Below are 288358 nucleotides of genomic sequence, written 5' to 3' on the forward strand. Positions count from 1 at the left end.
AGTTGGGTGTCATCGGCATACTGATGACAACCCAGCCCAAAACTCCGAACAAGCTGGGCGAGGGGGCGCATAAAGATGTTGAAAAGCATCGGGGAGAGTATCGCGCCCTGAGGTACTCCACACACCAAGGAGTGGCGCGATGACAATTCCCCCCCAAGCGCCACCCTCTGTCCCCGACCAGAGAGAAACGAGCGCAGCCATTGAAGGACTGTGCCCTGGATCCCCACGTCGGTAAGGCGGTGGTCCAAAAGTTCGTGATCGACCATGTCGAAAGCTGCTGATAGATCTAGAAGAATCAGCAGCCCTGACCCGCCTCGATCCAGCTGTCTACGAAGGTCATCTGTTAGGGCGACCAGAGCCGTCTCGGTCCCATGACCAGCGCGGAAGCCAGACTGGAATGGATCCAGAGCCAATGTTTCATTCAGAAACCCACCAAGCTGTTCAGCAACCGCTCTCTCAATCACCTTACCCAGGAACGGAAGATTCGAAACCGGGCGGTAATTGGATAGATCTAAAGGATCTAATGATGTTTTCTTTAAGAGCGGGCGCACCACTGCCTCCTTCAGTTCCCCTGGGAATGTCCCCGTGCCAAGGGACAAATTGATGATATTCCCCAGGGGGGCCCGCACCTCGTCTGGACACGCTCTAATCAGCCAAGACGGGCACGGGTCGAGAGGACAAGTGGTGGGCTTTCCAGCTCGGAGGAGTCTGTCCACATCGGCTGGGGATATCTGGTCGAAGTGGTCCAATACTGGACCCGAGGACAGTCGAGGGGCCTCCAGTTCCTTTATTGTATCCAAATTGGCAGGGAGGTCATGGCGGAGCGACAAGACCTTCTCCGCAAAAAAGCTCGCAAATGCCTCACAGCCGTGTGTCAATTTGTTATTTAAATTTGGCTGTCCCTCAAGGGACGTTAAAGACCTAATAATACTAAATAATTGCGCTGGGCGAGAGCTAGCGGATGCAATGGAGGCCGAGAAGTATGACTTCTTAGCAGCCTTCACCGCCATCTCGTAGGTTTTCATAAAAGCCCTATAAGATGTTCTTGAGGCTCCGTCACGGGCACCCCGCCATACTCGCTCTAGCCGTCTGAGGTCCCGCTTCATTTTCCGAAGCTCCTCGGTAAACCAGGGAGCCCGGTTTCTGCGGGGTCGCAGAGGGCGCTTAGGTGCGATCTCATCGATGGCTGCCAGGAGCTGGGCATTCCAGCCCTCAACAAGCTCAGTCAATGAGTCGCCAGGGGGAGCAAGGTCCCGCAAGGCTTGGCGGAATCTCTCGGGGTCCATCAGCCTCTGCGGGCGAGCCCAAATTGGCTCGCCACCTAAGCAGGGTGGGGGTGGAAAGTCAATCCTGGCTTTCAGAGCGTAGTGATCAGACCATGGCACCTTCGTCGGAGGAGACATGATCACATCTATACCGACGCCAAAGATCAAATCCAGCGTGTGGCCTGCTTGATGTGTGGGGCCCGAAACAAACTGGGATAACTAAGTATGAATCCCAGCATTTGGGATCCTCTCCAAACCTGTGCCAAGTTTTGCAGTTGTTTTGCAGCGAAAATGCCACGTTTTGCAGCAACCCACAAACTGAGTAATTGATACATGAAACATGGGGTTTGTAGTCATGGGTGTAGCCAGAGGGGGGCGGGGGGCAGCTGCCCTCCCTAAATCAATCAAAATCAAGATAAATCAAGACAAATCTGAGGTTCTGCCCCACCTAACAAAAGCCTGCCCCCCAAAAAAATAAATTCATGGCTACGCCCGTCTTTATAGTTAACACCCAAAAATCCAACATTATCTCATTTATAGTGGTACCTCAGGTTAAGTACTTAATTCGTTCCAGAGGTCCGTACTTAACCTGAAACTGTTCTTAACCTGAAACACCACTTTAGCTAATGGGGCCTCCTACTGCTGCCGTGCTGCCGGAGCATGATTTCTGTTCTCATCCTGAAGCAAAATTCTTAACCTGAGGTAATATTTCTGGGTTAGCAGAGTCTGTAACCTGAAGCGTATGTAACCTGAGGTACCACTGTACTCTAAACTAAGGTTATCAGATTTTTCCCCCTAATGAATCCGGGGACACTTTTCAACTTCCTACTAAATAGATGGATTTTGTCAGGGGACTGATTTGTAAATCCAGGGACTGTCACCAGGAAACGGGGACGTCTGGTAACCTTACTCTCAGCCTGTGGCAACAGTTTTGCAGGAAAAGCACCTCGTTTTACAGTGCCCAACAACCTTGAATAATAGTGAGATTGGAGAAGCCAGTACAAATTGCAATTTTAAAATATATTTTTTATTGATTCTCCTGTATTTTTATTGATTTTCCAATATGTAATAAGTTGCATTTTAAGCTAAATTTGGGGGAACCACTTCAAGCATCTGTTGTATTTAGCTATTTCAATTGCTTTTGTTTGATTTGCTCATTGCAAGCAGCTGAAATTCTGTAAATCCTGATAATAAACCTGATTTGCAATGGTTTGTTTTTTTTAAATTTTGAATATTTTCAGTTGCAACTGTAGAACAGTTTAGTCTAAGATGCTACCTTTCCTACTGCAGCTATTTACGGCCAAGCATCTTGTCTCCTCAAGCGCTGATGGTCAGCTGATGCAACTGTCCGCTTTTAAGAGTTTCTGATGGGGCGTGTGTGTCATGATTGACAGCTGGCGTTCTCCAGCCAATCACAATGCAGTCTCCCATCATAACTGGGGAAATGCCCAAGAGCCAGAGGCTGAAACACTTGTGGTGGCAAAGACAGAAGATGGGCCATCAAGGTGGAACTAGTAGCTTTTCACCTGCTCTTGGATGTGACTGTTAGTATTCCTGCTCCATGACTGCAGTCATGGGATTGTTGTCTTTCACATGACAGTGTATGTTTTGACTCCACAGAGTGGGAAGTGATGGAGACAGGATGTTTGTGTTACTGTGTTCCATGAAGTGGGACTATTGTCCTTTGTTCTTTTTCTCTTTGCTGTCTGATGCTAGAGAGAGAGGGAGCCATGTTGCAGTGTTCTGTGTGTGTTTATATGTAAATAAAGTAGATTAGCCAAAAAGCTGAGTTGCTGAGGTCTGTTACGCAAGCTGTGAAGACTCTGCGGATCCCTAAATGTGCCGGTGTCGGTTGGCATTGGTCGCTGTGATGTTCGGGCTGAAGAAAGCTTATGAAGCTCCCGAACGATCGACCAGGAGGGAGGGAACATGCCAGTCGGGCATGTGTCTCTGCTAGGGTCCTACTCGAGTGTAGGCAGATCTCCTGACAGTGACTCCACCATCAAGACCAGATGGAGAGCAAGAGATTTTAAAGTACAGTGGTGCCTCACAAGACGAAAAGAATCCGTTCTGTGATTCTCTTCGTCTAGCGGTTTTTTCGTCTTGCGAAGCAAGCCCATTGACGGATTAGCGCTATTAGCGGCTTATCTGCTGATCGGATCAGCTGATAAGTGGCTTAGCAGCTTAGAAAAAGGGGGGAAGGGAAAAAAAACAGCAGGAACTCGCAAGACATTGTCGTCTTGCGAAGCAAGCCCATAGGAAAATTGTCTTGCGAAGCAGCTCAAAAACGGAAAACCCTTTCGTCTAGCGAGTTTTCCGTCTTGCGAGGCATTCGTCTTGTGGGGCACCACTGTAGTGAGAAACAAAGCCGGTGCCACATTATAAATATGGGGAGGGAATTGCAAGCCTTGAATCACAGAACAGAAATGATAGGCCTGTAGAGCTGGAAGGGACCACGAGGGTTATTTAGTCCAACCCTCTGCAATGCAGGAATCTTTTGCCAAACCTGGGTCTTGAACCCACAACCCTAAGATTAAGAGTCTAACTCTCTACCAACCGAGCTATCCAGAAGGTCAGAGGGAAATGTAACTGCAAAGCATGCAGACAGCAGCAATTCAGTTAGAATTAAGGAGGGCAACCTTTCAAAGCAGGAGCAATAGGTGACAATAATCAACTTCTGTAGTGGAGCAGGAAACCGTCGTCTCCATTCAGACCCAAATTAATAGAATTGAACTTCTTAGAATCATAGAATCATAGAATCATAGAGTTGGAAGAGACCACAAGGGCCATCGAGTCCAACCCCCTGCCAAGCAGGAAACACCATCAGAGCACTCCTGACATATGGTTGTCAAGCCTCTGCTTAAAGACCTCCAAAGTAGGAGACTCCACCACACTCCTTGGCAGCAAATTCCACTGTCGGACAGCTCTTACTGTCAGGAAGTTCTTCCTAATGTTTAGGTGGAATCTTCTTTCTTGTAGTTTGGATCCATTGCTCCGTGTCCGCTTCTCTGGAGCAGCAGAAAACAACCTTTCTCCCTCCTCTATGTGACATCCTTTTATATATTTGAACATGGCTATCATATCACCCCTTAACCACCTCTTCTCCAGGCTAAACATGCCCAGCTCCCTTAGCCGTTCCTCATAAGGCATCGTTTCCAGGCCTTTGACCATTTTGGTTGCCCTCCTCTGGACACGTTCCAGTTTGTCAGTGTCCTTCTTGAACTGTGGTGCCCAGAACTGGACACAGTACTCCAGGTGAGGTCTGACCAGAGCAGAATACAGTGGCACTATTACTTCCCTTGATCTACATGCTATACTCCTATTGATGCAGCCCAGAATTGCATTGGCTTTTTTAGCTGCCGCGTCACACTGTTGGCTCATGTCAAGTTTGTGGTCAACCAAGACTCCTAGATCCTTTTCACATGTACTGCTCTCAAGCCAGGTGTCACCCATCTTGTATTTGTGCCTCTCATTTTTTTTGCCCAAGTGCAATACTTTACATTTCTCCCTGTTAAAATTCATCTTGTTTGTTTTGGCCCAGTTCTCTAATCTGTCGAGGTCGTTTTGAAGTGTGATCCTGTCCTCTGGGGTGTTAGCCACCCCTCCCAGTTTGGTGTTATCTGCAAATTTGATCAGGATGCCCTTGAGTCCATCATCCAAGTCGTTGATAAAGATGTTGAATAAGACCGGGCCCAAGACAGAACCCTGTGGCACCCCACTAGTCACTCTTCTCCAGGATGAAGAGGAACCATTGATGAGCACCCTTTGGGTTCGGTCAGTCAGCCAGTTACAAATCCACTGAGTGGTAGCATAGTCAAGACCGCATTTTACCAGCTTCTTTACAAGAATATCATGGGGCACCTTGTCAAATGCCTTGCTGAAATCAAGGTAGGCTACATCCACTGTGTTCCCTTCATCTACCAGGCTTGTAATTCTGTCAAAAAACGAGATCAGGTTAGTCTGACATGACTTATTTTTCAGAAATCCATGCTGACTATTGGATTCATTCTTGATTCATTCCTGTTCAACAGTTTCATGCTGAAGTTTCCCCTTTGCTATCCCTTCGTTCAAGGATGGTTCCAAAAAAATTCAGAGGAGGATGAACTTAAAGAGGAACAGTGGCACAATATGGAGAAAAGGAGGTAACTATCTGATGTGTTCACTAAAGAAACCTCACAGTACAATACGATGCAGGCTCATCACATATTCTTGGGGCAAAACCCCAATTTATTTATTCAGTATACTTCTATCCTATTCTACCATAATTCAGACCCCCAAGGTGGCTAAATGTAAAACATTTTTAAATAGCTCCAAGTTAAAATAGATTAAAATGGAATGTGCGGCAAGGAAGAGCTTCCCCTTATCTCTCCTAACAATTATTACACGTCTACATTTTTAAGCAGCCAAGAACTTGCCTGCAGGGCAAACCTTTTTCGGTTTTGAATATTGCATATAGAGAGGGGCCTGGAGCCTGAGGTTTTCTATTGGCGGTAAAGAAAACTGAAGGATTATTTTGATTTGCAAGTCCTGCCCATCAAATTAAACAGGAACAAAGAGCCTGAAGAGTGAGAAAGTCTCCAACATTGCTTTCTTGTGTGGCAATTGGGGCTTTGCTTTGACATGGAGATTTCCATCCTGATTGCCTCCTCCCTGTGTTGTCCTTCCATCTGCAGGTTCTCCAGAGGCCTTAGACCTTCTTCTCCTTAACTGGGGGTTAATTGGAATCTTTTGCAAAGCCTCAAATACTTTCTTCTGAGAGGGTAAAAGCCTGAAGAGTCCTGTGAAGTATGAGAACCATCTTATTGGTGGCTAATTTTTTTTCTGTTGCAATTGCTTTGCTGAACGACACAAGTCGATGTTAATTTTTCTCTTTCCTTTCAGAGCCCTGGAAAAGAAATTAGCAGGGTATAGTTAAGCTGTGGAGCTCATTTCCACAAGAAGCAGCGATGGCCACCAACTGAGCTTGAAAAGAGGATTAGGCAAGTTTGCCGAGGATCAGGTGATCAGGTGATCAGGTGTTAGAAGAATGTTAAGGTCTCAAAGATAGAATAAATATTCAAAAATGCACACATATCTAAATATATGAACCACGTGTCTGAAATAGTATGAGACAGCAATCCTGAAGCCATTTTTTACTCTCCCAATGACCTCAAATATTCCTCTGCAGTTACGGGAGACAAATGGGGAAAGCCTTCCCATTGTCTTTTCACTTGCAAATCCTGCCTTAAGGGCGTATTTCTGTAGGAATAGGGTGAATCTGTGAGCCTGTTAAATCAGGAACTAAAGTATTAACCATCGCAAAAGAATGGCCAGGCTGCCCAGATAATGCAATCAGTGGCCATTATCAGGTATGCAGGCAGGCAGGATTTCTGCTGTAGACTGCCTCCTTCTGTGATGTATGCATGATGTTTTGGGGGGGTGGTCTTGGGCTACAGGGTGGGCAATTTCAAAATCTATATAAGGGCTGGCACAGCATTGTTCAGGGTTCTCCTTCCTCCTGCGTGTGGTGAGTGGGGACGCTGATGCAACAGTTCCTGTAATAAAGATCAGGCTTACTAGCCGCTTCTTACTTTGCCTCTGTATACTCTGGTTGGCCTCTGTTTTCTCCTACCGATAGGGAACCCACTTAAGGACTCTATACAGGCTCCAGAATACCCCATAAGGAAAGGGAGCAGTTTTTCTTATAATAATGGCTACCAGCCACAATGGCTATGGTCTGCCTCCATTGCTGGAGGCAGCAAGCCTTCTGAATACCAGTAGCTGAGAATCATAAATTGGGAGGATGCTGCTGTGCTCGTGTCCTGGTTGGTGGACGAGACACGTCCTGTAGGGTTCTTCTTATGTTCTATCTTTTTCCTTTTTTTTTAAGATTCAAAATCAACACTTTGCCACTCAACAGTTATAACCCTATTCAACAAGGCACCGAAGGGTTAAGCAGTTACATGGGTGACTGGGGTGGGGATGGCGGTCCTCCTGAGACAATGCTGCTGACTTTTGCTGATGCAAATAAAAGACTTGAGAAAGGAGTGGATTCAGCAGAGTTTCCAGCAGGGAGAGACTGATCATGGTTCAAAGGAGGTGAGGGAGAAAGAAAATAACCTCTTTCCTTGCTGAAAGGCAGAAAAGGGGAAAGGATTTGTTTATAACCCTAGGACAGCCTTTCTCAACCTTGGGTTCCCAGATGTTGTTGGACTACAACTCCCATCATCCCTGACCACTTGTCTTGCTAGCTAGGGATGATGGGAGTTGTAGTCCAACAACATCTGGGGACCCAAGGTTGAGAAAGGCTGCCCTAGGGCAGTGTTTCCCAACCGGTGTTCCGCGGCACACTAGTGTGCCGCGAGACGTTGCCTGGTGTGCCGTGGGAGGGAGGCGGGCGAGTCGGGCGGCGAGAGGCGGGGCGGCGGCGGCGAGAGGCGGGGCGGCGGCGGCGAGGAGAGGCCGCCCAGCGCGGGGCTCTCGCCGTCTGCCTGCCTGGCTGCCTGCGTGGCGCTGACGTCACGGGGCTGTAACTTGCCCCACATAGGCACACGCGGGGTGGCGAGCGAGCTCCCTCCCACATCCCATCGCCGCTCGCTTCGGCCGGCCTACTGGGCTGTCGCAGGCGGAAGGCCTGCGCATGCGCGAGGTTTTCGCGCCTTCGGGATTCCGTTCACGCCTTCCTCCTCCTGGGTCCTTGAGAGCGCGGGAAGCGGCAGCACGAGACCGGCGTTGAGCCTGGTAGGTATTGCGCTTGCCAAGGCAGTCATTTGGGAAATGAAAACTTGCAAAGCAAGCAACCAGTTCAATCTGAAGTACGTGTATGCTTAATATCCTGTATCTGAAACCTGTTCTGCCCCCTCCCCCACACTTGGTGCCATTTTCATCTACACATGCAGCAGAGTAAGTTGACCCAGAATAGTACCAATTCAGATGGCAGATGGGAGAATGACAGTGCTGAATGCTTTCCCATGTAGAACAGTCCCTGCAAATAAAAACCTAGCATATTTGGAAGAGGGATGCTAGCCTAACCATTACCTTCTATGCTGTTACTATTTTTTTTTTTATTTTTTTTTACATAAGTAAAAAGTGACCTTTCCCCATCTGGCATGCTGGTGTGCCTCGAGATTTTTTTCATGAAACAAGTGTGCCTTTGCCCAAAAAAGGTTGGGAAACACTGCCCTAGGGGTATAAACAAATCCTTTGCATTTCTCTTCTGGGAGGGTGTTGCAGACATCGCTGAGGTGGGAGAGGGAGAGAGAGACAACCTCTCAACTGCATCACCTGAGCCCTGAACCCTTGCTAACATCTTGAAGCACCTCCTGGGCAAAAATATAGGTGTGAGATTCTGCCTCCTTTTTTGTCCCCATCCTGGCAGAACCGCCCATTTCCTACCTTAATTCCGAGTCGCTCAGGGCAGGATAGTAGTAATAATAATAATTTATTATTATTTATACCCTGCCCATCTGGCTGGGTTTCCCTAGCCACTTTGGGCAGCTCCCAACAGAATATTAACACAATAAAATTAAAAATATGATTAAACATCAACCATTAAAAACCTCCCTAAACAGGGCTGCCTTCAGATGTCTTCTAAAAGTCAGATAGTTGTTTATTTCCTTGACATCTGATGGGAGGGCGTTCCACAGGTAGACTGTAGTTTGGTGACCCAGTCAGGATGCCTGTCAGACGCCACCCAGACACCAATCTGCTATGCTTCTGCAGGCTTGAACACAGGGCGATTGGCTCATATGGCTCGCTGTTGTCTAGACACTGGCTGGCAGCATCTCTCCAGGGTTCTTCAGGCAGGGGATATTCCCAGTCCTTCCTGGAGATGCTGGCAGTTGAAGCTGTGACCTTCTGATTGCAAAGCAGCTGCTCCACCACAAAGCTACAATTCTCTTCCCGCTCTCCCCATTGCTGTGTCATGGTATCTCCTTGTCCCTTTCTTCCAAGGCATGTGTAGATCAGGCCTCAAACTACCATCAGTGAATAATATGCTGTGGTATTAGGAGAAAGCCTGAGATGGGGAAAGTCGTCGGCATCCGTCTGTCTCGAGAGACAATAGAACGCACCTCTGGGGGTGAAGTCAAACTGCTGCGTTAGCAGCACTGGAGTGACCTCTCCAGGGTGCAAGGAGGCCCTGGGCTGCCCAGACGACAAGACCTCCCTCTCAGCCTTGCTGGTGTGCTCCAAAGGAAAGCAGAGGTAAAAAAAGGTAAAGGACCCCTGGATGGTTAAGTCCAGTCAAAGGTGACTATGGGGTTGTGGCGCTCATCTTGCTTTCAGGCCGAGGGAGCCGTGGTTGTCCACAGTTTTCTTAATTTGAGTTTCCATAATTTCTTAATTCTTAATTTGATTCTGAATTGATTTTAGAATGTATTTCAATTAATTGACTGTGATTTTATGTAAACTGTACTATTTTTACTGTTGTTAGCTGCTCTGAGCCCAGCTTTGGCTGGGGAGGGTGGGATATAAATAAAATATTATTATTATTATTATTATTATTATTATTATTATTATTATTCTGGGTCTTGTGGCCAGCAAGACTAAACCGCCTCTGGTGCAACGGAACACTGTGACAGAAGCCAGAGTGCACGGAAATGCTGTTTACCTTCCTGCCGCAGCGGTACCTATTTATCTACTTGCACTGGTATGCTTTCAAACTGCTAGGTTGACAGGAACTGGAACAGAGCAATGGGAGCTCATCCCGTCTTGGGGATTCGAACAGCTGACCTTTGGACTGGCAAGCCCAAGAGGCTCAGTGCTTTAGACCACAGCACCACAGAGCAATACATTTGGCACAGGCTTGGCTGCAGAAGTTCCTTGATGGAGACGTGCAAGGCAACATCCAACCATAACAGAGACTCCACTCCAGATTTTTGTAGGGTTTATTCCTCAGCCTTTTCTTATCCCAAAGTTTTCCCATCAGGTGAGGGAAACGTTACTGAGCAATAGTTGAGCCCACCACTAGATGTCACCAATTTCTTGTTTTACATAAAAAAATCTAGCGCTTGGAAGCGGAAATTTGCAAGCCGTTAACGTATTGATTTCCAGAGAAATGACTCTGTTGTATATTCTGATGTCACAGTCTGCCTAGAAGCCTTCTTAGGATTAAGGCCTGTTCACACATATGCTCATACAACCTGGGCATCTCATCTGCTTGAGGACACTCAATTTAATGTGTGAACTGTCCTACTGTTGAAAGTAGGGTGTTTTGCACCAGTTAATAATCCTCAACTGCCCCAGGGTCCACTGGGTACAGGTGAGTTCCATCAAACCTGCATATCTGAAATGGCACAGGAACCAACTAAGACACATAAAATATCTACCAATGCAAGTGCCGCCACTTGGAGCACTTAATAAAAGTTCCCTCCCAGGGAGTGTAGGTCTATGGTGCAACCCTGTCTCACATTTCTGAACATGTCAATATTCCCCCAGGGTACATATATGTGAATGGCTGGGTCAGGAAAGCACCTTGAAAATGGGGTGGTGGTGGAATTTGCTTCAGACCCCAATCTGAAATAGTAATGCAATAATAACAATAACAATAATTTTATTGTTTATATGCCACCCATCTGACTGGCCCTTTCCAATTTGCACTTCTCCGAATTATTTGAATTCTGTGGTGCAGTCATCCAACCAAATGTATGCGCAATAATGTGTATTAAGAGAAGTGTGCATTTTTTAAAAAATCTGTATTTTCACCAATGCATAGATTTTATTAACTTTCCATTCATATAAACATCCTTGTACACATTTATGTATAAAAGCATTCTATATTGGGGAAATTGCTGGGCGGGTGTATACATTAGTGCACCAGAATGCTGATGACTTTTCACGAGGGCGTGATATAGAACTTTGCAAAATGGTGCAGAAAAGTGACAAAGCTGTGGGCTGGTAGTGCGTTCTTATTCTGCCTGGGGAAAGAGCTCTATGGTGCACAAAAGCTTGCACATCCTTCAGCGTGAGGCTGCTCTGACAGTGCCTAGCTCTGCTTTTTGCTCTACTCAGCAGTGCTAACACGAAGGCCGGCTTTCAAATGAATTTCAGGAAGGATGTGTCTCTTCCTTAGAATGAACGTCAGGAAATGGGAGTAGCCGTCAGGAAATTAGCTAAAGGCTAATGCAAATAGAGACATGGCGGGGCGATTTCTTAACAGGCGCTAGCTAAATGCAGTCACTTCTTCCTCTTGGGTTTGAACACGACATGCTTATATTATGAACGGCGGCTCTAAATTAAAAGGAAGGCAGCCTAACGTAGATCTCTATCAAACAAATGTTTTGATAAGACCGGACGACTAGGTGGCACGTCGTCCGGGTGTGCTGGTCCCGGGGGGAGGTTACCATGAGGCGTGGTCAGTGTCCGGTCCTGGGTCGAGAGTCTGGAGACTGTCCACCAAGGGCAAAGCGGGGTCCAAAGCGAGGAGCCGGGCAAGATCGGGAACTCTGGAAGAACAGGTCTGGGTGCTGACAGAAACAGGTTTCCAATGATGTTGCTCCCGCAACCTGGGAACAGGCTGACTGGCCTTTATCTCCTCTGAGGCCAGGGGCGGTCCCGGCCCACAGGTGACCCGCCTTTCCTGGCCTTAAGGCAAGCACTCCTCCTGGGAGAACCCAGTTCCTTCTGCCTATCTGCCCTGTGCCTCTGCAGCTCAGGAGAGGCTGGAGGGTTACTGGACCCAGGGGAAGGCTCACCTTCCCCTGACAGGGCTGGGAGAGGCGCACCTGTAGGCAATGGGTCCTCAATCACCTCCGGAGCCAGAGTGGATTCATCTGGTGCCTGCTCCTGAGGATCTGGCACGGGTGAGGACCCTTCAGGCTCAAGCCCCAGCCCCGGCTCAGCTGGCCCTGGAGGCGGGGACTCCTGTGCAGGCTGGGATTCCTCCGGTTCAGCCTCTGAATCAGATTCCCAGGCCATCACACCGGGGAGCAAATGCAGAACTTGTAACCTGTTGCTGGCACCCGTCGGTCTTGAGAGACAATGGAGTGCGCTGCCAGGGGTGAAGTCAAACATCAGCAGCACCAAAGTGACCTCTCTGGGGTGCAAGCTTGGGCAGTGTGTGTGTGGAGGTCCTGGGCTGCCCACATGACAAGATGACCACCCCCCTCTTGGCCTCGCTGAGGTGGTCCAAAGGAAAGCAGAGCAAGAGGTTTGGCACCAGCTTGGCTGCAGGAGTTGCCAGAAGGAGGAATACAAGGCGCCATCCAACTGTCTTAGGGACTCCACTCTGGATTTGCGTAGGGTTTACTCCTGAGCCTTTTCTTCGCCTGAAGATGTCCTGCAAGGCAGAATTTTAGGATCAGTGTTTTCCTTCTCCTAAATGGGTTACCCTCCCAGGTCAATGAGCCTCATCTGCCCCTCACTTCCCGCCACATTCTTGACCATTGAAAGCCAGTGTGGTGTAGTGGTTAAGAGCGGTAGTCTCCTAATCTGGTGAACCGGGTTCGTGTCTCCGCTCCTCCACATGCAGCTGCTGGGTGACCTTGGGCCAGTCACACTTCTCTGAAGTCTCTCAGCCTCACTCACCTCACAGAGTGTTTGTTGTGGGGGAGGAAGGAAGGGAAAGGCTGCTTTGAGACTCCTTAGTAAAGGTAAAGGGACCCCTGACCATTAGGTCCAGTAGTGGCCGACTCTGGGGTTGCGCCGTTCATCTCGCTTTATTGGCCAAGGGAGCCGGTGTACAGCTTCCAGGTCATGTGGCCAACATGACTAAGCTGCTTCTGGCGAACCAGAGCAGCGCACAGAAACGCCGTTTACCTTCCTGCCACAGCAGTACCTATTTATCTACTTGCACTTTGACGTGCTTTTGAACTGCTAGGTTGGCAGGGGCAGGGACCAAGCAATGGGAGCTCACCCCGTCGTGGGGATTCGAACCGCCAACCTTCTGATCGGCAAGTCCTAGGCTCTGTGGTTTAACCCGCAGCGCCACCCACATCTCCTAAGGAGTTGAGACTCCTTAGGGTAGTGATAAAGCGGGATATCAAATCCAAACTCTTCTTCTTCTTCATTGGACCCACTGCAACAGCTGGACTATGTACTGAAGGTCATCTTTGTCTCACCACACCTTCCCTGGAGGTCTTCAAATAAGTAGCAGAACCATCTGCTGAGGATGGTTTTCTAGCATTGAGCGGGGGCTGGAGCAGAAGACCTCAAGACACGACCCCCCCCTGCAGCTCTTTTAAAGGGTTTGAATACTCAAATCATAGAATCATAGAATCATAGAGTTGGAAGAGACCACAAGGGCCATCGAGTCCAACCCCCTGCCAAGCAGGAAACACCATCAGAGCACTCCTGACATATGGTTGTCAAGCCTCTGCTTAAAGACCTCCAAAGTAGGAGACTCCACCACACTCCTTGGCAGCAAATTCCACTGTCGAACAGCTCTTACTGTCAGGAAGTTCTTCCTAATGTTTAGGTGGAATCTTCTTTCTTGTAGTTTGGATCCATTGCTCCGTGTCCGCTTCTCTGGAGCAGCAGAAAACAACCTTTCTCCCTCCTCTATGTGACATCCTTTTATATATTTGAACATGGCTATCATATCACCCCTTAACCTCCTCTTCTCCAGGCTAAACATGCCCAGCTCCCTTAGCCTCACCTCACCCTCACTCAGCGTTCATTGTGAAGGGAAAAGAACCTGTCACCACTTCGTCATATTAATAAAAACATTTTCTTTTTATTTTGATACAAAAATTAAATAGCAAAGTTTGGGGTCTTTTGTACAATGATAAATTAGAAATTTACAATAGACGTAGTTAACTCTTCTGTACAATCACCAACAAAGAAAAATATATATCAGTGCCCATTTACCTTAAAAAGTTTCAGGGATAAGCAATTATCATCCTGAAGGTGAGTAACATATAAATCATGTACCTGTGTGCCAAACAGCTTAAGAAACCGGGTTGTTTTAGAACAATTACTTTTAACGGGAGCAAGGAAAGGGCAAAAAGGAGGGAGAAACTGCTCCAGAACAGAAGAGAACTTTATTAAAGGGAAAAGTAAGATTGGAAGTAAAGGTGCTTTAATCTTGGAAACGTCGTATTTTTCTTGTTAGAAGAACAAATAGCAATGAATGAAAAAAATGAATGAATACATAAAAATGAAAACCACAACCCAAAAGTCTAATCATTCAGCTCTACTCCAAACCTGCAGAGAAAAGAGGTGTGAGGAATTTTGAGATGAGCAGAAAACGGTTGTACCATTTCAGAGCACAGGCAGGGGCTCAATTTTTATTTTTTAATGTCCTTTTATGACACGGGAGATGGAACCTTTTTTTCACTCAAGGGCCACAATCCCTTCTGGACAACCTCCTGGGAGCCACTTGCCAGGAGCAGGAGGAGGACAGAGCAATAGATGTGGATTTTGCGGGCGAGCTTCCTTGCGCTCGCATGCCCCTCTCTAGCTAGGAAACCGAGAAGAATGATCGAAAGCACATTCCAGCCATGAGAAAACACGAGAGATGGGTGCAAAAGCAGGCCTGGCAAAGGGTGTGTTGGCCTGGGGAGAGCAAATTTGAACCCTAGACCCCTCCCTCTATGCAGAAGCTAGCTAGCAATAGAAAACCAGCACAGGAAGGAATGAGCTGTGCTCAACTCATCCTCTGATATGCCTTTTAAAAAACCAAAACCTGCAGGGAGTAAGAGGGCGGAGAGGACATTCAGCACTGGTGGCTCACACCTGCAGCCTGAAATGCTATAGTCCTCTCTCGCCAATTCAGGGTTCCTTTATTCTGAAGTCATGCACAGATCAGGGCCCAAGAGACAAATGACCATTTCTACATTCGCAAGCAACAGAGGTGCAGCCACGGGGTCCTTAGAATTCATTTATGAAGGACGCAATATTTGCAAGGGGTTCTGGGGCAGAGCCCCTCTGATCACACCAAACTGCAATTCCATGAACAGAGGACTTAAGAGAGGGCCCTTCCCCGGGCACCAGTAGATACATCTGCTCACCAAATACGTGGCAGCGATATCTCCTTCCCGGGCCCACACACAATAGTCGGGATGTGGGATACAGGCACGATACGGTTTGCGTGAAGGGTCGTTCCCCACCACCACCTGCCATGTAATGGTTTTTGGTGGCGCTGAAGGTAGCCCAGGCCACATGACCCCCAAAGCCAACAGCAGAGAGGGAGATCCCCTAGTAATAGCACATGGGGAATAAGAAACAATGGAGGAGCACAGCTGTCAGGCAGAGACTCTATAGCTGGGACCATGTATTTATGCTCCAGTTCTCAGGTGTAATTTCCCCTCACCTGGCTGGATTCACTGGCATTAGATTATAAAACAGGAAACCTAAATACAGTGGTACCTCGAGTTATATACGTTTCAGGTTACATACACTTCAGGTTACGGACTCCGCTAACCCAGAAATAGTACCTCGGGTTAAGAACTTTGCTGCAGGATGAGAACAGAAATTGTGCTCCGGTGGCGCAGCGGCAACAGGAGGCCCCATTAGCTGAAGTGGTGCTTCAGGTTAAGAACAGTTTCAGGTTAAGAACAGACCTCCAGAATGAATTAAGTACTTAACCCGAGGTACCACTGTATTTAAAAAGGCAGACCAAGTGACAGCAAGTGGGAATTATCATTGATGGTCACTAGCCAGGATGGCTATATTCTTTGTTCATTATACACGTTGTTGAGAATCATAAATTGTAGAGTTGTGAGGGACCCTTAGGGTCATCTAGTCCAACCCCCTGCAATGCAGGAATCTTCTGCTCAATGTGGGGCTTGAACCCATGACCCTGATATTAAGAGTCGCCTGCTCTACTGACTGAGCTAGTCCAGCTGACTCACAAGTGGGGAGAGCGCTGTTGTGCTCAGGTTCTGCTTGCGAGTTTACTGAGGGGTCTTCTAGATGCTTTGGAAACCTGTGCCAGGTGGAGCTGATGGGGGTTGTGGACCCCTCAGTTTGGAGAAAGCATGTTAGGAGCAAATGGGTTTGCACCTTGTTATTATGGCAAGGTTCCCTGCAGCGGCATAGCGTGGGTTGTCAGCACCCGGGGCAAGGCAAGTAATTTGCGCCCCCTAACCCGGGGCAAGGAAAGTAATTTGCGCCCCCTAACCCAGGGCAAGGCAAGTAATTTGCGCCCCCTAACCCCTAACCTGCCGCCGCTGCCAGCTTCTTCTTGCTGCTGCCTGGGCTGGTCTGGTGTGGTTCTCTCCTGCGCTCAGCGCTGCGCTGGGCGGCCGCTGCACTGTCCCTCCCCCAGATAGTCCCTCGCTCTCTCTCTGCACCGCACGCCTGGCACCCACCCCCTCCACAGTGGGCGGCGACCCAGCGGCTCGGATCGGATTCGCACAGCCAGCACTGCAGTGAGAGAGAGTGAGCCAGGTAGGGGCAGAGAGCTGCGAGTGCGAGCGCACCCCCCCAGATGTTGTGCCCGCCCCCCCTGCACCCCCACGCTACGCCACTGGTTCCCTGAGCTTCAGAGGAACTCTACTTTGGCTGCATTCACACGGCGGCCTAGCCCAACATCACATTTCCCTAACTTTTAATTTCCACATTATTTTTGAGCTTTCAAATGACACAAAAGCAAGCCACTTCTTGGAATATAGTGGTGCAAGCTGTGCACTAAGCATCCATATTACAGTGGCACCTTGGTTTAAGAACGGCCCTGTTTACGAACTATTCAGTTTACGAACTCTGGAATACCGGAAGTAGTGTGCCGGTTTGCGAACTTTACCTCAATCTAAGAACAGAATCTGAACAGTGGAAGGGCAGCGGTGGTGGGAGGCCTCATTAGGGAAAGCACACCTCGGTTTAAGAATGGTTTCAGTTTAAGAATGGACTTCCAGAACGGGTTAAGTTCGTAAACCGAGGTACAGACCCCATTTGTATCTAGAAGCAAATGTAACTAGCGACAGCACGTCTGAGCACGCACGCGTCGCTTTTCACCACTTCTGCACATGCGCGTGACGTCATTTTGAGCGTCTGCGCATGCACAAGCGGCAAAACCCGGAAGTAACACGCTCCGTTACTTCCAGGTTGCTGCGGAGCGCAACTCGAACGCGCTCAACCCGAAGCACATTCAACCCGAGGTATGACTGTATTTGCAAACAGGTTTATTTTTCTAGAAGCAAATAACACAGACACGATGTTAGACGATAGTTCCAGAAGTGACTTAAAGTTTTGCAAAAGCTCAAATAGAATGCAGAGCTTAAGAGTTAGAGGGAAGTTGTGAAAAAGGAATAAACTGCCATGTGAAAGCAGCCGGTGTCTAAAGCAGTGGTGGTAGAAAATCCACGTTCATCCTGGGGAGAAACTAGCATTTGAGCACCGGGTCAATTCCCTGCACTGTGCTATCACTGGCAACATAGGACGCCGCGGGTGGGCTTGAAATAACCTCTGGAGCATTAGCTCAGACGTAGCCACTGAAGTGGGTGAAAAGAGAGAAAGGAAAGGCAGAACTCTCGAGCGCCAACAGGTTTGAGCAGATGCTTTTTTTAAAAGGCACCCAGCAGAAACAATCTGTCATATGCATTGATCGAGGCAGCTTGAAAGAGGCACTTGAATGATCTTTGGAAAGGTAAAGTAAAGGGACCCCTGACCATTAGGTCCAGTTGTGACCGACTCTGGGGTTGTGGTGCTCATCTCGCTTTATTGGCCGAGGGAGCCGGCGTACAGCTTCCTGGTCATGTGGCCAGCATGACGAAACCGCTTCTGGAAAACCAGAGCAGTGCACAGAAACGCCGCTGGAGTGGTACCTATTTATCTACTTGCACTTTGACATGCTTTCAAACTGCTAGGTTGGCAGGAGCAGGGACCGAGCAACGGGAGCTCACCCCGTTGCGGGGATTCTGCAACTCCTTCTATCACCAGCCAAACTGGACCGGAAAGATTTTCTTTTCTTTTTTTAAAAGGAGCCTAGTGAAAGCAGCAGGAGACTTGCACAGCTCTCCACGCTCCCAGCTCTGTGCTTGCGGTGCCAACCCAAAAGCACCAACCCAGGGAGGGAGGGATATTATTTTAGCACTTGGTTTGCACATGTGCCTATACAGTGGCACCTCCTCCTCCTACAGAGAAACGATGGTCCTCTCCTTGTTGTTGGAACTCCGACTTCCATCTTCCCCAGCCAACACGGCCAAGGTCAGGAATGATGGGAGTTGGGATTCAGCAACGTCTGGAGGGACCGCAGGTTCCCCCTCCCGGCTGCTCTCCATGGTATGTGCCACCCATGCGCAGCATTTGCACATCGGAGCAAGGACTGTGCATGCACAGGGGAGGGATGCAAGGAGAAAACTCTTGAATTCAAGGCCCACACAAGGAAGGCAAGCCGTGCTGTGAATGAACACAATTGCCCGCCAGGCAATCGGGCAACCATTAACATTCTGTTCTCCGACAAACATCTGAGCAGCTTCTGCCAACTGCCTACAGGCTAAAGTTTACAGTCATCAAACTCCCACCAGCTAAATATTGCTCCAGTGAACCTGGCTGCCTATGTTTAAGATGGCATTACTCACCAAGCAATAGCCAGGTTTATTCTCTTGGGGTCATGTAACAGGGCAGGTGGGGTGAGGGGGCAGCTTACCCTTTTAGCTAAAGACAAGAAAAGAAAAGAGTGCACTCACATTCTTCTCAGACTGATAAAGGCACGCATGCACAAACAGCGCTTTCATTTTGGTTCGGAGTGAGTCAGCTGTACCCCCTGGTCTCATGGCTGGAGAATGTCTTTTTAATTGTAATTGACACACAAATTATGCAACTGATCTGTGCACAGGCAAAGCTGCCAAGGAACTTAACATTTCGGTTTGCCCAGACCGGCGTCAACACAGATGCAATCACACAGAGTGAAATATATTAAGCCTTAATTGCTTAATGCAATGGGTCTCTGGGGAAGGACTGATAGGTTTACTTGGAGGGCCTGGGGCGGCGGTGGCCGGTGGGGGGGGGAGAGAATGAGGGGGGTTTGGCGAGGCAAGGGGAGGAGAGAAAAAGAAACCAAAACAAAACAGTCTCTGAATAAGCCAATTGTCAGAAATGACCCTCCACTCACTTTTCCTTATTAACCCACATGCTCTAGACGGAAAGACGACTATAAAAATAAAGGAAGACTTTTTCTTATTGAGACTGGAGAGTGTGTGACACTGGGAACAGCAGAGTCATGTATCAGCATTGGGGGAAGACTGAAAGAGATTCGGGGAATAGGAGAGGGAGAAGAGAGATGGGAATCTAGCTGCAAGCTAAGGTTAGGCTCTCAGTTTCCAACTTTTTTGTCTCTCCCAATCAGCACAGCCAAGCAGGGAACTCTCTTGCACAAAGCCTCGCTGAAACAAGAACCGTGCAAGAGGACACGGTGAATTCCCCAAAGGACGGCGCCATCGGAATCCCATTAAACGCAACAGCTTGCATGAATGGATCTTATCAAATGGACTTATCAAAAGCTGACCTGAGCATTGAAAGCAACCACACGCTCTCGCCCTCTATCAAGGTTGTAACCTCTTCAGACAACAGGTGGGAGTTGCATGTCGGATGCTCCCTAAATCCTGGCCTTTAAAGAAAGAAAGAAAACTAGCCCATCAAGGTGACAGATTCTGGCCGAGCACTCTCCCTGAGGTGCTAGCTTTCTATTTGCAAGAAGATTTGGGGGGTGTCGTAAATGATCATGGGTATTTAGACAGGTAGTCTAGAAATGGTACAGTGCAACCAAGGTCGCCCCATAAAATTACTCTGAACGTGGTAGATCAGTTCTTGGGAAGTTTAGCGGCACAGTACATGTGCAGATCCAATCTGTTCAGCTATAACCCCTTGCAAGACACACATCTGCAGAGCTACAGAGACTGTTCCTTTAAAAAACAAATGGTTTGGGTCAAAGCTGAGCTGAGCTTGGCTCCCATGGAAGCCAACAAGATCCAAGCAGCAACTCTCTTGCCATGTTTAAGAGCCATGCTAGCACTTCAAAAAGTCCCCCAAAGAATTCTGGGAGGTGTAGTTTGTAAAGGATGCCGGGAGTTGTTAGGAGACGCCTATTATTTCCCCTGGTTCAAAATTGGGAAAGGAGTACGACAAGGCTGTATATTGTCTCCCTGCTTATTTCACTTATATGCAGAATTCATCATGCAAAAGGCTGGGCTGGATGAATCCCTAGCCAGAATTAAGATTGCCAGAAGAAATATCAACAACCTCAGATATGCAGATGACACAACCTTGATGGCAGAAAGTGAAGAGGAATTAAAGAACCTTTTAATGAGGGTGAAAGAGGAGAGCGCAAAATATGGTCTGAAGCTCAACATCAAGAAAACAAAGATCATGGCCACTGGGCCCATCACCTCCTGGCAAATAGATGGGGAAGAAATGGAGGCAGTGAGAGATTTTACTTTCTTGGGCTCCATGATCAGTGCAGATGGTGAAAGCAGTCACAAAATTAAAAAACGACTGCTCCTTGGGAGAAAGGCGATGGCAAACCTAGATAGCATCTTAAAAAGCAGAGACATCACCTTGCCAACAAAGGTCCGTACAGTTAAAGCCATGGTTTTCCCAGTAGTGATGTATGGAAGTGAGAGCTGGACCATAAAGAAGGCTGATTGCCGAAGAATTGATGCTTTTGAATTCTGGTGCTGGAGGAGACTCTTGAGAGTCCCATGGACTGCAAGAAGATCAAACTTATCCATTCTGAAGGAAATCAGCCCTGAGTGCTCACTGGAAGGACAGATCCTGAAGCTGAGGCTCCAATACTTTGGCCACCTCATGAGAAGAGAAGACTCCTTAGGAAAGACCCTGATGTTGGGAAAGATGGAGGGCACAAGGAGAAGGGGACGACAGAGGACGAGATGGCTGGACAGTGTTCTCAAAGCTACCAGCATGAGTTTGACCAAACCGCGGGAGGCAGTGGAAGACAGGAGTACCTGGCGTGCTCTGGTCCATGGCGTCACGAAGAGTCAGACACAACTAAACGACTAAACAAAATTATTTCCCCTCTCAAGAGTTACAATTCAGAGTGGTGCTGACCCATCTAACCCTGATAACTGTAGCTCTGTGAGGGGGAAAGGGGTCTCCTAAGCACCCAGATCCCCCTCACAGAACCACAATTCCCAGAGTCCCCTGGGAAGAGGGACTGAACTCTCAAACTACACCTCCCAGAATTCTTCGGGGGACTGTTTAAATCGGTGTCACAATACTTTAAATGTGTGAGTGTGGCCCTTGTCTGGAGGCAGCCCAGAGCCTTTGCAGCCTGAGCCACAGAGCTCTACCAGTTCAGCCCTTCAGTGAATGCTTCTCAAAGTAAAGCCAGGGGTTTCTTACAGCATGGGAAGAAGGGGGTCGTGGATGTGCCTGAATTTTAGCAAGCCAGTGGCACAGGAAGGGGCAAGCAAATGGCAGAGGCACCCTCCTGGCTGTGATGTCGCTGCGGCAGGGACAGGCAGCTGTATGGCTGGAGGGTGGCATCCCCCATACACCAGCAGGACCCCCAACGCTGCCAACCCATCACTCACCACCCTTATCCTGTCTAGTTCTTGTAAGCAGCAGTGCCTTCACAGCCGGGATGGTGCCACCACTGAGACCATGGGGCAGCAAGTTTCAAGGATCACCTTTGGTTTTGCTTTTTAACTTAAGATCCTGATGTTCAGCACCTGGAGCTTGTGCAGAACACCTAACACTGGGAAAGAACGAAAGAAATCTGAGACCAGAAATGTGCTTCCAAGTCTCAGAACTGGATAGAGCTTGCAGGCCTTCCACACAAACACAGACACACATCCCTGGGTTACCCCAAGCTTCCTTCATTTTAGCAGTATAATTCAGGGAGGGTCACTGTGTTGCTGCTATGGTTGAACATCTAAGAGTCAGAAGTCCTTGCTGACCAACAGCAAACATCTCAGAAATCTACCAGTAAGCTCCCTTCTGCCTACTTATGGTTTGGATTGACCTCGGACAACCTTGTGGACTCCAGAGATTGTTGGGACTACAACTCCCATCAGCACGGGGTTGTGGGCAGGGGCTGATGTAGCCCAGCAATAGCTGGAGGCTGCCAGGTTGTCCTAGGCTGGCTTAGACGATAGGGACTGTGTTGGCTTCTGATTATCTGACAGCCCTATCGGCATGCAGACATCAGGGCAGGCGCTGGAAGGCGAACGTTCACCTTCCAACCCTCCATGGTGGCAGACCTTTGCGCAGCAGGATCTCAAGTCCCTGGAAGCCAGCAGCCCTGAAGAAGAGTTCCCTAGAACAACAGCAGCAGAGATCCCCTTTCTAAATTCTTTCCTGCACAAGACACACAGCTAAAAATACAACTCAGGGCAGGGTGAGGAGGAATAAAGGGAAGGCACATGATGCGTCACTAGGAGGTGCTAAGTCCCAAGACTCCTCAAGGCACAAGGATGCCACAATTCAACCGGTTCCCATTTTTTGTCTTCACAGCTTCTGAAAGCCTCTGCAGGCTCCCTTTGTTGCTGTTTGTTTTGTTTTTTTGTGGGAGCAAAGCCCTGCTGTTCACAGCACACACACACACAAACAAGTCCTTGCAGTTTATTCGGGCCTTCTCTGCGCGCCCTCTCCCCACCACCTCCCCAAAAGCACAGCTCCTTTTCATGGTGCGCAAACCACTGCAACGCTCCTGCCGCAGTTGCTCGCGTGAACCCAGCTCTTCCCGCAGGCGGAGAGCGAGCACACCCGGCAGGTCCACCCGCCGTGCGTTGGTCCACTTTATACCACAGTCTCGTTCCCTTTCCCAGGCTTCACCCAGCCATCGGCCCTCTTCTCCCCCCGTTTCACCCTGCCAGAGTTCACCAGCCGGTTCGAACACTTCTGCCAGGTGTGTAGCGTTTTGGCAGACCAAATCCACATGCCGGAGGTGATTCCCACCAGCAATGACATGAAGATCTTCAACATCTCCACCGCCATGTTGGAGTCGTCCGCTGAGTAGCGGAAGATAGTCCAGTTGGAGATTTCGTAGAAGTAGCAGGCGATGACGCAGGTGGCCGGGACGGTGTAGAGCACCGAAAAGACCCCAATTTTCACCATCAGCCTCTCCAGCTTGTCGGTTTTCGTCCCGTCCTTCTGAAGGTTGGACCTGATTTTAAACAGAGCCACCAGGCCGGCCGCAATGAACAGGGTCCCAATCACCAAATAGGTGAAAAGAGGAGCCACCACGAAACCCGTCAGCGCGTCCAGGTTCTGGTTCCCCACGTAGCACAGCCCGGTCAGCTCGTCCACGTCCACCAGCCTCATGATCAGGATGACGATGGTCTTCACGGCGGGGATGGCCCAGGCCGCGATGTGGAAATAGGAGCTGTGCATTTCGATGGCCTCGTGGCCCCACTTGAGCCCTGCGGCCAGGAACCAGGTCAGTGTCAGGATCACCCACCAGATGGAGCTGGCCATCCCGAAAAAGTACATCAGCAGGAAAATGATAGCACATCCTGTGTTCTTGAGGCCTTCTTGGACGAGGACAGGTTCTGCCGCCTCCTCAAAGTCGCAGGAAATCCTCTCCCGGCCCACGATCAGCCGGACGATATAGGCAATGCTATAAATATTGTAGCACATGCTCAGGAAAATGATGGGGCGTTCGGGGTAGGAAAACCGATAGGAATCAACCAGGAAGGTCAGGACCGTGAAGGCTGTGGAAATGAAGCACAGGCTAGCCCACACAGCCATCCAGATGTCTGTAAACTCCTTGGCCGAACGGCTGTAGAGGCCGGCGTCGTAACCACACTTAAGGGCGCAGTTCAGGCTCCTCTTGACCCAGATGTATTGGTCCGGGTTCGATCCCACTGAGTGGCATTCCTCTCCAGGGTTCAAGGGCGACTTGCTGTGAAGAGGCACCTCTTCGTCCCCCGGGCCCTCCATGCACATGTGGTTGTCGCCGTTTTGCGGCGGGAACTTGCTGCAGTTCAGGGTTTCCGGCCAGGAGAAGCCGAATTCCTTCAGGACCGGCTCACAGCGCCTCTTGACGGAGAGGCACATGCCGCTGCAGGGGCCGATCGGGGTGTCGATCTTTTCCGTGCACAAGGGGACGTAGACGGAGCAAAGGAAGAACTGGAAGAAAGAGAGGGGGGAGGAAAGAAAGGACAAGACAACTTTTAGGAGGCTGCAGGAAGGCACCAGCACGCTCTCCCCCCAAGCCACTGAGGGAAAATAAACTTGGGAATCGCGTTTTAATACAGAACATAAACCTGAAAGTGTTCAGTTGCAAAAGCTTCAGTGTGCATTTTGCTCACACTTTAAGATTTGGCCAAGGTCATACCAAGGATCAGCACAGAGCTATATTTCACAAAACGCGTACAGAAAAAGCACATCATTCATTCTTGAAGGCCAAACCAGATGGGACTTTTATAGGATTGCCATACGTCCAGAATTTCCGAGGCATATCTAGAATACTGTGGTCATAAGCAGTGTCCAGGCAGAAATTGGCAATACAGTGGTACCTCGGGTTACATGCACTTCAGGTTACAGACACTTCAGGTTACAGAGCTCGCTAACCCAGAAAAAGTACCTCGGGTTAAGAACTTTGCTTCAGGATGAGAACAGAAATTGTGCTCCGGTGGCACAGCGGCAGCAGGAGGCTCCATTAGCTAAAGTGGTGCTTCAGGTTAAGAACAGATTCAGGTTAAGAACGGACCTCCAGAACGAATTAAGTACTTAACCCGAGGTACCACTGTAACGTCCAGGAAAATCCGGACATATGGCAAGCCATGTCGGCAATGTCATTTTTCCCGATTTCCCTTAAAAACAGGCAATTTTATTTTGTGTCCGGATTTTCACTTGTTGAAATATGGCAAACCCTAACTTTTATCATGTGGTTTGATGCTGCATAGCTGCTTGTTTAAGAAATAGGTGGCTCCAGGGGGGAACGTCCCAGGCTGGGCCTGAAGGAAGGGAGAGTTTCAATCCCTTTGCCACTGTCCCAGTCAGGACTCACCCTGCCTTCCGACTATTTGTGATGGTCCCTTTCCTCCTTCCATGGCAGATTGCAGGATCGGGGGGGGGGGGAGTCTGGTTAAGACTGTAGACCCCCCACCACACGACAGTCCTGACTGGGCTAAACTGCTGCTAAACAACGAAACAAAAAGCTCTGCAACAGCAAATTGTGTGACAAGGCACATTTCGTTTGGTCCAGAACACAAGAATTTTAAAGGAGTACAGTGGTACCTCGGGATACAGACGCTTCAGGTTACAGACGCTTCAGGTTACAGACTCCGCTAACCCAGAAATAGTACCTCAGGTTAACTTTGCTTCAGGATGAGAACAGAAATTGTGCTGTAGCAGCAGGAGGCCCCATTAGCTAAAATGGTACCTCAGGTTAAGAACAGTTTCAGGTTAAGAAGAGACCTCCAGAACGAATTAAGTTCTTAACTCGAGGTACCACTGTACAGTGGTACCTCAGTTTACAAACTTAACCTGTTCCGGAAGTCCGTTCTTAAACCGAAATGGTTCTTAAACCGAGGCACGCTTTCCCTAGTGAGGCTTCCCACCGCCAGTGCCTTTCTACCATTCGGATTCCATTCTTAGACTGAGGTAAAAGTCCTCAAACCGGGACACTACTTCCAATTTTGTGGCGTTCGTAAACCGAATTGTTCATAAACAGCGCTGTTCTGAAACCGACGCACCACTGTATAAACTCAAACTAGAAAATGTGCTACAGAGGGTAAATTTCATGGGAAAGGGCAATGATATATCTCCCCCCTCCCAGACTACAATTCCATCCAGAGCATCTCCTCCTTCAATTCTATAAAGACTTGGCTATCATGCCTGACCCATGCAACAGAATCAAACAGAATATCCTTGCCTTGCAGGGGGTTGGACTAGATGACCCTTGGTGTCCCTTTCCAACTGTACAATTCATGATTCTAAGCCACACTATTATTGTTTCTGGGGATTATTTGCTGCAAGTGTAAGAACCCAAGTTTTGAGTTCTGCCCTCAGATACAGATTTTAAAACTCTGCATTTATGAAGTGAGCACAGGCAGGATAACTCCCAAGTTTAGACAGACTTTCTCCCTTTTTTAGGGTTCTGAAAGTTTTGGTATTGCTGGGAATAAGTCTAGCAAAGTGCTTTACAGTCTCATTACTCCCATTTTTCAGACAAGGGCTCAGTGACATGTCCCAGCTCACATACAGAGACCTAGGCTCTTTAAATTAAACCTGGCTCTTTAAACCCTGGAAGATCTTTATTTCCCAAACATGCAAGAGAATACCAGGCTTCCCATTAAGAAACAGTTTTAAAGAAAGATGGAAAATTAAGCTTGTAAACAACCACTTTAGCTGCTAGCAGTAAGTACAGAATCCCTCTCAGTGACCATCTGAGATGGCCATCTATCATGGATGCTTTAGCTGAAATTCCTGCATTGCGGGGGGTTGGACTAGATGACCCCTGGGGTCCCTTCTATGATCCTATTACCAGGCGGGAATGCTTTAAAACATCACAAGAATCTTAGGCCGCAGTTACTAATGTGGGCTAATAAAAATATCTGTGGGCTAGTAACTTGTCTGAGCTTATTTGCAAGGCTGTTTTAACTGCACTAAAAAAACGAGCATTTCATTTTCCATCGCCTGCACTTGGAAGCTGCACAGTTGCCCATTTCTTTAGTACATTCCATTTAGAAGTCAACTCGAAGAGTCTCTCTCCAGTGGTGTGAAAATAGCTGGAATACTCCAGGCATAGCTGCTCCTCGTTTTGTTTATTAACTCCAATTCAGAGCGCACTCTCTCCCGTGTGAGCCGCAGTCCAAATTCCTGAGCTGCCAGAGGGAACATACATTCAGGCAGGGATAACCTGCCAATCAGAAAGGGGGGGAACCATTTCAGCTCCATCGTTTCTTAAGCCAACTGCTTTCCGACTTCACGGGTAAATTAACCTCAAGAGAGGGAGGGGGGAGAACTTGGGAAGCGAAAGAGAACTGGAGAGATCTTTTGAATATTCCGTTTCACACTGGCAGCCCCTCCTGGATTTAGATGTTATTGTAAGTGGGTTTCTTATCTGCAGATTCACACCCAGTGGAAATGTTTGCACCAAAAGTTCCTTCTCGCATGTCTGCATAAGCCTTCCGGTTTCCTTCCAGGCCCAGAAGAGTGTGGTTTAGTTGCATATTTTATAACTCGCTTGTTTGATTGTTTTTATTCTGCTCTGCGTACAATAGAAGGGAAATGGCATAAGCAGCTTTGACATTTCGTCTCAGACTATCGTAGTTCCAGGAAGAAGCAGGTCCAAAATCCCTGCTGCTGTTATGAAGCTCTCTAGATGCCCCTGGGTCAGCTTAACCAACCTCGCAGGGTTGTTGTAAAATTTGGTGGGAGCCGGGAGAGAACTACTACATATGCAACCTTGGGACTCCATGGAGGAAAAGCAGGAAATGCACAGGGAATTCTGGAACTGTGGCTTTGCACTCCAGAGTTGCAAGTTAGATATTAACTGCCCACGGGCAAGTTGGAAAATAAAGGAGCAAACAACCTTCCTTCCTCACTGCAACTGAACAGAGAATTACCAAAACAAAACTGCAAATGACGGGGGCAGGGCTGGATCCTGGTTGGCTTAAATGCACCTGCCACCCTCCTCACCTTGGATGGCAAGAATTTGCAACCCACCTTCAGAAAGCTGTGAAGATGTCTCAATGTGTGGCGTTCCTAATTTGAACTCTTCTCTCTCTCTCCCTCCCTCTTCCACCCACCCACCAGGGGGGTAAATATCCAATGGCACCTGCTGCTTTGAGATACTTGGCAAAGGTTGTTTTTTTGTGTGTGTTTTTCCTCTCTTCTAAATGTCAGCTACTATCTGCCCTCTGGGCTCTTTGCGCCAGGTTGTGCCAAAGCATAGCAAAGCGGGCGTTGGACTGATTGTGTGCCATGGCAATTCACTGAAAAGAACTGAAAGTCTACCACAGACCTGCTGCGGCTCCCCAGCGCATGCAAGATTCTGGGAAGCCCCCCCGCGGAAGCATCGCTTTCTGAAGACTCTCCTGCAATCAGAGGGTGTGTCTGCGTGGCTCAGGTCCGCTCCACAAAGGAGGGAGATGGGTCTATATCTGGTGCAAAGTTCCACAAAGCAGCTCAAGGAGAAGGAGACACGTTTCCCTGGGGCTGTGCAGAAGTCTAGCGTGTCCGTCCTTGTGCAATTGGGGGTGTATGTATCTGAGTTTCAAGGGGTCAGGTACACAGGGCTAACAGGATTCCTGGGGCAGTGTTCTTCTTGCAGGGGTGGCTTTGCCCAGCTTAGCAACATCTGCCCAGCAAAAGCTCCAGGCATGCGGAGGCAGAGCTGGATTAAAGTTGGTGCCTGCCGCTGGAGGGCTCAACGTCTCTTCTGCACCAAACTGCCGGGCCGAGAGAGGGAACACCTGAAAGGGGCAGCAGGCTGGATTACCGAGAACAGGGCGTTTGGGGCTACTGGCACTAGAGGTTCGTTATCAGGTCATCACAGCAAAATGGGGAAGAGACAGACGAGGAGGTGGAAATCAAAACACAAAGAGGCAGGTGGCACAAGGAGCAAAAAGTAGCCTCGAACAGCGAAAGGGCTTTACACTCAAGCAGAAAGGCAACTCTGATCTCCAGCCTTTTGGACTCGGATCCAATACGCACCCCCGTCTGAGGTTTGAACTACGAAGGGTGGGCATGGCACGCACAACGCACCGCCCTGTTTGAGAGTTGGCCAGCTTCAGACTCCGGCTGAATCAGCACACCTGATCCCCCCAAAGCCTTCTGTCTGGAAACACCCGGGAGTGGATTAGGCTCTCCATTGCTGCCATGAGTGTGTTTCGAAGGTCTGGGGAACACTCCCTATTTCCTCATCCTAGCAGTGAATAACACGCCAGGTATGGCAGAAGAATTGGGTCTGAGGCGGAGCCCCACCACCCACCCTCAACATCCTTGGCTAAAGTTCCTTTTTGTGTGAAGCAATAAGAGAACAGTAACCTTAAGCATGCACAGAAAGTATTCCACTCCCGAGGCTTGTGAAGTGCGCTCCCACCCTCAGAGGACGCTCCTCCCAAATAAGTTTGAATCACCACCTTCCCACAGCGGTAAGGGAAATGCACTCTGCACACGCCCCGAGACCCTCTCATGCATTCACTCCAGCCGCAGCGTCCACTTCTGGCTCATCGCTGGCGCTAAAAAAACACCAGCCTTTTGAAAAACCCAGAAGTGGCTGAGCGGCGTTCTCTTTTGCGCGCGTTTTCCCCGACGTTAAAGCCCGGTGCGGTCCGAACGGGATTACTCCTCCTATGTAAAATGGGCTCAGGATCGCAACCCTCGGGAGGGAACTGCGCGCAGCTCAGGGCTGCCGACTCCCCAAGGAGAAGCGTCCGCGGGGAGCTCCGCCGGCGCGCAGCCCAAGGTAAGCGGCAGCCTTTGCCAGCCTCGAGGGCCGGATAAATCCCTGGGCGTTTGGCGAGCGAGGGAAAGAGCCCAGACGGGGCGCGGAGAGGCCGGGGTTGGAGGAGACGTCGGACCCACCTTGAGCTGGCTGGAGCAGCCGTACTGGATGAGCGGCGTGAAGGTGGTGAGCTGCAACTCGGCGTCGGGCTGCCAGTCGTTGCCGGCCAAGTTGGGCATCTTGGTGACGTTGTAGCCCAGGTTCTGGCACATGGGGATGCGGATGGCATCGCAGCGGCGCTCCTCCTCGTCGAAGCCGCGCGCGCCCCGCGCCCGCAGGAGAAGCAGGAGCAGCAGCGGCGGCAGCAGCAGCAGCAGCCGGGCAGCGTTTTCCCCCGGCTCCGGGGCCATCGCCCAGCCAGCTGCCCGGCTTCCCCTTCGCCGCCGGGCTCCAGCCCAGCCCGAGAGACACGAGGAAGCCGCGAGGCGCCACCCCAAAGCGGCCCCGCCGACCCAAAACGCCCGTACAGTCCGTGCGCCCGGCCCGTGCGCCCTCGGAGCGCGCGTCTGGCTGAGCCGGCGGCGCAGCGCGGGGTGACACCAAGCGAGGCAGCCCCTCCAGCGAACGCCAGGCGCCGCGGCCAATGGCGGAGGCCGGCGAGGGGTGGGGGGAGCAACCTGCCCGGGGGAGGGGCCGGCGGGCGGGGGAGGGCCCGGCCCGCCCCGATAGGGAGCCGCGCCTACCGAGGGAAAGTTAGAAGCCCGCGCGGGGTCACTTTCCCGGGAGCGGCGGGGCGACTGCGGCCGTTTGGAAAAGGTTTCGGTGCTCCAGGGCGAAGGAGCGCCGTGGCGGAGCTTGCTTAGCACATTCGGCGGAATTGAAAATGACCGAACCGCCTGGGAACTGGAGGGGGCGGACTGCCGTCTAGGCTAGCTCCGACTTTGGGCGTAAGGCTGCGGAAGAGCCAATTCCCAGTGGCCTAGCGTGGGGGGTGCAGGGGCGGCCGGCCGCACCGGGCGCAACATCTGGGGGTTAGGGTTAGGGGGCGCAAATCCACGGGTTAGGGGGTGAAAATTACTTGCCTTGCCCCGGGTGCTGACAACCCACGCTACGCCAGTGCCAATTCCAAGGGGCCGAGGTCTCTTCGTCCCCTTCCCCCAATATTTATTTTGACGGGGACAGCTTCCGCCCTCTCCAAAGTTGATGGGCATTGTCATTTAAATTTGGGGGGGGGTGCGACACGTGATCAATTATGTGGGGCAAGGCTTAATCCAGTTGGCACCTCTGCAAGGCTGCAATTCTTTGCAAACTCGCTCGGAAGGATCTTCGAGCTTGCTGCTGAACAAACATGAACAGGAGCACGTATCTTCTGCATCTTGTGGCTTTAGAATCATAGATATGTACAGATGGAAAGGGGCCCCATTCTGGTCCAACCCCCTGCAATGCGGGATTCCCAGGGTGGCCTTGAACCACCAACCAAACACACGGAACAGAATTTACATCCCACTCGCTGTACTGGCCAGCTGTTGAGGGTAACTTTTTATGCCTCTGTGACACTAGTCCTTGTGGTGCAGTGGATCAGTGTGTCCGGCTGTTAACCAGAAGGTTGGCAGTTCGAGGCCACCCAGGGATGGCTGTGGGCAGGATTCTGACATTGCAGTGGGTTGGACTGGGTGATCATCAGTGTCCCTTCCAACTCTATGATTCTATCAATTTATTTATGAAGAATACTCGTGAGCCAAAATGTCATTTAAGAAAATCAAAAGTGGTTTACAACAATTACACACAAATTACGTTAAAAAGCACATGAAAACACTTAACTCACATATCACTTGCTATTACTGCAGATGCTTTTCTTGCTTTCTTTTTTCAAAATCCTTGCAGCATAGAAATGTTTCCAGCAAACATTTAAAGGTTTAAACAGAAGGTGCCTGCTATTGGACGATACTCGACAGAACCTGTTGGCATCTGTCTGTCTTGGGAGATAATGGAGGAGTGCCCCTTTGGGGGTGAGGTCAAGCTGCTGGAAGGTCGCAGCGGCTGCTGTGGCTGTAGAGACATGTTTGCTTGCAGCTGGGGCAGATCATGTCCACGGAATTGAAGATGGCAGGATCTCTCCCAAGGATGTGCTGTATGGGGAGCCAGCTTCAAGCACCAGGCCAGTTGGCAGACCAACTCTGTGTTACCAAGGTGTCTGCAAACAAGACGTGAAGGCTGGCAACATCCACCCTGTCATGTGGGAATCCAAAGAACTGGGTGAATGACACTAAAAGTTTGGTTCCTTGTCCATTAAGTCCCACCAGCTATGCCACAATGCTATTGCTATGGTCAAAAGCTATTGCTTAGTCAGAAGCTTCATTGTATTCAATAGGGCTTATTCCATGGTAAGTTTAACAACACAATTACCGTATACCCTGTTATCTACACTGGTTCCCACTATGTTTCCAAGCGCAATTCAAAGTGTTGGTGCTGACCTTCAAAGCTCTAAACAGCATTGGCCCTGTATACCCAAAGGAGCGTCTCCACCTCCATCATTCAGCAGGGACACTGAGGTTCTCCTCCAAGGGTCTTATGGAAGTTCCCTCACTGTGAGAAGTGAGGTTACAGGGAACCAGGCAGAGGGCCTTCTCAGTGGTGGCACCTTCCCTGTGGAACGCCCCCCATCAGACATCAAGGAAATAAACAACTATCTGACTTTTAGAAGACATCTGAAGGCAGCCCTCTTTAGGGAGGTTTTTAATGGTTGATGTTTTATTATGCTTTTATATTTGTTGGAAGCCACTCAGATGGGCATGGTACAAATAATAAAATTATTGTTATTGTTATTACGCATGTCCAGCAGTTAGAACAATAATAGTGAACTCCTCCTGGGTTGGTCTCCAGTCCCCCTCATCCCTGACTATTGATCATCTTGGCTGGGGTTGATGGGAGCTGGAGTCAAACAACAGCTCCATCAGGCCTCTTCTCCCTCAACAAGATAGCTCAGTCTGTAAATCGTGAGACTCTTAATCTTATGGTCGCGGGTTCAAGCCCCACAGTGGGCAAAGGAATTCCTACATTGCAGGGGGATGACCCTCGTGGTCACAACTCTATGATTCTATGAGCTGTTACCATTCCAACACACTGTCTCAGTGGGAGAGATAGGAAACAGGACTCAGTGCATCGTTGTTGTTGTTTAGTCATTTAGTCGTGTCCGACTCTTCATGACCCCATGGACCAGAGCACGCCAGGCACTCCTGTCTTCCACTGCCTCCCGCAGTTTGGTCAAACTCATGCTGGTAGCTTCGAGAACACTGTCCAACCATCTCATCCTCTGTCGTCCCCTTCTCCTTGTGCCCTCCATCTTTCCCAACATCAGGGTCTTTTCCAGGGAGTCTTCTCTTCTCATGAGGTGGCCAAAGTATTGGAGCCTCAGCTTCAGGATCTGTCCTTCCAGTGAGCACTCAGGGCCGATTTCCTTCAGAATGGAGAGGTTGGATCTTCTTGCAGTCCATGGGACTCTCAAGAGTCTCCTCCAGCACCATAATTCAAAAGCATCAATTCTTCGGCAATCAGCCTTCTTTATGGTTCAGCTCTCACTTCCATACATCACTACTGGAAAAACCATGGCTTTAACTATACGGACCTTTGTTGGCAAGGTGATGTCTCTGCTTTTTAAGATGCTGACTAGGTTTGTCATCGCTTTTCTTCCAAGAAGCAGGCATCTTTTAATTTCGTGACTGCTGTCACCATCTGCAGTGATCATGGAAACCAAGAAAGTAAAATCTCTCACTGCCTCCATTTCTTCCCCTTCTATTTGCCAGGAGGTGATGGGCCCAGTGGCCATGATCTTTGTTTTTTAATGTTGAGCTTCAGACCATATTTTGTGCTTTCCTCTTTCACCCTCATTAAAAGGTTCTTTAATTCCTCCTCACTTTCTGCCATCAAGGTTGTGCCATCTGCATATCTGAGATTGTTGATATTTCTTCCTGCAATCTTAATTGCATCAGTTTTGCCAAAAGCCCAACTCCATCAGGGTCTTTGAAAATGCTCCTTCCCATTTCCTACTAAGACTGCAATGCTCTGCACACCTATAGTGCATCAACTCAAAACCACTGAGCTGAATGAAGCTCTCTCCTGGGCAACTGTGTGTAAGGTTTGCAGCTTCAACTGGGAATTCTTCTGAGTAAGCATGCCTAGGATTGGGTCTGTGCCAATATCCTTGAGTGTGACAGGATGGCTTTTGTTCTCTCATCTCCACGCCCTCTTCTGCATCTCCCAAATGTCTCTCGCACCCTTTTCTAATCCTCGCACATCATGCAAGGGACCCCCCCTCTCAGATAAGACCCATCTACAACCCTCTGCAGGGAGTTGCACCCATTCATTATGTTGCAGCGTGTGTCTGATAAGATTCAGCCTAACACAAAAGAGTCACTGTTTCCCCCTAAATAAGAGCAGACAGCTGCGGTATTGCACTGGTCAAACAACTAATAAACCATTTTGCATAGGAAGAATAAGGGTCAATTCAAACAACTAAATTGTGGGGGGTGGGGAGACAGATGGGAATCCAGTAGAAGATAAGTCAGTGTGCCGGGAGACATCTGGAAAATTAGACGAATGATCCATCCATTGCTTAGATTGGTCTTCCCCAAGAAAGCATCATCCAGATGTTCTGGACTACAATTTCCACCAGCAATGGTAGCAGTGGTGGGAGTTTTAGTCCATAACATCTGCAGGGCACCAGCTTGGGAAAGGCTAGTCTCGTCTGCCTGGAAATAGCTCTTCAGGGTTTGGGGCAATTGGAGAGGCAGTGTAGTGTAGTGGTTAGAGCGCTGGACTAGGACCCCAGGGTTGAAATTCTCACTTGGCCACAAAGCTCACTGAGTGACCTTGGGCCAGTCACTGCCTTTTGCAGAATCACAGAACTGTGGAGCTGGAAGTGTTCCTGAAGGTCATCTTCTAGTCCAATCCCCTGCAATGCCGGAGTCTCAGCCTCAACTACCTAGAATCATAGAATCATAGAATCATAGAGTTGGAAGAGACCACAAGGGCCATCGAGTCCAACCCCCTGCCAAGCAGGGTTGTGGGGATTAAATGAGGAAGGGGAGAACCATGTACGCTACCTTGAGTTCCTGGGAGAGAAAGGTGGGATATGAAAATAATAATAATAATCTCTCTGGGAAAATATAAAAGTTGTGCATTTGAGCACAATATTCAGAACGCTTGTCGATCCAGATAAATCAATTAATACTTATCAGAATAATTGGGGAGACATCAGATACCAACCACCATCTGGACTGGATAGGGAAAATGTTCCTCAACAAACAATTAGGGCAAATTTAAAAGGAAAGTTTCCACAAGTTCAATTTTTTTTGTTGGTGCTCAGGTTCCTGCAGGGCTTGGACCCCTACTATGCTGCGGCCAGCATTTCATGCTGGAAAACAAAGCAGCAAATACATTATTTTTTTGGATTTATATCCCGCCCTTTGTCTCTGAGGAGCCACATAGAGCCAACGCACAAACAATTTAAGAACAAAAACAACAACAAAGAAGCATTAAAACAGGCTAAAAACAATTAGATTGTTTTCACCAAAATCTATAAACAATTTCCGTTGAAAACAGTCTTCCATCCCGTTGGGATAGCTCAGCGGAATATGAGACTCTTAATCTCAGGGTTAGGGGTTTGAGCCCCGTGTTGGGTGAAAGTTTCCTGCATTGGGTTGGACTAGATGACCCTCGTGGTCTGATGATTTTATTATTTTGGGGTTGCCTCTGGGATGATGCTGTTGCTGAGATAAGTCTCATTATCTGCCCATGGTTAAAGAGCTTGTTATCAGTAGTTCCTGGTGACAATGAAGAAGAACCGTCTAAGGACTTGATTAGGTTTCTCATTGTAAAATGGGGGGGTGTATCTCATGTCCTTATGTTATCTTGTATACTTCTGATGCATACAATAAAAATAAAATGAAGATATATTTTAGTATATAATCATTATTTTCAGCTGCTCTTCACCACCCAGGACTCTACTGGACTAAGGACAATATTAGGTAAAGGTAAAGGGACCCCTGACCATTAGGTCCAGTTGCAGCGCTCATCTCGCTTTACTGGCCGAGGGAGCCGGCGTACAGCTTCCGGGTCATGTGGCCAGCATGACTAAGCCGCTTCTGGCGAACCAGAGCAGCGCATGGAAACGCCGTTTACCTTCCCGCCGAAGTGGTGCCTATTTATCTACTTGCACTTTGACATGCTTTCAAACTGCTAGGTTGGCAAGAGCTGGGACAGAGCAACGGGAGCTCACCCCGTCAGGGGGATTCGAACTGCTGACCTACTGATCGGCAAGCCCTAGGCTCTGTGGTTTAACCCACAGCGCCACCTGCGTCCCAAGGACAATATTAGCCCTTTGCTAATACAGTATTTTCCCAGCATATAACTTTAGTCATGTAAGCCGGCTCTGACTCAAGGCGGATTCACACAATTCTTTGCATGTGGGGCAGATAGAGGGCAACTGAATTCTTATTCAGCCAGACTAGGAGTGCCAAATTGGCCCTGTAACCATGGGTGCCTGGGCTGTGGGTGCCATGAAGAGTTCATGGCCCTGGCACCTAAATTTGTGGGTGCCTAGCCCCTTCATGGAGAATTTTGTGGGTGCTCAGGCACCCATGGCCCCAGTGAGTTGGCACCTATGAGCCTGGCTTTAGAACAAAGCTCCCGTCTTAGCATGAGATTAAACATTTACAGACTTTATCATATGCTGAATCGGGCTAGTGATGGAGCCACCAAACAACATATTGATGTGGAAAAAAGGGCTCTGTTCAGCTCGCGACAGATGACATGCAGAGAATGGGGCAATCGTGTTTAAAGATAAAATATTTATATCACGCAAAATGAGGTTTACGCAATGCCCACAGCGCAACAAAGAAAAGTGCTGTTTCCCAGCACTGTAGTCACTCCACAAATATATTTATATGACCAGCCGTCCAAATCTGACCTAAGTCATTCCTTACAGTGTTTAAAAGAGCCAGCACAGAAGGGTTTAGAATTTAGACAGCACAGACTGTTGCAGATTGTGACCTCCTCCTTTACCGTACTTTACACAAAAAGGCACATGTCAGATTCTTCATTTTTACCTCCATATCATACACAAGGAGGTTGACTTTAAATGTATGGTTTGGATGCGTCATTCAGAAATACCTTCCTGAAAGAATATGGCACAAGTGCAAAACATGGAGTTTTTGCTGCAAAACAACTGCAACAGTTTGGCACTGATGTGGAGGGGATCCCAAATTTTGGGATTTGTAGTTAATGTTAAGTACAAACACCATGTTTGATGTATCAACAGCTCAGTTTGTTGGGTGCTGCAAAATGCCAGGTTTTTGCTGCAAAACGGTGCAAAGAAAAACCCCGCAAAACTGGAGCACGGGTTTGGAGAGGATCCCAAATTCTGGGGTTGGTAGTTAATTTTCCTGCAAGGAGCCATCGCTGCATCTTGTAGCAGCAAACTTCATGCATTATAAGAAGAAGAAAAAACTGCTCCTTTTCCCTTATGGGGCATTCCAGAGTTTGTACAGAGTCCTCCTAAGGTTCCCTATCGGTAGGAGAAGTCAACAGAGGTCAACCAGAGAATACTGAGAAGCAAAGCGGTTAGTAAGCCTGATCTTTATTAAAGGAGCTGTTGCAACAGGGTCTCCACTCATCACACACAGGAGGGAGGAGAACCCTGAACAATGGCGCACAAGCCCTTATATAGACTTTTGAAATTGCCCAAGACCACTCCCTAAAACATCATACATACATCACAGAAGGAGGCGGTCTACAGCAGAAATCCTGCCTGCCTCGATACCTGATAATGGCCACTGATTGCATTACATGGGCAGCCTGACCATTCTTTTGCGATGGTTAATACTTTAGTTCCTGAATTAACAGGCTCACCAGCTCACCCTATTCATACACAAATACGCCCTTAAGACAGGCTTTGCAAGCAAAAAGACACCGGGAAGGCTTTCCCCATTTGTCTCCCTTACTGCAGAGGTATATTTGAGGTCATTGGGAGAGTCAAAATGGCTTCAGGATTGCTCTCCCATACTATTTCAGACACGTAGTTCATTTATATATGTGTGCATTGATGAATATTTATTCTATTTGAGAGACCTTAAAATTCATATAGCACAAGTATTGCATGATTCTGAAATATTTTGATATGTTTAATCAGGATGCCCCAGTGCACCACTGAGAAAAGGACCACAATATTCCTGCTGCTGAGAAAGCAGAGCAGAACATTTGGGATACTTTGACGTTCACTCGGTGAAACAGTCTGCCTCCATATAAGCAGCTCCCCATGTTAACTGGGCTTGCCCTGCTCTCAGAGGAGCAGTAATTGCTTTTAGAACCAATAAATGCAACTATTGTTACCAAGGATTGGCCAACAGAGTTGCAAAAACTTTGCTACTCTTCCTTCCAGTCCTGGCACACCTCCAACAATTGGTGATTAATCTAGTTGTGTGATGCTTCTCCAGCTTGCGATCGATGGTGGGAAGATCCATGCAGGGTTCACAGACTTCTCGTTCGGCATGCATGCATGAGTTAAGTGAGGAGGCATTTGGATTCTGATACCATCAGAAGTGTGGGTTGTAACATAAGCAGTCAAGTACAACACTTCCTGTTTGCCTAGAGTGGACACAGACGGGGGTGTGTGATCCAGCCAGTTGAACTTCCTGTTACACCTGGTCTGGAGCATCCTTCCTTTGCATGTGACCAGGTAGGTGGGCGTGACCCTTGCGGACCCCACAAAAGGTCCAGTCACGCAGCCACCTTCCTCTTTTGATGCCTTTTCTTCTCTTGGACTGCACTGCTGGCTCTCTGCCACATGGGCCTATCCCTACAAGGATGTAAGCCACACTGTATCTACAACTACTAGCTAAAGCCTGCCTTCATGGATCCAACTGTGAACTGAATGTGAGTAAACTTCTTTTTACTTTTAAAAGAAGCTTCTTGTGTCTTTATTCTTTTTAGGAGGGATAAAAGGAGTCTTACCCGGAATATGAACAAAGCCAGATTGGATTGCTTAAGTAAAGAGATTCAGACGAATCTACCAACTAGCTTCCTGCTATATATTGGGGAATGCACTCTGCTGATGACGCACAAGTGTGAGTGAGGAAGGATACTATTAAATCAATATATCCTCTCCTAGGATCTACAACATTCCCACCAGAAGTTCTGCAGGCATTGGCCGGAGTGACTCTCCCAGTAAGTGTGCAAAGGATTTCTGGCCTGCCTGATACATGTCTGCTCAATGGATTTTCTGCCAGGGAACATGTAGAGAGGAGTTGCTTGCTGCCTAAACCTCAGTACAGTGGTGCCTCACAAGACGAAAAGAATCCATTCTGTGATTCTCTTCGTCTAGCATTTTTTCGTCTTGCGAAGCAAGCCCATTGAAGGATTAGCGCTATTAGCGCTATTAGCGCTATTAGCGGCTTTTAGCGGATTATCTGCTGATCGGATCAGCTGTTAAGCGGCTTAGCGGCTTAGAAAAGGGGGGGAGGGAAAAAAAACCAGCAGGAACTCGCAAGACATTGTCGTCTTGCAAAGCAAGCCCATAGGAAATTCGTTTTGCGAAGCACCTCCAAAACGGAAAACTCTTTCGTCTAGCGAGTTTTCTGTCTTGCGAGGCATTCATCTTGCGGGACACCACTGTACTGTAGTGATCTTTTGGTTGTTGTTGTTGCTGCTGTTGTTGTTTTATATATATATATAAAAAAACAGTGTTGAAAACTGCAGGTTGAAAATTGGGCTTGCATCACTGAAGGCCAAGCCACGCAATATGTTTCTTTCAAAGTGACTGTTTTTTGTGAAAGTATGATCTGCTGCTGCTATTTGCACAAGCATGGGACAAAGTCTACCCAGCACCCTGTGATCTGTCCCTGCTCTCCACTTCTGTATGCTTCTGTACAAAGTATGTTCATCAGCAGCGAGGTGCTAGGTTACGTATTTATTTCGTAAAATATATACACCCAGGGCTGGATTTTGGTTTGATGAGGCCCTAAGCTACTGAAGGGAATGGGGCCCTTTATATGTCCAGCTGTCCTTTGTCAGCAATAAATTGTCGCTTTTTTCTGTCGAATATATGCTATGTGGTAATTTATGGACCTAATAGGTATCGAAAGCCATTTGCACATGCAGAATGTAGACACCCTATATACAGAAATGAGCAAACCAGCGATATTTTAGGGTGCAGGCTAGCACGTGGGGCCCATTACTTACATCATGGTTTCCCCAGCCACTCTGGGCAGCTTCCAGCAAGGATTAAAAATACATCAAAATGTGACACATTAAAAACTTCCCTGAACAGGGCTGCCTTCAGATATCTTCTAAAAGTCTGATAGTTGTTTATTTCTTTGATATCTGATGGGAGGGCATTCCACAGGGTGGGCGCCACTACTGAGAAGGCCCTCTGCCTGGTTCCCTGTAGCTTTGCTTCTCGCAATAAGGGAACCGCCAGAAGGCCCTCGGCGCTGGACCTCAGCATCCGGGCAGAACGATGGGGGTGGAGATGCTCCTTCAGATATACTGAACCGAGACCATTTAGGGCTTTAAAGGTCAGCACCAACACTTTGAATTGTGCTCAGAAATGTAGTGGGAGCCAATGTAGGTCTTTCAAGACTGGTGTTATGTGGTCACGGCGGCCGCTCCCAGTCACCAGTCTAGCTGCCACATTCTGGATTAGTTGTATTTTCCGGGTCACCTTCAAAGGGAACCCCACTGGTTCTTAGATGGGATTGGACAAATTCATAGTGAACAGGGCTGACTAGATACAGTGGCGTAGCGTGGGCGGTGCAGGGGGGGCCGGCCGCACCGGGCGCAACATCTGGGGGTTAGGGTTAGGGGGCGCAAATCCACGGGTTAGGAGGCGCAAATTACTTGCCTTGCCCCGGGTGCTGACAACCCACGCTACGCCGCTGACTAGATATGATGGCTATGCTTTGCCTCTGCAGTCTGAGTCAATATACTCCTGAGTACCAGCTGGAGACCACAGGAGGGGAGAGAGGGCCCATGTCCTTGGGTCTTGCTTGTAGGTTTCCCACAGGCCTCTGGCTGGCCACTATGAGAACTAGATGGGCCCTTGGCCTGATCCAGCAGGCTGTTATGTTCTTAACGAGGGTGATAGCAATCAAGCGTTCCATGGATTGAAGCCCGTGCATTTCTTTGGCTAGCTAAAATACAAATTTAAAAATACCCTGTGGGCAAGTTTGTGTTTTCAAAACAGGAGCCTAGGGGAAAGCGGCAGCAAGCTAAACCGGTGACCTCAGTTGGAAAAGATAAGCAATTACTTCATGCATATATTAACAGCGCTTCCATAGCACAGATAAGCACATGCATAATTGGTTCTTTAAATAGATCAAAGCAGGAAAAGGCAAGGAGGGCGAGGTATCCAGAGCCAGGAGGCAAGAAAGGGAGCATATAGCCTGGCATATTTAGCTGGCATAGACTCCGATCAGGAAGATCACAGATAACACCCCAAAGGGTCTATACTTTAAAAATGCAGCCCAACAGAGCCACTGATTGATTACTGCTTGTAAATATCATCTTAAACCCTTTACAGTCCCTGTGTGCCAATATCTACATTTCTCTATCTAATCTGCAGGCGGACAGCTACAACTTAATTATTTTTATATGATACGGTACGGTACGTGATGAATCCAGGAGGCATGGGAGCATGAGATAACATTATATATATATATATATATATATATATATATATATATATATATATATATATATATGTATGCATAACTCATAATAGAAAAGCTCACAAGCTTTCTCCCTTCTTCACCTGCCCAGAGGCCATGCTACGGGTTCACTATTTGTTAAAATAAACTATTTAATTAATTTGGACCTGAAGTGGGAAACCCTCGTCAGCCTGAGGGCCATATTCTATTGTGGGCAACTTTCTGGACAGCCACTTACCATGGGGTGGGTGGGGCCAGGGGCAAAAGTGGGCAGGGCTATATGCATGAATTCTACCTCTGTATACTAGGGTAAGGGACAAGGGTGGCGCTGTGGGTTAAACTACAGAGCCTAGGACTTGCTGATCAGAAGGTCGGCGGTTCGAATCCCCGTGATGGGGTGAGCTCCCGTTGCCAGAGTCAGCCATGACTGGACCTAATGGTCAGGGGTCCCTTTACCTTTATGGTAGGGTATGGGGAGAGGTAGTACCTCTGGTGGGGGACATGTTCCTTCTGGAGTAGTTTGTCCACTATTTTGTCCAGCATCCTGTTCTTACAGTGGCCAGCTAGATGTCTGTGGACAAGCAGGACTCAAGCACACAAGAGCCCTCTTCCCTTTTTCCAGTATTCAGAAGCCTTACTGCCTCCAGTGGGATGCGGGTGGCGCTGTGGGTTAAACCACAGAGCCTAGGGCTTGCCGATCAGAAGGTCGGCGGTTCGAATCCCCATGAAAGGGTGAGCTCCCGTTGCTTGGTCCCTGCTCCTGCCCACCTAGCAGTTCAAAAGCACATCAAAGTACAAGTAGATAGATAGGTACTGCTCCAGCAGGAAGGTAAACGGCGTTTCTGTGTGTTGCTCTGGTTCACCAGAAGCGGCTTAGTCATGCTGGCCACATGACCCAGAAGCTGTACGCTGGCTCCCTCGGGCAATAAAGTGAGATGTGCGCCGCAACCCCAGAGTCGTCCGCGACTGGACCTAATGGTCAGGGGTCCTTTTACCTTTACTGCCTCCAGCAGAGCATGGCAGTGTTATGGCGATTGTGGTTAGTAGCCATTGATAACCTTACCCTCCATGATTTTGTCTTGTCTTCTGTTACAGCCATCTTGGTCGATGGCCAGTTGGTCACCACTGCCTCCTGTGGGAGCGAGGGCTATACAGAGTTTAATTATGTTGGCTGACGTCTGTCTGTCTCGGGAGACAAAGGAGGAGTGCGCCTTTGGGAGTGAAGTCAAACTGCTGGAAAGTTGTGGCGCCTGCTGTGGCCATAGAGAACGATATTGGAGAGACATGTTTCGTTGCCATGTGCTGTGTGTATAAGTACTGTCTTTTATCTATCCTGAATTTTCCAACACTTGGCTTCATTAGATGTTTATGAGCTCTGGTGCTATGAGGGAGAAAAACCTTTATCTATCCACTGTCTCTATACCATGCATAATTTTAAAAACTCCTACCATTTCACCTCTGTGCCTTTCCTCTGAACTCAAAACATCCTAAGCTCCTTCTGGCAGACTCCATTTCTGAGTGCTGCCTCTTTAACTGGCCTTTCTCCTCTTGTTTCTTAGCAGCAGTGCGCTGGGCATAACTTAAGCAAGTTAATTTTTTTCCTAGGATGGAAATAAGTTGTAGGAGAAGCATCACTTGCTAGATGTTTTTTAAAAGCCTTGGAAGCAGAGCTGGAGGGGAAAAAAGGAAGGAAGGAAAAAATAGATGGGAGCCCAAAAACAGAACTTCCCACTAAATGGAGCAGATATCTGGTTTATACCGTATTTTTCAGTGTATAAGATGAGATTTATTGCTTTAAAAAATTAGTAAAAATTGGGGGTCATCTTATACACGGAACATGGGCATCTGGGGGAAGTTGTAAAATATTTAAGCATATGTCCAGGATTTTGGCTTGGGCAGGCTGAGGCGGTCACTCCTGCTGCCACCCCCCTTCCACCCCCCCCTGGGCTGCATGCTGGCGACTGGCTCGCCTCCTGAAGCCCCCACTGGCTCAACCATGGGATCAAGAGCAGCTGCCACTGCCACCGCTGAGAGCTGCCTCAGCTACCTCTCCTTGCCCTTCTTTCCTTCTTTCCCTCTTCCCCTCTCAAACTCCTACCCTGCCCCCAGCCACCTCATCACCCTCCTCAGCTCAGTTTGCTTGCTGGTGTGGCCCGGCGCAGAGTGGGGACTGTCTCCCCCCGGCTCTTCCTTGATGTGATGGCCTGGGACTCAGGCTCGGAGCCGGAGGAGTCTCAGTCCACACCGGATCCTCTGCCTCAGGCGGCATCTGAACCGAGTCTGGGGCCTGATTCTGAAGAAGAAGAAGAAGAAGAAGAAGAAGAAGAAGAAGAAGAGGAGGAGGAGGAGGAGTTTGGATTTGATATCCCGCTTTATCACTACCCTAAGGAGTCTCAAAGCAGCTAACATTCTCCTTTCCCTTCGTCCCCCACAACAAACACTCTGTGAGGTGAGTGGGGCTGAGAGACTTCAAGGAAGTCTGACTAGCCCAAGGTCACCCAGCAGCTGCATGTGGAGGAGCGGGGAAGCGAACCCAGTTCACCAGATTACGAGTCTACCGCTCCTAACCACTACACCACACCTGCTCTCAGTCTGCACAGGTTCCCCTGCAACAAGCATCAGCTGGGCTGAGTCAGGGGCCTGAGCCTGCCCTGGCTCCAGATGCGGGGATGACCTCGTTGCCTTCAGCTGGGCCATCACTTACAGCTGAGGCTGAGGCGTTCTCTGGGTCTAATAGCCCACCGACATCTCCCGAGCTGCAGAGACTCAGGTCTGAGAGAAAGAGAGACCTGAGTACTTGCAGGAGGAGTGGTGGCCTTCGGGCAAGTCAGGGAGCTGAGTCACCAGGGGATGAGGACTGGCCGTTACCCCGTCAGAGATAAAAGGCTGTTGGACCCCGCCCCAGGTTGCGGGAGCAACATTGCTGCTTGCTGGAACCTGCCTGAGACCTTGTGCCTGACCTAGCCCTGTTTCCTGCCTTGGCCCTGTTGGACTGATTCTTCGCGGAATCCTTGCATTCGGGACCGGACCTGGACCACGTGGCTGGGGTTAACCCCTGGGTCCAGCACACCTGGCATCCTGCTTGGGAGCCTGCTTCCCAGCAGCAGCAGCAGCTGCCACCGAGGGAGAGTGTGTGGTGCCTCCCCCAGTTGCTGCCTTTGCTTCTGCACCACAGTGCACGGCATGCCTCTCATGCTGGAAACTTTGAGGGCGATCGCCTCCCCAAAAATCAACAACTTGCCACTGCCAATCATCCAGATTTTCACTTCTGTTTTAGGGTTTCATTTTCTTAATTTTGGGTTCAAAAAAATAGGGGTCGTCTTATACATGGGGGCGTCTTATACAGGGAAAAATACAGTGTATATTTCATGGGAAACCCCCTTTTTTTATTTGGTGCTTTTCACCCTCACAAGTTTTGGGGGTGTGGGGGTGTAGTGGAGTTTTGTGTTCCAGTATGGCAGCAGGCAAGAGTCTTTATCCCCTCTCATTTTGTTTCCAATTGCATCTCTCCAGGGGTTTTTTTTCCAGCTGAAGGAATGACCTTCAGGATACTTTTTATTTCTTCTTCTTCAAGTGGGTTGGAATGGAGCTGTTCCCACCTTGAGGCCCAGAGAGCCAGCAGGCTTTGGGGGAGGAAATGATTTAATGCTTTTGCTATGCAGATAATGACCCACACAGGAGATGCTTTCTGGCAGGATCAACTGGTGCTTGATGGAGAAGTCATTGCCCTTCGAGTCTAAAAGTAACCGGTGGGAGACTAGGCATGTCTGCTCCGAGAGCTGCAATCCTTCCTCCCCACAGCTGAAGCAGCTCAAAGTTGGATTATGTTGCAGAGTTTCAGAGGCTCCAAGGTCAGAAGAGACCTTCTTCACCATAACATCAAAGGCTTGTAATCTTAAACCTACTTACCTGTAGGCTTGACTCCTTTTTTTAACCATCTCCAGTTCCCAATTCTTGTAACAGACACTTGTATGTAAACATTAGTGGGAGATAATGTCTTGAGAGGCTTGCCTGCAGATTTAGGAACACAGGAAGTGGTCTTGTACCATTTCATTATATTTGTTCATCTAGCTCTGCCTCATCTGTAGTGCCAGCTCCCCAGAGTCTCAGGCAGTGGAAGCTGGTACCCATTGGGACTGGGAGTGTGGAAGGCAAGGGAACCAACAGTAAGTGGATGTCTGGAGTGAGCCCAGAAGTAACCTGTACTTCTGGGTTTTGGTGGTCCGTAACCCAAAAAAATGCAACCTGAAGTGTCTGTAACCCGAGGTATGACTGTACTGCAACAATTGGAACTTTTGGGTTTAGATAAAAGGCACAACGTGGGACACGGGTGGCGCTGTGGGTTAAACCACAGAGCCTAGGACTTGCCGATCAGAAGGTCGGCGGTTCGAATCCCACAAAATGTCTTCCAAAATGTTTCTAGAACAAAATGTCTTCCAACTGTTTCTAGAAAGTGCAGATAGTTGGGTCCCTGTCATATCAACAGGAATACTTAGCAGAAGTGAGGTAGTATATTTGGACATCAGCATTTGAGCATAAGTACTTGCAGTGATGGGATGCGGGTGGCGCTGTAGATTAAACAACAGAGCCTAGGGCTTGCCAATCAGAAGGTCGGCGGTTCGAATCCCGCGACGGGATTCATTGCTCGGTCCCTGCTCCTGCCAACCTAGCAGTTCGAAAGCATGCCAAAGTGCAAGTAGATAAATAGGTACCGCTCCGGCGGGAAGGTAAACGGTGTTTCCATGCGCTGCTCTGGTTTGCCAGAAGTGGCTTAGTCATGCTGGCCACATAACCCAGAAGCTGTACGCCGGCTCCCTCAGCCATTAAAGCGAGATGAGCGCCACAACCCCAGAGTCGGTCACGACTGGACCTAATGGTCAGGGGTCCCTTTACCTTTAAAAGGCACAACAGAGGTGTGTGCAACTATGCCTGGTGTAGAGAAAGTGTTGTGGGTTCAAGCCCCACGTTGTGCGAAAGATTCCTGCACTACAGGGGGATGTACTAGACAGAGCCGTCTTTCCCACTGGGCTTACTGGCATGTTGCACCAGGGCGCCAGTCTCTCAGGGACACCAGGCAAATGGGGGAGCTGAGCGGCTTTGCCAGCGCCAGCAGCCTCTCCTTTCCCTGCACACCCGTCGGCTGCGCCATGTCAACTCTATGGCTGGTGGGCGTGCAGCTTCCTTCCCAAGCCTCCGCGGGAAGAGAGTGATCCCTGCAGAGGCTTGGGGAAGGGTCGACAACTCTGGGAAACAGGTGTGTGTGCCGGAGGGATCTTTGCATCACGGCGCCAGATATGCTTAAGACGGCCCTGGTACTAGATGATCCTTTGATGCTATGAAGCGATAAGTTTTTCTTCCCCTCTCATAACTCTAGAAATCGGGCCGTCCAATGAAAGTGAACATTGGAAAATTCAGGATGGAGAATGGGAAGTGGTTCTTTGCACAGCTCAGAGCTAAACTCTGGAATTTGCTGCCACACGAGGCAGTGATGGCCACCAACGTGGGTGATTTTAAAAGAGAACTGGGCAAAATGGGAAAACTTATGGAAGATCAATTGGAAATTCACAAATTGTTACACGATTAGAGAGAACTTTCAAAAAATGCAACATCGATGGTATCTAACACCATGGAAACTTTCAAAAATGTATAGAAATGTGTCAAGTAATTGTTGGAGATGCGGAGACTCAGGAACTTTTTACCATATGTGGTAGATATGTAGGAAAATCAGTGGCGTAGCGTGGGGGGTGCAAGGGGGGCAGGCCGCACCGGGCGCAACATCTGGGGGGGGCGCGGTCGCTGCCTCCGGAGTCGCCGAAGAGCCTCGGGCGCAGGCTGTAGCGGAGCCGCATGTCTCGCGGAACCGACAAGCTGTGCGCGCGTCCGGGCTGAAGGCGCCCGGCAGGCAGCGGCTCTCAGCGCTCGCCGCGGAGGACGCACCAGGCAGCCCCTCCTCACAGCCCCTGCTGCTGCAGCTGCTGGGCCGTTGCATTTTCCTCGCCTCTCTGCCCCCCTCCTCCTCTGGGCAAGCGGCGTCGTTTGGGCGGCAGCGCCAGCGGCAACTCGCAGGTTAGGGGTTGGGGGGGCGCAAATTACGTGCCTTGCCCCGGGTTAGGGGGCGCAAATTACTTGCGTTGCCCCGGGTGCTGACAACTCACGCTACGCCGCTGAGGAAAATACAGGTATTCTGGGAGAGTATCCATGTAGAATTGCAAAAAATGCTAAAGATCTATTTCAATAAAAAACCGGAGGCCTACCTCCTGTGAATAACAGATTTGGATATTCCACAAAAGAGGAAGGGTATCTTTTTATATGCGATGGTGGCAGCAAGAGTTTTGATCACAGCAAAATGGAAGAGTAATGAAATCCCCTCTCTACAAGATTGGATCCAAAAGCTGACAGAATATGCCAAATTAGATGGTCTATCAGAAAAAATAAAGAATAAATCAAAACAGGAATTTGTTTCAAAATGGGAGGTTTTCAAAGAATATCTGAAAAATAAATATAGTAGTTTAAATTCTGTTGCAGCATTTGAGGAACTTCAGTAATAGTTGCAAGGTAGATATAAGAAATTAGGTTTATTAAGAATAAGTTTAATTATGATAAAAGTGTGTATTGGCAATAAGTAATATGAAATTGAAATATAGAATAGACGGGAGGTCAGGTCTTTAGTCTTAAGACCAATATATGTTTAATTGTTTGCTAAGAAAATTATGTGTCTATGGTTATTCTTGTGTGTAATTTGATACTTGTGGGTTTTTTTTCTTTTTTCTTGTTGTATCAATAAAAATCTTTTAAAAAAGAGAGAGAGAGAACTGGGCAAATTTATGGAGATCATGTTACGATATAGAAGCAATGCGGCAGAGAGCTGGTGGCTTGAAAGCAAAACATAAATGGGAATGTTGGGACTGTTCCGTGGGAAAAGGAGGGACAGTCTATTCACAGTGCGAAGCACCGGAATTAGCTCAGAGTGTAATATGAGCTGTACAGGAAGTACAGGAGGAGTTAGTCTCTCTGCTGTTGGAGTTTGAAGAGAGCAGATGTGTTTTCTGTAACGCTGCAAAAGACAGAAATAAAGACATGTAAATACGTTTCTGTCTATCTCTTTCCCCTCCCGGGGGGGGGGCAGGAAAGAGTGGTGTGTTCTTCTCACGTTGAGGAGGATCACCGATCGCGACCTTGCCTGTATCCTGCCGGAGAATGCAGACAGGGAGGTCAACCGGAGATCAAGCTGGGTGCCTGGAGAGTGGCCAGTTTCTCCTGATAATGGCTTGAATCCCAACAGATCAGGCCATCAATGGCTACCAGCCATGTTGGCTAGGCTCTGTCTCCACTTTCTGAGGCAGTATGCCTCCCAGATGCTGGGAATTGCAAGTGGTGAGAACTCTCTTGAACTCAGGTCCTGCTTCCCACCGGGACATCTGGGACACTGGGATGCTGGACTAGATAAGTCATTGCCTGACCCAACAAGCTCCCTATGTTCTTACACGTGCTTCAAAGGAGGGTGGTGCTATAAAGAAAAACTGCTCCCTTATGGGGTTTTCTGGAGCCTGTATAAAGTCCTTAAGTGGGGTCCCTATCAGTAGGAGAAAACATAGGCCAACCAGAGAATATTGAGAAGCAGCTAGTAAGCCTGATCTTTATTACAGGAAGTGTTGCAACAGGGTCCCCACACACAGGAGGGAGGAGAACCCTGAACAATGGTGCGCAAGCCCTTATATAGACTTTTGAAATTGTCCAAGTCCACCCCCTAAAACATCATACAAGCATCACAGAAGGAGGCGGTCTACAGCAGAAATCCTGCCTGCCTCGATACCTGATAATGGCCGCTGACTGCATCACCTGGGCAGCCTGGCCATTCTTTTGCGATGGTTAACACTTTAGTTTCTGAATCCAGGCCACAGGCTCACCCTATTCATACAGAAATACGCCCTTAAGACAGGCTTTGCAAGCAAAAAGACAACGGGAAGGCTTTCCCCATTTGCTTCCCTTACTGCAGAGGTATATTTGAGGTCATTGGGAGAGTCAAAAATGGCTTCAGGGTTGCTGTCTCATACTATTTCAGACACATGGTTCATATATTCAGATATGTCTGCATTTGTGAACATTGTATATTTGGGACCTTAAAATTCTTATAACAGTGGGGTTCGGACAGAATCATAAAACTGTTAGAGTTGGAAGTGACCACAAGGATCATATAGTCCAACCCCCCCTTCTTCACTTTGGCAAGATGCACTGTATTTCTCTTGTAAATTACAGGAATTAATTACTGCTAAATTTGCCTCTGTAAATATAAATGAGCATATTCAAATCTGTGTCCTCCACCTGCCCTTTTTTCAGTATGTAATGGACCTTATATATCCCTAGGCTATGCATCCACTCATTTCAACCGGTCTCAGTTACAGGTAAGTATAATAAAGCTTAATAAAGAGCCCTACTGTCATCTGTGCTACTTAATCTGCAGAAACTGGTGGTGCAAAATCTCTCCCTGAGAGTCTCTGGAGGTTGCCCATTATGGCAAGTAGAGTGCTGCTCCACCAAACTCCATCAGCCAACCCTTGCCTGCCTACATCCTTATTCAAGACGAGTCTTTGGCAGTCGCGCATCCACCGAAGTGCTAAATCGCGTTTTGCGCATGCACAGAAGCACCGAATCACAACCCGCATGTGTGCAGACACTCCACTGCAGGTTGTGGATGCTGCAGGTTGCGAACGTGCACCCCGCACGGATCACGTTTGCAACCCGAGCGTTCACTGTATAACCATTTCCTGTATAGATAGAAATGTTTGTTGTTATTCGGGTAAGGAAGGATAACAGTGAAATGAAATTTGAGAAAAAATAGCAGTGCGAACCCTCCTTTTCCCCTAACAAAGACAAGGGGGCTACCTCCATCTTGCTGTTGTAGCTGTCTTGTTACGTGGAAATTAAGCAGTCAAAACTTTTCCTAGCTGAGAGATAAGTAAAGGGAAGGGCTTTGTCTACTTAGTTTCTGCTGTTAAAGGCCAGTAAAATGACAGCACTTAACATTACCAAGAGGCATCGAATGAGGAGCTCCCAGAATCCACTTCTGCTGCAGACTACTTTGCTGATTAATAAAACGCTCTCTTCTGACACAGCTGGGGGATGTCTTTTTTAAAAAAACACCACACTAACAGGAGACATAATATTGCTATTAACGTCTACATGCTTCACTTCTGTTATTTGGATTTTTTAAAATTCCCATGACTGATCTTTGCCCCCCCCCTTTAAAAAAAATAAAACATTATTCCCTTGCAAATTGCTCTCTGGTTCAATTATGGTCACTGGTCTCTCCCCGAACAGCTTGGTTTTATAATTTGGAATCTGGCAGTCTGAGTGAAACGATGCCTTGTTTGGGTGGAAATTTCATTCCAAAATACCAAATGAGTCTCGAAGTTTTGAAATAGTAGACTGATTGCGTTCAGGATGTTATTCCACTCAGGAAAGTTAAGATTTCTATGCTATGGTACAAGAAGAAAAGAACCCCCAGTTTACTGAGGGATTTTGACAACATGCCTGCTTCGTCTTGGGTTAAATAACTGTAAGATCACAATCCTAGTCATTACTTGCACCCAAGGGTCACAATCCAACCTAAGTACTTCTAAGCCCTGCTGATTTCAGCGGGTCAGTGTTAAGCATGTATTTAGAAATCAGAAGGATTTGCAAGAATCATTTGGGCTGGATCTTGCCCAAGTTTATGTAGTCAGGTCAACAATGCTGAGTCCCAGACCCTCCAAGTGTGCCTATTTCCCAGGGAAAGTCCTGGATTTACAGAAGCCGTCCTTGTTTATTATTTGATACCAGAGTGTCCCACGTTTACTTAGGATGTCCCTATTTTCATTGCAGAGATGTTGGAGGGTATGCCCCCCCCCCGAGCCAAGGAGATAAGTAACTATACAGCCAGTAACTTTACGGCCAATAAAGCGAGATGAGTGCCGCAACCCCAGAGTCGTCCGCGACTGGACTTAACGGTCAGGGGCCCCTTTACCTTTATTTTCATTGGAGAAATGTTGGAGTGTATGGAATCCACAGGGGATGGGGTTAGCGCTGTGGGTTAAACCACAGAGCCTAGAACTTGCCGATCAGAAGGTCGGCAGTTCGAATCCCTGCGACGGGGTGAACTCCCGTTGCTCGGTCCCTGCTCCTGCCAACCTAGCAGTTCGAAAGCACGTCAAAGTGCAAGTAGATAAATAGGTACCACTCTGGCAGGAAGGTAAACGGTGTTTCCGTGCGCTGCTCTGGTTCGCCAGAAGCGGCTTAGTCATGCTGGCCACATGACCCAGAAGCTGTACACCGGCTCCCTTGGCCAATAAAGCGAGATGAGCGCTGCAATCCCAGAGTCAGCTACGACTGGACCTAATGGTCAGGGGTCCCTTTACCTTTACCTATGGAATCCACAATCTTACATGTGAAGAGTTGCCAACTTTTTAATGGTTTTGCTCTTGTTTCTTCAACAGCGACCTGTGCTTTGAGCAGTAGAAAGCGCAAAACCATAGGAAAATGTTTCCCCTCTCCTAATCCCCCCCCCTTCTGCTAGGTTATAGTTAAAGCCACAAGTACCAGGCCAGTTTTTAAAAGCTGGCAATCCCATGTGTCGATTTAACCAATTGAGTTCCATGCCCACAGGGAGCGAAATGCTTCCCAGGAGAATGGAAAAAACCACCTGCTTGCATTACAGGAATCAGAGCTCCTCGTCTTTCCATAGAAGAGTTAATATAAACCATGCTCCAACTGAGCATAGCATACCAGTCCACAACGCTTTCACTGCAGGATGCAGTGAGTGTGTTTAAAGAGCTTGCTTTTAATTCACAGATACGCTCCGATCATTTTAACGAAACAAAGCCGCCTTTACAGCCTGCGCAACCGGCTCGTTTAGCTGGGATTTTATGGTCGCTCTGCATCAGTGGAGCAGTGAAAATCACCTGGAGCACAACAACGAACGTTTACAGTTCCTTCCCTCTGAGGTTTGCTCATATAGTGTGTACCATAGTGTTGGTACCAAAGGCCACTTGCTTTAAGTCCCAATGCAGCTTGAGTGACACTCCTGGTTTTCAGCTGTACTCGGGGTTTTGGCTGACAAACAGCGCTTGGCATATAGGGCCATAGCTTGAGCAAGTCTTTGTTCCAGAGAAAAAAGCAGCAAGGGGCTTTCGTGGGTAGGATGGCTGAAGGCCGTGGTTGGTACTTTCTGGGGCATCTTTACAACTTACTTACGGTGCAGTCTTGACTGTGTCTACTCTGAAGTAATTCCTATTGAATTCAGTGAGGCTTGCTCTCAGGTGACTAATAATAATAGTAATATTTTTTTAAAAAAAATTGTACCCCGCCCTGCCCAGCTGAGGCCAGGCTCAGAGCAGCTAACATCATAAAACCAACACAATATGCATAAAAACAGACATCAGTTAATTAAAATACACTAGTGTTGTATTGTAACCAAGGGTTAGGATTGCAGTGTTTGCCTACAGTCATACCTTGCATCTCAAACGCCTTGGCTCCCAAACAGATCAGCTCCCAAACGATCAAAACCCGGAGGTGAGTGTTCCGGTTTTGAACGATTTTCGGAAGCTGAATGTCTGGCATGGTTTCTGATTGGCTGCAGGACGTTCCTGAAGCCAATCAGAAGCCGCGTCTTGGTATGACTGTATTTGCTGAGAGAGACGGTGAATACAGTGCGATTCTCAGTCTTCCTTTGGTAAATAAGAGATTGTTTTCATTTGTTTTTGAGAATGGGGGAAACAAATGGGAAATGGTGGACTACCTCTGAAGGTGCACGTGTTGTTGCAACAGCTTGTGTTGACTGCCTTGCACCTAGGCAGAGGAGAAACTTGTGCAAGGGTGTTCTAAAAGTCTCCCTGCAATGTCCCAACCATTAAATCCACATAGGTCCCCTGACCATTAGGTCCAGTCATGGCCGTCTCTGGGGTTGCAGTGCTTGTCTCACTTTATTGGCCAAGGAAGCTGGCATACAACTTCCGGGTCATGTGGCCAGCATGACTAAGCCGCTTCTGGCGAACCAGAGCAGCGCACAGAAACGCCGTTTACCTTCCCACTGGAGTGGTACCCAGTGGTGTAGCGTGGGGGGTGCAGGGGGGGCCAGCCGCACCGGGCGCAACATCTGGGGGGGCGCTCGCACTCGCAGCTCTCTGCCCCTTGCTAAAATCCACGGGTTAGGGGGCTCAAATTACTTGCCTTGCCCCGGGTGCTGACAACCCACGCTACGCCACTGGTGGTACCTATTTATCTACTTGCACTTGGACGTGCTTTCGAACTGCTAGGTTGGCAGAAGCAGGGACCGAGCAACAGGAGCTCACCCCATCGCAGGGATTCGAACCGCCAACCTTCTGATCAGTAAGTCCTAGGCTCTGTCGTTTAACCCACAGCGCCACCCACGTCCCTTAAATCCACATAGGTAGTCCTTAAAAATCACCGGCTGATTCTGCAGCAACAAGAAAAGGGCAGCCCTTTATAGAGCCCAGTACAGTAATCTAGCCTGGTGGTTACCAGCACATGGACTGCAGTGGGAACAATCATTTGTTTAAGGTACTGAGATTTTTTAGGATACCCCCCCGATTCCCCTCACAGAGCTACAGTTAAGGGATGGGTGTCTTCTAACACTCCCAGGATCCTCTGAAGGAAGCCAAGGCTGTTTAACGTGGTATGACACTGCTTTACATGTACAGTGCAGACAGAGCCAATGTGTAACCTTTCCACAAACAAATCAGAACAAATGTTCAGCCAACAGCAGATGTCATATAACCTTCCCCACAAACTTTGTGCAGACAAATGTCTGGAAAGAACCCATATGGTTTAATCCCATGGCTTTCACATACCAGCCGAAGACGTTTTCATGGAGCTGTTCAAAGCAAGGTTTTGAGCTCTCTGCAAAACGTTTTAACAGAAAAGCAATCCGTTTCAACGTTCTGCCGCTATTTATTTTGATGCATGTTAGAATTCCCAATAAACTATTTATATTTTTTTAAAAAGGAATAAGACAGCTTTATTTGTATCAGCTGAGCATCAAAACGTCTTGTAAGGCTGCCCAGAAGAATGGCAAACATTAGGAGCCTACGTGAGTTTTAGTGTTTGCTTTTAATATTTCTCACAGGAATGTTTTAACTCTTCAGGGAGATGCTTCTGCAGCCAAAATAATATGGGAAGTGGTAACTTGGGTCCTGTGTGGTGGAGTTACTGCCAGATCCGCTGCTCCTTAGTTACTTTGGCCCCATAAACAGATCTCTGGGGTATGTGTCTTGTGTGTGGAAGCCTGGGAAACTTGTACATACAAACACTGAGAGACTGAGATTTGTACACAAGAGTTCTGTTCTAGATTTAAAATGTGTTCGCCAAAGTTGAGCCCTAGCTCTCATCGAGGTGGGAAATGTGGGTCTGGACTGCCCCACTCCAGAATGCAAGCAGGAGCTCACTTGGTCGAATGTTTATACATTCAAAACATAATAATAATAATAATAATAATAATAATAATAATAATAATAATAATAATAATAATTTATTTGTACCCCGCCCATCTGACTGGGTTTTACCTGTCACTCTGGGCAGCTTCCAACAAAGATTAAGAATACATTAAAATGTCACACATTAAAAACTTCCCTGAACTTCCCTTCAGATGTTTTCTAAATGTCAGGTAGTTGTTTATCTATTTGACATCTGGTGGGAGGGCGTTCCACAGGGTGGGTGCCACCACCGAGAAGGCCCTCTGCCTGGTTCCCTGTAACTTCACTTCTCGCAGTGAGGGAAACGCCAGAAGGCCCTCAGCGCTGGACCTCAGCATCCGGGCAGAACGATGGGGGTGAAGACGCTCCTTCAGGTATACGGCATGTAGAAAACTTGAATGTCAAGGAGATGGGGTCTTGCATAGCCTTTCTACCAATATCTAGAGGATTTTTTTTGGTTTTTTTTACAACGGGACTCACCTGGAAGAATATGCAGCTAACTGGGGCTAGCATTATCCAATCACAGAGCTTAGGTATAGTGTAATTAATACCACAGACTGGAGTCCTCCATACACCAAGATATTTGTTGGGGCAATACATATGTTTGCTATGTTGTTTAATGTGACCTACATGCCCTCCTCTTCCCTGACCCCAAAAGCTGGGTTTTTGCAAAATCTCCCAGCAATGAGTTCCACAGATCAGTTGCCCGTCTGTGCACAGAAAAAGCTCCCTTGCCTCCAAATAAGATTTCCTGTACTTATAAGCTCACAATGTGTCTTCTGCTACGTGGGAACGGGATGTGGTGGAGCAGATAAAGAACCAAGTAAATGATTTAGTCCTTTGGCTTCTTTTATGAGGTTTCTTCCCTCCCCAAAAAGTGGAAATAGTTATGATTAAGAGAGAGAGAGAGAGAGAAGGGACTCACAATATCTTTGTAAGAAAGGATACACATTTATCGTTGGAGAAAGTCCAGGTTTTTCTACAAAACTGCAGGATATTGCTGTGAATAACAATTCACCCCTTATTTATTTTGGAAAAATGACATCTGGAAAATGGGAACGGCTCCAGTTAATTCCCTTACCTTGAAATATCAGTAGACACAAGGGTATTTTGAGATCATATTCTGCTTTTAAAAGGGGAGAGAAAAGAACAAACAACTTATAGAGTCACATGCCATAAAGACTGCCTTCCAATAATGTGAAAGGTCTTTGGTGCTTAATGCTATAAATTCCAAGCAAATTCGGAGCAGGAGCTGGAGTTTTGCACTTAAGAGCTCCCTGAAGGCAGGTGCTGCTGCACATATGTCAAGGATATGGGCTGGGTAGGACTTCTTGGCGCAGTGACCCGATCCACACATGTAGCTAGTCCACACAAGCATTTAGATCACTTGAAAACTGAATGTGTAGACTGCCTCCGTCTGAATGCCATCTGCATGGGGATTCTTCCCGCCTCATCCAATGAATGCAAACTGCAAAGGCAGGGCTCCCAATCTGGACTGGGGCTGGCTGACTGCAGTGGGAGGCAATGTGTTTATTTTATTTTATATGCCACCTTTCTCCCACTGCAGAATCCAAAGTAGCTCATGGAATAGATTAAAACAGATACCATTAAAGGCACACCATAAATATAAACAATGCGAAACAAATTAAGCAGTCCTATTAAAAAGACATCACAGGAAACACTTAAAACCATTTAAAAGCCCACAAACGCAACAGTCAGCCTCAGAAGACCCTGCCGCAACAGCCATTTATTTTTATTTTTAACATAACTTTATTGAAATTCATAATGTACCGAATGTACATAATATAGGTAAAGGTAAAGGGACCCCTGACCATCCAGTCGTGGCCGACGCTGGGGTTGCAGCGCTCATCTCGCTTTATTGGCTGAGGGAGCTGGCGTACAGCTCCCGGGTCATGTGGCCAGCATGACTAAGCCAGTGGCGTAGCGTGGGTTGTCAGCACCCGGGGTAAGGCAAGTAATTTGCGCCCCCTAACCTGTGGATTTGCGCCCCCTAACCCGTGGATTTGCGCCCCCTAACCCGTGGATTTGCCCTAACCCCAGATGTTGCGCCCGGTGCGGCCGGCCCCCCCTGCACCCCCCACGCTACGCCACTGGACTAAGCCGCTTCTGGCGAACCAGAGCAGTGCACGGAAACACCGTTTACCTTCCCACTGGAGCGGTACCTATTTATCTACTTGCACTCTGACATGCTTTCGAACTGCTAGGTTGGCAGGAGCAGGGACCGGGCAATGGGAGATCACCCCGTCGCGGGGATTCGAAACGCCAACCTTCTGATTGGCAAGTCCTAGGCTCTGTGGTTTAACCCACAGTGCCACCTGCATCCCAAATAATATACACACTCTTAATTCGACAAAAATGAACACAACCATGTACTCTTCTTTGGATTCACAAAAATTTAACTTAGTTTAAATTTATACAATCTCTTTTTTCCTATCTTTTTACTAACATAAAATAGACTTCCTATCATTTCCTGATGTAAACTTTCTTTGTACTGTTGAATGTACTTAACATTATTACCTTGCTCTTTCTGTATTTTCTAATACCTCCTTACAACAGTTTGTACTCATTACCTTATTTCTGAACAATTACTTTAAATAAGGGTCATTCAAATGCTGCCATAGATATTATACTACTATTATATTTCTGTAAGTAACTCTTATACATATCCCATTTTTGAATAAATGATTGTCTTGTATTGCCTCTCAATCTGCTGGTCAATTGCGCCATTTCCGCATATTCCTGTAATTTGCCGCAACAGCCATTTAATAGCCAAAGGCTGGATGGAATGAAAAGGTCTTTACTTGCTGTGAAAGGAAAGCAGAGTGGGAACCAGCATAGTCTGCCGTGGAAGGGAGTTCCACAATTTGGGAGCAGCCACCTAGAAGGCCCTGTCTTGTGCCATCACCAAATGTGCCTGTGAAGGTGGTGGGACCAACACAGAATCATAGAGTTCGAAGGGATGCCAAGGGTCATCTAGTCAACCCCTTGCAATACAGGAATCAAGGCACACAGTAATGGGCTGGATTTGTGGTTTTGTCCCCCCTCCCACTCCCGGTAAGCAGTTCCCAGGCTGGGGATGCTCCATGATCCATCTTCGTCCCTGGAGGCAGAAGCCCAGAATGCTGCACCCAAGAAGCTCAGTTCAGCCAGAACTCTGTACATGCCCCAAGGCTAGGTGTATAAGTCACCCTTGCTCTGTGCAATGGCAACATCATTGCAGTCACCAAGGAAACCCTCTGGTGTAAGCTGTAGACATTGGCCAGTTGCAAGCAGGAGGTTACACTCTGCCCCAATTTCCTCAGTGCCTGTGTAATAATGTCAGCAACACTGACAGTTCAACCAGCGAAGAGAGGCTGTTGCACTTGGGTCCTGTTTTCGGGCATCTCATTTGCGTTGGGTTGGCCTCTGCATGGACAAAATGCTTGACTCGATGAGCCACTGGTGTGACCCTGCAGGTTCTCATGCTCTTAATCTTCCCTTGTGAGTAAATGGTTTCTACCTGGCAACCACACCCTGTGCCAATCAAATTCCCATTTGCTGGAAATTGCCGGTGCGCAGAGTGTTGTTGCGCTCATGTGCTGCTAGCAGCCTTTCTCAACCTGTGGATCCCCAGATGTTGTTGAACTGCAACTCCCATCACCCCTAGCTAGCAAGGCCAGAGCTCCGGGATGATGGGAGTTGTAGTCCAACAACATCTGGGGACCCACAGGTTGAGAATGGCTGGCCGTTTTGAGAACAGCATGATGAACCAAATGGGACTTTGACCTGGTTCAGCAGGCCTCTCGTATTTTCTTAAATTAGGTATCTGCATTTCTCAAGGACTTCCCAAACGCTCTCCTTTTCAGCGAAGGACAAAACACCTTGCAACCAACCAACCAACCAAACAGACCACATGCTGTATTAACTCCTACACTTTCTGCATTGGATTCCCCTCTAACCCTTTTAACAATTCCCTCACCCCACCCAAACCATATGTATACACATTCCTGCAAACTCAGGATTGCACTTCATGCAGCTGATGAAGTGAACGGCAAGATTATGCCAAAATCAATTTGTTATTTAAGGGGCCACAAGACTCTTACTTATTTATATTTGCAACCTGCTCTTCATTAAGAACAATCCCGGAGGGAGGATTATTGCAATGGTTGGTTTTGCAAGGCATTGTGCTCTTCCCACTGCTAGTGTCAACACGTTCGGAGTATAATGTTTATGGGATGGCGGCTTACAAATAAATCTGATGAGGGTTTGTTGGCAGGTGGTAGTGTGAGTGCCACATATCTTGGTGGTGTTTTTGTGTTGGGCGTGCAGCTAACAGGGAAAGGGACTGGCTGAAATGACGGACAGAATCCGAGACCAGGGGAAAGAGGCGGCAGAAGAAGATTGGAAGAAATTTAAAATTTATCTTAAGAAATATTGCAAAATTAATGATTGCTAAAATGTTGTGGTTATATAAAGTAAGGGATTACAGCTGTTAAAGATTAAGTAAAAGTAAAGAAAAGGGAAAAATCGGATAAAATCAAGGGGAAGGATTTGCTGAAATAATTTTGGGAATTGGAATGCAGAAAGGGGAGGTATGGGGAAGTCGATGAAGTAAGTTTAAGGAAAAAAAAGGAGTGGAAATTATACGTGTTTGTTTGTTATTGTATGTATATTTTTGTATTGTGTGTATTGTATGTCTTTTTAAAATTTGTGAAAACTTAATAAATATTTATAATTAAAAAAAGGGAAAGGGGCTTTAGACTTGTTGCTCTTGCACTGGGGAACCCTGTTCCACTGATAATGAGAGATCCAGCCTTTCTGTGTTGTAGATATTTATTGAGGACACCCAGAAAATATGTGTGGATCTGCATCTACAAGCCGAGAATATGTCTTGAATGGAGGGAAATGATGTCCACATCCTCTCCCAAATCTCAGACACAACAGAGGATGATTATGAATAGTCTGGTGTGATGTACTCTGCACATGGGCAGAAACTGTTACTTCCCATTTTCAAGATTGTCCATGCATTGCAAATATGTTCTGTTGTGCTCTGTGTGTTGGTCCCAGTGAAAAAAATCATTTTTTTTGTCTATTGGTCCAAATACTTTGTTCCTTTACTTTAGAGAAGTGATAATGAGTTTTTAAATTGATTTTTTGGGAAGGAAAACCACATGCAAGTTTCCCCCACATTTTAAAAGTTTTTTTTAGTGTGCTTATTTTATTGGCAACAGATGTGCAGGTGTCAACAATACATGAATTCAAAAACTTATGTCATGTGGTATGGCTTAATTTCTAGATAAGAGGTCAGTTTTGCCTGAAAATCATACTTGTGCTGTCTTACAGGGAAACTCTTTCCCTCTCCATAGATAAGCAGAGAATAATTGATTTCTTGTAGAAAGGAGACAGTGGTACTCTGCACATGCCTAATAGCACACTTTCCTAACTAACTGCTGTTGCGATGAGAACAGCAAGGTTAAAAAATGCACCCCGTCCCAAGTCAAAATGTTGCCAGCTACAACTGGCGCGTGCGCGCACACGCATACGGATAAGAGCGTGGGAAGGGAGAGGTTAACAAGCGATGAAATCCAAGCAGCATTTCAGTGCAATGCTCCAGGGCACAAACCTACGAATGGACCAATGGCCTGAAGTTCAAGACAGGCACAAATCGGCCAAGCAGCGGTGTACCTGCCATCCAGGGGAGGCGTACGCCGTTCCTGTACTTCCTTTAAGGGAGAAAGGTTAAGCGCAGTGGATGACTATTTAACTCTCCTACCCAAAGCGGGGGCGAAGGACACAGACATCGCGTTCAAGCCGAAGGGGAGCTGCAGCCAAGCGCTTGCTTATGCAATCCGCAAGCAGATTTCCTCAAAGCTTCCTTCCAGAACAGCTTTGCTTGCCTGTTTCCACCAATGCAAGCCTCAAGGCACGTTTCTTGCCTCTTTGCATGGGCTTGCATTAAGTACAGTGGTACCTCGGGTTAAGAACTTAATTCGTTCTGGAGGTCCGTTCTTAACCTGAAACTGTTCTTAACCTGAAGCACCACTTTAGCTAATGAGGCCTCCCGCTGCAGCCGCACCGCCGAAGCACGATTTCTGTTCTTATCCTGAATTTCTGTTCTCATCCTGATTTTTGTTCTCATCCTGAAGCAAAGTTCTTAACCAGAGGTACTATTTTTGGGTTAGCGGAGTCTGTAACCTGAAGCGTCTGTAACCCAAGGTACCACTGTACTGCAAGGTAAAGGTAAACTAAAGGGTCCCTGGACGGTTAAGTCCAGTCCAAGACGCCATATATTTCTTTATTTTGTGCACGGGTTTGCATTAAGTACTAGGCATATATACCCACATGCTCCTTGTTTTTTAATCATTTCCCTGAGCCTGCATTTAAAGACACACAGACCACCTTTGCTCCTTCCTCGGCTGCTCCCCTTTGCAAAAACACCATCGTGCATCATCGCAGCCCTTGAGTGACAGCCCGCGTGGCCCAAATGAGAGAGAAGCTGAGAGGGGGGGGGGGTAACAAAAAAACAAAAAAAAGGAGCGAGAGCGAGAAGGAGCTCGTGCCTCTCCAGCTCGCGCCAACTCCGCCCAATCCGCAGCCCCGGCGGCGAGAAGCCGCCTCCGGATTGGCTGCCGCGGCTCACGCGAGCCGAGCCGGCAAACCGCCCCTCGGCCCGGCCGTATACACAGAGGCGGTTGACCGCGAGTAACCTCGGCGGTTTGGGCCGCCCCGCGCGACCTTTCTCCTGCATTGGCCGTGACGCGCTCGGGGCCTCCCCCTCCCCCCCGAGCCCCCCCCTCCCCCGCCAGAGAGAGCGAGAGCGGCTGCGGGCCAAGATGGCGGCGCTGAGCAAGTCCATCCCTCACAGCTGCTACGAGATCGGGCACACCTGGCACCCCCGCTGCGGACGGGCCTTCGCGGACATCACCCAGGGGGCGCTGCTCGAATCCCTCCGCATCTACGGGACCCTCTACCTGGTGAGGAAGGGCCCACCCCCCTCTTCTCCTGCCACCCCCGGGGTGGGGAAATGAAGGGAGCCAAATAAAATATTTGAGGCTCCCCCCAAGTGGATGGGCATTGCCATTCGAATGGTGTATGTGTCTGCCCCCCCACGCCTTGGCATCGATTATGTGGGGCAGGGCTTGCTTGTTCCTCTCTCTCCCCACCCCCCAAATATTGTATTCAATTTGGCACCCCCGGTATGGTATGGAGGTGGGATGGTGCCCTTTGGGGGTGTGGGAGGCATTAGAGTGGCTTCCTGAAGAGGAGTGGGGTATGGCAGGCTGGTGGCAATGGTGGTGGGGTGGTGAAGGGGCAAATGATAGGTATAGGTATATAGGGAGGGGGTGTTCAAATGGCCCCTTGGAGAGGAATGGGGATGGAGGACAGGTAGGAGGCAATGGTGGGAAGGGGGAAGAAGAAGCAGGAAGGATTTGTAGGTATGTATAGAACTGCCAACCTAGCAGTTCGAAAGCATGAAGTGCAAGTAGATAAACAGGTACCACTCCGGCAGGAAGGTAAACGGTGTTTCTGTGCGCTGCTCTGGTTCGCCAGAAGCGGCTTAGTCATGCTGGCCACATGACCCAGAAGCTGTACGCCGGCTCCCTCGGCCAATAAAGCGAGATGAGCGCCGCAACCCCAGAGTCGGCCACGACTGGACCTAATGGTCAGGGGTCCCTTTACCTTTCTAGATCTCTAGGGAGGGTATTCAAAAGGTCCCTTGGAGAGGGATGGAGATGAAAGACTAGTGGCGATGTTGGGGTGAGAAGCAGGAAAGATATACTTTATATGTATATATAGATCTATATGGAGGGTGGGACGCGGGTGGCGCTGTGGGTTAAACCACTGAGTCTCTTGGGCTTGACGATCAGAAGGTTGGTGTTTTGAATCCCCGTGACGGGGTGAGCTCCCGTTGCTTGGTCCCTGCTCCTGCCAACCTAGCAGTTTGAAAGCATGAAGTACAAGTAGATAAATAGGTACCGCTCCAGTGGGAAGGTAAACGGCGTTTCCGTGCGCTGTTCTGGTTCGCCAGAAGCGGTTTAGTCATGCTGGCCACATGACTTGGAAGCTGTATGCTGGCTCCCTCAGCCAATAAAGCGAGATGAGCGCCACAACCCCAAAGTTGTCCATGATTGGACCTAACCCTTTACCTTTACCTATAATGAGGGTATTAAAATTGTCCCTTGCCATACTGGTGGCGATTGGGGGGGGGGGGAGAAGAAGGAAGGAGGATAGGTAAGTGGCATTTGGGGTGGGAAGGTATAAAAATGGTTTATTGAAGAGGGATGTGTGGCAATTGCTGGGTAGGGTGTCATTTGAAGGCCGGAAAGGGGCAAAGGGGGAGGAAAAAAGGATACCACTGGGAGTCAAACATTTGATTAATCAGACCACTCCATCCAGCTTTCTGACTGTAAGAGCTGTTTGACAGTGGGATGGACCACAGGTGATGGATGCTCCTTTTTGGGAGGTTTCTAAGCAGAGGTTGGATGGCCACCTGCCATGTATGCTTTAGTTGAGATTCCTGCATTGCAGGTTGTTGGGCTAGATGACCCTCAAGATTCTTTCTAACTCTACAGTTCTGGTGGAGGGACCTTCCCAGGTCTACATGGAAATGCTGGGGATTGAACCTGGGATCTTCTGCACACAGTACAGTTGTTTGGCTACTGAGCTGTGGCCCAAATGTGCTGGAAGCTGACCCACATCAAGTCAGACCATTGGTCCATCTAGTTTAGTATTGTCCATGCTGACTGGCTGCTGCTGGCCAGGGGTTCAGATGGGGGGAGCTTGTCATTACTGCTAGAGTTGATGTGTGAGCCTGGTTAAGATTTTGAGTTTAGGAAGTTGGGGAATGCAGAAGGATGCTTTCAGATCAAACTTATCATCCCAGCCCAATATTTAGTCCAAGTGGTTCTCCAAGATGTCAGGCAGAGTTCTTCCCCAACCTGCTACCTAATCTTTTTAACTGAAGGTGCAAGGGACTGCATCTTGGATATTTTTCATGCAAAACATATGCTCTACCACTGAGCTGTGGCCCCAGTGCATTTGCTCATACAAGCAGAGTTTGGTTCTAACAAATTTTTCGGCAGGTCAAATAGTGGTAGGCATACATGAAGGTTGAAAGATGAAGGGGGAAAGGATCTGGCTTTGCAGACAGAGGATCTAAAGTTCAGTCCTTGACATCTTTGGGTAAAAGGATGTAAGGTGTCAGGGCTGGGAAAGACTTCTGTTGAGGATTGAGCCACTGCTGGTCAGTACTAGATGAAATTGGCCATTAGATTAGATTGTGTTGTTTTTGCTTTTGAAGGATAATAGTTAATTCATTTCCGAATGTATTTGGCTGTTGTAATTAGACCATTTTTAGATTTCTGTATCTACAAGCTGGATTTGCTATCACTTGTGGTGTCTTGCAAACATTTAATTAGTTTGCGAAAGGCTGTTCGTTATGAAATAGCAAAGAGTTTGGTGCAGTTAGCAGTTAATCCCTTTGAACTTAGTGGGTTTTACTTCTGAGTAAACATGCATTGAATTGTGTCAATAAACACATTTAACTGTTGGATTGTGATGTGTAATCTGAAGAAAAGCAGCATGTCTCAAAAGTGTTCTTAGTTGTGTTTTTTTAAAGACTATTACAGTATGAGCTAGAGCAAGCCAATTCAACACCGGGCCCACAAACTGATTCCTTTGCCTGACTTCTTCTGGAGGAGTTCACAATACCTATTGTTTCTGTTCCTTTTCTACTTTTTGTGGGAACTTCGAAGCCTGACAGGTACAAGTGAGAATGGGAGTATTATCCCTTATCTCCCTAGAGTTGGAGGCACATGATCTTTCTGCTGAATCCAGCTACATTGGGAATCTTACTGTGTCTCTGACACTTTTTCACTCTATGAATTACTGGGGCAGGGCAGGGGTGGGGAGAAGGGGTAGCATGGAGTGGAGAGATCTGTGGGTGTGAAAAGAGAGGTTGAGTAGTGGAGATGGGGGTGGAGAGAGAGAAAATGTATGGGATTTAGAGAAAAAGAATTAATTGAGAAATAGTAAATAGAAATAGGGACCTGTGGATCAAACAGAAGAGGTTTGTCATGGGAGAAGGAGAAAGACAGAGCAATGTGGGGTGAGATTGCTTGTGAGTTTCTCTCAGCTCTTAGGCAGGAGGGAAGATGCCAGTTGGGTGAAAGAGACAAGTACTGTATTGCTTCACTGTTAAGGAAGTGCTGTACACTATTTAGGATCACACCACAAAGGAGTGTCTCTTCTGTGGCTATGCATGTAGGTGGCGTCTTTCATGAAAGAACCAAGATGTTTTCTTGAAAGCAAGATGCATTAAGAAGAATTAATATTGTATATTAATAGGTTGAAGCTAGGTTTCTTTGATAAAACTGGGGTTTCTTCCCAAGTGCTGCTGTCCCCCCCCATCATTTGATAAACATATGGTAATTTCAGATATCACTGAAGAATACATGGGTGAGAAGATGGAGATTTTTTGTTTGTTTGTAACAATAGTTTTTAAAGAGAGATTTTTGTGTGTGCATGCTAAAATGGATATCATTATAAGGAGAGAGTTATCCTGCGTCTTGATATTCAGATTGAAGGTGGTCTCCATCTTCCATGGATCACAGAAGCTGATTCTACTTCCTTTCACCCCCAGCCTTCCCATTCTTTCAAGAACACCCAGACTCAGTGTGTGGAGACTGTGCTGTAAGAGCTCTGTCAGACATGTTTCCTCTCTGTGTTCTTTCACCCTAGATCTCTAGGTTACAGAGTCCTTTTGCACCACCGCTTTCTGACTCAGACTATGCATCCATCAAGCCTATAACATACACTATCTCTCTAAGCCTCCCCACATCACAGCATACCCCATTAGATCTTCAGTTGTGTGTGCAGCATTCTCCATTAACTCCCCACCTGCTGAGATCTGAAGGGCATCTACATGGAAGTCTGTCTCCTTTCACTAGATGCTACAAACTGGGATTATTTGCTTCTGTAGAGGCGACCTTCAGTAGGAGAGCATTCCAGCAAATGCTCGCCTCTCTTAGATTTCATCGCTGACAGTATATTCCTGCTCTATAGGAACTAAGCTAAGGTACATCCCATTAGTGGCTGAATGTCAAAGACAATTTGGGTGAAAGTGCATTCTTTCTGGGATAGAGTGAATGAGGCATCCAGAGCTCCCAGTGTTATACTTTCATATGTATACTCATGAGAAGTATACTCGCTGCACTGTTGAATCTAAGCTCGTTTGGGACCTTTTTTGAGTTATGTATGTGTGATTCTGGCGGGCTCTGAATTGCTGGCTTTTTGTTGAAGTCTCACCTTGATATCTGTCTATTAGTGGCTTGGCTGTGGATGAAAACTGGGAAGGGGCCAGCAGGACTGGGATAGTCATTAAAAACTGGAGGGAGGGATTAACCCATTAGTGGATAGATACCTCCTTTATCCCACTAGTGAAAGTACTTTCAAAGTAAATACCCACGCTTGCTTTCTCAGAAGTAAGTCCTATTCACATAGTTAAGGATTGCTTCCAAGTAAGTGTGCATAGGATTACAATATCGAAAGACTGAAAAGTTTGTGCCCTTTAATTCAACTCTATAATTCTATGATTCTAGGACTCTAACCCATTATATTGTAAGTGCCTTGCAAAGGCAGTTGAAACTAGTATAAACTTGCCTGTGGGAATTTAAAGATGATTCTTCAAACTGGAGCACAAAGTACTTTGTCCAGTAATTAATTAATATGTTCTATGCAGTAGCTGCAAACTGGATTTTGAAGGGCCAGAGGAACTAGAGACCAAATTGCAAACATGCGCTGAATTATGGAGAAAGCTAGAGAGTTCCAGAAAGACATCTACTTCTGCTTCATTGACTATGCAAAAGCATTTGACTGTGTTGACCACAACTAACTATGGCAATTTCTTAAGGAAATGGGAGTGCCTTATCACCTCATCTGTCTCCTGAGAAATCTCTATGTGGGACAAGAAGCAACAGTCAGAACTGGATATGGAATAACTGATTGGTTTGACAATGGGAAAGGAGTACGACAAGGCTATATATTGTCTCCTCCTTATTTAACTTAAATGCAGAATTCATCATGTGAAAGGCTGGACTGGATGAATCCCAAGTTCTAAGAATTGATGCCTTTGAATTATGGTGCTGGAGGAGACTCTTGAGAGTCCCAGGGACTGCAAAAAGATCAAACCTATCCATTCTGTAGGAAATCAGCCTTCAGTGCTCACTGGAAGGACAGATCCTGAAGCTGAGGCTCCAATACTTTGGCCACCTAATGAGAAGAGAAGACTCCTGGAAAGGACCCTGATGTTGGGAAAGATTGAGGGCACAAGGAGAAGGGGATGACAGAGGGTGAGATGGTTGGACAGTGTTCTTGAGGCTATCAACATGAGTTTGACCAAACTGCAGGAGGCAGTGGGAGACAGGAGTGCCTGGTGTGCTCTGGTCCATGGGGTCATGAAGAGTCGGACACAACTAAATGACTAAACAACAATGCAGTAGCTAAACTTGTAAACTTGTGTCTGGCTAAATTGTTCCCCGTATGATCACAGTTTTGGAATGCCTGATACATTCTGGTCTGGAAGAAGTAGTTTAACAGCTGCAAGAAGTTCTATAAAAATACTCATTTTGTTAGCCAAAGTTCATGAATTGGTTAGGGGTTTAATTCAAATCTCATTCTTAGAGTATGATTTCCATGTATGCCAATGTGAGCTCGTTGGCAGAACAGTGAAATAAAAAATGTAATACATAAATAAACTTGAATTGGCTTATCTCTTTCAGATTGCTGCAATTCTCCGGAAACGAAAACTAGATTATTATTTGCACAAACTGCTCCCTGAGATCCTACAATCAACATCCTTTCTGACAGCAAATGGAAGTTTGTATATTGCATTTTTCTGCATTTTAAGGTTGGTTTAACTTCATTTTACATCTTTGCCAAACTTTGCGGATGGTAAAATAGCATTTTCTGTAATTAATGTTGACTTGTGGAATGAATTTATTTATTTGAAAAATTCTTACCTTATTCTTCAACTGCAAAAAAGATTCGCAGATTGGCATACACAAGCCAATAATAAGACTGTCCCTGCCTTTAGGCTTATAATCTAATGCACATAACACAAAAGAAAAAGTGATTAGGAGGGAGGAGGAAAAGAGCATGCTGATAGTGGTTAGAAAATTCTTGTGTTTTCTCTAAAAAGGAAGCAAAATCCTTGCAAACTGCTCCTACTGTGGCTGATGGATAGGACTAGATTGGTCACCCCTTTAGGTGCAGCATCCCAGTGGTCTTTAGACCCCTGGCTGACATGTTCTGTCCTAATTCTCTATGTGTTTTTTTTTAAAGAGACTACAGCTATTTTGGGAACAAGATTAATGTATCTGCTAAAATGTAACCCTCCCATCATTATTTATTATTATGTTTAGATTGCTATCCCACCCCATCCCTAGGGCTTATTTGCTGAGCTTACATTCACATATTTTCGCTATTCTGGAGATGGCAGACAAGTGCTGTTTCCTTTTTGCTAGCTAAAAAGTGCTTACTTGCCATCAGGGGTCATCCTGTGGGATTATGAAAACAAGCCCGTTTTTCTGTTCAGGAAATGTCTCTTAACTCTTTCATTTGCACAGATCAGCAGCTTACAATGAAATATTTACCAAGTACACAGTCTTGTTTTGTTCTCTAGGGCATAGTGAGCTTGAGAAGTTTTTTGTTGTGTTATTTCTTCCTTTCCACGCAAACATATTTGCCACTTCAACTGTTAACATTTTGGAACAAAGTGTGGTCATTTGAGGGAAGGAGCAAAGGACAATAATTGGTGCAAGGTACAGCAATCATGCTTCTTTCCTCTTTCTGACATCATCTAACTGCCCAACAACAAAGACACCCCAGATTCTTTAATATGTTGTGAGAGAGCTGCTAATGTGCTGTAAGAATAAAATAAAGAAATGTAAGCCCAAAGAACTTTCATTCCAACCATAGTGGTGGACCATAGGTTGGTAATTCTGATGTGTATCTGTCTTGGTTGCATTTGGGCCACTTAATTGACCACAGTGCAAACATGGATGAGAACAGCATGCCTCCAGAGAAGGCTGCCTGCTCCATCTTGGCGTGAGTCACTGTTCTAGATTTGCCTCTTTCCAGTCAGGGGGGCAGTTCCACGTGAAAGATGGAGAATGGGCTGCCAGTCCTTACACATCAACCGGGAAAGGGTTAGTTTTAGAGAGTTAGACAGGGAAAAGGTTTTCCTCTGATATCCGCAGTTGTGTTTCCCAAGCCGTGCAAATTTATCTTTGTTTCTTGGAGTGACAGCTGCCACTTCTATAGTTCAAGGTGTGAAACTCATCTTTGGGTTCTTCCTAAGAACATCATGATAGTTGCATTGCCCAGAGAAACTTTGTTAAGAAGTTCAGAATAATTCCCCAGCCCACAAATGTTTTTATTAGATTTCTTGCTTGCATGTGCCTATGCTTGTCATTTATGATCTAAAGGTGGGGGAAAACAACTTTTGTGATGTTTCCCAGCTTGGTTGGTTGTCTGGTTGACATTCCTTCCTTGGAGGTTTTTAAGCAGATGTTGGATGGCCTTCTGCCATACAGTGGTACCTCTGGTTAAGTACTTAATTCATTCTGGAGGTCCGTATTTAACCTGAAACTGTTCTTAACCTGAAGCACCACTTTAGCTAATGGGGCCTCCTGCTGCTGCCGCACCGCTGGAGCACAATTTCTGTTCTCATCCTGAAGCAAAGTTCTTAACCTGAAGCACTATTTCTGGGTTAGCGGAGTCTGTAACCTGAAGCATATGCAACCTGAGGTACCACTGTATATGATTTAGTTGACGTTCCTGTATTGGAGGGGTTAGACTACATGACTCTCAGGGTTCCTTCCACAACTCTACAATTCTATGATTCTAACTCTATCTTGTCCCAGGCAGTCACTCCCACTCTAAAAAATGAAAATAAGTGCATGCCAAGTCAGTGGTATAAAATTCCATGAGTGCATTGGAAATGTAATTTACCTATTGATTTGAGCTTGAAACCAACTCTGTTCCAAGGACCCAAAACAGTTGCAGTATAAAATGTGCACAAACAAAATATCTAAATAGAAAACAGACCACAAAAAACATATGTTAAAATCTTAACCCTTATCACCAGAAGCCTGACCAAATTGACATGCTTTGCACTCTAGAGGAGGGGAAAGACCTAGGTATAGGGAAGTCAGCTAAAGTGCCTCTTTTTGTGCTGTGGTTCCTGCTGTTTACACAGAATACCCAGAAGGTAGTATTGATGCTTCTGGGAAATTACAACGAAGGAGTTTCAAAGAAATACAGGACTCTAGGCATTTCAGTCTTTTAATGTTTAAACAAGCATCTTTTAAGTATGTCCTTTTTATTGGGCACTAGTAAACATTTTCGGCATAGGCTGGCCAGCCAACAGCTTGTCCTGTGATAACAAATATATTTTGTCACTGGGAAAATAGATGTAGTGCCTTGTAACAAAGTAATCCTTTGAAATATAGTGGATGTAAAATTGATGATCTTCCTTGGGTGTTACAAGAATGAAATTTTATGAGGTTCTTTGATGTTCTTGTTAAGAAGAAACATGAGATGGCAATGGGCTGCTTTTTGCCTGATGCAGCCTTTGTGTCTGTCATACTGGGCTGGATCCAGAGTTTTTGTTTTGCAAACAGCTCCTGTTGTAAGGAGGAAGGAAGAAGCAATTTTTGCTGGTTCTCCATTAAATCACCTGTGCCCCCTTCCACACTCTCCCGGAGAGTACCCCAACACTGTGGAGCACACTTCTGGGAGGTACAGAGGGCTGAAGGAAGAGGAATTGGTGAAAATTACCTCCCCCTGTGGGGGTTTCCTATGAATGGAATTACTCTGGATCTAAGCCACTGTATATGAACAGATGCACTCTCTTACTAGATGCTGTGTATTAACCCAAGAATATTTCTTTATGCTTTAGCATGCAGAATAACAAATATTGCACATTTTATTTCCTCAGGAGGATACTTGGAAAATTTTATTTTTGGACTCCTGGTTTTGGCGCTGCTTTACCAGCTTCTTACGTGGCTATTCTTATTGAAAGGAAGAGCAGGTATGTATTCATATATCCTTTACTTGCTTCCACACTTTAACAGAAGGCGGGAGCCAATTGCATGGAGCCAAGTTGAGAATATATTGTGTCGTATGCAGCTGTCAGATGGGCAGGGTGCAAATAATAAAATTAATATTATTGAGAGTTTGCGGTGTGGGTAGGTAGTATACTCGAAAAAATGCATGGTGGTTTTGTTTAGGGTTTGCTGGTTTATACATACATGAGTGAAAATGAGAAGCTAGTTGCTGTTAAGATTCTGTTGTTTTCAGGAAGTTTTTCTAGAGGATGAGAATTCTGTGTTGTATAGGTATTCCCCATTACTCCTAGTCCTCATCCCTCTGCTTTTAATGTATCCTTAGCAATAACTGTAAACGTAATGGTTGCCTACCCTCTGCTGTGTTTATACTATTGCTCCTCCCAGCGCTTGAAGCTGTCACCACTTAATCTCTCCATGCCTGTCTTTCTCAGGTTTGTGACCCTGCTTCATACAAATAGAAGGGACAGATGCCTAGTGCCACTCATTATTAGTCTTTCCTGGCATCCTTGCTTTCTGACCTCCTTGCCAAATAGCCACAACTTCATAAGACTGCCAGGAATTCCCACTGGAATAAATTAGTGCTTTTGTGTTCTGCTTGTTCTTGTGCAGAATCTGTAGGGAGTTGTGTGACTTCTTCACACAACACATGGGTAAATGATGAATTCTGCTATCTCATGATGTGATGGTTACTGACTTAATGGTTGTTGTTTTTTTAATTTTTAAAAAGGAGTTTATCCATGGCTACTTATCACGATAGCTATATGCAACCTTCAGGACTAGAGGCAGCATGTCTTTGGATTGCGGTCGCTGGGGAAACAGCTGCCTGAGAGGGGTCTTGGCCTCATCTCCTGGTTGTGGGCTTCCCTTCTGGGAAACAGGATGTGGGGCTAGTTAGACCTTTGGTGTAATCATTTAGGTTCTTACATGTATGTGTTAACCTACTCTCTAATTTAACTTCATCACTTTTTTAAGAAAAGATGTTTGTATAATGGCCGAATCAAAAAATTCTGGGGGGAATTGTAACTCTGTGAGGAGCAAACTGCAGTGCCCAGGATTCGTAGAGGGAGGGGGTTGTGCTTTGAATGAGCAGCCTTACTCTTTATAGTGGTGCCACGGGTTACGAACTTAATTCGTTCCAGAGGTCCATTCTTAACCCGAAACTGTTCTTAACCTGAAGCACGCTTTTGCTAATGGGGCCTCCCACTGCCGCCACCGCACGATTTCCGTTCTCATCCTGGGGCAAAGTTCTCAACCCAAGATACTACTTCCGGGTTAGCGGAGTTTGTAACCTGAAGCGTTTGTAACCCGAGGGACCACTGTACTGTACTTCTCTGAAGTGGCGGGTTTCACAGAGGACCTTCTTCAAGAACCCTGGCTTTGCAAAAATCCTCAGAACATATGATCTGACTTTCTTGCTCCATGATTTGACACATCCTGCAGCTTTCCCATACATTTCACTGGTCCAGATATCATGAAAGTACTCTTCATATTACTCCATTTGACCTCTACACATATCTGAGATGCCCGCCTGCCCTTCTCCAGTCTCCTGCTTCTCCTGCGACTCCTAAAGATGTCCTTAGGAATGAAGTCCTCCTTTTCCCCTCCTGCTGTGCTCATGTTGTTCTCATCCATAGCTGCTCTTTACAACTGAAGGAGTCACTAGAGAGGGCGAAAGGGATTAGTGGGAACAGGTGCAGTATTCATGAACTGCCGCTAAGGTCCTTGAAAGGAAATAGGCCTGGCAAGAAGCTGGCATAAAGAGATTGCCAAGAACTGGAGAAGGAAAATGGGCAGACTGTCTACTCTCCCCCTCCCCACACAGTTTGTTTTCGCTCTGTTGGTCTGTACCATTTATCTCTTAAAATATGAGCATGCAAGTATGGGAACCCTGCAAAATTTGCAGGGAGAGTTCACTGCGGGAAACCAGCCCCCTCTCTCCCCATGTGGTCCTCTCTGTGTAAAGGGAATCAGAGTCCTCCCTTCTCCTTCAAAGCAACTGCAGAGAGCAACGTCTGTGTCCAGTTTCCCCTCTCTCTTCACCCAGACCATTTTGGAGGAGAACACAAGGTCAGATTCTGCCCCAAAGTGACCGTTACAGGGGTCGGTGAGATGACACTTGCAGCTCCTTGTGTTGGCTTGGGGAAATGAGCTGTGCTTTCTTCCTTCATTCAGCACGGTTAAGCCCTTGTCGCTGCTCAGACCTAGTGCCTGCTTACTGCCCTCTTTGGCTGATAACATTTCTGCAAGGGTAGGGGTGTGTTTGGTCTCCTTCTCTGCCCTGACCTCTGCATTAGAACTCCCAGTTTGTTGTTATTTTGGAATATGCTATCTTGAGTTCCATGGAAGAAAAATGGGGGGGTCAGTGAAATAAATAGCCCCGGGAGCTCATCGGCCCCTCACTGCCCTCTTCAGCACGTGCAGAAACAGCCTTCTCTGGATCTCGTCTGCTCCATCTGCTGGAGCATGTCTTCTGACACAGGGGAAAGTTCCTCACTCACCGAGGGTTTGAGACCCATTGGCTACCCTCCCCTGGTTACCCGGCCTCTTCTCCCTCTGACTGCTCATCCTTGTCCCCCCTTCCACTTCCTGGGCTCTGAGACATCTTCCCTTCTTGGTTCCCTGGCTGCTTCCTCGCACCATTCCTCTGTGCCCAACCAGTCCACGACATTGCTCCATCCCTCAGTCTCTGTCCCCACAAGCTGCTTCCTCCTACCTGATCTGGTTTCACAGCTGCTGCTTCCTTTCTGTCCCCATGAAAAGGTGGATCAGGAAGTCTTGCCGGGAAAACCTTTAAATATTCATATAAAAGCAATCCAACATCGGATTGACACCGTTCCAATGCTGTTTTGCTCAGAAGGAAGGTAAGTTATACCAGAGGAGGCACTTGGGATATGGCATGGGGCAGCCATCATCCCTAAAGCATGAGACCCCATACACAGCAACCCTTCTGCCTGGGTGGTAATCACTGCCCTCCTGGTCTCTGAGTGCCAGACAGGTCGTCATCTCATGGACAAGAGTGGATCCAACCTACATGGTTTGAGGACTTGGCCAGGACAATAGGGGGTACTCAACTTGGTTAAGAAACAGGAACATGTATATCTTTTCCTTTGTTTTACTTAATGGGTGTAAGGTCAAGGGAGGGACAGGGGCAAACCTGATACTCAGGTTTCCGCCAGAAAAACCCTCCCAGTTTGTGACACAGATGTGATGTATGTATGACGTTTTATTAAAATACGTTGTGGGTATTCCATGTGGTAGTTGGAAGTCCTGTTGCAACAGTTCATTGAATAAAGACCAAGTCTCTCCAGAGAGCCAAGGCTGTGCAGGAGACCCCAGGACTCACCCCCCCCCCACCAGGAGACGAAGAGAAAGGGAAGGAATGCTACTTACAGCCTGCCCATTTCGTCCAGGAAAAGATCCCACCCTCTTCTCTAAAGTAGCTAACTATCTAAAATGCCCACCCAAGCTTAACTCTGACCCCACCCCACCCCAACCCCTGCCCTAAGCATACACCTAACCTCCACCCTAAGCCTACAGAACCCTACTGCTCTATGTACAAAATAAAAATACATAAAATATATACAAAATATGCATAGATGTGCACAAAAAATATAAAATAAAAAACAAAGAACAAAAATATTAAAATAAAGAACAATCAAATAAGTGTTAAAATAAAAAAATAAAAGAATAAAAGAAAATCAAAATAAATAAAAAGTAATACATGAAATAAAAATCAAAATAAGAAAATGAAAAAATAACAATTCACTAATCCTCCGCGTAATCTCCACCGACTGCCACTAACTCCTCATTCCTCCACTCGCCTCACTACTAATGCCTCCTCCAAGTCTATGGCTTTTAAAGGAGAAGCAAGAGATGTCACAAAGGAGGGTGGGTCCTTGTCACCGTGGCAACCCCCCCACCTGGACCTGGGCCCGCCTGGCTCCTCCTGAGAGGTGATGCTCCTCTATCAGAACTCAGGCACCTGCTGTTCTGCCTGCAGCTGGATTCATGGATGTATTTCTCCAAACTCCTCCTCCTAGAATCTTTGGAAGGTGACTACCCATTCCTACTGGTCAATGTTCCTGAAGGGAAAATGAGACAGACTGCTAAGGCCAATTTTTGAACAGAATACTCCTGCTTGCTCCTGTTTCTAATGGTTGAAACCAATTAAACTTTCCTTTTTTCATTAACCGCTTTTCAGATGGTGGGCTTGATAGGGTTCCTGAAAGTTAACTTCTTTGACGCTATCACTCCAATTGGCCTTACTGTTTCATTCCTCAAGGAAAGTCAGGACAGCTTTCTGCATCTCTGCCAAGGACAATTTGAACTTCTTTTTATTGCACGTCTAAAACTAAGGAAAAAGAAATGTTGCTTGGAAAAATACACACATTGTTAAGAATAAGCCAGAGCTTGGCAGTAGATTTTCACGCTGCCTCCCAAGAAGCATTAAAAGAACTGCACCCGTTAACACCCGTTCCCCACCCCTCCAAATGATCCGTCCTTAAGGTGGCTTAATGTAACATGATCACCACTTGGGAGACTGCAAGAAATTTCTTCCAGGGTGGCAACTCTGTAACCCATTTTGTCTCTTATTAGCTATTATGGGGTAACCCCCCTGTTTTGTTTGCCCTGGCACCCTTGTGTTTAGGTCAGTGTTTGTTGCTTGTGAAGATACGGAGTATTTTCCCCACTGCGAACTGTGGTCAGGGTAATATGGAAATAGTGGATAATTTCTGGGCAAGCAACTTGTGGATTTTGATGCAAATGTTCACTTTACTGCTCCTTTTGTGTGCTGTTGAGTAACAGTAATATTAAACTCTGAAAAATACCTTAACTCCAGGGCACTGGTCTCGGTTTAACCATGATTTTGGGGCACTGAAACAAGATTTTTGTCACTTTTGCTTGCAAGGAAATAAGGTGTTTATTAATGAATCCAGAATTGTCCATTTCCAGACATCTGGTTCAGAATCAGATTAGGTTCAGGGTGGTTAGCTAAGCTTGTAATTTCCATCACTCCTGTAGCATAGAATCCTCACACTTTTGGTCTTCTTTAACCAAGTTTGTGGGTTTTCTTTTCTTTTCTAAAAAACACAATGAAGCTCCCATCCTTACAGCTTTTCAGTATGGAGTTTTGAGCTCTTGTGCATTCCAAGTTCTTATCTCATCTGCTCAGGCGCAGAAGTCTGGTTGTTTAGCAGGGAAACATTCAGGCTTATACTTGGGTGAGCTAACTTGTTGTTATTCATTAATAGCACAGACCTTTACACCTGTCAACTGGTCAGAGTAGGGGCTGCTATTAGAAAAAAACCTGATCAGAATGAGTGAAGAAGTGAGGGTGGATAGAGGAGGGGAAGGCAAGGTGATGCTGAAGTTGATTGCTAGTTCCCGGTTAGTTATTTGCTGAAATTTGAAATGTTGAAAAAAGAACTGGAATGTATATGTCCTTGAACCCAGAAGCAAACTTTGGAATATCCTGTCATATATCTCCATGACTGTGGGATAGTTGCTTTCTAATTACACAATACTTTTCCTCCAGTGTGTTTAGAGGCCTGTATAAATTACACAGCTTTATTTGGCAAATAAATGGCTATGCACAATAAGGGAGGAGCAAGGAATTATGCAGAGCACTGAATATTTTTGCCGCCCCCCCACCCATTGTACATTTTATACAACCACCCTTCTGGCTACTGAGATTATTGCCTGTGTTGGCCAGATGCTTGCAAACCTACTTTTAAAAGGGCTTAATAAAACAAACAATCTCCATCCCCCACCAATTTTGTTAGGAGGGGGAATTCTCTGCCCATTTCAAATTTGGTGCAATTTCTGTACTTTTGAGAAATGGTGGCTTTCCAGAAGCTATAGGTTGTATCCAGCTAAATTAAAGCAGATCCACTGGAATGAATGGATTTGTGTTAGTAACCCATTTCAGTGGGTCAAATTTGTGCAGGTCTGAATTGGATCCAGTCCTATGTGAAATCACCAAACATCTTCATATTCTTTTAAATGGTCCTTTCTCTCTCATCATGCCAAATAGGTTGAAAGAGGGGGAAATAAGCAAACAGTAATTGTTTTACTTTAAAATTCTTAAATATGTTTCTGGCCTTTTAAACGTATCTAGCAGCTGGTAACAAATAATCCTTAATCTCTTCCCAGTGGGCACTCTATTTTAAGTTCCCTGTAGGCATTTGCTTACAGAGCATCCATATCAGACTGAGTTCAGGAATGAAATGCTTGTAAATTAGACCTCCATTGTAAGTGTTGATGTGTTTAGGTTCTGGGCCAGAGTACTGTATACAATATTCAATTGTACCTTTAGGAAAATGTAAAGAATATGAAGGCAAGGTAGCGAATGGCTAAAAGCCTTCTGTTTTTCCTTCAGTTAGTTGACACTGAAATTGCCATGATTGTCAACATAATCAAAGCTGTTCATAAACCACAGTAATCTGGCAGTGGGTTTGTGCTATCAAATTGATTATCCTGAAATCAGCCAAAATGTTTTATTCTCTTTTCTGTTAAGAAAAAAAAAAGCTGTTGCCTGTCTCTTCATATGCAACCTGCCGTGTAATCCTAAGCATGTTTGCTCCGATGCAAGTTTCATGGTTTCATGTTGTTCAGTAAGACTGTAATAGGACCCTTCTGCTGGGTCAGACCACTCATTCTCTGAGCCGTGGCCCTTTGCGCTTACTCAAACTTACGTTTATATCATTTACCGCATTTTTTGCACCATAACACTCACTTTTTTCCTCCTAGAAAAAGTAAGGGGAAATGTCTGTGTGTGTTATGGAGGGAATGCCTACGGGTGGCGGGGGGGATCTGCTGCAGTCGTGAGCAGAGGATCCATGGTTCCCCTTCCTTCCCTCCTCCGTGGCTCGCTTTGAAACAGCAAAGCGGGAGAAGAGCCGCTGAGTGGGGAGGAGAGAGGGACAGAGAGCCTGCTTCTTTAAAGGAGCAAAGCGGGAGAGGAGAGGAGTTGCTTACATGAGTGTAAGCGGCTCCTGTCTGGTTGGTTCCTTTAAAGCAAGCAGGCTCTCTGGCCCTCTCTCCTCCCCACTCAGCTCACTACATAGCAGCAAAGTTTTTCAGCTCGCTAAGCCAGGGATGAGCGGGGAGGAGGGAGAAAAGCAGAACCTGCTTGCTTTAAAGGAGCAAAGCGGGAGAGGAGAGGAGCCTTCTCCCCTTATACCCCTCTTCTTCATTATTAGCAGTATCCTTCTCCACCCACCCCATGCATGCTCCTTGACCCTTGAGTGCTTTTCCTTCCCTCCCCACTTAAAACGTGGTTACAAAGCACTGATCCACATGGATCCTCAGGATTTTTGCACTGGGTCACCCCAAATTCACCATCAGATCACATAGCATGTCCTGTTAGTTTCAGCTCTCTTCACTGTGCAGCGAAGTGCTTGTCACGAGACAATGTTTACATTCCTCAGTCAGAGTACTGTTGGGTTTTCACACGGGAATGGGAAGCTGGATGTGACGTACACTGGTTTCCTGTTTTTCACTTTTTCTCTCGGTGTTCGTTATTCCGAGGAGGAGTACGGTTGCTTCTCTGCTCCAGCAGAGGCAAGATGCATGTTTGTAATTTCTCAACTTTGAACTGAAAATAAAGCAACTTTAAGCATGTGGCACGTACTGTTCGTCATTCCGTTGTGCAAAGGACTCTGCAATATCAACATTTTGGTTATCGGGCCCAGAAAGACGTAAATCAAGCTGAGTCGGAATGCCGGCAGAGGTACAGAGGAACGGATCGCGTTATCTGCTCTGCGCGTCAAGTTTGATTGATGAAGGTATGTGCTCATGCTGCCCGGAGCAGCCTGGCAGCCTGCCAGTTTCTAGTTTATGGTTTTATGGCTGGACTTTGAACTTTTAAAGCCGTTTTGCCGCGATAAAGGCTATGAGACACAAGCTCACAGGCTTGGATGGCTGGGGAAAGCGAAAGTACTTTTTAAAAGTGCTTTTGGAAGAAGCTGCAGTACTGTGACGCAGATTGTTTAAAGCAGCAATGATGGCTGAAGCAAAGCTGGCTGATGCTTTTGGGATTCCTAAGCTCAATAAGAAAAATTACACGGAGTGGGTGCAGTATGCAGAGGCAATTCTGCGGAAAGAAGGTCTGTTTAATGTTATTACAGACAACCCCCCAGCTCCAATTACAGCTGAATGGACAGCTAAGGATTCCAAAGCAAGGGGAACACTTACATTGATAGTATCCCCAGAAGAGCTCTGTCTGTTGCGTGGAAAGACCACAGCCAGAGAAATTTGGGACTCTTTAAGAGAAGCTCACTTGAGGACAGAAGCTGGTTCCTCAATGTATTATTATGCCAAGCTGCATGGTATGGCTCTTGCTGAAGGTGGAGATGTGCGTACACACCTGATGGAGATGCAGAATCTGAGACATGAGTTGCAACAGAGAGGACTCAACTTTCCAGAGGCTGTGTATTCCTTCATGATACTACATTCTTTGGGTCCAAGTTGGGAGTCCGTTGCCACTGAGATTGCTGTTCAACCAACTGCTCAACTCACAGTAGCCTATGTTACTGCCGTGATCCAGAATGAAGCAGATCGCCGGGGTGCTAGCTGCATGGGTAAGGGGGAGTCTTCACAGACGTCATCCCAGAGTGCAGTGGAACCACCAGAGGGCGCCAAAGCTTTGAAGGCAGTGAAATGCTACTCGTGTGGACGTCTAGGCCATATGAAGAGGGAATGCAAATATCCCAGGGCCAAGACAGAGCAGCGCAGCGGAAGCTCATCGCGTGGAAAAGGCCAAGGCAAAGGTCCGGTCTCCAGGACAACGCAGCACAAGGCAATGGTCTCACGCTTCACTCCAAAGGTTGCAAAGGTCCAGAAGACGTCTAGATCTTTCTTCGTTGTTGATTCAGCAGCTACCCACCACATGTGCAACGATAAGAGACTGTTCGTGTCTTTTACACCGCAGGAAGGTGCGATTCACCAGGCGGATGACCACACGATCCCCAGTCAAGGCTACGGAACTGTCGTTCTTCACAGTTTGGACTTATCGATACAGGATGTACTTTACGTTCCGGATGCCACACACAATCTTCTAAGTGTGATGCAGCTGAATGAACGGAACATTGACGTTTCCTTCAAGAACAAGAAATGCACCATCACAAAGAAAGACGATTATGTTTTGCATGCTGAATGTGTTGATCGTTTGTTTGTTTTGTATTATGATGATGTTGTGCAGAATGATACTTGTTGCATTGCAGGTTCTAACAAAAGTTTGCATGCAGGATGTATTCATGATTTTCACAGGAAATTTGGTCATTTGCATTTTGAGGCAGTATCTAAGATGCCTACCTTGGTTGAAGGTATGACTATTAAACCCTGCAGGTACCACATGAAGTGCAAAGCATGCGCAGCAAACAAGGTGAAAATGGCTGCAAAAGGTAAGGTGTCTAGTAGGCAAGCTACAGAACCATACCAGATTGTTCATGCTGATTTAGTTGGTCCACTATCGCCCTCTTTGGGTAGCAATAGGTTCTTCATGGTTCTCATTGATGCATTTCCCAGGTATATTTACGTGTACAATCTCAAGCAGAAATCAGAGGTTTTTCCAAGGTTCAAGGAATTCTGTGCTTGGTTGGAAAATGTGCATGGTAAGAAGATAAAAATTCTTTTCACAGATCGCGGGGGAGAATTCACTTCTCAGCAGTTTGAAGCTTTTCTGACTGAGAAAGGAATTCAACACGATTTGTCCAGTCCTCGCTCGCCATGGCAGAATGGGCTTTGCGAAAGGGCAAATCAAACATTGCTTCAAGGGTTAAAAACCTTGCTGCATGATGCCAATCTTCCAGAGAGTTATTGGGCTGAAGCTCTCTCGTGTTTTATTTACGGTTACAATCGTAGGTTATCTTCAGCGATTGGTTGTACCCCGTATGAGAAGATGTTTGGTAAGAAACCGTACATCAAACACATGAAAATATTTGGTTCTGATATGTGGATTCATTCACCACAAAGCTCCAAGTTAGGCAAACGTGGATTGCATGGTATCTTTCTAGGTTATCAGAAAGGTTCTTACAGAATAATGATGACTGACTCTAAGACAATTAGGCTCACAAGAAGTGTTGAGTACAATGCCAAGTGGGGGGAGAACGTGGGAATTTTCCAATGTTATCCTGATGACAGTGATGAGACTGAGGATAAGCAACAACAACCCACACCCACTGATGAAGGTTCTGATTCTGAGTCTGAAACTGAATCGGGTGATTCAGAGGATTTCAAGAGTGCGAAAGCCTCTATGCGACCCTCTGAAAGCTCTGATCAGGAATTGGAAGAACCATTGTTCACAATAGGTCACTTTTCTCCTAAGAAGGAAGAGGAGAGTGTTGAAGACCAAAGGCTAATTCGTAGGTCACAAAGAGCCACAAAAGGCAGACCTCCAAAGAGATTTGCTGATGAATTTGCTAAGACAGCAGTAGCAGCTGTTAAAAGCTCCAAGAAGGTATTTGAACCTTCAAGTTTCCAAGAAATCCAGGATTTGGATTCTAAGGAAGCTGAGCCATGGTTAAATGCTATGAAGGCTGAGCTTGATTCCTTAGAAAGGAACAAAACTTGGGAACTAGTTCCAGTAGTTCCAGGAATGAAACTGCTTGGAAGCAAATGGGTCTTCAAAGCGAAGACTGATCAAAATGGCAAGATAGTCAGACACAAAGCCAGATTGGTAGCCAGAGGTTTTGCACAGGTACCAGGTGAAGACTATCACGAGACCTACTCACCCACAGTGAGGTATGAGAGCATTAGGCTTATGCTTAAGCTAGCTGCAGAGGAGAATCTTCACATTAGTCACCACGATGTGAATACAGCGTTTTTGTACGGATCTCTAGGTGAATCACTTTATATGCTTCCACCTGATGGCGTACAGGTAAAACAGGGATTTGTTTGTGCTCTGAAGAAGTCCATTTATGGTCTCAAACAAAGTGCACGGTGTTGGCACACAAAACTCACTGAAGCATTGTTTTCTCTAGGTTTTCAACAAGGGAAAGCTGATCCATGTGTGTTTGTCAAAGAGGAAGGACAAAAGAAGCTGTACTGTTTGTTTTATGTTGATGATATTTTATTCTTTTGGAAAGATGTCACAATGTACAATAACGCCCTAGCTCAACTAAAAGAGCACTTTGACATGAAAGATCTTGGTGAGGTAAACAACTACCTATCTCTGGAAATAGAGAAAGATCAAAGTGGTAACATTCTAGTACACCAGTCACGGAAAATTGCTGATGTGTTAAACAGACTGAACCTGATGGATGCTAACCCTGTAGACACACCGATGACAACAGGTTATCAGGTAGAAGACACTGAAGAAGCATTTTCTGACACTACACTGTACAGAAGTGTGCTAGGCAAGCTAAACTTCATTGCCAGATGTTCAAGACCTGACATTGCTGTTAGCTGTAATTTGCTAAGCAGACAAGTCAACAATCCTACTGTTAAGGATTGGAAAGCTCTGAAACGCATAGCACGCTATTTGAAAGGCACTATGCATTACAGACTGAGATTTAACAATCAGAAGTCTGGTGGTCTTGAGATTTTTGCAGATGCAAGTTTTGGAAGTGACACTGCAGACAGGAAAAGTACGTCTGGAGTTTGCTACATGTACAATCAGGGTCTATTTGATTGGTCATGCAAGAAGCAAACAACAATTAGCTTAAGTACTTGTGAAGCTGAACTGAATGCACTGTCTTATTCACTTAAGGATTGTGAATGGTTGTTACAATTGTGCAAAGACATGAAAATTCCTGTCAAATGTCCAATCCAGGTTTACCAGGACAACAAAGCATGTTTGGCTTTGCTGAATTCGGAAGGTTGTAAGCAAAGCACGAAGCACTTGCAATTGAAGTTGCAACATGCTAGGGAACATATTCAGAAGGGACTCGTAACGGTGTCCTATATGCCAGGTAATGAAATTCCTGCTGATGTATTGTCCAAGATTGTATCAAGGGATCAACACTGTACCTATGTACAGAAGTTGGGTTTGTACTGATATTGTACGAACACGCTGCCCAGTGATGTTCACAGAAAGGGGGAGGATGTTAGTTTCAGCTCTCTTCACTGTGCAGCGAAGTGCTTGTCACGAGACAATGTTTACATTCCTCAGTCAGAGTACTGTTGGGTTTTCACACGGGAATGGGAAGCTGGATGTGACGTACACTGGTTTCCTGTTTTTCACTTTTTCTCTCGGTGTTCGTTATTCCGAGGAGGAGTACGGTTGCTTCTCTGCTCCAGCAGAGGCAAGATGCATGTTTGTAATTTCTCAACTTTGAACTGAAAATAAAGCAACTTTAAGCATGTGGCACGTACTGTTCGTCATTCCGTTGTGCAAAGGACTCTGCAATATCAACATGTCCATGGCTACATCTTGCACCAAAAAAATCACGCACCCACTGTTGCCTGGGGGCGCAGTGGTGCAAAAACGTGGTTACAAAGCATGGATCCACATGGATCCTCAGGATTTTTGCATTGGGCTACTCCAAACTCACTGTCAGATCACATGTCTGTGGCCACAGCATGAACCACAAAAATCATACATCCACTGTTTCGTTTAGAATATTTTTTTTCTTGTTTTCCTCTAAAAACTACGTGCGTGTTATGGTCGGGTGCGTGTTATAGAGCGAAAAATATGGTACATCATTGTATATTAGCAAAATGTCTGTTACTATGCTGGTAGGTTATTTTTGGAGGAAAGACTTGTAAATTGCAATAACTAGCATTTTTTTTTGCTTTTAGATTGCTATTGAAAGCGTATCTTTGAAAGAGGGCTTTCCTTTAAGACTGATTCAGCCATTTTCTATTGGAAGCTTTTAATTTAATGCTATTAAGGTCTTGTATAGTGGTACCTCGATTCCTGAACGCCTCCGTTGTCATACATTTCAGTTCTCAAACGCCGTAAACCTGGAAGTAAATGCTTTAGTTTTTTAATGTTTTTCGGAACCTGAACGTGCGTCACAGCTTCTGCTGAGTGCAAGAAGCTCTTGCAACCAATGGGAAGCCGTGCCTCGGTTTTCGAATGTTTTGGAAGCCAAATGGGCTTCCAGAATGGATTACGTTCGAGAACCGAGGTACCACTGTACTTAATTTTCTCTCCATATGTATTTGTTCTATATATGGTTTTTCCCCCTTTTTGTTTTACTATATATTTTGTTCTTTTGATATATGTGTTGCAGCATGGAAACAGGTTGGGAAGCACTTTAGAAACCTTTCAATAATAAACCAACCCCTGGGGTGTAGTGCATCCATGCACAGATCCAAGGCAACACATACATGGTGGAATCTGCATCAGTGAGGACTAGCCCAGTCTACTTGATGTCAATCTTGCAGAACCTATTTTACATCCACTTCAGCAGGAGGATGCTTGGGGTGATAGGTGTACCTTGTGACCTCAGCTGTTGAGAGCCATCCTTGCACCTTATCTGCACAGCTGCAGCTTCAGTTGGGTTTCTTGATGATTAGCAGTTTGATCAGTTTGAAAGACATTTGAGACCCAAGTTTTCCACTTGTAAATTAAGAGGAAGTGATGAAATTCCTGTTTGCCAGTTTCACCTCTCCATTTCCCAGAGAGCCTGCTTTGGAGATGACTGAGTTGGGCCACAAAGGAGGGAGTGCTTTTCTCCTTTTTCTATCGTAGAAGAAGGGTAAAGGCACATCTTCTCTCTGTCTTGGCATTCTAGCATTACGTTCTAGCGCAATTAAAGGTTTGGAAAATATTTGGTGCATCTCTGTGTGTCCCTCTTTCCCCCTGCAAATGAATCATATTAACAAGTCAGGCAGCACCTAGATCCAAGATAGCGGTGCTAAATGTAAGCGTTCATTTTAAATCTGCTACCTAGACTCTGTCATTTTTAGCCTAGCAATGCAAATGGAGTTGCATGTTGTATAAGAGTAAAGTGCTAATTTTAACACAGTTTGAGAAAAGGCAATTAGATCTCTCCAGAAGTTAATTGTGTATTCTTTTGCCTAATGAGCCTAGCCCTTTACGCTTTTCCTTGGTTAATTACGCCACTATGAACTGGAGAAAAGAAACCTAATTATAGCTAATCAAAATAAAGATCTAGAGTGGTTTTGAAGGGACCTCTGTGTGTGTTTTCCTTTTCCCTTCTTCAAGTGCCCTGTCCTCTAGGCAGAATTAGTGTTTACTTAGTTGCTGTTAACATTATAGTGGCGCCTGTCTCCTCGCTGTAGAGCAGGCTCTGTCATTGGTGCCATTATAAAGCCCTAAGTTGAGGTTCTGTAATTTGGCAATAAAAATGTACCATAGGCTACTTCTAACACCTTTTAACTTCCTTTTGGGATTGGAGGATGGGTGGGAAGGGAGGATAATGTCCTTAACATTTGCTGGATATTTACAAAGGTCATTCCAGAGTTTGAGGTGCGACCCTCGCAGTTGAGAAATTTAAATGTGTCCATTTTAATACTAGACTGGCATTTTGAAGGTCTGAAGTATGCTTATAATGAGTTTGGCTTTTTCTGTTTAGAATCTTAACTGTGCAGAGTTCTGGTTAAGTCTGTATTGATCACAAACATAAATATATTAAGCACAGTTACCCTGGAATGTTACTAATTGCCTGTGCAAAATTGGCAGGCATATGTATGGATCTTTTTGTACTTTTTAATTTCATTTTAAAGTTGGCTCTCCAGGTGCGTGAATAAACACTTTCTTAACAGAGATTGATTGTATGGCATACTGTTATTACTGATTGTAGTATGTTGCCTATTAAATATGCCACAGTATATGTGCCATAAGCTAAACATGAGAAAATTGCTGTGGCTTTTGTGGATTTGACAACTTAGAACACAAATTGTACATGGGCTGAATGTTATTGCAATTTAATGTTTGTGGCAGCTTGGAATGGTTAAACTTTACCAGCTAATTCCATAAAATGCTTTCTGTTCCCTGGAGCTTTTCCCTGCTTCAGAATGGCCTTATTTTAAGTTCACAAGGCAGTAGTCTGGTTAAAATACATTCTGAAATCCATATTTGGCCTAATAAAAGTATTGCCCTGGAAGAAAAGCTCACAGAATAGTGTGCAAGGTTTTTGAGATTATTGGAACTCTTCATCTGACTGTAAACAAAGCAAGGAGTTGGGAAGGAAAAAACCTGGCTAATGGAAGGCAGTGGAGTCTGCATCTGCTCCCAGCCCCAATAAATATGGCTTTGGATAAAATAAGTTAACTCTCTGTTGTGTATTGTGACTTATGCTTTCCTAAAAAGATGCAAGAGCAGCCTTTAAAGCTTTCTGCTTGCTTGATATGAGCTTTTTGTGTGTGTACGAAAGGAGTTTTGCAATCAGTCTTGTAATTCTTTGGCAAGCAGTGACTGTGGTTGGCATTAAGCACGGTGTACAAATCAGTCATACCTCTTTCATTTTAATAGAAATTTAAGTCTGAAACCAATAAAGCACCAGGGCTCTTGAGAATATGATTTCTGAAAGGCCAACATGTCCTCCTGTCTTGTTTCGACAGAAGACAGGTTCTTTTCCCTCCTCCGACTGAAGCATAATATCCCGTGTGTGTGTGTTGCCATCTCCGCCAAACATAAATTTAATAGAAGGGCAGGGGTTTTGAAGACAGAGGTAGGACTCAAAATAAGTTTGTGTGTGTGTGATATGGAAATCCAGTTCTGACCTCAAGGTATACAGTGGTGCCTCGCAAGACGAAAAGAATCCATTCTGTGATTCTCTTCGTCTAGCGGTTTTTTCGCCTTGCGAAGCAAGCCCATTGACGGATTAGCGGATTAACGCTATTAGCAGCTTTTAGCGGCTTATCTGCTGATCGGATCAGCTGATAAGTGGCTTAGTGGCTTAGAAAAAGGGGGGGGAAAGGAAAAAAAACCAGCAGGAACTCGCAAGACATTGTCGTCTTGCGAAGAAAGCCCATAGGAAATTCATTTTGCGAAGCACCTCCAAAACGGAAAACTCTTTCGTCTAGCGAGTTTTCCGTCTTGCGGGGCACCACTGTACATGAATAGTTAAAAATATGGCACAACAGCAGTGTTGGAAATTGGGATAGAAAAGCTAGGAGCCAAATGGCTTCGGGGACCTGGGTTATATGGGTGCCAAAACAGACTGTCTAGTCGCCACTGCGGGGGTTGGCAACACTTTTTTCCTATTATTTTGGTAAATATGAACTAATACGCAATTCACATAAGTGACACATTGTTAATAGCACTTTTTTAGCAGAAATTGTTAATACATGTTTGTCAGGGAACTGACATCAGAGGAAAGGGAGGTGGTAGGGCTCCCAGAGGCTGGGAGGGAGTCAGCAGCTAAAGCAGGGACCAGCAGGGGGAGAGAGTGTACTCTGGAGGAGGATCTCATGAATGCTGAGAGAGACGCAGCAGCCAAGGCAGGAAGTAGCAGGGAAGAGGGAGGGGTGAGAGACACGTCCAGCGAGAACAGCGGGGAGGTGTCAGAAGCAACCATAGGGAGACCCATACTTCGCCGGAAGCTGCCACGTCGTGAGTCCAGGAGACGCGTTTCCGTTAAGGAGCTTCTTTGCTGGAAGCGCTTCCGCAGACAGCCACTGTCAGACTCTACGAGTGACTAGAGCAGACATGTTTGAGGAGCTCTGTCACACACAGAGGTTTGTGGAGCCGCACAAACTCTGAGGGAGCACGATTTTACGCACAAGCAGCTAATCATCCCATCATAATGTTTAATTTGGTGTTTACAATAAAAATATTGATACCGTACTTCAGTTTTTGAAACTATACTCTTTATTGTTAAACTTCTTAACATATTGTCTATCCTTAACATATACTCCGAGGCTTCAAAGCACATACATTTCAGTAATCACTGAGTGTCAGGTAGGCGCAAAAAATGGCACCCAGACTTTTTGAGGTGTTCACAAATGGAGAATCTTTAGCTGCAAAATGTGCCTGGCACTCTGCTAATTTCGAACCCTGAACACTGGAGAAATACAACAAATTACATCATGTGTTAGGCAAACATTCCTCAGTTTCCCATTATATTTTGGACGATGAAATAACTTTTCATTTGTTTTGCAGCAATAAAACAATAAAAATAAAATTTGATCTGATGACTAGTGATGTATTTTATTTTATTTTGCTAATATAATTTTTTTTATGCCAACCAATGCCATGTTTTTCCCCCTTAATGTTGGTTGTATAGAATTTTTTGCAAAGTATTTATTGTAAAACATGTCTGAATCATGTAATATTTAAAATCTTTAACGGTGTAAAAAAATAAATCATTAGAATTAGTGAAACAGTATTATCAAAACAGATTAAAATAGAAGAAATCTCTAAGAATATAATCTTTAATAATAAAACAGAAGTCTTGGCCAATGTGTGAAATTTCAGAAGCATGAAGAAAGCATGGTCACAGAATAGTATTTTGTGTCAGATATTTATCCTTCTTCATAAATACTAACGGCAGAAGATATGTCCCATAATGTGTAAATCCGGATGAGTTATTCAGATACACAACTCATTTCGCAGTGGAAAATTATAGGCTTCTTTTAGGGGGAAGATAGCTACGCTTTTAATGGTTTAGCCTTAGGGAATATCCTGAGTAGTTAGTCTTCAGTGTCTTGGGGATTGTAACTGTCATTGAAGTTATGCTGGAATCATATAGCTCTGGAGGTGAGAAAATGACATTGTGATCCTGGCAAAAAGTGAACCAAATACCAAACTGGAAATGTAGAGTCAAAAGCTCTTCATTTGAATGGACTGCAGAGTCAATGCTAAGTCTTTGAAATTGTGCTTGCTTCCCCCCCTTCTCTTTCTAGGGGCAAAAATGATGGATGCCTGCACTTCAGTGAAAATTAAGCTTTGGGAGCTTCCCATCAATTTTGCTTGCCTTTGAAACTCTCCCACTCAATGCTCACAAGAGTGCAGAAAGGCTTTGACCACCGAAGCAGTTTCCATAAATGTCCTGGGAATTTTTAGATGAATGCTCCTGTACTAGATATGTAGGAGTTTTATTGTCTCATCTTCCAAGTATTTGAACTCTTCAGTGTTGTTGTAAAAGTGGAGGGGGAAGATTAGTTGTTTCCTCATATTTATTAGGTTGGTTCATGCCTATTTGGTTTCTAACCTTCCTCAAATATCCTTGTATATCCTTTGTTTGATTCTTATACTCATTTGTTCAAATATAAATGCATCCGTTGGAAGGGATCTCTTCTGCTCAAGGTCCAGAGCGCTCTGTAAAAATAATGTTAATTTTAAATTTGTTTTGAATGATATTTCAGTGTTGCATAGTTTATGAGCAAATTAATATCCAGTTAAATTCCTTGCTTTAAAAAAACTGATAGAGAACCGAATATCACCAGAGTGCAGCATTAGCAAATATTTTGATTTTTTTTGTTCCAGCTACCCTGGAAATGGGGCGCGGGTGGCGCTGTGGGTAAAAGCCTCAGCGCCTAGGGCTTGCCGATCGAAAGGTCGGCGGTTCGAATCCCCGTGGCGGGGTGTGCTCCCGCTGCTCGGTCCCAGCGCCTGCCAACCTAGCAGTTCGAAAGCACCCCCGGTGCAAGTAGATAAATAGGTACCGCTTACCAGCGGGAAGGTAAACGGCGTTCCGTGTGCTGCGCTGGCTCGCCAGATGCAGCTTTGTCACGCTGGCCACGTGACCCAGAAGTGTCTCCGGACAGCGCTGGCTCCCGGCCTATAGATGTGAGATGGGCGCACAAACCCCAGAGTCTGTCAAGACTGGCCCGTTCGGGCAGGGGTACCTTTACCTTTACCTTTACCCTGGAAATATTTGTTACTGATGAAGTAAGAACATAAGAAGAGCCCAGGAAAGGTTTTTGAAGAGTGGTTTCAACACTGCCACCTTCAAACAGGCAGAGAACACTCCCTCTCGCAAGGAGGAATTTATCACCTCCCTGGCCCAGCCAGCCAGCTATCCCAATCCTCCTAGTTTTTATCAGCCAAGAGGGGCAAGGGTCAGGTTGCCCTGACCCATCCAAGCATCTTGTCCACATCCTTGAGCCTTACTAACTAAAACTCATCCAGCATAACAGGACTAGTGCTCTGGACACCTCTTGAGAGTCATCTGCTGTCACAGTGAAGGTCCTGCTGCAGGGTCAGCAAACTTTTTCAGCAGGGGACCGGTCCACTGTCCCTCAGACCTTGTGGGGGGCCGGACTATATTTTTTTTTTTTGGGGGGGGGAGAATGATGCAAGAACACCACGAGCCCCGATGGCTGCTTACCTGTGTCTTGCGAGCGGCAGGGGCTGGCGGCGGGGGGACGATGAGCGGCGTGCAAAAGGGCTCCATAGAGGGGCGGCTTAAAATGGCGGCCACTCAAGCGCTGCCCCCTTCCTCCTCTAGGCAGGGCAGGGCAGGGAGGAGGGAGGGAGGAGGTGCTGCTGCCGCCGCCGTGTGAGGGAGAGGGAAAGAATGTGCGCTGGTGATCCAGAAGGCTGTTGGGCCTGATCCAGCCCGCGGACCTTAGTTTGCCTCCCCATGTCCTGGTGGATGCAAGCAATGTTATCCTCAAGTATGTTGGCTGCAGTGTGTAGGTGTGTCACACAAATCCTCCCCGTGCTCCTCCCGGGAGTGGAAAGGGGTTAGTTTAACCTCTGGTTTGCTAGTAAAACTGAATTACTGTGTCGTGAAATGATGTATGTCTAAAAAGCTCTGCTCTAGAGTATAACAGGGAGCCAAACAGGCTCCACAAAGCAGGAGAGTGCACTCAGGGGCCATCATGCCAACGACCCAAGCCATTCGGATGTTCCAGAGGTCAGCCAGGGCTTTGACAGGAGTGCCAGTCATATTAGCGGGAAAACATCCCAGAGCCGTCGGAAAACCCATTGGATCCATCAGCCTCTGAGGGCAGACCATAATAGTTCCCCTGCCTCTGCAGAGGGGAAAAGGTGCTGAAAGACTAAATCTCAACAGGAAGTGATCTGACCATGACAAGGGACTGATGTCAATATCCCACACTTTCAGATCACCCTCATTCTGCTCAGTTTTGATAACAAGGTACAAAGTAGAAGTAGTACCCAGCCATCACGGCTGGTAGCCATTATGGCCTTATTCTCCATGAATGTTTCCAACCCCTGGTTAGTGTATACGGTATTTTTCGCCCTATAGGACACAATTTTCCCCCTCCTAAAATGAAGGGGAAGTGTTTGTGCGTCCTATGGGGCGAATGCAGGCTTTCGCTGAAGCCTGGAGAGCGAGAGGGGTCGGTGCGGCAGGCTTCAGGAAGCTATCCGCAAGCCTTCGGAGCACGGCGGGAGTGCCTGCCGGGCTCCCAACGCTTGTGGATAGCAGCCTGTAGCCCGCAGCCCGGGGTGCACTGCGGAGCGCACTCCAGGCTTCGGGCAGATGTCCGCAAGCCTTGGGAGCCCGCGGGAGTTCCCGCCAGGCTCCCAAGGCTTGCGGATAGCAGCCTGTTCTGGGGGCTGGGGTCGGGGGAAGCTCGGGCTTCCCCCGCCCCAGCCCCGTGCCGGGGGGGGGAATAATTTTTTTCTTTATCCCCCCCCAAAAAAAACACCTAGATGCGCCCTATGGGCTGGTGCGCCCTATAGGGCGAAAAATACAGTACATCTACCCAACGCTTAAGTGCCAAACTTCCAGAGTTCAAAAAATTACGTGGCTTTTCTAATTGCTGCTATGGGGTTTTTTCCATCTTGGCATCTGTCTATCCTGAGAGATATTGGAGGAAAAGAAACCCATGTCTATGTGGAAAAGGCTTCTACAAGCTATTGGGAGGCATGTCAAGAGTTGTCTTTCCTATGGCAAGCTGCCATAGGTCTCCTATTGTTTGTCCCATGTCACATATCCTTAGGCATTCATGGGAGCAAGTGAATTGTGCCCCATGAATGGTGCTACGTAGTCTGGTAAATAGGTAGTAAATGCTCAAGCAGGTGAGCTAACTTTGTCAGTTGTCATGCTCTAGGCCAGTAAACTAGTTACCTTTTTAAATTAGTTTGGCACAATCAGCTTTTGGTGAACATGAGCCACCCACTTGTTATTTCCTTCCATATTTTTGAATTCTGGCCTCCATAAATATTTGTTCTGTAGTTTTCCTTGAGGTCAAATCAACAGAGGGCTTAGTTCTTCTGTTTTTTCCCTTTTTTATAAACATAGGCACAGTATCAACTACTTTCCAGTTAGAAGGTATCCAAGTTTTTTTTTTGGAAGAATGTAATTGATTGTTATTTCACACATTACTTCAATTAATGTTTTCAGCTGGAGTTCATCTCCATTCTAGATCTGCATTCATAAAGTGCTTTAAATTTCAAATTAAGCTTTGTGACCTCCTTTTCTTGTGAATTACATGCATCCTTAAGACATGGCACCATTCACTAGCATTTTCTTTTTAAAATAAAAGTGAGTCAGTGTATTCATTAGGATTTTGTGCCGTATATAGTTCCTTTAATCTCGTGGTCCATGGCCTTGCCCCTTTTCAGATTAGCAAAGAAAGATGGATTGATGTCCATGCCACTGCTTGAAATGCCGCCTTGAGAAATGCATATGAGTCAAATGTTATAGCAGTACATAATGATCAATCTTTCTTCATTAGGGCTTGAAGAGAGGATGTTCCTGGAAGATTGCAGTCATGGTTAGTTTAATTAGTAGTGGATCTTTCGATGTTACAGGTCACTTGCTTTAATTTTAAGGTAGCTATAAGCTGCACTTATAATACATTTTCATAGAATCTTAGAGTTTGAAGGAGCGTCAAAGTACAGTGGTACCTCGGGTTACATATGCTTCAGGTTACATACGCTTCAGGTTACACACTCTGCTAACGCAGAAATAGTGCTTCAGGTTAAGAACTTTGCTTCAGGATAAGAACAGAAATCGGGCTCCAGCGGCGCAGCAGCAGCAGGAGGCCCCATTAGCTAAAGTGGTGCTTCAGGTTAAGAACAGTTTCAGGTTAAGAACAGACCTCCGGAACGAATTAAGTACTTAACCTGAGGTACCACTGTACGTCTGTTCCAATCCCATGCCACCTTGGTAAGAATATAATATCTCCACTCTTTAGTTTCATGAGCCCATTAGGGCTGGCAGAGTCATTAATGACAGCATGCAGCAGAACTAAGTAATCACACTTCTGCTAGGTAACAAACCAATTAACATTTAAATAGAGAATCACATAACAGCAAGCAGACAAAATAAACAAACAAATTGCCCATCTATAAAATAAGATTGACAGTTTAGTAAACGTTCTCCAAATGAAGTTTTGGTCACTGTAAAATCATTGTGTCTGAATCCAGATCATCAAATAGACATTAGTAGAAAATGCTAATAGGACTAGTGGATACATTTAAGTACAGGTAGTGTGTGTGTCCAATTGACATGTGATTGCCAACTGACAGGTCCTTTGGACCCGAAAGAGGGCAGAACAGGGTGGGCTTATGCATTTGGGGACCTGTTTGGAACCCCCGTGCAAAATGGTTTCTGCATGCATGCAACATTTTGGTTTATAAATATGTCTTTTTCTAGTAGTGCAAAATTGTCTGATAATATGCTTAAGCTACAGCACAGGGATTTTTTCTGCCTCCCTCCCCCATCTCCAGATTACTTAAAACAATTTTGGAATGTTTTGTAGTATAGATCTTTTGCTTACTCTTTAGCATTGGCCATTTTGATTAGGCGCGCGCTCTCTCTCTCTCTCTCTCTCTCTCTCTCTCTCTGTGTGTGTGTGTGTGTGTGTGTGTTTTCAAGTGAATATTGGTGTTAGACAGCTCTCCCACTGTATTCTATTTTCAAGTCTACTTTACTCAAAGGCATTTTGGAGATCTGAAATGGTGACTGTACAGGACACTATAAACCATGTGTCGTGATAGGTATTTGCTTTCATAACAACTTAGGTTTGGGTTCTTTTTATATTGAAAAGTCACTGCTTAAGTCTGTGTTTTGCATTCTCTGTATTATTATGAAAGCTTAGCTGTTCTTGTTGGTTTTAAGTGAACTTTTGCACTGGTATTTCACTGTCAGACTTCTGCTGAAAGTAGGAAATAGGTGGGTGCGAGTGATTAAGCATAACCTAAACATCAACTGTAATGCTTTGTTATTTCAGACTTCCCTTCCATCCCCATCTTAGTTCTAGATCTGGAATTGCAGGATTTTCAGTGCTTGGTAATAGGTGTTACGCCACTGTTTGGAAGGAAAATTGGTGATTTCTTGATTTGACTATGGGTTTGGATTATGTATATTGGATTTAGTTGTACAGGTTAAGTGGTATGTTTTACTTTTTATATAAAAAGGTCTGTATTTGCGGATCAGATTCTACCTTCTGAAGAAAAACAGCTAGGAATAGTTTTATGCTATCACATTTATGGTCAGAAAATAATGGTGATATTAGCTCATGTCTCCAGTTTAAGCCAAATAAATACAGGAATTTGTCCCTGTAGAATGCAAAATGATGTATTGAAATATTGCCAAACGTATTTTATTTTAACTGAAAGATCTTAAAACAAGATACGGTCAAAACCTACGAAGGTACGGTATGGTGTTGCTTGGCTCAGCATGACATTTGGGCGAAGCAGCACTAGGGGAAGGTAGACATTGCTTCTGTTGATGGCAGCAGATGGTCCCAAGATCAAGGAAGGGAAGGGTTGCAGCGGCATCCTGTCCTCTTCCTGGCCCACCCAGGCATTTGCTTCTATTCCAGGCTGAGCAGCAGCAGCATTTTCACTTGCCCTTTTGAGCAATTCCAGATGATTCATTGGGAGGGCAGTTTCTACTTGCTTCAGGCAAGTAGCTGAACATTAAACCAGGCATAGGCAAACTCAGCCTTCCAGATGTTTTGGGACTACAGTTCCCATCATCCCTGACCACTGGTCCTGTTAGCTAGGGATGATGGGAGTTGTAGTCCAAAAACAGCTGGAAGGCCAAGTTTGCCTATGCCTGCATTAAACCATGTACCTGGTATAACTCTACCAGGGAGCACTGAGTATCAATCCATGTGCATGCTGCATGTTTACATATGCTGAGAATATTACTAGCTAGAGCTATTGTGAAATAAAGTTACAACATCTGGAACTGGATCATGGAAAGTTGGATAGAGCTGAAGCACCAGTTCTCATAGCATCAACAAGAGATCAGATCTGGTTTATTGAAGATCAAAGCTTGAGTTGTAATCTGAGGGGTCTTTGTATGTAGAGTCCTATGACAAGTGTGTTTGGACTGGGGAGAGCTGGGTTCAAATCCTCGCACAGGTTCAATCACTATCTTGCAGCTTAAACTACTTCACTGATAAGGGGGGAAATATTGTTGGACTCCAGCTACTGTCAGCCTCAGTTAGCATGACCAATGGGTTTTAGTCCATAACATCCTGATTGCATCATGTTGCCTTAGAGCAGGCATGGCCAAACTTCGCCCTCCAGCTGTTTTAGGACTACAATTCCCATCATCCCTAGTTAACAGGACCTGTGGTCAGGGATGATGGGAATTGTAGTCCCAAAACAGCTGGAGGGCCGAGTTTGGCCATGCCTGCGTTAGAGGAAGGATAAGGATACAAATGCCTTAAAGTTCAAACCCAACCTCTGAACTCTGTAGTGAACAAGGAGCCATTAGAAATGCAAACGTAATGACAAATCACCTCTTTCAAACTAACAACTAATGTGGGATAAACACCAAAGCAAAACACTACAGTGGTGCCCCGCAAGACGAATGCCTCGCAAGACGGAAAACTTGCTAGACGAAAGAGTTTTCCGTTTTGGAGGTGCTTCGCAAAACGAATTTCCTATGGGCTTGCTTCGCAAGATGACAATGTCTTGCGAGTTCCTGCTGGTTTTTTTTCCTCCCCCCCCTTTTTCTAAGGCGCTAAGCCGCTTATCAGCTGATCCGATCAGCAGATAAGCCACTAAAAGCCGCTAATAGCGCTAATCCGCTAATCCTTCAATGGGCTTGCTTCGCAAGACGAAAAAACCGCTAGACGAAGAGAATCACAGAACGGATTCTTTTCGTCTTGCGAGGCACCAGTGTAGTGTGAATGAGTTCTAAAGCAGAGCTGGTGTTTTCAGCCCTCTGGCTGTTGAGTGTGTAGGGACATAGGAAGTTGCCCTATACTGGCTTGGTTCACAAGGCATTGTAAGCCATCCCACTTTTTCCTCCCCAGGTTTTAAATCAGGGCAAGATGGCAGCTAAAGCAAGGCTTGGCTTGGCTTGGCCTGCCATCTGAACCTGGTTCCAAAGGAGAAACATTGGCCGCAGATCATGGTTAAGGATCATGCTGCACTGAGCTAAAAAGGATGGAATGAGGTCCCTTAGGAGGACCAGTCTTCGGTCCTTAGGAGGTCCCTTAGGAGGACTCATTTGTGCTAAGCCAATGAGTTGGACCATTGGTTCATCACTCTCAGCATTATCTATGCTGACTGGCTCTCTGGGATTTCAGGCAGGGGTAGAATTTACCATAGACTTAGAGTGAAGTTCTGGGTTTTTGTCTGTGCAATAAATCAGCAGTTAAGCTCAGTATGGCTTAATAATTCTATGTTTCGGTTTCTGTCTCTAGGAGAGGGCTGCTTACAATTTACATGGCGAATTTGGTAAGTAAAACTCTTAACATTTCATTTACATATTAAAATGGAATCATTTTAGAAGCTGTTATTAAGTCTCGTTTCCCTTAAATGTGATACATAATTTACTGGCTCAGTCGGCACCTAGATTTCACCAACTACCATAATTCAGAGATCCTGAAGGTTCTTAGCTAGATGGTGAAGTGGAAAATATGTTATTTTACTTCTAATATTGTAGGCAAATGGATAAGCTATTTTTCTTCCAGATAAATTCTCTTGCATATTGTACTTGCATATTGAAATATTAAATTTTATGTCAAGTGGGTTCTTACTCTGAACAATGTGTTTAATGTGACTTTTTACTTTCCATCCTCAGCTTTCTGTATTGAGCTTCTTTGAAAATAAATACAATCACAATTCAAAGGGTGTCATTCTTCTGTGTTCTTTTGATGCTCCCTTCTTGATATGCTCCTCTGGAGTCCCTCAGATTCATCAAGGAAATTATACCATGCTTGCTCCAGTAATACAATAACACAGCTGCCTATTAATAAAGCAAAGCAAACTTGTGCTGTGAAGGTCTATAGAGAGGAATAATTTGATCATATTTCCAGATTGTTTCTAAACCAAATGATGGGAAGTTTAGAAATACATATTTGGTAAGCTGTGTTTCCTGTGTTTGTGGATCTGTGGTGGCAATAGCCACCATATTTTTAATTTTAATTAAAATTATTTATGATAGTAGAAAGAATGATTTCCTTGAGGTGTATGGATAACTAATTCCAGTATTAGGATAGGTACTAAATATATTAATATATATACAAGCGCAAGAATAGAATTATCAAAGTAGACTATTATTTTACATAAAAACAGCTTTAGCATCAGAGCAATGGGAATACAAATTTAATAAGGCAGTTGTGAATTGGAAAGAATTTATTGAGCTGTCTTCTGCATGGTTGTGTCATTTAACATTCTTCTAGATGTGTGTAGGCTATTCATGGTCAAATTAATATCACAAGGGGGAGTCTTCAGTGAACTGCCTTAAGGTAAAAGATTAGCAAAAAGGACTTTTATAGATCTCCAACTATCTCTCTATGACAGATTAAATTGGGAAGATTGCTTAGGATTTCACAAGCAGTATACATTATTTTTCATCTGTTATTGTTCCATATAGTTGGTTGATGTCTGCATTACAAACAATGTGATGTAAGGTTGGCTTATATATATATCAGAAATTTGATTCTTAATTTTTAAGTACTACTCTCTATTGTCACAAGAAGAAATATGTCCAAAGGAATTATATTGCTAATGTGGACTTCCTGTTGACCCCTGGTATTGTCAAGTGAAGATAGGCACCAGGTTTCCGGATACTGAACTAAAATTGAGGTTGTCACCGCTAAACTGACATGGGTGATCTTGAAGTCTTGGGTAGATTGTGGTTCTGAAAATTTCAATTTAACAGTACCCAAACACAGACAGATGAATGCAGATGTTGTACAGCACCGTAGGCTTTTATTTGTGACATGCAAGTTTAATAACACAATAATTGATCTCTTTGGAAGTTAGTGTAAAAAAAAAAAAGAATTCACATAAAGTAATATGAGACCTTATGTAGCTGAGAATGTGGGCTACAGAATCTGAACCAGTTGCAATCAATGAATCAACATTTCTGTAATACCAAGGAACCGAGAATGATAGTAGCTGGTCCTGGAGGCTCAACAAACATGCACAAGTCTTTCCAGATCTATTTTGGATTGCACATGTTGAAGGCAAGACATTTCTAAGATGGTAAAAGGGGTGTATTGGTAACATATGTATATATAAGACGATCCCTCTAAAGATATATTGGGATCAAAGCGAACCCCAGGATTCCAGCTGGAGGGTGAAAGTGAAATGTGATCACTACAGTTATTTCTGGATAATAAGGTAGGAGAGGACTGTAAATAAGATCCTTCTTAGATTCCTTGAAAGTAAAAGGCACAGTAGATGACAAGTTGGCAAAATGTTCTCCATTTGAATAAAGTGCTTTGGAGCTAGAAAAATTGCATAAAGCTGTGTAAAATTCTAGACACTTAAACAGAAGGAAAAATGAGTGGCAGGAGTGGGAGTAATTCAGAAAGCTTCACATGGTGATTGCTATACTGAGTAGAATAATTAGTGGTATGCAAATCAATATGTTTGTTAAACTTAAATTTACATATTGCTTCTTAGGTGAAACTCTTAAGAGTAGTTAACAATGAAATATAAAACAATAAGTTGCAAAGAAAGCAATAAAAAATTATAAAATAATGTATGTCCTTGGAGAACTTACAACTAAAGGGAAAGGTACAATTAAAAATGGGTAGTTATGAAACCCAGTATTACCTTTTTGGTTCTTATTTCTCTAATGCTGTTGTTTGAAACTTCCAGCTTTTTGCCCAAGCTTCAAACCAGTTACTTACCAAAGTTTTCTTTCCACTTAGAGGAATAAAGTAAAAATAAAATGATAAAATATTTAAAAGAGATTGTTTTCTGAGTAGCAATCATGTAGGGAACTAAGGTTACTGAAACAGTAGCAGTGGTGGCTTTCCTTGCTCTCACCCCCCTTTCCTTTTTCTAAGATATTGGCCTAGTTCAAACATACCTCTGTGCCATAGTTTGGTACTACATCTGTGTGGGCCTTGGTCTCAAGTGCATCCCCTCTCCTCTGTTGAGCACTGGAAGAAAAACTGGAAAACCAAAAAGTTACATTTCCTGTGACTCATTCTCATAATGCTAAATTGTGGTTTAGCATTATGTCCAAACAAGGTCAATGGGTTATTTAAATTTTGAAGAAGTCTGCTATATAAATTACCGTAGACAAGAACCACATTCAAATACAATGCCAAATACATACATGAGCAACAGCGAGACTCAGGCTTCTGTACATTATCTGCCTGCTCCTTTCATGACCCAGTTTCTAAAATGACTTATGGGTTCTGAGAAAAACAAAGCTTGTGTTACAACACAGCAAATTGCAGTTTACCTAAGCAAATTGCAGTTTGCCAAGCTATAGGTTGTTGGACAAATATAGAATTAGCCATAGCAGTCCTCCCCAACTTGAATCTCTGATGTTTTTGGATTACAACTTCATCATCCCCAATGATGATTCCTGGCTAATAGTCATGGATGAGGGAAGTTAGAAGGCTGTACTATACAAGGTGAGGCATAAGTGGGGAAGAAGGGGTTTGTGAACCCAAGGATTGTTGATGCTCATGCACAAAAGACTAAACCATGGCTTGCTCCTAGGTCTGAATACACCTGATGTAAAGAGTGCCCACAATGTTTTAGTATCATTGTGTGGAAATACAACTCATTTTGAAAGAAATAAAGCAGAAAAGCCACATTTGAAGGTGACTTGGAAACCACAACAAATCCAGAATGCGGCAGCTGGACTGGTGACTGGGAGTGGCTTCCAGGAACATATAACACAGGTTCTAAAGGATCTTCACTGGCTCCCAGTATGTTTCCTAGCATAATTCAAAGTGTTGGTGCTGACTTTTAAAGCCCCAAAAGGCCTCAGCAAAGTATACCTGAAGGAGCATCTCCACCCCCATCGTTCAGCCCGGACACTGAGGTCCTCCTCCAAGGGCCTCCCTAACTGCGAGAAGCAAAGTTAACAGGGAACCAGGCAGAGGGCCTTCTCGGTAGTGGCACCCTCCCTGTGGAACAGCCCTCCCTTCAGATGTCAAGGAGATCAAGAACTACACAACTTTTAGAAGACATCTGAAGGCAGCCCTGTACCGGGAGGTTTTTAATGCTTGATGTTTTTATTATGTTTTTAGATATGCTGTTGAAACCCAGCCAGATGGACTGACTCTGAATAATAAATTTATTATCATTATTACATGCTACATACATACGTAGAAGAAAGGAAAAAGTGGAGCATGCTGAAACCCTTGTGCTATAATGCTAATAAACTGATGCATTGTTTCCCTTTGAGCTGTATGAAGACCATAAAATGTTGCAGACGAGTATCCTCCCCACCCCGCTTGTGAGTAATTGCTGTTGGAGAACACTCATATCATTATGGGACGAAGAGGAAAAAAGATTTATGGTAGTGAACTGGAATTACACTCATTATTGCTACTCAATTCAAATCAGCAGGGTAGAAGAATATTTTTGTTTTCAAAAGACTTTCTTCGTATATCCTCAAATTCTGCTTTTTAGAAAATAGTTTAGAAATAGGTAACATGCTGTTTGAGGATTGGTTGAACTTAGGTAATGAGTCCTGCTTTGGCTGGTGAAATTATCTGTTGATTTTTTTTGAAGACAGTGTGACTACTAATGTTCTTCAGAACTTCCTTTATTTTAAAACTTAAATACATTATTATCTGCCACCTAAGGTATCCAAAACATTTTTTTAAAAATAGCTCACTTTAAGATCTGATTGCAAATCCACAGCCACAACTACATAAAACATAAAAATTTGCTACAAGATTTCAAGAAAAGAGTCAATGCAGAAATAATCCTAACAGCTGCAGAACAGCTTTCAAAGAAACCAGATTTTTATTACTAACAGTAAGGTGTTACCGAGTATGAGTATGGAGAAGGCTCTCGCGTATATCATAGTTGGCACTTGAAGGGGTGTTTCGCCATTAGGTTCCAGGAAACAGTGATCTGTGTAGCTTTGAGAGCGTGGTTCATTAAGTGTATATCTGCTCTATAATTATGTCTCGATATAATAACCACGTAGGAGTTTGTTTTGCACTGGAGGAGACTACTAAAGATGTTCCAAGTGATATGCAGGATATTTCAGTGAAATTGTAGTCCATTTTAATGAACAGTTTCATGAATGATAAAACAGCCTTAGAAATGATGTAAGCAAAGAAAAGGATAAAATGCTTTTTATCTGACTTTATTACCATTGATTAATTGCCTTCTAAATCAGTTTCTCAAGGCGATTTGCATGCAAGATAATTTAAAAAGGTTAAAAATACAAAAACAGCAAATACTTTAACAAGAAGATTTAAAAACTCTAACAATTGGACACTTAGGAGAAAGACCCATTTATCCAGCTGGGAAAGCCCATCGGAACAAAAATGTCTTCAGTCGTTTCCAGAAAGTGCAGATAAGAGGCTCATCTTGTATCTCAGCAGGAATGCCATTCCACAGAACAGGGGCAGCCACACTGAGTTGCTATGTAGCAGACTTTTGAGAATTTAGGAACTTCCAGGACTTACTTGGTGTCTTAACAATAAATCTGCCCCCCCTTTCCTGAAAGTGGTAGGTAGGCTTTGTGTAGGCTCAAAGGGATTTGCTATTGGTATGTCAGCCTTCTCTGTTTGTTCTAGACTAGAGCTACACTTTGTGTAAGCAACTGGTGGGAAAAACAATCTCTGCTCTCTGTGACTTCAGTTTGTTTTGGTGACTTTGCAAGGAAGTTAGTCGAACTTTCAACAATACTGAGATTCTTGCTTTAAAATGAAATGCACATGTTTTAAAGCAATCACAGAACAAGCATGTTTTGTGTTAGCTTGAGAGTGCTCAGTACACTTTGCAAAAATGCATTTCTGCCCTTTGAAATGGATGCCCTCATTGCTTAGCCGTGTATATATTAGGCATCTCATATTTTGTGGAATAAGCAGTTTGAGCTATAGCAAAGACAATACTGCTATAAATTGATACCCTGAAAATAAGAAAGTTATATGAAACATAAGCAAAAGATACATGATAATTCAGATTTTTTAAGGCTTGTAATATAAGCTAATTTGATTAACAGTGCATTATATAATCAGGTTAAAGGAAATGGAGAGTACTCATATTGACTTCTTAAAAGCCGAAACCTAAGGTCGCCGTTGCTGCCACCTCAATAAATCTTTTTGAGGCAAGTTTTAAAATTAGGAGTTATGTGAACTCTTAACATTGCTGATGTCTTCACTTTTTAAAATCATGCACTAATAATATTAGATCCTGGCAGCTGGCATACTTGTGGATTGACATGGCTAATTGGCCATGGCATGTTAGCCCCAGGAAATCTCATCTGTCACTTCAGCCCAGAAATTCTGGCAGGAACCAGAGAAAGCATCTCTTCGTGGCCTTTTACAACTCTCCCAAGAAATGCTTTAGAAGCTTGATATGGGAATGCTGACGTGTTCATTTATATTTTTCTACAGTGTACAAACTGGAGCTGTGTTGCAGAAGGACTAGGGGAAAAAAAATCATGTAAGGGATTTGGCTGACATGTAATATCAGCACTCTCAAACAGTGACTTATGCGAGCAGTAAAGAACTTCACGTCTGCATTGTCCACCCTACCAAATTGTTTGTTGACAATGGTGCTGCAGCAGCCTTGTCTGTTACAAATGGATCAGAGCAGCTCTAACCTGCTTCTAGGACAGTGCTGAATCTAGGAGCACTTCTGTGCTCTGCTCCTGACCTATGTGCAAAACTCCATCCAGAACCAGTCACCTACACCCTGATCAACCAAACAGCCCTGTGATCTTCGGATGAAGGGCAACATAGACATTTACTAAATAATAAAACAACAATAAGTGACTTTTTATTATTCTATTTCTATGCTGCTTTTTATTCAAATAAATCCCAAAGCGGCTTACAAACAAAAGATAAAAATAACATAATGGAACATCACAAATACAGGATAAATCGTATAGAATACTTAACAAATCATCAGTAAAACAATCACAAATTAAACAATTGCCATCTATGTAACACTATTAACAAAGCAACTAACAAATAAGCTAAACATCACAGTTACATCAAAAATCATATTATAGGATTCACAAAGTATTACAGCATTCGTATCTATAAAACAATATTAATAACATTAACAAAATAGCAATAAAACAAAGTCCTGTTGAAGTTGTACACATGCTCTCCCCACCGTCATGACTCAAAGCTCCCATTCTAAAAAAACATTCTTAAAAAGAGCAAACTCAAAGGGCCCACTTCAGTATTTTGCTGTATACAGAATACTTACGTCTTTGACTGCTTGAAGCATGTGACTTTCTTTGGTTTGTGCCATCCAGGCTACTGGAGAGAGTTTGTTTGTTTATTGATCAGGGGAGATAAATGTTGCCTTTGTAGTAGCATATGGGAGATTGGTAATTCAACAAAACAGATATATACAGTATGTACACATACACACAGCTAATCCAAATAGGAGACTAGGACCTTAGCAGGTTGCATAGCTCAGTGACAAATGATGACAGGATTGGCACATTTCTTCTGCTTCATGGCTGAGCTTGAGCCTGTCACCACAGCATAGCATATGCAGCTATAATTGCTCAGAATTAAACTCCAATGTGCTAACAATGAACATGCATATTGAGAAGATCTAATTTGAGTTGCATTTGCAGTTACATAATAATTGCATTCAGAGTCAAAATTCTAAATGGATGCTGATAGGGCTGGGCTGGGCTGGGGCAAATAAACTGGAGCTTAATGCAGACAAGGCAGAAACTTCCAAATTGCACCCTAGTCTTATTCTGGTATTCCATTTTTCTGTTATAAAAGTGTCATAGTGGCAGAAAGGATGTGCGGGGAGAGAGTCTTTGTACTGACCATCTCCAGCACAAGGATCCTTCAGAAGGGAGTTGCTGCCAGGAGCGTTATGTACAGGTGTATTTTGATGCATTGAATAGAATGACTCAAAGCTCCCATCCTATTTACCTCCAGCACTTAAAGGAGAACCAGACGGATAAAAGGACCTGGGGTGAAAAATAGTACAGTGGTACCTTGGTTCCTGAATGGCTCAGTTGTCAAACAAATTGGCTCCCAAACGCTGCAAATCTGGAAGTGAGTGTTCTGGTTTTCAAACGTTTTTTGGAAGCTGAATGTCCGACGCAGCTTCCGATTGAGTGCAGGAAGCTCCTGCAGCCAATCGGAAGCTGCACTTTGGTTTTCGAACGGTTCCGGGAGTTGAATGGACGCCCAGAATAGATTAAGTTCGAGAACCAAGGTAGTAGCACTGTACTTACAACACTACAGGTTTTTCACAGTTACCATATTCCCTGGACACAATCAGAGATTTGCAGGCTAAAGCAGTAATTCCCAGAATGTGTGTTGCGATGTTTTAGTAAGCTGCCAGAAATAAATGAATTAAAAATTCCTTCAGCCAATCATTTTCACCCACAGAAGAGGCTGCCTGCTATGTCTGCATGATCACTGCTCTGAGCTTATTTTGTTCTAATTAGCTTCTGTGCAGTGCAGTTGATTCTTCCATATCACTTTATTAGATCTGGTTGGAGCATGCAATTCTGATACAGAAACAAGCAAAATTGCCTGGCTGTTAAAGGAGACTTCACATTGCAGGGCTGCACAAGTTGCTGGTCTGTGCTTTCTTGCTTCTATCTACTCTCCTAAATTCATGCAAACATAGAAGTGGAACTTCAGATAGTTAATTCTCTGTTATAATATACATTTTGCTTTGTATTTTATTACTTTACCCGCAAGTCACTCTGAAAATAATTTAATTAAAGGGTGGCAAGTAACTTCTCAGAATGATGGAATAAATAAATCATTGCAATTCTTAGATGTATGCACCTTTTGGGTTCAAGAGGGAAATGTAATTTTAACTTTAATTCAGGAGAAAGTTGTCAGAGGTTTGGGAAATGGGCAGCTAGGTGCTTGGTAGAAATGGCAGAGGGAACGTTTTAAATGGAACTTGAGTGTGCTTGAACCAAGGCAGATAACAAACAGAGCCCCTGAGTTGGCATATGGGGGAGGTGGAATCTTGTCTCTGTGATATGCTCCTTATGTCTTGATTAATGGAAGAAAGTGGAGGAAGGTACACTCTAGGAAAGCTTGTAAACGTCAATCTTGATGGAAGGCAGGTCACTTTGCAGACAGGATTGGTGTCGCTAAAAGCCAAAGGAAAAGAAAATTCCCCAAGTTGATTCGTTAAGGGGCAAAAACCAACCAACCAACCAAAAAACCGAAAAAAACCTGTTGAGAGAAAATTAATGATTTAAATAGAAAAAAAATGTCAAAATAGCTATACAGTCATACCTCGGGTTGAATGTGCTTCAGGTTGAGCGTGTTCAGGTTGTGCTCCGCGGCAACCCGGAAGTGACGGAGCGCGTTACTTCCGGGTTTCGCCACTCGCGCATGTGAAGACGCTAATGACATCACGCGCATGCGCGGAAGTGGCGAAACGTCTTGTGTTCCGTTCGGGATGCGAACAGGGCTCCAGAACGGATCTTGTTTGCATCCTGAGGTTCCACTGTACAGTGGTACCTCGGGTTACATACGCTTCAGGTTACAGACTCTGCTAACTCAGAAATAGTACCTCGGGTTAAGAACTTTGCTTCAGGATGAGAACAGAAATTGTGCAGTGGCGGCACAGCGGCAGCAGGAGGCCCCATGGTGCTTCAGGTTAAGTACAGTTTCAGGTTAAGAATGGACCTCTGGAACGAATTAAGTACGTAACCAGAAGTACCACTGTACCTGGAACTACCTGTCATATAGATGGATCTTTTCGTCTTGCCCAATCTGTTCAAACTAACTTTGTTCCCTGGAAGGGCTAAATCTTAGACATGCAAAGTATGCTGGGCAGCTAGGTAAGTTAGGGAAGAGAATTACTTGAAAAGTTAAGAGGCCAGTTCAGAACTCCGTTTGCTTATGTTCAGAAGCTATCTGAGCTATTTCAAAGTTGCTGGCTGACTTGCATCTTTGCAGTGACCTTTGCATCACATGGATTTAAGTATTTGAGAAGGTATTTGACCACCCCGTCTCAAAATCACCTCACAGGAGAGGAGTAATGGTATTGCATGTAGGATGACTGCATAAGAGAGTCTACATTTCATAGACTTCTTAAGAGTATTCAGTTTTTAATCCTTGATGTAAAGCGAGTCAACTTGTTGAGAAAATGTGTAATGCTTACATGTGCAGCAAAGGGATTCTCTTCCCCTCGCACCAAATATTCTTGGAAAACGTAATTGAGTGAGAGACCAAATGCATTAAACGTTCCCCATAAACTTAAAATAATAGAATAGTCAAGAAGTTTTCACTTTGAGGTTGCTTCACCTTTTAAACTTTGGAAAATATTTCCCCAGTTTTGGCTCCCGTCATGAAATGACTTAAATAAGATTGGTGAACAAGTTATTGCCATTCTGCATTACTAATGCTTGGATCCCTGTCACGGAGTCTTGTAAGTAAAAGTGTTCTGGTCAGAATTGCCAGATAAAATTATTGTCAGCTGTTGAAAACTGTTTGGCGTTCAGTGTGTTTTTGATGTCAGTGCCCCAGTGAAAGTTTTTAGTAAATTTTACTTGTGATGAACACGTGACCCCCCCCCCTTGCTAACTTCACTACAAGCGTTTCCAAATTTCTGCGCTAAAACTGTTCAGAAGCTGCGGCTGCTTGCTTATAGAACAGCTTTTGGTACGGGGTGCAAAGTGCAGATCGGCACCACAGTCTATACAGTTCTTTTGTCCTATTCAATACAGTGGTACCTTGGGTTACATATGCTTCAGGTTACATACGCTTCAGGTTACATACGCTTCAGGTTACAGACTCCGCTAACCCAGAAATGGTAACTCGGGTTAAGAACTTTGCTTCAGGATGAGAACAGAAATTGTGCGGCGGCAGCGGCGGGAGGCCCCATTAGCTAAAGTGGTGCTTCAGGTTAAGAACAGTTTCAGGTTAAGAACGGACCTCCGGAACAAATTAAGTTCTTAACCCGAGGTACCACTGTATTTCTGTTTCATCCTGATAACCTATTCGACCATGAAAGCTGGCTGCAGTTCTATCAAACTGGAAACCTAAAACAGGCATGTTATAACTAACAAAGCCTTAGTCCGACCCATCAAATTTCAGGGCAAACATTGTACCAACTTGCTACCCAGTCTACAAAGAGGCCAGCTGTTCTGAGGAAGCACACAGGAAGGGAATGTTTCATGGCAGGCTAAGGATGGGTTCCTAGAAGGAGGGAAGGACCTGGATTCTAATATCGCCTTTATGGAATGGGAATGGGCGTTGCCTCTGTGGCTCCTGTTCCACATATGCAAGGTGAATAGGGTCACTAAGGCACAGAGTGGTACAGTGGTCAAAGTGTTGATCTAGGATGGGGGAGATCCCATTTCAAATCTTTTCATAGCCATGAACTTGGTCAATGAGCATCTCTCTTAGCCTACTATATCCCATTTTACAGCTCCTTGGAAGAAACACTGGATACAAACACATTAAATAAATAAATACTATGCTTCTCATTACTTAAATATATAAGTACTTCATTAATTTTTTTAAAGGAGGGAATGTTAATAAAATAGTTGGGGACTATGCTACCTGAATGGCTACCTATGCCTGCCCAAGCTTTACGGTTAGCCTTGCAGGCCCTCCTTTCTGGCCTGTCATTAAGAGACAGGTAGATGGATACTAGAGACGGGGTCTCTATAGTGGTGGCCCCATACCTTTGGAACGCAATTACCCAGGAAGCCCCACAGCTTCTAATTTTATTTTATTTATTTATTTTGCATTAGCGTTGCCTTATTGCTGTTCTCTCTCTCTGCTGCTTAGTTGTGCCTTTGCAGCCTATTTTAAGGGGGCTGACTGATGTTTTTAAACCATGGGTGGGAAATCAGTTCTCCAGGTGTTGGACTCCAGTTCCTGTCAGCCCCAACCAGCATGGTCAAAGATTGGAGATGATGGAAATAGTAGTCCAACAATATCTGAAAAGCCATAGGCTTCCCACTCTGTTATAAATTACTGTGTTTATATTCTGTTATGATTTGTATGCCCCCCTTTGGGGGAGCACATTGCCCTAAAAAATGGGATACTTTAAAACAAAAATAAAATTATTAAATAAATAAAAGCAGGCTGGAAGTAGAACTTTTTAGGGAGTGGGGAGACTATCATATAACTACCATAGTCATTCTGGGAATGACTCCTTTCCAGTTGTCACAATTTGAAAGATTAGCTTTCCTGTGGGAAAGAGAGGAAAGCCATCTGATAAAAGTGTGCCTAAAATGTTTGGGACTGGCTTCTCCTCTTGCAGTATACGGTACATTAATTTATATAAGCATTTGTGTGTGTTTGTGCCTAGCTACCTCTCACTCTTGCACAGAGAGACTTGTGCTTTTGCATGTGTCTTTATGTGTATGTATGAAAAGAATCCCATGAGATCCCATGGACTGCAAGAAGATCAAAAATATCCATTCTTAAGGAAATCAGCCCTGAGTGCTCACTGGAAGGACAGATCGTGAAGCTGAGGCTCCAGTACTTTGGCCACCTCATGAGAAGAGAAGACCCTGGAAAAGACCCTAATGTTGGGAAAGATGGAGGGCACAAGGAGAAGGGGACGACAGAGGACGAGATGGTTGGACAGTGTTCTTGAAGCTACAAACATGAGTCTAACCAAATTGCAGGAGGCAGTGGAAGACAGGAGGGCCTGGCGTATTGTGGTCCATGGGGTCACGAAGCGTCGGACACAACTAAACGACTAAACAACAACAACATGAAAAGAAAGCTAATGATGAAAAGAGAGCTGTGTATCTAAAACTATATACCGGTAGTTAGATGTTTTGTTTCTGCATTCCTAACTAAAACTGGGTTTATATGATGCCATCCTAAATTTTTGGGATGAGAGATTGTAAATCAAAATAAATACATAATGGAAGAGGGAATTTGTTCGTTTCTCTGTCACAGTGGTACTGCCTGCCTTTAATATAGCTCTTAATCTTCTAATTACTGTAAATCTTTGAGAGAGCCTAGTTACTTTTTCATCGAAGGGTTAACTAATTTTCTTTTGAAGGGATTCAATTAGGAGCTATTACAATGCTTTATTGCTTCAGGGCAGTGAAACTTAGGAGTCCAGTTGTTGTTCAGAAATGAGGCAGCACTCTTTTTAGCTGTCAGTGTTTCAATAACTTTAAAAACCGAGCTTATTCCTTCTGTTTTTGACGAGAGAGAGAGAGAGAGAGAGAGAGAGAGAGAGAGAGAGAGGCTTTTAACATGTGGCTTCAATTCGTGTTTTAATCAGAATGTGGAAGTAATTACTGTGACATCTGAAACTGAGGTAGCAATAAAAAAATTATCACAAACAAGACAGCAGACGCAAATTATTTTGTGTTTATTAATGGGTGGCCCTTTGGAAACTTTCCCCCTCAGCTAATTGGTTCCAGATATTTGAAAACTGAAATTGTTTTGACTGGTATTCCTGGCCATATTTAATTTGAGCTGCCTGAATGGGGATGAAGTTGTCAACCATTAATGCCTGTCTTTAAAGATTTTGGTAGTGGTAATCCTACTAGTTGGTTCACCAGGCAGCAATTTGACAACAAAACACTTGTACTTACTGATCTGCAGTAGTTATTTATTTATCATATCCTATTATTTATCCTATTGCTAAGGTTTTACAACTAATAAGTGCTGCAGGGTCGCAAAGATGCCAAGACTGATTAAATGCTTGCGAAGGGGCTAAATACAATGGTAACTCAGGTTAAGAACTTAATTCGTTCTGGAGGTCCGTTCTTAACCTGAGGTACCACTTTAGCTGATGGGGCCTCCTGCTGCTGCTGTGCTGCTGGCGCGCGATTTCTGTTCTCATCCTGAGATAAAGTTCTTAACCCGAGGTACTACCTCCGGGTTAGCGGAGTCTGTAACCTGAAGTGTTTGTAACCTGAGGTACCACTGTACTCAAGTAAGGCACACATCCTGTATGTAACCTTAAGTATTCACCAATAACAAAATAACTAAGTAATAATAAGAGGATAACTTAAACAGATTTTTTAAAAATTAAAATTTGGATTCCACCCAAATACCCAAAGGGTATTTAAACTTAATGTGATATAGTCATTTCGAATCAGAATGAGGTATCCTGGAGAAAGGGGTTAGTATCCAAAGACAGCTTTGTAGACTTTTGTATTTGCAGCATTATCAGTTGGGATAAAGAAATGATTGCACCTTCCTTTTTACTAAATAAAAAAAAAAGTCTAGTAGCACCTTAGAGACTAATTAAGTTTGTTCTGGGTATAAGCTTTTGTGTGTTCTGGCTATAAGCTTTAAGGTGCTACTGGACAATTTTTATTTTTTTTAATTTATTTTGACTGCGTCAGATCAACATGGCTACCTACCTATTTGAATTCCTTTTTACTAGTCTTCCTAATTTTCATTGTGATTGACTTTCTATTAGTTCTTTGTTCTTACACAGCCTTTTCATTGCAGCCTTGAATAAAGATTGAGAAATACTTCAATCCACATATGAGTATTAAAATGTTCCTCATGCTGCCTTTTCTTCAAGATGGGTTTTACTCCCGAATTATATAAATGCATTTTAATAGCAAAAGTAGAACAGCCTTTTTGCCAACTTAGATTGCGTTCCATTTGGGTTCCCACCTAGACAGAGAAGGCTGACACATCCATGCTTTGGTAATCTCTAAGTTACTTGTTTGGAGATGGTTCTGAAACTGTACTTTTGGTACATAGGCTGAGACCCTACCTGCCCGTGGACTGTCTCGCCAGAGTGGTGCATGTTCTGGTTATCTCCCACTTGGACTACTGCAATGCACTCTACGTGGGGCTACCTTTGAAGGTGACTCGGAAACTACAACTAATCCAGAATGCGGCAGCTAGACTGGTGACTGGGGGCGGCCGCTGAGACCATATAACACCGGTCTTGAAAGACCTACATTGGCTCCCAGTACGTTTCCGAGCACAATTCAAAGTGTTGGTGCTGACCTTTAAAGCCCTAAACGGCCTCGGTCCAGTATACCTGAAGGAGCCATCATTCTGCCCGGACGCTGAGGTCCAGCGCCGAGGGCCTTCTGGCGGTTCCCTCATTGCGAGAAGCAAAGCTACAGGGAACCAGGCAGAGGGCCTTCTCGGTAGTGGCGCCCGCCCTGTGGAACGCACTTCCAGCAGATGTCAAAGCGATAAACAACTACCTGACATTCAGGAGACATCTTAAGGCAGCCCTGTTCAGGGAAGTTTTTAACGTGTGATATTTTACTGTATTTTTGGTTTTTATGGAAGCCGCCCAGAGTGGCTGGGGAGGCCCAGCCAGATGGGCGGGGTATAAATAATAAATTATTATTATTATTATTATTATTATTATTATTATTATTATTATTATTACTTCATTTAGAAAATGACTGCTCACCTGCTAATTGAGACTGGTTATAAGCATCCTACACCAATTCATTTGGTTTCAGGTCTAAAGTTTCTTAGCCCAATTCACAGTGGTCTTTAATTTTTAAAGCCCTTTATAGCTTGGGCCCAGATGATCCTGTTTCCAAAGGTGTCTGCCTGTATTTAGATTATCAGCCCGTCTCTGAGTTCTCCCAATCTCAGAGAAAGGTGGCATCCCAGCTTTGCAACACACTCCTCTAAGAGACTTACCTATTATCCACTCTAATTACTTTTGCTAGGCAGTTTTGTATTTTTTAGGCTTTTAAGCTTCAATTTATCTATTTAATGATAACAATTGTACTTTAATAGATTTGATATTTTCAACTTACGTTTATGTATTTCTCTCTCTTAAATATGTTGTTGTAAGTTGCCCTGCTAAATTATTGAGTAGTGGGGTATAAATCTTAATAAACAGCAACTATTTTTTAAGTTAAAAAAACCAGGGTCAGTCCTCTTAAAGGAGGAGTCTTTATGTTCAGAATATGCTGTTTTCCAGAATGGACATTTTTGTGTTTGAAAATGCCTCCTAAATATAGCTAGGATTCAAGTACTGGTGGAAATTTATTTTTGCTCCAGAATTATTGGTAGGTGGTAGGGACATACAGGTTGTTGGAGCTGTGACTTAGACTACTATAAGACCGCATTTTGCCAGTAGAGTTTCAGCTATGTGTCTGGGTACCAAGTTGAATTTTAAGTGATTTATAGCCCAAATAAAAGTCTGTCGCTGAAGGAAGCTGGTGTAGGAAACCGTGTTAGAGAGAGATGGGGGTAGTACTGAAACACCTTAAACATTTTATAAAAACAGTGATGTGATTGTTTCCCAGTATTCATCTAGGCAGGCTAGAAGTTCATTTACAGTCTACTTAACAACAGCACTGTGCTAGTAAAACAACACTTACTGAGAAGTGTTGGATTGTTTCCAGCCCTGCTCTTTTTTAGCTAGTGACAAATTAATCTGCTCCCTTTTTTGCCCCTAATCACACAAAGAATTCTGTCCTGGTGCCCTGTTTATAAGGCTGTTAAAACTTGTAGTTTGGTATATCGGGATAATGCTTTGCATTGTGGTCAATTAGCACAAATGAAGCGACAGGAGTGCCAGTTTATGAAATATACATTTTTTAATTGCTGCAAAGCACACTGAGGGATTCATTCATTCCTGAATTACTAGCTCCATGGGCGCCAGCCTCAGAGACTGCAGCCTCTGGAATCTAATAAGGATTTGTCTTTGCATTGCAGTGACACCACCATTTTGTAGGGAGTAGCATAGACTTTCTGCTTTAAAGCTTTTGGCCATGCCTTTAAGTTTATTTTTGGTTTGGCAATGAGTGCCTGGTGTGTGTGCAATAGGTATAACCATGGTTGTCTTCAATATTGGATAATTCAGAGGCAAAAAAGCATGTTCTGGAGTCGGAATCTTTATTGAGATGTCCTGATTCTCAAAGTTGCTCTTCTTTGATACTGCATCTCTGGACAATTTGTGTGTGTGTTTGTGTTGAAGGTAATCAGAGCAGACTTGTGGTGTTTTATGAATAGCACAGCCCTTTCACTGAACATTACGTTCCTTGGGTTCTGCTGCCTTAAGCTGTGTTGTGATGTCTTCTTCCCCCTTCTCTTTCTCATAGTTGGAATGGGAGCAAGCTCTTATCAGCCATGCTCTCCCCGCTCTCTCTCTGAGCTTGTGACAAGTAATGCTAGGGAACTTTAAATAACAATATATTCATTTCAGCAGGCTGATTTTGGCAGGGCCACTCTTACTGTTGCCAGACCAAAACTCTTACTTTCCACGAATCCATCATATCATGGCTTTTTAAGTGAAAGGGGGAATTGAAAGGCTATTCCTCATTTTTGTTCCAGGCTTGGCGAAACTTTATGATAAGGTTTCTCCTCCTCCCAGAGGGGAGGGGTTGTGAACGGGAGCAGCTTCCCGCAGTGGCAGGGAGGCGTGTTCGGCTCTCTGCTCCTGATTGCTTCTGCTGCCATGGCCAAGCCTTCCAGCCGACCAATAGGGCTGGCTGGTGGGCGGGGCTAGCTGCAATTAAACAGCCGCGGCAGCACTCAGCTCCCAGTCTGTTCCTGCTTTCTTCGGATCTCCCGCCCTCCCTCCCTCTTAGGTCAGCTTCATTTGCGTATTGACCTTGCTATGGACTTTGGTTGGTTACCTTGGTTGCCCAAGGCGCCTTGGTAGGACTTTTTTTTATCCATTTGGCAAATTGACACCAGCTTCTTGCTTTTTTCGCCTTGTTGTCGTTTAGTCGTTTAGTCGTGTCCGACTCTTCGTGACCCCATGGACCAGAGCACGCTAGGCACTACCTACCTCATAGCAATTTTGCCTACCTCATAACAATTCATCACAGCTTTCTGGTGTTGGCGGTTAGGCATTGGAATATGTGTTGGAGGATTGGGTATGGGCCATCATCTACCCCTCCTCTTTTGAGTATTCCATTAAAGGAATCCGGCGGTCATGGTTCCTGTCCAATGCCCTGCTGGTGGCTAGGGCCATGGTACGACCCCGGTGACGTCATGGGGGAGCTTCCAGTTGTATTTGCATCAACAAGCTCTTCACATTGGTTGTTAACCCTGATATGACTCCTGGCTGAGCGGGTGGAGTCTTGTATTGCTGTTTCATCCAGTGTCTAAGCCAATACCACTCACATGCTGCAAACCAATAAAAGTTGTGGCCTAATTTTGCCCATTAACCTAAAATAATGTGTCTTTGTGTCTTATTTTTAATCCTATGTGGGTGGCGGGTCTTCGAATCACAACCAGAAGCTAGCTGCATACTAAGGGTTTGGGTGACTAGGAGTCTCTGCTGGCACAATCTTGCAACTTGCATTTAATTTGTTTTGCACTTTCCTCAAAGGTTGTCCCAAAGCTTAGTCAAAAAGTTATAAGGGTGGATCAAGCTTTGCTTAAGCTACCCTTAAAGCCGTTCTTCTGTCCTATGAAAATTGCCTTCATCAGTGGCTTGTGATGTACTTTCAGTTGTATCAAAATGTCTACTAAATTTAAAACCTTTGCAGGATGTAGACAAATATGTCACCAATATGCTGATGACATTTCCAGGTTTGTCTTTCAGGTGACACTGAAATTGGTGTTTGGGAGCAATGTCAAACTGGATGAGAGTCAATAAATTGAAGCTCAATCCTGACAACATACAGGTGCTTTTGGGCCGCCTTCCATATCAGTCTGCCGGTCCACTGAGGCTGTAATCTAAAAACTTTTTCTGGGTTCTCCTTCTGTGTGAAGTGTTGTGGCTGGCAACTAGAGAGAGGGCCTTTTCTGTTGTGGCTCCTTGCTTTTGTATTGCCCTTCTTAAAGAAGCCTGTCTTGGGGCCTCATTACTATTATGTAGACATTAGACAAAAATATCTGTTTTCCCAGGCTTTAAAAAGCTGCTAAATTAAGTGGTTTTTAAAAAATAAAATAGAGCAGTTTAATTTTACTGTTTATTTGAATGGATTGTTTCCGCTTTCAGTTGTTGTTTTAATTTACTTCTTTAGTTTGTATGCTTTATGTTAGTTATTATTAGTTGGCAGCAAAATTTATGTCTAAGGTAGAGGATATAACTTATGTAAGAAAATAAAAAAGTCAGTCTTCAAAGCCCGTTATTCCTTGCCTTCCTTTACATAACCAATGCACTTTCTAGGAAAAATGCTCAATTTTAAAAATGGAAATATCACCTTTATAGTATATGCCTGAACTTTTAACTGTTCCTATCCAATTGATTATAGGTCTTTGGTTCACTTTGACTATACTCCAAAAGTAAATATTGCACCAACTAGTTCTGTATCATATTACGTGTATCCTCCGTAAGAAATGATTCCGTTCTAATTAGCCATCTGTCTAGACAGGAGGCAGGGGTAACGTCAAGAAATGTGAAATAGGTTAAGTCTTGTTCTGTTTCTGATTAGTTCAGAGGGATTGCATGACATATGTGTATTGGAACAAAAAAAGCTTTGTCACCCAAATTGGATGCAATTGGTAATATTTATTGTTTACCAAGGGCTTATGATAAATCACTGGCAGCTAGGACAGGATGGAATTTTCCACTTTCCTAAAATATGTATAAATCATTGGACTCAATCTATATGCATGAAAAACAACCAGTATAGGGATGGTGACGTCTTCCTTTTATAAATATTGCACACATAAACCTGTTTTGGCCTTTGGGGGAATGTAAAAGGTAGCGTAATTTTACAAATTGAATCTGTTATGATTGTGAAATATATAAAACATAAATCTTTTGAACCTTATAGCAAGTCTGTTGTCCCACATCTGCCCACTTTACATTTTCTCAACAGGATCTGTACAATCTGTATTCCAAGTCGCCCTCATCTTGTTCGTAAACCTAATATTTCTCAGTGTAGCTTTGTAAGCAAGAAACGTATCTGTTGCATTATGTTAATGCAAGCAGCCCAGCATGTGCCCTGTCTTAACACTTTGCACAGCAAGATATTCGTCCCTCTAAGGCAGGTTGTGGCTCAGGAACTATTATTCATGAGTGTTAGCCCCTGGTGCTGACAAGTCACTTCAGAAACTCATGTTGAAATGACAAAGTTAGCTGTACATCTGAGGCCCTTTTTGACCTGTAACATCTTGGAGACGTTCTATAAACTTCCTCTGCTTGGGAATCCTGTTGTCTGGTATATTGATTACTTGTTTTAACACTCGAGCTATGATGGAGCACCAGAATTTGTGAATGAGTACATGCTGTGCTCTACTGCACAGCAGGGACGCGAGTGGCGCTGTGGTCTAAACCACTATGCCTCTTGGGCTTGCTGATCAGAAGGCCGGCAGTTCAAATCCCCACAATGGGGTGAGCTCCCATTGCTCTGTCCCAGCTTCTGCCAACCTAGCAGTTCGAAAGCACGCCAAAGTGCAAGTAGATAAATAGGTACCGCTCCGGCGGGAAGGTAAAGAGCGTTACCGTGCTCTGCTCTGGTTTCACCAGAAGCGGCTTAGTCATGTTGACCCGGAAAAACTGCAGACTAACGTCGCCACCGCAGAGTCGTTTGTGACTGGACTTAACTGTCAGGGGTCCTTTACCTTTACCTTTACTGCAAAGTTACTGTATGCATAGGACATAGCTCCTTGGTTCACATTTTCTAGCTTCTGTATATTATTTACTCATTTTTACCCTGCCATTTTATTTTTAAAAATACACAAGAATGCTTATATAAAATCAGCATCGCTCTAGCTGGATCAGGAATTCATCTATTCAGATCCCCCCCCCACTTCCACTTTATTATTGTCACAACATACATTTTTCTGTAACAAAAAGTTACCTTGACTCTGTCTTCCTTCTTGATACCTTAGATAAATTGTCAGACCATAGCTTCAAAACCCCAAATGCTGGCTCCAGCAACCGTGTAGAAACCTGTTCTCTTCCTTCAGATCTAACTTTGTTTTCACATAGTTTAGTAAAAATAATGGAAGATGAATTTGGTTAGAGTGTTAGACTACGACCTGGAAAGCAGGGTTGAAATCCCCATTTGGCCATGAAGCTCACTAGGTGATCTTGGGCCAGTCACCATCTCTTAGCCTAATCTGCCTCTCAGGGTTGTTGTAAGGATGAAAAAGATAGGATAACCATGTACACCACCTTGAGCTCCTTGGAAGAAAAGATGGTATATAAATGTAACAAATAATTTTTAAAAAGCTCTTTTTTTTTTTTTTACACCTTGTATTTCAACCACATGGTGAGAAAAGCTGTCCGTCTCTTCTTGATAGTTCCAACACAAATATTGGTAATTGTTAATCTTCTTTATCTTTGTTCATAACTTTGAAGCAATTTTCTTACATCCATGTTTAAGGAAAATTTGTGAGTTGGTTTCAGAAAGTTAAATCTGGGAAAAGGTTGGCTTTAAATTGCATAATTTTCTGGGTCGGCAGTTTTGGCTCCCATAGCTTATTTATGTATGGAATATGGTGCAATACAATGCAAAAAGATGCTTCTGATGTTTGCCTCCTGGTGCAGACCTGCATCTCATTTGTTTGGGCTGGCCTGATGGGCTGCTTATCTGTGGCAGTTTCTGCTGGATTCAGGCAAGTTACCAAGTGTCAAGGAGCATGGCTGACTTAACTCTCATGGAAATGCTTCAGCTGTTCTTTGGGGGTTGAATTCTAACAATAATCGCATATTATATCTCTGTGAAAGATGTGCTGTTAAAACCTTTTTTGATAGCTATGAATACTGGAACTAGAGGTTTTCATGAGTTTGCAAGTTCTTGGTTGAATCCATGCTGTGCATGATAGAAAACTGATATGAGCAAAATAATTGGCATGCTATCTTGCAAAATAATTGACATGCTATTTAAATGTTATGAGGAAATATAATACTGCAGCCTGCTGTCACATTGTATCTGGTCTGTGATGAAGTAATATGCATTTCTAGGGGGGAAAGCACACATTTTAATTGAATTTAATTATTAACTCCTTGCATGAATCGGGCTGTGGCCCATGAAAACTTATGCTACAATAAACATGTTTGCCTTTAAGGTGCTACAAGATCATTTGTTTTAAATTCAACGATATTTTGTGTTGGGATGACTAGAGTTAAGAGTCATTTGTTGGGTGGTCTGGCCACTATCCAGGTTTTGAAACAGAAGGAGGGGCACTTTAAATCTGGTACTACTCCTATGTGTGACCCATGCTTCCAGTCTCTTGGAATGTCGGGTGAGGGAGACTCCTACTCTTTGAGTAAACACTCTGGAAAAAGGATGTGACATGGAACTGGAGCAAAATATACAACAGTTTGCTACATATTATAGGGCTAAAATATATTGCTGTATTTCTTTGGGCATAAATTTAGGGCTTTTACGTCCTGTTGATTTCACTTGGAAATGTTACTCTTCCACCAGACCTTTGGCTGATTAATATTCTACAGCCTTTTAAATGTGTCTGTTGGAAGGGGAGGTTATTGTTTTGCTGTTTAGTTTTATTTATTTGCATGTTTTTATCCTGCTTAGCATTGCAGTTGGTTGGCCACCATATCAGTGCTGTTCCCTAGAGTACAGCCATTCATCCCTCTTATAGACCAACCAGAAACAATTTTTGTGCTGTTAGACATTTAGTCTCATAAACAACAATGTGCTATTCAGTTGTGAAAGATAGGCTTGGAGTCAAATGCGCTTGCATTGTTTGTCATTTTGAAGGAAATTGCCGCCTATAAAATGCATATTGTTTTGGAAAATGCTCCCATTTAGCAGCTTCAATGTGAGTATTATGAGGGCCAATTTATATTGTTCTACAGAATGCACACTTTCTCTGATATATATATATAGAGAGAGAGAGTGTGTGTGTGTTAGTTAGTTAGTTAGTTACAAGTGTGTCTGTATACCCAGTGTACACCGAATATTCCCATATGAAGCATGTTTGCTTTGTAGTTCACTCTTCCCATTTAATATCTTGCATAATACTATCATGGAGTGGAGCTAGTTATTAATAAAGTTAATTCATAGGTGCTTCACTTCACTTTGCTAGGGATGGGCTAATCAGTCTGTTTCTGTCCAGAGTCACTTTTTTGTGTTCACTCATAAATCTTTTCCATTTCCATTTTTGCAATTTTTTATTTTTTTAACAAAGAAATAGTCCTGGTTCCTGCTGGATGACAGACTTTGACTCGGATCTCATTTTCTACTGTAGACATTATTGCTCAGGTCAATATGGTCCTGAAAGACGTACATTGGCTCCCAGTACCTTTCCAAGCACAATTCAAAGTGTTGGTGTTGACCTTTAAAGCCCTAAGTGGCCTTGGCCCAGTATACCTGAAGGAGCGTCTCCACCCCCATTGTTCAGCCTGGACACTGAGGTCCACCTCACTGTGAGAAGTTATAGGGAACCAGGCAGAGGGCCTTCTTGGTAGTGGTGTTTGCCCTTTGGAACATCTTCCCTTCAGATGTCAAGGGGATGAAGAATTACTCAACTTTTAGAAGACAACTGAAGGCAGCCCTGTATTGGGTTAGGATGGGCGGGGAATAATAATAATAATAATAATAATAATAATAATAATAATAATAACTATTATATGGTAGAAAGGCAAAGCAAGGATCATCAGCACAACAGGTACAGGGCATGGCGCGTGGCTAGGCAAGCTAAGAGATTGATCCAACAGTTGACATGCTCCTTGGGCTCTTGTTATAAAGGAGAGGGGTGAGCACGGCTTTTCAGTGTGCAAAGCAGGATTCAGTTTGGGTTTGCATCAGCAAACAGGAACTTCACCTTGGTGTCTCGGCCTGAGCTGTCTGTTTGTGCCAGCTCTGGTGTCTCCATGTCCTACCTAGGTGATAGAAGAGATGACAGTGCCAACTCAGAATCAGAAAAAGCACTGGATGCCTTCAGTGGGGGTGTGGAGGCTCATCATCAGAGGCTGGTGAGGACAGAGGCTCTGGTGGCGTGGGAGGGGTACCAAAATGGGAGTCGGGCAGGCAGGACGAGCCCCAGCAAGGTGACAACCCACTGGGTTCCTCTCTGGCATCAAACTCCCCACCCCCTTGCAGCTCGGATGACTCCTGGGGCTGTAATGTGGCTTTACGAGGGCTGCCATTGGGCATTTCCTTAAACTTCCCCCCACCCATTGTCCTGAAAAGACCAGCCCCTCAAGGACACTTGGGACTCATGACAGAAACCAGCACAAAAATTGCATTTAGCTATGGATTTTAAGCACATTTCCTTCTGAATTTGTAACTTTCTTGTATTTCTTTGGGAGGTGTGGGATCAGATAGTTCATAGTGGAATTTGCAGAGATCAAATTCCTTTAGGATTCTTAATCAGAATCCGCTTCTGGCTCTGGAGTCATCTTGGCTATACAGTATATAGCAATCTTAAAGTGTTTGTGTGCCCCATTATGTGCCAAGTGTAGTTTCATTTATCATATCCTTCATACACTATTTGGGTATGTTCCCAGTCAGTCCCCCATTGAGTTGGCCATTGATTAGATACCACAATGCCTTTTCAGTGCTTGGGAAGGGGTGGGCTGGCGTTTCCCAAAGTTTCCGTGAGCTTCCATGTGGAAGCTATTTCACAATTCTAAATTTGGAGAAACTTTATAAATTGTATTTGTCCACATCCATTGTTACTGGTGGTTGTTCCTCGTATTCAGTAAGCTTAGAAAAAACCCCAATAGATACGTAACACTAAAAACAAAGAACTGATAAGAATCAGCATCAATACTAAAATACATCTAGACCACTGAAAACACTAAGATCTGATAAATAACTATAACTAAACTTTATTTAATCAGCAACCTGATTACAATGCTGTTTAACAGAACCCAATAGAAAACAAGCAGGTTTTCAGGACCCCTTTAAAGGTCTGCAGTGGCACAGCATTTCATTGCCTAAATGTATTTCTGTACATGTGCCCTGACTTATCTGAAGGGCGGATGGATTATCCCAGAGCTTTCCAAGCTTTTCATGTTGGTGACACACTTTTTAGACATGCATCATTTTGTGACATGGCAGTTCAGTTTTACTAGCAAACTGTAGGATAAACTAACCGCTTTCCAGCCCCTTGAAGAGCATGGGGAGCGTTCTTGCAACACACCTACACGCTGCAGCTGACACACAGTTTGGAAAGCTCTGGATTATCCAGTGTTAATCTAATACTTGTGGGTGCAGGTTACCTAGGAGTCTGTTGATACAGCAGGCCATTTGAGTTTTGCATAGAAAGGACTTTTAATAGAATTCATCTTATTTTATTGATCTTTACAAAGTGGATTTGCTGTTGTATTTGATAATCGAGCAGTTACTTTAATTGGCGTAGGAATGCTACTATGTACATGAAACGGTATATGACAGGCAGTACTTGAAATGTGAAGAACTATTCTTTCCTTTTTCAACAGGAGGGTAATCCGCCAACTGGGATTGCATCCCCTCCTGGCTTGCAAATCCATAGTCATCCAGGAGGAGGGGTTCACACTTGCCCAGACTGGCACCAGATTAGTGGCAGAACATAAATTTATTGGGAGCTCCGGCTAAAGCGGCTCTTCATTAGCTGTTGGTGTGTGTCTTAATATGGAGCTAACGTTTTCTCCTTCCTAATGACCTTGGTCAGGAGGCTGGGAAGGGATTTATTTAAGTTCTAATTGTGAACCCCTTTGGCTTCTTGCTCTTTTTTCCTGGCCGAGATAACAGCTTGAGATGCCATGCCTTTATTTACCGTATTTACTTGAGTCTAATGCGCCGTCAAATCTAATGCGCACCTCAGTTTTCAGAACCTTGAAACCAAACAAGGTATTTGCTGGCAAATGTAAATGTGCCATCGAATCTAATGTGCACCTTAATTTTTGTAATGTAATTTGGCCAAAAAAAGGTGAGCATTAGATTCCAGTAAATAGGATATTTGCAGTATTTTTAACTTGCTATTCAACCAAAAAGGTTTGAAGAGCTGCTTGCATAAAACCACTTAAAGCAAGGCCGTCCCTGCCTGTTGGTTTACAGTCTAAAATATGTGACATAAAAGAAAAAAAGGGATGGGGAGAGAGAAGGGGGGGGAAAGCAAATTCAGGCACCAGTTTTCAAATACAGTGGTACCTCTGGTTGCAAATGGGATCCATTCTGGAGGCCCGTTCACAACATGAAAAGAGCGCAACCTGAAGCGCCGTAGCTGCGTGGCACGATTTGGTGGTTATGCGCGAAGCGCGATTTAGCGCTCGTGCGCATCCGCGAGCGGCAAAACCCGGAAGTACCACTTTCTGGTACTTCCGGGTCACCGCGGGACGTAACCTGAAAGAATGTAACATGAAGCGAACGTAACATGAGGTATGACTGTAATACTTAAAACAACCAGTTGTTATGTAAACATTTCAGGGACTGGAGGAACCCAATGTAGCTGGTTTTTCAGCAGACTTGACGGTATGGGCCCTGCTTCCCATCTCTCCCTCCCCTACAGCCTGCTGTAATGGTTGCTGCCAGATTAGAGTTGAAGGAGAGTCTTTGAGAAGAAGAGGCTCACCATTGTGAAGTGTGCAGTTTACATGCAAGAAAGCAGTTCTTGCATGCAACTCTGATTTGTCTCCCGCCCCGTTTGGATCGTTTGATATTGAAACCTGGATGCAACCTATAATTTGGTACCCCAAGGGTTAAGAAGAAGTATAAGGGTTAAGAAGTATAAAATGAACAAAACTGTTAAATTATATTCTAAAACATATTGAAAAACTAGGATGCAATAAAACCAAAACAGGAGAAGTGGGGAGAATGTTTGCTGAGTGAGGGATAGGGAAAATGATGGAGTTGTAAGTGGTCAGAGGATGAAGGCAGGTTGAGCTTTGAGCACATTTGTAGGTAACACTAAAAAGAATGCAAGTGGGAGACTTGGGGTCAATGGCAGAGTATTAAAGCTCTGCTTTTGCACTGTGTGTAATGAGCAAAGTAGAGTGGGATTTTGTGGGGAGACAACCCAGGAAGAAGAAAAGAGCATAATCAGGGAAATAAAGCAAGCTGAAAATGGAAAGGCAGGGTGGGGGCAGGGATAGAAGCTTTAGAGGGAAGAGAGAAGGCAGATTTAATACATGCCCTTGTTCTGCGGGTAGATGTGTTGTAGTTTGAGGTACCTCTTTAGCAACAGAAAGAGAAAGATAATGGAAGGAGAAGGAGGGTGGGGTAGGGGGAAAGTACATAAGAAAGGCCCTGTGCAGGGAGCTGATAGCTCTTTTATACCTTTGTTGGTAAGGAGAAAAGACAAAGCCTCTTAAATACTGTCTTGCTGGCAATGATCAGGTGTTAAAAGTATTGAAATGGTGCCAGCCAGGAAGTATTTGTTCTCAATGTCTGAGAAAGATCTTTTAAAAAATCATCCTTATTCTGCTTTCCCAGGGGAAAAGGGATCAACATGTCTTTTTGGCTCTTGTGGCAAAAGCCTGGAGCTATTGAAACAAACTTGGTTAGAAGGAATAAATAAAAAAATTCCTTCCAGTAGCACCTTAAAGACCAACTAAGTTAGTTCTTGGTATGAGCTTTCGTGTGCATTCACACTTCTTCAGATACAGAAGGAGGATAGGAGAAGCCAGAGGAGTGACATTTTAGGTGATCATATCTTGGCATAACACTTCAAGGAGTCTGATGCTTTAGTTTCCTTTACAGGGCTATGGCAGAGATTTACAGTGAAGGAGAAAGCAATCAGTGCATTTAAGATGAGAGGCGGCGTAACTCAGCTTTGCTTGAACATGCACTGCCTCAGTTACAGTAATGGAGGCTCTTCTCTTGCTTCTTTAGGCCAAAACCAGAGCTTCCCTTCTCAGGTGCAGGCTACCATGGCAAAAGCTGGATTTTTGGAGTGCTTACTAACAGCATGCGCTCACCTACTATGGTAGTTTTTTCAGAGTTCAGGGTGCTTTTTCATGAGATTCTATTCAAGCACATGAGCACTTTGGACTGGGCCCAGAAGTGAACTGGCAAATAATGCTGCTATTTTAAAACATGGGTTATATGGCAAATACATTCACTTTAACTTGTGATCTAGATCAGTGTTTCCCAACCTTTTTTGGGCAAAGGCACACTTGTTTCATGAAAAAAATCTCGAGGCACACCACCATTACAGCCCCGTGACGTCAGCGCGCAGCGTCACGCCGGGAGGGACATGAATTGCTAGCAAATTACATAATCACCTCCTTGAGGGCTGGCTCATCTTCTCCGAAGGCAGAACCCCATTAATTAACAGCACAGACTCACACCATAGCCAAGACGAGGGGGGGAAACCTCAGTCATGCACAGTCATGCACATGTGGGGGCTAAATGAGGACGAAGACCGGGCAGAGAGCAGGGTTCAAATCACCCCACCTGGCCAGGACAATCCCTGGGTGCTCCCTTGGGCCACTCACCTGACCCACCTCGCAGGGCTGTTGTTGCGAGGATAACACGGGGAGAACTACACGCGCCCCCGGGAGCTCCTTGGAGGAGAAAGCGGGCGATGAATGCAATGCACAAAATATATGAGAGGCGACCAGGTTTTGCAGGTGAGGGGCCCCCGCCAGCCTCCGCTTCCAACACCCGGCGCAACGACGCCGAAGTTTCCCCCCGGGCTCGGCTCGGGGAGCAGCGCTGCTCCCCCCCGGCTCCCCTTCGCCCTCCCGGCTCTCTCTGCCGCCCACTGGGGACCCCCCTCACCTGCCAAGTCCGGAGCGCCGGTGGAAGTTGCATGCATGCATGCAGGGCGCCGCGTTGCCATTGCATTACACTGCAGTCCATGCAACGCCTGCACGCATGCATTGCCTTGCACGCCCGCCAAGGGGTCTCCCCGCGGTCCGATGCGTCCCCTCCGGCGCGGATGCAGCATTGCAAAAATAAACCCTCCCCGACGCAGCCCTACCTGGGGGGCAGCCTCCGCCGCTCCGCCTCCGCGGGGATCCCCGGGCTCCATCCTGCCGCCTGATCTCCGCGGGGGCGCAGGCAGGCTGCGCGGGGTCTGTGCGGAAGAGCCCCTGCCTGCCCGGCCGCCGCCGCCGCGCTCATTCCATGGCCGGGAGAAGAGCGCTTCAAACAAAACGCCAGGCCACGCTGGGAAACGTAGTTCGCGCACCCCGCGCGGGCGCAGAGCCCAAGGGCGAGGGGACTACGGATCCCGGCAGCCCCCGCGCCGGGGACGGAGGGGGAGAGGCCGGGTGCAGGGATGGAGGGACGGGTGGGCGAGCGAGTGAGTGAGTGGCAGCCGCCAAGCCTTGGCCGAGAGCCAGGAAGGGCCTCCCCGGAGGAGGAGGAGGAGGAGGGAGGCGCAGAGCGGGAGGGAGGGAACCCCAGGGGTCATCTAGTGACGGCGCCCCAATCGAAAATTTGACTTTTTTAAAAAAAAAATCTTTCGCATTTTTTAATTTTTCCCGCGGCACACCAGGCAACATCTAGTGTGCCGCGGAACAGTGGTTGGGAAACACTGATCTAGATGCCCAGCCAGTTATCTGACTGCTACATTTTTTTATCAGTGGAAGTTTCTGAGTCATCTTTAAGAGCATCCCTATGTAGAGCGCATTGCAATAATACAGTCTGGAGGTTATCGGAACATGGAAGTATGGTGGTCAAGTCAATATTCTGATGTAGAATATTAAAACTGTTGGATTATTTCATGGGAGCAGAGCTTAAGTGCATTGCTGCTCTAATTCTGTTCAGCAGTAGTGCGCTATTAAAATCTGAAAGACACTTTGAGCAGAGCATGTTGAGGTTGTGTATGAAATTTCCAAAGCATTTAAATTTCTGTGTTAATTCAGGTAATTCAACCCAAATTCCACCCCAAATTCAAATTTCTCAATTCCCCCTTTATGTTATGAGGTTTTAAACTTTTTTAAAAATTAAAATAATTTTTCATAAAGTGAATTTTATACGGGTAGACTTTATTAATTCACTTAACATTTTTGCTACAGCCACGGGGGGTTTTATGTTAACATGACATCTTCTTATACTTCCCAGTCTTGCTCTTTGTATTGGCTAATTACATAACCCCTTAAATAGTCCGCTGCTGCTGCTGCTCCTGTTCTTGAAGCTTTTATGCATGTTAGGCCTTTCCCTCCAGTTTAAGTAGGAAGTCTAGTTCTAATCTTCTTAGCTGCACTCAACGCATGTGAGGGGTGATCCTATCAAGGAATCTGTGGCCCTAGATTCACAAATGATGTGAACACCTCTCTTTTTCTTTTAGGAGCTTTGACAATTCATTTTAGCTGTGTGAGTACAAGCATATTAAAAGAGATCTCTTGCCAGTGGGAGAAGAAGGAAAGTCACACACACCACTGGTTTTCAATGGAAACAAAGGGAGCTTAGCAGTCTTGACAGAATGTTCTATTTGGGTGAAACATCCTTAAAATGTTGGTGGAAAGAATGGATGAAAGGAATCAATTCTGAAGAACACAAAAGGTTGCATGAGGTTCTCACCCCTTTAATCTTCAAGAGGGAGAAACAGAAGTAGGTATTGGAGCTGGTATGGACTTATGTGGGTGTAAATGAGCTAATAAATAAAAGTTTGCGAGTAGGCGGGGGCATTCATTGGAAACAAAAAGTTAAAAGTATGAGGAAATAAAATGCTTATAAACCAGTGGAAAGTGCAAGGGACAGTTAAAAGTATTATGCATTCATGCTCACCTCACTATGCGATTTTAGGAAAGCAATTCACCATGTATGTTGTGCGTTTAAAAAGCTATCTGTGTCATGTTCCTCTGCTTACAATGAATGAAAGGGCATTCCTCTTGTAATGGGATGAGTCTTTCTAACCCAACCATTTAGTTCATTCAGTCAGAAACACTGATAAAAACGGCAAGCAATTTGTTCAACTATTTTTCTCTTTCTTTGTTTTATCTTTTTAATCACTGCATGATGCTACTGGTGGTCAGAAAAGAGGATTATTCAGTGCCTGCATTATTTTGTGGGTGACCATTGTTGAAAAGGCTTATGTTTTCTTTATAATTAGCTTTCTCTAAAAGCTGTTGAGCTGAGCTACACAGAAGACAGATCTCTTCATTTCATGAGATATATCTGTTATTACTTTTCTGTAATAAAGTAACATTTTAAAATGCTGTTTATTGGGTGTGGATGTGTATGTTCATGTTTGTTTTTCCCCATCAGCATGCAAAGTGTCAACTTCTTTGTGTAAAAATTTCCTTCATTTAACACTTCCACCTGGAAAGAATACAATGTACAGAAATTATTTAATAACTGCAGTCCTCTCTGCGTTGACTTGGAAGTAAGTCCCATTTACTTCAGTGGAACTTACCTCTTAAGCTAGTGTGTAGGATTGCCATGTAGGTATGGTTTTATTTTTGTGGATATTTGAAAAAAGAATTCCAGATTTGACTGCTTTTTGAAATAACTTTACTTTTTTGTATGCAGGCCACTGAAACTCTATTTCGCATGGGGGTGTCAAGAGGAACAATTACTCCTTTAAGACACGGAGAGGTAAGACTGTGTTTGTTTTCTCCTGCTGTTTATAGTCTTAGAACTGAACTTGGTGCCATCTTGGGCAAAAAATACTTAGAGCTGTTGAAAGATGATGATGATGATGATTTAGAAATAGATAATTCTGTATGTAGATCATCATTATTTTCTGTTTGGGGCGGGGGAAGATGCAATTCTTATGTTGTCAAAAGAGCAGGACCCCTCCATCATACACAGGAAGGAGGGTAGGTGACAGGCTAAGGAGAACTACAGTAAATCTTTAGAAGAAAAGAAACCTAATGAGGCACACTCCCCCCACTGTCCGTTGAGGACTGAGCATGCTCAGTTGCCATAGGATGTTGAATGTTGAGAGTGATGCAGGAAATGGGAAAAGGGGAGAGGAAATGGAGTATATTGAAATAAGATGTGGATTCTTGGAACAGTGAATAGGGACCCTCCAAATGCAACTTCACCTCCCTCCCAGATCCCACTTGTATAATGGGCAATATTTGTGACATGACCCTGTTTCATTGTTGAACTTAGTGGTGATTGTTACCAAAGACGTAAAGTAAAAGCTTTCATGCACAATTAAGAAGGCAGAACTTTTTCTTGAAAATTGTAACTGCAATTTGAAAACAGGGTTTGAAGCTGTTAGCAGGTTTTGGTCATCCTTGCTTCATGGTGACCATAATACAAAGTTGTAGCTGTGCCATAGTAATCATGGGGAACCCTGACATAGTGAAAAGGTAGGGGAATTCAAGTGGGAGAAGGGAGGTGCTCCTGGTCTCTTGACCAGTATTCCATCTGCAATGGACCTAAGAGAATGCAATCCAGAGTAATGGAGAGGTTATGAGCAATTTTGATGAACATGTGTTATGTTCAGTTTCAGCAAGATTTGTTCCTTAATATTGTATTTATTTATTTGTTCAATTTATATCCTGTACTTCATCAGTTTTATTGATCTTTGGGCGTGTTGCATCACAACACAATTTAATCTTAGAATTTGAAATAACTAGAACATCAGTCAAAATACAGCAACTAGCAGGGTTCTACAGCGAGAGCAGAAATTGAGACTTTGAAAAGAAGGGTTCAACTCAGTTTTTTCTGAGTACAAATGCATATGCCCACCAGGCTACCATATAACAATTCAAAGCATATGCCCACCAAGCTTTAATCACAACAGGGGATATAATCAGCAATTAAAGATGACTCACTGTACCCAGAATTTGTACCTTTGGTAAAAAGGGTCAGTTAAAGGCTTTACCAATGAACCATCCTGCAGTCTGTTGTCCAGGGAGTTCTTCAAAAACTCTTTGTCAATTGACACATTGCAAAGCTGGAATATATGTGTGAGTTGGCTTGCTGCTTATTGAAGTGTGTATGTATTTCAGATGGAACAGAGTTCACAAGATATAGTGTATGAATTAATGGGGAAGAGTACACCATGAAACGCCATATATTTTGGCCTTTATAAGGAATACCAATATGAATACCAATATGAACACAAGCATATAGAGGGTTCGTGATTGCCTTTAGGTGAACGAACAGTTGTTTAAAGGGTGATACTATCATCTCCAGGTTAATAAATCAAACTTGCAACTAAAGGATTGCAAGAATATCTTCATAGGTTTGTTCAGCCTGTGTATCTTTCTAGAAAGAGCTTGATGCTGTACTTGCAAGAGTTATTCTGTACTTTGAAAGTGGAAAGCATATATAACCGAGTTTTATAAAAGGACCAAACCTTCAGATTTGTGGTTATGAAGATAATTAATTTGTTTTGTTTGCGATGTATAGTTGCATTTTATTTTAAATTCATTTTTAGGATATTATAACAGATTTGATCTGTTAATGGAAACTGTGTAGAGTTTTTATTATTATGTTAAGTGGCATAAACATTTCTGAAATAAAAAGTAAAAGAAAAGAAAAATGCAGATGCTGAGTGTTTGTGTGCTCTTACTGAAAATGCAGTTAAAGCCAGAATTGGAGAGATTAATACTTGGACGTTCCAAGTATACTTGCTCAGTTCAGAAGTGCTAATCTGGTGGTGAAATCCCCAAAAGCTAAATTGTTGGGAAGCTGAGAAAATGATACAGATTGGATGAGTATAGACAGAAAAGCCTGTGGTCAGATCCTTGGTGGTTTTAACCAGTACACATCACCTAGTATATATTAAAATAATGCATTATTTAAAAAGATATTTAAGGTAATTTCTGTCAATGTGGTAAGCGCAGCTGGTGCTGGGGATAGGCAGAGAAAAGCAAGACTAGTTCTGAATTAATAACAGACCCTCACATTGCACTGAAGCAAACAGCTTTTTTTAAATAAAAAAAACCCACTATTCAAACAAGAGAAGTCACTAAGGACTCTTCATTGTTGGCTTGTTTCCAGGTCCAGATGGATTTGCAGTTTATAATGCTGAATATTTGAGGGAAATCTTCCCCCTTATTTCCTGCTTAGAGCTTTTCTGCATGCCAGGAGAGTCATCTCCATAGCCTTTCTGGCTATGAATATAGTTTACTTTTGTCAACCTTTCCACATAAGAAACCAGGTTTTTGTGCTGAAAGCTGTGTTATTTGCTGTTTACATATGGATTACAGAATTATTGACAAGGTTTTGGCATGAGATTTGGAACCCGTTGCTGCCAAGTGTCATTCATCCAAGTGAGACAGATAATTCTTGGACTGGTTTTCCTGTTCAACAACAGTCACAGGGTTGTGAAAAATTACCTCAGGACTGGTTATGGTCATGAAGTTGACTGATCTCCAAGAAGTCTAATAGTATCAGGGGAGGTAATGAAATTCAAGAATATAATTGCCTTCAGGATTGAGCACATTTCTCTCCTTGTTGCTGAAGTATTTCTATCAAGACCCGCTTTTTGGAGAATGTTTAGTGGTTCAGAGGTCACCCATTTCTCCTCTCGCTCTTAGCCATTATGTTGATGTCTGACTATTTTGTAAAGGTTTTGTCAGTCCTGAACATAACTTTAGAGCACTGGGAATTTAAAGAGCTTTGAGCTGCGATTTTATTTCTAGCCATGCCTGCCATTCTCTATACCCTCTTTTTCTGCCTTTAACAATAGTTGTCATTTGTGTTTTGAGGACCATCACCAAGGGACCATGAAAGATGCAAGACATCTGTCTTTTAAGTTCCTGCCTCTTGAAGCCTCTCAGGCCCCAAATAAATTAACTGAGATACTTGTCATTAAGGAGGCTTATTTCATAGTGTCACCTGCCTTCTGCCATATTATATCAGATATAGAAAACCTGGATATAATTCTGAAAATAGCACTTTGGGAATAAAGATTTGCTGGACAAAGGCAACTGTGATCCTCTCCCATGTTTCCCAAAATGGTATGATTCTCAGGGAAGTTCTTGGAGCAACACTCGTCTTATTTACGAATCCAACCCTTTGCTCCCCTGATTTCCAAAGGTTTTTACTCAAAGTCTTGAGGTTGTTGGGTTTTTGTTTTGTTTTAAAGACATCCTGGGCAATTTTGTGCTGTAATTCTCAAATTAAACCTGCAAGAATTTGAACGTATTTGCCATAAATACTGTGTGTGTGGAGGATAATTGTTTGTTATGAGGGTATGTATTTTTGTGTTTTTATATTGTAAACCGCTCTGTGATCCTCAGATGAAGGGTAGTACATAAATTCAATCAATCAATAATAATAATAATAATAATAATAATAATAATAATAAATAAATAAATAAATAAATAAAGAATGGGTGTTTTTGTCTCAGGGGTTAAACAGTAAGGACCATGTCAGCAAATTTCCCATTTATTGGCTGCAAAAGGGCACTGGGAAGCTGGAGGTATAAAATAATATCCATATGCCAGCAGAAGAGTACAGTCAGGCTGCGGATGGCAAATGATATATGGTTGCTGAGCTAAGGAGCAGTGTGTTTCCCCTAAACATTGTGAAGCCGGTCTTTAGATTCTTCCCAGCATCTCTCTTTTCTCTTAGGGCAAGCTGCCAACTTGGTTTCTACGACCGTCTTACACACCTTTCTCTGCTAGCTTGCAGGGGTGAAAAATGCATCTCAAAATGCTCCTGTTTTCAGCAATAGATTGAGACGGATCTGGCTCGCATCCAGGTTCCTACTGAAAGCTGAATTTCAAGGCTCTCTTACTGCCCATCTATATTCTAATGAACACACAAATAGCTTTGAGATTTCTGCACAGATCATGTTTCTTGGGCAGCCAAACAACTGGGATATGGCCAGGGTTGAAGCAATATCTCGGCAGCTGCCTGGCAAGTGTTGTGAATGAGCTTCTGCCAAGTCCCTAGAGCAGGTACCTGATGGTGTGGAGTTGGGGGGGGGGCTGTAAAATGGTTTCTGATAGGATTAGCTCATCTAGTTCCCAGCTTTTCATAATTACAGATGGAGAACATTTCACCTTGTGTGAGTCTCTAGGTCTCGCAAGCCTCTTCCCTCCCAGCAGAAGTAAGTGAATTGGGCTGTGGTGTGTTTATTTGAACTTCTTTCTGGGGATGGATCTGGTCTTCAGGAAGGGAATCATATCCAAATAAATGCAGGCGCAGCCTGTTCCAGTTTCTACTTTGTGGTGAGAGCAGGGATGTATTGGACTTGGCCTGTTCTGAGCTTTCTCCCCTGAATGTAACAAGCGATAAGAGGTCTTATATCTGTAGGCTATTCTGGATCTGATAGCATCTGTGTGATCAAGCAGATGATCTACTTCCTCTGGTTGAAGCAGCTGATCGGACAAGAATGAAACACTCGGCAAGATTTGGGATGTTGCAGGAAAAGACCTTTTGTGATAGAACATGCTCTTCCACAGAGACATATTTGGAATAAGCTCCGCAATCGTGTCACGTTTGGCTTCCTTGAATTAAGTTGCCGTGCCCAGCAAGTTCCGCTCATCAAAAATAATGAGAATTTAAAGGGTCTGTGTCAGCAACTTCAGAAGATCCTAATTTGTCTGAACTCCTGTCCAAGTCAGGATCTATTAATTCTACTTGAAGGGGCCCCAAGAGAGACATTTAGCATTAAAATAGGGAGAGGTCATAGATTTAGGATGCTGCCTAGCACCATGGTTCGGTGGGTGCACAGGATGCTACATAGCCCTTAGCTCCACTACTCTGGAGTAGGAATGGGGATGATTCACTAAATTTAAAAGTGCCAGGGCAAATCACTATATTGGGACTACAGATATGTTAGCAAATGTCATGAGAGAGGTGTGAATATGACAGCTGAGTGGCAAATGAAGGGGTGGAAATAATAATAGTGTTCACATAACCATGAAAATTAGGGTTTGTTGTTGTTCAGTTGTTTAGTCGTGTCCGACTCTTCGTGACCCCATGGACCAGAGCACGCCAGGCACTCCTGCCTTCCACTGCCTCCCACAGTTTGGTCAGACTCATGCTGGTAGCTTCGAGAACACTGTCCAACCATCTCGCCCTCTGTTGTCCCCTTCTCCTTGTTTGGATTTGGATTTTGGATTTGATATCCCGCCTTTCACTCCCCTTCAGGAGTCTCAAAGCGGCTAACATTCTCCTTTCCCTTCCTCCCCCACAACAAACACTCTGTGAGGTGAGTGGGGCTGAGAGACTTCAGAGAAGTGTGACTGGCCCAAGGTCACCCAGCAGCTGCAGGTGGAGGAGCGGGGAAGTGAACCCGGTTCCCCAGATTACGAGTCCACCGCTCTTAACCACTACACCACACTGCCCTCCATCTTTCCCAACATCAGGGTCTTTTCCAGGGAGTCTTCTCTTCTCATGAGGTGGCCAAAGTATTGGATCCTCAGCTTCATGATCTGTCCTTCCAGTGAGCACTCAGGGCTGATTTCCTTAAGAATGGATAGGTTTGATCTTCTTGAAAATTAGGGTATGTGACTGCAAAAGGAGTGATGCATTTATGTGTATGGGGAGAGGGAGGAGAATGGCTCTAGTGGTGTGATTGTGAAAGGTGTGAAGGAAGGGTCATACAGTGGTACCTCTGGTTGCGGATGTGATCCATTCTGGAGCTCTGGTCAGATCCCAAGGTTTCCGCAACCAGAGGGACTGTGTCTGCACATGCGCACAAGGCGTTAGAGCACTTCTGCGCATGTGTGCATGGCGAAAACCGAAAAAATTCTTCCGGGTTTGCTTCGTACGGATCCCGAAGGATTCGTAACCGAAGGTGAAAATAAGTAGAGGTACCACTGTATGTGGGTTTATGGAAGCGAGCAAAGAATGAAACCAGTTCATAGCTGAAATTCTATTTAAAACATTGCAATTGGAGACAAGACCTTAATCATCACAATTTAATCAGAATCACCAGTTTCCTAATTCCCTATTTCTAATCATGCCAGTTCATTTTGAAGTGTGCATGAGAAGGATGGGTTTAAAAGACTTTAAACTGGCTCTTTTCAAGTCTAACCAGTTTATTACAGCATAAGCTTCCGTGCTCTCAAGCCCACTCAAGTCAGATGCATGAAATGAAATCCAAGTCGGCAAGTCTATAAAGGAGAAACTTGTACAGTGGAAGTTGCATGGTCATGAGATGCAAACATTGCAGACAGCCACAGCTTTAACCTTTTATGGTAGGGAGGATAATTGCTGAGATATTACTAGTAGTGGGGTTGGGAATAATTTACAAGGATCAATAATAGAAATTGTAGCTATCCTCGCATTGGTAAACCAGGTACATCACATCTGTAGAATGGTAAAATACCCTCTTTCTTAATTAATGCCGCTAAAGGGACCCCTGACCATTAGGTCCAATCGTGACCGACTCTGGGGTTGCGGTGCTCATCTCGCTTTATTGGCCGAGGGAGCCGGCGTACAGCTTCCGGGTCATGTGGCCAGCATGACTAAGCCGCTTCTGACAAACCAGAGCAGCGCACGGAAATGCCGTTTACCTTCCTACCGGAGCGATACCTATTTATCTACTTGCACTTTAATTTGCTTTCGAACTGCTAGGTGGGCAGGTGCAGGGACCGAGCAACGGGAGCTCACCCCATCGCGGGGATTCAAACTGCCGACCTTCTGATCAGCAAATCCTAGGCTCTATGGTTTAACCCACAGCGCCACCCACGTCCCTAATTAATGCCACTACTTGTGTGCTAAATTGAGACAATGTGTGTTTGTTTTTTAGAAAATCAAAATACATGTATTAATTGCCTTACCCATGCCAGAACACCTGTGTTTCTTGTGAGTATTCTCTTGGAAGCCACCCAGAGTGGCTGGGGAAACCCAGCCAGATGGGCGGCGTATAAATAATGAATTATTATTATATTATTATATAATGGTTCTCTGTCTGACTGTAGGTGTCAATGCAGTCATCTTAGTAATACAATCATAGAATCATAGAATCATAGAGTTGGAAGAGACCACAAGGGCCATTGAGTCCAACCCCCTGCCAAGCAGGAAACACCATCAGAGCACTCCTGACATATGGTTGTCAAGCCTCTGCTTAAAGACCTCCAAAGAAGGAGACTCCACCACACTCCTTGGCAGCAAATTCCACCGTTGAACAGCTCTTACTGTCAGGAAGTTCTTCCTAATGTTTAGGTGGAATCTTCTTTCTTGTAGTTTGGATCCATTGCTCCGTGTCCGCTTCTCTGGAGCAGCAGAAAACAACCTTTCTCCCTCCTCATCACCAGGCTGCTACTGTAAAAGGTTAAAAGTGTTATTAAAAGGTTTAAAAAGTCTATTTATTTAAGTTCTTATTATCACTTACAGTAACCATTACTGTTCAATGCCCACCATAAAAGTTTCTCATTTGTATATCTACAAACCAGGATTTCACTTAATGCTTACAGTATGGCAAACTGGACTTGGATCCCCAAATGCTTATGCCAGTTTATTAGCTTTTAAGGCTCCACTGGTTTTCTCTGCAAAAGTCTTATCATTGCTACCCCATGGAAAACATTTAATTAGGTAAAACTTCGTGGAAATTGCCAACTGCACCCCTCAAAAGTGCAACACACGTGTCACACAGAACACAATCATATGAAACTCAATGGGTGACCTCAAGGAAATCACAATATTTCAACTTAGCCTACTTCAAAAGGTTGCTTTGAGGATAAACACTTGTCTGAGCTCCCTGGACTGATTGGTTGCATGCAAATGTAGTAAAGAACTTTTTATTTTATTATCTGAAAAAAAATTTAATACCAGGATTTATCTACTATACATTTTGGAAAGTTGTTAGCCTGTTTGGTTTGCATTTGAACAGCTTTTAAAATATTGTAACCAAAGTTTGCATGATGGTTCCTGAGATCAAGGAGCAGTTTTTTGTCTATGTGATACAATTGGACACTGTTTTGAATCAAGATTGTGGACTAACCTTTCAAAAATGTGCTGATTTTAACCACCACTTTTTTAAAAATACATTTTTTTTGTGGGTGTGGTGGTGTAGAATTCCCAGGCAGTGCCAGGCATGAGAGGCTGCTAGAAAGGAATAATTTTAAAAACACAGTCCAAACAAGGGTAATTCTGAAATGCACCTTTTTAAACAAGGCATTTCTTCTTTAAGAAAGGAATTCTTGAAACTGCTGAATAATTGTGCTTTTTTATTTTTAACTCTTGACTTAGCAGCATAATGATCTGTCTGTTTGATAAGATGTATAGTGCATGAAAGAGATCTTCAGTTCACAAACTGCTTCCTGCAGTTTATAGACTGAAAAAACAGTGAAAGTTACTCTTAAAGCTGATTCTTATTTAATTAATATTGTTTTCGGCATGTTTTCCCTTTTTTTCATGTATAGTTTCAGCTTGAGGGCATGCCAGGCCCCAGTCACAGGCATATTACGGAGCAAAATAGTGATGTGATCCTAGACATCTGATCTCCTCACCCCTCTCCTTCGTATCACAAAGATGTCATTATTATAGTGGGTTCAAAAGTTCCGTTCTCACGGATTGTTCAGTCATCTCTGGTTTCCCTCCTTGTTGTCTGAATGCTTTGCTGCTATCATGTTAATTTGTGGAGAAGATAACAAACTTCCATTCTACATGTATTCTTTTCCCTTTGTACATACAAACACACGCTTGTTAAAATTTGAGCATTTTGTATTAGCAACCCTAGTTTAGTTTGATGGTCTAGAGAAATTTCGTTTTTTTAAGAAACAGATGAGTTTAAGAATATGGTCCCGGGAGCTGAAACATCTCACACTTGTTTGTCTCAAATGTGATGTTTGCGGAAAGCTGAGCACAGTAAAGGTTTCCTGGAATGTTCAGTCAGAGTGTGAGAAAATAATGCTTTTCTAGAATTCTGTAACCCTGTAACCCTGTTAACATGTATGCTTGAAGAATGTTAACTCTTGGCAAAATGAAGATTAAGTGCAAGTTAATACTGTGGAATTTTCCCTCCAATTACATCATAGGAGCCTATGACAATGCCAGCTATTTGAAATTGGTTGGACGCCATGCAATTCTTTCTGTGCCTAGCAGAATGCGTGCAGCTCCAGAATATGTAGGATTTTTTTATCATTTTTGCCCAGTGAATCCTGTGTTTCCTCAAATCATTTCTACCAATATTTCACTAAGACTGAACTGACATTAAATTCTAAAAGTGTATGTCTTTTTTTCCTAGGAGAGAGGGATTCCATTACATAGTAGCTCAAAGAGATGTTTTAACAAAGAGTAATAGAACAGTAAAGTCAGTGAAACAGACCAAATCCACTATGCTACAGCTAGTATTACACTATGTTTATTGAAAGGGACACTGGTGGCGCTGTGGGTTAAACCACAGAGGTTGGGACTTGCCGATTGGAAGGTCAGCGGTTTGAATCCCCGCGATGGGGTGAGCTCCCGTTGCTCGGTCCCTGCTCCTGCCAACCTAGGAGTTCGAAAGCACGTCAAAGTGCAAGTAGATAAATAGGTACTGCTCCAGCGGGAAGGTAAACGGCGTTTCTGTGTGCTGCTCTGGTTCGCCAGAAGTGGCTTAGTCCTGCTGGCCACATGACCCGGAAGCTGTACGCCGGCTCCCTCGGCCAATAAAGCGAGATGAGCGCCGCAACCCCAGAGTCGGTCACAACTGGACCTAATGGTCAGGGGTCCCTTTACCTTTACCTATGTTTATTGAAACAGAATTATTTTTTAGGTCCTTTAAATTCTTTAGGTTATTTAAATTCTTTTGACTGCGCATCCTCTTTGCTGCACAGTGGATCAGGGTATTCTATTAACTGCAGGACCGGATCCTCTGTACCTTTTTTAAAAAGGTGAAGCACACTGATGGTTTAAAAGTGTATCTTCAGCACCTTTGGGCTGTCTTGACTGTCTTCAAATAGAACAGCCCACCTTTTACAAGAAGAAACTCATACGTACAGAAAACACACACAAATGGGAGAAGAGGTGGGGAATTCACAGTGTAATGAACTGGAACAAAGGTGTGCCAATGTGGAAAGTCTGGAGCTCATTTTAGGGCACATGCTCCGTATGCCAAATTCTCTGTCTGGCATCTCCATGATAATGCTAGAATTCAGAGATACTGAATGAAACTGAATGTTGGAGATTCAGGACAGGCGAAGGAAAGTGCTTCTTCACACATACATAGTTAAAATGTGGAATTTGCTCCCACAAAGGTTGCGATGGCCACCAACTTAGAAAGCTTTAAAGGAGGTTTATTTCTTTATTTCATAAAATGTATATGCTGCCTGATTGTAAAATGAGCCTCAAAGTAGTTTACAAAAAATATAAAACAGTAAAACTATGGATAAAAACAATTAACAAGAATTTAAAACATTGTAAAAATTGAAATAAGCAATAAACTAAAAGCAGGTTTCTTCTTCGGGGGAAGAAAAGGCCTCCTTCTGGCAACTCCTGCAGCCAAGCTGGTGCCAAAGATACTGCTCTGCTTTCCTTTGGACCACATATGGATCTTCTCTTCTCTTCTCTTCTCTTCTCTTCTCTTCTCTTCTCTTCTCTTCTCTTCTCTTCTCTTCTCTTCTTGCACAACTTGCTTGAGCAGCCTCTGTGGTTGGCATTCTGCCTGTCCAATAAAGCGAAGGAATAATGGGAAATCAACCGGCAGATGTACAATTACAAGGCCATGTGGGTTTAGAGAATGGGAACTCCTTGTTTCTTCTCCTGGGGAGCAACTGCAGAAAGCATTTCCTGGCATCTCTGAAAACCTGTATCCCCATCTAAATATAGGAGGATGTGCTGGGAAATGCAGTGACCCCAAACATTAAAGCTGAAAGCAAATAAATTTGAATGCTGTGGGGACATTTTAAACTTGCTGCGAGCTTGGACATCTGCAAATGCTTAAAAGTTCCACAGATCATTATTTGGTACACCCTCAAGAAATCTGTACATGCTTGTTGCACTGTGGAACACAGGAACCTGCCATAAACAGAGACCAGACTACTTTGTCATTTACCTAACTCAGCCTTGCCTACACTGACTGGCAGTGACTTTCTAGAGTTTCAGACTGGATTCTTTCCCAGTCCTTCATGGAGATGCCAGGGAGTGGACCTGGGAGGACCTTTTGCTTTCAAAGCACCATATTTTTCTCTCTATAAGACGCACCAGACCACAAGACGCAGCTAGTTTTTGGAGGAGGAAAACAAGAAAAAAAATATTCTGAATCTCAGAAGCCAGAACAGCAAGAGGGATCGCTGTGCAGTGAAAGCAGCAATCCCTCTTGCTGTTCTGGCTTCTGTGATAGCTGCGCAGCCTGCATTCGCTCCATAAGACGCACATACATTCCCCCTTACTTTTTAGGAGGGAAAAAGTCTTATAGAGCATAAAATACAGTATGTACTCTGTCACTGAGCTATGGCGCTCCTTAAAGTTGGCAACCCAGCTTACAAATGGCATACAACTTCTGGTTGCTAGTCAGGGCTTTTCGTTGTTAGTCAATAGCTTTTTGTTGGGAAGGTTTTCATTGTTATCGTCTGGGTTATGCCCATCTTCTATTTCTCCTTGTTAAAACTCATGGGTTGGGTTGAGGTGTCTGAAAACATGTAGGGAGGATCGCCAACCTGAGACATGAACAACTGCTTTCTATTTAAAATTTGAAGAACCTTCTCACCTTCCATCTACCACTGTTTTAGCTCTGGAGAGGAATTGAACTGAATGTAGGGAGGACATTTCCAGTGTGGTCTCACTACAATACGACTGTCATGTCTGTGTTTCCCCTAACACACACACACTCATTCATCCTCTCTCTTTGCCAGAGAGTAGTTCTTTGTTTTAAATTGGGATACAATGAAGTGCACATTTTGTTTCCATTTTGGCTTTCTCAGTCATCTGCCAAACCACTAATTATGTTTTAAAAACGGTGATGTTAAAACCTCCTTCTGTCATTTTGGAGAAAGAACGTAACAACAGCAGATATATAAGAGAAACCACCAGGCAGGAGGTGCACAACCTCTGTCATGCTACATTGCTGAATTGGGGCCCTATTTGATGGCATACTGCTGAAGTTGGGTAATTTGGCTTTTGGCTACCCAACTCTGTTGTTAGACCTTCAAATCCCTCCCCCCATAGAATATAATATATATTAAAAATCAGAATATAAAGATATATTAAGAAGAAATCATTGATAACTACTGTTATGATTTGTTCTCTAACTCATTTTTTTTCACTTGGTGGTTGTTGCTTTTTGGAAAACTGGAATATGAAGTATTTTCTTACTCTCTGGAACACATCTGGTTTAGTAATTTGCACAGACATATGGCATTAATTAGTCTCCTATATAGAAGCTCCTGTTATAGCTGTGAATCTGTCTTTCCATTCATTACACAAAAATAGAATGTAAGTATTTCTGGTTTTTGAGAGGACTCCGTGTGTTCAAGCTACTGAAAAGCGAGTTGCTCTGGGGCTGCTACTGGATTTTGGAATCTTGCAGAAGTGTGGCAAGTATTAAAGTTCCTCATTGCTCTTTCTCCACCTCTTGCTTGTCTCTCTCTCTCTGTGTCTTTCTGTGGTTCAACAAACCTCCAAATTCAGGTTTTGCTAGGAGGTAGAGCAGTCAGCATTTTAAAAAGCAGACACCTTCCAGCAAAGGTCCGTATAGTTAAAGCTGTGGTTTTCCCAGTAGTGATGTATGGAAGTGAGAGCTGGACCATAGAGAAGGCTGATCGCCGAAGAATTGATGCTTTTGAATTCTGGTGCTGGAGGAGACTCTTGAGAGTCCCATGGACTGCCAGAAGATCAAACCTCTCCATTCTGAAGGAAATCAGCCCTGAGTGCTCACTGGAAGGACAGATCCTGAAGCTGAGGCTCCAATACTTTGGCCACCTCATGAGAAGAGAAGACTCCCTGGAAAAGACCCTGATGTTGGGAAAGATTGAGGGCATAAGGAGAAGGGGACGACAGAGGACGAGATGGTTGGACAGTATTCTTGAAGCTACCAACATGTTTGACCAAACTGCGGGAGGCAGTGGAAGACAGGAGTGCCTGGCGTGCTCTGGTCCATGAGGTCACGAAGAGTCGGAAACGACTAAACAACAACAACAGAGCAATCATCATGCCCTATTCCTTCCAACTCCCAAGTTAATAGCTCTTTGGATGGAAGTAACTAGGAATTTCATGTGAGTGTAAGCAGGCAGTTTGAGGAGAAACAAAACAATGAGTCAGTAAGCAATGCAACTTAATGAGGTGAGACTGAAATATAAAGCGGCTCAGCAATTTCCACTACTTTCCACATGTGCTTTTGTGGGATGCAGGTCCCCCCCCCCCCAATTTTAGAAGCTGGAGTATAATGATAGAAGGCGTTTCTCAATGAAGCCTACTCATGGTGAAGGTGGAGGTGGTGGTTGTCCCTACCATAAGGTAAAGGTAAAGGTACCCCTGCCCGTATGGGCCAGTCGTGTCCGACTCTGGGGTTGCGCGCACATCTCGCTTAAGAGGCCGGGGGCCAGCGCTGTCCGAAGACACTTCCGGGTCACGTGGCCAGCGTGACAAGCTGCATCTGGCGAGCCAGTGCAGCACATGGAAACACCGTTTACCTTCCCGCTAGTAAGCGGTCCCTATTTATCTACTTGCACCCGGGGGTGCTTTCAAACTGCTAGGTTGGCAGGCGCTGGGACCGAGCAACGGGAGCACACCCCGCTGCGGGGATTCGAACCGCCGACCTGACAATCGGCAAATCCTAGGCGCTGAGGTTTCACCCACAGCGCCACCCGCGTCCCCACCGTGGTCTCTCCAAAAACTTGTCCCTACCATGGTCTCTCCAAAAACATGCTATGTGCAGTAAGCCCTGCAGCCAACTTTTAAAAAACATGAGAAAGAGACCAGCAATGGAAGAGGCTGGAGAGGAACAGGGCTCTGCTGGGAAGTGGGAAGGTCCCTCAGTCCCTGGGACCCAGAGGAATAAAAATTCCTCCAGCCCTCTCTGCTGGCATTGCAGTTGAAGCTTTCTATATCCTGGCTGCCCAGAACTGCAAAAATAATGGGGGAAAATATTTGGCAGAGATGAGAATTCTGAATTTATCTCTCCAGACTTTTATGGTTTCTGCAGTCTCCCCTTTTTGTGTGTCTTTCTTCTCTGTTGCATAAATTCCATTTTGTCACAGGCATGGCAAAGGCCTCTGCCTCACATATCTGGTCCTGCAGGCAGGGCCCCAAGGAGCTGGCTTTCCAAAGAAGAGCAGTGTAGGCACATTGCTGGTTGTTCTTCTTTACATTTCTGTTGAAAAAAATTATCAAAGCGACTTAATTCGTGGCCCACATTTCTTTGCCAATCAGTTGAGGCAGTGCTGCAAAAATATGAAATGGGACTTTTCATCCTTGACCCACTGCCTTATTTTTTTCTGGTGTAATGGAGCTGCTGTGGCACAAGGACCCCTGACAGTTAAGTCCAGTCACAAACGACTCTGGGGTTGCGGCGCTCATCTCGCTTTACAGGCCGAGGGAGCCAGCGTTTGTCTGCAGTTTTTCCGGGTCATGTGGCTAGCATGACTAAGCTGCTTCTGGCACAATGGAAGACCGAAACCAGAGCAACGCACGCAAACACCATTTACCATCCCGCCAGAATGGTATCTATTTATTTACTTGCACTTTTGGCATGCTTTCAAACTGTTAGGTTGGCAGGAGCTGGGACTGAGGAACGGGAGCTCACCCCGTTGTGGGGATTTGAACCGCCAACCTTCTGATCAGCAAGCCCAAGAGGCTCAGTGGTTTAGACCACAGCACCACCCGCATCCCTTTTTAGACCACCCCCTAAAACATCATACATACATCACAGAAGGAGGCGGTCTACAGCAGAAATTCTGCCTGCCAGGATACCTGATAATGGTCCCTGAATGCATTACTTGGGCAGTCTGGCTATTCTTTTGTGATGGTTAATACTTTAGTTCCTGTATGCAGGTCACAGGCTCACACTATTCATACAGAAGTACGCCCTTAAGACAGGATTTGCAAGGAAAAAGACAATGGGAAGGCTTTCCTCATTTGCCTCCCTTACTGCAGAGGAATATTTGAGGTCATTGGGAGAGTCAAAATGGCTTTAGGATTGCTCTCCTATACTATTTCAGACACATAGTTCATATATTTAGATATGTGTGCATTTATGACTATTTATTCTAAATTTGAGACCTTAAAATTCTTAGAACAACTGTCATGGCTCTTCCCCATGCCAGTGTTGCATTTTTTCAAAACTGGAGTTAAGGAAAGAACTTAGACATGGGCTTCCTCTGATAGCCCGGGACATCTAGTATTTTATTTGGAGAACAGGAAGCAGCTGTGAATCAATGGCTCCAACGCCACCAGAACAGGGCCTGAATTGCTGACTTCCTTTGCAAGCCCCACATCTCTCAACGGTCTCTGTTCCCACAAGCCCATATTGTATATTTACACAACTAGCACACAGAAAGGATTCCGGGGAGTTGTGGAGGACTGGAAGCAATCTCTCCATTGGGCTTCTACCAAGATACTTGACATTTTTGAGTTACAGAATGCATTTAGTCACATGGTAAACTTAAAGAGGCACAGTTAGGTTCCTGAATTACATCGCTGAGGAACTTCTGTACAATTCAATGTCCATATTGTATCTTGATTTCATAAAGTTGATGGAATGGCTGCCAAGCTCTCTTGAAGGATTCCGGGTTGTTTACTATCTCTTATATGAGCGTGTACTGCCAGCTGGCTGGCTGAGATATATTTCACAATTTGGAAAACTTTGAAGCTGACACACAAACATCCAGAAAGCAGGAGTTCGCATTTGTATCTCTGCTTAAAAATGCCAGCTGCCTCCCCTTTAAATCATTGCTCTTTCCCCAAATCAAGAAACCAGGCATATGTGGTACGCCTCCCCGGAGTTCCTACATGCTGGAAATGAGCTACACTTGTAACATCCAAATGGTGGGAGAAACATCCATACATTTTATTGTTAAATGTTGTGTTCTGGTTAATAGTAAGATGCTCACATATTGAACAAATGTAGCTATGCTTTCAGTTACTTTCTAGCCCTGCCTGTGCTCTGTTGCCAGCCGCAGTTGCTAATCCTCAGATAACAATTTAATTTCGCCGAAGCCCCCACCCCTTTAAATTCTCTTTTCATCAGTACCAATTCAGCTTGTGGCCACTAATGCCAAAAGTGGGCCTCTAATGAGCAGGCTGGCCTAGCCACCCTCATTGTTGTACAGATTGAGTTAATTATTCATAAATGGCTGTTAATGGATGGATGGAGTACCCTGATTTGAATAGCCCCATTGATGGCTGCTTTTGGAACCTTGTTCCATTGTCTAATGTTTTACAGCAGTGAAATATCCTGTTATTTTACCCAAATGCAATTAAGCAGGGTCTTGGAAATGAACAGGATGCCTGTTTACTAGAACATTGACGTTAAAATCAGATATGGATACAGGTACAGGCAACTCCCCGTTTATGCATCCATTCTGAGGCATCACATGTATATTGGGAACACCAATGAAAAGCCTGCATACACCCTCTCTAAACTTCTGGAAACCCTTGATAAACCCAAACTCCCACAAACTCTACTACAGGGATGTCCAACAGGTCAATTGCAATCTACTGATTGATCGCGGGTTGTTCCTGGTTGATCGCATGATCCTAATTGACCGTCCAACGAAACAAACAAACAAACAAACAAACAAACAAACAAACAAACAAGCTCCACAACTTTGGGTCTTCCTCCCCCCCCCAAAAGCTCCACAACTTTGGTCAATTTAACAGGTAGTTCACTGCCAGGTTTATTTAGATGGGAGTAGGTCGCAGTCTCTTGGAAGTTGGACATCCCTGCTCTATTACAATCACTCCCTCCAAATCTCCTTGCTCAAACACCAACTCTCCACAGGCCTCAAAGGTTGGTGCGAAGGCTCCTGGGATTGCACTGGCAAAGACTCGCACACTTTTTGCCACTTTTTGTGCAACTTCCAGGTTCAAGGTGATGTGTGTGTGTGTGCACGCACCTTGAAAATGCGTAAATGGAGAGTTGCCCTTACTACATTAGCTCACAGTAGCATCCCAGAAAGGACAAGCTTTGCATGGCTTTTCCCCTTTATGTGTGCAATTGGATTTTAACACCATTTTTTTACTAAACATTTCGGCACGAGCTTTTGAAGCATTTGATCCATTCTGAATGAAGAGGCATTTGGTGGTGCGTAGATATAGCCCTCCTAAATTCGGCCATTTTTGTGGCTGCAGCTTGGGCTGTTCCTAGCATAATAACCTTTTTCATATTTATAAATTTGCTGTGCTGGGCTGCTTTGGGAAGGAGGGTGGGATATACATTTAATAAAGGAACGAAATAATAAATGAAATAAAAAAGCAGGCTTCTAGGACTCTAATCCACGTCAGAGAGATGTCATTGCTCTGTAAGCCTTCTTTTTAATTTGAAGTGTGTTGGGAAAGGGGAGGCTGTCATGGCTCGGAGGTGAGGAGAAAAGCACTGTACCATATCTGTTAAAAAATTCTGGGGCATGGGTTCACTGACAAATCTTTTCACTAGTCATTTATTGGGTCCATTATTTTCTGAATGATATAAATGCAGCATAATGCACCTATGCTTGAATGTATTTGGCATGCTTCTTCAGTGCTCGTCATGTAGTGCCATCTGCTTTACACACTTTTCATTCCTGTTTTCTGCAAGTTGAATATGGCTTGTGTTTGTTAATTATTATTTATTTGCTTAAAGCATTTTAACCCTGCTTCTCAGCCAAGAAGGTTGCCAGAGCAGATGACATAAGATCGGTAACGAACAGCCCCTGATTTACAAACTAAAAGACACAGCACAAGAAAAATAAAGGAAAGGGGAGGGAAGAGGGGAAACAAGCAAACTTATAAACTTCTTATGATGAGCAAGGCTGGCCCAAGACGTTCTGTGCCTGAGGCAAAGAACAAGGTGACACACCACCACCCCAGGAAAAGGTGAAATATTGAAGGTGTCAATGCAGGCAATTCCAACAAGAAAGGAAAGTGGAAGGTATCTAAAGAAACTGGTGTGGCTGCATAAGGAGCTTACAGATGAGCTGAGAGTTAAGAAGGGCATGTATAAGAAATGGAAGAAAGAGGGAATCACAATAGAAGAGTATACACAAGTAGCCAACAGTTGCAAGGAGAAAGTCAGGTGGGCCAAACCTAAAAATGAGCTGAGGATTGCAAAAGAGGTTAAAAATAATAACACAGGTTTTTCAGCTATGTTTGAAGCAAGAGGAAGAGGAAGCATGTAGTAGGTCCTCTGCATGAAGAAGGCAGAAAAATGCTATTGGGTGACAAAGAGAAGGTGGAACTGCTCAACGTCTACTTTGCCTTCACCCAAAAGGAAAGCAGTGTCCACCCTTGCGAAACGGAATACACAGTGCAAGGAGGGAGCTGCAGTGCAAGATAGGAAAAGTGGTGGAAAGGGAACACCTAGCTGCTTTAAATTGATTCAAATCCCCATGGCCTGTTGAGCTGCACCCAAGGGTACTAAAGGAGCTTGTGGATGTAATCTCAGGACAAGCGAGGTCCCTGGAGGTGGGCAGATGTTGTCCCCCTCTTCAAAAAGGGGAAGAAATAAGACTCAGGTAACTATTGATCATCTTGATGTCAATACCAAGAAATATCCACTGCATCACTCTGTCTAATGGTAGGGCCAGCCCTGATTACCAGCTTGAATTGAAATCATTCAGGGAGAGGAGAGGCCAAAGGCACCTGCTCTTTTAGTGGTCCCTGCTCTGCTGCCCTTCTCTCTTTGCTGTAGCCTGGTGAAATGGCTGACCCATTGTTGTCTCCGAGGCCATGGCACTGGGCCGCAAAACAGCCCCTGGCTCTGCCTTCTCATACACAAGAGTGTCTCTGTTTTCATCCATGAAATGTTGGAGGGTATGAATCAGTCCATACTTTTTAAAAAATAATAAAAAGAACATAATTCAAAAGAGAAAGCATTCGGTTTGCTTACAAGTATAATGGCATAATAGCATTCCTTTGCTTAGAGCCCTAGGGTAAATGGGCTCCAATGTAGTACGTTTAAAATTACCTGCTCATGACATAAAGATAATTTTGTGTGAAAAGACAGCATTTCTCCCAGCTCTTTTCAGTAACGTGATAGCTCCAAATATCAATTTATATCTTGCACTGATGCAAAGTGATGAAGTATGTCAGCATCAGCATGTGTTACTCGATTCAACAGTCAGACTTCTGGCTGTCTTAAGCCTAGGCTGTTCTGGTTTTGTCTCAGTTGTTTTCACTTTTGGTAATTATTCCCTTTGGCCCATAAACATTAGGGTCCTCCTGAGGTCAGGTTAAACCTCAGCTAAGAAAAATATGACACATATGAAGAGTTGTATGGTGTTTCCTGTTTCCTCCCAATGTTTTGAGGTTGATGATTTTTAATGGCATATACTCTCAGACTTATAAAAATAAGGAGCAAAGTTCAGAATTTATCTTTGAGTTCAGACTGGAGTTGCTGGGCAGTTCTTTTTAACATTACCCATTGTTTAAAATGGGGAAGGGATTCTTGTTTTCCTTATAGGTTTTGCCCATTTCCTTTTGGCACATGTTTTCTTTCAATGTTTTCAATCAAGTTAGGTTTGCAAACCTGTTTCTAGTTAGGCAGCACCTCAGTTCAAAAGTGTGAAGAGGAAATTAGAACAGCTTGGGAATAATATTGTTGGTTAATTGCTGCTGAGAGCCCACATAGGCAGGGTAAAACATTTTATTTAGTCAAACACATGTGTTCTGAGAAGTTTTGTGCAACTTTAGCCCTCTGAAATAAAGCTCATTCTCGTTGCTCTTTGGGATTGCAGAGCCGTACAATGACCAGAAATGCATGGTGCAATTTTTTAGGACAATATTGGTAAAGGGGTACTGTCTAGCAAGGTAACTAGGGTTCCACTGAGCTCATTTAGCTTGGACTCAGAGTCTCGTTAATATAAAAGGCTAACAGAACAGTGATTCTGGTGCCCAGCATAATGAATCTCTGTGAGCTTGGTGGTTTGTGTCTATTTTTCTTCTGTTTGAGGCTTCTACACAGAGTAAACCTGTGCTGTGGAATAACCCATGTGTCAATATAAACCTGAGGGCCAGAGTTGGGGCAAATGTGGGTAATTAAAGTATGCTGCCTCTGGTTCAACTGTTGAGCAGAACAGATACTTGCAAGGCATTTAGTGCTTTACAAGAGGAATCTCCCTGTCTGGAATTGAATAACATTGGACTCGCTCCCTCCCCAATTTTCATTTTTTCTTCTTGTTTCTATTTTCTCCTGTTTGTTTCTTTTTTTACTTAAAGTATGGTATGCATGTGGTGGGGTGAACTCTTGGGATTCTTGGTCAAGTAGCAAAATAGTGTTTGAGAAATCTGTTTAATAATTCTTAATACAATGAAAGCAATAATGGGAGGGGAGAGGGAGACACCAGTGATTCCGAAAGGTGAGGGGCAGGAGTCCTTTTGCTGGATTCTAATAAGTGGGGCTGGGATAGCAGAACCAAGGGCTTAAAGGCAAAGATTATGTTTCACTTGTGGGTAATCCATTTCTTGGTGGCCTCTGTGAAATATTTAAAGTCACTGTCTTAATATTAAGGCTATCTGATGACTTCAAATGAGGCTCTTGTTAAGGGCACTAAATCTTCAATTTGGGTTTATTTAATTTCTTACAAAACATGTGAGTGCTGGTTAAACATATAGGAATAGCAAATAAAGTATCAGCTGGGATTTAGAGAAAAAGGAGTGTACCTACTTCAGTGACAGTAGATTGGTAAATTGCCATATGCTCATGTAAATAATGTCTGAGTTCATACATCACATTAAATTATAGTTAAAACAAACTATGGTTCAATTTGAACATGCAGCTAAAACATTTTTACTCTGCTTCTCCCTTGCTCTTGCAAGAAGTAAGACTAGGAACCAAGGTTTGTTCTTGGCTTACTGCTTGTGGCTTTTTGTGGGGGGGGGGGCAAGGCGGGCAGGGGGGAAACTATCACAATATTGTTAATTGCCTTTTATTGAAGAGTGTTATGAACAAACCAAGGGATGTTTCTTGCAGGAGTAGATAAAATCTCCTCCCACCCAGCAAGGATTTTCATAGATTTGTAGAGTTGGAAGGAACCACGAGGGCCATCTAGTTCAACCCCCTGCATTGCATGGGGTTCAAACCCATGACCCTGAGATTAAGAGTCTCATGCACATATTATTCTGGGATATCATAAAGATTAATATAAATCTTCAGCAATGTTGAATAGAATTGTCTACCACTTGTAATGAAATGACAGGATAGTGTTATATGGTCCTTCTGAGGTTTTGAATGCTTAGCTGCTGCTCTCCTCTTGCAGTTAGCAATACATGTTAAAATTACTGACATCTTGTGTAATTTGGGGTTTGATCCTTGAATGATTCTGGATGGGTCTTAAAAGCAGTAAAGCTACAAGGTAAAGGTAAAGGACATCTAGACGGTTAAGTCCAGCCAATGGTGACTATGGGGTTGCAGTGCTCATCTTGCTTTCAGGCTGAGGGAGTCAGCGTATGTCCACAGGCAGCTTTCCGGGGCATGTGTCCAACATGACTAAACTGCTTCTGGTGCACGGAACGCCGAGGTGAAAATCAGAGCGCATGGAAACGCCGTTACCTTCCTGCCGCAGCGGTACCTATTTACCTACTTGCACTGGTGTGCTTTCAAACTGCTAGGTTGGCAGGAGCTAGGACAGAGCAACGGGAGCTCACCCCGCCATGGGGATTCGAACTGCCCACCTTTTGATCATCAAGCCCAAGAGGCTCAGTAGTTCAGACCACAGCGCCACGTGTGTCCCTAGTAGAGCTGCAAAGAGTAATGGCATAAGCAACACTGGACATCCCTATAACATGGATAGGACTGTCAAGTATTTTAAAGCAGAATCATCAAAATTTGTACACTGGAGCCCCGTTTGCATCCTGAAGCGAAGCATATTTAACCCAAGGTATGACTGTATGAAGTTAATAAGTAATGGCCATATTGCAGGTGGAGGCCTCCCAGTGGAAATGGTACTGCATGTACTTATTTAAGGATGCGTCCGTGAACTCAGGTTCAAGAGAATGGAGCTGGACTGGGCAAGATACATCCAGATTCAGGCAGGTCATATCAGGACCATGGAAAGCTCTCAGTGTGATCTGTTGGTTGTAGCTCTGTTTCTATTGTAGGCAAGGCTATTGCCTCAGCAAAGAGTTGAAGGATTGCAGGGTCTGTTCTGCTATGGACTCCACCTCCCTGGATGAGCTTGACATGCTCTTTAAAGGGTCGTTCTCTAGTTATGTAATTTTTGGATATGGGAGGAGGTGCTGAAATTCTTCCTCAGGGCTTGGCTCCTTTGGGGGCAATATTTGAACATTCTGTTAATGCTAACCTGAAAACTGAATAACAGGATTTTGAAATAGAATGTAACATACCGTAGGTCTGTATTTGCATTACGACTGCAGGAAAAGCTAAAAGTGTTCAGAATGCCTTATGCCAAAAATGTATCGTGCCTTTAAAGGAGATAGGTGGGATAATGGTGACTAGAAGTGTGGCTGTAGTTCAGCCCCCTGGGCAAAATCTTGCTTTTAAAAAACCAAACAAAGACTCAACCTTATCACATGGTATTGTAACAAATGAAACTCCACAGTATAATGAAGACATGGGCCACAAAAGAAGACTTGCACTGTGTCAAGTCCATTGAAACCAGGCTAAAGGAAGTTAGCTATTTCTTTGAACTAACTCACTGGGTTATTTGAAATGCACTTGTGTGGGGTTCCTGGGATTACCAGTGTTTGTTGAGTTCTCAGAGTACAAAACACTTCACAGATGAACAAGGGCTTCACATGTGAAATAGGATTTTTTATTTTTTTAAAAAAATACCTTACTTGAACACCCTAGGGAGCTGCAGTAGTTATCAAAAATTCCCTGCTGCTTAGGTTTTAATATTGAATTTTTACAATAACAACAAGAAAAGCAATATTTTGCTTTACTACTGACGTTTCTACAAGACAGTAATTTGGATAAAGCTGTACCTCTCTTTCTTGGCAATATTGTTTTGTTTGACCTAACCATTCATGCATGCTCTGGCAGTTAAAAAAAAAAGGTTTCTCGTGTACGTGCCTGAAGCAGTTTTCTTGGGGGGGAAGGGATAGAGGGCTTTGGACTTGGTTGCAGAGGATGTGAACTTAGGGTTGTGCTTTACAGGAGAGTCTACTGAGAGTTCACAGGAAATAGGCCAGAAATATAATTAAGCAAAAGCTGTAGACTTATTTAGAACTTCCTGTTCACTGATGAAAGACACAAAGTTTTTAACATCAATTACCTGAATGAAATGTTCATGGGGATTGCCAGTTCCTGAGCTTTATGAACCTGAAATTGCAAACATGCTAAAATGATAGCATAATTAAACATAGTGTATTATTCAATGCCTGTTGCCATGTTAACAATACTGTTCTGTCCTGCTATAGGACAAAAAAGGGACAGTTTACTTCGTCGGGTGGTGGGGTGGAAAATCTAATTGTAATGGCCAAGGCTGTAGAATTACAGCACAAAATTAATCAATTGGACTTTTTCTAGGTCAGACTTTCTCTGGATTATTTTTTTTAGCAAGCTAAATGTGGGTTGTAATATGTGTATAGAACAAAGAAAATGCTTTCCTTAATTACATTTTATATAACACAACAGCATCTGGAGCGTTGCTGGTTCCCCATTCCTAGTGTAAGATTTTCTCTATAGTAAGGTTATCATGAGAAATGGAACAGAATTATTCATATGTTACATTTCAAGCAGCAGAACACTCACTCTGAAAGCACCTTAGGCACAACTTAGTCAAGTGATGTGGCAGTCTGGTGTGTCCTACAATTAATTTGCTTAACTAAATTATTTTTGTTTTTGTTCCCAACTTTATTTTTGTTCCCAACTTTATTTTTGTTCCTAACTTTACATTATTAAATCAATTCTTGTGTCAGAGCAGAACTCTTTTTGTGAGTGAAGTCACACACTACTTATGGAAGAAGTATGGTTATTTTTAGTAAATAGTGTGTTTTGTTAGGCAGGTGAAAGGGATGTGAACTTTGGGAGAGCTTTTGAGTGGGGGTGTAAATTTCTTGCTAGTGGACAGGAAGTGATTGATCATCAGACATCAGCTGCTCCTAATTCTGCTTTCACCTAGCGGGGCCACTTCCAACACTTGATATGAATATACCGTATTTTTCTGTGTATAAGACACCCCAATGTATAAGATGACCCCTATTTTTTTAACCCAAAATTTAGAAATTAAATTGTTTACCTTTTGGGGGGTGGGGGAGGTCACTTCCGCCAATCGCTCACCTGCCTGCCTGCCACTGCTGATTGCTTGCCACAGCCACTGCCAGTCGCACACCTCGCCGCAGCCGCCAATTGTCTGCCCACTCGCCGCCACCAACAGCCCACCTGCCCACTTGCTGCAGCCGCCAATCGCTTGCCCAACTGCCACAGCCGCCAATCACCTGCCCAACTGCTACAGCCAATCGCAAGCTGGCCTTGCCACAGCCACCAATCACCCGCCCAATCGCCACTGCCAATCTCCTGCTTGCTGCAGCCATTAATCGCATGTCCCCTCTCTGCATTCACTGTGTATAAGACAACACCCAATTTTTGCCTATTTATTTTTTAGCAAAAAGCATCGTCTTATACACGGGAAAATACGGTATATTTGTATGACTGTATGGGCTCCAGGTGGGGTATCATGAAGGGTGGCTGCTCTGGAGGTTTTTCGTCTTCTGGTGTCTATTTGAAACAAGAGAATGAGTGCTTCCATAACTGAGGTGATAAGCTCTACAGAGGTCAGCGGGAGGTCAACTATTCAAGTCTGTCTTGTGAGACAGGATGCGGTATACATATAGTTGCTTACATTTACTTTTTAAGAAATATCCTTTAAAAATTCATACCATTTTCATGAACTATGAAAATTCATAAATGAGGTGCCTGCTCTTTCTTTCCCATTTCCATTCCTTTGCAAGGCCCAAAAGTTAACAGTTATTCTTCTAGCAAATGTATTAAAGCTCAGGAGTAGGTTTAGGCATCTTTGCTTAATACTCTTTGAAACTGGCATGTTCTACATTCTGGTCAACCCCAGATGAAAGAACTAACTTAGTTGGTCTTTAGGGTGCTACTGGAAGGAATTTTTTTTTTTATTTTCCCAGATGAAAGTGTAATAGTTGCAAACATTCTGGCTTTGTCATAGTAAAACTCACAGCAACTAATCAGTTGGTGACAAATATGAGACATAATGCTACAGGTAATTTTCCAGGCAATGTCTGTGGAGGAAAAGGAAATGTGGATTTTTGTAGTCTTGCTGGCGTCCTATATAGGTTTGTTTTGCATGCATTGGGCTTTATGCTGTGTTTGCTCTGCTTTTCCGATAAACTTTACAAAATGGGTAGATTGAGAGCAGAATGTGAGCTGATGGAGAAAGGGGGAGAGGGTAGCGGACCTGTCAGGAACCTGTGGAGAAATCTGCACATTAGTAGAGATAAAAGCAGCTTCAAATTTCAAGCTAGATAAGTTAAAAGGAGGAATTTTGAAACCCCTTCTCACTGACCTTTGCAAGACAGGGCTGTCCTGTCCAGAGCTAATCAGGGATAGCCACATGATTAATTGTGTGGCAATGCAGAAGGAATGCCTAAAACATTTAATGAGCATAGATATATCATGGCCAGGCCAACCCTGCCACAGCACCACACCTCCTTGTTCTCTAGCTAATTTGACCTGGAGGGATTTGATTATTGCAGCAGTCATTCCAAAAGAAAACAGCCGAGTGGCAGTTTCCATGCCACCCAACTGGTGGCTAATTCTGATAGCTCGGAAAGTAAAGGTAAAGGGACCCCTGACCATTAGGTCCAGTCGTGACCGACTCTGGGGTTGCGGTGCTCATCTCGCTTTATTGGCCGAGGGAGCTGGTGTACAGCTTCCTGGTCATGTGGCCAGCATGACTAAGCCGCTTCTGGCGAACCAGAGCAGCGCACGGAAACGCCGTTTACCTTCCCGCAGGAGCGGTACCTATTTATCTACTTGCACTTTGACGTGCTTTCGAACTGCTAGGTTGGCAGGAGCAGGGACCAAGCAACGGGAGCTCATCCCGTCACGGGGATTCGAACTGCCGACCTTCTGATCGGCAAGCCCTAGGCTCTGTGGTTTAACCCACAGCGCCACCCGTGTCCCGCAGCTCGGAAAGTATTGAGGTGCTATTTGCAGCTTAGCCAAAAACCTTAGCAGAGGTCTTTCCCCAGCCTTACCTAATGATGCCAGTGACTGAACCTGGGTCCCTGTGCTTGCAAATTATGTGCCCCACCATTGCGTGATGGCCTTTCTCCGTATTACTCTCTGAAGGAAGCAGGAAGAAGAGGGGGACCTGTGATCCAGCCTCAGGATTTATCCTGTCACTGGTGCAGAGGGAGCGAAGCTGAATTTCTACCCTGTTGTGTAGGCTCCTCCCCACCCTTTTTCATCCGTATTATCCCCCCCCCCCCATAAAAGACAACAGGTGTGGGAGACAGGCTGAGGGGTTGTTTTTGATTTTTAAAATGTCTTATTTTATGTTTAAATGCATAGTGGAAAAGGCTACATCTGTAAAAGGCTAAATGCTGAGCTTTATTCTCCCTAGTGTGTTGCAAAATCAGTCATATTGAACTTCACTCTGAATGTGGTGCTTTCATTTTCCCACACTACTAGGATAGATATAAAACTGGCTCTTACATAATTTTAACATAGTTTCTTGCACAATAAGTTTAATAGCTGCTGCTGCTGCTTCTTCTTCTTCTTCTTCTTCTTCTTCTTCTTCTTCTTCTTCTTCACTTCAAAATACCCCAAATTATTCAGATCATTATATAAAAGCCCTTGTGCCTTTTAGGTCAGCTTCAACAAAGTTACACTTCTCAATTTTTCATTCGTCACAAGGAATTATCTTTGCTTTCAATATTTTTAACAATTCTTTTGATTTCGTGGGTTTCCAAAAGTAATCAGCAAGTATAAAATGTTAATTGTTCTGAGGCCTTATTACCCCCAGAAGTTAATTTTATCATATGGTGACAGCTAACGTCAGCTGTACATTACAGAGTTTCCTGTCCCAGGAAATGTGAGAGGTATTTTAGATTTGTGCTTACTCTGCAGTTTGGGATCTCTCTCTCTCTCTCTCTCTCTCTCTCTCTCTCTCTCTCCCTCTCCACCCCCCCCCCCCGCCCATGTTCTCAGGAAGCTGCTGCTTAATGAAAATTGCATGGACTTCATGGCTTAAAAATCTGGTTTATGTTACAAAGGAGGCTTACATGAAACGACTGCAGTTATTTTGTCTGCCTGGTGGTAAAAGTCATATGCCCAATTATTGCATGTAATGAAATATATTTGCCAGCAACTGCAAATAACAGGGGTTCTTTGTTTGTTTGTTTTACATGCAAAGTATCATCAAGCTCTGTAACTGAAGCTTTTAGTAGAAATGCATGATAAAAAGGACCAACAAAGATTTCAAGAAAGATTTTTTGTATGTTTAATTTTAAATTTAAAGGTAGATCTGACAAGTGTTTTGAATACAGGGATGAGTTTCAGCATCCTCCAAAAAAACCCAACTTATCCGTTCAGTATAGAAGGGATATTCTTTTTATTTATGAAAGTGTTCATTTATAAAATATATTGATATGTAAGACTGTTGATAAAAATATCAGCAAGTTGGCAGAATCATTAAATAAGTCCAGTTTTAAAGCTTCTATGGAACAAATCACAAAACTACAGTGTTGACAAAAATTTGCAGTAAGGGACGACAAAAATGTGAACCAGAGACAACAAAATCCATTACAACACATTCTAATCTATAGGTCCCTGTGCACATGTAAACAGTTCTGTATGTGTAGGGCCACTCTCTGCAAGGGTAGAAAAAGTACAGATTGTAATAAATTGGGTTCAGAAATTAACTGTATAGGATTATCTACTTTGAACTTTTTCTCTTTTGTTAAAGCAAGCTTGCAGTCGTGGCTTGAAGGTATGTTAGCAGTGCCAGTGACATGATGGAATGAGATTTCCATTGATTCATGGTGGGCCATCAGGGTTCTTTTTCAGTGAAGAGCAGACTTCAGACTTGCAGTATTTACTTTTGTGAATACAGGGTCCCACCTGAGATTGGTCACAAAATGACAGTATGTGTGAAGCTAGTTGCAGTGATTGGGTTATGGAGCCAGTCACCAATGAAGTCTCAGGGAAAAGATCCCGCATTGTAGAGGGTTGGACTAGATGACAGTTGGGGTCCCCTCCAACTCTACGATTCTGTGATTCTTGACAACTTCAGCCCATACCCCCTTCTGCTCTCCCTGACACTTCAATGGTGTAAGCAACATCGGAGGACAACCAGTCATTGAGTGTATGCAGAAACCAGTACAGCCCAGTGCAATTCAGCAGCTTATTCAAAAAGAGTATATGCACTAAGGAAGAGGGGAAGAAACAGTAAATATGCATATCAAGACTGAATTAAAACATTACATTATATTTCTAATATTCCCAAGAAAACAATGGAGAATATGCAGTACTCAGTGGTCATCTCTGGTGTTGTCAGTGTCTGGCATCATTTGCAGGTTGGGGAAATCAAGAAAAACAAAGGTCTGTTTGGCAGCAGGCATCTTTGAAGGTCTTTGGCCGCAGGTGGGTACCGACTGACAGGTGGCTTTGCCCAGCCAACCACAGTCACCTAGCAAGGGAAATGCAAGCAGGGTGATGGGGAAGACTGTCAGCATGTGAAATGGCAGCCTTTCCTGTGTTGGGAATTTGGCAGGGAGGATGTGAGATTTACAGAGAACGGAGAACACAAGAAACTAGGCAATTATAAAAGGGACAGGTGGGCTTCTGTCACAGGCAGCACTAAGCTAAAAATAAAGAGTGGTAAACAGGGTTTCTAGACAGTGCCCTAACTGTTTTAGACATTTTTATGGGAAATCAACTAAAAGTTTAGGGCTTCCCAGAGGCATCCAGTTGGCCAATGTGAATACCAAGAAAGAAGAAGGAAAACAGAAGACCGCAAACGGCTGCCTGCTTGCTCACATTGTTCCTAGAGTGCTTCCCTTGGTGTCTCAGATGTTTAAAGCCACCATAAAGGTAAAGGTAAAGGTACCCCTGCCCAAACGGGCCAGTCTTGACAGACTGTGGGGTTTGTGCGCCCATCTCACATTTATTGGCCGGGGGCCAGCGCTGTCCGGGGACACTTCCGGGTCACGTGGCCAGCGTGACATCGCTGCTCTGGCGAGCCAGAGCCGCACACGGAACGCCGTTTACCTTCCCGCTGGTAAGCGGTACCTATTTATCTACTTGCCCCCGGGGGTGCTTTCGAACTGCTAGGTGGGCAGGCGCTGGGACCGAACAGCGGGAGCGCACCCCGCCGCGGGGATTCGAACCGCCGACCTTTCGATCGGCAAGCCCTAGGCGTTGAGGCTTTAGCCCACAGCGCCACCCGCGTCCCTAGAGCCACCATAGAGTACCAAGATTCCAGTGTACTCTTCCTGCTGGTCTTAATGGGCTCATGTCTCTATAAGGCAGGTGTTTATGCAAATGCCATGCAGAGAGTGCCACCTGGCATTTCCCTGGGGGAAATGTAGAAGCTACAGTAATTCCTTTTATCAGTGGAAGGAGCATTATTTTGATACGTGGCATGCAATACTACTTTTATGACCATCTGCATCCTGCCAGATTCACAAAAGATGGGTGCTCAACTCTGATAAGGAACTGATTGCAGTTCTCTGAACTAGCAAAATAGTTCAGCCAAATACAGAATCATCTGCCAATAACAGCCAATCTCACTACGGCAGTTTTAAAAAGCAGTTGTGATAGAGGCAGCAGCAGTGAGTGTGCACTGCTTGATATAACTGAGTGAGTGCTCTGAGAACCGTTGTGTTTTTGAAAGGTACAGCAATTACGTCAAGTCAAAAGGGAGGACAAGTACAGCAACTGCAATCAAGTTTGTCATGGTATTTGTTGTTTCAGACTCTAATTCTGGGGTCTGGTTACCGTCCAAAACACTCCAACCCTGTTTTGTGGTTTGTGATGTCACTGAGACCTTTTGATGGATTTGTAAGCTTTATTTGTTGTTTTCCTGGTGTGATTTTAAAGGATTTGTTACACCATGTATTATCACAGTGAAAAGAACAATGTTGTTTTAACTTTGGAACTGAACTTTCTTTATTCTGGCTGTTCTACTTTCTCCTGTATTAATTTATCATTAATCACCAGGGGAACAGTTATTAACTAATTATCAGTGAACTAATTTTTGTGTGTGTGGTATTTGGATTCACTACTTTTCAACTGTGTGTGAAATCTTGTTGTGTGCGTCTGGAAGGATTTATCCTAACCATAGCCTAAGTTTCTTCTCTTTCACTCTCACACACTTTTATACACAGCATCCTACTAATACCACACCCACCCCAGTTGTGCTGTCCTTCCAAATGAACACTGTGTTCCTCTAATTATACAAGCCATCCACAGAAGTCCATGTAACAGACAGAAAAGTGCCAATTTCCACCATGAAGGAAATTATGCATTATATGGCTCAGGGCCCCTCGAGTCCAAAGAGTATTTTCCTATCCATCATGGTTTTGGATAAGACCCTAGAAGCAGCTTAATCCCAGCCACAAATGTTATACATCTTGGATACTAGTTGAATCAGATCCACATTCAATCTCAATTCCCGATCTTTTAACAGAAAATACTTAGAACTAGCCACACTCCTTACAGTGCCATCCCCATTTCATTAGCAGGAAGGAATGCGTGCAAAGGGCAGCTCCCCAAACTGCTAAACAATATGTACCAGGAACCACCTGCTCTCCTTAAGAGGATTTCTCATTAAAGCATTAGTTAAATGCGTCTGTGTTTGACCCACCCCTCCTCCCTTCTGTGTTTTTCAGAGTCTGTTACTCCTTCTCTCCTCGCCAACCCTAATTCTCAGAGGCACAGCTTTTAATCCACCTGTAAGAATCCTGCAAAACACAGTCCGGGCAGGGTAGTTCTTTGCATCACCCTTCACACCAATTAGACCTGCTTTTATTGTGAGGGTCTGACTACTAAAAGCTGAAAGAGCTGGAGAATTTCAGTTTGAGTGCCCGACTGTTACAAAAGGATTACATATGACCATATGACTCCACTTCACTCCTAATCATCATCTCAGTGTGAAGTTATTAGCAGTTCTGCCATGCTGAGATCCTGCTTATTCCTCTCATTCCATTTTCTTGGGCAGAGACAACACTGGTATTTGGACGCAGCCAGGCTGACCTTTTACAGTGATGTGAGTGTTTTGAAAATACCCTAGAGGAGATTGTCCATAGCCTTTGTAGAGCCATTTCATCTGAAATGGGTTTAATCTTGAGAATGGCGGGGAAGCCTTGAGAAATAGGCAGGCTTTTAGTGGTGTGTAGGTCCTGTGAGACTTGCTTGTCAAATACATGAATGGAGAATTAAAAGAACCACTTCCTGCTTAAAGATATCTTAATCTGAGAAGCAAAATGCATTAGTTCCCTAGTTTGCCATGACTGTGAAAGGCCCAGCAGCACTCCCTTAAAAACCAAATCACTCCCCATTTTCTCCCTGCCTCTTTTAAGTATCAAAGTCACAAAAAAATTGAGGTTTCCTCTCACCAAGGAAACACGACATATTTTACTGTTGTGCAGTTGGTTTTATGATAATAGATGCAAGTTGAATATTTGTTCGTAAGTAAAAGCACGGGGCAACCTTCTGACAGCTTGACTTGTAGTGTCTTGGATCATATAATACATACCGTAATTTCCTGCACATAGAGAACCAATGAGGGGTTTTTTTGTCCATTCGATCACAGCAGCTCTTCCAAACTTTCTTGTTCTATACTGTAGAGATTTAATCATTTAATGTTTGATCCCTACCATAGCCCAAGGGTCCCCACCTACCTCTAAGAAACACCATCATAACAAGGGGAAGACGAACATGGCCCCACCAGTTTCCAAAGAAGGAGCTTCAGTGAGCTTGTTGCCTCTCTACCTGCCAGAAATAATACTTAGAAGAAATTGGTAACTAAGAACTGGTGCCTGAGTTTGCTTATTTCCTCCTCACTTCTAATCCCTTCTCCTTTTGTGTCGTGTCTTTTGGACTGTAAGCCGAAGGCAGGGACTGACTTACTATTGAGCGAGGGGGGGGGAATACATTAAATGAAATGCATATAGTTTCTTCATTTTGTATTATACTGCACTCCCCTCCACAGAGCACCCAAGCAGTTTTATGACATGTACGTGTGCAATTGTTTTGGGTGTGAGAGAGTGGAGGTGGATTGGCCCCACCAAAGATGTTATACAGTATCTCCTTTCTGCTAACCACAGATGTGCACAGCCCCTCTTGAAGACCTGTAGAAGACGGCTTACCACGGCCCGAGTCACAATGGAGATAATTTACCATGCTGAGATTTAAAGCTTGCCCTATCTGCAAAGCTCTTGTCCTTTCAAGCCTTAGTTTGAGAAATGAACGTGCATCAAGGTTCAGCAGAAAGGGACAAAATGAGAGCTTTGTGATCCTTCTCCTGTCATTCTGTTTTATTTATCTGAAGCAAAGAGGACAAAACATATCAGCTTAAAGGCTAAGCAATTAGGTTTGTAGTTACAAAGAATTGATGTAGTACTTAAGCATGTATGTTTATATAGAGTTAGTGAACCATAAAATCTAGGGATTTAATTGGTTTTTCCATCCACCCGCCCTTCTCTAATGACAGGTGTTCTCTATTTTGGCTCAGCCATGTTCTGTAATTGCCAGTTCTAATAATTTCACTGTGATCAGACAACACTGATTTAACAAGAATCTACACAATCTCTTGTTTAATATCATGTATTAGGCATCCTTTTGATCTTATCTCTCTGCAGTTTGCTTGGGGCTTGTTGGCAGAAATGCTCAAGAGTATCTTAACAGCTGTGCTGGTGTAGGTGTAGCTAACTTGGCCGGGAGCCCAATCTGCGCTTGACAAATTGTTTTATTCATTTCCCATAAAACATGAATTTAAGAGGCAGAGCAGTGGCGGGTTGCTGCTAAATTCCTTGCCCCGGGCCTGAAAAGAGATGACAAATATTTACTGGAGTGCAGAAAGTTTTTTTGGGGGGATGAGGTTGGGATGTTTTCTTACCACCATCACCATTCCTAGACTTTTCTTCTCCATCTGATTGTGACGATAGCAGATGATTTGAAATCTTAACAGAAATTCTCAGTAATAGTAATACAGATTAACAGGAGAATGAAAAAATAGTAAATGTTTATTGAACTATACACAACTACACAATGGCTAAACAGACCAATGCTTGCAATGACTGTGTGTGAAAATCTACATCGGGAGCAGGGGGGTGGGTCAAATCAAACTCACCCAATGGTTGAACTGGGAATCAAAGTTCACTGGTGCAAGAAGGATCCTGGGGGACGTGGGGCTTGGGGGAGAGGTAGCTGGAGATCGGGTGGGGGTTCTTGTCCACTGGCAGCTCAGCCTTGACCTTATTCCAAGGGGAGGCACAATGGGAAAATAGTAAATTACCCAGGACTGCTTTTCTCTTCAAGATGTTTAATCCATTAAATAAGTGTTTATTTGACTTTTTAGTTTCCTAACTTATTATATGAGAATGTTTGATTTTAATTACATCAGATACTTGAGAGACATACTTGAGAGTCAAAAGCAATTGGATATAGTAGCCTGCCTGTAGAGCAGCTGATTGACCCGTCATATCTGGACAGACAGCATGTCATCATTATTTCTTTTGAAATAAAAATTTTGGTTCAAGTTTTGGATTGCTGAATTCAAAAGCTGTATGCACTCTGAGAGAAAATATTTAATGCACTATACTTCCATCATATTTATGGAACAATATGGAATCACATTGCCCAAAGAGTGCTTGGAAACTAAGTTTGTTATGCTACCTAAGAGCACTGCAAAAATTGCATGGAAATTCATGATGACTGTGACAAAACTAGGTGTAGAACCTAATACAGAAACTACTTCAGCCACTCAGGCTACCTAGATTTAAGCAATTTCCCTTTCCTTTTCAGACTCCTGAGTTAGGCAGCTGAGGCAGAAAGGGCGGACTAATCTTCTTCCTCTGAGTTTTATTTTTTATCCTTGAAAGATTTCCAAAAGTGAAGACTCAAAAATTCATTGGAATTCTGCAGTTCTCCCCACTGCGCAATTTCATGCAAATGTTCTATACCTCAGTATGAAATGTACATGAACAAACTATCTATGTGCTCAGTGAAGCCTTGCCTTGCTGGTGTAAATGATACATGAACTGATGTAGTAATTATGCAAGAGAAAGTGCTTTTTGTTATCAGATACAATTAATATTATATAAGTTATATATAAGGAGAAAGATGTCATCTTCAGCTTATGACATCAGTACACAGTATGAATCAATTTGTAAATTGTATTACAGTGGTACCTCGAGTTAAGAACTTAATTTGTTCTGGAGGTCCGTTCTTAACCTGAAACTGTTCTTAACCTGAAGCACCACTTTAGCTAATGGGGCCTCCTGTTGCCACCGCACGATTTCTGTTCTCATCCTGAAGCAAAGTTCTTAACCCGAGGTACTATTTCTGGGTTAGCGGAGTCTGTAACCTGAAGCGTCTGTAACCCGAGGTACCACTGTATATACATTAGGTCTTTTGGAGTACATTTACTTACTTACTTAACTTCCTGCTAAATCACAAAACACATTAGAGTGGTTTACAACAATAAAAAGATAACATAACACATTTTTTAATAAAATAATTAAAAGCAAAGAGTTAAAAACAATAAGTAAACCATTGTCAGAGAAATACTCCTGCATAGGCCTGGCAGAAAAAAAGGGTTTTCAGCGGATATTTAAAAGTTGGCACAGAAGGTGCTTGCTGAATCTCTGTGGGCAGAGTATCCCACAAGAACTTTTATGAGATACCTTGAGATCACTGTTAACTTTTCCTGTAGTCTCTGTCTTCATCCCCCTGCCCAAAGGAAACATGTTTATTTTGTTGAAATTAATGGAATAGGCAAACCAAATAAATACGTGTTAAATTTATTTTGCTTTTCCAATGAAATATACCGTGAGCATGCAGATCATTGCTGGAGATACAACTTGCTGGGAGCTAGCCTATTCCACATTATGTAGGTGTGTATAAAAATCCAGATATTCTGGGATTTTGTTATATCAGAAATATAATGATTTTTTTGGGTTATGATCTTCCAAGAGGGTGAATGGTGATGTTATTTGGTTACTTTATAGGCTGAGTACAAGAAGATGACATAGAAATAATAATTTATTTAGTGACAACTGTCAGAATATTAATAGGCCAGAATTGGAAAAATACCACCTATGCTTTAATTAATCAACTATCTGTTGAATGATAAGATAATGGTATGCTTGGTAAGGTGAAACCTACTTATGGGGGTGCGGTCGAGAGCAAGGCATTTTTTTTTATTAAAAAGTTGAGTTTGTTTATTTAATATTGGAATAATTGAGTGTAAGCCTCAGGAAATCTATATTTTCTGCTGGGGGATATTTAAGAACATGGTTGTAAAATAACATTCGGCAGGCATGGAAGTGATTATCTTGTTGATCTTTGTTCTTATTTAAAGACTTGCAGGATTATTAAATTGTTGTAGCTGTGAAAATTAGTTTAATTGATATAGTAAATTGCATTAATAGTTATATATTGTAGTATTATAGCATGCTTTTGGTTTTTTTTCTTTTAAATATATCTTTTAAAAAGAAATATGTTTTAAAAAAACTTAACAAATTAAAAAATAACAATTATAGAAGTGAACCCGATGAAGGTCAGGTCAGCCTTTCATGCAAAGGTCAAGAAGCTCTGGTGAATTGTCCCTTGAGTATCTCCTTTCCCTTGGCATACTGTGAAACAGTATGTGAAATACTGGATGCCAGCCTGCCTGCTGATCTTAAGAAGTCCAAAGAAGCTTCACGATTCTTACAGGGCAAACTCCTGTTACCCGTAGGCAACAGGCGTACAAAATATTTGCTATAATTCTGCAGCAGTTAAAGAGTTTCAAGACAGCCGAGGATAAAGTGGAAAGTACTTAAGAATTTTGACTTGTGTACAAACACATTTCATATGCATATCTTTGCTCGGCTCTTTGAAAGTTAGATCTAGTGAATTTTGCATCCTTGGCCCTGTATGCAGTGTACCTTTCCTGTTCTTTTAATATGGTCCAGCCACGTCCACAAATTAAGAATGAAGGTCTGCGCCGGGGTGGGGATCCCTTTTGGCTCCGTGGGCCAGGCACTCATCAGGACCTGTCTTGCTGGTCAAATTCAACAGGTGCGTGAGACCACTCATCTGTCAATCACATGGTGTCATTATGACATCACAAAAAATCCTCAAAGACTTAAAGGGAAAGGGGTAGACTTGCTAAAGACTTTAAGGAAGCAGACACTCTCGGGTTTGAGCCTCCAGACTAGCAGGGGTCAGCAAACTTTTTCAGCAGGGGGCCGGTCCACTGTCCCTCAGACCTTGTGGAGGTCTGGACTATATTTTTTTTGGGGGGGGGAAGAAGAAGAAGAAAGAATTCCTATGCCCCACAAATAAACCAGAGGTGCATTTTAAATAAAAGCACACATTCTGCTCATGTGAAAACATCAGGCAGGCCCCACATATAACCCAGAGATACATTTTAAATAAAAGGACACATTCTACTTATGTAAAAACACGCTGATTCCCAGACTGTCCTTGGGCCGGATTTAGAAGGCGATTGGGCCGGATCCAGCCCCCGGGCCTTAGTTTGCCTACCCATGCTCCAGAGGCTCAGATGGAAGCACAGGAACAGCTAAAAAGCCTTTGCCCCTCTGAAGGGGCTCTCATTCAAGAGCTGCTTCAAATGGTGCTTTTGCAGAGGGCTTTAATCCCTGATCTGCTAATCTAGCCCTGGCTGTGCAGTTTTCTCCCCTGTGGGGAAATGGGTTTGTGCAGCCAATACAAGAGTAAACCCTGCCCTCCAGCCTGTTAGCTGACATCAAGAGTGACGCCAGCTGATGGGTGGCTAGGCGTAGTATGGGGATAGAAGGTATTGTGAGAAACTGGACACCTTGGTGGACCAAGTTTGGCCCATGGGCCAGAGATTCTACACCTAGTGCCCTCTAAGTCATGCCACCAGCAGTTGTGTGGTGAAATCTCTGAATGCCGGCATTGGACACTCCTGTACTAGAGGCACACAAACTAGAAGCAGACTGTGGCATTGTTCCCTGGATGCCACGCTCTTTGAGTGAGCTGATTTCCCCCACTGAGAGCAGCAAGACCATTGCAATACAGAACGTGCTCTGGTAGGCCTGGGGAGAGGCATTGTATCATATCATATATCATATCATATCATATATCATATCATATCATATCATATCATATCATATCATATCATAATTCATTTAACAAAATTCGTATGCTGCCTGATCATAGCAAAACCTCTTAAGTGACTTACAAGAGAAATTGAAATTAGCACTGAAAGCAGTTAACAACTGTAATTAAAACCATTAATTGAATAGAATGTTGTCTCTAAGGCGGTAGTCTTCCAAGTAAAGGCTAGCAGCAAATGAAGCTGTCTGATACCTGGTCAGACAGTTTGTCGATAGATCTACTCAAACTGGCAGCACCTCTCTTTCGCATCACCTGCTGCTTGAACATTTTTAACTGGAGGTACTGGGGGACTGAACCTGAGACATTCTGCAACTGAAGCATGTGTTTGATGACTGAGCTGTGATCCCTCCTTCACAAACTGGAGGTATCAAAATGACACTACATCCCCATGTCACGCTAGTGCCTTTTATTTACTGCAGGATGAAATGGTTTTGTCCCTCGGGTCTTCACAACTTTGGCCCCTGTATAATACTGATGCATCTTAAATCCAACGTATCAAAATTTGTTGCAATGCCACCGAAGAATTTGTTTTAAATTTTGCCTCCTAAGAATTGCATTCACTGGTGACTAAACTTGAGCGTGATGTGGAAATTGGCATACAAAAGCAATCCTGACCAGGCCTCTTAATACATATTGCTTAAAAGGTTTATTACTATTATTTTTATTGTCATTTAAAAAAGCACCACCTCACTCAAATTAGAATGGTGAGGCCTCATTTCCTGATGAGCGGGTTTCTTTGTTTCTCGCTTATTCTCTTACCTTACTCAAGAGTAAATTGCATCAGTACCCTGCATTTCTTCCTTTTCCCTTCATATTTTGTGCTGAAAGAATACAGGAGGTCCCCCTCCCTCTCTCTCTCTTTTTTAAAAACCCCCAGCACTGAGGTGCTCTGCCTGTTAGTGATATCCAAAACAGCTGTTCCACGATAAACCCAGGACAGCTGCATGACAGTGTGTGAAAAAAAACACCAAAAAACCCCAGCAGCCTCATGTTCCTAAAACTTGAGCTCGCATTTGCCACGTTTTCTGCAGGGCAGCAATTTAGAGACATTAAAATTCCTTGGCGTTACTTATTAAAAAGTACATGCCTTAGGCAGATAGAAATACAATTAGAAAACATGTAAGTGTTTCTGTTCATTGCTGAACAGAAACCTTTCACAACAGTCTATTTTGAAACCAGGCATGATGCTAGCTCAGGCCGAAACCTGTGCAGTGGGATTTTTGAAGGCCCTGTGAAATATCTCTGTGCCTTTGGTGGGGAAGGGTCAGCATCCTGCAATTTGGAAGGTAGCCTGGAGCACCAGATTTGACAAGCGGGCAAATTATTTTATTTATCAGATTCGTATACCACCCTTCATCTGTAGATCTCAAGGTGTCTGGGAGAACCTCCTGGCGTTCCTTGGTGACAAGTTGCCGTGACTAAGGAAATGCAGAAGAAATTAGAGAAATGTTTGTTGGCATAGAACTGGCTGCTTGATTTCCAATGACCAGGAATATTCTGGCCAGTGTGGTGGTAGCATCCTGACCACAATTGCCTGTGGTTCACACCTCAAAGCACAGTGTCATAGGAATTAAGGACTTGGTGCTTGATGTATAGAGTCCCATGGTACCTATACACCCAAGTAGCCCCCTGTTTTTTCACAGTTGTCAATTTTTTAAACAAAACGTTACACCTAGATGTGTGTGCCTTTTATTGATTGCAATTTTATAATTCAGAGTTTTTATGAGATCTGGAATGAGGTTTAAGAACTCTTCGTTAAATAACACCTGGAGTTGAAAGTACGGGAAGACACTTAGCACCAAGTGAAATCATCTTCCTTTAAGTAATTAATTGTAATTTCTCCTTTAATTAGCCGTCCTGCCCTTTTAATATTGACAGATAACTGGAGCTTATTACTGGATTAGAGTAGACAGGAATATTGAGCAAGGGTTAGGAGGTTAGTTTTCAGGGAGAGCTGTTAATATTTATTTATTTTTAATTTGTGAAAACTTAAAATTAAGTTACACAGGAAGTAACAGGACAAAAACTACAAATACTTTTAAGCTTAGTCATAACAAATGACTTAGAATTTGGTTAGGAGTTATCAATAACTAATTAAATGTTAGTTAAACAAGCAAATTACGTTGTGCATTCCAGTTTTCATTTGCGTGGAACTATATGACTGATATGAATAGGGGAAAAAACTATGTAGCACTCCTAGAAAATCTAGTTGCTTTGCAGCAAGTTTTGCACCTCTGCCTCAGCTCGATGTTCAGAAATGAATTTTTGATTTTCCACTGTGAAGTTATCAGCAACATTTGGTGCTTTTATGCATGCGATTTGCTGATGTGTGAAATCCAGGTTGTTTAATGAGCATCTAATAAAAACAGCGTAGGGAAAGTAAATGATATAAAAAGAACTCGTCAAACATATATCACTCATTCGAGATACTTTTAGTCTTTCGGCTGGATGTAGTTATTTGTACAGCTGGAAGATTTCAAGCTCTATATGTTGCAGAGCTCCGCTTGTTGACCTTCTGACATCAATCAACTATGAATGGGTCATGGCAAGGCAAAAAAACTGGAGTAGAATTCCAACAGAGTGCAGGTTAATTTACAGCTCTGGTTTCCACTGAACACACAGTTATAGTTTTATATGGTATGAAATCTATTTGTTTTTAAAAATAACTATCAATGTTTCTTGTCCTTTTTTGGCTGTGAGATATAACTTTAGCTTGTTTTGTGGGCGTGTGGGATATTTGGATTTTTATCTTTAGAGCTTAGCGCTACAACACTATTTAGATACAAAAGGGATTTCTGTGTAGAGTGTGAGATAGGAAATCTTTTTCAGCCTCTTTAGGTGATGCCTAATCTCTCTATCGTAGACTGCATTTACTTTTGCTCTTTTCCTACAGAACCTAGGTAGCACCACTGTCAGGGAAGGGGTGGAGAGATGCTTAAAAATGAAGGAGGTGCTGTAGCATCCCTGCTTAAAAACATGCCCCTGATAAAAAGCAAGAAGCATCACCATAGTTCAGGGAAACATCTTAGCCAGGCAGAAACGCCCAAGAAAGGACTGGAGCAGAGCCAGTTAGGCAATATGGCCAGGACACAGAGGACTTGATCTGGGGAGGCTGTCCTGGCCAATTAGCAAAACTGCCCTTTGACCATTGTCCGTAAGTGTCGTATTGCTACCAAAAGTGCATACCACTCTCAATATTAACAACCCTGTGCAAGAGGATTGGATTTTGTCTCTGGCCGCTTTCACACCATACATTTAGAGCACTATCACACCACTTTAAAGCAGTCAGCATACGCGCTGCCGGGGAGGGGGGGAACCAAAAGTTGTTGACCTTTTTTTTGGGGGGGGGTCGCTCACCTGTAACAACAGTGCAGCGGAAAATACTGCATTTGGCGGAGTAACAGAGCGGAAGAGGAGGGGATAGGGGCTTTTGCTCCATTGCTTTCCACTGCTGCCAATTGAGAGCGACCGGTATACAGTAGGTATCCATTTGGTGCCCAGGTGCCCCGCACCCCTTGCACCCTGGGTATAGACAGCCCTGGCAGTCAGGGTTCCCCACACCCAAAGAATTCTGGAAACAGGTTTCTTAAGGGTGCTGAGAGTGGCTGCGAGACCCCATTTCCGCCCCAGAGCCACAATTCACAGGGCTCTTTGGGAAGAGGGCTTGACAATTAAACCATTCTGGGAACTGTAGCTCCAGAAGGGGCTAATAAGCTCCTAATAGCTCTCAGCACCCTTAAGAAACTACAGCTCCCAGAATTCTTTGAAGGAAGCTCTGACTGATTAAAGGGGTATCGCAGCGCTTTAGATGTATGGTATGAATGTGGCTTCTCTGTCCCTGAAATTGTCCACTTTTTAGTCACTGAAAAATGTCTTAAGCAGCTACATGAGAAACTTCCTGCCAGTTTCATCTAACTAGAAGTAAAATGTAAAGGTAAAGTAGCAATTTATCTGGTAGAAGATTAAGCCTTAAAAAAACAACTCCTACAGCAAGGTTACCTTCAAGATTGTGCTGATCTGTACAATGCATTGTACTTAATGTTCAAGCCAAGCTCCCTAGTGAGAAGAGTTTGTTTTGTGGAGTTGGCAAACATTAAAGGTTAAGTGTCAGAACGTTATTGTACCTGCAGGTGACCTAGTCTTTTGCAAAGGTGCTTTTAAATTTCATCTTCTTTGTCATGAAGTATAGAAACAATACTAATAGTCTGAGTGGTTTTTTAAAAAAAAAATCTGAAAAAACGAACAGAGGCTATTTTTGTGAGGGAGAAAAAACCCAGTGGAGCAAGCTTAGTTTGAATCCAGCCTTTAATCACATGCTCCCAAGTTGGCTGTTAATGATCAAAAAGGCCTTGTAGCAATTTGAACTGCTGCCAGCATCACCCACTGCTGGAAAAATAAAATAATTAACTTAAACCAACATGCTGAGATGCAATTGTGGCCGCATATTTGTGCTGAAATTATGCATGGATCTTTGCCAGAAGGTAGCAATGGAAGCACGTGGAGAAAACGGCAGGGAGTTGCAAGCAGTGTTTATATATGTGCAATTGTAGTTAACTGTTGAAATAATTGTATGTCAGCCCATAGTCTGGATGCTTCTGTAGACTTGCTAGTTGTCGCTCGGCCCAAATCCTGATGAATGCCTCCAATGTACATTAATGGTTGGGGAAGGGAACAGGACTTGGAGAATTCCAGCCTCTTTAGGTTTAACTTAAGGTTATGAGACGTTCCCGGGGACTGTCCCCAGATTTACAAATCAGTCCCCTGACAAAATCCATTGAAGTTGAAAAGTGTCCCCGGAGTCATTGAAAAAAAATTCTGGTAACCTTAGTTTAACTTGCATGTCTGTCAGGGACATGCAAGAGATATATCCCAAGCTTTCTTCTTTACAAGCAACCAGCACAATACTTGTCTTCCCTGCCCACCCCAACTGAAAGATAGAACATGAAAAAGGAAAGAGAAAATAAGAATCAACGGAGAAAGATACAGGAAGGAAGAAAAGACAGGAAATTTGGGGAAGTGAAAAAAGCAGTGAGGGAGCAAGAAAAATCGATGTGCCTTGAAAAGAATGGGGGAGTAAAGGGACACCCCCACAGTCGTTTGGGGAGAGATATTATTCCTTATCCTTATCTTGTAGTTTGGTACCGAGGTTCCATCCCACCATAAAGCCGAGCCCCAACCCCAAATTATAATTTTTGTGACCAGGATTTTCTCTCTGTTACAAAGTGGCTGTTACCCCTGCAAAAGATGCTAAAGTTTCTGTTTTTATTTACTTTTATGTTATGGTATGGTATACTAAGGGTTAATGTGGGATTTTCACAAAATGGCTGCTTGAAAACTCTATACAGGCAACTCCCCATTTACACAGGAGTGTGCTCCAAGGCCCCACATGGGTCAGCATAAGCCTGCCCTGCCCTCTTCCGGTGCCAAAAATGGCACATGTGTGCTATATGCACAAATGGGAAGTTGCTTGTACTTATTTCTTCTGACTCGTATATTATTCACAATGCTTTCTAGAATTCAGTCCAGGACGCCAACTTACTAATATCTGTATATCTGCCAAGTTTGTCTGGTGACTTTGTACTTTTTGGCTAGTCTAGTAAGTCTGTAAACTCGCCTTCTTCCTGTTGGGCCTAGCAGAGGAAGGAGGCCTCATCTCAGCCTGGGAGATGCTCCCTTCTGTTGACCTGACTTTTCTAGAAGTTTAGTTATTGGGATGTGAGTTAGCTGTGCTTCCTGCATTGCTGGAGGTTGGACAACCCTTGGGTTCCCTTCCAACCCTACGACTCTACGAATCTTTGAGTCTTCTTCAAGGATCAGTTCTCCAGGACAGGTGAAGGACAAAACTAAGACTAGCAAACAGGAACAAAGCTCCAGGAATCCTGGGAACGGCAGTAGGACACAGCAGAGACCCATCCTGCGCTGTTATACATGAGAAAAGAAAACAGTAGGGTGGGAGAAGGAAGGACAAGGAGTTGAAAGGAGAGTGAGCAGCTTGTCTGGTGATCTGCTAAGCTGCCTGTTGAAAGAGAGAGAATGAACTGTGCTCCCAAGCCAAAGTTCTGCTGAAGGTTGAACAGGAAGGAGTCCCTTCAAGGCCAGAGGAGAACTGCAGCTGCTGGAGGCACTTTTTGGACCACAGGCTGCTGAAACTAACACTACTTTGCTTTTGGCAGAAGTTCAGTGCTGGCTAGGACAAGGACAAAGTTTGTGTCCATAGGGATGTTTAAAGAGAGACAGAGGGTGGAAATTGCCTGTGCAGCTTTCTTTTAACCCATGTTTCATTCCATCACTTCAGTTGCTAATCATCTGTATATACCTTCAGCATCAAAGTTCATTTCTCATCTGTTTCTTTTTTAAAAAAAGAAACCACTTAGCACCTTATGAAATCCCATATGACCAACTGTACAAAAACATATTTCACACAGGGGGTTTTTTGACACTCTACAAAACATGTCTAGCTAAACATTAAAATAAATCCCAGAGCATTCTCATTTGTAAAAGCTTTGACAAAAGAATGATTCCACAGAAAATGTAAGCTTTTTTTTTTTTTAAAAAAAAAGGCTTGGAAACCAGAAAGAAAGATTAAGCCATAAAAGTATCAAAATGGCAGGCCTCTTTTTTTTGCCATAAAACTTTTTGGACTCCTGCTCTGTAATCTCATTGCTCTAGTATTCCATGCAGCGTTCCCAAATCCCTTAGCACTTGGACAGCAGGAGGCAGAAATCTTCAGAATGTTGGAATCAAAGTACGTTGGAAATAAGGGACGCTTGAAGAGACCTCAAACTTGTTAAATTTGAAAACAATAAATAATTTGGCACTCTTATTCTGACCCACTGATCTTTTTTCCAAAATGATGTGTTTGGGAGAGCTGATCTCACAGAATCAGGTGATCTGAAACAAGTTCATTTCCCTTACAATTGTGCTCTAAGGGAGGATGAAAATTTCATCATTTTATTAATATGCATTATGCAGAGAATTCAGGATAACCATACTGTAGGGGTTTATTTCACTTATACCATCACACTTCAATTATTTTTAAAAAATAAAATAAAATACAGATAATTCTGAATCCTCACTCCTCTTCCCCCCAGGTTTTTTTCAAGCTTTTCACAACCCAGAATCAGTGTCTACACACTTCTTGGTAACAACTATTTATAATAATGTTCTTTTTCCTTTTTGTAGGTCCTTTTGTTCTGCATTACAGCTGCCCTGTTTATGTTCTTTTTCAGGTATGTTGTCCTATATTTTTTCATACTTTATGTTAAAGGGTAATTTGAAAAACCTTGGCCGGTTTTTATAACTTCATGTTTTTCTCCAAATTAAAAAAAAGAAGAAGTTTAGATTTATTCCAAAAAACAGGTTTGGTAGTAATTACCTTATGCTGCAAATTTTTAAGCTTCTTGAAATCTTATTCTGCAGCACCATCTGCTAAAAAGGCAGTGGAAGGAGGAGTGTCCTGTAAGGATCCACTTATTCATTTGGGTATAAAGAGAAAAAGATAATGTCTTCATGGACTGCCACCTACTAATGAAATTCTGCAACTGCCTACTATTAGTAGTCTTAAAAACCAGCCAAAATATTCCTAGTACTGGAAAAAGTTGTGATGATGTTGTGAAAAATAAACTTTTCTTGGATTCTCTTTAGGATAATGGCGTCTTACTAATAATTTTTGATTTCTGCCCTAATTAGCTTGAGTTATTTTCCATTTGGGAGGTGGGCTAGGAACCCTGACAAGTAAATAAAAGAATTCAGGAGCTAACAAATAAAGTGATAATCGGATTATTTGCATAGCTCAAAATCCACTCTCTCCTCTCACACACAACAGTTGGTTTAAATGTTGGTCATTTTGTTAATGCTGCAAAATATTTTCCCTGCATGCTACAAACACTAGTTCAGGTCTGGTGGTTCCTGGTGCCATGAAGCATTTGAAATCCTTTTTTGTGGCTGCCTTCCATTTCTGGATATTAAAAAAAAATAAATCCATTTCCTTTGCCACTTATTAGATGCTTTGCTAATGAATTAAATCCGATGTAGGCTAGTGCAGTGCATGAAATAATACCACAATAATTTTGATAGTCTTTAAGGTGCCACAAGCTTCTTTCTTGTTTTAAGAACTCATTCCTTAACTGGGCTAAAACTTAATGGCCCTCATAAGTATGGCCATATATGCCTACAATCTTTGTGGCTCATTTCATGTATCTGATGTAAGGACTTCCACTAGTGTAATGCAGTTTCCCTGCTGTCCTCCTACTGCGCCCATCCCAGATTGGCTTTGGGTGTGTGTGTGTCTAGGTAAAGGTAAAGGTACCCCTGCCCGAGCGGGCCAGTCTTGACAGACTCTGGGGTTTGTGCGCCCATCTCACATCTATAGGCCGGGGGCCAGCGCTGTCTGGAGACACTTCCGGGTCGCGTGGCCAGCATGACAAAGCTGCATCTGGTGAGCCAGCGCAGCACACGGAACGCCGTTTACCTTCCCGCTGGTAAGCGGTACCTATTTATCTACTTGCACCCGGGAGTGCTTTCGAACTGCTAGGTTGGCAGGCGCTGGGACCGAGCAGCGGGAGCGCACCCCGCCGCGGGGATTCGAACCGCCGACCTTTCGATCGGCAAGCCCTAGGTGCTGAGGCTTTAACCCACAGCGCCACCCGCGTGTGTGTGTCTAGAGAACCCCAAAAACTTGTTACATTGAGCATCCAGAAATGCGTGCGCTGGCAAAAAGCTTGTAACAGCATGGCGTTGAATTCCTCTCTTAGTCTCTAAGGTGCCGTGCCAAAGCACCTTTTGACCCTTGATTCCTCCATTCCCTAAATTGCTTCATTATGCCTTATATTGGGGACTCTGCTAAAGTAACTACAACTTTCCAGCTCTTAAAGGTTTCTGAAGGAAACGTGGTTACTTCAATTTGTTAGCTGTGACTTTCCCAAATAGCGGCAAAAACTTGGAACCTTCTATTTTATAATAATTCCAGTCATTAAGTAATTTCCAGTTGCTAGTCAGGAACATACTTGGTTCATATGTTGGGGTGGAGCTGGAGAAATTGTTAGAGGAGGAAGATGGAGGGGAAATGGCTTTTGATACTAGCAGCCAGCTCTGTTTTGTTTTTCTGCTGTTACACAGTTGGCGCGGGAGGCCTTCCCAGGTTATCTTGAGTGGGGGGAGGGAAGGAAAATAACTGGCCAATAACTTAATAGAAGGTTCTGAATTTGACCAGTTTCTACTGGGTCTTCTCAATGTTTCCTGTAGTTTTGAGCAAAATCATAAAGTAGGCCTGAACAGAAATTAGAACATGAATGCAAATATTTATTCAATATAATTCATACCTAACTGTTTTTATTCATTTTGTTCCTTGCCGAGAGTCTAAGCGCAAGTATCAGTAAATTAACATGTAATACGCACCCCCTAAAGCAAGCTCTTCCTTTATTTATTTTTCATTTTTTTTATTAACTTCTATACTGCCCTTCATCCTAGGATCATGGGACAGTTTGCAAGATAAAAACACAAAAATAAACAACATAATAACAATCAAAATAATAACACCTCCCCACAAATAGATTGCTTAATTAGCCAGAGACCTGAAAGAAGAGGAGTGCGGCGGCGGTGGGAGGCCCCATTAGCTAAAGTGGTATCTCAGGTTAAGAACAGTTTCAGGTTAGGAGCGGACCTCCAGAACGAATTAAGTTCTGGACCTGAGGTACCACTGTACTGCAGTCCTGAGCTGCTTAAGCCTTTATAGGTCAAGGGCAACACTTTGAATTGGGCTCAGAAACCAATTGGCAGCCAGTGCAATCGGGCCACTATCGGTGTAATATGCTCAAACTGTCCACAATACTACAAGCCTCTAAAATGTTAAAAGATATTTTGCTTTCATATTCCAAAAGCTCTGGGGAATCTATTATGTTGCAAGGTTGACGGAAATGGTAGAGAGTTGTGTTGGTCCTTCAGAAAAAATTCAAAAAGCCATAATAGGGTAAGAGATATTAAAGGTAAAGGGACCCCTGACCATTAGGTCCAGTCCAGTCCAAGTCCTAGGCTCTGTGGTTTAACCCACAGGATGAACCAAAATGCCACACAGTTGTGACCAAACTACCAAGTTCTCCAGAATTCTTCTTTAGGATCGTGCTCAAAAGAGAATGGGGTGTGTGCAAAGAAAGGAAAGCCTCAAAGCATTCAGTGTATTTGAATTGCTTCATTTGATGAATAAGCATAGATATTTTCATTTGGATATTGTCAGCATTTCTGTGATGCTGATTTTGAGAAAGGAGAGCAAGCCCCCAAATCTTGGCGACAAAGCTTGTGGCTGGTAAGTCGTTCAAGTAGTTTAAGTTGAACAAATTGCATAAACCTCTTCTAAACCTGCTCATGGGATCTGTGAAGGAGGAAAACAGTCATAATTCTGTCTGCTTTTTCCTTGGCTAGCTTATTTCTCACTTGGCGTCTTTCATGATGATCACATCGTTTTGTGGCTGACCTTTGCTTTATGACAGCTCTTTTCATTGTCTTAACTTGGCTGTGGTGATGCATGCTAAAATCAGGCATTCTACCAAGGCATCTCCCTTAACCAGTCTGTGATCCCGGCAGTCTAGCAAACAGCTTAAATGAGTTTACAACAAATGTGAGCAGAAAATAAATCCAGCAGGCCGTCTTGCTGGCTGTTAGGTTAGATTACTCATTATTTGAAAGCAACAAGATATTCTGCAGTACTAATGTGATCAGTATGAGATGGTTAATTCTCTCCCATTTCCATTTCCCCCCAGTTCTGTATGGGTGATGTCCACCCAAGTCACATCCCACTGAAATGAAAGGTCTCCACCCCACTAATTTCCATATGTCTACCCTGAATACGACGAACATTGCAAAATGTGCTACTTTGCATCGGGAAGAGTGTGTTCATCTTGAAGCCTTATATAGCTCTTGTGACAACATCGTTTTATTTAGTGCTAGTGATGTGTTAGATGCTGTAGAGAACACTGAAATGGCTCTGTCCTGGTTTTGAAAGTCACTGCGGGCTAAATGATTGCCCACGCAGCGGTATTCTTTTGAGTTCCAGGTGTCTATGTTTGTGTGTGTGTTGATACTGAATGCTCGGCAGCATAAAATAGCTTGTCGTTTGTTAAAAGTGTGGCTTCCAGGCACCCTATGACAGAGGACGATCAGTTCAGTTCATCTTCCAGCTCCCCTTCCTTAGCCATATTCTTGAAGGCATTGCAAAAAGCAGTAGCACCATCACAATATGGGACACCAAGTCAAGAGATCTTCAGGTACTATGGCAAGAAGGCTAACTAGAGAGGGAGAAACAGTAGACAGCCTGGTGTAACTGGAAAATAAAACGGGGCTGAGGAAAAGATGGGAGAAGCTCCTGCAGCATAAAATAGTGACATATCAAGAATTAAGCATCATTTGTGGCTGTCACCCACATGGAATTCTTATATGTGTCCCTTAGACTTTGTAGCTTTGTTGCCTCCATAAATCATGCCCTGATTTTTCTGTGATCTCCTTCATTCTTTCTTTAGATTTTCTCCTGTGTCTAAGTTCATCCTTTCCACTGCATTGGAACATGGTCAATGTGTGCCTTTCAAGTTTTCTGTTGTTGTTTTTTTAATTAAAAAGGAAACAACAAAAAACTACTCAGTAATAACTGGCTTAGATACCTAGAAGACCAAACAGATAGGTTTACTATCCTATACATGTTTACCTGGCATTCAGCCCCTCTGTGGTCTAATGGGGCTTACTCTTGAGTAGACATGGTTCAGATTGTGCTATAAATGGTTTCTCCAACTTCTGTTGAATGACGGCAGAGTTTCACAAATGATGGTTTTGAAGGCAAAAGCAGGAGTGGTGTTTGGCTTTCATCTACTGCAACATGAAAAATTATGTACTCAAAATTGCTGACTGCATGTTTTGGGCTTCTAGATTTATCATCTGTTAGAGACATGGTCCACAAGCCCGCTTCATTTTGAGTTCCCAGAAGCCCTTGACTTCTAACGCTGAAGTGCTGAGTGTATTGAGAGCCATTAAAAAATCTGGGTTGGATAGCAAGGTCTCTGTTGGCCATAAATATTTGGCTGCCCCAAAGGTTTACTTTCCAAAATCCAAGTAAAGATATTGCCAGTTTCATTCAGAACTAAATCCTTGCCATTTCCTTTAATGTTGATTTCTGTAGATCATTTTAAAATGTAATGATCTGGTGCAGAACTGCATTCCTTTTACATGTGTTAAAAACTACTGCGATAATTGTCTAGAGCATTTTTTACTTGTCCCTGCCTTTTTACCAAATCAAATTTGAATCAGTAGATATGGAGGTGAATATTAAGGAGAAGTGTCTATTACTTTATCCATGTATATTCTTGAACTCACTTTAAGGGAGAGTTCACAAATTTCCAAAAATTCCTCCTTCCATATGTTGCCAGTGCTATGCTCTTTTGTAAACAAAAATAAATAAAAGGAGGGAGTTAGTTTGTTAAATAAAAGGATTCTCATAATATGTGCAGTATTTTCTACTTTAGGTTTTTTGTCTCTTACGCATTTTACTGTTCTTTTATATAGTCAAATAATACAATATTAACTAGGTTGATGTTAAAATATTTACCTCATACAGTGGTAAAAATCTATATAGAGTAGGCCAAACCTTTTGTTCTATTCATGACACATACCTAAATGCCAGCTTACTGAAACATACCTTTAAGAAAATCCAGCAATTTTCTTGATGTTATATGGGCAACGGCTTAGATTGGTTGCTATGGTAGTTAATCCTTACTGGTGATTCACAATGGACATGTCTTAATTCATCTGTTCTAAACTTTGGAAAGGAAAGTGTAAAGCTAGGGTTGCAAGCAGAAACTAGTTATTAAGGATGCAAGAGGTTTCTGTCCATTTATTTCAACAAAAAAGGAAGAGAATGAAACTGGCACCCTGATACATACATTTTATACCCCCCCCTTTTCTATGCAAACAAGTCACCAAGATTTCAGTTTAATTTTGCTCCTATATTTGAGTGCATCTCAGTTACAGCTCAAGACAAGTCTCCTAAACTTCTACAAAAGGAGTCCTATTAACGTCAGTGATTGTCTGCAAGATCAAAGTCCAAGTCCACTTCTGAAGAGATGAGTGCGAGAAATCCCACAAAATAATGTGTGCCAATTTAGCTACCATTTTTGTTTGGCCTCATTTGTTCTCTGTATTGTGAGAACTCTTTGAAATCTTAATGGAACTTGAGATAGAAGGTATTCTATTTGCTGCATAAATTTATTTGCAGCACTAGGGTTTTTTTTTTGGGGGGGGAACGATGATTAGTGAAATATGACCCCAATGCCATTTAGGTAGTGCCTCATAACCTGTGATTCAGGTAATGCAATCTTTTCTCCTCCTTTGTTCCCAGAACAGAATACCCAGACAGCCATCCGTTAGCCCGGACATTCAGCAACGTTTTTCTTTTTGCCCTGAACACCCAAGCTTGTGGAAAATAAAAAGAAAACCATATGTGTTCAAATTCCACTTCCTCCAACATTTGCATGCTGATCATCTAGGGCAGGGGTCAGCAGACGAAGGCCCATGGGCCAAAAGCTGCCCATGGAGGTTGTTTGACTGGCCCAGGAGCCGCCCCCAAACCAAGTTGCCTGCTTGCACGCTGCGCTAAACCGGCACAGCGCAGCGACTTGCTTTTGTGGTGCCGAAAATTGCGCCTGCGCATGTGCAGACGCCCAAAATCACATCTGCACATGTGCAGATGCCCAAAATTGCATCCATGGAGGGATCTCTGCGGGACTCATCTGGCCCAGGCAAGATAAACCTTGCTGACCCCGATCTAGGGTATCTCTTCCATGGGGCCAGCATGGCAGTTAAATAGGGGGCTGAAACAGGGTTAGAAAGAGGGTAGGGTTGGGCCCTTCCTGGAGATTTTTGGGGAAATATTGGTGTGAGTGTTTTTGTGAATTAAAGAAAACCTCATTTTTAAATAAAGCCAAATGGGAGGAAAGATTGCTGGGCAGTTGAAGGATTCTGATAGCAAACAATGGCAGATTGTGGCCTTGCACAAAGGTAACAGAGCTGGTGGGACACAGAATGCAAGGAAAGTGTCATCCATGTGATTCGTTCTCATTTGATAATATAATACATTTTGCAAAGTTTTAAAGGAAAATAGACAACATTATAGACTATATCCAGCTCGGTTTCACTCAGATCCATTGAAATGAATGGACCTAAGTTAGTCATGTCCATTGATTTCAGTGGGTCTTCTCTAGGTATAACCTAACACTGGATACAATCGTATATGAAAATGTGAAGCTTGTTTTTCCACATTTATGAACTCAGAGGAATGTGGGCAGTGTTGGGAAGATGCCCATACGTTATTTATTTTGTTATTTTGTTATTCTTTGCCTTTGCAAATTTTATAAGAACGTGTGGAACATAAACTGAACCAAACAGAATTCCCTCCAGATGACCAAAAAGCAGCTTATGTAAGCTTCCCTCCAGATGTACGCCAATCAAGAAAAAGAGAAACCAATATGTACTACACATGGAGTACATGCATAAAAAGCCATGCCTTGCTTCCATCCAGAAGCTTTGACCAGCAATAATTTTAATTTCATCTTGTGCATTCATTCCTGAGTGGACATCTTCTCACCAGCTGTGTGATTATGTCTCTTTATCTTAATTGAGGGTGACACATCTAAACTCTTCTATTCTTCAAGATCTAGTTGCAAAAGCGGGGAAGTGTTATAAGAACTGGAAACAAGCCTGATCATCTGATGTGTATCAATGTAGTGTCTTGTTTTGGAAATGTAGGGTGTCTGCAAGGAACCCTTCTCACACATTTTCTGTGGGTCACATTAATTGTAGGACGTACTGTGTGTAAACTCAACAAACATCATGGTCTTGCAACTTTCCTTCATTTCATTAATTAGTCCTTTGCCCTGTGGCATATTTGCCAGTAAATGAGCTCATGACATATATATTTTTTGTCCCTAAAATCAGCTCCATTTAATATTGGTAATCTAACAGGTTGGGATTTGAACCAACCTTTAAACATTGTAACATTTTCAGTTAAAGTCAAGACCAGAAGTTGTTTATCTACTTCAGGCATGTCCAAAGTCCGTTTCAGGGGCCCAATTTCTTTCTTCTTCTTTTTTACAATAATATTTATTATTTTCCATACATAAACATAACAGAAGAAAGAGCCAACAATAATAAAGAAAAAAGAATGAAATGGAAAAAGAAAAAAGAACACATAACATAAAATACATCAAATCATCACATAAACAAAAACTTAATTAATCAATCAAAATCCATCTACATAAACATATTACTTGACTTCCTCAAATCTCTTCCACCTGAGTTTCTTAGTAATTATATATAGCAGTTTCCAATATCAGGGGCCCAATTTCGGCCCGCTGGTCGGTTTAATCCGGCCTCTGTGGTAGTTTATTTCCTGGGGTAAAATCCTAAACAAAACTTCAACCCTAAAAAACCCTCAACAACTTCAACCCTAAAAAAAGCTCTGTTGTTGGGAATACATCCCTTTCTTTTTCAGTCCAATAAGCTTTCATAAAATGAAGCTTTAAAAATGCAACACCTTTGTAGAAACACTCAGTACTATTAAGTATTCACATCCATATAGTAATTTTTCTTTCATTTAATTACAAATAGAAAAGTTCATCCTTTCAATTCCCTTCCCTTTTGAATTGCATATTATATATAATGTATTCTGTGCCCTGAAGGTAGAAATCCTTATAATTCACTTTACCAGTTCTCATTATATTTTTTTGTATTGTGGTAGAATTCTCAGCCCTCCCCCCCCCCCCCGCCGCCCAATGGCAAGTCCTTACCCATTAGCTTGACATTTTGAAATGAAGGAATGTTAATAGATTTGTATGGTTGACTTGAGTCATTGGTGGAATTTTGTTCCTTGCGGAAGTCAGCAGTGTTCATTCTGGTGTTTAATGAGGATTGATGTTGATTAGTATAATGAAGAAATCAAACCAGAAGAATAAAAAACCTAAATGAAATGCTGGATTTACGGAGCTAAAAATCATGTTGTGGGATTATGAGGGGAAATGAAATCTGTTATGCAAAAGCAGCATCTAACAAAGTATTTGACAATGGGTCTCTTTATTAAGCCTGTTGGGAAGCACTGGCTGCTCTGTTTACAGATTAGGGGAGTTAAATCCCCAAAAAGGCTTTTAAAATGTAGGCGTTCCTTAAATTCTGGAGACTGACATTTCTTTGACTTGTGTGTGCATAAGCTTGTAAGGCCACTGAGAAATCACTGCTTGCTAATGCTATATTATATTATATTATATTATATTATATTATATTATATTATATTATAATTATGATATGATAGGATAGGATATGATATGATATTAAAGGTAAAGGGACCCTGACCATTAGGTCCAGTCGTGACCGACTCTGGGGTTGCGGCGCTCATCTCGCTTTATTGGCTGAGGGAGCCAGTGTACAGCTTCCAGGTCATGTGGCCAGCATGACTAAGCCGCTTCTGGCAAACCAGAGCAGTGCACGGAAACGCCGTTTACCTTCCCGCCTGAGCGATACCTATTTATCTACTTGCACTTTGACGTGCTTTTGAACTGCTAGGTTGGCAGGAGCAGCAACCGAGCAACGGGAGCTCACCCCGTCGTGAGGATTCGAACTGCCAACCTTCTGATCGGCAAGTCCTGATCGGCAAATCAGTTCACATTAGGGGAAATAAACACAGCCCATCATTGGCAAATGCTTTGATTTCCTAGTGACTCACTAAAGCCCAAATGGATTGGATTGATGCCAGCTATGTTCCATTACAAACCTCTAAGCTGATGAGGTGTACTCTCTTTTAAGTGTAGCATCCGCATGCCAGATTAGAGCTGCTGGAAGCATGCAGTGATGTGTGCCCTTCTTCCCGGAGGCTCACCAAAACACAAGTCTAAATATGTTCCAGAAGCATACAATAAATCTTTTAAAAAAACGAATTGGCTTTTGGTGGCTAAAGATAGGGCAGTGTGAAATCGTGTTCATAACTGAATGGACTTTATGATTTCATTTTTTAAAAAAATTATAAGAATACAAAATACCGAACTGAAGAATAAAAAATAAAAAAGTGAAAGAAAAGGAAGAAGAAGAAAAAGGGGAAAAATAGATACATGACACTAATCCATAATTCTGTTCCATTGACTTCCCGTCCATCCTTCCATGGCTCCCTAAAATTTCCCATTCCTGCTGCATATTCTATTTTTCTAACTATTTAAACATTCTAATTCTTCTCATTATAAACGTTAACTACTGAACTTACTCTAAACCGACTCAAGTTCTAACATTTTTAAAATGGTTTTTTTAGGTAGTCTACAAATGGCTTCCATTCCTCTTTAAAACTTTTCTCTTCTTGCTCTCTAATTTTTCTGGTTAAGCTTGCTAATTCTGCATATTCCATTAATTTCATCTGCCACTCCTCCTTTGTAGGTACTATCTCCTTTCTCCATCTTTGTGCATATAGGATTCTGGCTGCTGTAGTGGCATACATAAACATATTTATTTGTTTACTTGGTACCTTGGACCTCATTATTCCTAACAGGAAAGCCTCTGGCCTCTTTGGAAAATTCTTCCGAAATATTTTTTTCAAATTCATTATTGATCATTTCCCAATGGGCTTTATGATTTCAACCTGGTTAAGCGATCAAACAAACAAGATGTATCTGCTTCCATTTGAGAACCAAGCTGTCTTGATACTTACTGCTGTTCACACTAGTTGGTGTCAAGTGGGAAAAAAACAGCTTTCTTTGTATTTACAGATTTCAAGTAGCGTCTTTTTTCCTTTAAAGATCAAGTTTTTAAAATAAGTTACTCTGATATACCGTATTTTTTGCTCTATAAGACTCACTTTTTCTCTCCTAAAAAGTAAGGGGAAATGTGTGTGTGTCTTATGGAGCGAATGCAGGCTGCGCAGCTATCCCAGAAGTCAGAACAGCAAGAGGGATTGCTGCTTTCACTGCGCAGCGATCCCTCTTGCTGTTCTGGCTTCTGAGATTCAGAATATTTTTTTTCTTGTTTTCCTCCTCCAAAAACTTGTGGTCTGGTGCGTCTTATAGAGCGAAAAATACGGTAGTTTATTTTGGAGTTTGGTGGTCCATATGCCTAATGTTTGCATTTACACACTGTTTCTCCTATTGACAGAGTAAGTGAGTGCGTAAGAAGTGTTGGCCTTCGTGAAAACGTATGACTATACCAACATACCACATGAAATTGAAATATATTCTGCAGTAATTACTGAAGTCTCAGTGGGTGAAATTTAATCCCTGCTGTAATTCCATTAGCTGTGCCAGTGAGAGGTACATCTGATATTTTTGAGCCAGGGTCCATTTTCTGAGAGTGTTTTATTATACAAGCTCTAATTTAATAAGCTTCCACTTTCTATACTGAGGCCCCAGTATCATGCAGTAGATGTTTAGAGGTTTTCCTTACTGCAAATAACTACTACTGTGCATTCATTACTGAAAAAAGAGCGGGGTGGGAGAGAGAATTGGAAGCATAATGGGCACGTCTTATGATACCTTAATTTTAGATCCAGCTGACTTCTATTTCTTAAATTTTGGGAAAAATAAAACACTGAGAAGGATGACTTCCTTTCAGCTTGATTCCATGTTTTAGATTAAGTCAGTAAATAAAAGTTATTGCAGCTTGTTGATCGTTATGCTTGGAGTTCTTTCAAAGGATGTCGTCGTGTTCCATAGCTCCATGTGTCTTTTCTGATGAAATTCATGCAGTCAGGCTTTCAATGTTGGAAAGAATCTGAAGAACATCTGGTCCAAATCCTCTGCTTTATGGCCCAAGTCCTGGGAACCAGCAGACCCCCTCAACTGCCTCATGGCCATTGTTAACTTGGTTTGGCCTGGCTTTGGCCACATCTTTCTGGGTTGTGTTAACTAGGAATGGGCTTTCTAATGGAGATGGAGATGGAGATGGAGAAGGGAAGACCTAAGAGGTTTTCCTCAGAGAGGCAGGTTTGTGAGACGTGAAAGCATCCCCCCTTCTCCCCATTCCTAATTTCAGCATCTTTCTGCTGTGGTTTAAGAGGAGAAATATCAGCGTGCTGCTGTTTATGGAATTGTGCCTCTTAGATGCTCAAGGCAGGGATAAATTGCAAGTGTGTATATACATTCATGTGTGCTTATCTGGGGATAAGAAGGGGGAAGCATTATTATTATTATTATGTTTTAAAAAGGAAAAGGACCCCTGGATGGTTAAGTCCAGTCAAAGGCAACTATGGGGTTGTGACGCTCATCTTGCTTTCAGGCCGAGGGTGCCGGCTTTTGTCCAGAGACAGCTTTCTGGGTCATGTGGCCAGCATGACTAAACCGCTTCTGGCGCAACAGGACACCGTGATGTAAGCCAGAGCGCACAGAAACACCGTTTATCTTCCCGCCGCAGTGGTACCTATTTATCTACTTGCACTGGCCTGCTTTCGATCTGCTAGGTTGAAAGGAGCTGGGACAGAGCAACGGGCGCTCATCCCATCATGGGGATTTGAACCACAAGCCCAAGAGATCCAGTGGTTTAGACCACAGCGCCACCTGCGTTACTATGTGAGAGTTCATTTGCACACAAACTATTTAGCTGTGTCCATTGGTAAATTTCAAATAGACAGTATTACCCCCTGGAACGTCACCTAGAGATTTGAAATGTCTTTTTTTTTAGTTCTGTGGAAATTTATAGCATCATTGTTTGTTTATTTATTTCACATACGGTAATTTATATACAGCTTGATTGTAAAAAAGAGCCCCCTCATTACTCTCAAACGCTTACAGCCAATTTGATGCAACAGTTCTTAGTTTCTCAAGCTACCATATTCATCCCGTTGATCAAAAGTGTAACCTCTCCCCTTGTTGATTGTTTGGGAATTCCTTGATACTGGCTCTCTCCAAACAGTAAAACATATGCTCTACTTGGTTATACTGTTGGTCCATTTTGCCAGATCCGGTTGCAGGGACAATACCTCTCTGCTCTTTGCCTGCAGACAAGCAGTAGAAGAATTACAACAGCACAACCAGCCACTGATTGCGTGATTTCCCGCCCCCCCCCCGCTCCCCCACCATTATCAGTTATTAGCGGTGGCTCTATTTCAGATATGTGACTGACTTTCTGAACCAGGAAGGTGCTTACCTGCAAGGTGAGCTGGTAGTAATGAGAGAAGCTTTTAAGGGCTAGGGTTTCAGGCGTCTCTGTCCAGAGCCATTCCTGGGGGAAGAATGAGCGGGTTTCCTTTTTAGGTCCCCTCTGTCAATCACAAAGCTCTTTTGTCCTCTTAATGCATTGATGTGACTGGCCTTTTGGTTGTTAATCATGTTCTTGTCATCCTCAGATGCGAAATAAAAGAGCGGGGAAATAGCTCTTCGGGTTCTCAGGCCTCGTGGAACAAGTTGCTTGGGGCTACAGCAGACCTCTGTGTCCCAGCTGCCCAGAATGCTTTTTCTTTTGCGATTGGATCGCCAACAATGATGTGCATTACCCTCGCAGCTTCAGTTCCTGGGGCATTGCTGAGAACAAGGCTGATGTTACAAGGCTGATGATGGGAAAGCAATTGAGCTTTGCGGATTTGATTTCTCTCTTTGGGCCTGGCACAGAGGCACCACAGTTTGAAAGTGGAAGCGCCCCATGCGTGAAACTTCCGGCAGTCTCAGATTAAATATCCAGCCCTTTTTAAAATTTGCATTTCCAGGCCTGTTTATCGTTTGCTCTTAGTGTATTAGATTTTCCATGAAGCAGAAAAAATAATCTATTCTTTGTTATACATCTTGCATTCCTAAACATTTTCACTGCCTGCAAAGCTGCCCTAGCATTTATTCTGTACCACCATATAAACATGTTTTGTGATTTAGTTCTACAGAAGTTAGTGCACACTGTCTGAGATGTAGACTTGATAACCTGTCAGTTCTTTGGCTAGAGCTCTTGGTTTGCAATTTTGTTCACATTTACTTGGGAGAATGCATGCTTGAATTAAGATGGTTTTACTTATGAATAACCCAGCATTGGATAGGGTTAAATATCGGTTGCAATTTTACAGTTAACTTTGCTGTTTGAAACATGCCTTCTGTCATATAAGTCAGGGTTAGGGAACCTCCAGCCCACGACTCCAATCTGGACTAGAAAGGACCCTAATTTGGCCTGCAGCACTGTTTTCCCCAAACCACACCCAACTGCCCTACACCTGGGGCAGCTGAGTTCCCTGAGAACAGCAGGTGTGGGGTAGGTAAAGTCGTGGCTGGATTGGCTGAATGATCAAGTTCCCCACAGAGAAACCCCCCATGTAGCCAATCCCTGCAAAAAGCAACCTTGCTAGCTCTATGCGAGGCATAGGCAAACTTGGCCCTCCAGATGTTTTGGGACTACAGCTCCCATCATCCCTGATCACTGGTCCTGTTAGCCAGGGATGATGGGAGTTGTAGTCCCAAAACATCTGGAGGGCCGAGTTTGCCTATGCCTGCTCTATGCTCAGCAGAAGGGCCATAAGTCAGTGCTTTGCATGTAAAAGATTCCCTGCTTCAATCCCAGGCATCCCCAGACACGGCTGAGAAGATCTCCTGCCTGAATCCTGGAGAGCTGCTGCCACTCAATGTTGTCGATGCTTAGCTAGAGGGACCAATTTGCCTGACTTGACAATAAGTGTGTTTCTATTTCTCTTAAAGGCTGCAGTCCTTGTAATCACTTACTTGAACTAAGTTCAATTGAGTTCCATGGATTTAATTCTGAGTAGACTGTAGCCATGGTCAGACAATATAGGAGCCTTTTCATCACACATATAGCCTCTTAATTCACCCCTTTGCTTGACCTTCCATTAACTATTGCTTCCTGTTTCAACTTGCCAGCTAACTATGGTTTAACAGCTCTAGTAAAAACTAGGATATCAGACCATTTTGGTTTGTTCTAAAACCATTAAGCATAGTTTCCTGGTTTGGATAAAACTATTTGAAGGGTTTCTGTCTTGTTCATTGGCTTGAGTGGAGGGCCTGCAGGCACAACCACGAGGCTTGCTCATACCTTGGCTTATGAATGCTAGCAGGTAATATCTAATTTGACAGTACTATTTAAATACTATAATTTAGAAGAATTAATCAATATGACAAGCACTATTAAAAAGAAGAACCAAAATTTCCTTATTTATGCTTTTTTTTTGTCCAAATCAGTGTCGTTCCAATAGCATTTAAGTATGATGATTTTTCAAAATCATGATACCTAAAGTGTTCTTATATACGGAGGTGTGGACCAAAGGCAGAAGCAGGAAAGACACCACCTGTTAACTGCAAAAAGTCTTTGTTCTATTTGGAACAGTGTGTAAAATTCATGTTTAGATAACACTGTGTACGTGTCAGCTCTCCATAGATTTTATATACAATGCAGCATTGTTATATTATCAGCTGGCCAGATAAGAATCAATTTAGATAAACATGTTTCCACAGTGTATTTTCAGAGATTACTGGAAATTGGCACATTAGAAATGCATAGCTTTTACTTCAGACATCGCAAAATACTTAGAATTCTGTTCCTGTGAGCTAAGTTCTTAGCCCAGAGTAGGAAAAGTAAAGCTACTTTGTGGTTAGACGTTTGTGGTTTTCTCTTTGGGCATTTTGCCAAAAGATAAGTACAAGATTATTGAAGGGCGAGCAGTACACAAACAGATAAAGATATGAAACAGTCTAGCTCCCACACAGTTTCAGACTTGCCAAGTGACTGATTTTCAAAATATTTGCATCCTCTTTCCTGTTTTCCTTTTGCTGTGTTGGTGATGAGGTGACCAGGAAGATGTGAAAAAATCTGATTTGGCCACCACAGATTTCAGATGGAACCCTTTCTATACTTTATTTAAAGCCAACCATCTAACCTGTGGATTGTGGTCCATATACAACCCACCTCCCTGCCCCAAATATTAGTCAATTCTGGGACAGTTGTTTTGCTTTTGTACCACAGTTTCCTGATTTTGCGATTTGCAAGAGCTATTGGGGATTTCTGATGTTCTGGAGACCAACACATACTGAGGTAGTTCCTGAGAATATGGAAATGCCAGGACCTTTGCCAAGCCTGTACCAGAGTTTGGACATGAAAAGTTACGTGTTCTGGCAAGTGCATTTTTACCTTATTTCTTACTTTCTTGAGTAAGAAGGAGCTCTTATGGGTCATCTTTTTGTGTCTTTGACACATCACTTGAAAACACATCACTTGGGAAGATAGGCGAACTAATGCCAGTGTACTGGAAGAAGCAACGATCACCAGTGTCAAAGCAATGATTCTTCAACATCAACTTCGCTGGACTGGCCATATTGTGCGGATGCCTGATTATCATCTTCCAAAGCAACTACTGTATTCCAAACTTAAAAATGGAAAGTGTAATGCTGGTGGTCAACAAAAGAGGTTTAAAGACTGTCTCAAGGCAAATTTAAAAAAATATAGTATAAACACCAACAATTGGGAAACACTTGCCTGCGAGCACTCCAGTTGGAGAACAGCCTTTACCAAAGGTGTCATGGGCTTTGAAGACACTTGAACTCAGGACGCAAGGGAGAAACGTGCTAAGAGGAAGAGACGCTTGGCAAACCCTCACCATGATCTCCTCCCTCCCAGAAACCTATGTCCCCACTGTGGAAGGACGTGTGTATCCAGAATTGGCTCCCACAGTCACTTATGGACTCACTGTTAAGACTGATTTCATGGAAGACAATCTTACTCGGCCATGAGTGATCACCAAATAGAGAAACATATCTAAAACCTAAGTTATCTTTAACTTCAGGGTTTGTTTTTTAACCCACTATCTGTGGTGTGTGGAACACTGTGTTTGCTGTCAACGCAGCAGCATTTGATTTATTTTTACACTTGTGTACGAAGAAGCAGAAACGTAGACAGCTTGGATTCGTCTGGTTGTGGGCTCAGTTCAGGCCTTGTGAATTCTGACAGTGTTATATTTTGGTTGTTCAGGCAATTGTCTGGCACATTCATTAAGGAGACATCTAGTGACTGAATCCAAACCCCATGGGAGAGGACGAACCTCTTCCATATGTGAAGAACACTAGATGGTTCCTGCTGGACCGAATAACAGGAAATTGTTTCACGGCAATGGGTTCCCCCCCTTCCTTTTTGAAACTATGCCAGTGAACCCCTTGATTGTACAACTGTAGAGGGGATTAATCTGTAGCTTGCTACTTCCTTTTTAAAAACTTTGGCTGTGCTTGTTATTACCTCAAATTCTTCGCGTGCGCTTTCCTGTGACTTCCATCTGTCCCTACTTAGTGCTAGCTTTGGCGACACCTTCCATAACCTTCCTGGAGAAATTTTCCCCACTTTATCCTCTGGTCCCCTCTCATTCTCTTTGCCTAGAGTTTCTCAGTCCTCAAGACCAGGGCAGTTGCTTTTTTAAAAAAAGATATTTAATTCTGGGAGGAATTTAAAATCTTGCATAGTTTCATAAAAGAGGACTTCTTTTAAAAACACACAGAATACTACGGTTTTAGCCTCAGATTCCGGCGGTATTTTATAACCCAGGATCAAATGGCATTGTCTCTACTAAACTTCTCAAAAAGAAATTTCAGCGGCTTGTCAATATCGCTGCTATGCCGGTGCATTTTCTTTGCCACAGCATATGGCAACCTGAAGTTTTCCCTTGTTGTCCAGCATTCAGCATTGAAAAGGTCCATTAATAGCCACAGATGCTGCTGCAGTTGTGTTCTGGCTTCACAGAATAGCAGGGGTTGTGGGAGGAGGGCTTGTCTTTCAAGTGGGCAGTATAAAAAATGACTCTGCGCACTGTCCAGGCTTATAGTAATGTTTTTCCCTTCTGCATTATGAAACCCTGTTCTTGCCATGTGACTAGCAGTAGTTTGCGCTAAAAGGCATGACCTCTTATCTATCTGCTTCGACATTTTAGATGACAAAACAAGGATTTTGTTTGATTTGTATTAAGACGCTGCATAGGTCCTTTTCAACTGTTGAACAGCACGTGTGCAGATTGTTGTGTTAAAAAAGACAGTGTGAATCCAGTGAAAGACTTTATTCAGGTATGCATTTACTTTTAAACCAAGGACATAGTGCCTTCAAGTCTGATGCACTATGCTTAAGCCATCCTAGAGACTTTAAGAAACAGAGCAGAATTGGAGTGTACTATATATAGAGGTTTATGAAAACAGGGTTTGATAGGCTTTCAGACCAAGACATTTGGGAGCGCAGGGGAGAATTAACTTGCACTGCAGTGAATGTGTCTGTTACTGACCTCTGCATAAACGTAAACAGCTGAAAGATGCTTTAAAAATAAAGGATTTGATGTGTCTGTGAAGATACTGAAAGTTGGTTTTCTCGAAGCCCATGTCATCTTGCTCTTGCAATTGCGGGAAAGAAGGCAGTAACCCTTGCACTTGTACCACAATTGTGTTTAAGCAGGTGTTGTTGCAAATCCGGGTGACACAACTGCAGTTTTTCTTCTATGTGAAAACAGGAGACAAAACAAAGAGGCTATCTTTTAGGGTTACATGAGTGAGCAGGAGCCAGCTTTGAAATCAGATTGTTCTGATCTTCTCATGATTATGCCAGAGGAGAAGAAAGATGGAGAAACACGCAGACCGAAAGCTCGCTGCTCCTCATAATCCTTGTTAAGTATTTTACTCAAACCAGACCTGTGGCTCACTTGAACACCATGTGAAACAATGGTTTGCCCAGGTGAAAACTGGACTACTTGATTTGATAGACTTTAAAGGTTGAGCAGGCAAGATGAAGAATTTATCTAGCATTTCATTTAGAAACTATTTGATTTTAATTAACTAATTAATATTAATTATTATTTCTAGTCTGCCTTTGTGTCTTACTTCCTGGAATTCCGAAACAACTAACTTGGCAATCATATAATATTAAAACAACAACATGCATGCAACACTGCCAAGGGGAAAACAGTTTTATAGGCCAGCCATACCAGAAGCCTGCTATAACAATGAGGTTTAAGTTCCTGTATAGGAAACATTTATCTGTCATGCTTCTGGTTGAACTTGGGATATGAAACAGGGCTTTTCTCAGTGGTCTAAGAAGTGCATGAGAATAATACTATTGAAAGAGATGACCCCTTTTAAGGAGACTGTGATATTTAAACTTTGTTTTTGTGATTGTGGAATAATTGGATTGTGAACAAGAGGGGATTGGCTGTTCAAGCAATGGAAAAGAGTTTGGATTTCTGTGCATTTTTGCTTTTCAGCAGGCAAAAAGCAGCAATATTTGACTCTCTTGCCTGCAGTTACCCGAAATAGAGACCAGACGGTTGACTTTTAAAGACACAGCTAAACAACAGTCGAAAGCCTGGTTTCTAGGTTACATTTAAAATTACATTTCCATAGCCACTTTATTAAGTTAGATGTGTGTTGTAATGTCTGAGGCTTTTGTTCAAAGCCCTGCTTGAGTCCCCTGTTGCTTTGCTGTTTGAAGGTGGAAATGAGATCTCTCTACAAGATACACTAATGCTGGGACTGTACCAAACATTGGGTGGTTTATGCAGGAGCAGCAGCAGCTTATTGTAACCTCCTTTACCATTGCAGGGCTAAGAAAGCAATTTCTTTTGTGTGAAAAAAGGAAAATATTTACTTTGCGAGGATGCCAGTTCATATATTCCTGGATGTTATGCAGGCCACCCAGTTCCCAAAGGTTTCTGGTTTATTCACTGGAGATTCTGAATGGGTCCAGAGAAAGCATGGGCTCTTTGTTTTGCCTAGCGAAACTTTTGGAATCTGGAAGTGCAAGGCATAGTTTTCACCCCCTTCCCCAAATGTTCTTTAAAAGAAGCATTTTGGGGTAGGGTGAGCACAAAGGGATGACAGCAAGGTGAAAATATCCAGTTGGCAAAATTGGTTGCAATCACGCATTCAGTTACACACATTTACGTTTTATTGAAACCAGTGGAAGCTCCTTGCTTGCGGCTGGGTGTAGAGTCCGGGATTTTTATTTTTGAATGTTTTATTTGTAATTAAGTCTGTTGCTGTTCTGTGGAATTTGATTCAATTCACTGGAAGATTATACCTGTAACTGGAAACCTAGCAGGCAGCCACATGCACAGTGTCTTCTACAGAGTAAATTGAGAGCTGGCAAGGCCACCTCCAGATTCAAGGGGACTCTGGGCAAAATGCCCTCTGGTGGACCCTCTGGTGATACTGGGGCGTCCCAGATAGCTAGGACTGGGAGCCACCATTCAAATCCCCCCAGTACCCCCAGTGCAGTATCACTCTGGGGCATTGTGGGAAAACAAAATGGCAGCTTATGGGACCAGACACGTTTTGGAGCTGAAAGTGCTAGACATAGCAGAAGCAGCAGTGGGTCCTAAGCCTGATTCATTGTTGTACATGCACAGATGGGTACTGGTGATTTTCTTTTTAGTCTATTCAAGCCAAGGAAATGATGGATGCATAACCATTTCGTATGTGTACAGTATATATCTACTTAAAACACACACACATATATACTGTCTCTCTCACGCTTGTGGTCAGACTGATCCAAATCTGTTCCTAGGTTGAAATCAGCTGCCACTATGAATAAATTTTACTAACTATACAGTGGTGCCCCGCAAGACGAATGCCTCGGAAGACGGAAAACTCGCTAGACGAGTTTTCTGTTTTGGAGGTGCATCGCAAAACGAATTTCCTATGGGCTTGCTTCGTAAGACGAAAATGTCTTGCGAGTTCCTGCTGGTTTTCCCCCCTCCCCCCTTTTTCTAAGCCGCTAAGCCGCTTATCAGCTGATCCCATCAGCAGATAAGCCGCTAATAGCCGCTAATAGCGCTAATAGCGCTAATCCGCTAATCCTTCAATGGGCTTGCTTCGCAAGACGAAAAAACCGCTAGGCGAAGAGAATCACAGAACGGATTCTTTTCGTCTTGCGAGGCACCACTGTATATGGTAGTAAGGGTTTGACGTTCAAAGAAGTTTCAAGATCCATAGCTATTGTGTTCTCTGTCTGGCTTTTGATTTGATGTTAATTTCTGCTAAATGGGCTTGTTTTTGTCATACCTCTGCCTTCTGGAAATTCAAAAATATTCTCAACTTTTACTGACAACATCACCTCCTGATGTGATATTTTAAATTCTGTGTGTGTTTTTTTATTTTAAAGATCTTTATTATATAAAGATCTTTATTATATATCATCTTCTTTATGATAGTTTCTGTGAGCACCTTCTACCAGCTAGTAAGACAGGATGTTAATTTTAAAATAAATCTTTGTAAGAACAACTTCTTTTAATATTAACCAGGTTGTGGGGGAAAAGAGGCTTGTTCTTACTACAGTTCTGGTGCCTTGGTTTCTTTTTATTTGTAGATGAGCTGTGTTTATAAATGATCTGAAAAAGCATATTAATATCTTCTGTCAATGTTATCTTCACAAATCCAATAGTGTTCTGTATTTATATACGCATACATCTTAGCATATATATAAATAGAAGGAATATATTTTCCTTTTCACACAAGCATTTCCTTTGTGTGTGTGTGTCATTTGGAAATAGCCAGCAATGAAACGCTGCATGTGTGCTTTCTCAATTACTGAAGTGTCTAGCAAATAATTACAAAGGTTTTAAGTGAAGGAGTGGGACCTCTGTCTCTATTATGTGATTGATTGGAGGGCAAAAGGTTGTGACCTTTATTGCTGAGGATATTGTGTGGGGTGTACGAGTCCCATAGTCTTATCAGCCAGCTTCATTCAATCTGCACTTTCCTGTTGAAGCTACAGGACTGGTAAACATTGGTTTCCAGGGATGTTAATGTTCTCTGTGGCTTTGTTTCTTTTTGTCACTTGTGCGCAGGCTTGATCAGTGCTTGAGTCCAACTCCTTTAAGTCCTCTATTGACATAGGCTCCTTGCAATTACCTGAGTCCGATTCCAGCCTGACCCTGGAAGATAGAGCCGTTGCCGAGTAGTATTCATTTCTGTGTGATTTATTGTGTCTATTTAAGCTGGTATCCAGCTGCTTGCCTACATGTCCCCATCCCCCCAACCTTGGGAGGTATACAAATTGGATAGCATCTACACAGGCAGAGCGCAACAGTGGTGAAAGAGACTCCACATATTTATTATTAAATACACTGGGTGGTATTCTGCTACATTTGACTCAGCGTAAATCCCTTGAAATTGCCAAACATGAGTAACTTAAGTCTGTTCATTTCAGTAGGGCGACTCTGGGCAAAACCTAGCTGAATACTACCTTAAACATTTCAGGCTGCTGAAATAATTTTGAAGATTTGTCAGAATGACTTTGGGCATAAGAGAAGAGGTTAGTACATTATTCTCACCACATAATCCTGTGCAGCAACTGGCAAATTTAATACATCTTTTAAGAATAAATAAATAGAGAAATTGCTGTGATATTTTATTTTTATTAATACAGCCTGAGTCCCCCCCTTTAAAAAATAACTCCTGTTGCTTTAATAAACTTTATAAAAGTAAGATAAATAAGGGGCCTACTTCAAGATGTGATTATAATAAGCCATTTACATTTTGTCAGACTCGAGCATAATAATTTAGTATGTTGTCAGCCCAGGAGCGTTCACGCTAAAGAATGTGCCCTAAATATAGCTTCTGGTTCAGAGATTAAAATGCCCATTGATACTTAGAAAGACTCCTATTCACATGTCAACTATGATTTGTAACATCCTAATCCATGTTATGAATCCCTTCATTATTCTCAGTATCTGAAACTCATAATTTGGGGTGGGGTGGGGTGGGGGGAAAAAATGGTTCATGCTCCATAAAACATCAGCTCCTTATTTTGGACGACTCTATCTATCTATTTATTTATCTATAAGATTTCTTACCCACCCTTCACCATAAGGTCCCATGGTGGGTTACAACAATATAATCATACCATTATAAAAACAAGTAAACCAGTTCTGATTGAAGGCAAAAAAAGAAAAGTACAGTTATACCTTGGTTGACGAACACCTTGCGAGTCAAATATTTTGGCTCCTGAACGCTGCAAACCCGGAAGTGACTGTTCCAGTTTGTGAACGTTCTTTGGAAGCGGAATAGCCAACGTGACTTCCGATTGGCTGCAGGACCTTCCTGCAGCCCATCAGAAGCCACACATTGGTTTCCGAATGTTTTGAAAGTTGAATGGACTTCCGGAACGGAAGAGGTGGGTCCCACAAAACAAAATGCCTTAACTGTCATAGGCCAGGGTAAAGAGGCGTGTTTTCAGCATGTGACAAAAGCTGTACAAGGAAGATGCCAGGTCCACCTTTTGTACGGAGGGAGCGCCACAATTTAGGGGCTGCCACAGAGAAAGCCCTGTCCCAGGCCAGTTTCTCTAGCTGCAAGTCGCGCCTCCATTTTCCACATTTCAGAGTAAAGAAGCACAACAGGCCCAGGACAGAACCCTATGGCACTTGTCACTTCTTTCCAGGATGATGAAGAACTATTACTGAACCCTCTTTGGGTTCAGCCAGTCAACCGGCTACAAATCCACCTAACGGTTACCTTGTCCAGCCCATATTTCACCAGCTTGACTTGGCTTGACTTGTTTTTGAGAAACCTATGTGGTGTTTCTCAATCATAGCATCCTTTTCTAAGTGCTCACAGACCATTCATTTCATTATATGTTCTAGGACCTTTCCTGATATTGACATCAGGCTGGCGGGTTGGTAGTTACCTGGGTCTCTCCCCCTGCCCCCTTCTGAAGTTGTGGACAACTTTTCCCCACCTCCAGTCTGCAGGGTCCTTTCCAGGGATATTTGCAAGCGATTTCTCCAGTATAATGAAATTCATGTGTTATTTTCACAAATACATGGATTTTTATTTCATACCTTTCCCTAATATACAAATTTTTTGTATGCTTTTGTTTGTTTGTTTGAGAAATGTTTAGCAAGATTTGGCAAAATGCGAATTTCGAAGAATAGATATGGTTCAGGTCACATTTCAGCAGGCCCACATTAGGATGCAAACCAAACCAAATTTCTCCCCTATCCCTATGTCTGGTCATTTGAATGTTTTCTATGTCTGTCTGTCTGTCTGTCTGTCTGTCTGTCTATCAGCAGAATATTATAAGGGGCACTTCACTTTCTGTCTAAGGACATTCCTTCCCAGTGTCTTCAAATTAAATTTGTGTGACCAGAAAGTTCCTTCTTGCCCAATTAGGTGAGAAGCATTTGGTGGGAGGAGAGTGGGAGATTTTGATAAGAAAAATAGCTTCCAGAGAAAGTGTTAAGGCACCTCCTTCCTCTCCAGCCCCCCTCATTTCCCACTCCAGAGTGCAGCTTCCCATAGCTATTTTAGGTCTCCCAGCTTGCTCGGAGAACATTAGCAAATCATTCTTGACTGATTGCTTCCTGTTTGCCACAGTCAATTGTTTGCCCTGTCAAAAATGTTTACATTTGTACTTTTAGCATGTCAGAAAGTGAATGGAATATATTTTGTATCTTGATGGATTCATGGTGGAGAAGGTTGAAGTAACTGTCAAAGAAAAAGGTGTGTGTGTGTGTGTGTGTGTGTGTGTGTGTGTGTGTGTAAATGTTACTTAATTCATATGAACTAGTGGGTGAATTGTTTAATGTTTGCTTCTTGTCTATATAAGAAGCATTGGGGTTACGTTTATCACAGTAATAATCTAAAGATACCTGGGAAAGATTTGTCTAAAAGATACATTTTAGGCATCCTTTGGATGGTTATATGATGCAGGCTAAAAACCATTGCTTTTCACAATTTACCACCTAGGCTACTGGACTAGCCCTATGTAGAATCAATTGCAGTAGTCAAATGTTGATGGTACTAAAACATAAACATCAGAAGTGTGGAATGTTTACAAATGCCATCAACCCTGGAAATAGTGCAAAACTACATGTTTCAAAAACATGTTCAGGATGTTTGATGTCATTCTTCAAATGTAAAACATATGTACCACAGGAAGCCTGCAATTGCGCCAAAATAGTGTGTGGCCAAAAGCCATTGAGTTCATTGGTGGGAGGGATTGCCAGTCATTTTTCCTGGAACTCCGCCCCTATTATTATTATTATTATTATTATTATTATTATTATTATTATACCACGTGCGTAAAGCTGAATGTGCACATACGTTGTGGCCATATTCACATGCCATAAAACACTTCTGCCCTTAAGTCCGTTGTTAAACACATGAAATTGAAGAAGTAATAATAATAATAATAATAATAATAATAATAATAATAATAGTAATAATAATTTATTTATACCCCGCCCTCCCCAGCCAGAGTGGCTAACACCAATAAAATCACAGGAAAACATAATAGGGGGGAAAGGGGGGGGGAGTAAGTACCACAGTGTTTCTCTCGCTCTCCAAACACAAAATTCATTTTTAAAAATCCTAATTGGGTGATGGTAGATTTTATAATCAAAACAAGGGTTGTTTTGTTCATGCCCTTAACTGTTCATTTGATCAAATAGCATCTCTAAACAGCTTAATATTTCAAATTTCACAGAATGATACAAACAGAACCAAAACAGCTATCAAGTAATAACAGGGTCCTTCAATTCTGTACCCCCAAATGGAAACCAGAGTTGGAGGTCATACATTTTCTATTACAGTGGTACCTCGGGTTAAGAACTTAATTCGTTCTGGAGGTCTGTTCTTAACCTGAAAGTGTTCTTAACCTGAAGCACCACTTTAGCTAATGGGGCCTCCCGCTGCCGTCGTGTCGTGATTTGTGTTCTCATCCTGAAGCAAAGTTCTTAACCCGAGGTACTATTTCTGGGTTAGCGGAGTCTGTAACCTGAAGCGTCTGTAACCCAAGGTACCACTGTACTGGGGAATGATCAGGAGCTCACCAAGTTAGTGGCTAAATATCTCTATTTGGTGTTTTTTTTGTTGAAATACACTGCAGACGTCTGATCTCCCTGGAGACCTAGAGATGTGACGATAGACTTCTCTGCCTCCTTTCTTTTAGAAAATGTTTTTGCCACTGGGGAAGTGGTAATTCTGTATTGATTTGTTTTGGATGTTTGTATGTGATGCTGATAAAAGGTTTGATGATGATGAATAACTGGGTCCAGTATTATTGGTCAGGGAAAGCTTGTCTTTTAAAAGTTACTTTTTTCTAGGCTACCTAAGAAACTATAAAGAAACTAGAGGAAGAAGCTAAATGTAAAATAAACTCTGGTGGGGGAGGCTGTTAAAAATATTAATTTCCCTCCTGTCTTGTGAAATTGCTTTAGCTGATTTCTGGTGCATGGATTGAATCATTGGTTATATCTCATGACCCCCTTAATTATTGTAATGAAACAGCAGATTCTGAAATATCCTGCAAATAATTTGCTTTGGAAAGGGAACATTTCTGGAATGATTTTGATAGAAGCGTATATGTTGCTAGCAACCTGGTTGCCAACTTGATTTGTTCCTGGTGCAATCCCCCAAACAGTCCTAATGTCTCCTCTTTATTAAATCCTTCTTGAAAATCCGGACAGTCAATTCTTGGCACATAGTTCCTAAGAAAAGCTTGTAAAGTACATTCCCAAAATTTAGACCAAACATGTCAACTTTCAGCTTTCACGTTTTAACTTCTTTGTGGACAGTTAATGAATTCTGACACTTGCTTTTCATTTTGGAAAACTTGGGCTACTGTGACCTGTTTATATTTTTTTAAAGTGGAAGCAGCATCTGCCATGAGCCTGAAGGAGTTGTTTTCGTTTCTTAGTTTGCAGTTGGCTAGTTTATGGTGGCAAGATTCTCTGTGGCTAAAGCTGAAACATTATTTTCTTTGATTAAAGATGAGACCTACTGTTCATCCTCTACCCAGCATGCCAATGAATGCTATTTCCTTGAAACTATTTTTATATTCCATCTTCATGCGAAAGAGAAGGAAATATTCTTAATTATTTTATTTTTATTGTTATAAAATGTATACACAGCTTGATTGTTTTTTTAAAAAAAACATTCAAAGCAGTTTACAAAGAGACACCTTGATTTTAACTATTGATATTCCAGCAGATATGCTTACAAGCATTGCTTTGCAGCTATAACCAGCTAGAGGTGTGGAACCATCACATTGCTCCTAGCTTTCTCATTCTGACATATCTTGTTTCTGCAGTAACTTTATAAAGATAAACTTGCTGTCTTTTGGCCTTTTGTGACTTTTGAGAAGTTATGTCTGTTGGGGTGGTTTCCAGTCTTAACTTAAGTAACAAGTTCATTGATTTTGGTGTGTGTACTCCAAGTATGACTTCATTTATTTACTTACTGAGAAGATTTCTAACCTGCTCTTTAATAATCCCAGTATAAAAAGCATAATGCATAATAAAGCATGTTATAGAAAAGAAATACAACTCTAAAATATCAACAGAGGCCAAACGCATTGGAGAAGGCAGCCCCATTCTCCACCAAGTGATAAATTAAAGTCCTGGGAGCAAAAATATGGTTATTTGCTGCCAGGGTTGGCACCTATTCATGCTGAGAGGGGCGGGCACTCCATGATTGGGGTGCCATTGCTGATATCACCTGTTCAATTTTTGCCTCTTTCTATGTTTAACATAAGAGGTAATTTGTTACTTTGCGATCTATACGTGTGTTAACTAGTCATGGGGATGTGGGTGGCGCTGTGGGTTAAACCATAGAGCCTAGTGCTTGCCGATCAGAAGGTCGGCAGTTTGAATCCCCACGATGGGGAGAGCTCCCATTGTTCGGTCCCACCTCCTGCCAACCTAGCAGTTCGAAAGCACATCAAAGTGCAAGTAGATAAATAGGTACCGCTCTGGCGGGAAGGCAAACGGTGTTTCCATGCGCTGCTCTGGTTCGCCAGAAGTGGCTTAGTCATGTTGGCCACATGACCTGGCAGCTGTCTGGGGACAAACGCCAGCTCCCTCGGCCTATAACGCCGGTTCCCATGGCCAATAAAGCGAGATGAGCACCCCAACCCCAGAGTCGGTCACGACTGGACCTAATGGTCAGGGGTCCCTTTACCTTTTAGCAGCTGTATACTGCTTGTTAAGCTCTACTTCTTTCTGAAACCTAAAGTACAGTATTTTTCGCTGTATAACACGCACCCGACCATAACACGCACGGAGTTTTTAGAGGAGGAAAATCAGTAGGCATTCCACCCGTAGGCATTCCCTCCATAACACGCACAGACATTTCCCCTTACTTTCTAGGAGGAAAAAAGTGAGTGTTATGGTGCAAAAAATACGGTAACAGTTCTCCATCCTAAATTCCATGCTGTAGGAGACCAAAATGCCAAAGGAAAGACTTCCCCCCTGTAACATCCTTCTTTGTGATGTGACACCATTGCGTACGAAATCTCCTTGCCCCTGTCCTACTTCATCAGTTCTAATAAAACAGAAACGCAAAGTTTAGGTTGGATTTTGACTTAGTTGTATTTGGGTCCCGTTGACATCGGTGTGAAAAGTTAGCTATGCCTAAGCAAGGTCTTTCTGGTTTCAGTGGGACCTAAGTGCAACTAATTTAGCCTGGATCCAATTCATTATATGCAAGATAGAACACATTTAGAATTGTGTGCGCTCTAATGACCAGTTTTTCTATAAGAAAGGTTGCTTCCCCTTTCGCCCCTCATTTGCTTTTGCTCTGAGGGTTAACTTTGGAAGTTGTTATTTTCATTACACGTGGTGCTTGTTGTTCAAAACTATAGTAATTAAACCTCATCAGCAGGGCCCTTGTGGAAAGATCATCAGTCAGCCTCTGAAGGAGAACCTTTGAGAGACTTTCAGCAAGAAACACTAATCAAAAAAATTAGAAACCTAATTAGTGACATTTAGCCTTACGATGTGGTGTGGAGACCTTTTTGCCTTTCCGCACAATGGGGTGGGGGGAAGATTAGGTATGCCTACATGCACAGCCCGAGAATAATTAGTCTTGGTTTGCGGCTAGACTGAAATTGGGCAGGAGCTGGCTTCAGTAAAAGGGGAGCTCTGCTAACTTGGGGCAAGGGTTCTTCCTGCTTTCGGAAATGTTCTTATACAGGCACAGATTACTCTGTTTTGAATGAGGGCCGCCTCAGCAAATAGCTTCTTGCCTTTGCCAGTTTATTTCTCTTCAAATCCTTGCCCAGATGCTAATTGCTTTTGGTGCGGGAGCATGAACTCATGTGACCTTCGGATTCCTTTGAGTCCTGCAACTTCACGATTCCTTCTCTTTTGCTTCACTTAATATGCAAATAGGAAAAAGAGTGTTGTGAAGCTGACCTGCTTGTCAGATGCTCAGGGCATCGGACTCAGAAGTTATGTAGTACAGAGCCTTTCTGAAGTTCGTTTTCATTACAAGGGTATATTGCATTCAGGTGCTCTTCCAAGAAAATACAGTGGTACCTCGGGTTACATACACTTCAGGTTACATACGCTTCAGGTTACAGACTCCACTAAACCAGAAATATTACCTCGGGTTAAGAACTTTGCTTCAGGATGAGAACAGAAATCGTGCTCCGGTGGCGCGGCTGCAGCAGGAGGCCCCATTAGCTAAAGAGGTGCTTCAGGTTAAGAACAGTTTCAGGTTAAGAACGGACCTCCGAAATGAATTAAGTACTTAACCCGAGGTACCACTGTATGTTGCAGAAAATCATGCCCGCAACATGATTGTGTCTCGTTTTAACGGTCAGGGGATGAACAGGACTTGAGAGTGTTGCACATGATTTTGAGAATGTTATGGCAGTGTGTTTTTAACCATTTTGGTTCAGAATGAGCATGAAGTAATACCCTTGAGTAGAATTTGCTTTGTCGGTTTAAACTTATCCAGAATTGTTACCCTTTTGACTTAAAATGCTGCAAGACAAAGCAATCTCTCCTATACCCCCTATACACACAGTAATTCCCTAACTTTGTTGTGTTCCTTGAAACATGGGAATTATATTTCTAGGCAGCTGCAGTATAATGCTTATTAACCAAGTGATTGGGGACTCGAAATGAACCGTTTCACTTTGAAGTCTGTGAAGTACACACACTTATCATAGTGGAGGCCAAATGTTCTGATGACTTAAGGTGTGATGGTGATAGTGCCAAACAGCTGAGAGAGAAAAATCATGATACACGCTAACAGCTATTTAAAGGTTGATTGCAGCATGTTATGAGCTCAGGTCACAGATGCAGAGCGCATGGAAATGGCTTTCAAGTCAGTTCTTCTGTCATGGCTTCCCTCTGTTCTCCTTAGAATTGTGATGGTGGCTCTCCCCAGAAAGCCTTCTATTATAAAAATATCATTTGCTTACCTTATAAAACTACATGATTAACACCTGTACCAATTTGTGTGCAAGTGTTCCTTGATTCCTAAGAGCTAACTTGATTTTCATCACCTTCCCTAGATCAGATACCCTTCAAGCCTGCTCCCTTGAGTTTGCATTGAGTTTAAAATTTTGTTTCTGGTTTTTAAAACAGAGTTTAAAATATTTTTAATTGGTTTTAAACTGTATTTTATTTGCTTAGAAATACCTTTATGCTAAGATATCAGGATGGGGAACAATAAAACTTCATTTTAAAATACATTCTATGAAAGTTTGTTTTGTTTTTTGCTTTGTGAGCTGAGCTGCCCAGATAACACACATTTTGGGTTAACTATATAAAAGCAGCTGATAAAAATAAACAGATAGGTGTGTGTCTGAAACCAGTTTCATTGTGCATGACCCAGTGCTCAGAAACTTAAAACAGATAATCTGATATGAGTTTTGGAGGCCCTTCCCACAGCTGCATTTGCCACAATAAATGTGCTTGTTCCGTGATTTATTAAAACTAATAATTCTATTGGGTTCCATGGCAAATCGTTCTCCTTAGTAGCATGCTGATTACCTCTGGTAGGCAAATCCTATGAAAGCACCCTTATTACCCTTTTGCAGCAAAAATTTCCCAGATTCAGATCATACTGCCAGTCGTACTACATGGGACAGGCTACAGATAAATGCTTAATGGTGTCAACTGGAATCACAACTGGAGCGTTTTGTGCGCAGAGTTTACTCACTCTGTGTTTACAACCCCCCTTCTTTACTTGTTGACCGTTACTTGTTAGAACACTTGGGAGGTTTATGTCCTGCAAAAGCTTTCTTTAGCTAGGCATTCATAGATCATAGGATTGTAGAGTTGGAAGGGACCCAGAGGATCACCTAGTCCAACCCCCTGCAGTGCAGGAATATGCAGCTGTCCCATATGGGGATCAAACATGCAGCGTTGACATTATCAGCACCACTCTCTAACCAGCTGAGCCATCCAGTGGCATGTACCACATTTTAAAAATACTGTAAATAAAGAATTTTTATTAAAGATTGCATGTACCGCATCTGTGATTTTTTTTGGTATTTTTAATGCTCTTGGTGTTATGAGAATTATAAGGTCTAAGATACAAAAGGTTCATAAATGTACCAGGTAAACACATACATAAATATATAAACCACATGTCTGAAACAGTACAGGAAAAAAGTCCTGAAACCATTTTGACACTCCCAAATTGACCTCAAATGTTTCTCTGCAAGGACAAAGGAAATGGGAAAACCTCCCCATTGTCTCTTTGCTCACAAATCCTGTCTTAAGGACGTATCTGTATGAATAGGGTGAGCCTGTGACCTGGATTCAGGAACTCAGTATTTAGTATCTCAGAAGGAATGGCCAGACTGCCCAAGTAATGCAATCAGTGGGTATCCTGGCAGACAGGTTTTCTGCTGTAGACCACCTCTTCTGTGATGTATGTATGTATGATGTATTGGGTGTGGTCTTGAGGTACAGGGTGGCAACTTCAAAAGTCTATATATGGGCTTGCACACCATTGTTCTGGGTTCCTCCTTCCTCCTTCATGGTGTGTGTGTGTGAGGACCGTGTTGCAACAGTTTAATAAAGATTAGGCTTCCTGGCTGCTTTGCTTCTCAATATTTTCTGATTGGCCTCTGTTATTTTCTCCTACCGATAGAGAACCTACATTAGGACTCTATATGGGCTCTATAAGGGAAAAGGAGCAGTTTTGTTTCTTATAAAAGTCACAGCATTATCTTCTTTTTGAAATATTTATGTGACTAGTCTCCATAGCATTTATTAGGTCCAAATTAATGTATGGCCAGTCCATTTAGAAGGCTGCTGCTTCTGCGTCCTTTAAAGGGGAAAGTTGTGTCGGAAACTTATTTGCAACACTCAGAGGTGACTTGGCTGATGGGATCACTGGTGTCGTGGCCATGTACGCTGCCATCTGCACTTGAGTATGAAATGCATTATGAGAAGCTGCCCTTGGCGCTTGACCGACAGAAAATCTGTCTGCCCCTCTTGCTCCTCCTTTGCCAGCAGCAGATTTACTTGTTTGGTTAACTTCTTGGCATATGCAACAGACTTTTGAATTGCTGCTGATCAGGGACATCTGCTGGCAGAAGGGTAGAACTCCTTGGCAAGTGTCGAAATGGAAACCAAACTGGCTTTTTCCGTTGCTGGGCTTGAGGCATTTCTTTCTTTTGCCAAAGCTTACATAAGCTGCTTTTTGGTCATCTGGAGGGAATTCTGTTTGGTTCAGTTTATGTTGCACACTTTCTCATTAAAAAAATTGCAAAGGCAATAATTACACATCTTAGCTCTGAATTTCTGGCCCTGGATAGAAGAAGGTTTGCAAGACTCTGATGCTTTAAATGATCTCTGCTGTTTGAATGCTCTGTGAATTTGGGAACTATTGAATTAACCACGCCCAAAATTTTTGGTTTATATTTCAGGTGCAAGGATGGCTTGAAAGGATTTACATTCTCAGCACTAAAGTAAGTAAAACAAAGCAAGTGTTTTTCCTTTGTAGCCCAAAGTGATCAGACCAGATTGAGTGAAATACTGTATGTGCAAACATAGATGGAGGAAATTTGACATGCAGGAAACAAAAGCTCTTTGCAAAGCATGATTTCCAGCCTTGTTTCTCATTTTCCTTTTCTCTTTTCTATTTTTTTTTTTTTTGGATGAAAAACATATACTACTTCCATTTATAGTACTTCCATTCTGTGCTCCATAATTCCCCCACGACATCTAGAAGAGAAATACACAAATCAGTTAATTTTATGTTCTGGACAGTGGTATTTTGCCCTTGACTCCTGCATTGCTTAATATAACAGATGCCTCAAGAAGCACCTGCATTTATATATCGTTTCGTTAATAAAATATGTTTACGTGTTTGGCTTGTTTTTACTTTCCGAACACTATTATTTAGTACTATATTCCAATTGAATGTTAAAACCTGCAGTTTGAGACAACATGCCATATTTTAAGGAATTGCATGGCTATAAAAATTGCTCCAGCAGTAGGTTAGCCAGAGGCAACTGCAATCCACTGTTTGAAAATGGCACTGCAAAAATCAGGTAGCTGGTGACTTGTGTGCATCTCTGTTTCTTTTCTTTTCTTCCAGATTCATTGTAGGGAAGGAAGAAATTCCCACACATTCTTTTGCACCGGAAGCAGCCTTTCTAAGGAGAGGGAGAAAAATAAAACACAGCGAAGAAATGACACAGCGAATGAACATAGTGGCGGCAACAAAGAAACTTGTGGACAGAGTGTGAGTGTAGAATTTCATGGATTTGTATTTGCCGTGCCAGCCAGTTTGCCAAGTCACTGACAAATGAGATTTGAGCATTTAAGCTTGACGCTTTGTGTTACCTGTCTTCCACTCAGCTGTTAGCTGTTCTGCGCCATCCACACTAGTGACTCTAAAGTGGAGCAGAAAACTTCCCAACCGCTCCATACCCTTAGTGACACCTGAGTTCTGCTACCAGAAGCCTTGGTTCCAGACACCTGGCACACATTGCTGCCAGTTACCAAGAAGGAGATGAGGGGAGGGGGCAAGACGGCAGGGACCTTGGGAAGGCCATTCTGCTCCCTCGAGCTCCCTGGTAGCTAGATAGATAGCAGTGATTCTCATCTTAGGGAGGCCAGGGGCGCAACGCCAACTATTCTGGTCTGGGTCATTGCCTTTATATATGACCTGTAAGCTATCCCATGATGTTACAAAGAACAGTCCCTCAAGCCTGAAAATTATATTGAATAGGAAAGGCCAAGAGTCCAATTTTCAGGAGACTTGGTTTGGAGAGCTCATTTTGGTGTATCACTGGATTAGTCTAGGTCCGGATAATTCAACTGAGACACATACAAGATATAACGAAAGCTGGCAAGGCAGTCACCCCACGAAACGAAACTGCTCATTCCAGGGGTTCTCAAGAAAAGGCCCGAATGATTAACAATTAAGAAGAATGATCTTGTTTTGGTATTTCTATCGACCCACTTGCATATGACCAAAAAAACCATTGAGTTCTTAATCCTAATCCTCTATCAAGTTTCTCTCCCATATGTTTCCTTTCAGATATAACTAAGTCTGAATGTCTGTAACTTGATCACATCCTCATTACAATTTTTGCTACACAAACTGACCTCATGGGTGATTTATGACTGATACGCTTTTGCAGCGCATAATTCAAAGCTTCCAAAAATATTTGGCACAATCGAAAGATTGAGTAATGTTATTTTGTCCTCAAACCGCAAATACTTGACTACAAGAAAATCTAATTTCTAGAACCAGCATCAAATTGATTTTCTTGTAAGTCAACCTGATATGTCCCAACAACTGGAGAGCCCTCCCCAAAGCATTTATCTTTTTCAAATCCACAACAGTAGAATTTCCACATAGCAGTAATGCTCATGAAAAGTGAAGTCTTGTGAGCTGCAGAGTACAAATTTTCCCCTAAGCCTAGAGAGAGGAATATGCAACCTTCCAATCATCTGTGTGCCCCCTTTCTGTGGCCTTCCAGCCAGCAGCCCACACTGCCCAATTGCCACAATCCTGGTTGCATCATGGAGCACATGGGCAAAGTCGTAAAGATGAACAAGATGTGGGGGCTCACCTCTGACTTTGTTCTGTGCAAAATGCGCATACGTCAGAGATCACAAAATCCTGTTTCTTCTACAAGTTCCAGTTTCAGGCAGCAGCTTCCTTCCAACTTGGGTAGGGGGCTGTTACGTTAAATGGAACTATTGCAATGGGTAAAATGATCAAGCCAGGATCAAATGCCTCTCCACCTGTCCCGTGATCCTGGTCTGGATCAATGTCCTCCATGGCTTTTTATAATAATAATGATTTTTAAAATCCCATGCATGTGAATATTCATTTAATGTAATGTTTAGTGTGGTTCTGAGGCTACCTAGTGAATTAATGGGAAAGGAAAGATTTGCAAAGAGGATTTCCTGGTTCGCAATTCAATCTCTTAGTTGTGTTAGCTCTCCCTAGAACAAAGGTCTTGCCTTTATTTGTACAGGATCTTTAAGAATCTTTATTCTTTTCTGCTTCACACTTATAAGCATTGTAAAGGAATTTATTTTGCACTGCACAAAAGAAGAAGTAGCTATAGAACATTCTGCACATTTGGGTGGAAGTAGATCATTTATGTGTTTGGTATGCAAAAAGCAACTTGGTGGTTAATATTGATGCAGGGCTCCGTTTTTTGTGTTTCTTTTCCAGATGCAAACATGGGCCAAGGCACAGATGCTGTAAGCATTATGAAGATAATTGCATCTCATATTGTGTTAAAGTGAGTCGAAAAAATTAACATAATTCACCGTTAGAAAACTATTTAAAACTATTATTTAGATATAAAAAGTTGATGTAAGTCACAAATATGGATGCAGGAAAGAAAATATTGGTCCACATTTTTAGCAAACTGAGCTAATTTGTACCTCCCAGCTTCATACAGTGGTACCTTGGGTTAAGAACTTAATTCATTCTGGAGGTCTGTTCTTAACCTGAAACTGTTCTTAACCTGAGGTACCACTTTAGCTAAGGGGCCTCGTGCTGCCGCTGCACAATTTCTGTTCTCATCCTGAAGTAAAGTTCTTAACTCAAGGTACTGTTTCTAGGTTAGCGGAGTCTGTAACCTGAAGTGTTTGTAACCTGAAGCGTCTGTAACCCGAGGTACCACTGTATAAGGATTGGAGCACAATTATCCTTCTGATTTTGCACTTCTTCAAATTTTGCAATACAGTTCTTGCCTCAAAAGACATACCAAAATGCCTTATAAAAGTTCATATTTTAGGATAGGATACTTTTATAAGTGCATGCACCGAGATAAAGTAATCAGTACCAAAATGTGTATTTGAATGCATAAATATGTATTTCATCACAAAATACATATTTAGGGACAAAATGCACATGTAATTATATATTTATGCACCTTTGAAAATATGAATTTCATACTTAAAAAAAATCTATCTGCAAATTAATGTGGAGATGGATAGAACAGACTTACAAATAAGCACACACGGTAGAATTGACACAGACCAGAAATAAGAGTGATCCATCTCTAGTCACAAAAAGGTTACGGAGACATTTTCCTGCTCTGGGTCCTGTTTGTGTATGCATGCACACATGTGCCCGGAAAAATGTAGTAGTGGTTTCTGGATTTCTATCAATTGCAGCGTTCAGGGCAGAAGGGAGTTGGGAGAGCACATAGTGTGAAAAGTGTATCTTCTTTGGGTAATGCAGTGTTCCTCTTTGGAGTCTGTGCTGTATTATCTACAAGGAAACATCAAGATTGTGCATTTTATCCTTTCATGGTCTATTCCATTTATGTGAACGACTTGCTTTATTAAAACAATAGTTTTTAATTACTATTATAGTGTGGTTGGAACAGGCACACAAGCTTCATAAATGATAGAGGGTAGATGGTTCGGTGCAGAGTAAGGTGATGATGATGATGATGATGATGATGATGATGATGATGATAATGTTATTTATGCCCTGCCCATCTGACTGGCTTTCTGGACTGCCAGTCTCCCCAGTTCCAGACCCCTGGTGATATTTCACCCCCCTTCCCCCCAAACTTGTTCTAAGAGTTGCTTCACATTGTATCTTCCCAGTTCTTTAGAAATACGCCCCCAGAGAATGGGTCTTTCCATGGCTGCTAGCCACAGTAAACGAATAACATACAGTGGTACCTCAGGTTACATACGCTTCCGTTTACATATGCTTCAGGTTACAGACTCCGCTAACCCAGAAATAGTGCTTCAGGTTAAGAACTTTGCTTCAGGATGAGAACAGAAATCGTGCTCTGGTGGTGCGGCAGCAGCGAGAGGCCCCATTAGCTAAAGTGGTTCCTCCGGTTAAGAACAGTTTCAGGTTAAGAACGGACCTCTGGAACGAATTAAGTACTTAACCCAAGGTACCTCTGTATTTATGTACGGAGGCAGTATAGCACTGAATGCCGGGCGCTGAGGACAAACAACACACTTTCATGCTCTGTTCACAAGTGCTCAGAGTCAGTTGGCTGGCTGCTGTTGCAGACAGAATGCAGGATTTTTCATGTGATTCTGCAGGGCAACCCTTGTGTTCTTTTCGAAAAGCATTTAAAAAAAGAGAGATGCAACGGGCAAAGTGGATCTCAAAGCTCCAATATGTGAAGCCTTCTGCGCTGTCTTTTACATAACCGACTCATTGAAAAGGTTCTTCAGTAGATGCCCGCTTCTCTTTACGCAGTCACCACCGTCGCTGGTGTTCATTTAGTGCCTGCGGTAAGCTGCTAAAGTGAGTGAAAAGCGAGGCTCTGAGAGCCTCGTCCGATTTAATTGCGCGCAGAACCATGTAACAGATCGCACTTGCAGCCGTTCCCTCAACTCAAGTACCAGGAATGTGCTGTTCTCGGCAGAGGCGGCCCTCATACAGCTGTGCCTCCCTGGCACATTGGAGTAGATTTTTTTGGACTCTCCGAGCCTGCGAATGTATTTTAAGGGTAATGGGAGAAAGTTCACAGTTGTTGCACGAAGGAAGGGCGGTCCGTGTCCATTGATATGAACTATCCTCTCCCAGAATACGATCGGTCTGGGTTTTCTTTCCCTTGGAAGAGTGAACTGTGCGGGGAGATTGTTTTGGCTGCAGTTAGACTGGCACAGGTGGGAGCACCTGCTCACATTTCCTTTGGTAGGACTCCAGCGCATTTTGGTTTTGCGTTTGAGAAGCGACGTGTACGGGGCCAAGCAGCTTTTGGGGAACTGTCTGCTGTTTTATAGGCCATGATATTTCTCCCCTTCAGATTTTCGTAGTAAATTGTTATGACTCTCCGGCAACAAGTGTGAAGAACAGCACGTGAAAGAGAAGGTGCAGCTTGACAGTCTGCATATTTTGACTCGGCCTCCTGCATGTACTGGTCTGCTTTCCGCAGCTGCCATTTGTCAGTGTCCTGAAGTGCGTTGCAGCCAGCTGGTTAGCAGCATGACCCAAGCCAGTGACGCTGTTTTAAGCACAGATTTGGGTTGCCACAGAGACATAAGTACAGATTTCAGTTCTGTATCGAACATATAACAAAACTTGCAGGATAACTGGGATAGAAATTGCAAATTTAGTGGACACGTCTTTGGCACGCAGACAGAATGAAACTTCATTCTGTGTGTTTGGTTACCACACTAAGAATTGAGACATAAGCAGGCACACAGCTACAGTGGAGAATATGGGCTGGTAAAAGGTAAAGGACCTCTGAACGGTTACACCCAGTCAAAGGCAACTATGGGGTTGAGGCGCTCATCTCGCTTTCAGGTCGAGAAAGCCAGCGTTTGTTCACAGACAGCTTTCTGATGTCATGTGGCCAGCATGACTAAACCGCTTCTGGTGCAACGGGACACCATGATGGAAACCAGAGCACACAGAAACACCATTTACCTTCCCGCCGCAGCGGTACTTATTTATCTTTCACTGGCGTGCTTTCGAACTGCTAGGTTGGCAGGAGCTGGGACAGAACAACGGGAGCTCACCCCCTCGCAGGGATTTGAACTGCTGACCTTCTGATTAGCAAGCCCAAGAGGCTCAGTGGTTTAGACCACAGTGCCACCCACGTCCCTTATGGGCTGGTTAGTCAGCTCAGCACTAAAGACCTCAGTTTTACACCATGTTTTAGACCAGGCCTACCCATTCTATTGCCCCTCAGATGTGTTAGTATAAAATCCCAATCAACTCCGGCCAGCATGGGCAAACATATTTTAAATAAATTTTAAAAGTGTAATTTCTGCTTTCTAAAGTTTTCCCTGGGTGGCGGTGATTTAAACTTAATTCTGTTGTTCCCAGTTATATAGGGAAAAGCCGATTACCTTCAGATTTTTATTTCTAATTATTTAACCATCTGCATACTACTTGATCATAAAAACCTGTAAGCGGTTGATCTCTTTTTTAAATTATTCATTAAACATTCTTGGTTGTCAGGGGAGACAATCAATAAGAGAGGCTGTTGATGGTTTGAGTTACTTATAAATCTGTGCATTGACTCAAGTCCTGCACAAGACATAAAGTCTTCCACTTGAAGAGTCTTAGCTGGTTTCAATTTCACTGTACATGCATATTTCAAGTAATGACCGCCGTCATAGCTATCAATGCTCACTGACCCATTTAATCGCACCCAAAATTCTTATACACTGAGCCAGTAAAATGATATTCACACAGCAATCAGCACTATAAATATATCAACGAGATTTTTTCTTAAATGATATATTTAAAATAGAAAGGAGCCTCCCTCGCTAGTAGTAACAGAAGTAGTAGACATCGGTTTCCTAAGAAGTCAGTGCCAAATGTTCAGCAAGCAAGTTGAGCAGACATTCATCTGTTTAGGTGAACTATCTATTAACTTGAATGGTAGTTTGCTGGTGCAGGATTCAAATTTCCAGGTAAAGTGGAAACTGAATAGCCTTTCTTTTCCATGTGATACAGCAAACTGCATCTGATTTCTCTCGAGTTTCTCATCCCTTTTGGTAGCTGGTAAAGTCATTATCCTGTCAATTGTTTGATCTTGGTTAAGGAATATAGAGCAACCGGCCTAAAGACAACTTGTGCCTCCTTTCTTTTAGAAAACAAATACCCCTTTCCTCCTAGCCAGGTTTCTTTTAATTGTTATACCAGCATTGATGTTGTCCATGCCTGATGTTGTCTATACTTAGGTTCCTGCTTAGCCTATGATTTGCAGCTGGGACTGTAGAAGAGAAACCTCTGTAATCTGCTCCGTAGGCTTGTCCAGCTCGATTTCGAAGTTGTAGAAGTTCCTTGGTATTACATTACAGAAGCCGGGCCAGACTAAAGTGGAACAAACACTTTTGAACATTGTTGCCGGGCCTCGGTTTCATGTGATCATGTTTTATATCACTTAAACAGAAGCAAAATCCTGCTATTTTGATAATTTATTCTGTGCTCGGTACATGTGCTTTGAGGTTTTTGAGAGAGCCATCAGTATTGTCGAGCTTTTCCTAAGGATGTCTCTGGACAAAATCAGCAGGAGCTATCTTCTAAGAAAGAACATACGTGGCTTTGTAATTTTCATTATGAAAGAGTTGTGTCTCCCCCCCCCCTCCTCCCAAAGTCTGGGAAGGATGGCTGCCAATGGCTTGACCTATTTGTTAGATGTTCCTTTCCTGCCAAACAGCTTGTCTTCCTATCGTCATACCTGCTTGTGTATTGGTTTTGTCTGGTTTTTTCACAAAGTGGGCACAATTGGCCACAGGAAAAATGGAGATAGTGCTGTTGTGGTTAATTCCAGCTTGAGAGCTCTCCATAGGCCTCTGGTTGGTCACTGTTAATGAACTAGATGGATCTTTGCTCTGCTCTTTCAGGGCTCTTCCTATGTCCATATGTCTTCCCTGGACAAAATGCACTTAACAAATAAATTTTCCCAATTCAAAAAGTGGCCAGTACTTAAAATTAATCAGTCTTGGAACAACAGACGACACAGCCAGTTATTGCACATTAGACATTTCAAGAGCCTAGTCTAGAGAAGTGGGATGTTCACTCAGGGAATAAAAAAAATATATGAATATATAGCAGGGGTATTCATTGTGGTGCCTTCCAGCCCAAGCTAGCATGGCCAGTGGTCAAGTGTGATGGCAGCTGTAACCCAAAACCCCTGGAGGGCTACCTGTGATACAGAGGTTTATCTTTGCTTCCCTCTTGACATTTTACGGGTGTGCAAGTAACTTTGAATGTTTATAAAGAGCCTCAAAGAAGATGGAGGGCTGGTCTGTGTGTTCCTTTTGTGATAGGAAACAGAAGTTCCATCACAAGTTTCCCACTGACCCATCTCTGTTTACGCTGAATTTGCCGCGTGAACAAGGGCAAAGATGTAGCAAATTTCCTTCCCCCTCCAGTAAAATAACAATAACAATGATAATAATGGCAAACAATGGTTGGAGGCAAGGGCGCTTTTACGTAATGGCTCCAACGCACAAAGTCAGTTTTGCAGGAAGAGGTGGGTGGGAATTGTACTAAGGGGATGTTGATCTCCGTGGTGAGAATAATTCGCGGGACAAGCTGTGAGCATTCTCAGACTGGTTTAGTAACCACTGTGGCACTTAGAGGTAACCTTATCCCTGTACCAAACCGCTGGTAAGGTGACATACAATTAATCTGTATGGAAGCTTAACTTGTGGAACAAATGGAGTATTGCAAGAGCCTGTTTTGTAAAGGTTAAGAAAGGGAACAAGGAATAAACCTTGGAAGAAAGAGAAAAAGAGCAACCATACATGTAGAAAAGTTGGTGCCGAATAAGAAACAGGCAATGTTTAGATCTCATGACCCATGCTGATATCATCATGGTTATGACTACAACCTGTACTGAAAGTGCCATGAGTTTATAGGTTGGCTAGGGGAGTAAGATACATAGGAGAAAATTAGCCAATAAAACGAGTAAGCAGTAAGTCACCCCATCCTCATTTATGAATGTGTTGCACCTGCAGCAATCTGATTTGTTATTCTCTGTTTTGAATATTTACCTAGTACTGAGGTTTCAGTGTGAGAAATGGAGTCAGGTTTTTTAAAATATGTCTGTTGAACAGGATTCATCTGCGTGGTGATATTTGCAAGAGTATACATGGAAGAGGTGTTTGAAGCATTTAATCATTTTTCGAAAACCTGTTTCACAGAGTAAGCCTTAGCCAAGAGGGCATATCGGGCCATAAAAGTTGGTTAAAATTATTCTTCTCTTTTATCTCACGGTAGACTTTCTGCACCTGTGAAATCTTTCATTTGATGCATGAATTAGAACTATAGCTATTGGCACAATATCAAACACAATAAAATTGAATTTGTTGTATTTGAGCCCCCATTCACAAGCTCTCAACCTGGATGGCTGCAGTTTATTGCGAAACAGAGTTGTCCCAACTAAAATTGTGCTCAGAAGGTGGTGTGCCTGCCAGCACTAAGTTCAAATTTCTTTGGGAGGAGGGTGAGCTATGATGCAGCCCTTGTCTCAGTTGTATCAGTGTGGGTTAGCCTGCTCCCCGGTGTGTCAGCTGGAAGACTTTCCTGTGGGAATGCTTTCAAATAAGTATGCCTCCAGTGATGGAGCTGGTTCCCAGAGCACACCCAGAATATACACCTGCTCCTTCTGGGAGAGTGCAGCCCCATCCAGGGCAGGCAACTGACTTGCTTTCTGGATCCAAGAACCATTCACCCACATAGCTTCTATCTTGCCAGGATTCAGACTCATTTATTAGCCCTCGTCCTGCCTTCCCACTGCACCCAGAGGCTGGTCTAAAATTAACTGGCAGTACATTTAGGAGAGATTACTCAATATGTAATTAACGCAGGGAATCCACTCCTAATACGTGGTGGTGCCTTGCAAGGGAGGATAGACAAATCCATGGAGGGTGTGACTCTCAGTTGCTATTTGCCATGATGGTTGGCATTTGAGTGTTCTTAATTCTGGATGCTGAGGACAAGCAACCTTCCCGCTCTTGCCTGTGGGCTTTCTGGCAGGCCGCTGTTGAGAAGCCGGACTAGATGAGGCCTTGGTCTGATTCAGCAGGATTTCCCCCCCATGTTCTTAGCTTCTATACTAATACACCCTGAAGGTCGACTGCACATGGAAACAAACCACATATTGTTAACATTGGCTGAGCAGCTTTAACGGTTCAGTACATGGATTTCCTTTTGCTTTAGCGCATGCTTCGCAAGACACCTTGCAGAGTGGTTGTTGAAAGAACCCAGGAATTGAATACGCTGGAGATTGAATATAGCTGTCCAGTGCTTGTGTTTTCAGGAAGATCTTTGTTTTCAGAGTTCCCACAGTCTTCCAGATGTTTGAGCGCAAGGCATAAGGCTTTCCCCATCTCATTGTTTCCTTTTCTGTACCATTGGCATGAATTTAAGGAGAAAAATAAATATATTGCACATCTGAATGTTTCTTTTCTCCATTAAGTTAACATTCCTGAACTTTTTGTGGGGAGCCTGCCTTCAAATTAAGTGAAGAAAGAAGGGAGGGAGACATGTGTGCTTATTCATTTGCAGTTTTCAGACTCAAGCTACTAACTGAAGTTTTTGTTGTGGCATAGAATATATTCCAAAAATAATGAAACAAAGAAGAGTTAACCAGGGCAGGGCAAAGGTGTATATGGGTGAGATTCTGGATTTACTTATAATCTAAACAAGCTATAGCTTAGGGCTCCACTCTCTTGCCCCCCCCCAAAAAAAAAACTAAAGGAAAAAACCTGGATGTACATTTCCAAAATATAAGATAAGTTCAACAATTACTTTGATAAAATACATGTTTTGTTATGTGCAAATGGCTTTAGATACCTATTAGGTCCATAAAGTACCATATAGCATATATTCAACACAAAAAACAGCAACAATTTGTTGTTGACAAAGGACAGCTGGACATATAAAGGGCCCCATTACCTTCAGTAGCTTAGGGCCTCATCAAATCTAAATCTGGCCCTGCTGGCACCACAACAGTATGTCTGTTTGCCAGGGGGTTGGACTAGATGACCCCCTTCCAATGATGAAATTTTATGATTCTATTATCTCAGCTACATTGCTTGACTGTAGCCTGCTCTTACAACAGTTCACTTGCCCCAGTATGCAAGGAGGAGAAACACACACACAGTGGAAATGGTATTAACTGGAAATCTTTAAACTGTGGCCTGCGAGTTCCATTAGGGTGACCTATGGAAAGGCTGCAGCGCAATAGATCTGTACTCAGCCCTACACTTACTTTGCTTGATGTGATGATGGAGGACTAAGATGCCCAGCAAGGGGTCCATGAGTCACACGGCAGCCCAGAAGCACAAGACGCTCGTCTTTGGCTCTGCACGAGTCAGCTGACTCAAAGGAGGTGTCAGCTGCCAACCTGGCGCTCGGAAATCTCCACATAGTTGCAATTGGATCTGCACCAGTGGCAGGATACGCCTGGCACCCAGGGAATTTTGAACACTGCCCCTCACCAGCCCTAGTTCCCTCTCTCCTTGAGTATTTTTGCATGGCTGGGATGTGTTTTTGAACTCTGATAATGCCTCTTGCTTGCCTGGTTTGAGGATAGAGAAGGGGTGTGGGTAAATAAAACTATTCTACTGCACAAAGCTGGGGGGGAATACATTCATTGCTCCGCCTGCTTTTACCTCTGCCCCCCACTAGAGACATGTGCCCCTCCCCACAAAGGTTGCCGAGATGAGCATGCGGCCCTCATTCTGAAAAAGGTTCCTGCCCCTGCCTTTCCCATAGATCTCTGGCACAGTGTTGTTTTTTCCCAAGGAGTGCTCAAAGGTACGCAGCACCAGCACTTCTTCTTTGTTGTTAAAAAGTGTGGCACTTATTGTAACTTCACGACGAGCACCTATTTTTCTAGGGAAAAAAAGCTACGATGTCCTGACTCCCATTCTGCAGCTGAATCTCCTAGCCTGGAAATAGCTGTTGGAACAAGCAAGTGTTATGCCCTTCACCTACCTTCTTCACTGAACTGTTGCTCATGTTTATTGCAGATGCAGGTAGCACTGGAAAATCAGAAGTGTCAATAAGTCCCCACCCCCCTCCCCAGCAAGCTTCCAAGCCTCAGATACTCCTACTGTCGCTACGACGTTGGAGGAGACTGTAGTGGAGTAATTCTCTGTTTCTTGCCCTGCGTTGTTCTGGTTGTTGTCAGTCTTTCAAGGGCCATCGGCCGACACAAGACGCGAACAGCTGCCATGTTACACCAAAGGGAATGCACAAAGGAGTGGGTGGTCTACCCTTGGTCTAAGGGCCCACTTGACACAGAGAATTTTGGGTTGGGCAGAGAATCAGGCTCAGTCCTCCTGGAGCAGGTGGTTGAATGTCTACAGAGAGCCAGTGGGGCATAATGATTGATTTGTTGGTCTGGCACAGGGTAGATGCAGCCACAGAGGTCACTGGGTGCCCTTCAGATACGGAATCATTGAATTGTAGAGTTGGAAGGGGCCGTGAGGGTCATCTAGTCCAACCCCCAGTGGGGCAGGAATATTCAGGTGGCCCTGATTGGAGGTTGAACCCGTGACTTTCGCCGTTTACCATCCCTCAGCCTAGCCTTCCCTACAGGGTTTATATGAAAATGAAGGTGACCCCCAAGCTCCTTGGATGAAGGGTTGGGTAAAAATGTAATAAGCTATGGTTGGTATTCAGTTAAATTTCACTCAGAGTAGACCCACTGAAATTGATGAACATGGCCATGTTGGGTTCCTTACTTCTAATGGGTCTACTCTGAGCACAACTTTGAATACTACCCATAGGGAGAAATTTTACACTCTGAAACCCTTGGGAATGGAAAAAAGGAAGAAACTAGATGGACCTTTTGATTGTAAGTTCCAAGGTTATGTTTCTGTGAGTGTTTGCACAGCATACCTTCCCAAGGTTTTGTTTTATAAGTGAGATTTATCTGTGAAGTTCCTGACACGGCTGTTTTTCTTTCATTTGCTCTGCCTCCCTCTCTCTAAATGTCACGTTCTTAATATCTTCTCTAGGGCTTCATTCGGATGTTTAGCGTTGGTTACTTGATCCAGTGTTGCCTTCGGATCCCGTCAGCATTCCGGCATCTGTTTACAAAACCTTCCCGGCTGCTCTCGCTCCTCTACAACAAAGAAAATTTCCAGCTTGGGGCTTTTCTGGGGTCATTTGTCAGTATATACAAAGTAAGTTTCTAAAGTGCTGAAAAGTTAAAAAGTTGGAATTTAATTATCCTAAAGTTGCTCTTTTGCAACAGCAGAAATATTTAATGAGCATCTGTATCATTCTAGGGACTGAGCCACATAACCTACCACATACGCATGTGGACCATCTTTTTTCTTTAAAAAATAAATTGCATTGAGGGCACTAATCAGCAAGTTGAATTGTGGGGTGTGTGTGTGTGTGTTTTACTAAATGGGGAGCATTTCTATTGAGCGTTAGTAGAATATTGGCTCGTTTGGTCGCAAGTGGGGAGAATCCCCTTGATTTCTGTTTTCTTGACCATGGAGGAATTTTGTAACCACTGCATGCCGACATTGTTTTGTAACTTAAAAGGGAAAAACAAACAAAAAGGAAGCAAGCTTAGCTTGAAAAGAGGTGAGGGAGTCAATGTGATGAGCAGTTTTAGAATGCGTCAATGAACTGGGAGTCTGAAAGGCGTGACACATATCTTGTTTGCAAGACAGAAGTCTTCATTTATTAGTGCAACATTCACCTACTGCTTGGAGAGGTGTGGTTTCTGCCTTCATGATTTCTCCTACACTGCTCCAGGTTCTATACTGATATTCTACTCATTTGATTATGGCAGATCGCATCGTTCTACTCTTGAGCAACCCACTTGACTCCCTGAGAGCAACCACACCACTCGAGGCTATATATAAATGACGCTATAGCCAAGCAAACTTTCAGGTTTACCTGTATGCTCACTCTTTTTAAAGCCAATGTGTTGGGAAACTGTGTACGTGCAGTACACAGAGTCACTTAAGGTTTGGCAGACAGCCAGAAGGCAATCTGAAGGAGTAAGTCTGCCTGGTGATAACAGAGACATGGAGACCGCTCCCTGATAGGTCAAGCTCTCTCAAGGGAGTGATAATTAATGGCCTACCAACTGTGAGTTCGTGAGTTCAGTGGTTCAGTGTGTCAGTGAGTGTAGGAGTTGTGAGTCGTGTCAGAGAGAGCTAGCATAAGATCCATTTTCTGTTCCTGTAAATAGTCCACTGTGTATAATAAACACCTAACTACAAGTTCCTGGTTCCTGCTTCGTCTATCCTGTCTGCAGCCAAGTTGCCAATCACTTCTGTGGATTCTGCGTGTACTCTGCTAGGTCTGGCTAAGGTCCTGCAACTAGTCAGATAGTTGCGAAACACCAAATAGGTTTTGCCAATACAATGCACTTTGGAACTTTTCCTCTAGAAAGCCTTTTGCTCTCTTGTATACCTTCTAGGACTTTAAAGGGCTGGTGGCAGAATTCTGAATTGTACTCTTCAAGACTGTAGATTGCAAGGCAGGGGATTTCTTACTTTTTAATGCTCTCCCATATAAATAGCTCCCTGCGTATATGAAGCTAGCACATCAGAGAGAGGAGTCTCTTTCCTTGAAGCACCAGTTTACTACATGCAGAGAGCTTTTTCCACTAGCATTAATATGACCCCCCCCCCTCGAAGCAGTACACTCCAGAATTCTTACCACCCCATTCCAAATAATGTGCCGAATGTCTGGAAGCAATTCCTTCATATTGGCAGTTTTCAAGCAGCCAAGTAGTATATTGACTCAGGTGAGGAGCAGTTTGGGTGAAATGTATAGAAAGGAAGGAAATGATATTTTGAAAAACAAAGAGGCTGTGTATATATATGAACAATTTCAGATTCGGCTGAGGCTTTGTCCTTGTTTCTGACTGACCTTCTAGTCTATCTCCAAATACCATGTTGAGATTACTTTATAAATCATCATGCTGAGCAGCTACTAAGTCTTCATCAAGAGCCAGAGCTGTAATCAGAGGGTTTAAGTTGACTTGATTAAATTTTTAAGATATAATTGAGTGCTTTGTTACTAGATTATAGCTCTAACAAGGTTGATGTGATTATCCTCAAAACACAGGGTACAAGCTGCTTCCTGCGCTGGGTTCGGAACCTGGACGATGAACTGCATGCACTTATTGCAGGTATGCCTCCATGTTTCTCCATGGCAGTGGCCCTCTTGCCCAGGGCTAGAACTTGCCATGTATTTGCCTACCCGCTAGAGAGTTGCTGGTTTGCATCCTGAGCCCTCTGCTTCCTTGTTTCATACGGTTTTGTCGATTTTGGGATGGGAGCAGTGAGGAAGCCTCCCTTGGAGATCAGCTCAGTTCCCGAGATGTTGTAAGAACTGGCCATGAACAGTGTCAGCGACAGAATGTTTGCAATACGCCCAGCTTCTGTCAGCAAAGAAAAAAACCCTTAGCCCTGCCTTTGGGCATCCAAAGTCATCTTCTTGGCCACGGTGTGAATTTTGATTTTGGATTGTGTTGGTCTCTGGTCTGATCTTGCTGGACTCCTAAGCTCTGTTATCCCTTACAGTGGTACCTCGGGTTAAGTACTTAATTCGTTCCGGAGGTCCGTACTTAACCTGACACTGTTCTTAACCTGAAGCACCACTTTAGCTAATGGGGCCTCCCGCTGCTGCCGCGCCGCCGGAGCACAATTTCTGTTCTCATCCTGAAGCAAAGTTCTTAACCTGAAGCACTATTTCTGGCTTAGCAGAGTCTGTAACCTGAGGCGTATGTAACCTGAAGCGTATGGAACCCGAGGTACCACTGGATTTGGATCATTGTTGCTACAGAATGTCATGTAGTACATGGTAAAAAATGTGACCAATTTGTTTCTTGTTCATCCAGGATCCTTGGCAGGAATGTCAATGATGTTCTACAAAAGTACTACTATCTCTATGTACCTGGCTTCCAAGCTGGTAGAGGTAAGCGTATTGTGGCTTTGTGTGTGTAAAACAACCGGAAGGAAGAAAATTCTGAGCACATCTACTCCTTCGTAGTGGTTTGGAGTCAGTGGGTCTGTTACACCCACATCTGACCTGCATATTTTCGTTTTAGGAAGGCGGAGCTCTGTGTGGTTGGGCAACAGAACAAGGATATCCCACATAGAATAATAATAATAATAATAATAATAATAATAATAATAATAATAATGGAAAAGGCACAGACCAGCAGGTGCAGGATGCGTCTTTGAGAACAGCAACCTGAGTGCAATGATGTTTGTATGCTTGCTGTGTTGCTGAGCTGGTATATCTTGTATGGAAAGCTAAAAGGTTGCTTCCACATGTTAATTTTTCCCTTGAGGAAAAGCAGCTCTGATCGAAATAACACCAGGAATCAGCTTGGAAGGATAGCATTTCATGCATCTGTTGGGCTTTTCCCTTTTGTATCTTTTCACTTCACTAAATGATGAGGTCTACTGGTTCCAGACTTGCTGTGTAATATTGCACCACACGGCGGCTGCTTATTCTCTCCGGAGTTTACCCCAGGGCACTAGGACGCTGGTGAAAGCAGAATCTCTGCATGAATTGCCATGTCATGGCGGCCAAAAACTAGCCGACCTAAGAGGGACGTGTTGCTTAGGAGGAGAAATGGTGTGGATAAAAATAAGCTTCCATTGTTTTCTTTAAAATCAAAATCAAAAATGCTTTGAAAGAGCATGCCATTTCAAGTAGCTTTTAGAGGGCTGATTACCGTATTTTTCGCACCATAGGACGCACTTTTTCCCTCCTAAAAAGCAAGGGAAAATGTGTGTGCGTCCTATGGAGCGAATGCAGGGGGGGACGCAGACGGGAAAAGCCCCCAAGAGCCGCACACAAGCTCCGTGCGCTCTTGCGGGCTTTTCCACAGGAGGGAGAAGGGACTGACTGGCCGCATCAGTCCCTTCTCCCCCCTCCCAGGAAAGCCAGGAGAAGCCGTGCAGCCCTTTTAAAGTGCGCGCGGCTTCTGCCGGTTTTGCGGGAGGTGGGGGAATTCCCCCACCTCCCAGAAAAGCCAGGAAAGCCCTGCGCAGCGTCTCCCGGCAAGGAGACGCTGCGCGGGGCTAAAGGGGAAGGCAAAACAGCCAGCGGGATCCATCCCGCTCGCTGCCTTGCCTTCTACCATAGCTGCGCGCAGCCCCTCCGCAAGGAGACGCTGCGCGGGGCTAAAGGGGAAGGCAAAACAGCGAGCAGGATCCATCCCGCTCGCTGCCTTGCCTTCTCCCATAGCTGCGCGCAGCCCCTCCGCAAGGAGACGCTGCGCGGGGCTAAAGGGGAAGGCAAAACAGCGAGCGGGATCCATCCCGCTCGCTGCCTTGCCTTCTCCCATAGCCCCGTGCAGCCTCTCCTTGCGGAGATGCTGCGCGGGGCTAAAGGGGAAGGCAGAACAGCGAGCGGGATCCATCCCGCTGGCTGCCTTGCCTTCTCCCATAGCCCCGTGCAGCCTCTCCTTGCGGAGACGCTGCGCGGGGCTAAAGGGGAAGGCAAAACAGCGAGCGGGATCCATCCCGCTCACTGCCTTGCCTTCTCCCATAGCTGCGCGAAACACCTCCTTGCGGAGACGCTGCGCGGGGCTAAAGGGGAAGGCAAAACAGCGAGCGGGATCCATCCCGCTCGCTGCCTTGCCTTCTTCCATAGCTGCGCGCAGCCCCTCCGCAAGGAGAGGCTGCACGGGGCTATGGCTTCTTTAGCCCTGCGCAGCGTCTCCCGGCAAGGAGAGGCTGCATGGGGCTAAAGGGGAAGCCAAAACTTGGCTTGCTCCATAGCTGCGCGCAACCCCTCCGGCAGGGAGAGGTTGTGCGCACCCTGTACGCTGCTCTTTGGGGCTGGGGGGGAAAAGATTTTTTTCTGGATTCCCCCCCCCTAAAAACTGGGTGCGCCCTATGGTCCGGTGCGCCCTATGGTGCGAAAAATACGGTAGTTACTGCTCTAAGGAAGGAAGGAAGGAAGGAAAGAAAGAAAGAGAAAGAAAGAATAGGAGGGAGTTATATTGCTTGGACCTAAAATATCCTCTAATGCAATATGATGTTAGGCAGCTGTTTACACTAGAAATACCCATATTTTTCCGTCTATAAGACACCCCATGCATAAGACGACCCCTATTTTTTGAGCCCCAAATTAAGAAATAAATATTTTAAACATTCCGTTTAGAAGACGACCCCCGATTTTAAACTTAAAAAAATTGGGGGGAAACATAGTCTTATACACGGAAAAATACGGTAAGTAGCAAAACTGCAAACATGTAAGTACTGCCCCATATCATTCCTAGAATTTATTCCGACTCCTGCAACTGATTGTGTCGTCTTAGTACTCTTCCTCACTCAGTTCCATGCTAGAAAGAGATGCATTGTAAGCTATGCAAAATCATTTAGGTACCTGTTTCCTTGTCCCAGAATTTGAACATTTCCCCCAGCATTCTGGAGACTCTGTAAAACCTTAGGCCAGATTGGGATTTAGGTTTGGCGCCATCTGGCGGACAATAGGCAACATTGCAAGTTTGCAAAAAAATGAAATGAAGAATTCAAACCGGAAGCTACTCTCTTAGCTCCTCCCTTCTCCTTCCTTCTTCGCTTTCCCACTTTGCCTCACAGAAATTGGTCGTTTCTTCCTTCGACACCTGGCATTCTTAGAGCAGGAAGGCATAAAGTGGAAGCACTGGCCACTCTCGGCCCCAGTGCATCTCTTGCCTTTATAAGAATACTTTGCTCTGTGTTTCTTTCATTTAACAGGCCATGTATTTCAAAGGCATTGAAGCCGGAAAGGTCCCTTATTTTCCCCATGCCGACAGTATCATCTACGCTGTGTCCACAGCCATCTGCTTCCAGGCAGTAAGTGTTCAACCTTTAGTTGGAAGCTGCTTGATGTGTGTCTAAATCAATGAATCACAGTTGAGTAAAAATATTTAGAAGCAAGGAGACACTTTGACCCCGTGTACAAAGGTCGGTAGCCTCCTTCCTGTGTTTCCCAATAGCAAGATTGCCAGAGCTTTTTTTATGCTGTTAGACAAGAAGACTTGCTGAGGCTTTCAGGGGAAGAGTGTGTGTTCCTGGAACATCAAGCCGCAGCTGTCTGCTGACTTGAGCAGCCATTAGACTTAAACCCATCCCTTCCTTTGTGTGACATTAAAGTTGTGGTTGGTGGGAATGTTTTTATGATTATTTTATTATTACGCTGTCTGTTGTTATGTTTTTTATTATGTCTTTATTACGTTTTTTTTATTATGGAGGTTCCGTAAAATGTGTTCTTAGTGTTGTACACTACCCTGGGATCTTTTGATAAAGGGCGGTATATAAATTGAAATAAGAATAATAAGAACATGGTTAAATTCAGATTTTTTTGTTGTAGGCCGTGATGGAAGTTCAAAACTTGAGACCTTCCTATTGGAAATTTCTATTACGGCTAACAAGGGGAAGGTAAGTAACCAGCAGTGATTTTAATAGAGCAGTTGCAGATTGCAGTTTTGTGAGAAGTTTGGTACTCTTTCTTGGGAGAAAGACCGATAGTCTGCTAAGTGAGGCCATCAGAAAGAACAACCACCCCAAAGTATCTCACTGGCTGTATATTAAAAATATAGGATGGTTGCGGTCAGGAAAGCACCATTCCCTTTGAATTTCCCTGGTTTCTGCTTGTATCGCAAGGTTTCATTTCCATGTCTATTACCAACAATGTTTCTTAATTCAGGTTTAAGAATGGATATTTGCATTTGCACACCATCACAGATCCTGTGATATGTGGAGTGTAATAATGCATACATGTCTGTGGTTGTGTGTTTATTCTAACTTAAAAGGGCCATCTGCATTGGCGCTTCTGGAAGATAATTTCCATTCTGACTTCTTTTTAAAAAAACAGTCAATTGCTTACACAAATACACCATAACACTAAAGCAACCAATTGAAAATCATGTCATATCTGACAAGCTTCGCTCTTTGATTTGCAGTGATCAGGGTAGAATGCAGTTTGCGTGCAATGCCCCAAGTTTTAAATTAAAAGGAAGGGACAGGGTGGGTAGCTTATCTGAACACAGACATAAGTTAAAAATGGAGATAAATAAAATGAGCAGAAGGCAAACAGGGAAGGAGATATCTCAAGCTACCCAGGAACACTGTAATTGTTAATGCATTGGACTTAACACTTGCTAAGGTATCACATTGCCACACTTCCTTTAGCTAGAAGGAGGAGCTTCAGATTGGAGAAGAGGAGAAAGAAAGGGATTCGTTTGACACAGGACACATTAGTGTGCACCACATTGCACGCTATAACTGACAGAGTAGTGAGCCACATAAAAAGGGGTTGTTCTGAATATATTCTCAGTCTCAAAAAAATTTGCTACGTTAGTCCTCAGAAGAGACAATATCCAAAATTTCTCTGGCCACCAGAGATTAGTCCATTAATCCAGTGTTTTCCAACCTTTTTTGGGCAAAGGCACACCGCGCTCTCAAGGCCCCGGGAGGAGGAAGGCGTGAAGGGAATCCCGAAGGTGCGAAAACCTCGCGCATGCACAGGCCTTCCGCCTGGGACAGCCCAGTAGGTCGGCCGAAGCAAGCGGCGATGGGATGTGGGAGAGAGCTCGCTCGCCGCCCCACATGTGCCTATGTGGGGCACGTTACAGCCCCGTGACGTCAGCGCCACGCAGGCAGCCAGGCAGGCAGACGGCGAGAGCCCCGCGCTGGGTGGCCTCTCCTCGCCGCCGCCGCCCCGCCTCTCGCCGCCCGACTCGCCCGCCTCCCTCCCACGGCACACCAGGCAACGTCTCGCGGCACACTAGTGTGCCGCGGAACACCGGTTGGGAAACACTGCATTAATCCATCATTTGAACCATTAGTCCATAATTTGAACCATTTAAGACATTGGAGTTCTTGTAAACACTCAAAAGCTTTTATAAAGCAAATAAAAGTTGCTTTTTGGCCCGTGTATCTAGTATGGGGGAGTTTTTACTTTGGCCTATCAGATAGATAAGGGACGCGGGTGGCACTGTGGGTTAAACCACAGAGCCTAGGACTTGCTGATCAGAAGGTTGGCGGTTTGAATCCCCGCGACAGGGTGAGCTCCCATTGCTTGGTCCCTGCTCCTTCCAACCTAGCAGTTCAAAAGAACGTCAAAGTGCAAGTAGATAAATAGGTACTGCTCTGGCGGGAAGGTAAACGGCGTTTCCATGTGCTGTTCTGGTTCACCAGAAGCGGCTTAGTCATGATGGCCACATGACCCGGAAGCTGTACGCCGGCTCCCTCGGCCAATAAAGCGAGATGAGCGCCGCAACCCCAGAGTCGGCCACAACTGGACCTAATGGTCAGGGGTCCCTTTACCTTTTACCTTTATCAGATAGATATATTGATATATAGATATATAGATAGATATTTTGGCAGCCACAATTCCGGGAGTTTTCATGACTTATTTCAGCAGCGAATGCTTTGCAGGAACCGAGTTTCATTCAGAATCAGAGTTGCCTTATGCTCCCAAGTGATGCCGTGTGCTAAACTCTCGCCTTGTATTTTCTAGGTTTGCTGTCATGAACAGGAAAGTTTTGGATGTATTTGGTACTGAAGCATCTATGCATTTCAAGGACTTCGTACCTGCGCTTGACCCAAGATATACAGTGGCTCCACCAGAGAGGCCTGTTGAGCGATCTTGGTAGTGAGACGTTAGCCTGGGACGAAGTCTGGCTGATGTTTGTGCTGAGAAGTTAAATTAACTTTAACAGTCAAATAGACCGAAGAGGGCTTGTGTTCCACTTCAGTATTGTTTCAGTGAGTTGCGTTATCTTACCAATCAAAGCGTTGCTAAAGCACCGTAGCGAGATGCGGCTTTTAATTCTGCCGCTCCCTTAGTAGAAAGTGTCTCTGGATCACTGTGGCTGGTTGACGCAACCTGGTAGATTTTTGACAGAATTATATATCAATGGATTAATATATCAAAAAAAGATCGGGGGGTGGGTCTAAAGTACGTGAATGTACTTAAAATAAAAATAACACCATTTTGAAAACAATTCATTCTAATTCATTCCGGTAGATAACTTAATAACGATATTTTTACATTTAGAAAATGAAAGGGACATTGGAGATATAATATCAGAATTCTATAAATTTTATTTTCAAAGTCAGATTTTAGTGGGGAATGTTTTCTCTGTTTCAGATAGGTGGTTAAAAAAAACAAAACATTGTTACTGGAAAATGTCTAGTACCATATTTATGACTGTACTGTTTATATCCAGCTTTGGCTTTGAAAAAGGCCCCCCCCCCAGCCTCTTCCCTTAAGTCGAATTGCATACCTCGAAAGCTACTGAGAGATTAAAAAAAAGATATAGTGGGCATTTAGGCCTGAGTAATGTAGTTCTTCAGATACGTGTATGAATAACTAGAAAGGACAAGACCACCACAGAATGGAATGTAGTATTGTTCTTCAGGTTTTGAGCTGAGCCTCACAAGATATACTAGATGGTTTGAAGAGCAAAAAATTGAAAACCTATATACAAGAGACTTAAGAAGATGATTGTGCCCTTGAATATGGAATTGACTTGATTTTTGTAAGCCTCCGTACTATGTCAGTAATCCAGTGGCCTTCCAAAGGAGTCAAAACCCCAAAGTTTTGAAAGGTGAAGCAAAACAGATTAAATTTTTTTTGAGAACATTGATGCTGTTTGCTTCTACAGATTTTGTTCTTTTTTTTAAAAAAAAAGGGTAGCCGATATACAAGAGCCATATTACAAGTATGTTAAATTTGCAAGCTGGTCATTGCTCGAAATCCACTGCCCCTCCTTCCCTGTCTGATTCCTGTGGAACCTTGGATGTCCAGATTCCATTTCTATGATCAGTTCAGTTGGGTTCGGGCTGCAGTGAAGGAGCTCCCGAGCCTTTGGATGGAAAAGACATGGTACTTAGAGTTGTCTGATTTGTCAGAAGCTGAAATGTCTGTGCTTCGAAAAACATCAGAACGATTAGAGATACTGTTCAGATTCTTCTTTAATTGCTGCAGAGTTGTCGTTTTTCCAGCTGTGTGTGTATTTGTGCACATGAAAATTACCTAACAGAACAATTTCCAATATAACAGTGAAATTATATTTCCAAAGAACAGCAGTAGCATAATATCTCTTTAAAACATCCCAGGGAGCAAGCGGTATTTTGAGTTTGTGAAAGCTTTCCTTCAAGCTGGTTATAAAGTGCAACGCTGGAAGAAAAATATGATTAAAAAGCCTGCAGTTTTAAGTACTCTTGATTTTGGCTTTTTGTTTTTTAAAAAGCCAGCAAGTTCTTTTTTCCTATTTCTTCTTAAAATTTAACATCGTTCCCAATGAATTTTTCTGGTGAACTCAAAAAGCACACTCACTGTGTCATGAACTATTTAATTTTAGTTAAAACTAATAAAGGTATTATGCTGCCATTGCTGTTTGATTTTTATTTTTTTTAATGGACCAATATGTTTGCCTCCGTTTATTTCCTGCTGTAGCACATAAACTTGCACGTTGGCCTTTTAAGTGAGTGCTGGTCATACTTGTTACATGTTGTTGGGTTTTCCTCATGCACTAAATTTTATATCAGGGTTGCCAAACGAACCCATAGCTTCCCTTTGAGGTAGGGGAGAAGTACGATTAACTAACACAGCACTGATGAGTGAACCGCTACTGCTGCCGAATGATTGTCAGAAGTGTCTTTGAAGAACGAAAACGTCAACAGCTGGCTACACAAAACATTTTTTGCATACCTGCAAGAGATGATTAACAAATCCCCTGACCGGGATAACAGTGGCGGAAAGTTTATTTGGTAAAGACTCTGGAAAGAGTACAGGCATTGAACTCAGGGACATTATGCCACCCACATGCCATATAATATAACAAAAAAGACAACCCCAAAAGAAGAGAAACCCCTTGGAAGTGAAAGTTGTCTCCACAACCAACAGTAGTCCCATTGTCTTGACTATTCCATGTAATTCCATGAATAGAAAAGCTCTAGTATGGGTCAAGAACTTAACTTATAGGGCTTAGAGCAGGTGGTTGCAGCACACAGAAGCAACCATGCACTTGGAGCTATATTGACACTATTTCCTGCCCCAAAGTATCAAACCATCCATACCTTCGTGTGTGAAACTTGGTCTTCCTTCTTGTATGGGCAGCCTGTGCCCAGAGGCCTCAAGTCTCTGGTGTCATGCAGTGGATGACAAGCCACCAGAAGCTCGCACTTCCTGCTCTCCAGAGTCCGAGGGGCCCAGGATCATGCCTGATGTTACCAAGAGCTGAGTGCTTGGCGCTTACTTCTTCTCCAGGACAACATGGGAAGATCAAGGAAGGAGGCCCCAGAGCAGATGGAGATGGTTTGATCGAAAGACTTTGAGTGAGGATGGTTCCAGGGAAGCATTTGTGATAACCATGAAAATGGCTCGGCAACCAGTGCGTGCCCAGGCGTCTTGAATGCCCGCCGTAGTTCTGAGCTTCGTGGTGGAGCTAACTTGGCAGCAAAGAGTGCGGAAGGGGGAAGGCAGCTCAGCAACCAGGCTTGAGCATCAAGTCTTGGAGGTACATGGACAGCAAGGGAGAGATTCACCCATCAGAATATGGTAGTCAGATTTTTGGACCATATCTAGGTCTCTATCTCATTAGTTTGAACACCTTACTGGGCATTTTGGCTTACGGGGCTATAACATGTTTTTCTATTTCAGCTGAGATCTTTTTATACACCTTTGTTCACAACCAAACTTACTGTAATTGTGCCATGGCATCTAAAGTGGTTCAGTTTGGCTGAGACCACTGAACCACCTCTGTCTCTGTACGGGCTTGAAATCCTCTGTCAGACTGAAATTGCCTCGTAACAGAATGCCCCCCCCCCCAGTTTTACTTAAGCAGAATTGTGTTACGAAAATTGACTGTCCCTTTGCAACCCTCAGAAGAGAAACCAGCAGGACCTGATGATCTCATTCACCACTAGGAGCTATTCGTTGAGGCTGTGCCAAATTTTCACGAGGCTTGAGATTTTTCTTTTTCGCAGTGAAAACTGGCATTTCATGGGTCATTACGTTTTGACTGAAGGAATAGCATTCCTGGAGGAGGAGGAGGCGTTACTCTTCACTGCAAAACTACCGTCCCTCAAGTTCTCTTGTCCAAAGCACTGGTCAAGGGAGAAGGAGACGGTTCACACTTTTCTGGAGATTACTTTAAAGGACTCGTTCCACAGTAGTATGGACAAAGTGTGAACCTCCTTCTCCTCCCTTTTTCTGAGAAACAAACTAAAAAACAGAAGCCGATCTCTCTCCCCCCCCCCCCCGGCTCAACCAAAATGCTGTCCACATGATTCATGTATAAGGATCTGTGACTTGGAGGTCAGATTCAAACATAGAAGGAAGGAAGTTGCCATGAATGTTTGCAAGAAGCAGAGAGAGGGGAGGCACAAGAGCATTGTGTCTTCTTCTCTGTAGACTTCCTGGTCTTTTAAGAAGGCAAAGGATACTAAGTCCCCTCATCAGATGAATGCACATCCATCACTTTGGGCCAGACCTAGCAGTGTGGGGAGAAGCACAACTCACACTTCCTCTTTACCTCTTTATATGAACACCAGAAATAGAATCATAGAATTGGAAGAATGATAGAAAAATAGGGTTGGAAAGGGATCATGAGGGCCATCTATTTCAATCCCCTTGCAGGGCACGAATCTCAGCTGAATCATCCATGACAGGTGACCATTCAACCTCTGCTTTAACAAGGAAGGAGAGTCTACCGCCTCCTGAGGGAGACCATTCCACCATCGAATAGTTCTTCCTGTCTGACTGTTCTTCCTGATGTTTATTCCAAGTTTCTCCAAAATCAGTGGGACTTGGCTTAGGATCCAGGGTAATGAGTGTGGGGCATTTTGAGTTTTTCTTCATTAGGATGAAATGGTGAGTTAGGGACTCTGTGGGAGCTCTTATCTCAAAGGCTGCTTCCGCCATTCCTCTTGTCCTCTGTGTTTCATATTTCTTGGCGATCATGGTTTTTGTGTAATGATACATTTTAAAGATATGTTTTAAGGAGCCTGTGATTTTAACTGGAACGGTTGGAAGTAAATAGTGAGCCTTGCCACCTCTCATCTCTGATTATTAAAACGTTTCCTTACTGGACAAGTTGCAATGCTTGGATTGATTTAACAGAATAAAATTATTTGACGGAACCTGTTTCTCAGACGCCAGGCTTTCTGACCTAAATCTTGTAGAGACCATTTTGTTGAAATAATCATACAGAAAAATCTATTAAATGCACTCACACACTGCTGATACTACAAATATCCACAAGAACACCTTTCATGCATGTGGTGAGGGATCTTTCACACTGAACTTGTGGGTGGCAGAGTGGGTGACTCCAAAACAACAGCACAGGGCATGGTCATGAGACCATAAATGTGTGAGGGAGTTCACCTTAAGCCACCACTGAAAGCAGATTAAATGGCCACAAAACCCTTACGTGATCATTAGAACCTTGTTGGCTTGGGCTGTTTTGGAAGGGAGAGCCAGACAGAAATCAAATCTATCAATAAAATTGCCAACTCTGGCTGTTCTCGTGGGCTCCGGCAGCTTCCTATGTTCCTTCAGCAAGAACAGGGACCTCTGGAATGAAACTCAACTTGGGACAAGTTTGGCTTCATTGCCTGAGGCGAGTTCAGCAAGGCCCACATTGCAATATTAAAAGCCCTGGACCTTCTCCCCCTGCCAAAATCCAGTGCTTGTTACAGCTGGCGATGGCCAACGGCTGTCTTGATTTTCAGAGTGCAGTATGATATTAAGCGAGAAATACTTCATCACAAACGTGACCGAGCAACCATATAACACAGCCAGCTGTGACACACGTTAAAACATTGGGAGGGGGGGAGGGGATTCAGTGTTGCACCGAATTCAGGACACGAGGTCAGAGAAATTTTGCAGAAATTCCTACCTTCCGTACACAGAGCGGAATGTGTATTGGAAGAAAAGGAACTGCAGAAGCTATAATTAGCGTCACTCTTCTTAGAAAAGCTGCCCCGCTGAAGAGACGTAACCAGTTTGCTGCAGAAAATGGGAACTGGAGTGGGATGGCCAGTTTTGCTTCCTTTTAAAGAATGTAAGAAGAGTCTGCTCAGTCGAGTGGCTCATCTAGTCCAGTGTTCTCACATGGGCCAACCAGATGCCTGTGGGAAACCCGCAAGCAGGATTCGACCACAATATGCTTCTCCCCTCCTGTGGTTTCCAGCAACTGGTATTCAGAGACTTTGTTGTCTGCAACTGTGGAGGCAGAGCACAGTAATCATGGCTAGTAGTCATTGATAGCTCTCTCCATTGATTTGTCTAATCCTCTTTTAAAGCCACCATCATCACCTGTGGGAGCAAGATAACGTCCTCCATAACTGGTCCCAGTTACTAGCCCAGCAGCTGTGTTTTGTGCCCCTCTATAATATTTCCAGGAAGTCTTCAAAGGTCACCCTTTGTACAACATGTTGCAGTAGTCTAGACTGGAAGCTAGAGTGCAAACTGGCCCCCAGAATATCCCTGACAGCTGCCTCATCAGCCTTAGTTGCACATGGTCCTTCAGAGATGACAGTAGATCCATCCATCCATCCGAAGAAACTACATCAGCAGAACCAGACGCCTTCATCTGCCCAAGTTGCAACAAACCATTTCTCTCCCATGTCGGCCTCCACATCCACAGCAGGTGCTGTATCTCTCCAGTGGTTTGACTTCAACCCCAAAGGCACACTCTTCCATTGTCTCCCAAAACAGACGGACACTCACATTATCTCCCTGCTACCTCCCCTTTGGCTGCTCAACTCCTTGGCAGGCACCTGGTCAACAAATGCAATCCTTGTGTCAGCTGTTACATATGCAGCCCACTGTTACGGTGTGCATCAAGATCTGTGGCTTGGGGAACGCTCCCAACATTGGTGTCAGAAGTGGACTTGATCAGAGGTTTCCAGACACCCTCTGAAAGCTAGTCAGCGGGGCAAGGAAGGCGGGGTAGCTGCTGTGCAGTCTTTTTCAAACTTTTCCAGGCCCCTTGGTTCCAAAAAACTTTTCTCCAGTGCCTGCTTTACAAAGCATTATTCAGCATAGCGGTTTGCACAACCGATAAGGAAGAGGACACAATAAAATTCAAAGCACTAACAATTACCGTATTTTTCGCTCTATAACACGCACCCGACCATAACACGCACGTAGTTTTTAGAGGAGGAAAACAAGAAAAAAAATATTCTAAACGAAATAGTGGATATATGATTTTTGTGGTTCATGCTGTGGCCACAGACATGTGATCTGACGGTGAGTTTGGAGTAGCCCAATGCAAAAATCCTGAGGATCCATGTGGATCCATGCTTTGTAACCACGGAGGAGGGAAGGAAGGGGAACCATGGATCCTCTGCTCACGACTGCAGCAGATCCCCCCCCCCGCCACCCACAGGCATTCGCTCCATAACACGCACAGACATTTCCCCTTACTTTCTAGGAGGAAAAAAGTGAGTGTTATGGTGCAAAAAAATGGTAATTACACATTTATTCAAAATCCAGGATAAACAATGGATGAACCTGATCCTGTGATACTAGCTTTTCAAAGTCTGATAGTTACACCCTTAACATCCCCTGCTGCCCTCCTGCCTCTGAGCAACCCAGCAGGTAATCCCACCATCCCCCAGGTGGCAGTACTGCCCACTGGGGGAACTATGGCTATGGCTGTTAAAAGCTCTTACAATGGTACCTCGGGTTAAGAACTTAATTCGTTCTGGAGGTCCGTTCTTAACCTGAAACTGTTCTTAACCTGAAGCACCACTTTAGCTAATGAGGCCTCCAGCTGCCGCCGCGCCGCCACCTCACAATTTCTGTTCTCATCTTGAGCTAAAGTTCTTAACTCGAGGTACTATTTCTGGGTTAGCGGAGTCTGTAACTTGAAGTTTCTGTAACCTGAAGCGTCTGTAACCTGAGGTACCACTATATGCTTCTTGCAGCTTCCGTAAGTATAGCTCAGGGGTGGGCAACCTAAGGCCCGTGGGCCAGATGCGGCCCAATCGCCTTCTAAATCTGGCCCACGAATCAGCGTGTTTTTATATGAGTAAAATGTGTCCTTTTATTTAAAATGCATCTCTGGGTTATTTGTGGGGCATAGGAATTGGTTCATTTTAAATTTTTTCCCAAAATATAGTTCAGCCCCCCACATGGTCTGAGAGACAGTGGACCGGCCCATGGCTGAAAAAGGTTGCTGACCCCTGGTATAGCTGTACAGTGGTACCTCGGGTTACATACGCTTCAGGTTACATACGCTTCAGGTTACAGACTCTGCTAACCCAGAAATAGTGCTTCAGGTTAAGAACTTTGCTTCAGGATGAGAACAGAAATCATGCTCCGGTGGTGCGGCAGCAGCAGGAGGCCCCATTAGCTAAAGTGGTGCTTCAGGTTAAGAACAGTTTCAGGTTAAGTACGGACCTCTGGAACGAATTAAGTACTTAACCTGAGGTACCACTGTATGCTGCAATGAAGGCTGTGCTGAATGTTCTTTGATTTGGTTTTTTAGGATGATGGCAGTGCTTTATTACAGTATTTTAATATATATTTTTGGAAGCCGCCCAGAGTGGCTGGGGAAGCCCAGCCAGATGGGCGGGGTATAAATAATAAATTATTATTATTATTATTGCTGGAGAACCAAATACCAACCACCACCCCTTGACACCAGTGACAATTTATCCTCCCCAGCTTCAAGCTCCCGTCTCGCAGATCAGTTTCTGCTTTGGCACCAGTGGGGGAGACATTCCTCCTTTTTGCAAGGAGTTGAGACCGGGCAGACACAGCAGGCAGTACCCAGTTTCACTCGACACTGGCTGGCATTTCCTGTAAATCTTTTGGCAGGTGGATTTTTATTGTCTTTCCTGAATAAAATGCCCTTCGATTCCCAGACGCAATTTCATATGGTGTTACTTAAGTCGCTGCTCCCGAGACCATAATATTTGATATACCCAGAATGGTGTGTCTTGGCAACTCCTTGGACACTAGATCCCGAAGGGGATTTTATACGATGCCTCTATTAAATTTCTCCCAGATAGTTAGCCCGGCCACCAGAATCTGCTGTGCTGTCAATATAAGAAAAAGTCTTTGTTCAGAATGTGAAGGATATTCTTCTGAGAATTATTGCACGAGGCCAGTCTGCTAACAGCATATGCTTGATCCAGGCTCTGAAAAACATGTCTCATTTATATATTTATCTGATATATGTATATGTATCTGATATATGTAGATAAATATATGTATATATTTATCTTATATATGTATCTGAAGAAGTGTGCATGCACACGAAAGCTCATACCAAGAACTAACTTAGTTGGTCTTTAAGGTGCTACTGGAAGGAATTTTTTTATATATTTATGCATCTCATAAAACGTGTACACTGCTTTAAAATATCATTAAAATAAACAATTAAGGTAAAAATCAGATTATATTACATGTTTGGATAAGCCAGCCTAAACAAAAGTGTTTCCAGCAGGCGTTGAAAAGTGTGGAGTCATGGTGCCTGTTTAATATCATCATCATCAAACCTTTTATTGGCATCACATCCAAACATCCAAAACAAATCAATACAGAATTACCTCTTCCCCAGTTGGCAGGAAGTTCCAAAGTGAGTTCCTTGGGTTTGTTGAAGAAAAGGTGGGATATAAACGTAGAAATTAAATAAGTAAGTAAATAAATAAGCAAGTTATTGTAATGTCTATATAAAAAACAAAGAATCGTAGAGTTGGAATAGATCCCAAGCGTCATCTAGTCCAACCCAGCTAAAGCAACCATGGCAGACAGCCACCCAACCTTTGCTTAAAAACCTCCAATGAAGGAGAGTTTGCCGCCTCCCTAGAAAGTCCTTGCTCTGTGTTGGACTCAATGCAATGGTTTGTGGATCTCCCAGAGAGTCTAATGGGGAGGCAAGATCTGTTGGGAGACAGTGCTGTGAGTCCATCCTGGTTGCATTTACGTACTATATATCCTAAAGACACTACAGTATCCATTCGCCTTCATTCCAAGGAAATCGGACCCCGGGGAATCGCTGGAACCCTGGAGTCTCTTGCCTCTTGGGGACTGGCATTCATGGAACACTTTCTGCATGGCAGACGGCAAGCCAACCTCTGTCCAAAAACCTCCCAAGAAGGAGAGTCCAACACCTGAGGGAGTCTGTTCCACTGATGAACAGCTCTTGCCACCAGAAGGTTCTTCCTAATGTTTAGCTGGAAATCTCCTTTCTTTTTTTCTTTCTTTTATAAATTTTATTTTCAGTGCAAAATAACAACAAAAATTACAAACATTGAATCCAAAATAAAACTATACAGACAACAAAGAAAAACAGAACACAAAAAAGAAAAGAAGAAACAAAAGGAAAAGCACACATCTACAAATGAAACTATCTTCATTCTAATCTAGTCATTACATACATATACACATATTGTCTTCCTTTGTTCTAAGACCTCAAAAATTTTACTCTTTCTAAATTCTTGTGTCTAATCTTTATATTTTTTACACCATTCATTCAGCTGGAATCTCCTTTCTTGGTGACTTCCTTTCTTGTAATCTCTTCTCTTTCTCATCTGTATATATAATTATAATGTGTATACTGCTTAAAGGCAAAGCAGACTATTCGCGATACTAATATCTGCTGTTGACTCCTGAACAATGTCCCTTGAAATTTAAGCTGAGCATACCTGTCTTAATCTGACAATATGTCGAAGGATATATCACTTTATACGCTTAGCCGCAGAAACGTTTTAACGATTAACGTGGCCTTGGAAGAGTCTCTGGGAAACCTTGAAAACAAGCCAGTTGTGTGTGTGTGTGTGTGTGTGTGTGTGTGTGTGTTTTGGGGAGGGGGGTTCCCAACAGATTGAAATGCTTCCACTGTATTTATCCTGCTTTCCTTGAATTCTTGCTGACGTGGCTTGAACTCCCTGCTCCCATTTTTAGCTGCCACAGAGCAGCTGGAAAAGGGCGATTCTCCATGCCAGCTGACTTCTGGCAATTTCACTGTGATTTAGAGGGTTTAGCTCTTGGCTGAGTTCCTTGCAGCAACACTTCGTCCCTTTGTTTCTACAGGAAGTTTTCAATCCAACCTCCTCTTTCCCCTCCCCCCCTTTTTTTGTCCAGGCAGGAAAATGAGTCATGGTGTTTCCCCCCCTCTCTCGGAGCCTGTTGAGAGAAATTTCACTTGAAGAATTTTGGCCAGGCTTGCAGACCTTCTGTCAGCAGCAAGACCAGGCAGCCTGGGAAGTCAGGGAGGGGGCTGGGAAAGAGGGGCGCTCCAATGCTTACAGTGGCCCTACAATTGAAAAAATATATATGGGCCAATATCCCATAGTTTCTGAACAGTTGTTGATCTGTAATGGATTTTATGGGGGCAAAACAATTACAGTGGTACCTCGGGTTACATACGCTTCGGGTTACATACGCTTCAGGTTACAGACTCCGCTAACCCAGAAATAGTACCTCGGGTTAAGAACTTTGCTTCAGGATGAGAACAGAAATCGTACAGCAGCGGAAGCAGGAGGCCCCATTAGCTAAAGTGGTACCTCAGGTTAAGAACAGTTTCAGGTTAAGAACGGACCTCCGGAACGAATTAAGTACAGTGGTGCCTCGCAAGACGAAAAGAATCCGTTCTGTGATTCTCTTCGTCTAGCGGTTTTCTCGTCTTGCGAAGCAAGCCCATTGACGGATTCGCGGATTAGCGCTATTAGCATCCTTTAGCGGCTTATCTGCTGATCAGATCAGCTGATAAGCGGCTTAGCAGCTTAGAAAAAGGGGGGGAAGAAAAAAAGCAGGAACTCACAAGACATTGTCGTCTTGCGAAGCAAGCCCATAGGAAATTCGTTTTGCGAAGCAGCTCCAAAATGGAAAACTCTTTCGTCTAGCGAGTTTTCCGTCTTGCGAGGCATTCGTCTTGCGGGGCACCACTGTACTTAACCTGAGGTACCACTGTACTTGGATTTCTGTGCGGGGGACAACACCATCCCCATTTTTTTCACACCGAGGGCAGAACACATCTCAAATCTGTTGCAGCAGCTGCCTTTGTCCACACCTCACTTTCCAGTAGATTTGAAGCTGGGCTCTGTTGACGTGTCTGCACAACGTCCCCCTCATTCAAGTAGCAACCCGGACTTCCCCTCCTGCTAAATCCAGGTTTTCCCAATCGGCAGATCATCTGATAAGGGAATGTCAACAGCGGGACTCAGATGTCCTGACTTGGAGCAACACACATCTTCATCAATATCAGGGCCATTGTTATGAGGGGTTTTTTTTGGGGGGGCAGTCTGCGTGGGGCCCTTGAATCCCTTCCAGGCCTCTGATCCTGTAACCACTAAGGATTAGAATCTAGCGGAAGAGGGTGGGGAACCTGCCAAACCAGTTCCTTTGATAAGGTAAGGGCTTTAGCTGGCCACCTAAATGCCCACACCAGGCTCCCAAAGAGTGAGGTAGGTTACAAGAGAGGGTTTCTCTGTCCCTTGCCCAGGAAGCTTGAGTCTGAGAGATTTTTCTGCTTGTTCGTGCTTTTTAGACACATGGGTGCAAGCAGTTTTCCATTTGTCTCACTGCTTTCTTGGAAAACCCGCTCTTTAACACTGAATCTGAGCAAAAACCACAGAAAACCCAGCTGACTGTTTGCTCTGATTCAGCAGTAAAGAGCAGGTTTCCCCAGGGGGAAGCGGTGTGACAAGGGGAAGTGTGGATGAGCCCTAAGCGATGGCGCTCTCCAGCCTGATAGGGGGGGCTTTTCTCCACCACCACCACCAACACAGACCCCTGGCACCTAGCTGCTACTTAGGAGAACAACAGGCAGAGTTGTTTTGTGTGTGAGAGAGAGCTGAACAAATATTGGAGAGAGGCATGCTTTTGGTCTGTGCTGGCTCCAAACCTGTGACTCATGGAGAAGCAAGCTCTGGTTCGGAGTGTTGATGCTGTGAGCCCCTCCATCCCATGCTCAGGTTGTATTTATGTGTAAATAAAACACAGGTGGCGCTGTGGGTTAAACCACAGAGCCTAGGACTTGCCAATCAGAAGGTCGGCGGTTCAAATCCCTGTGATGGGGTGAGCTCCCGTAGTTCGGTCCCTGCTCCTGCCAACCTAGTAGTTCGAAAGCATGTCAAAGTGCAAGTAGATAAATAGGTACCGCTCCGGCGGGAAGGTAAACGGCGTTTCCATGTGCTGCTCTGGTTCACCAGAAGCGGCTTAGTCATGCTGGCCACATGACCCGGAAGCTGTACGCCGGCTCCCTCGGCCAATAAAGTGAGATGAGCGCCGCAACCCCAGAGTCGGTCACGACTGGGCCTAATGGTCAGGGGCCCCTTTACCTTTACCTTAAAACCATATATCCTAAAGGTCAATCTCTGCTGACCTTTGTCCCAAGGAAACAACCGCTGGAATTGACTCACCGCTTGGAGAGGGGGGTGGCCTGTAACATAATGTTTACCTTTCTTTTGTGCAGGTCTGGTATATTGGATTTTTTTGCAGGGGGCATGTAAAGGTGCAGACACACAGCTAAAGAAATACATGTGTGCACACCCCACAATGGACCTCAGGTTTCTGGAACTTAGGCTGGGAAATACTACTTGAGGGGAGAACATACAGCTCAAATATAAAGTGGTACTTCGGGTTACATATGCTTCAGGTTACCTACGCTTCAGTTTACAGACTCCGCTAACCCAGAAATAGTACCTTGGGTTAAGAACTTTGCTTCAGGATGAGAACAGAAATCGTGCAGCAGGGGTGTGGTGGCAGTGGGAGGCCCCATTAGCTAAAGTGATATCTCAGGTCAAGAACAGTTTCAGGTTAAGAACGGACCTCCAGAACAAATTAAGTTTTTAACCCGAGGTACCACTGTACGGTCGTACCTTGGAAGCTGAACAGAATCCGTTCTGGAAGTCCATTTGACTTCCAAAACGTTCGAAAACCAAATAGCGGCTCCTGCAGCCAATTGGAAGCCGCGGAAGTCCCGTCGGACATTCAGGTTCCAAAAGAACATTTGAAAACCGGTACACTCACTTCCAGGTGTGTGGCGTTCAGGAGTCAAAAAGTCCGAGTTCCAGGGCGTTCAGAATCCAAAGTACGACTATTCTGTTAAGCATCGGCCACTGCATTGGGAGACGTTTTGCAGGCATCACACTGAACATGCTCGTGTGTGGATAAAGGCACACAACTCAAAAGGGGACAATCCTATGACAATATTTGCTGGGATGATCAGTTTAGGATGCAGCTGAACTTGGGTTCTCTTGGTGTTAAGTCCCCAACATTTGCACTGCCAAAGATAAGCTGGCGCAACTTGTTCAGCTGTGGGTCAGCTAGCTGAATTGAGGTCTGTTGGGGTGAGATAGGGGAAACTTGGTCTCAATCCTAAACCCATTTAGCTCAGCCACATGACCTGGCAATCCAACATCTGTTAACACATCTGCATTTATTGCAATTAAAGTCCTACTTGATCTAGGTTTGCTGCTTAGCTACTGTTGCCCACAAGGTGGTGCTGTGGCTCCACCATTCATCTCTTTATTTCCCATACCAAGTTTTAAATAGGGTTCTTTTCACCTTGTAAAAAGGCTGAGGAAAACTGGATAAAAGAAATAAAAATGGTGTCCTGACCTCAGCTGATGAGTTCCCAATAGATTCAGTTAGATTGTTGGAACAGGCAATCTGTTTGAGAGCAGGAAGAGGCAGAGCGGACAATAAAACACATATTTTGCAAACGATTTGGAGGGAAGCCTTGCTGCGCTGCTAGGAAAAACTCCAATATTTGAGTTTGGATGAGCAAAAGGAACTACTTCTCCAGTTATGCAATGCTATATTTAAGGCCCCATCTGCACAATGCATTTAAAGCATATTATACCGCTGTAAACAGGCATAGCCTCTACCAAAGAAAACTGGGAGCCATAGTTTGTTAAGGGTGCTTGTTCGCCTCCCAATTCCCAGAGTGGAATTAACCATCGTTCCTTCTTTCCAGGTGAATCTGAGAATTGAAGCTCTGTGAGTGGTACAGGGGTTTCTTAACAACCTACAGTTCAGTGGTGTCAATGGTGACAGCAATCATGAAATTAAAAGATGCCTGCTTCTTGGGAGAAAAGCATTGACAAACCTAGACAGCATCTTAAAAAGTAGAGACATTACCTTGCCAACAAAGATCCATATAGTTAAAGCTATGGTTTTCCCAGTAGTGATGTATGGAAGTGAGAGCTGGACCATAAAGAAGGCTGATCGCCGAAGAATTGATGCTTTTGAATTGTGGTGCTGGAGGAGACTCTTGAGAGTCCCATGGACTGCAAGAAGATCAAACCTATCCATTCTGAAGGAAATCAGCCCTGAGTGCTCACTGGAAGGACAGATCCTGAAGCTGAGGCTCCAATACTTTGGCTACATCATGAGAAGAGAAGACTCCCTGGAAAAGACCCTGATGTTGGGAAAGATGGATGGCACAAGGAGAAGGGGACGACAGAGGACGAGACGGTTGGACAGTGTTCTCAAAGCTACAAACATGAGTTTGACCAAACTGTGGGAGGTCGTGGGAGACAGGAGTGCCTGGTGTGCTCTGGTACATGGGTCACAAAGAGTCGGACACAACTAAATGACTAAACAACAACAACAACAACAGTTCAGTGGATGTTTGCCTGAATGGCAAGTGTTACCATTAGTGTATAAAACCCTTAACTGCTTGGGACGAGTTTACTTGCAAGTTCCCCTAACCCACTCAACCACTTTGATCTGTGGAATGGGCATTGTTACAGGTGCCACCCAATATGCGTACCACACTTGTAAGAAATCAGTCTTCTAGTGTGGCTGCTCCTTTTTGCGTTTTGTACAAAAGGGGCTTGGAAATTCTCTCTCTGTGAACCTCTGTGTAGACAGAGAACATCTGAGGAGGTCCCTGCAACTGAGGGGACATAAGCAGCCTGCCTTTTGCTTTAGCCTTTCCCTCTTATCACCCTGCCTGTAAATAAAATCTACTTATCAAGGAACAGACCCGGTTTGATCTCTGCCTTGCCCGAATCCAAGAAGAACCCCTGCCTTTGGCGAAACAGCGCCACCCGAGTCTGCTGAAGGCACTTCCACACACTGGCCAAATGTCACATGGAAAATCTCTTCTCTAATACCGTGTTGGGTTGGGACAGATATCGAGGGATTTGCTTCCTTCCTCCTGAACCAGCCTTCCTCAGCCCTTTGGAAACCAAGCCTGATGAGGAACAGTTGAAAGAGCTGGGTATGGTTGCCTAGTAAAGAGGAGACTGAGAGGAGGTCTAATAAAAGGTAAAGGTAAAGGGACTCCTGGCCATTAGGTCCAGTCGTGGCCGACGCTGGGGTTGCAGTGCTCATCTCGCTTTATTGGCTGAGGGAGCCGGCGTACAGCTTCCGGGTCATGTGGCCAGCATGACTAAGCTGCTTCCGGCGAACCAGAGCAGCGCATGGAAATGCCGTTTACCTCCCGCCAGAGTGGTACCTATTTATCTACTTGCACTTTGACATGCTTTCGAACTGCTAGGTTGGCAGGAGCAGGGACCGAGCAACGGGAGCTCCCCTCATTGCGGGGATTCGAACCGCCAACCTTCTGATCAGCAAGTCCTAGGCTTTGTGGTTTAACCCACAGCACCATCCGTGTCCCTGGAGGTATAATAGCCATCTTCAAATATCTCAAGGGCTATCACATGGGAGAGGGAACAAGCTTGTCTCTTCCTCTGGAGGGTAGGACTCGAACCAATGGATTCGGGTTGCAACAAAAAAGATTCCGACTAAACATCAGGAAGAATTATGTCAGTAAGAGCTGTTCGGCAATGGAGCGGTCTCCCTTGGAAGGTGATGGACTCCCCTTCCTTGGAGGTTTCTAAGCAGAGGTTGGGTGGCCATCCATCATGGATGCTTTAGTTGAGCTTCCTGCATTGCAGGGGGCTGGACTAGATGACCACAGGGTCCCTTCCAACTCTATGATTCTATGTTGGACTCACCTCTCTTTATCCCTGACCATCTGTCATGCTGTTTGGGGTTGATCACAGCTGTATTCCCAAACGCCCAGAGGGGCACCAGGTTGAGGGAAGCTGCTGTCTTCTCTCCCAAAGCCCCACGAAACAACACATTAAATACACAAAGTTTACATCTAATTGCATCCCAATAAAGTGAATGTCAGAACCCACTCCAGGTCCACAATGCATTATATATTCCCCTCTTTCCTTTTTTAAAATAAAAGAATATAACAAATATGTCTCAAGTTTGTTAGAGACAGGCAACATTTGGCAAATGTCAGCTCCTCGCGTGGGTTTTGATTAGGCTGCGGTGTTTGCCCGGCCATTGATTTTACTTATGAGTGTGGCTTATTGAAGAATCTATCATCTTTACACCAAAGACCTGCTGTCAGTGAAGCAAATGCCAGACTCGTGCTTGGACCCCAAGTGACAAATTAATGGAGTTTTTCTCGTATTTCCTCAAAGTCAAACTTGCTTATCGAGTGACACAGCAGTGAGGCTGCATCCGGGGTTTGTCATGGCTGTGAAATGTGAAGGACAGCCCTGCGGTCCATGCACAGCAAAAATTGCCGCGGGAGATGCATTGCAAATCAGTATCGACTCATATACGGGAGGAAAGCAGAATTCATTCATTTGCTGAAAACAAATCTTCACTGAAGCTATTTACTATCTGCTTAGGCCCCCTTATAAACTCTGGATAATCCAGGGAGGGGAGAGAGAGGGATGCCTGTGGAATGTGATCTTCACAGATTCCTGCATGAAACTGATGCGATAGATAATAATAATAATAATAATAATAATAATAATAATAATAATAATAAATTTTTTTTTTATTTATACCCTGCCCTCCCCAGCCAAGAACGGGCTCAGGGCGGCTAACAACCAATAATAAAAACAAGTTGATTAAAATACAATTTAAAAGATTAAGATACAACATTAAAACATTAGGGTGCAGCCTCTTCACAGGAGGAGAAAAGAAAAAGAAAGAGGGGGAGGGAATCAAACTGATTCTAAGCCAAAGGCCAGGTGGAACAACTCTTGTCTTACAGGCCCTGTGGAAAGAAGTCAGATCCTTCAGGGCCCTGGTCTCATGAGGCAGAGCATTCCACCAGGCCGGAGCCAGTGTTGAGAAGGCCCTGGCTCTGGTTGAGGCTAATCTAACTTCCTTAGGGCCCGGGACCTCTAGGGTGTTGCTGTTTATAGACCTTAAGGTCCTCTGTGGGGCATACCAGAAGAGGCTGTCCTGTAGGTATGAGGGTCCTAGGCCATGAAGATGGAAATCCTATGGCAAGATTTGTCTGGATGAGCAGTTTTTGATAACTGGCATTAGTTCTCCTGTCTTCCCAAGTGATGTGTAAAAATTTTCAGAGACACCATTGATGAAATCTTTTGAGGAGTTGGCGATGGCGTGATCCAGTAAGCAAGCTGGGGGCAGCACCTTCCCGTTTAACCTCAGGCAGTGAACTAGGAAGGGCCAGCCCTGACGACGACTCTAGGGAAAATCTGTGGGCTTCCCTGGGGGCCATGCTGTCTACCTCTACTCTAGACCCTCTTGGAGACCCTGTGCCTTCAGTGATGCTTAGGAAAGGGTGGAGGAGCAGCATGGACTGTCAGTGAAGTTTGAGGTCTTCTCACACCCCCGGCCTCTTAATTTAGAGTGTGTGCCCACAAGGTCTGAACTTTCAAAAGGGCTCGATCTTAAAACCATTCTCTATTTATTTTGAGAACAAACTGTTCTGCTTGAGCACATTCTGGCTGAGCCTGCCCATCGCTTAGACCTTTGAGCTTTAACTCCATTAAGGCTTCGGCGGTGGATCAATCTGCTCCCCTTCAACGCCTTAATGGCTCTGCGTCGCCTTGGCATTTGGCTGACCTTTACCCTGCGCTTCCACTTAATTTTCACCTGTATCTGCATTAGCTGTGTAGGCTTCTAATAATGCATTGGTGGAGCAATGAACGCATGGGGTCTCTTGGCAGTTTCAAAGCATGTGCCTGAGATGCATGCCCTTGAATGCATGCCCTGGGAAGTCGGCAGAGGTGGCCAGGGGCAGATTGCTCCATGTGCAGATATTTCAACATGACCTTCACAGAGCACAAGCCAGGATATTTATTACAGAGCGGATTTGCACAGAAGCAAGGAGGGCAGCCAAAAGGATCAGGTGCCTGAAAAACAAGCCATATGAAGAACACTTGAAGGAGCTGGTTATGTTTAGCCAGGAAAAGAGGAGACTGAGACGAGGTATCGTAGCCACTTTCAAATATCTCAAAGGCTGTCACATGGAGGATGGAGCAAGATGGTTTTCTCCTGCTCCAGAAGGTAAGGCCCAAAGCAATGGCTTCAAGCTACAAGAAAGGAGATTCTCACTAAACATCAAGAAGAACTTGATGACAGTAAGACGTGTTTGACAGTGAAACAGTCTCCTGTGAGAAGAGGATGTTTGGCTCTCCTTCCTTGGAGGTTTTTAAGCAGAGGTTGGATGGCCATCTGTCATGGATGCTTTATAGTTGAGATTCCTGCATTGCAGAGGGTTGGGCTAGATGACTCTTGGCATCAATTCCAGCTCTACAATTCTATGATGGGCCGTCAACCTGTTCTAGCAGGGCTCCTCATATGCTCTTATGGAATGTTCTTATTTCAAGAGTCAGTGTGGTGTAGTGGTTAAGAGCGGTAGTCTTGTAATCTGGGGAACCAGGTTCACTTCCCCGCTCCTCCACATGCAGCTGCTGGGTGACCTTGGGCCAGTCACACTTCTTTGAAGTCTCTCAGCCCCACTCACCTCACAGAGTGTTTGTTGTGGGGGAGGAAGGGAAAGGAGAATGTTAGCCGCTTTGAGACTCCTTAAAGGGAGTGAAAGGCGGGATATCAAATCCAAACTCTTCTTCTTCTTCTTCTTTCAGCTGGGTCAGGAGAAACAGATGCCAACCACCCTTGGTGCTCAGAGGTCTGCTCAACAGATCAATTCCAAGGTGGAAGGGGAGCAGGCAGGGCTGGATCACGGAGGCCAGCAGCTCTAGCCTGGTAAAGTGGAGCCAGAAGCAAATGAGAGCAATGAAAAGACATTTGCTCAGGTTGCTTTTTGTGCGATCAATGCTAAGGCCTCTTCTTGTCTCGTCAAGGGGGAAACTCTTACCCACTCAGTAGCAGTGACCCAGATTTCTCAGAGGAAGGCAGATGCTTTAAAGGAAAGTAGTCTGAGTCGATGGTGCTTGGAAAGTCTCTGCTGAGCAGCCTCCCACCATCCCTCATGCATATTAAAGAGCTTAATTACAGCTGGTTAGAATCTGGGGAATCGGGATGAATCTCTCCGTGTTAAAATTGCAGAATTCCAGTGACCCATCCGTACATCTTTAAAGAGTCAGCAAATCATTCATTAAAGGGGGGGGGACGCGCTCACTGTGCAACTGTTAGTCCCCTGACTGACAAAAGATACTGGTGATTTCAGATGGAAGAGGATGCTTCTGAGAATTGATTTTGAGTGACATGTTATCTTGTGTTAGTCTTTTCCTGGGCCCAAAGAGTGGAGAGTTCCTCGGGCAAATTTGGAGCAAACCCAGGTATAGCTGGCGTTTGCATTTCCAGAGCATTTAATTCATCCATCCATCCATCATCTTATGGCTACACGACGTTGTTATATAGATAAATACTATTTTATAAAAAGGAAGTAAGACGTCCACTATTACACTGTCCAACCATCTCGTCCTCTGTCGTCTCCTTCTCCTTGTGCCCTCAATCTTTCCCAACATCAGGGTCTTTTCCAGGGAGTCTTCTCTTCTCATGAGGTGGCCAAAGTATTGGAGCCTCAGCTTCACGATCTGTCCTTCCAGTGAGCACTCAGGGCTGATTTCCTTAAGAATGGATAAGTCTGATCTTCTTGCAGTCCATGGGACTCTCAAGAGTCTCCTCCACACACACCCTTTAAATCCATATCAACAAAAAGAAAACTCACTCTGAAAATCACCTACAGGTGGTACCTAACACCAAGAAAACTAGCGCTAATACACCCAGGAACCTCACCAAAACGCTGGAAGGAGTGCACCTCCACAGGCACATACCTCCACATGTGGTGGGAGTGTCCCAAAATCCAACTATTCTGGACCACAGTCATACAAAAAATATGTAAAATAACCAAGCAAGGATTAGAAATCACCCCAGAAATGGCCCTACTAAGCATCTTCCAAGACAACAATGCCCACTTACACCACAAAGAACTCATAACCCACATACTCTCAGCAGCCAGAAACATCATAACCAGACACTGGAGAGACCTGTTAGGAATAAGCATGGACCAATGGTACCAAATAGTATGGGAAACAGCCTTACTAGAAAAATTAACCAATAAACTGAAACTGACACGGGGACAAATAGAAGAAGACGCCTCCCCTTTATCTCATATCTAAAGCCACATTTATAACTATATATAGCCGTCAAGGTTCTGGTAGTGCTTTCATTCTGTGCTGGTACCATTTTGTGCTGGTACCCATAGCGATTTTACCAAGCTATGAGTACTGGCACCTCAATTTTATTTTAAGCAACAACTCCTCCACCCCACACCAAGTGTTGCTTTCTGGAAACCTTTGTTGTAACTCAGGGCTAGTTCTCACTGAGGGGGCAAACCCTTCTGGCATCACTTCAGGCTATGGGTGGGGCTCACAATTCTCAAACGTTCCTGCATTAAATATTGTGCCAGTATTCTGATTTTTCACCCCTATTATTGTTCAGATACTAGCATCCTTGTCCCTGTCATTGCTCAGGAATTCTAAGAAGCCGACACATCTCCTGACGGAGGGGGAGCCAACTCCGACTGTATCCATACATTTTAAAAAGTAAATTATGGTTTACAGATGCTTCCTAGGAATTCTTGGTTACTATTATATTTCAAGCAGAATGTCAAATGCTAGAAGCAAAAATGATATACAGTGGTACCTCGGGTTAAGAACTTATGGTAATTCGTTTTGGAGGTCTGTTCTTAACCTGAAACTGTTCTTAACCTGTGGTACCACTTTAGCTAATGGGACCTCCTGCTGCTGTTTCTGTTCTCATCCTGAAGCAAAGTTCTTAACCCGAGGTACTATTTCTGGGTTAGCAGAGTCTGTAACCTGAAGCGTCTGTAACCTGAAACATCTGTAACCCAAGGTACCACTGTATAACACTGAACATGGTCTTGGAATTTTACCTTCCACTAAGGGTGCATCTACACACAGGAAAAAATGCTATAAATGCTATAAAGCAAAAGCAAAAAAACCCACACAACCCCCCCCCAAAAAAAACCCACACCAAACAACAACAACAAAAAAACCCACTACGGAAAATCACATAGAATTTTCTTTTACTCTCCAGCGCCATCTGGTGTTGCATGTATATAACACATTCAAAACGCTGTTTTTTGACTAATGTAGCTGAGTCTTAATATACAAGCAGAACCCACTTTTCGATTGATTTTTTGGGTGCAAATCCTTTGATATTTCTTTTGCAATATGTTCCGTTTTGTCAACAGAGCTATATCCTATACATTTTCAAACCATTGCATAATGGGCTTACCTTTCCTCTCTTTTTGAGTCGATTTGAAATCCATAAAAGGTTTGCGTTCTTTAACAGGGACCTTTCCATAGATGCCTTGCGCTTCTCAGACATTTCTCCAACAGAGTTTCCTCAGCCTTGTCTAGCTCTCAAAGTCCAGCTCTGCGCTTTGGGACCCTCTTTCACGCTGCTCTCCTCCCTCCGAGGAATGGACATGTCAAGAGGGTTGAGAAGCTTTCATTTACCAAGGTTTTTCATTATATTAACCCCAGCAAAAACAAAACAAAAAAACCATCCTCACATACCAACTTTTGTCCGCCCCTGAAGTTATCTCCCCAGGCTGCTCTCACATATTCACGCTCGGCTTCTCCCTTAGAAAGGGTTATCCCAACACACAAAAGCACACACATTCTCAAAACAATGTGCATTGCAGCACTTTCTGTTGTTTAATTTTAAGGGTGTCAACCATTTGACCCTTTAATGCACTTTCAAGATAAAAGGGCAAGCACCTTTGTTTATCGTTTATTTTAAAAGGGGTGGTTTGTATTTCTTTCAGTAGGCTTCTCTCGTTGGACCACACAAGGCCTTCTGTATCAGGGCTGGAGTCACATACAGGTCAGCAGAAAATATGCTTCTCCAGTTTCCAGATCTACCTAGTTGGATGGCTTGAAGGGCATCTTGTTTCCCCTAATGGCCAAACTGCTGCCTCTGGCAAGTCCACCAAAAGGACATGTCCTCCTTGCCATCACATTCCACTAATGCAGCCTTTCTCAACCTGTGGGTCCCCAGATGTTGTTGAACTACAACTCCCATCACCCCTAGCTAGCAAGGCCAGAGCTCAGGGATGATGGGAGTTGTAGTCCAACAACGTCTGGGGACCCACAGGTTGAGAACCACTGCTAATGGGCTTCTCGGAGGCATCTGTGGTTGGTGCTAATGATGGTTGCCGACTTTTATAGCTTTAAAAGAGGGTTAGAGAAATTTGTGGAGGGTGTAGCTATCAGAGAATGGGAAGGGGCCTCCAAGGGTCATCGAGTCCAACCCCTGCAATGCAGGGATCTCAACCAAAGCATCCATGACAAATGGCCATCAAACCTTTGCTTAAAAACCGCCAATGAAGGAGAGCCCACAACTTCTTGAGGGAGTCTGTCCCACTGTCGAATAGCTCTTACTCTTAGAAAGCTCTCCTTTCTTGAATCTATTGGTTCGAGTCCTACCCTCCAGAGCAGGAGAAAACAAATATGTTCTCTTTTCCATGTGACAGCCCTTAAGATTTTTGAAGATGGCTATCATATCTCTTCTCAGTCTCCTCTTTTCCAGGCTGAACACTCCCAACTCCTTCAAGCGCTCTCGTAAGGCTTGGCTTCCAGACCCTTGATCATCTTTGTTTGCCCTCCACTGCACACGTTCCAGCTTGCCAACATCCTTCTTAAGTTGTGTCACCCAGAATTGGACACAGTACTCCAGCTGTGGTCTGGCCAAAGCAGAATAGAGTGGTACTATTACTTCGCTTACTGTTAGTATCTCCTTTCTTGTAACTTGACTCCATTGGTTCGAGTCCTACGCTCCTGATCAGGGGAAAACAAGCTTGTTCCCTCTTCCATGTGACAACCCTTGAGATGTTTGAAGATGGCTATCCTTTTGGGCTTCCCAGAGACATCTAGTTGGCCATTGGGAGAACAGAATGCTGGACCCACCAGGGCTTTTCTCATGTTCTGATGTCAAGTTCAGAAATTAGGCACAGAACAGGAGAATCGAACGAATAAAGCATTGCGCTGCTCCTCTTTTACCACTGGGTGGAACATAAGACTTTGGTTGCTTCTGCCTATAGCGTCAGAACCAAAGAACTGCATGTGTGAATTAATTTGGTTCTCTTGTTTTGAGAGAAGCTGAGCAGTTGATTTATGCTGACTTCACAAAGGATGCGCGTGTGCGTGTGTGTCTTAAGGAAGCTGTTTCATCCCCACTGTGTGATATGAGAGACAACTCTTGGGAGCTCACCTGTGAACAAATTATGGAGATGCAGACTGGAGAGCAAAGTGCCTGCAGAGACTTTGGGGCTGTTTTCAATGCTACCCAGGTGAGGCCTTGGTGTTTAATTTGCAGTCTGGATGAAACGCACGCTCTTTAAACTTGCATACCTACGAGGAAAACAAATAGCTCTCTCGTCTAGGCTTATGATTCCCCTAATAAATGACTTCCTTAGATATCTGTGTTTATCTAAACAGCTTCTCCCCGCAGTCCCACACTGGGAAATGCATCTATGCAAGCCAGCTGGGGAACTGTCCCGGGCTTATCTCAGGAGCCTGAGGTTTGGAAGGGGTGAGCTCAGAGGCAGAGACCAGGCCTTGCATGCTAATGGCGCCAGTATTTCTCGGTAGGCCTGGGACGTGCATTAGTCTGAAACCCAGGAGATCCACTGACAGGCAAGGCACAGAAAACTAGTCACTGGCCCGCTGACATCCAGATATTGTTGGACTACGTCTAGGGACAGGGGCAGACCTTGGCAATATGCTGCCCTGTGCAAGGCCATTTGATGCCCTCTCCAAAGCCCTTGTGGCGCCGGCTTAAGCTGGGCTTTGGAAAGGCAATGTGTGGCTCTGGCAGGGTCCTAGAGCCCTCCTGCCTCCTTCCCAAAGCCCAGTAGGTGCTTGCCTGGTTTTAGGAAGGAGGAAGGAGGACTCGATGTAATGGTCCCGAGGGTTAACTGTGCGGCGAGGTCCGAGTCCAGTCCGAGGTCGATGGTGGGGTATGGAGGCTGTGCGTCAAAGCTGTAGCTGGGTCCAAGGTGGGGAGTCAGGTGGGGTCAGGAACTCTGGCAGAAGAGCAGGACAGAGTGCAGGCAGGAACAGGCTAGCAACAACGTTGCTCCCGCAACCTGGGACTGACTGGCTTTTATCTCCCCTGAGGCATAGGGAGGCCCTGGTCCACAGTTGACTCGCCTCTCCTGGCCTGGAGGCAAGCACTCCTCCTGCGGGAACTTAGCTCCCTCCGCCTCTCTGCCCTGAGCCTCTGCAGCTCAGGAGAGGCTGGAGGGTTACCGGACCCAGAGGCAACCTCAGCCTCCCCTGACGGGGCTGAGAGTGAAGCACCTGCAGGCAATGGGTCCTCCATCATCACCAGCCAGCACAGGTGAGGACCCTTCAGGCTTAGGCCCCAGCCCCAGCTCAGCTGGTTCTGGAGTCGGGGACTCCTGTGCAGGCTGGGATTCCTCAGGTTCAGCCTCTGAGTCCAAATCCCAAGCCATCACACTCTAGGACCCTGCCAGAGTCCTCATGCCTCCTTCCTGTAGCCAGGGAAGTGCTTACCAGGCTCTGAGAAGGCGCCCTCCTGGGTTGCATGCCTGGTGTGAATGTACTACACGCGCTGCCCTAAATCCACCTCTGCTAGGAATGGGGGAGAAATTGTTGGAAAATGCCCTGAGGTCACCTGCAAATCCCTGGAACTCCGAGCATCCTCCAATGTGCACAGCACTGGAAAAGGCATCTCCCTTCTTCTCCAGGGCCCTCCAGCGACATATATCAGCTTGATATATGCACACTAATCTTCTGGCATAACACAGCAAGAAGAGTGAAACATCGTAGATCCAAGCTACTATTTATTTACACACTATATACAGGCCACAGCATAATGGCGACCGTTCTCTTCAGCTCCGAGAGAACAACCCAAAGTGAAAATATGTTACAAAGTACATACAGCGGAAGAGAGATAAGGCTGTCTTCCATTCCCAGAGTCTCCACAGACAGGCATGTGAATTATACCAATCACAAAATGCAGCGTCAGAGGAGTGAAATTGCTCACAGAAATTGGATTCAGTTTGCAATGAGAATTTGTGCTTTCCAGATGAACCAAAGCACAGGCGTCCTTAAAAATTCACACATCTCCGAATTTTGCAATGTAGTTCCCCAACCCAAAGATGTTAACGAAAATGCACATTTTGGGAAGAATTGTGCACAAAGATGAAGATATTAATGAAAATAACATACCAAATAACGTACTGTATGACTGAAAATGGCTTGCAGAAATGCATACATTCGTCAAAACTGCATACGAAAACATGCTTATTAGGAGAAATTTGCACCAATATGCTGATTAATTTTCTTGAGGGAAATATTATTTTTTTGGAAAATTGCTGCAGAAATATGAAGAACTGGGAAAAATGAGAAACAGAGAGAACTTTATCACTTGTGCAACATTGAATGAACACGGACAGCTATTCACAAGCCATTCCTAAAATTGGTTTATCAAGTGGGCCAAATCTCTCTTTGGGTTTTTTGCAAATCTGGGAAGATCAGATTTTTGCAAATCTGTGGCACAGCTGCAAAACAGAGTGAAAAAATTCTGAGAAGCTGATCAAAATATGGGTCAAGCAAAATTATGGATGGGTCCAGAGATGTTCTCCTGCATTTCCTCCATGCCAAGGGGGGAAAGGCAGTCTTCCAGTCATAGGGTGGCTCCCCCCCCCCTAAGTGGGCCGGTCACCCTGGGACAATGAGCAAGCCAGACTTATATTTTGTCTTTGCTGAGTTTCAAATTGAAACCCTAGAAGTCTGCATGACAAGTTGAAGAATGCTGGATTGCTTCACTTTGTTTTGATTTTGTTTCAGACATGAAAGCACATTAAGCGAATTTCGTTGAGCTTCTAACCCAGAGATCAAATGCAAGTATAATGCTAAAGAAGGTTAATGACTGAGCATGTTTTCCTCTTGGGAGGATCAGCATAATAAATGCTATTGACTTCGCTAATAAAGGCAAAGCAGAAATAAAAGCGGGAGCTAATGATTTGAAAGCAAAAAGGCCATCATTCTGGGCATGGAATTGTCTCTAGAATTTACTCGTGGCTCTGTTTCCTCTCTCTGTATATATCCCATCAAGCGGCGACAGCACTGCGTCTCATCGTTTCTATTATGCTTGTTAAAAAATAAATCACCAGTAAGAGGAAGTGGACTCCTAAGCGATGTATGCAGAGGAAGCAGCCAGTCCTCTTGACTTCAAATAAACTTGGTTCATTAATTAAATGAACTGAAATATTTCCTGGCTTTCAAAGCTCTATGGTAGTTTTTTTTTAAAAAAATAAAAATGGATAAAACTGAAACACCAGTGAAATCTAGCAATCAAAGCTCAATAGCCAAAGAAGAACTCAAAGCAGCAGCGAATTAAGAAAGTAGCTCCTGTGGTCCTTTGAAAAAGAAAGTAAAAAGATTGCTGCATTGAATGTTGGAGGCATAAATGTAGCAGAATTCCATTTGTTGGAAGCCACAGCAGGGGAGAGCGATCTTTTGCTCAGGTCTTGCTCACAGGTTGCCCACAGGCATTGGCTGGCCACTCAGAGCAGGATGCTGCTCCTCACACTGAGAAAAGGATGCATTGGCTTGATCCAGCAGATAGATAGGTAGATCTCACTCGCTGGATCATCACCTTGTTGTGGTGAGTGGGCTTGCATGTTCCTATGACCCTTGTGAGTGAAGCCGTCGGGAATCTCGTACTCCCAGCAGGGTCACCCAAGGCGGGAAGGTCAAAGGGAAGGAGCCAGACAAAGAATGATCCAAGAAGTCCTCAACGGCAGAACAGGCGGATAACAAGTGTCATGTTACAATGGCTGTGGATGAAGGCTGTAGCAGATAAGAATCTACCCGTTCGTCGTGACTACTCGTCCCATCAGAACGGAGCCTTACTGCAAAGACTGCGTTGGTAAGCATGCACTGATCTACACACATAAAACAAATTCATGCGCAGGCATCTTCCAAAAACCCATCCCAATCCCAAACCCTTATGGAAGACAATCTTACTTGGCTACGAGCGATCACCAAAGAAGAAGAGATAGATAGATAGATGATAGATAGATATAATTTTTTCTAATTTTCATTTCAAAATATTCATTTAGACAGCCTTAAATCAATGACTTCCCTTCTTCTCTTTCCATGGTTCATTTTGCATAAATCCCTATATATTTTACATGAACTAAACCATTCAGTAATCCATTGTTACATCCATCAAAACTTATTTACACTGGTGAATTTATCTTAATGCTGCCAGTGTTTTTAAAGAAACAAAATTTCCACCCAGATATTCAGTAAACATTTTCCAGTCTTCTTTAAACGTATGTTCTTCTTGTTCTCTTATACTATATGTTAAATCTGCAAGCTGTGCATATTCCATCAGCTTAAGTTGCCATTCTTCTTTGGTTGGTATCTTTTTTTTTTTACAAGAAATTTTTATTGGTTTTTCACCTTTTATAAAGACAAATACACACAAAAAAGACAAAAGACAAAAACATGTATAATTTCAGAAAATCCTACTTTCCTAACCTTGTTCCCTGACTTCCCCCCACCCCCCTTCATGCATCCCAATTTCCAAAATTGTGTCAGCAAATTGGTATTTCTCTTCTTGATCATCTTAAAATTGCCTCTTTTGTAAAGAAAAATAAATTTTTTCTAAGTTGGACTCAAATTCTCTTCCATTGATTTCCCAATTTGTCTTAAATAAGAATCATATTAACTAAACCCAAAGGTCTGGAGTGTTTTTACAATTCTATTCTTCCCTCCCTCCCATCCCCGGTTTCGTCCCTTCCCAATACATGTCCAAAATATCAGTTCTTAGCCTGGGTTCCTCACGTCCGAGGCTTTCAAGTCTCTTTCAGTCCCTCTCCGCTGGTCTTGTTGGTAATCCTTTATGTCGGTCGTCGAATCTCGAAAAAATTCTGTCACCATCCATCCATATTCTCTTCCCACAAGGGCATTTGGAAACAGCTGCTGAAAAATTTCCACAAAGTCTGCATCTTCAGAGTCAAAGTCAAAGTGGAGGCCCCCATCATATTTCTTTATTTTAAGTTCCTGTATTCCATAAACTCCCGGGGCCTCCTCCTTCCTCTTTTGCATCTTTCGCAGATTTGTGGTAGATATAATCCAAAAGTCTCCTTGTTTATATTCCACAGATGCCAGCTTCTGGTTGGTACTTTCCAACTTTACTTTCTCTTTTTCTTGTTTAGTCTCTTCCACTTCTTTAGATATCATTTCCGATTCAGCTGTAGATTCTTTCTCATCCAAGTCCTCAATACATTCAGCAGAGCTGGTTGTTCCAGAAGTCAAGGTCATGAGTTGTTTATTCATAGCCAGACTCTGCTCTTGTAAGATTCCCACCAGATGAAACATTCTTTCGATTTCCACTAGTAACTTTCCATCCACAGCCATTGTAATTTCACAGAGTTCCCCCTAGAGGGAATCTGGTTACTTAGTAATCTTTCTCCAACAATCCTCCAACTTGTTATTATTACTTTGTTTCCAACAATTTTAACTCAATTGTAACTCATTTTAGTCCAGAGGGATCTTAAATAACGATTTTTCCACTTAAACTGCCTGTTTGACAGCTTTGACAGCTGTCAAACTCCGCACCTCTTCCACAAGCTTAAAAGCAGGACGTTCCCGGGCCCGGGAGAGGGGGGGTTGTTTACAGCAGAAAGAAAGCTTTCAGCACTCCACTCTCCAGCTCAAAATTTCTTTTTACCAAATCTTGGAAGTTAAAGTCTTTTTCAACTCACCCCACAAAGGGTAGGCACTCCAGCTTAGTTCTTATGTCGTTGCTTGGGTCGTCTGCAAGAAGGGGGGGTGCGGACTTCCTTTTAGCACACGCCCCGGTCGTCTCAAATTCACAGGGTAATATTCATAAAATCCAATTCCGTTTTACTCACGGGTTTTTCTTTTCAGTCCGAATTTCAAGGAAGGGAATCAGCGCTCTCCAGTCATGGCTCGCGGCTTTGCTCAACCGAGGTAGCGATCGACTCTCAGCACCACGCCACCCTCCGTATCCTCTCCGCAGCCTTTAAAAAGGCTCTTCGTGAATTGGGGGGGGGGCGCTTAAGGTGCCCACCGAGTCTTCAGTCCGCAGGCTTCAGCGCCTGCGGTTTTTGAGGGTCCCCGCGTCGCCGGCGCGGCAAGACCTGTCCTCAGTTGAGCTGATTCCCTCCACAGCTCGGAGGGAATCCGCCATTTCCAGATCGCGCTAACCCGGAAGTGCTTCTTTGGTTGGTATCTTGCTCGTTTTCCATTCTGGGCCTAGCAGAACATGGGCCGCAGTAGGAGCATATGTACATAAATAATATTTTTTGACACCTGGGAATTTTCCTCTGAATTATCCCCAACAAAAAGGACTCTGTTTTTTGGGGGGAAGGTACTTTAAAACATTTTTTTCCCCAATTCATTATATATCATTTCCCAATACTCTTTTACAAGTCTATGACATACGGTAAAATGTTCCCTCAACCTCATTACATCTCCAACACTTATCTGATTCATACTTATACATTTTAGCAAGTCTACCTGGAGTTAAATATCATCTATAAATCATTTTCAGGTAGTTCTCCTTCAAAGAATAACACATCCAGCAGCTCTTTTAATGTTCATATGTAGGGACGAGGCTCTTTTAGATACTGCAGAAACCTACTTTCATGCATCTATTTTTACCCATACGTGAAGTGCTGCCACCTTTATTCTAGTTGCTTACATTTTTGTGAGTTTGTGCTGGGGGTATTTACAGTCACACCGACAGTCACACAGAATACCCTTTATGCCAGCTATTCATATTTGCTATAAACATAAAGCCTCCCTTATTTCAGATGTCACTGTTCCAAAGGATTATTTATTTCCTAATGTCTGGCCTGGCAACCCTACCGGAGGGAAGCAATCTTTAATTAAAAAGCAATGCTAGGCTCTTGACTCAGTTCTTGGTTTAATAGGATTCCATCTCTGTTTGATATCAAGGAAACTGCAACAAAAAATGTCCAGTGCTTCCATTTTGCTTGCTCTGGGTTTTTCCTTTATATATACTGAAAAGTTTGCAGGAAGTTTGAAAGCTGGTTAGAAGCTAATTCACAGCAGTATTCATTCTAGTATCTAGGCATTCCTTCTTGAACAGACTTGTGGTTCCAGGTCTGTGATTATACAGCAGAGAGCAGTGATGTGTGAAATATGAGTTAATATATTATTTACCTCCGGGTCACCTTCCGTGGCCAAATCATGAATTTTTGACATTTAAGATACATATCTAAGAGACTACTTCATACATTGTGTTTGTCCTGCCATTGTGGCTGTCTGGTTCGCTGATGGACTCTGTGCTTAGGGGACAGGGTAAGAAAACAGTTAGCTAAGATCCCCTGCCTCTCCCCCAAATGTGCTGTCTTTTAAAAAGGTCTACGAACCTTTTAAAAGCAGTTTGGAATGGGTTGTCTTCTGCTGTCTTTGAAGGTAGGACTAGATGTTGGGATACTGCTGTTAAGACATCAGGCAGGCCCCCAGCTGGCTCCAGCCACCGGGCGGCGACCAGGCGATCACCGGTCTCCCTTGGAATAGTATCAAATAGCGACACTAGCCTCAGATACGTTTAGAGACTCGGCACACTCTATCAGCAGAGTGAATAAATCTTCTCACAACGGAAGTGGCAGACAGAAACACGTGCAAGCATATTTACAGCATTATTCAGCATAGTTCAGGAACAAAGGAAAAACATGTCTGCTTCCCTTCATGTCCACGGAAAACAGCAGTATAAAAGCATTGTACAAACGGAAGTTCCCAGCAAGCCTGTGCTGGAAATGTAAACAGGCATGTGACACACAACAGTCATGCCTGTTCCTTTTAAGGTGGAACGGAAGTACATCCTAACACCAGAGTCCCATTGGTTGGCAACCTGCAGCCCATGGGCCACAGGCAGCTCATGGGGGTTGTTTAAACGGCCCCCAAGCTGCCCCCCAACTGAGTTGCCTGCTCTGCGAGTCCCCGCACGCTGCGCTAAACTGGCTCAGCGTGGAGCGCAGACCTGCTTCCGCAGTGCCAAAAATTGAATCTGCACAGATGCAGACGCCAAAAATCATGTCTGTGCAGATGTGATCTGAGCCACGGAGCGATCTCCACGGGAGTGAACCAGCCCAGACGAGGTAAACCTTGCTGACCCCTGGACTAGACCAATAGGTTTAAGTTGCAGGAAGGTAGATTTAGGTTTCAGATGTCCCATGAAGGATGGAAAAAAGAGAAAGCTGCTTTGAGGTGTGGTTGAGCAGTAAGCAGCAAACTACGAGCAATAAACTTCAAAGGAAGAGGAGGGACAATTTCTTACCATACTTGTCCAGGACACTGGACTTTCAATATGCCTGCAGGCTACTTCTCCATGTTCAGGGAAGACAAATGACTGGAGAAAATATAGCTCCAGTGTGGTGCTAGAGGAACAGTTTCTCAATATGTTCCTGGGCCTATTCTGGAGGACAGCCTGCTGTCTGTCTGATAAAGATGACACAGACTGGCAGATGTTAACCCAAATGGAAGGAGTCATGCATGCAACTTTGGACTATTCCTTAAGGCAGGAGAAGGTCCAGTTGCAATATTCAGGAGAGCAGCAGAGACGAGATCAGAATATTTCTGGAAAATTGCCTTTTCTTCTTTTAGTTTTCTGAGAATGTAATAACGAAATAGCAATTATATGTTGAACTAATGAAGGCTTCCCAGCAAAGAGAAAGGAGGGTTTGAGGGTGGAAGATGGTGGCAGAAGCGCGTGGTGGAACTATAGGTTCTAAGGAAGAGGAGGAGAGAAGGGGAAAGACTGCAGTAAAACTGAGAAAAAGAAAGAGGTTTTGAGAGAAAGGATTTAAAGAGAAAACTGTTTTGAGATTGGAAAATCAGTGAATTGAAACAACCAATGTGGAGGTAACTGAAACAGCTTTGAAATGATGGTTGTCATTTTGAGCGAAGACCTGTCCTGCCATGGTCTCAGCAAAACTATATCTTGACACAGGATATGACTGACAATAATTGATTTCTACCCCACAGTGTGCAGGACATAACACATTTTTGTGTGCTATTTTCATTAGCATTCACTATAATTTTAGTGCAGATCTCTAATGCACACATTTTCGTATGCAATTTTGCCCAAAGCACACATTTTTGCAATTGGTTCCCCCAATGCAATGCTTTTCTGCATGCCATTTCCACTAATATATGCCTTGCACATGTTATCCTAGTATGTGCATCTTGGTACACATTCTTTGGGTGGAGAATTGTATTGCAAAATTCAGAGAGCTGCAGGTTTTGAAGGAGGGCTGCATCATGCTCCTTGTGTTGTTTCAAGAAGTGCAAAATGGAACCACTGCAGGCTGAATTGATTCCACCCCACCCCCATCCCTACTAAGAGCAAAGCTTTATGGGAAAAGTGGCAACTGAGGACCATTTTGATGGGAGAGATGCTGCTACACAGGAGTTCTAGTTTGCAAATTCTCATAATTTGCAATAGCTGAATCATGATAATTTCCCTTAAGAGAGTTTGCCTTGTTTGTTGTAGTCTGGCCAACACACAGTTTGGCCATTTGTCCTTTCATCTCCTGATTATTTCCCTTCCTCCTTTTGCAGTCGCTGGAGCAATACTGATTTCGGCTGGCTCTGGTTCGGCCCCTCCAGCTGTAGCCATTTGCCAGCTCCAGGCCCTGAACAATAAAACTCATAATTGCATTGCTTTGGCATTTGCTTAGTGCAATAACTATTTTCCAGGATAATAAATCCTTTTGAGAATCTTTTCCCTGGTTGCAAAGATGCACTTCAGCCTTCCAGCAGATGCTGCGTGCTTTTGTGTTAACTCTGGCAAACGTCCACGGAATTTAGCGAAACCGTTCTTTGCAGATATTACTCTTCTGTTCAGAAGGGGAAACTGCAGCAGAGAGGTTCAGAGTATTCAACCGATACCCTACTCTATGTGATCACCAGTACAGCACTCTTGGCAGTCCAGCAACTCTGGTGCCCGTAAAAGGTCTTAGTAAATGCCCCTTCAAAAATTCACAACCCTGCACAATTTTGTTTTCCTGACTCTTGTTCTGCTCATTCAGACGCAACAGCCGCGTTGTGGTGTTATGTCACACCTCGCAGCAGCCGTTTCGAGACTGGTGCCCACGGCGCTTTCCTCAAAGTTATAATTGTGTCCATTGGTCCAAAAACATTTGCAACCCCCGATTCTTCAGAATAGTCTGTTGCTAAAGTGTGGCTTATTCCCCTCATCACAGTTTTGCTCAAAAGCTGTTTCACTTGATCCAGCATGAGCACTATAGATACGCAGAAACACCAGAATGTATTTTCTTACACGTTCCACATTTCTGCAAGCTGCATAAGATTTCCATACCCTCCAACATGTATCCGATGACAATAGGGACATTCCATAATAATAATAATAATATTTTTACCCTGCCTATTTGACTGGGTTGCCCCAGCCTCTCTGGGCAATTTCCAACATATATAAAAATATAATAAAACATTAAACATTCAAAAATTTCCCTATATAGGGCTGCCTTCAGATTGCAACCCCAGAGAGAGGCACCTGTACCTTAAAAGTGACTCCAGTTTACAGCTCATCTCTCTTTCCCTCCCCGCCACTAATGCCTGTCTCAAAAGCTGCAGGGTCTTTCCCACCCAACTCTTAAGCCCTCTCCCTTAGCTATATTATTGACATCAGTACATAGGAGGGCATTACTAAAAAAGCTTGATCCCAAACTCCAAAGATCTCAGATGAGTCAGCAAAACTGGCTGTTTGCAGCAAAACAAATACTTGTCTTTCAGGAACTGCTGAGTCACAAGTTTATTATTTCCACACACAGCTTTGTGTGATGCAGAACTAAGGAAGAGGCACACACCTTGGCTTAAACACAAGTGCCTAAATGCCACCTATGAAGTTAGGTGAAAGAGACACATTATTATTATTATTATTATTATTATTATTATTATTATTGCATTTTTACTTTTTTATGCAGGCGAATACAAACGAAAATAAATTACAACTGAACTAATTGGCAAAGAACCAAAGATTTTAGAGATTTCACTGGGAACACTTATCAAAAGAGTGCCAGACATGTCTAGTGCTAGCATTTGGGTCAGCTGAAAAGCACCTAAGGTCAAAGCCAGTTCTCTTGAGTTTGAGACTGAATGCTTAGGTCATCAGCTGGAGCCCTGGCACAAACTACAGAAACACTGCTTTTGCAAACGCTTCCTAGACACACTCCAAACAGCCTAGTGGCACAGAGCATGCTGCCACACAAAAAGTGTTGAATTAAGCCTTTAATTCCGCTTGCAGTCAGGGCCACCATGTTCTTTTCAAAGACCTGCTTCTCTAAGTTTGGGGTGGCACGGAGCACAATAAATTAAGGAAGGGTCAGAATGAATCACACGCCTTTAGACTTAGTCTGGCTGATAGCCACTTCTTTCGTGCTACTTTCTGCTGACACGGTGACATATAACAACAATAGCAGCAGCAGCAACAAAAATTTATTTATACCTGGCCCATCTGGCTGGGTTTCCCCAGCCACTCTGGGCGGCTCCCAACAGAATATTAAAAACACGATAAAACACAGGTACCCTCTGGTGACTTACATATGCTTTTCCAGACACAGAGAGGTGCCTGGATTGCACAACACTGCTGAATACACTCTCTCAGCAGTTTCTTTGAAGAAACTGGCTCAGTTGCTCTCAAAAGAAGTATGTTCTGCCTCAAAAGGTTGTAGCTCTAATAAACAAATTCTCTTGCACCTTTGCTGGCATCTTGCAGATGGTTTCAAAAGCAACTACAAAGGCTAAAGAGACCTCCTTGAGCTTCTAGCTGGGTTAAGAATTAACTGCTGATGTTCTCTGCTCTTTCAGGTGAGTGTTTAACCTTAGATCACACGATTAAGGTATTCAATTGCAAATCACCTTTTTGAAGTGAATTGCCTTTGTCTTTTTTTACCAGGCACAGTGGGAGAAATATGTGCAAATGAATCTCTCCGGGAGAGAAAACAGTTCCATGCTAACAGAGACTGTAGGCAGAGCTTTGATTCCAGATTTGTTTAGAATTGTGTTATGTTACATTTCTATGTTATATTTCTAAGATGATGCTGAGTCTATCCTTGGACAAGGTTATGTCTTATGGAACTACTTGAATGTATCATTGATTTGTTTTTGTACCTGTTTTGAAGAAGTTCTGGTTAGTAAAGTTTTGAATCATATTTATCGGACTGGACAATTTTTAATTTCAAAAGGAGTCCATCTTTACACATCCTGCTGCTTTGAGCTAGGCCATATTAATATCTGAAATAGTTGAGTAGTTGGGGAGGGGAGAAGCAACCACAGAGAAAAGCGATTATGGCTATGCATTACTTCACGGCTTTTTTTTAAGCATCTGGCTAGTCTTTTAGCAAAGCCAGATTGTCTTTTTTTGGTCTGCTTATATTCTTACGTCCTGCAGGGCCAGGCAGTGTGTCCACAGTGAACTGAAAGCATGCCCTAAAACCCCAAGTCTCTGAGTATGCAGGGGTCTCTTAGCCGTGAAGCCCGTGTGGCAGTATTTTTGGAATACTAAATGTTTGGAAGCACCTGGGCTAGAGTTAGGTAGAATGGGAGGTAAGTCACAGGAACACAGAAAGTTATTTTACCTTCAGTCAGACCATTGGGCAGTCATCAAACTTAGTATTATTGACACTGGCTGGCAGTGACTCTCCAGGGTGTCAGACAAGGGACATTCAGTCCTACCTGGGCCCTTCTGCTCTGTGATTGAGCTAACCCCCCTTCCCAGTCTGGAGTAGTGGTTAAGAGCGGTGGACTCGTAATCTGGTGAACCGGGTTCGCATCTCTGCTCCTCCACATGCAGCTGCTGGGTGACCTTGGGCCAGTCACATTTCTCTGAAGTCTCTCAGCCCCACTCACCTCACGGAGTGTTTGTTGTGGGGGAGGAAGGGAAAGAAGAATGTTAGCCACTTTGAGACTTCTTCGGGTAGTGATAAAGCGGGATATCAAATCCAAACTCTTCTTCCCTTTAAAGGTCTCGTTTATGAAGGATGTGGGGTGTTGTGATCTCTGAATTTCTAAAGACGGTTCCTTTTCAGTTTGTTGCTTCGTCTGAAATTGTGCGTGCTAAATGCAGGCAGATATTTCTCCAGCCTTTGCAGCACGAGAAAAGATTGTTGTTTGACAGTCTTGCTAGAGATCTACAGGCGGATCCCTGGGGGGCTGTTTCCTGATGGTAAGCTACCCTGAGGGAGGGAGGTGTCGGATATTGTGAGAACTTCTGTGTACCCATTGCCTTGTGCAGTGCTGCGGATGTGAACCAGTGCCAAAGCAAGCAGATTGCCAAGGGACCCCTTGGGATTGTTGGCACCTGCCATTTGTCATCTTGCCAGGCTTTTCAAACCCACAGTGAGGGTATGTTTATCCTGAGGCAAGGAGAAGTGTGTAAACAAGACAAAAACAAATTGCCCCTGACTGCGTTCTGCCTTTTTCAGAAGCCTTTTGCGCTAGGTAAGAAACGGCTGTTCCGACTTATTATCGTTTATTATATTTCTATCCTCCTTTGCTTTCACGACGGGCCTCAAGACTCTCAAGCCTTCCCCCTCCCCTTTTCTCTTCAGAAATCGGAGCAGCAAAACTTCCAGCTTCCTCTACCCATCACTAGGCTGTTGCATCACGGTTTGTCCTAACACTGTTGCCATTCCTATTCCAGATTCCCAGGCTGGTCCCTCTCCCTGCCCTCCTAGAATTAGAGGCTGGAATGGAACACTTTAAAATGGAAATCTAAAAAAAAAACAACCACCACACCCATCATGCTCAAAAATGTACCTCCATTTTCAGAGGTAACCTCAGAAAGGCTAAATCTGGATTAAAGAAGTAGGACACTAGGGAGGAAATATGAGCTGGTATTTTGATGCCAGTGACCTCACGTGGATGCTGCAAAATCTGTGCGTGCCTGTGGAGCACCCATCCCACCATAAGCACCCATCTGGCATCACCCGCTGGTTTCGTTACACTCCTTGCCCGAAAGCGGTGCTTCAAAGAGGAGACCTTCACTTTGTGCCCTTTATTCAGATTTGGGGTTTATAGATTTGAAATGGTTTCTCCTCAAGAGAGCTCTACCCTTGGTGGTGCTTTTTCATGATTTCCCTCCTGCCAAGTGAACCGGGTTTTAAACTTTACGAGCACAATTCCAGAGCCGTATTTCTCATTTACTGATATAAATGCCTTGTCTCTGCAAGCTTCTCAGCTGCCCAGTTAGGCCAAGGTTTAACAAGCATGGCTGGTTTATACAGTTACCAGAAAAGAGCCTAATATAATGCACCTGTTTCACAGGAAACTTTCACCAGGGAGCACTCTCAGCAAGTTCTCTTCTTCCTCCTTCTCTCCATCTGCTTCTTCTCCTTCTTTTTCCTCCTCCTCCTCTTAATAAATTTATAATAATAATAATACTAATAATAATACTAATAATTTATTATTTATACCCCACCCATCTGGCTGAGTTTCACTATTAAAACTGTGTTTATGGAAGACAATCTTACTCAGCTACGAGTGATCTCCAAAGAGGAAGAAGATCCGAGGCGACTAGCCATAATGGCTATTCTGTGCCCTCCGCAGTTGGAGGCAATAACTGCACACCAGTTTCTGAATACCAGTTCCTGGATTCTGCAGGATGGGAGAGTTCTTCATGTGTCCGAATCCTGCTTGCTGGTTTGCCACAGGTCAGCCCTCGTAGGAAGGGGATATTGGACGAGACGGGCCATTGGCTTGATCCAGCAGGCTCATCTTATGTTCAGCGGCAGTCTTTCCGCCCTCCAGCTTCTAACACCGATCAACATTCAGGGATTTTCAGGGTCGGGATTGCAATATGGCCTTTGTTGTTCCTTCTCAGGAAATCTTTACACTCTAATCCAAAGGTGGTTGCTAGGAAGTACTTAGCTTTCTGAGATTATGTTGAAAGTTGGCTTTTTGAGCCTGTTTTAAACGAGGGGCGCTTTATCGTGATCTCTGAAGAATCAAGAGGTCGCATGTGCTAGCATTTGTCTCAAGAGTCTGGGGGGAAAAGAATGGATGCCCCAGGATTATAATGTATTCTTTCCCCAGCTTCTTTCAGAGCACTTTTCGTACGGGGCTGTGGCTCATGCCTATCGACTGTGTCGCACTCGCATTAATTTTGCACGGCAGCATGGCAACCAATCTTTGATTGGTAATTATAACTTTAATTTGTTTGTCATTAGCTATCATTGGTTTTGGAACGGCGTCTGATAGTCATATGCATCCTGCGGTGAAATTGCTTTTTTTTTTGTGTGTGGAAGAAATCAATGGATGGCTTGATGTTAAAATTAATAGGATATATGTACACACACACACACACACACACACACACACACACACACACACACTATGGCTGGCATTGCAAAATGGGAGCAAGGGAGAGAGAGAGAGAGAGAGAGAGAGAGAGAGAGAGCTCATACACACTGCCACCAAGGACTCTGAATACAAATGACCCAAAGACTTAGTTGGGTATAAACAAGGTTCATTTCAGGGAAGGGGAATGTGTGAATATTCGAATGGATCAGCAGCACCAACCAATAAGGGCAATGGCCCCAGAGGAAGGGAGATGTGCTTAGGAACAAACAGTGTGAGGGGCAGTGCAATGGGGCCCATATCTCGACTCCTAGCATGTTCCTACTGGGACAGAGTGGGAGCAAGGCAGGGCAGTGGTGCAGTTGGGACTGTTCAGGTACGCGGGGGAAGCCCCAGTCTGGGTCCACGGCTGCTCCTGTGCAGCTCTGTCCCCACCCCCAGGCCAGGGCCAGATATAGGTTTGATGAGGCCCTAAGCTACTGAAGGTAATAGGGGCCCTTTATATGTCAACAGCAAATTGTTGCTGTTTTGAATATATGCTATATGGTAATTTATGGACCTAATAGGTATCTAAAGCCATTTGCACATGTTGTCATGCAACCCGTCCATGCAGAATGTAAAGGTAAAGGGACCCCTGACCATTAGGTCCAGTCGTGACCGACTTTGGGGTTGCGGCGCTCATCTCGCTTTATTGGCTGAGGGAGCCGGCGTACAGCTTCCGGGTCATGTGTCCAGCATGACTAAGCCGCTTCTGGCGAACCAGAGCAGCACACAGAAACACTGCTTACCTTCCCGCTGGAGCGGTATCTATTTATTTACTTGCACTTTGACCTGCTTTTGAACAGCGAGGTTGGCAAGAGCAGGGACCAAGTAACAGGAGCTCACCCTGTCGCGGGGATTTGAACCGCCGACCTTCTGATCAGCAAGTCCTAGGCTCTGTGGTTTAACCCACAGCACCACCCGCGAAGGTGGGATATACATAAGTGTAAAAACCTATAAATGTTATAATTAAACAGAAAGTCACTTGCAGCTTTAAAAAATGTTGGCTGTATCCCTGTTGCTGATCATTGCTCAGGTTGGATAACATGTTGGATGCTCTTAATCAAAATGATTTGTAACATTAACCAAATGTGGGCCCCAAAGCTCTCTCTTTATCTCTCCCCCTCTCCAATTATTTGGGTCATTGGAATCTGGGCAGCACTAAGCAGAAGAAAACATTTTGTTATGCCATGAAGACAGCATTGGCAAGGGATGTGTGCAATGCCTGCACAGAGCGCCCCAATTTCTAGCATCTATGATGAGCAATAAAAAAGTCCATATTATTTCCTGTCTGGTGGGGTAATGAGAAAACCACCAGCTTTGGGGCATTTTTTCACAAATGAGAAATGACTGTCTGTCAGCGTTGCATCTTGGCTCACAATCTGTCAGTGTTTGGATTTTTTAAAAAGGGGAAAAGGATGAATGTCAGTAAAGGGCGCACACGACCTCGATAAAAGATACTTGATTTTCACTTGTTTTCTCCTCAGAAAAGTTATGTTTCTGTTCTCCACGGGAAGCAGCAACTGCAGATCACTAGGATTTTTCTAACAGTCTAGTTACAGAATGCCTCAATAGTCTACCAATTTACACTGTGCCTTCCTGGAATACTATCGACTGAGAAATATTGTCCCTTGTGATGAGCTATGTTCAGTTTCATTCAAAATTCTTCTACCTGTTCCATAAATGTAACAGTTGTTATCCGACCCCGAGCCATCTGAAGGCAATTCTGTATAGGGAAGGTGTTTTTAAAAAAATGTTTAATGTTTTATTATGTCTTTATATATGTTTGAAGCTGCCCAGAGCGGCTTGGGCAACCCAGTAAGATGTGTGGGGTTTAAATAGTAACATTATCATTATGGAGTGGGGCATCCCTATTTTCACCGGAGAAATGTTGGAGGCTATGCAATCTATCCATCTAGCAATTCTGTTGGTACAATTATAAATTAATTTGCAGGTGTGTTGTTGCCACCCAGCCTGGGAACCTTTGGTGAAGGGCAGGAAATAATAATAATAATAATAATAATAATAATAATAATAATAATAATAATTTATTAATACCCCGCCCATCTGGCTGGGTTTCCCCAGCCACTCTGGGCGGCTTCCAACAAAAGATTAAAAATACATTAAAACATCACTTATTAAAAACTTCCCTTAACAGGGCTGCCTTCAGATGTCTTCTAAATGCCAGATAGTTGTTTATTCCTTTGACATCTGATGGGAGGGTGCCGCTACCGAGAAGGCCCTCTGCCTGGTTCCTTGTAACTTGGCTTCTCGCAATGAGGGAACCGCCAGAAGGCCCTCGGCGTTGGACCTCAGTGTCCGGGCTGAACGATGGGGATGGAGACACTCCTTCAGGTATACTGAAAAATAAATGAATGTTTTATTTTAACTGTTCTGTGAACAGTCTTCCTGTTGAGATATGACAGGTGCAGCATACCTGTACCTTTTGGAAACAATTGAAGACATTTTCATTTCAACAACCTTTCCCAGTTGGATGAAAAAATCTCTGCTTCAGCTGTTCAGCTACATACACAGCACACATTTAAAGCACATGTTTTCCCCCAAAGGATTCTGTGAATTGTAGTTGTTGTTTTTTTAAATGGTGCTGGGGATTGTACCTCTGTGAAGGGTAAACCACAATTCCCATGATCCTTTGGGGGAAGCCATGCACTCTGAATATATGTTCTGTGTGCAACCTCCATTTTGTATTGCTTTTAAACCTATCTTCAGTTCCTTTTTTGAGATGTTTTTGTGAGGATAAAATGGAGAGGGAGGAAAAATTGTGCACCCTTGAAAAAAAAAGGTGAGATATAAATTTAAGAAATAAATAAGTAAAGTGATTGCATTCTAGCCACAGGGAACTGGACCACAGTACATGGATCGAGCCCATATCTATCCTTCACATGGCACCAGGCCCTACAAAAAAAGTGATTTTTTGGCACACCTTGTTGTTGTTGTTGTTTAGTCGTTTAGTCATGTCCGACTCTTAGTGACCCCATGGACCAGAGCATGCCAGGCACTCCTGTCTTCCACTGCCTCCCGCAGTTTGGTCAGACTCATGTTAGTAGCTTTGAGAACACTGTCCAACCATCTCATCCTCTGCCGTTCCCTTCTCCTTGTGCCAAACGTGATCCACCTGGAGCAGGAACCGGCAAGCCACTCCAGTATTCCTGCCGAGAAAACTCCATGGACAAAGGCATCGTAGTTCTAAAACTACTTTATTTACAGTCTTATATACAGAGACTCCATCAGTACGTCTGTGCCCTCTGAGCACCAGTACAGAACCGCGACACACACAGAAGTGAAACTAACTTCCGACAGTACTCAGAAGGAAGAGATAATACAGTCTTCCTTTCTCACGCTCTCTCAGACACTCACGTGATGTATACAAATCCTAGTACCACTCGCTGGAGCAGCTCGGATAGATAAAAACCCTAACAAAACATGCCTAACCCTTGTCAGTATTTTCATCCCTCCCATTACAAAGATCACCAGATCATGTTTGTTTTACTTTCTGTCTCTGAGAAAGGAGGGAGCGGAAACCACTCTTCCAGACTTCCATCCCTAGCAGTGTGCCTGTTTCCTTTGATCTGTCTAGAGACAAGATGGCAGTATGAGAGAGCTGACTCTCTCGCACATGTTTGTTATGTTCTTTTATTTGTTTAATCAGGAGAAATAAAATTAGGTATGCAACAAAACCTCCACAGTTTTGTTTCCGTTACTCTGCTGCTTTTGAGGTGCTCACAATAGCAAATGTGAGTCCAATGCACCAGGACCTATTCCAGGGGAATGCTGTGCTGCTGTTCCTGCGTTCCTGTGATTGGAAGGTCCCAACAACCAGCCCATGCAAGCGCTGAAGACGTGGGCTGTATATGGGTGTACGGTCAACCCTCTGCTAGATTTCTGGCTGCCAGTTGCAGCCGGCTGCCAGAGTTGAAGAACTTCAATACATATAACCTCATGAACATGGTGACATGTGGCCTGTTTTGGTACAGTTCATTACAGCTTCCGTGAATTGAGTTTCCGTGGCTTCTGCCACAATCACTCGCTTCTCAGCCACGGAGAATCCCAGCATTGTGTAAGATGGTAGATGGCATCGCTGAAACATTCTGCTGCTCCTGACAACCCCCTTCAGCAACAACACAATATAGCTCAGCTCTTCAATAGTGCAGCAAACAAAAATGGACAATTACAATTAAAAAAGCCTGTCTTAGGCCTGCTAATAAGGCTTTCAAGCAACTGTATTCCTTTAATTCAAGTGACAAGGTCTCAGCAGTTGCTAAGAAACAGGTGCCTATCCATAATTGCCGTTTATCCAGGCACCAATGTCTTGTCACAACCATAGAAAAGTTTCCTTAGGAACACAGCCCAGCCATCCTTTATTACCCAGCTCAGAAATTATATCCTAATCATGGATTGGATGAAATATAATACAGATGGCTAGCTCTCAGTCCTCTGATCATATCTGCAGACCCTCCAAGTGTCCCTGTTTTCCAGGGACGTCTCTGATTTAAAGAAACTGTCCCGGTTTCTGATTTGATCCTAGAATGGCTCACTTTTCCTTAGGATGTCCCTATTTTCATTGGAGAAGTGTTGGAGGATATGGAGTTATCCAACCTCCGAGCCGTCTGAAGGCAGCCTTGCATAGGGAAGTATTTTTAATGTTTAATGTTTTATTATGTTTTAATATATTTTGGAAGCTGCCCCGAGTGGCTGGAGCAACCCAATAAGATGTGTAGGGTATAAATAGTAAACATTGTAATCATGGAATGGGAAGTCTCTATTTTCATCGGAGAAATGTTGGAGGGTATGAAAGTGAGAGCTAGACCATAAAGAAGGCTGATCGCCAAAGTATTGATGCTTTTGAATTATGGTGCTGGAGGAGACTCTTGAGAGTCCCATGGACTGCAAGAAGATCAAACCTATCCATTCTGAAGGAAATCAGCCCTGAGTGCTCACTGGAAGGACAGATCGTGAAGCTGAGGCTCCAATACTTTGGCCACCTCATGAGAAGAGAAGACTCCCTGGAAAAGACACCTTGATGTTGGGAAAGATGGAGGGCACAAGGAAACTTCCTATGTGTAACTTGAGATGGGCGTGGCCTCTCTTGAAGTAGGAAAGAACCAGAACCACAGGCTGGCTACCATCTTGTCCCTCTTGCCTCTATCGATGCCATCTTAACAACAGCACTACTAAAGATGCACCCTTGCCTCCAGGCCAAGAGAAGAAAAGGGGGGCTTTCTCCCATAAGGAGATAGTCACCACATTTAAACTATGTTCTAACCTTTTAAGCCTGCCTTCTGGGAACCTTCGTGTGAACAGATGATTACTTGTGAGTAAACATTTTATACTTCACAGAAGACTGTGTAGCATCTTATTTTAGGAGGGGTTAAACAGGGAAAATGCCAGTAAATATTTACAGAGACTCTAACGAGTCTGAGCAAGCTATCTGCTGTGCATGTTGTTTTTTTAAAAAAGGGGAATGTTAACTCTGCTTATTTTGTTGAACTTGTAAAGACAAGTTGGGATAGGTTATCTTAGACCAGGGGTCTGCAACCCGCGGCTCCGGAGCCGCATGTGGCTCTTTTACACCTTTGCCGCGGCTCTGGGGCGGATACTAGCGAGGGGAGGAGACGCATTGCGCGCCCCAACACTCCCCACTGTGGCGGGCGCTGTACTGGCTGTGACGTCGCATGGGGGCGGTGCGTGCGTTACAATCCTGTATATATAGCATTAAGGTAAGAAACAATATATGCAGTGTTATATTTGTTTTAAATGTCGCAATGGTTTTGCGGCTCCCAGGTTTTTTTTCTTCGGAAACGGGTCCAAGTGGCTCTTTTTGTCTTAAAGGTTGCAGACCCCTGTCTTAGACAATATATCACCCCCCGCATTCCTAAACATTCCCACACCTAAAATATAGAATCATAGAAATGTAGAGTTGGAAGAGACCTCAAGGGCAATCTAGTCCAACTCCCTACATTGCAGGAATTACAGCTAAACAATTTCTGCTAGCCACTCTGCTTAAAAACCTCCAATGAAGGAGAGTTGACCACCTTCTGAGATGGACTCAACTTGCGTCTCTCCTGGTTTATGTATCTCTACCTTTATGTACCTTTATGTATTCTGTCCTTTATTTCGCTCTAACCTTAAGCGCAGAGGGTTTGTTGGTTTACAAATAGCAAGCATGTCGTCGTCCTCCAGCCACTACAATCTGAATCAGGATCTGAGCACAGGTGTGTTTAACCCTCAGAGATATACAGTATATATATCTGAAAAATACTATTCATCAAAAGCAGTCTGTTGCAACAGATGTTCTTTTTTTTTGAAAGCGCATCTTCCACTGGGGCAACCCTTTTCATCAGAAACTTCCCTCTACAGACTCCTTGCATTGACCAGCTGGTTTTCAAAAGAGCATTCACAACTTGGTTTTTTTAAAAAAGATAAATAGGTAGAATCTCCTCTTTATGGAGCAAGCCCCCTGGTTAAATACTCTACTCTGTCCATTCCCCCTCCAACCAGATCCTTTTGTGATTCTCACTCCAAACCTCAACAATATCACTCCCCAACCCCATAGATGAGAGCAATTCCTCAGGGAGTCAGATCAGTCAGAAAGGTGCTGTCGACTTCAGTGTGATGCGGAGGCACAAAGCAAACTCTTTTGAAAAGCTAAAAGTCGTCTTCTCCCCGAAAACCTGCAGCTGAGCATTGGAACAATACAAATCGTAGCTTGCTTCTGCAGCGATGACTTTGTCTATCTGTAGCTGGAAGAGTAATTGAGACATACTGGGCACATGCTACAGCTTTTCAGAACTCGTGTATAAATAGAACCCAAGTGCTGTTGGAAAACCTGCAGGGTAAGGCAGAACAGGCTTCAGGGATTGATATTGTTACTGTTGTTGCTGTTATATACCACCCTTCATCATGATATCTCAGGGTGGTTCACAGATCATCCGCTCACGATGTTGGGGTGCTGAAGTGGTAGTCTTGGACCCTTTTGACCAAGTGGGTGTTGGAGTGTTGTGGGCATCAAGGGGTTAACACTCTGAAAATGCTTATTCAGAAGTAAGCATCACGATACATGGGGTGTTGCCTGATTGGTCCATAGCCAGCTAGTATAAAAAGGCAGGATGGAGTTCCCCACTTGGGTGAGAGGGTGGTGGCTGTATGTAATCCCACCTGTGCATGCTGATTCCTGGATGTAAGAAAATTGCTTTATGACTCTGCAAGACTGTATCTGGAATAAAGCCTTGCTGAAAATACAGCTTGATTTGATTTATTGTTCTCCTGCAAACTTTGGGGCTCGGGTGCCTTGGCATGCAAGTAGCATGCACGAAACCGAACACACTAGTATAAAGTGTGCATCAAATGGACATTTCAGTGAAAAATAACATACAACTTATTTATTTTGCAAACTGCTTGATTGTAATAAAGTCTTCCAAGAGATTTACAAAAAGAATAAAATAATGTTTATTTTTTAAACAAACAAACAAACAAACAAACAAACAAACAAACAAAACAGCAATAAGCTAAAACCAGATTAAAACACATGGCAGCTTTTACATGTCTGGATGATGGGCTTGCCCAAGCAAGCAAGCAAGCAAGCAAGCAAACACAATGTATTTAGTTGGTGCCCAAAGTAGTACAGTGAAGATACCTGCCTGCTCTCAATAGGCGGAGAGTTCCCAAGTGTGGAAGCTGCCATGCTAAAAGATGGATTAAAGAGTGATGTGGAGTACTGGATTCAAGATGAGCAAACTGAGAAACTGGGAGAAAATGAAACTGACAGATTTGGGAATATGTAGGCAGCTGCCTACTCGGGTGGCACTGTGGGTTAAATCACAGAGCCTAGGGCTTGCCGATCAGAAGGTCGGCGGTTCAAATCCCCGTGATGGGGTGAGCTCCTGTTGCTCGGTCCCTGCTCCTGCCAACCTGGCAGTTCAAAAGCACGTCAAAGTGCAAGTAGATAAATAGGTACCACTCCGACGGGAAGGTAAATGGCGTTTCCGTGCACTGCTCTGGTTCGCCAGAAGCAGTTTAGTCATGCTGGTCACATGACCCGGAAGCTGTACGCCGGCTCTCTAGGCAAATAAAGTGAGATGAGTGCCGCAACCCCAGAGTCAGCCACGACTGGACCTAATGGTCAGGGGTCCTTTTACCTTTACCTTTAGGCAGCTGCCTCATATACTGAGACAGTCCACGTAGCTCAGCATTGTGTACACCGACTGGTAGCAGCTTCCTGGGATGTCAGAGGAGTCTCTCCATCCCTACCGGGTACTTCCAGTATGCAAAAGCATGTGCTCTATCGCTGCCCATCTGCAGACACCACACACTGTAATTCTAACATCTGCTATGCAATGAGTGCAAGGAAGCCCATTTATTTCTGTGGCTTTTTGTTTTTGTTTTTGGTAGTGTTCTAATACTCCCCTGCCTCCCAGCTGTGGATGCACTGGGGACTTTGCAATCGAAAAGATTGAGAGCACCATTTGTGCCCATTAAAATCAATGGGATGCATGCCATTGACTTTGATAGGGTATGGATGGGCCTCTTAGGATGAGGGAGCGAAGGCCAATAGCAAGTGAACAGAGCAGAAATAAGAAGCCTTTGGGGACCAAACAGCCTGAATAGATTCCCCCCAACCACAATTACAGTGAGCAGAAGTAAACACTGGGATGGCAACTACATCATGCTTCGTAGAGGCCTGTCTACACGTTCAAAATACAGGACCTATTAACAGATGCACATTGTTGTTGTTTAGTCATTTAGCCGTGTCCGACTCTTCGTGACTCCATGGACCAGAGCACACCAGGCACTCCTGTCTTCCACTGCCTCCCGCAGTTTGGTCAAACTCATGCTGGTAGCTTCGAGAACACTGTCCAACCATCTCACCCTCTGTCGTCCCCTTCTCCTTGTGCCCTCCATCTTTCCCAACATCAGGGTCTTTTCCAGGGAGTCTTCTCTTCTCATGAGGTGGCCAAAGTATTGGAGCCTCAGCTTCAGGATCTGTCCTTCCAGTGAGCACTCAGGGCTGATTTCCTTTAGAATGGACCGGTTTGATCTTCTTGCAGTCCATGGGACTCTCAAGAGTCTCCTCCAGCACCATAATTCAAAAGCATCAGTTCTTTGGCGATCAGCCTTCTTTATGGTCCAGCTCTCAATTCCATACATCACTACTGTGAAAACCATAGCTTTAACTATAGGGACCTTTGTCGGCAAGGTGATGTCTCTGCTTTTTAAGATGCTGTCTAGGTTTGTCACTGCTTTTCTCCCAAGAAGCAGGCGTCTTTTAATTTCGTGGCTGCTGTCACCATCTGCAGTGATCATGGAGTCCAAGAAAGTAAAATCTCTCACTGCCTCCATTTCTTCCCCTTCTGTTTGCCAGGATGCACATTTCTATTAAATTTATAGATTCCTGATATGTTTGGTGAAGTGGTCAGGGTGTTGCATCCCCAACCATGAGACTCACAGAGTGGCCCTGGGTCAGTCACAGTCCCTCAGCCTAACCTACCTCAGAGGGTTATTGTTACCAGGATAAAATGGGGAGGGTGAGAAGCGTGAAATCAAAGAGACTCAGATGTTGCCTAACTTTAACCAGAGCATGCCCTCTTATTTGTTTGGTCCCCGTCCCCCTGCAAATGGCGAAGTATCAAATAATTTCACTGTCTCCATTTTTCACTAATAAGTGAATCTAAATAAATACGCAGACGTGGAAAGCACCCATCCTCTACCTTGTTTTGGGAAACTTCTGCTGGCTTATGAGGGCTTGGGGGGGGGGAGAACCTCAGCTGCCCTCCCGGGAACAATCAACAGAGCTCTGGAAATCGATCCGACAACTTTCCAAATGCACGAATTAAATCGTGGAAGGAAACGAAGCAAAAAATGGCGGGTGGCAAATGTAATCAGAGCTCTCAGTATCTAGTCAGCCTTGTGGAAATATGTCGATAATCTGTGAGAAATAATAAGCAATGGCAGGTTTTCAGAAGCAAGGACTCTTACAGAATATAAGCTTGTGTGCATATATAAAAATATTGACGACTAAGTTGTGTGTGTGTGTGTGCTTCTTATAAAAAAAGCATAAATATTTATACTACGGCAGATAATTTTCCTACAGCACACATCTAAGGAAGCTGTGTGTTTTCTCCTGGTTTTGCTGGTCTGGGGAAAGAGGCAATGAAAGTTATTTGTTAGTCTACTAGCAATGATCAAAACAAGCTGCAGGGAGAGGCATTCATCCTTCCCAGGGGAATGCGAAGTGTGGTGGAGGCAATAGAAAGGAAGGCAATCTGCTTCTCATTACCCAAACTCTCTCTGTCTTAGAACGAAATTTTCCAACAGCAATCAAATGAGTTTAATAATATTAATTAAAATAACCACTTTAAAAAACATAATAAAAGGGCAGAAATCCAATTTTTCGTTTACCTGCAAACATATTAGAGATGGAGACAGACAATAGCTGGAAGTCGGGTGACAGAGCCTCTCTTTGACGTACACCATGAAAGATACAGGTGAAGCACAATCTCGTTCCAAGCCCAGTGCTAGTTTTGACCTAAAAAGCTCAGGACTTCAAAATCATCTGGAATTCATCTCCCAAAACTAACTTCTCCAGACCCTTGGAGCTGCTTCTGAGGCTGTTCTCTGGGTCCCTTGTATAAAGGAGGCTTAGAGGGGGATAGCAAGGGAATATGGCCGAATGAGCTGTGGCTGCCCATTGGTGGAATTCTCTCACCAATGAGGTCTGTCTGGTACTTCTGTCGACACCATTTTTGCTCCAGGTAAAGACTTTCTCTCTCAAGGTATGTGTTGAGCGGAGGTGATGTTTTGCTGTCGGTGCTTTGCCAAAGCTTCTGGTTGCTGTGATGGGGTGGTGGTTTGTGTGTGTCTGTATATCTTTACACACAAAATTGTTTTAAGATATGTTTTGGATGTTTACGGTTTTTGCATGATTTGTGCGTGTGTTTGAAAGATAGCACCACTGACATGTTGACCAGAAGGATACCAAGTTTCATAAAATGGCCGGACTCAGTATAATCAGGGGCAGACTTTGGTAATAATATGGCACCCTGAGTGAGGACAAAATTTGGCACCCCTCCCCTGCAAAATATTTCTTATTTTCCCAATAATTCATTTTGGTACAGTTGCTTTTTAAATGGATCTTCTCAATAGGCTTCCTGAAACTTCCCATTACAGTGGTACCTCGGGTTACATCTGCTTCAGGTTACATATGCTTCAGGTTACAGACTCCACTAACCCAGAAATATTACCTCAGGTTAAGAACATTGCTTCAGGATAAGAACAGAAATTGTGCAGCAGCAGCGCAGTGGCAGCAGGAGGCCCCATTAGCTAAAGTGGTGCTTCAGGTTAAGAACAGTTTCAGGTTAAGAACAGACCTCCGGAACGAATTAAGTACTTAACCCGAGGTACCACTGTAATTCCAAACCTGAAGTTGTTGCTCTTATTGTTGCGCTCTGCCACACTGACTAGCTTTACCAGGTAGTCTAGCATTGTCCGAAGATCTCAGGCAGAAAGACACCTTTCCCACCACCTGTTACCTGACCCCTTTCAAACTGGAGATACCAGAATCTGAACCTGAATTTTCACTCAACCACTGAGCTGCGATTCCTCCAATAAAGGGAAGTGGAGCTGGATTTTGGTGAGGGCTTCTTGCTGAACTGTGTTCCTGACAAAGCACGCCATCTTGGCATTTACATGTGTGCATGCACGAACACGTGTGCGTGATGGTGGCAGCGTGCAAAGTTTTCTGATCGGTATCTGCTCTGCTTATTGATTGCGCTGCCTCGGCAGGGATTCTGTGAGGGTCTTTTAATTTTCATTACGCAGCCAGGGAAGCGGTGAAATTACATCTGGAAGCCATTCCGCCTCAAATGAAAATGGAGCATCTTCGGAAGCAGATGAGACAACAGGGTGAGAGGAAGAAAGAGAAAGCAATAAGAAACGTGGGGTGGTGGTGGTTTGAGTGGACGTTGTGGAAAAACATGGAAAGCCTTTCCTTTCATTTACGTTCCATTCTCCTCATTTCTTCTTATTTTGAACAGTAAATGTCTAAAGCTATCTCTAGTGGTGACGCTATCTCAGGGCTTCATCTGAGCCCTTGTGGATAATTCATGGAGGATAAGGTTTTCGTTGGCTTGATGGCTACGCTCTGTCTCTATGGCCAGATGCATTGATGCTTCTGAATGCTGGTTGCTTGGAACCACAGGCAGCAATGTCTTCAGCCAGGTGAGATGAAACCAGAGGACTCTGCTATGTTGTTATAAAAGCTAATTGCATTCCATGTCTCAAGTTCTTTCTTGACCTGAGGATTATCTGCATGCCCCAGACAGCTCCTTGACATCTAGCACACTCCCCTTATGTGATATCCTAAAATGTTGCTTTGATGCTTTCAAAAGGAAAAAATAGACAAGTTCTAAGAATTGATGCCTTTGAATTATGGTGCTGGAGGAGACTCTTGAGAGTCCCATGGACTGCAGGAAGACAAAGCCTATGAGTGCTCACTGGAAGGACACATCCTGAAGCTGAGGCTCCAACACTTTGGCCACCTCATGAGAAGAGAAGACTCCCTGGAAAAGACCCTGATGTTGGGAAAGATGGAGGGCACAAGGAGAAGGGGACGGCAGAGGACGAGATGGTTGGACAGTGTTCGCGAAGCTACCAACATGAGTTTGACCAAACTGCGGGAGGCAGTGGAAGACAGGAGTGCCTGGCGTGCTCTGGTCCATTTGGTCACGAAGAGTCGGACACGACTAAACAACAAGAACAAATTGTCTAACTGTCCTTCTCCTCCTACGGAAGAGAAGTCTATATCAACAGCTACTTTCCAAGACAACTAATTGAACCCTCCAAAATCAGAGGCAGTCTATCTTAGATGTTGTCCCCCCAACAAGGCAATTCTGTATTCTTCTCAGGAGCTGCGGAAAGAGTCACAGATTCCCCCCTGCCCCCACTACTTCCGATATTCTTCTGCTCATTTTAAAGGACTCTGCCCCAGATGATTTAGAGGGTTGAGGCAGACAACCTCGAAGGCTTCCATTTGTCAAGATATGCCCCATTTCCCTCTCGACTGGCCTGCTATATTTGCACCCCGCTTTCCTGCTTGTCAACACGAATCCTTTTATGTAATCAAGCCATTTAGCCAGGCACATTGTGTTCGAGGCTGTAAGGTTATCTCCGACAATAATGGCATTTCAATAGCTTGCCCTACAAAGACCTCTTTTTGCTGTGATTGCCTGCATTTTTATTTGGGGAAAGAGGTAAAAGGTGGAGGAAAGGACTGATAAGTCGGGACAAAAATGCATTAAAACTGGATGAGTGGGCAAGCAGGGAGGGAGATAGGGGAGTGTTCCTTTTCGGTTCACAAACCATCCATTTTCTTTGCACTTTTCGCGGCTTGTTTATATTTATAAAGCCATTCATCTTGCCTTTGGCCCCCAAAAGAGCCCTCGATTATAAAGACAGTTTAACCAATGGCAGTGTTGTTGTTGTTTTAGATGAGAACACTAAAACAAAGGGCATTTCTCCAACCAAAGTTATTTGAACTTATTTCCCATCAAACTCAATGGCACAAAGTGAGTTATGGGGGCTCATCCAGACTTCCTTTTGCCCCACTGCTTTCCCCCAGGGGAAATCACATCTTTAAACTGGAAATGGAGGAAACATCAACCGGTTTTTGTGCTGATGGACATTTGCTCCGATTCAGCATTAAAGAGCAGCTTTTCCTGGGGAAAGCAGCAGTGAAAACGGAAAACTGTCCCAACTCGTGCCTTCTAGGCACAGGGCAAGCTGAATCATAGACAAGCCCTCAATTCTGAATGGGAAGTGGTGCCCACAGGGTAAAGTATATACACAAAGTATCAAACGTGGTGACAGTAATAATAATGCAACAAAACACCACCACCACAAACTGGCTTATAAGTATAAAGCCAAATTTATATAACATACTAAGGTGCCATGTCCAGTCCGTATAACGTTTATTGCACATGTAACTTGTTAAGATACAGTTGTACATTTATCCACTCCATGTTTACAGTATCTCCAGGCTTTGTTTTGCACATGGCACCTTAGTACAGTGGTACCTTGGGTTAAGTACTTAATTCGTTCCGAATGTCTGTTCTTAACCTGAAACTGTTCTTAACCTGAAGCACCACTTTAGCTAATGGGGCCTCCTGCTGCTGCCACCGCACGATTTCTGTTCTCATCCTGAAGCAAAGTTCTTAACCTGAGGTACTATTTCTGGGTTAGCGGAGTCTGTAACCTGAAGCATCTGTAACCCAAGGTACCACTGTATGTTTGTTGCTTGAATGGTTGCAAGTCTATCTCTATTCTAGCTATTATTCTAGTAAATTTGGTTTTATACTTATAAGTCAGTTTGTGGTGTTGTTTTGTTCCCAATAGGGTAAGCCTTGGGTATACCCTCCAAGTATCCCGATTCTCTAGTGCCGGTCCTGGTTTCACAAAAGCTATCCCGGCTTCAGATTTGACCTTGGAGTGTCTCTATTTCCCCTGCCAGTGCTGCCAGTGCTGAGTTTTGGGGAGGAGGATAAGCAGGCGCTTGTTCTGAATGATGGCAGCTGCAGCTGCGGCAGCTGAGAAGGAGCATCTCATTGCCTTTCCATGGCTGCCACTGCCAGCTCAGAGGGGTGGCCAGAAGGCAGGGCTGCCCTGGGTGGGAAGAAAGGGGGAGCAAAGAGGAGCGCAAAGGAGTCTTGATTTTTTAAAATAAAGATGCTTTGTGCATCCATGTCTAATCTTGCCCCTTTCTAAAATTTCTTAGAAGCGTAAAGTTGGAAGGGACCCCGAGGGTCATCTAGTCCAACCCCTTGAAATGCAGGAATCTAAGCTAAAGCATCCATGATAGATGGCCATCCAACCTCTGCTTAAAAACCTCCAGGGAGGGAGAGTCCACAATCTCACGAAGGGAAGACTGTTCTACTGTCAAACAACTCTTTGTTACTGTGTGTTTTTCTTTTTTGTAAATCTACCATATAATTAAATCTACCAAAATATTTAAATAAACAAAATTGGGATTAAGGGGTTTTCTCAGGACAGCGGAGGGCGTGTGTGCTGTGTCCCATTGGTAAAGTAGTGGTGGCACCCGCCATTTTCAGATAGGAAATGGTCTGTGGGGTGGAGGGACATAAAATGGGGGGTCAGGGATGGTCAGTGGGGAGGAGAGGAGAGTGAGAAATCCCCCTTTTTTCATCTGAGGAACGTTGGATTGTATGATACTGATAGTTGTGCAGTTAGATAGTTTTAAGCTCTGGATTTGAGTGTTTTAATGAATGAGATCTCTCTTATGTCACTTCAGAATGGGGCAATGCAGCCTTGCTACATTTGGGACTCCTCTTGCTCATTCTGCATGTGTGCCTACAGGCCTACCCTGATTCACTGCATGATTTATGAAATCCAAAGTACTTCCAGGCAATAAGACAAAGCAAAACTACCGGATGTAGTTGTCAGCTGCCTAAACAGAGGAAGGATGGAGGAATGTGGAGCTCAATAAAACACAGTTGGGTTTGCCAGCATATTTAATCTTTACATTGTTCTGTTTCAGACACCTGCTGAGCTATCTTTAAAGTCTTAATTGGCACATACCAGATGCTGGAGGCTTTGCCAATGAAGCCCTCTGTCTTGTTCTCCATATTTTCCCCCCACTAAGATGAAAGCCTGCCAGTTCCTACATTTGCAGTTTTAATCAGGCCCATGTAAAGCCCACAAGAGGAATTCCATTTTGCAGATTCATTTGCTGATATTTGCACAACTTATTTCCCTGGAAAATCCAGCTGCCAACTGGAATTTTGGCTGGTTCCATCTGCACAGCATTTTCTTCAACATCATACAGTGCCCAGCTTTGCAGAAGCCCCGGCTGATTTGAGGTACGCAAGTCCCACCTGCAGTTACACAGCCTCATGGATATTTGAGTCTTGAGGTTGCATAAGCAATCACCTCTCCTGGTTTGCTGTTTGCCCAAATGGCTCCCACACGTACCTGCTTTGTTTGTGGAAATGAAGTCCTTTGGAGGGGGCGTCAAAGAGAATTTCAAGAGCATGAAAATAGTTTTGTGCCAGATCCTTAAAAATAAAAGAATATGGATATTGTTGCATGCCACCAAGTGGTGTGAGATTCCAGGTGCTTACTCAGTGTTTCCCTTTGGAAATGAGGTGCAGCAGAGATTGTGGTGTCTTTATGATATATGGTTTAGTTGCACAGCGGACTGCCTTGCCAGTGTGGTGCCTGCTCTAGTTATCTTCCGCTTGGACTACTGCAATGCTCTCTACATGGGGCTACCTTTGAAGGTGACCCGGAAACTACAACTAATCCAGAATGCAGCAGCTAGACTGGTGACGGAGCGGCTGCCAAGACCATATAACACTGGTCCTGAAAGACCTACATTGGCTCAGAGTACATTTCCGCACACAATTCAAAGTGTCGGTGCTGACCTTTAAAGCCCTAAACGGCCTTGGCCCAGTATACCTGAAGGAGCGTCTCCACTCCCATCGTTCTGCCCAGACACTGAGGTCCAGCGCCGAGGGCCTTCTGGCGGTTCCCTCACTGCAAGAAGCGAAGCTACAGGGAACCAGGCAGAGGGCCTTGTCGGTAGTGGTGCCCACCCTGTGGAACACCCTCCCATCAGATGTCAAAGAGATAAACAACTACTTGACATTTAGAAGACATCTGAAGTCAGTTCTGTTTAGGGAAGTTTTTAATGTGTGACATTTTAATGTATTTTAATATTTTGTTGGAAGCCACCCAGAGTGGCTGGGGAGATCCAGCCAGATGAGTGGGGTACAAATAAATTATTATTATTATTATTATTATTATTATTATTATTATTATTATTATTATTATCAGGGCTGCCTCAGGTCCCAGCTCACAAAGGACCAACGCCAGTTTCTCTTTATATACAGAAGTCTTTATTGCAGTTCATTTTCGGTTTGACAGCCGCGGCGCGCAGCCCTACGTCTGAAACCCTAGACCGTTGAAGCTCCATCTGAGTCCGTCCCTCCCCAACACCAGTTTAAGACCCTTGCCTTGCTCCACCTCCTTCCTTGTTCTCTCTTCCGCTGGGTCCTCCTGCCCGCTGGGGTTTCGCCCTTCCTAGACTCTTCCGACGCTGATTCCCCGGATTGTTCTCCCTCCCTCCGGCGGGCTTTAGGGCCTGGTTCCCAATCCGGGCTCTCTGCTGTCCCGCGCGCCTGTACATTTGAACTTGGCGCGCGCGCCCAGCTCCCAACCTTTCTTCTGATCGTTACACTACTCCTGTCACTGCTTTCCTCCTCTTCCGGGAGGTTAGCTGGTTCTGACCTCCCCTCCATTCCCCCCTTCTCCGATGGAGGCGTGGTCAGCCCTGACTCATCTCCTCTCCCTGCTGGAGGAGACGCTGGCCCTGACACACGGGAACCTCCCCCCCCCCCGCTACGCTCTGGTGGGGAAGCTGGTCCTGATTTCCAGCTGCCGCTTTGGGAGTCCCCGCTGGCCCCTTGCTTCTGGTGCGTCCCCCCTAGGACCCCCCTTGTCCTGACCACCAGCGCCCCCTTCTGGGAATCCTCTGATTCGCTGGAGAGACTCATGAAATCCCTCGGATCACTGTCATTCTCCCCCCCCCCGCTGTCCTCAGATTCTTCCCATTTGCTCTCCATCTCCTGTCTCCGCTGTGCCTCTGTCCCTGAGCCCCTGACAATTATTATTGCATATCTTATAACCTGAGCCTAGGATAGATAGATAGATAGATTCTTTATTGTCATTACACAAGTGCAACATTGCACAAAGTGCAACGAAATTGGATGCCATCCCTTAAAACAACAAAAGCAAGACAACAACAACAACCAAACAAACCACATTCCAGCCACACCCACACCACACCCATCAAACTCCCAGGTCACACTAACGAGTTACAGCATTCAAAAGGGCCACAGCTCTTGGATAGAAACTGTTTTTCAGTCTATTTGTCTTTGACTTGATGTTTCTATATCTTCTGCCAGAAGGCAGTAGTGCAAACAGACAGTGTCCCGGGTGAGATGAATCCTGCAGGATGTTATTTGCTTTCCTAAGACAACGGGAACCGTACAGTTCTTCCAAAGATGGGAGAGGATGACCAATAATCCTTTGGGCTGTGGTTATGACCTTCTGGAGCACCTTCCTCTCCCTAGCTGTACAACTGGAGAACCAAGCACAAATACAGTATGTAAGAATGCTCTCTATGGAGCCTCGGTAGAAGGACACCAGCAGTCTCTCACTCAGATTGTTCTTCTTTAAAAGTCTGAGGAAATAAATTCTCTGCTGGGCCTTCTTCACCAGAGCAGTGGTATGTGCGCTCCAAGTCATGCCCTGATCGATAGCTACTCCCAAAAACCTGAATTCCGCCACCCTCTCCACCCGTTCCCCGTTGATATACAAGGGCTGAATGTCCGCCTTTTTCTTCCTGTAATCCACCACCAATTCCTTGGTCTTAGCCGTATTAAGAGCCAGATTGTTCTCTCCACACCAAACACAGAGCCGCTCCACCTCGTCCCGATAGGCGGACTCATCCCCTCCTGAAATGAGCCCTACCACCGTAGTGTCATCAGCAAACTTGATGATTTTGTTGCTGGAATAGATGGCTGTACAGTCATACGTATAGATAGTGTAGAGCAGGGGACTCAACACACAACCCTGTGGTGAGCCGGTGTTAAGGCTAAGGGCTGTGGACATGTGTGACCCTACTCTAACCCTCTGGGAACGTTCTGACAAAAAATCCAAAACCCAGAGACAGGTGGAGTTGGAGAGTCCAATCGCCTCTAGCTTGGACACCAGTCTATGGGGGAGGATAGTGTTAAAAGCAGAGCTAAAATCCACAAACAGCAGCCTCACATAACTCCCCGGCTGCTCCAGATGGGACAGAGCAGCATGGAGAGTGGTATTGATGGCGTCTTCTGTGGATCTATTTGCTCTGTATGCAAACTGGTAGTTGTCAAAAGTTGATGGAAGACAGGAGATAATGTGACGGCGCACCAGTTTCTCAAAACACTTCATGATGATTGGAGTCAGTGCAACTGGTCTATAGTCATTCAAACTACTGATTGTGGATTTTTTAGGCAGAGGGACAATAGTTGACGACTTCAGGCAGGGTGGGACAATAGACTGGTGTAAGGACTTATTGAAGATCTTAGTAAAGACCCTCGCCAGCTGATCCGCACAGCCCTTCAACACCTTTCCAGTGATGCCATCAGGTCCAGCCGCCTTCCTCGGATTCGCCATCCTCAAAACCTGTCTCACCTCATGTTCCTCTACCGTGAATGAGGGGCCCCTATGGGCTGGTGGCTGTAATACCGGCGTCTCAGGTGGCTCCTTCTCGAAGCGAGCAAAGAAGAGGTTAAGCTCCTCTGCCAGCAAGGGGTCACCGTCGACAGCACCAAGGTTAGGTTTGTAGTTGGTAATATGCTGAATCCCCTGCCACATCTGTCTTGTGTTGTTGCTCCTTAAATTATCCTCAATCCTTAGCCTATAGTCCAATTTTGCCCGTCGAATACCCCTCCTCAAGTTTGCTCTTGCTACACTGTAAAGCTGCACCTCGCACGACCTGAAAGCCCTGTTCCTTTCCCGCAACAGGCACTGGACCTCTCTATTCATCCAGGGTTTCTGATTGGGGTAAAACCGGATGGATTTATTTACTGTGACAGTGTCTGTGCAGTGATTGATATAGCACAGAACTGCCGCCGTGTGCTCCTCCAGGTCTGAACTATCGAAAATATCCCAATTGGTTCTCTCAAAACAGTCCTGCAGCTGGTGAATAGCACCTTCAGGCCAGATTTTAACAGGAGGGAGAGATTCACAGCATTAACCAGATTTCAGCAGCTGTGTCTATGTCAAGTTTTACTAATATCAACTGAGTTTATGTCTGATTTTCTTTCTTCTTTCTTTCTTTCTTTCTTTCTTTCTTTCTTTCTTTCTTTCTTTCTTTCTTTCTTTCTTTCTTTCTTTCTGAAAGAGTTAAAAGATAATCAGAAGATCTGGTGGTCTGAAAACATGATGTGAAGGCTGGCAACATTAACCCCACCGTGTGGGAATCCCTTGTAGTGACTGGGGAAAGTCAGGTCATGAATCCATGGTGGTGACCAGAGGAGGAATGACCGCTGGGAGAAGTGCAGAGAGAAAAAACACCATAGTGCATCTGCAGCAGCACAGCTGGACACCTTCATCTGCCCCAGCTGCAGCAAAACATGTCTCTGCTGTATTGTCTCCACAGCCACAGCTGGCACTGTAACCTCCCAACAGCTTGACTCCCAAAGTTACACTCCTTCGTTGTCACCCAAGACAAATGGATGCCAGCAACAATTTGATTAATAATCATTTACACAACAGACTCTCCGCCAAACTCGTGGTAGATTAATTTTCATTGGAAGTCACATTTAGCCAGAGTTGTATGACCCCATTCCATCCTGCTAGCTGACTGGATTTTTCTTAAGCTGTTCCAGCAGGTGTCAGAATTTCCCCAGGAGGAATTTGTCTGTTTCCGGAACTATAATGTTTCCACCAGTATCTTGCCAAACGTTGCTGTTTGACAGAAGTAATTTAATGTCCCTGCACTTATACACTGTTAACGGCAGGCAGCCGTGTGTGTGAGTCATCGCTAGCACCCCGTTGACCTCAGGACATTAGGCAGGCTTCTAGAGTGTTTAGTCACCTTGTTGTGAGAAGATGGAAAACAGGGTAAGGAGAGATGTTAAGGGCTGTAGCTCAGAGGCAGAGTGTTTCCTTGGCATGTACAATGTCCCAGGTTCAACCCCTGACATCTCATAGGGCTGGGGAGAACTCCTATCTGGAGTATCTGAGCTAAATGGGCGAATGATCCAACTCTGAACGAAGCAACTTCCTGTGACATTACTTTGATGTAAGGTTTATTTATCTGTTGCACAGACTGAGCAGAAAATGGAAAGCTCACAGAATCAACGTATCCTCATTAGGTTTCTAAGGGTGCCTCTGAAACTGTAGCTTTGGATTCGGCACAGAGAGTGAGTCGGGCCTCTGAAGCTCTTTTCAAGCTCCAGCCCTACCTGTCTCTGTTGTTCTTTTGCACGCAGATACTTTGAGGATATCAATTTTCATCCCAGGAACAAGGGAAGAAAGGCATGCCACAACGACATCCAGCTATTTCGTTTCTGTGACGACTCACCGCCCTAGTTTACAAAGCAGACCTGGCTGGGCCCTTTCCCTAACAAAGAAAATGGTTTGTGTTAAGATATTCCGTTCCACCGTAAGAGGAACAGGCATGACTGTTGTATGACCCCTGCCTGTTTACACTCCAGCACAGCACAGCTTGCTGGGAACTTCCGTTTGTGTATAGCTTTTGCTTATGCTGCTTGCTTGGACATGAAGGGGAGAAGACATGTTTATCCCTTTGTCCTGATGCTGAATAAAACAGCCCCTATCTATCTGCCCTTCTGTTGCGAAGAGTTATTTTCTCTGCTGGCTTGCATGCTCAGCCTCTGAAGGTTTCTGCGGCTCGAGTTGCAGTTACATGCTGATCCAAGGACTGGAGATCACCTGGCTGCCAGCCGGTGGGCTGGAGCCAGCTGGGGGCCTGCCAATTGCCCCCGTTTCCTTGGACACATCCCAACAGTTTGACCATTTTAACCAATCCTCCCCATACCCTCCAACATTTCTCTGATGGAAACAGAGACGTCCTATTCTACAACAACAACAATTTTATTATTAATACCCTACCCATCTTACTGGGTTGCCCAAGCCACTCTGGGCGGCCTCCAACATATATAAAAACATAATAAAACATTAAACATTTAAAAAATCTTCCCTATACAGGGCTGCCTTCAGATGTCTTCTTAAGGTTGTATAGTTACTTATCTCCTTGGCTTGGGGGCTGGATAACTCCATACCCTTCAACAGTTCTCCAGCGAAAATAGAGACATCCTAAGGTCCCTGCTCCTGCCAACCTAGCAGTTCGAAAGTACGTCAAACTGCAAGTAGATAAATAGGTACCACTCCGGCGGGAAGGTAAACGGCATTTCTGTGTGCTGCTCTGGTTTGCCAGAAGTGGTTGAGTCATGCTGGCCACATGACCCGGAAGCTGTACGCTGGCTCCCTTGCCAATAAAGCAAAATGAGCGCTGCAACCCCAGAGTCGGCCACGACTGCACCTAACGGTCAGGGGTCCCTTTACCTTTAAGGAAAAGCCGGACATTCCAGAATCAAACAAGAAACTGGGACGGCTTCAGTAAATCTGGGACTGTCCCTGAAAAATAGGGACACTTGGAGGGTCTGCCTGCCACCCCCAGAGAATCGTACTTTACAATTATAAGATAACAGGGTTAAACATGCTTCTAACCCTGAGCTCATGACAATATTATATTCTGCCAAGGCCTGCATTTTTCACCAGGTGCCATTATTTATTTACCTACAGATCCTGGTAGCTTTTGACCCATCCTCTTGCATGTGATCAAAACACTGTTCAGAATGCACTGGGCTCACTTCATTCCCAGATGGTCTCCGATAATTACTCGAAACCAGCTGGTCAATCCAGATGGTATAATATACACCAATCAGCCATGCAGAAGTATCCCTGTCTGAGTGCTACTGATGGCAAGCAGCAGACTTTAGATTCATTACATATTGTCAACACTCTGTTCACTCGCGATAAATCTACCGGATTAGGATGACACTCTTATCTTATGCTAATGGCACCCAGATCTCCATCCAGCGGAAGTTAACACAAATGTCATTCCAGACGTCATCTATGGCACACCTGCCAAAATTGTGACTTACGGTTTTTTTTGGTAAAAGACGCAATCTATCAATTTAAAGGTGATTTTCAAAAACAAACCCAGAAAGATTTATTGTAATAGCTGCATAGATCTTGCTTGCTCGTATTTTCCTGGGTTGTTTCCATAGTGCGATGCACTATGATGGGATATTGTGGAGATGACAGAGCTGCTAAGGGCTTGTGAATTCACACAGGCACCTCTGAAACGTACTCGATGAACCCTTTCCAGATCACTTACAACAACTGTGGGGAATCTTTGGTCCTTGAGGTGTTGCTGCAGTACAACTCCGACTAGATGTAGGTCAGCAACATTTGGGGGACAAATGTTTCCCACACAGGATGTATGATGAAGGTGAGTAACTTTCTTCAAACCAAGGTTGGCATTCCCCTGTGAGCAAACTTAGGTGGCTGAGGGGGACACTTGCCTGTGGTTGGGAGATGCAG

General features: G+C 44.0%; 2 protein-coding genes across 2 annotated transcripts; one reads left to right on the forward strand and one right to left on the reverse strand.

Moving 5' to 3' along the window:
* Positions 1-22620: 22620 nt before the first annotated feature.
* FZD4 (frizzled class receptor 4) lies at positions 22621-30092 on the reverse strand. Its single transcript, XM_082219373.1, has 2 exons — positions 29622-30092; positions 22621-24212 (listed from the first exon to the last, which is right to left on the reverse strand). The coding sequence occupies exons 1-2, from the start codon at positions 29889-29891 to the stop codon at positions 22881-22883; spliced, it is 1602 nt and encodes a 533-aa protein (XP_082075499.1). The 5' UTR covers positions 29892-30092; the 3' UTR covers positions 22621-22880.
* A 31225-nt stretch (positions 30093-61317) lies between these two features.
* Positions 61318-230597, forward strand: TMEM135 (transmembrane protein 135). Its single transcript, XM_082219420.1, has 15 exons — positions 61318-61623; positions 67429-67556; positions 70650-70742; positions 96226-96259; positions 127134-127199; positions 172072-172118; positions 204508-204549; positions 205182-205328; positions 207282-207351; positions 217532-217699; positions 219612-219675; positions 220387-220463; positions 223247-223345; positions 223863-223930; positions 226014-230597. The coding sequence occupies exons 1-15, from the start codon at positions 61483-61485 to the stop codon at positions 226147-226149; spliced, it is 1380 nt and encodes a 459-aa protein (XP_082075546.1). The 5' UTR covers positions 61318-61482; the 3' UTR covers positions 226150-230597.
* The last annotated feature ends 57761 nt before the right edge of the window (positions 230598-288358 follow it).

The sequence above is a fragment of the Podarcis vaucheri genome (genome assembly GCF_965113315.1).
Source record: "Podarcis vaucheri genome assembly, chromosome: 4".
NCBI lineage: Eukaryota > Metazoa > Chordata > Lepidosauria > Squamata > Lacertidae > Podarcis > Podarcis vaucheri.

What these genes read in the sequence shown, in the direction of transcription:
- TMEM135 (XM_082219420.1), top strand. Translation starts at nt 61,483, where the DNA reads ATGGCGGCGCTGAGCAAGTCCATCCCTCACAGCTGCTACGAGATCGGG. An exon ending in CTCCTTTAAGACACGGAGAG is followed by an intron (nt 127,200 to 172,071) that starts GTAAGACTGTGT and finishes TCCTTTTTGTAG; the next exon opens with GTCCTTTTGTTCTGCATTAC. An exon ending in AAGAAACTTGTGGACAGAGT is followed by an intron (nt 205,329 to 207,281) that starts GTGAGTGTAGAA and finishes TTTCTTTTCCAG; the next exon opens with ATGCAAACATGGGCCAAGGC.
- FZD4 (XM_082219373.1), bottom strand. Translation starts at nt 29,891, where the DNA reads ATGGCCCCGGAGCCGGGGGAAAACGCTGCCCGGCTGCTGCTGCTGCTG. An exon ending in GCTGCTCCAGCCAGCTCAAG is followed by an intron (nt 24,213 to 29,621) that starts GTGGGTCCGACG and finishes TCTTTCTTCCAG; the next exon opens with TTCTTCCTTTGCTCCGTCTA.